At 41.4% G+C, this 234,420-nt stretch overlaps 4 protein-coding genes, 1 long non-coding RNA gene and 1 pseudogene across 15 annotated transcripts; 3 read left to right on the forward strand and 3 right to left on the reverse strand.

The window, feature by feature from the left end:
* Positions 1-3,963: 3,963 nt before the first annotated feature.
* Positions 3,964-14,004, reverse strand: LZIC (leucine zipper and CTNNBIP1 domain containing). Of its 2 annotated transcripts, none has more exons than XM_017646571.3 (8): positions 13,869-14,004; positions 13,136-13,294; positions 9,350-9,456; positions 8,220-8,355; positions 7,804-7,902; positions 6,359-6,454; positions 6,096-6,177; positions 3,964-5,598 (listed from the first exon to the last, which is right to left on the reverse strand). In XM_017646571.3, exons 3-8 carry the CDS (start codon positions 9,448-9,450, stop codon positions 5,540-5,542), a joined length of 573 nt encoding a protein of 190 aa, XP_017502060.1. In that variant the 5' UTR covers positions 9,451-9,456; positions 13,136-13,294; positions 13,869-14,004; the 3' UTR covers positions 3,964-5,539. The 2 variants fall into 2 exon arrangements, with proteins under 2 accessions (XP_017502060.1, XP_073089268.1); XM_073233167.1 differs by lacking the exon at positions 13,869-14,004 and adding an exon at positions 13,528-13,811.
* Positions 13,920-35,155, forward strand: NMNAT1 (nicotinamide nucleotide adenylyltransferase 1). 3 transcript variants are annotated; one of them, XM_073233165.1, is made up of 7 exons: positions 13,920-14,035; positions 14,689-14,810; positions 28,392-28,562; positions 29,628-29,811; positions 31,896-32,035; positions 32,352-32,748; positions 33,489-35,155. In XM_073233165.1, the coding sequence occupies exons 3-7, from the start codon at positions 28,448-28,450 to the stop codon at positions 33,556-33,558; spliced, it is 906 nt and encodes a 301-aa protein (XP_073089266.1). In that variant the 5' UTR covers positions 13,920-14,035; positions 14,689-14,810; positions 28,392-28,447; the 3' UTR covers positions 33,559-35,155. The 3 variants fall into 3 exon arrangements, with proteins under 3 accessions (XP_073089266.1, XP_017502058.1, XP_073089267.1); XM_017646569.3 differs by having other exon boundaries at positions 34,748-35,155; XM_073233166.1 differs by having other exon boundaries at positions 13,986-14,122.
* Positions 34,978-95,881, reverse strand: LOC140848817 (uncharacterized). Its single transcript, XR_012129980.1, has 2 exons — positions 95,535-95,881; positions 34,978-36,256 (listed from the first exon to the last, which is right to left on the reverse strand). It is a non-coding gene; the product is annotated as an uncharacterized lncRNA (long non-coding RNA).
* On the forward strand, positions 46,221-60,353 carry RBP7 (retinol binding protein 7). 3 transcript variants are annotated; one of them, XM_037000064.2, is made up of 6 exons: positions 46,231-46,832; positions 46,953-47,008; positions 47,157-47,285; positions 57,568-57,746; positions 57,865-57,966; positions 60,111-60,353. In XM_037000064.2, exons 3-6 carry the CDS (start codon positions 47,213-47,215, stop codon positions 60,159-60,161), a joined length of 405 nt encoding a protein of 134 aa, XP_036855959.1. In that variant the 5' UTR covers positions 46,231-46,832; positions 46,953-47,008; positions 47,157-47,212; the 3' UTR covers positions 60,162-60,353. The 3 variants fall into 3 exon arrangements, with proteins under 3 accessions (XP_036855960.1, XP_036855959.1, XP_073089269.1); XM_073233168.1 differs by having other exon boundaries at positions 46,231-47,008; XM_037000065.2 differs by having other exon boundaries at positions 46,221-47,285; positions 57,865-58,002.
* Positions 95,882-96,077: 196 nt separating the features above from the next.
* On the forward strand, positions 96,078-233,639 carry UBE4B (ubiquitination factor E4B). Of its 6 annotated transcripts, XM_036999747.2 has the most exons (30): positions 96,079-96,797; positions 131,470-131,631; positions 147,281-147,467; positions 167,647-167,782; positions 175,509-175,596; positions 176,641-176,785; positions 178,373-178,598; positions 179,057-179,467; positions 180,197-180,340; positions 185,396-185,537; positions 186,482-186,582; positions 187,521-187,635; positions 190,682-190,765; positions 193,233-193,289; positions 193,821-193,937; positions 194,037-194,135; positions 194,720-194,833; positions 196,266-196,464; positions 197,127-197,265; positions 201,535-201,634; positions 202,835-202,962; positions 203,785-203,883; positions 205,101-205,336; positions 211,108-211,234; positions 212,857-213,001; positions 217,304-217,438; positions 219,756-219,947; positions 231,071-231,245; positions 231,844-231,990; positions 232,281-233,639. In XM_036999747.2, exons 3-30 carry the CDS (start codon positions 147,434-147,436, stop codon positions 232,340-232,342), a joined length of 3,897 nt encoding a protein of 1,298 aa, XP_036855642.1. In that variant the 5' UTR covers positions 96,079-96,797; positions 131,470-131,631; positions 147,281-147,433; the 3' UTR covers positions 232,343-233,639. The 6 variants fall into 6 exon arrangements, with proteins under 6 accessions (XP_036855641.1, XP_036855642.1, XP_036855643.1 ...); XM_036999746.2 differs by lacking the exon at positions 131,470-131,631 and having other exon boundaries at positions 96,078-96,797; XM_036999748.2 differs by lacking the exon at positions 131,470-131,631 and having other exon boundaries at positions 96,080-96,797; positions 179,057-179,233.
* LOC108400725 (large ribosomal subunit protein eL22 pseudogene) lies at positions 203,891-205,077 on the reverse strand (annotated as a pseudogene).
* Positions 233,640-234,420: the final 781 nt, after the last annotated feature.

Here is a 234,420-nt window from a genome sequence, read left to right on the forward strand (position 1 = left end):
ATATCCATCATATCATAGATAAATTTTCACAAATGCCTAGGGTGCCTAAATGGTTTTCTTGGCTTCACTGGAGATGGCTGGTAATTATAGATTTGCTTTGTTTATGTCACCGTATTCCTATTATGTCAATATGTGTGTGCAAATTAGTTAGTAGTTTAAAACCTATACATACTTAAGGTACTATACAAGAAGATATGTCAAAGAAATAATCAATCCTCCCAAGTTTCCTTCATATGCTACATCTATAGCTTTTCTTCTTCCTTCCTAATTACAAACTTTAAATAGAATTCGTGCCTCATATCGAATTTACCGAGTATCATAATTCCTCCAGGTGGTAAAGATACCTCGAGACAAGTGCTGGGCATAGAAGCCACAGGGCATAAATCTGCAAAGAAGTAAAAAGCTAACCTTTGCAAACAATATGGCTTCTCTCTCACTTACCAACTTTACATTTCCCTGTATGGCCCCGGAAGATGACTGGTTAGCCAGAGACGGGTAAGATTCCTCAAGGGAGGAACAACCTAAGACAGGCACAGTCGCAGGGGGGCCATCAGGTGAGAATTTGGGGATCAACAGAGGTGAGGCTCAGAACCTCACCCCCCCTGCTTTGAGAGAAATCTTCTGCATCCGTGGATGTCTTGCTGCCCTTGTCTAGCCTGGATTAATACTTAGTCCATAGGCACACACCTGATCATCTGATCATCTACATTTGCCTTCTTACAGCACTAAACTATGTTTTCTACCTTTATCTTGCATCTACCTACCACTTCAGCATTTTATTAAAAATAAAAATAATAATAATAATAGGAGAAATGTGGGATCAACATATAAATCAAGTACAAAAATCAAATGAATATTCATATTTGACCTGATGGTTTATAGGTCATATTGCATGATCAAAACCGAAAGTTTCTGTGATGAATGCCCTTGTACTGTTCACCATGTAAGAATTTATTCACTCTGTAAGAATTTGTTCACCAGGTAAGAACTTGTTCGTTATGCTTCAGAAGATTGGAGACTGACGAGAATTAGGCTTGAGATGGATTAATGATTGTACATTGAGCGTTGACCCCCCTATACTGAATTTTATTGTTGTTAACAACCATTTGATCAATAAATATGAGAGATGCCCTCTCAAAAAAAAAAAAAAAAAAAAAAAAGTCACAAAAGAAGCCAATTTAATTCTACCTAAAAAAAAAAAAAAAAAAAAAAAAAGTTCAGTCAGTTGCCACAGTTGGGGACAGAGAATCTGTGGCTGATATATCTTTAGAACCCTTACCAGTGGTATCTGCCTCTTTTTTAACTCCAGAGAAAATTCCTGGATCAACCTGACCTCCTTTACAGAAAATATTTATTTATTTATTTATCTTAAATTGTAATCCATTGTCTGAGGCCATTAAGAAGTTCGATCTCAGAGGAAAACAACCAAGTCTTAGGAAGCTTCCAACCGACAGCCTCAAACCTCTCCTTCTCTCTGGTCCTCTGCTTGGAGCTGCATGGACTCTCCATTGTGAACTTGTGAGAACAGTGCCGACCCCTGTGTGTGGGACCCTTTCGGCATCAGTCTCTCCACTTTGCTATTAGCGTGAATAGGAAGAGGGAATTCAAAAAGAAAGTGAGTTCGGACCTCAAAAGGCTCTAGGGATTATTTTTAAGAGCCATATTTTTAACCTGCTTTCTGCAACTTAATGAAGACATTAAATACTGGTTAACCCAGTTTCTAAATCTATTTAATCCCAGGGCCAGACAGACAGGAAGCAAGTACAGCTTGTTCACGGGGTCTATGGGAATGCTGGCAGTTTAAATTTACATATTAACACTGGAAAACATTTTGAGAGGCCAAGAAGAGCATTCTTTGATCCTAGTAATGAATAGAGTAAGAAAAAATATGGACAGGAAAGTGGTTGAAAAGCTCTAGGCAAAGTGGCCTAGGTTTATTTTTTCTGTAATAATTTTAAACTATCCATCATTCACTGTGACAAGATACCATTCCAATGTTGGACTTGCAGTCTTTTGTTTTGCCTAAGATGACCACTCTTTGGCTGAGTGTCTTCAGTAAGAGGTCTGACAATCAAAGAGTTAACAGTCCCTCTGTCCCAACTCCAACTCTTTCCTGGGAACAACTTATTCTATTGCTCAGTTTCTTCCTCTACCACCCACATAAAATACCTATCTTACCACTCACAGGATAAAAACAAAACACTGAAACAGAGGAATTGTTTTAAATTATTAGATTTCATTAAACAGCTCATTTGGACACTTGTTCACTGGAACTGAATTCTGCTTTAACCCCAGTTCTTTGAAAAGTGTAAGAATTCTTTTCATAAAATATTAATTTGATCCAAGGGTGTCAAAAAGCTAGCTGCCTTTAGCATTAGTTACTGCAGTCTAAGCCCTCCCAAGAGGTACAAAAAACTAGAACATTAAATATAGTAAAATATGTACTGGAAACAAAGTTTGCAAGTCGTTTAATAACTACAGTTGTATAGAATTTCAAGTTATTCATTTTTCAAATTATTTTTCTGAATTAAATACCAAAAATTTGTGAAACAAAATATATCACATGGCCCTTCAAAACATTGTTAAATAGCAAAATCAGCTCCAAAGCAAAACTTTTTTCTGTGTTAAGGAAGAGAGGGGAATAAACAGTAATGCTATGTGGTGGGTAGGTCCCATCATCCCCATTGAACGGAAGAGGAAAATGAGGCTCAAAAAGATTAAGTAACCTAGGGAGGAACAACCTAAGACAGGCACAGTCGCAGGGGGGCCATCAGATGAGAAATTGGGGATCAACAGAAGTGAAGCTTAGAACCTCACCCCCCCTGTTTTGAGAGAAATCTTCAGTATCCGTGGATATTTTAATGCCCTTGTCTAGCTTGGATTAACACGTAGTCTACAAGCACACACCTGATCATCTACATTTGCTCTCTTACAACACTAAACTATGTTTTCTACCTTTATCTTGCATCTACCTACCACTTCAGCATTTTATTAAAAATAAAAATAATAATAATAATAATAAAGGGAGAAATGTGGGATCCACATATAAATCAAGTATAAAAATCAAATATTCATATTTGACCTGATTTATAGTTCATAATGCGTGATCAAAACCAAAAGTTTCTGTGATGACTGCCCTTGTACTGTTCACCATGTAAGAACTTATTCATTATGTAAGAATTTGTTCACCATGTAAGAACTTGTTCGTTATGCTTCAGAAGATTGGAGACTGACGAGAATTAGGCTTGGGGTGGATTAATGATTGTGCATTGAGCACTGACTCCCCTATACAGAATTTTATTGTTGTTAACAACCATTTGATCAATAAATATGAGAGATGCCCTCTCAAAAAAAAAAAAAAAGATTAAGTAACCTGCCAAAGGTCACATAGCCAAGATTGATTGACAGTGCCTTGCCAGCCCTACAAACTTGGTCACTTTTAAAGGAAGGTTAATTTTTAATTGATTACTAGTCATTACTTGCAAAATGCGCACATTAATATAATTAATGACAAAATACTTCACTGATGTTGGTCTTATAGAAAGTTTAAGGTAACCAAAATTAAGGGTTCCAGATTCATCTGGGCCCCTTTAAAATACAAAATACTGCTAATTTCAGTCATCCTACTACTGAAGGGGAAGAGGAATCTTGCTATAGCTTAACAACAAAAAGAAAAACAAAGGAACCACAGAAATTTCATTCCTAGGGAAATACCCAAAAAGAATTGAAAACAGGTATTTAAGCAAATACTTACACACAAATGTTCATTACAGCACTATTCATAACAGCCAAAAAGTGGAAAAAACCCAAATATTCCACTAAAGATAAATGGATAAACACAAAATAGTATCCACACAAGGGAGTATTTTCAGCCATTAAAAGGAATGAAATACTGATACATGCTACAAATAAGGATTAACTTAGAAAATATTATGATAAATGAAAGAAGCCAGACACAATAGGTCATATATGATTCCATTTATATGAAATAACCAGAATAGGTAAATACAGAGAGATAGCATATGATTAATGGTTGCTAGGGAGTTGAAAAGAGGAGTAAATGGGGAGTGACTGCTTAATGGTTATGTGGTCTCCTTTGGGAGTGATCAAAACGTTCTGGAACTAGATAGTGGTGATGATTGCTCAGCACTGTGAACATATTAAATGCCACTAAATTGTACACTTTAAAATGGTGAATTTTGTTATGTAAATTAGCAAAAACAATCCAGAATAATGAAATAATGATTGATCATAAAGCCCTAAATGAACAGCAGGTAATTTGCTCTTTCTTGGTTTGTCAAAATTTCAATGAGTTTTTGACTATTATAAATCAATATATAAAAGTTCCAATTAAGGCATTAATGTAGCTGAAGTTCCCTAATTTGTCCAGTTGGCAGAGCACCTAGTAGAGTTTACAGTATACAAGAAGCTTTAAATATGTTTTTAATATACATAAAGTGCAAAGAAAAAAACTACTGGGAAATACACTAAAGAATAAAAAGTGGCCAGAACCAGGAAATAAGCTAACATAGAAGTACATGGCAAAATCTATATATTTGAGCATGCAGACAGCTGTAATCACTCAGGAGAGAAACCGGCTTTTCCTCAAAACTTATTTTGTGTTTCTCCAAAAACTGAAGAGCAAATCATAGTTTACAGTCACCGCCCTCCGGTTGCAGCAAAGTGGTCACACATAGGGAGGACCTCTATCTGCCACTTCCAATTGCTTCCCTGGTGAAACAACGTAGGAGGTTAAGTTACTTCAGGAGACTCTCAACAGGGCTCCATTGTTAGAAGCTCAAACTCAGAGTTACAATGGGCCCCATTCATATGGAGAGTTTACAGGCTGAGAAATGGTCTCGTAGTGACAACTTTCTGCTGGGACATCGAATTTTCATAAACACAGATTTAACAAATATGTGTTAACTGCTTTTACAAAACAACACAGAATAAAGAAGTAAAACTCAATGGCTACAACACTGAGAGTCAGGACACCCAAATCTCATTCCCAGCTTTATTTCTAATGCTACATAAGAGCACGTCACTTGCTCTTTCTAAGCCTTAGTTTCTTTGCAAAATGAAAATGATTTGTAAGATCACTTGGAACTCCAAAATTTATGAACACATATGAGGCCTATTGATGATGCTACAATATTCACTACAAGTGGGAATAAATTATGAACAGAAAAGAATTATTAGTTCACATCGTTTCATTTACTATCAGCACTTGAAAACAAGAAGTCTTAATAAAAACAGGCAAAGAAACTGTTCTCTGTTCTCTCTTAAAATTACAAATCATAATGAATAAGGTCCAGTGAGTCCCCTCATCCCAACAAATCCAGGATCACTCAAGCAGGTAGCACTACACAAAGCACAGCATTGAAGGGCATAAACAGAAGCAATGAGTATGTTTTTCTATCACCTTTCCTTAGGTTAGTAGTGCATTTCAAGCATCTCTTCATTTCTTTGCAATGACTCAAAATCCCCAGAACACCGTGTACACCAAGAATGTGATCAGTGTCCAAGCTTCCACACCATGTTATTTTTTTGTTTTTTCAACTTCAAAACTTGCCAAAGCAAGAACTTTGTCTCCAGAGCCTGAGGAGAAAGACACATAATAAAACAAAAATGTCATCCCAAAAGCATTTATAGTTCCAGGTAAAGAAGGGAAAATCAACCACATTGAAATAGAAATTAAAAATTGGCTTCTATTATCAGTGCACTATCCCAAACCTCCCCATTGCCATCCCAATTTCCTTCGCCCTGTGCAAACAACTCGGCTACAGAAGGTGATTCATTGGTTACAAATCCTTATTCTAGCTTTAGGTATGAAATAGAATACATAAAATTTTAGTTCACTTCACTTTTATATTTATATTTAGCAGACAAATATTTTCAAAACATTAGGGTGTATTAATTTAATTATTTTTATGAAAAAGTATTAGGAAATAAACCCAAAAAAAGGGATTTATAAAGAAAACAATTCTGGTTTTACCTCTAAGCTCAAGAAAAGGCCATCATTTTATCTCACCCCTGCTACCATCAATCTGGAGCAGTAATTCATGTTCAGCTTTCAGAAAGATGAGGGTACTCACCAAGGTCTGCAGAGACTTTCTCAAACTGGCTGAGTATAGCACCTGCATTTGCTGACAAGAAAGCTTCATCATCTGCAGTTAGCTAAACAAAACAAAACAAAACAAAGCCCAGTGGAGTGGGTTCCGGGTTCCAATGTTAACAAGTGGTTCTAGGGACCATGATTAAGAATGTCTCAGGACCACAAACTAAATCACAGATCAAGTTCTGTACCAAATACTTCACAGATTTTCTTTATACCTAACACAGTGAATTAAACAGTTACCTTCTCTCCTAGTTTCCTGAGAGCTGTTAGTATCTCCACTTTCTGTTGAGTGTACAGGTCTCTTTCCAGCTTGCCTACCATGAGATCTCTATCCATCTATAATAGATGAATGCAGAGCACATGATATTTAAGTTAAAAACATTCTGTGCATTAAATCCAGCTTTTCAGACCTACTTCTTTTAAAAATAGATCCTCTAGCTGATTAATATTATAGAGAACTACAGACACAATTCAAGCAAACCTGACAGAAGTGCCATTACACAGTTCTAGTAAATCTTGATGCTAATTATAACCATTGGCTCAGTTACAAACTCTACTGAGTAATTAGTAGGTCAATAGCCTCCTTTGGAGAGAAGTTATCCTCTAAGAACTCATTTCATTAAACTGAAGTATGGTGTACAGGATTGAATGCAAAAGCTGGTATCAGATCTCCTGAAAGTTTGGTTAAATATCACTTCTATCTCCAGAAACAGTGATATCATGTACTATGCATTGGTACTATTCTATGTGTTTACACATATTACATATTTATGGGCTTTACACATATTACTTCATTTAATCCTCATAACAACCATAAGAAATATGGGCTATCATTATCACTGTTTTATACATAGGAAAAAAGGCACACAGAGGCTGAACAAATAACTTCTCCAAGGTCACATACCTCCATAGTGGAGCAGAGATACAAATCCCGCTAGTCGGACCAACGTTCATTCCTTAACCACTGTGCTACTGAATAATAAGTGGTTGAATATAACATGTTAATACCTCAATTATATTCAAGTCTATAAAAAGCCTTCCTGAAGTACCTTCCTGAACCTTCCTGAAGGTTTATAAAGACATTTGACATTCTTAGATGAGAAAGGCCTCACATGCATAAAGCAATGTCGCTAATGCATTAAATGGTACTTCAACTCAGGGCTCCAGAAGTAAATTGTAAAACCTTAAAGGTAGAGTCCAAGTAAAAGTGGTCAGTAGCAATTTAAACTGCTGTTTAAACATCTGCATTTGTTATCAACAATAATTGTTCAATGGATTAATTTTGTCAGAAAACTAGATTGTTTCTAAAATCAAGTGACCAACGTTCTTTAATCAACTATTTTTTTATGGCAGTTTTATGTTCACAGTTTTACGTTCAGCAAAAGATATAAAAATTTCCCATATACTCTTGCCCCACATTCATGTACAGCCTCCCCGTTGTCAACATCATTCCTAACCAGGTGGGACATTTGTCACAACTGATGGACCTACCTAAATCATCATCACGTAATAATCTCATCATAATCATGCAGAGTCCATAAATAAATAGTTTACATTAGGGTTCACTCTTGGTGGTGTATATCCTTAACTGACCAGTTTTAAACTTCAGAATAGCATAATGAGCAAATTCTTGGGCTGAGGGAAGAAATACACACAGTAATTGGATCAATGTAAAGAAACTTTACCTCTGCTAACCGTGTCCGAAGCTGACCTGGTTGTTTCTTTGCAAATAATCTGATGACCTCTGGGGTTTTAAAGGCCTGGCTAATAGCTGCCTGGATAGCCTAGAAACACAAGAAGATTAAAAACTAACCAAAATATTCCAACAAATCAGATACTGCAGTTAATTGATGAGTCTTCAATTATTAACAGGTTCTTTTTGTTCACCAAACACTGTACAATTTTAGTTTCCATTTGCTATTTTTGCACATGTCAAATATATAACTAAATGAAGATTTTGAAGCATATGCTATTTTATCCTTAAACAGATACTAATCTAGAAGTTCAACCCAAAACAGAGTAAATTTTCTATCTTATTACACTTAACAAAAAAAAGAGAAACAAAAAAACAATCTGGGTCACCAGTGTAAGTTAAGCTTACCAGTTGCATCCCACTTAGTTCATCTACCAAAGTCATATTCCCAGACATAATTTTCTTCAGTGAATCATTAAATTCACTTAGTTGCTCCAGAGTTTCCTTCTTGGTTTCTTCATACTCATCTGCATCAAGCTCCTCTCTGAAGTACAGTGGACGTAATATAGAAAAATAGAGAGTTACAAGCGAAAAAAGCAATCAATATTTGAACACACTAAGACCTCAGATACATATATTTACAAAAAATATTTAGGGGAAAAAGATACCAAAATGCTAATGATGAATGTGTTCAGATATCAGTAGTATGGGCATTTTCCTGCAATGTGGTTACTTTGATAATTAAACATTTTTCTTTTACCAAAATGAGGTACACTTAAACCACATAAAAATTTCCTTCTAAGCAGCCTAGGAGTCAATGTCATAACCTTTGGGCAAGAACTTAGTCAAACCTCAGTTTCTTTACCTATAAGATGCAGATAATGATAATACCTACCTTATAGTGTTCCCATAAGCCTTAAATGAAATAGGGAATATGCTTCACATACAATAGGTACTTGATAAATACTATTATTATCATTAGTGGTAGGCAAAATTTTGTGCACCTTGAAATACAACAGCAATGTAGTATTTGTCATCTAAGATGGTATTTTTATTCACCAAATAAGCCATTTATTAAACATTTACTATAAATAACAACAGCTACCATCTATCAGGTCTAACACTGTGTTGGTCCCTTCATTTGTAATATTTAAAACAATCTTTCAAGGTTATTCAGAAAGGCAATGCACAGTCCTGATCCTTTGAGTAGCTAAGGTTGAAAACCCACCAGAAGCTCATGTAGTACCTTCTCGGCTTGATAACAGGCAGGGCTATTTTAAATACTAACAACAAGGGAACTTTCGGGGACTAAGTATTTTGCCCGAGTTCACACTCACTTAGTAATTAATCAAAGACTTCACATCCTAGTCTTTATGACTCCAAAACCTGCACTGAGTTTATTTCCCCAAAAGACAAAGGCTGTGGAGGACACCAGAGGGGAAACCACAGTCACACATGGGCCTGCACCCATGGGCCCTGTAATCTCACTACAGGAAAAAGCCATTTTCCAGCATAGCAGCACACAAGTATACCGTTACCTGCATTCCTCCAGATCCTGTAATTGCTGCATTAGTCTATCCAACTGTTCTTCTAAATTCTGCTTTAATTTGCTTGTTTCTGTCTTTCCTCTGGAAGCCATTTTAATCTGTAAGTAGGACAATCACCAACATACAGTATATATTTAGTTATTTGATATGATTAAACACACTGGTGCCATTTAAAATAAGCTGTACTCTTTCTCAGCTACAGGGGTGAGAAAGCCAGTTGTGCAAAGAAAATCTTAATTTAGATTTAAAAGTTTAAATTCATAAAGTAGTTAATACCCTACAAAAATGCCCTGCAGTCTTAATTGACTTGACAAGTTAATCAGAAGTCTTTACTATTCATCTATCTTAAACAAATTTGATAGATGAAAGTACAGATTATAAAGAAATAGATGAGGTGGGACTTTGCTTTACAGAACGATTCATTATAACACTTGTTTTCAGTCTTAATAAGTATGCTCCAGGACTCTGAACACTCCTAGTATTATTTTGTTGGTCTTACGTGTATCTACCTAATGACTTGTGGGCATGAACAACTTTTGATATGAATTTCTTCTTTGTAAATGTGCCCACATTTCTACTGGATTATTTTTCTTTTATGGACTTACATCACACGGATATGAAGCCTTTGTAATTATGTTACAAATATAAATTAAAGACAAGTTATTCATTTTTCAAATTATTTTTCTGAATTAAATACCAAAAATTTGTGAAACAAAATATATCACATGGCCCTTCAAAACATTGTTAAATGGTAAATCAGCTCCAAAGCAAAACTTTTTTCTGTGTTAAGGAGGAGAGGGGAATAAACAGTAATGCTATGTGGTGGGTAGGTCCCATCATCCCCATTGAACGGAAGAGGAAAATGAGGCTCAAAAAGATTAAGTAATCTAGGGAGGAACAACCTAAGACAGGCACAGTCGCAGGGGGGCCATCAGGTGAGAATCCCGACTTAAAATTTTACTGATGGTGTAAAAATAAATTATCTTGTAAAATACACTCTTTAATTTTGTAAAAAAAAAATTAAAATAAATTATTATTTTTAATGGCAAAATCTATCTATCTTCAAAGTCTTCTTAGTTTTATGGTCCATGAAGGCAAGCCCTCACCATCTCAAGATTTTTTAAAAATATACTATTTCGTACCCTAAGACTTAGAATTTTTTTAAAAAATTTATTTCTTAGGATGGCCAGCATTGAAAAGACTAAGAACAACAAATGCTGGCGAGGATGTGGAGAAAGGGGAACCCTCCTACACTGCTGGTGGAAATGTAAACTAGTTCAACCATGGTGGAAAGCAATATGGAGGTTCCTCAAAAAACTAAAAAGAGAAATACCTTTTGAACCGGGAATTCCACTCCTAGGAATTTACCCAAAGAATACAAGTTCTCAGATTCAAAAAGACATATGCACCCCTATGTTTACTGCAGCACTATTTACAATAAATAGCCAAGATATGGAAGCTACCTAAGTGTCCATTAGCAGATGAATGGATAAAGAAGATGTAGTACATATACACAGTGGAATACTGCTCAGCCATACAGAAAGAAACAAATCCTACCATTTGCAACATGGATGGAGCTGGAGGGTATTATGCTCAGTGAAACAAGCCAGGCAGAGAAGGACAAATGCCAAATGATTTCCCTCATTTGTGGAGTATAACAACGAAGCAAAACTGAAGGAACAAAACAGCAGCAGACTCACAGACTCCAAGAAGGGTCTATGGTTACCAAAGGGGAGAGTTGGGGGAGGGCGGGTGGGGAGGGAGGGAGGGAGAAGGGGATTGAGAGGTATTATGATTGGTACACATAGTGTGGGGGTGGGGTCATAGGGAATACAGTGTAGCACAGAGAAGGCAAATAGTGAATCTGTGGCATCTTACTACAGTGATGGACAGTGACTGCAATGGGGCCTTGGGGGGCTTGACAATATGGGTGAATGTAGGACCACCTTGTTTTTCATGTGAAACCTTCATAAGAGTGTTTATCAATGATAACTTAATAAATTATTTCTTTAAGCTATCTGCAACTTTTGTTAATGCTGTGAAGTAGGCTGTCTCACTTTCATTTTCTTTCAAATGCATGGCCAATTGTCCCAACACTGTTACTAGTCAGTGTTTACTTATGTTACCTTTAATGGAGACACAACAGAAACAGACTCAAGTTTCTTTGATAAGATTCTGGTCCTAAGGCATTACCTTGCTGTTTCAATTATTATACCTTTAAAGATGGTTTACATTGATAACTGAGAGAAGTTGCCTTTATTATTGCAGGATTTTCCCCCAATAATTTTTGTCTATTCTTACGCGTTTTCTCTTCTAGATGAATGTTTGAGCATCAGTTTGTCAAGTTTCCTCAAAACTTCAATTGAATTTTGAAATTCAACTTGAATCTTTCTGTCAAGCAACATATCTCTCCATTTATTTAGACTTTCTTTTATGAAGCTTAGTTTAAAAGGAAAAGTACTGTTTTATTCACAAAGGTCTTGGCTATTCTCAGATACTTTGTATTTTTTGTTAAGACTGGTAATGGCTTTTGTTATTACAATTTCTGGTTATTGCTAATGTAGAGAAAAGTTACTTATTTTGGTGTTTTGATATTGTATGCATTTACCTTAACATTTATAGCATTTAAGTTTTCTCCATGAAAAGTTAAGCTTACATTCCTTTCAGGAAACACATTTTGCTTAATATTAGGTATAACCATTCATTAAAACCTAAATCCTGGGGTAACTTACAAAATATTCAAATTTTCCTACATGTAATCGTTACCAGATGATTTGATATAACTTCAATGAAAAGGATTCCTTACATTACAGTCATACTAGAATGTAATCAGTGAAAATCTATTCTTTACTACCTTATCTGTTAAAATGGGCTTAAATCATCTACAATTATTAATGATGTGTAAATATAAACAAGCTACACTTTAGCCAGAAGTGTTAACTTATTATAGCTAAATTTCATGTGTAAGTCAGCCAGAGTGTAATTTACTATAGCTATGCTTCATGTATAATTTCTCCTGGAAAGACACATTACATTTTATTTTGAATCTGAATTTTCCCATAAAAGTGAAGGTAAATCCAAGTTAAAACTGAAATTATCTTTTCAGACTTAATTTCCTACCTTCTAACCATACTAGACTACTTGCTCTTTCAAAACATGCCAGGCACTTCCATCCTTCTCTCAAAGAATGAACCTGCTTTTTTGTCCTACCTATCAAGCCCAGGTCATTCATTCTTTAGGGGCTAGCTTAAGTTTTACCTCTTCCATAATACATTCCTTAGTTCCCTTCCACTAGATTGTGAGTTCTTTGAGAGTAGGGATTTTACTTTTTTTAAATGTACCAGCGTCTAGTACAATGCTCGGCAGACAGAAAGTACTGGATAAATAATTGGTAAATGAATAATGAGAAGTGGTTGCTTCTTCCACAATATAGCACGTTGTTTGTCTTCCTCTCTAGACTATCAACTGAGAGCAGAAAATGAGTGATTTCTCTCTTAACTTCCTTATCACTAACTACGGGATAGATATTCGCTAACTGGATGAAGTGTAATGACACAACATATTTTGAAGAGGCAAAGCTCTTCTAAATAAATTTCAAGTTAGATGGAGGCACTTAAAAAAATCCTAACCTGGTACCACATTATTTGAGATTTATCCCAGAAAGATTAACTCTCTGGCACCACCTAGTATTCAGTAAAGGTGGCGCACCTTTTACCGAAAGAGCAGAAACGGCTCTCAAAAACTGTAATCTGGAGGGGAAAATACTTTCATGCTCACCTGTCTCTTAGTACTCTGAACTCCGCACAGTGCTGACTGGTCTCAAATTGCATAAACATCCAAATCTTGAAGTTCCAAGAGCCATAAATCGAGGATAGCGAAATTGTTCATTAGTTCTACAAGAGGCTCAAAATTCAATTCACCTGCAGGTGAAGATGGCTGGGAAAAGGGAAACCATCAACAAGTAATCTTATTTACTTTATATAAACTTGGCCTAAAGCAGCCTTTAACTGAAATACACCCCTCTCCTAAGAAGACATGGGGTTGGGGAGGAGGCAAGGAAGAGTGAGACGCGTTTTCTCTATCAATTGCGCCTCTGGCAGCCTTTCTGAGTTTTTTTTCCTAGTGAGGCCGAGGGTGTCAACGGAGGAAAACCCAGCACTCTGACATGCCTTGAGCTGTGAGGTCCAGAAGGCACCGAAAAGGCTGAGCAGAGAGCACACTCTTCCCGGCTGGGAGTGAGCAGCGAACGCGCTCAGGGAGCCGCTCCAGCCACGGCCCCAAATCCCATCTCCACTGGGGAATTTGAAGCTCCCGCACTTGGGTCAGCGACCAGGCTCACTAGGCCCCGATTACCACCAGAGGTCGCCGTGAACCCGCCCCCCAGAAACTCTTCCGGCCCTCCGAGACCAGAACCCAGACCATCTCCTAAGGGCCCTCGGGTCCACTCTGCACCCCGAGCACCCCGGCCCACCAGACGGTCCCGGAGTTCGGGGCGAGGAGCCCCGCCTACCTGAGGGCCCCAGCCTGGCAGGCACGCGCAGGAGGAGCACTTCCGCCGACGAATGCACTTCCGGTCTCCAGGAGCCAATGAGGTTACAGCCACTGGTGTTCCCCTCGCTGGCGTCCGCTCTCGGGTCCTCTCTTGGATGACTCCGGCCGGCTTGCGGTGAAGACGTGGTAAGCCTCTGACTCGGAACCTCTCGGAAACCGTTTTCGCGGGGAGTCAAGGGCCTTTTTGTCTCAGGCACAGGGCAGCCCAAATTGGTGAGGGCCTTTGAGTATCAAATACAACGATCCCTAAGACAAGGTCATTCCAAGTTTGGGCAAGGAGTCTTGCCACTTCGTTATTTGGATCTCTCTGTAGGACCAAAAACTCCGTAAATTTGCCTCTGGCCTTAGGAAGAGGTGGGTTCACTCTGGGAGAAAAAAAAAAAACCTAGAAGCTTCTTGAACTTGAAATCCTCCATTCAGAATGACTTTCTTTTTTCCTCCGAAATCCTTTCCCAATCTGTAAAGGACTAATTTGACATTCACGCCTCTTGAGAAGGATATTGGACTGCTAGCTGGGGGCAGCACTTTAAAAAGTTACTCATACTGATGGAAACCATTTCTTGGTGTTTCTAGCCTCTCTCCTTGAGGAGTCAGTAGTCGACGAGACAACGTCAGGGTTTAAGGCAACATTATTTCAGAGGTGTTGTGTTTAAAGCTATTTGTATTTCAGCCACCCAGGAAAGGCTTCCAATTAAGATGACCTTAGAATTCTACCAGAATGAATTATTTCTGTCAGTTCTGTCTGATCGTAGAATTGCTTAACGTAAATTGTTTTTCAGAGTTACAATTTGGATGTGAAACCACCGTTGTACCCCAACTTAGAGAAGACCCTTGACTCACAGGTTGGAACGATTCCAATAGCCTACCTTGTAGAATGCTTCAGCTGCACATAATTTCCTTTGTAAGTGACTGTGATGTTAATGTAATTATTTCTAATTTCTGATATGTGAATATGAATGAAAGTGTCAACATTTTGAGTGATGTGGAACTCTCAGTGAGAGGGTTAATGCCAAACAAAATATAAGTGGAAAATATATACCTCCTTCTTTCAGCATTTGAAGAACTTGCTGAGTAGCTGTTTGTTCACTGTGTACTTCCCCTGAGTTTGATGATGATAATAAGGTATTCTGTTCTGGCGTTTATGTTGGTTTTAATGTGTGCAACCTTAGAAGCTGTGGAGGAAAGGCCTCACTGTACATGCACGGCATTTGCCTCCTCTTTCACAGTGATTTAATTTGATTCAGCAGTTTTACGTAGAGGGTGTTCTTATATATTTTTGTTTAGAGTTAGGTATTCTAAACTCTAGAGTTTAGAGTTCTTGTTTAGAGTTAATGGATAATGAAAAAGGATTCCTAGTGCGTAAGTAAGAGAAATTGGCTTTGGTTCCAGTTCTCAAACAAAAATAGAATCCAAGCCTGGGGCCTTGGGGAGGGAGAAATTGGAAAAAGAAGAATGGCATGTTAGGTAGGCAGTGATGGGAAAGAGCATTGGGGACGATAAGCTCAGAACTGTGAGTCAGAACTGGGAAACCAGATAAATACTACTTGGCAGCTGTAGGAGTTTAGGACACTTTAACTTGGACTTGGGAAGGGAGCCCAGAGAATACCAGTTGCTCCAGCTAGGTAGGGAAAATGCTGGGGCAGATGAAATTTGAGTGGCTAACAAGAAGTACCATGAGCCAAAGGCTCTTTGAACGTGTGGACCTTATTTAAATGTCTACCAATAAATAGGTTTATGCCATTTTAAGTCTTGTGTAATGGTTAAGAACATGAACTTTCAGAGTCAAAGTTCTTAACAGAGTTGTGAAATCTTGAGAAAGTTAATCAGCCTCTTTCATTTCCAGTTTTCTCATCTGTTAAAAAAAGGAGATAATAATAGTATCTACTTGGTTGGAGTGTGGTAAGGATTACGTGAATGCCAGGCTTATTGCTGGCCACACAGGAAGAATGCAGTGAATGTTACTATTATCATCATCATTATAGTTCAGTAAACGTAATTGGATGTCTATTTATAAGGAATAGGCCCATCCAAAGAGGATGAGTGAATGCATTGCTATTCAGTGAGGGGCACACGAGGTAAAATGAGGATTCCATATGCACAAACCCTGAAGCTTTCTGCTCTTCTGCTGTCAACTTACCAACCCCCGGCAACTTCAGATCTGCTTTCTATCCTTCTGCTCTGGAATTTTATATAACTGGAGTTACATAGTGCATTCTTTTTTGTATTTGGCCCTTTTTATTCAGAATAATGTCTGTGAGATTCATCCATGTTACTTGTATCAACTGTTTGTTCCTTCTCATCGCTCAGTAGTATTCCGTTATGTGACTATACCAACTTTGCTTATTATCCATCTTTTGATTAATACTCACTTTGCTCCAGTTTGGGGTTATGAATGTATAAAACCAAACCATACAATTCCTTGTGTGGATATATGTTTTCATTTCTCCCTATTATTTTTAATCTAGCCTCTTAATTTGTACCTAAAATTCTCTTTCTATGGCCTCCTTAAGTATCCTCCTCAGTTACTCACTTTCTTGTAGCTTCTGTGGCTTCCTAAAGGTGCTTTCTCCTCAACCTACCAGCATTCTAATTCAATGCTTTAAAAAAAAATCAAATAAACAACCCTCTCTTACCTCTGATGCTCCATTGAAGATCAGTATCTCTGGGTTTTCAGCCACATTCTAGTCTTTTTCTGTCAGCCTGCCAGGTATCTCTACTTGGAGGTCCTGTGTATACCTCAAATTCAACACCTATAAAACAGTGATCTGTCTCTATTCCTTCCCTCCATACCTCACAAGCCGGGCTTCCTCTAATGCTCTCTTTGTTGACTGATGGCACATCATCTACCCAGTCATTTGAGTCAGAAATCTCCTTCCTTCACCTCTTTCCCTCCTCTGTTCAGTCAACTGATAACTTGAAACCCTTGACAGTATCTTTCCTGTTGTTACCCTTTATTGTCTCTTATCTGCACCAGTGGAGTGCTCCAGACTTCCTAAAGTTTAAGATTCATACAGAGCACCTGGGGATCTTGTTAAGCTGCAGTAGGTCTAGGGTAGGGCCTGTGATTCTCCATTTCTAACCAGCTCCCAGGTGGTACCCGCACAGCTGATCCATTCTATCCTCACTCTCTTGGTTATCACAAATCTCATGACTTCAGACACTACCTGTATGCAGATGACCTCAGATCTCTAGCTTGGACTTCTCCCCTGGACTTGGTTCTATTCTTCATTTGCCTACTTAATGTCACCATTTGGATATCTAACAGACATCCCAGATTTGAGGTTTTTACAAACTAAGCTACTGATCTTCTCCCCTTAACCTACTCTGGACATCTTTCTCTTCTCAGCTAAAGGTAACTATTCTTTTAGTTGCTTAGGGCCAAAACTTTTTGAGCCATCCTTGACGCCTCTCTCAAAACCCACATTCTGTCCCTCAGCAAATCACACTGGCTCTAGCTTTATAATATATCCAGAATCTGATGATTTCTCACCACTTCTGCTTCCACCTTTATTTGCCCCTACATTCCATTCTCAACTTCAGCAGCCAACAAAGTTCTTCAGAATATAAGTTATATCTTGACATTCCTCTGCCCAAAACCCTGCAGTGGCTCTTACCTCTCTGACTCTGTCTGCTAACTCTGCCTCAGCCATTCTGGTCTCTCTGCTCCCGGAACATGACAGACATGCTCCTGCCTCAAGGGTTTTCCATTGTCACCCTGAACTGTCTTCCTTCAGATTTCTGCACGGCTTAGTCCCTTGCCTCCTTTCATTCTTTGTCACCCAGTGAGACCCTTCCTGGCCACCCTATTTAGGATTCCAATACTCTTCATCCTATTGCCTTGCCCATAGGTCCCTTATTTAACATGCCACATGTGTATGTATTTAATTACTGTTTGTCTTCTAGCACCAGACTATAAATTCCACGTGGATAGGGAGTTTTGACAGTTTTGTTTATTGCTTTATTCCCAGCATCTACAGTATTGTAATTGCCCAAGAAATATTTATCGAACAATGATGAATGAATGAGGATTATTTCTAAAGTACACTGGTACATTACTCCCTGTTTAAACCCTCTAGTACATCCCATTCTCTACAGGATAAAATCCAAACTCCCTAATAGTGCATCTGAGGGTGGGGAGGCCCTAAAAAGTCTTCCAGTAATTCCATGTTAACTTTTATTTTATTCTAGTAAAGTAGAAATAGAAAAATTCTTCCTTAGATTTTTTTTTATCTTTCCCCAGTGAGATGTTTAACTATGACATATGTCTAATTAGGAGTTCCATTATTACTATCTTTATTTTTAATGGAAGTAGAAAATAATATTGAAGATTAATGGTATATTATATACAACCAATCTTTCAGATTAAGATGAGCATTTGGAAATTAAATATTCAATTAATAATTAGAAGTTTTTCACTTGGCCTTTAGAGTTTATCAACTGGAGAAAAAGTGTGAAGACTAATTTTAAATTTCAGTTTTTTAATATTTTAAATGGAAATTGATGTCAAACATCAAGTATTTTTTTCTTATGGTAAATTTAATGAGTTTAATGCTTAATGTTTTTAGTTTCTCAAACTTCCCTGACAGTGTCTCAGAGAGATGCTCATTATGTACACATACCTAACATTTTGCTTATAGCTTCAGAGATATTATACTCCTGAAGTCCAAGCCCCAGATTAAGAACCCCTTAAACAAAGCATCCCCCCAAAATAGTTGCTTAATGAAAGTTCCTTCCTCTCTGAGTGAATGTGGGTTATAGCAGAGAATTGTGTTGGTCTGTGAGGGAGTATTGCTGATTGTGTATCTAAACTATGAGGGACCTAAAAATAGCACAGTTTTAGAATTTTATAATTTTCACCTGTATCAAAAGAGCATAATTTAAATTTTTTAAGATACCAGTAGCGTAAAGAAAATGTTTCTTAATGAAATTAACTCTGTAACACTGGATTTGGTTTTGGAGGAAATGATAAAATCATAAAAGTAAATGAAAATTCAGTTTTATAAGTTACGGCTCAATAAAAGTGCTGGTTCAGATTACGCCTATCAGTGAAAAAACAATTTCATTTTCTGAAGCTATGTTAAGAATGTTGCATTATTTGGAATTAGGGAAATACTGAGCAGCCTTGGTCTTTAGGAAGCAGCCTCTTGCATTCAGACCGTTTCATTTATGAATAACAGAGTAGTTGATGGTTGTGTGCTTGGTGGAAGGAATCAGGAGGCAGTGCTGCTGGGACATGCTCCGCCTGCTGAAGACATCGCTGAGGCAGGAGACAGCCAGGCTCCAGCGCGGCTTCAGGTTATTACGTTAGCACCTGGCCTTGCACAGGCCACACTGGGCAGCCAGATCAGCCCCAAGCCTAAGAAAAGCACTGTAGGATGAAAAATAGGATCTAATTAAAAGGCGTGGCAGTTAAATCGAGACGGATGGCTTTACATCCCATTTGAACCCTCTCTGCTTTCTCTTTGCTTTTCATGCTCCTTAGCTTCTTGAACTCTTGCTTTAAGAGGAACCGTGGCCTCCCTTTGCAGTGTAACAATGCTTGCTGAGCATTTACTTCCTCCAAGGGCGAGGACGGGTGAGCCTTTGACAAGGACTGGTTACTTGAGAAGTGCGTTGCTTACCTGTAGAAAGCACGCTGCCCACTGACAGTAGCACAGACGAGGAGTAAAGTTCAGGGGTTGTTTTCTCCTGTATTTGGGAGGAAGAAGGCACTGTGAGGAATACTTGTCTTTTAATGGAACACATACTTAAAATGTTTTGTTGAAAGAATTTAAACAAAGGCACCAACTTCACAAGAGATGGAAGGCTCACTGCTTTATGTGCTGGACCCAAACCAACAATTCCACTGTTGATTAACATCTTAACTTTGTTTTGTAATTCTAGTAAAGCAAAATTCATCCACTAAAAGAAAAAGGTCTCGTGGAAGTTTTGAACTTTCCTGGTGAAATGTTTTGCCCATGACACATCTAATTAGGAATTCTGTTGCTTCATATCTCTATTTTTAGTTTAAGTAGAAAATTGAAAACTAGCGGTGTATTGCCCACAGCCAAGTTTTCAGATTAAGGTGAACCTTTAGAGTTCAGTATTTAGAATGTACACAGTCAGTTCCAGACCTGTTAACACCGCAGTGCAGATTCCCTCACCAAAGGATCCCACCCCAAACAGAGAAAACATCCTTTTCAGTGCCTGTGGGACTGGTTCCATCTGAGTAAGCAGCACAGTAAAACCTAAAAGGCCAGCAGAACAGCAGCATCGGTTTACTAGGCTTAGTCATCTCAGAAATACAGTCCTGAATGCAAACCTAAGAAGAAGGGGTTTCCTCACCCTCATGCTATGGATCACAAATGCCCAACATGTAGCCAGCCTAAGGTTTTCCTTTAATACAGGTCCTGTTCTTATTACTGGCAATGCTGGTGATAATAACTGTGACTTTGCTTGGAATGATTCCTCCATTATCTCACTGAAACTTTACAGCAAAACTGTAAGCAGGCCTTTTTATCTTCATTTATAAATGAGGAGAGGGGGGCCCAGAGAGAGTGACTCCTGTTGTGGAGTGAGCGGACTGCCCTGTCTCCGCGGACAGCGCTCTTCACTGTTACATGTGTTGCCTTTCGTGGACTTGTGATTTAGTGGGAGACTTTCTAGAACAGTACTTAAGACATTCAATAACTATTTTTTCATTTTTTAAAATTTAGACATAGTTTTCTACACATCCATCTTAAAAGCACATACAAAGGAAAATATAACCAAAATGAATTAGTTAAGACATTTCTGAAAGTTCTCCACATTTCAGAGTCCAACTTCTGTGTCACTTCCTGATTTCAAGTTGTTGAGGTCCCTGTTTTTCTACCCAGTATCATCTCCTGCCCAGTATCATCTCCTACTCAGTAACTATTTATTGAGTGAGTGAATATATATGGTATTCTTATATTATAATTGGAAAGAATTTTATAACACCAACACAAAACATTTGTATTTAACTTTGTTTGGTTTCATATTCAAATTGTAGGGTGACTAAAAGAGTTACTAAGAGTTACTTTAAAATTTTTTTCTCCTGAAGGTTAAACATGAATTTTTTCTTAACTTTTGGTCTGTGAGCTCCTGGAGAGCAGGAAATCCTATCTTAATCCATAATTGTTCTAGCAGCCTCTGGCAAATAACAGACACTTAATAGTGCTTGACACAATGACTGCACTCTTAACCAATTGTGAAGAAGGTAAAGATGATACTCCCAACCAGGTTGGTCAGGAGAGGTTGACTGCAGTATGGAGAAGATCTGGGCCTAAAAATCAATAATACACTGGGTCACACAGTAACTGACTGCTCAGTAGAAGAAATCCACTCTATAAGCACACCACGAAAGGCAGTAACCCTTGAATTCTAATCCTGATTCTATACTAGGCTCATTTGGCTCCAGGCAACTCACTTTTCTTAGGAACCTTGGTTGCTTTACCATGACTGCAAATTAATGCTATAAAGCAGCACACAAGTAATACTGAGTTATTCGTATTCATAATTGGCAAACAAATAGTGTTTACCATCTTGGTGAACAAATTCTGTGGAAATTCTGGCCTTCAGGAATAAGGAAGTACACCTTCCTGCACGCAAGCCTTCGATAATGGAAGCTGGCAGGTTTGAATTAAGGTAATTACAGTGAGTGTCAGTTTCCATTCCTTCTCTGTCACTTAAGTGGATTCTGTTTTCAGATTGTTTTATAATCTTCATGTTCTTAGAACTGCAGTTTTTTATTTTGAATGTATCAAATTATATTTGCTTCATTTGCCCAATGACCAAGTTATTAACTGACTGACTTCTGCCAAGGCTAATTTTCAACATAGAATTTGAAGTGATATACATGTCATAATCCGGTTGAGTGTGTCACCCTCCACTCTGCAGACATTACTAATGCTAGGCTCCTGGGACTGGTCTCTGGAGTATCCAAAAATTGACACATTGGTGCTCTCATTGTCTCCCATTTAATGGCTTCTTATACTAGAAGAAATGTGTTGGTTAAAAGCTAAAGTCAGTCTGCCCACATCCCAGCTATCCTCACTGTACTGAGGTTTGACTTTTCAAAGAGGGGAAGCAGGTGACTACCATTGATAATAGAAGCAAACAATGGGGCAGGGCTGCAATTAAACACAAAGCAGGAACCGCAGATTGTAGCTGAACTATCTCCACAGGTAAGGCGCTGCTGAGCTGCCGGGTGAGGGGGTCGGCTGGTGAAAGGACTCACCTTAGCAGAACATGTGACTGGGGAGCAGGTTGGCGATCCCAAACAAGAACAGTCACTTGGCTGCTTGGGACACAGCGAGTTGTATGTTACTTGTTTAGTGGCTTCGGGAAGCCAAATTCAGGTGCCGTTTCATGATGATCTTACATTAAACCACAGAGAGAAAGTTTCTTGTTTTTTTTTTTGAGAGGGCATTTCTCATATTTATTGATCAAATGGTTGTTAACAACAATAAAATTCTGTATAGGGGGGTCAGTGCTCAATGCACAATCATTAATCCATCTCAAGCCTAATAGAGAGAAAGTTTTAAACATAGGAAAGATGAAGTGAGATCCATCTCAGATAGCAAAATAGTGTCTAGTAATACCTCACGGAAAATAATAGCTACTGAGCTCCTACTATGTAGCAGGCACTGTTGATAAGTCTAAGGAATCTTTAGAACCTTGGTTCCTTTACCATGACTGCAAATTAATGCTCTAAGACAACCCACAAGTAATAGTAAGCATTATTAATATTCATAATTATTAGACAAATGTGCCAAACATCTTTTACTTACTCCTTTAATTTGCACAAAATCCTCTGAGGTGGGGAGTGTGGGCCCCCATTTTATAAGTAAGGAAACTGAGACTCCGAAAGATTAAGTGTCTCGTCCAAGGACAAGCCCCTAAGTAGGAAGTGGTTAGAGCCAGGCTTTGACCAGGTCTGAGAGCCCTAACCGCTTCCCTCTGCTGGGCTGGCTCTGCCTCCGGGTGGATGGTTCACACTGATGTAACTAATGCAGTCTTAGCCCACCCGCCACAACTTACACCACCAAGTCTGCTGGTGCTGCTCAGTTTTGAATTCTTTGGAGACTCCATGTACATTGTTCCCATGCACCTAGGAAACTCTTCCTCACTAACAGTTCTCTCTCTTCAACATATTATTCACCTTGATTATTAGTAATCAGGTTTAGCATCGAATGACTTTGGGGTATTTGTACAAATTAAATCTGTACCCCAAAGACAAAGATTTATCCCCAGTGAAAGTAGTCAAAAAAAAAAAACAACAGGCAATTTCAGAATGTACCCCCAGACTATTTAAAGCAGTGGCATATTGTTGGAAGTAAAACATAGTTACATGCTTAAGGTGACAATTTTGAAATGACTAGCTTCTTTTTAGAAGTATAAATCCAATCAGTTAAGTCAGTCACATCATTTTAACAGTCAACACTAGATTTAATTATATTGAGCATTCTGAAATGAGACAAAAAAAGCCAATTGCTAATTTTTTTCTAAAGTTAATGTTTTAAAACTGGCTTAATGTTTACAAAATGTTCCATTAATGTTTACACATCAGTGATTAAAACTTAAGGTCAGTGATTTAAAAATTGAAAGTAAATTTTAAACTTCAAAACAACCTTAGGAAGAAATTAATTTTTTGTCATAGCAAGCTGGGGAGGGATGCTTACAGCCTAAGCCAATGAGATCTTGGCAGCCAGTAGTGCAAGTGGTAGGCTGTGTGGACCAGGCAAAAGTGAATCGTGGTGACACTGGTCCTTGAGCACCTGGACTAGGCAAGGGGGTTCCAGAGCAGTCTGTTAGGGCTTCCAGACCTCTGTACCCAGTCGTGGCCTGCTGCGGGTGCCTTCCCTACACAGAGATCTGCAAAGATACGGAGGAAGCACCTATCCACAGAGAGGGAACAGATCCTTGTTCTAAAGCCACTGGGCTATGATAGGAGTGCACCGGAACTTAATTCCTTTGCGGCTGGGAGGGTCCAGAGTCTAGTTTGAGCTCAAGTTGGCTGTGTTCACAGTGATTTAATAGAATTGAGCTAGATATTTGAGACAGGTCCTGAAAGACAAGGGAGAGAGCTTCGTTTAAGTGAGGGATCACCTTCCAAACCTAACCCTTCCCCAGCCCTTCCCCTGGGGAGGACCTGGAAGCCTGAGCTCATCCCCAAGGTTCAGGAGGGCCTTTGAACCCTGTGTTCATCCTTCCCTGATCTTGGAGCAGCTCCCTTGGGGAAAGACTGAAAGGAGCTGAGTGGGGCTGCAACTGACCCTGGGCTCCCACTGAACCCAGCCCCTGCACCACATCCCTGAGATCCTGCTCAGTAGCTGGCAGGATACCCTGATTCGCTGTGTCCCAGGGCATGTGGGGAGGTTGCAGTCACCACCACCGCATAAGACCACAGATCCTTTGTGTGGGACTAGGGGGTAGGGGTGGGAGGGGTAGGAATAAGCCCCAGGTGAACCCTGGTAATCATCATGAACATGGGTTGGTCATCACTAGGGATGATAATCCCAAGCAGGACATTTAAATCATTCTTACCAAAGAACTCAGTTCAGTGCCATGTGGAACACAGCTGACCCTTCTCGCCTTTATTTCCTATCAGTAATAGTTTCCCTGTGGTCCCTACCTCTGTGCTTCCTTTGGAGAAGGCCCCAAATAGTTAACTGAATAAATGTTTCTTATTTCCATTCCCACTGACTGTACTCAAATCAAGGCACTGTGCCTTTGTAACTGGCCTTCCTCTCTGGTTTTGCCCTTTCCAGTAGCATTATCATCATCATAGCATCACCATCCTCACAATTAACAGCTACTACTTATTTTAACATTGTGCCAAGAAATATGTGCAGTGTTTTACCATGTATTATCCTCAAAGTAACTGAAATTGGTTGGCATCCCAATTTGACAGCCAAGGAAACTTAAGACAGTTAAGTGATTTGGTCAAGTTCATACAACCAAATAAAGGTTCTAAACACCCACGTCACATTATTTTTCTAGAACCCTGGTGTGAACTCCGTTGCTCAGAAACCATCAAAGGCTCTCATTGCCTAAGGGATTAAAGTGCACATTCCTCAACTCCTCAGCCAGGAGGGCTCACTTCTAACTACAGAGCTCCAGTTTGTCTCCCATTTTTCCTTTTGATGAGAGGGCCTAGGGTCAGGAAACTTAAATTCTGCCTCTGGTTCTGCCCCTCTCCAGCTTTGTCTCATGACAGCACAGAATCCGAGCGAAAGCAAGTTGGTCACCCTAGCAACCGGGTCTGAACACTACGGGCTACACATAAATGGTCCCGACAGATCTTCTGAGTATTGGCCAAGTCTTAGAAGTGCACAGTGAGGTGTTTTACCAGTCTTAATTTCCAGTTCATTCCCAACCCATTATTTCTTCTTTGAGATGTTTGTAATACTGGAAAATGAGAAAAACCTGAAGATTAACTGGAAGAAACAAAATATCTAGCAATAATTTATTATTTGAAACAAGCTAAATACCTTTGGCTGGATTTTTTGTGGTGGGGATTAAATTATGTGTATGAAAGTATTTTGTAAGTTGCAAAGTATCATGCAAGTGTTGGCTTGTTGGCATTCACTATATTTCTATATGATGGAAATAGTTCAGGCCCTACAGATAATTCTCCAAAAGTTCCCAAAGTGCTTTGAGTAATTTGGCCTTGTAGGAATTACATTTGTAAGCTCTCAGAATGATTATTTTGATATATAAGCATGTTTAAGAAATCTTATTAATAGCAAAAGTATGTTACTTACTGACAGTTAACAAAGCATGTTTATCAAAGAAATAACCCAGACCTGAGTGATTTGAAGTTGAGGCAGAAAAGTTCACTGAGTATCACTTGCACAGTGAATGAAAGAGACCCCCACTAAGACATGGCATTATGGCATTTCAGAGCATTGGAGGTAAAGAATATTCTATAAATCTTCCAAAAAGAAAAAGTTACATAAAAAGGAACAAGAATCAGAATGGCAGCAGGCTTTCAACAGCAGTGTCGGATGCTAGAAAACAGAAGAAATTTAAAAATGCCTTCATGATTTTAAAGAAAACAATTTCAACCTCTAATTCTCTCAGTTAAGCTATTCCTCTCTGAAGGAAGAAAAATGACAATCAAACTTACTTTGTTTCCTATGTACCCTTTATTATGAAGCAACTCGAGGATATGCTTCAGAGAAATGAGGAAATAAAGCAAAGAAAGGCAATGATGTGGCCTAAGAAATAGGGGCTCTAACTCAGCAGAGAGATGAAAAGGATTTCAGAATGACAGTTGCACAAAAGATTAGGCATTTTTAGTCTTGACTAGAGAAAGAGTTCTGGGAGAAAAAGCCTCCAGAAACAAACAGATTTAATAAAGCAGTAATATTTGGTAGAACCATTTGAAATTAATGTTTTTGTAATTAAAAAGTTAACTGTAGCAATATGATATGCAATGCTAATAATAGCTACATTTAGAGTGTGCTTTTCACTTGCCAAGCACAGTTTTGTGTACTGTCATAGGTATACGACAGTCATGAGGTATAAATACTATTATTTTCTCCGTTTTAAGATTGAGAAGACTGGGACAAAAGGAAGGTTAGGTTAGGGTCAAGTTGCTCACATCATCCAGCACATGCATTTGGTGCTGTGGTCTGAACCGAGGCAAGTCTGATTTCAGAGCATAGGTTCCTAACTTTGATGCTGTACACGCAGGAGATTGGGGGACACTTTTCTGTGGACTGTGACCAGTCGAGGGGAAAGGACCTGCTATCTCGACAGCCATACAGTGAAGCCCACTGTGCACAAGCCCTACCTATCCACTCAGAACTTCCTGTCAGCTCTTTCTGAAGGGAAATTAAAATATACTATTAATATTGGTAGAGAGAGAAGAGAATGCATTGGCAAAAAGAATCAAATGCCATAAAAAAGAACCTTCAGAGGACAAAGGTCTTAGAAGTTAGGACTATAACAGCAGAAATGAAAAGCTCAATATGTGAATTAGAGAATGAAATTAAAGACATTTGAGGTTAGAGCATGAAGGCAAGAGGCAGAAAATAGAAAAAATAAAAAATCAGAAGACCAGTCCAGGTGCTTCACTTCCAAATAATAGGCATTTCCAAGTAGAACAGAGAAAATGGAAGGCAGAAAGTCATGTGAAATAATTCAAGCACATTTTCCAGAACTGAAGGCTTTAAGTTTTGGTATTGAAAGGGCCTGTTCCGTGCCCAACACAATGGACAAAAATGGAACCACACTAGAGGACATCATTATAAAATTTCAGAATACTGGGGATAAAGGGGAGACCTTACAAGCTTCAAGGAAGAAAAAAATAAGTCACATTCAGAGGATCCAGAATTGGAGTGCCTTTGGATTTCCCACCATTAACACTGCAGCCTAGAAGCAACGCCTTCAGAATTCCAGAAGATGATTTTCAACATAGACTAGAGATTTTATATATATGTCAAAGTTTGGAGAAGGTAGTGAGGGTGTATGAGAGCTAATCCTCTTAGATCATGGGAGAAAGTAAATAGACATTGTGTACACTGGATAAATTCAGAAATAGCATGAACACAAAATATCGAATTACGGTAGAACCTTCCAAAGAAACAGGTGAAAAAGTTAAAAGTGGTTGCCTTTAAAGGACGTGGGTGAGCAGGATGTGTTGATGACTCTTGGTTTTCATTATGGGCTTTTTGTCGCCCTGGAATTTCTAGTGAATTCATGAATTCATTTAATAAATTTTATAAAGTTTTTAAATAAGTTGTCTCACATTACTTCATTAGGGTTATAGAATGATCAAATAGAGCAATTAATACAAAAAAGAGTTTGTAAACTGTAAACTACTACTCATTTGAAAGTGATAATGCTGTGTTCATTAAGGGGCATTAGGTAGATGATAATGTCACTGTATGAGTTAACTTGGCCGCAGTAGTGCAATCACAAAACTTCAGCAACCTTACAGTAAACATTCATTTTCGCTCATGAGTCTACGGTCAGCTTGTGGGTTTGCTGAACTGAGGAGACTTGGCTGATGTCACCTGGGCTTGTTTGTGTGTCTGGGCATGTTGTCTGTGTTTTGACAGGTCTAGGGCAGCCTCAGCCACGAAGCTAACGGTTAGCTGTCTATCCACGGAAGCACCAGCTCTCCCACATGTTCTGTCCTCCTCCGCAGGCCATCTGGGGCTTGTTTTCATGGCAGAGGCAGGTGTCCAAAAGAAAGTGGAAGTGTACAAAGCCTCAAAGGCCTAGCTCAGATCTGGCGCACTCTCATGTCTGCCACGTTCTTTTGGCCAAAGCAAGTCAACAGAGCGGGAAGAAGATTCCATCCCTTTGTGGTAGGAGCTGTGAATCCACACTGAAAAGGAAGGGTGGAGAAATGGGGCCATTTCAGCAATTCATCGACCATAGTCATTGAGGTCAAATATTTTTATCCATCTCCTTGGAATGAGAATGTGGAAGGACATTGGAACTAAGCTTATTTTATTTTCCTTTGTAGACAACAAGGAAGATGTCGGAGTTTTCTGTTTAGATCAACAACTTCAAATTTTCAGCATGGAAAATTCCGAGAAGACAGAAGTGGTTCTCCTTGCTTGTGGTTCCTTTAATCCTGTCACCAACATGCACCTTAGGTTGTTTGAGCTGGCCAAGGACTACATGAATGCAACAGGTAGGGACAGCAACCGAACCTGATAATGGGGCCCAGGATACCTACCAAAGTAGGTCCCTCTTCCCTGCCCATCTCCCCTAAGGTGGGCGGGCCATAAACTTCCTGTGAGAGGCGCCCTCCCTGTGGAGGAGAGGAGCAGCCTCGTCTCCCGAGACAAAGGGATGCTGAGAAGCCTCCGAACAAACGGGTCTTGCTAAGTGGCCCTGGTTTACTGAACTGCCTCATACTCTGACCTGCCATATTTCTCCACAGCTGTCTACCCTTCATGGAACCTAGCATAGAAATACTCAGGTTTAACTGTTTTGGGGGCTCTTCATTTCCTTTTGGTGGCTCCTATGTCACATAAACCTATTAAATAAATTTGTATGTTTTTCTCCTGCTAATATGTCTTTGTCAGATTGATTTTCAGACCCAACCAAGGACCCTAAAAGGTGGAAAATCCTCTCTCCACATTCACACAGTGTTACTTTGTTTTGTTACATAAATGATCATGCTATATGTGATAGATAGGGGGATGGGTGCTCAGACTCACTAATAACAAGGATTACTAAACGAAAACTAAGTAAACTCAGATAAAACTAATAGAACTAAAATTTTAAATGAGATCAATTTTGCCCATCACATTGACATTCTTAAACTTGATAGTATATGGTATCAGAGCTTGGGGAGAAATGGACTCTTATGTACACTATAGGTGGACAGTAACGCTTTTCACAGGGCAACTTGACAATATCAATCAAAATGTAAACTGTACTGGGGAATGGGGAGTATTTAATGGGTACAGAGTTTCAGTTGGGGAAGATGAAAATGTTCTGGAGATGGTGGTGACGGCTATACAGCAGTGTGCACGTACTTAATGCCACTGAACTGTGCACCTAAAATGGTCAATTTTATGTGTATTTAACCACATTTATAAGTGAGTGAATGAATGAATAAAGAAAGAAACCACCCTGAATTCCTGCTTAAAAAAATAAGGGGATCTGTGATTATAAAACCAGATTGATATGTCCTGTGTGTGAAATCTAATTTGTTACACCTCATATCAAATCTTAACTCTTCATCCAGGAAAGTTTAGAGTTATCAAAGGCATAATATCTCCAGTTGGTGATGCATATAAGAAGAAAGGACTCATCTCTGCCCATCATCGAGTTATCATGGCAGAACTTGCCACCAAGAATTCAAGATGGGTGGAAGTTGATACCTGGGAGAGTCTTCAGAAGGAGTGGATAGAGACTGTGAAGGTGCTAAGGTATTCTTGGTGAAATCGACTGTCAGTTCCGTGGAAATGGTTGGGGGCCTGTGTGGCTTTTGCTGTTTCAGTGCTGCCTCTGTCTGTGAACATACAGATTTTTAAGACTGTCTCTAGGTTAAAAAGGCTCAGGTTATGCCATTCCTGTGTGAGGCGTGGAGCCCATCCACCGAGCAGGGGGTCCCTTAGCCTTTATGTCTTTTGTTTTAAGATTTTTGCACACATTGCTATGTAATTTTCTGTTAGAGAATGGCTTGATCTGTCTCTGCCACAAATAAGAAAGGCAAAATTGTAAGATAATATTATTGTCATCAATCTTCTTAGGTGTAAAATAGAGAGGCAGGTCATTTAGGGAAGAAAACCGTGGTGCTCAGTCAAGGACAGACTTGATTTTGTGTGCTGCTTCCGTGACATTATAGGGCTTGTCACAAATCTGTGTTCATACCTTTGAAATAATTCCAGTTAAGGATTCAGAAACCAGAGTGAGTAATACCTAGTTATTATGTAATAATATCTCGTGTATAAAATAAGAGGGCTTTCTAAAAGACCTGTCTAATGTCTTTCCTTAGTGTTCTGAACCTTCTGGTTCTGACTGGATCAGTTGGGGTTCAGATAGGAATTGGAAACTACTCCGGGTGTTTGGAGCAAAGTGTTAAAAGGGCTGGAGGAATGGAAGTTGGGTTTGTTTCAAGGTCACACCTTATTAGCTGCACTCGGAGTTCAAGAAACTGTTCCTGACTGACCGCTGACACCAGTGCTGGTCTTACCCTGCCCCGTCTCCTAAAGTTGGTGATGGGACTGCAGAGAACAGTCCAGCCACCGTACTCACACCGAGAGACTGCTTGTCAGGCTCCAAAGGGCAGGAAGATGGCCTCTGCTCTCTTCTTCCTTCCCAGTCTCTCATGAGTGAATCTCATCAGCAACATCTCAGTCACATCCAGTCCGCTGTGAGGACCTCTGGGGGCGTAGTTAGGGTAGGACGGGACCCTGAGCCAACAGACAGTATCTAGCACCGCAAATCCCCAAGAAGATTTACTTTGCAGGCTTGGCAGGGAGAAGAATCCGCCTTTTCACTGGCCAGAAATTCTCCCATCAGACACCAGGCTCCTGCATCCCCACCGTACCACCTAGCCCTCTGGTCTCTAGCTCCACGTAACCTTATTGTCCATTACATATTCACTCAGCTACTCAAGAGGGAAGGGACTAAGGGGAACAAAAGACCCATTGGACTCCCACAAGTGTAGTTCATGTTACTTAGGTAACTTCTCACAACTGTAAAGCAGTGGCGTTCTCCTGTCAGAACAAAGGTAACAGATCCTGCCTGTGGTCCCTTCCTTATAGGCTTCATACTTGCCCCTCTCTAGGACCTGACCTTTTCCTTGGCATTGTAGTTCTTGTTACCACGTCAAACCACACACTTTACGTGGTCAAGAGCATGGGCTATGAAGCCAGACTGCAGGGTTCAAATCCTGGCTCCGCTACTTTTAAGCTAAATGACCTTGGCAAATGAGCGCTCTCCTCTCAGAGAGGACAACAAACAGTTCTGATAGGATGGTGGCAGTAATACAGTTTGCTTCATAATAACGAAAACCTTCCTTGATATTGAAGGCCTCCCATGTCCCAAGGACTGTGCTGGGGGCTGGAGTTGCAGTTCTGAGGCTTTGCTTCCCCTGCATGATGGCAGTGCTACTCTTAACCAATAGTACTTATGACGCGGGATGTTGAGAAGATTTAATCATATAATCCATGCAAAGGACTTAGTATAGTGCTTAACACATACAAATAAGTAATGTTAACTCAGTGCTTAACACATAGTAATTAATGTTAACTCTTATTATTATGACACAGACACATAAAGTTTAGAATAGTAATAGCTACCATTTGTTGTGTTCCCAGGATTTCCTTTCTTTCAATTCCCTGAAGCCAGTACCCAGCAGTACAGAGTGGTCAGCATCCATTCTGACTGGTCAGGCACCGTCCAGCCTTTAACAGTGGGTCAGAGGCTCTTAGGCATCTCAGAGGGACGATACTTCAGTTGAGCTTAGTGAGAAAGCAGAATGTTCTATTGCTTTGTCGGCATACAGGTACCATCAAGAGAAACTGGAGGCTGGGAGCTGTGATCGTCAGCAGGACTCACCTGTGCTGGAAAGGCCTGGACAGAAGAGGAAGTGGGTTGAACAAAGACAAGATTATAGTCAGAAGAAGCCCCTAGAGCCAAGAAAAGGTCTGTATGATTTACCAGGACTTTCTGACTAGAGGTGATAGGATTCTAGAGCTCAGCAAGCCCACTTTATGTTTTCATTTCATATTCAGTATGTGTGGGTGCCTGGAAAATCCCCTTGTTTTATGACAGGAAGGACAGAGAAGTAAAGGTACCCCAAGCTTAGTTCTCTTTAACTTGTGAGGTGTCCTGGATCTCTTTGGAGAATCTGAGTTAGGTCAGTACTTTGACCTCTAGCCAGAAGAACACACACACACATTCGTTTTGATGCAAGGGGTTACTGGGAGAGCAAACCCCGAAGCTGTGTTCTCCTCCCCAGGTGTGCCAAAGGTAATGCTGCTGTGTGGGGCAGATTTCTTGGAGTCCTTCGGAGTTCCTAATCTGTGGAAGAGTGAGGATATTGCCCAAATCGTGGAAGAGTATGGGCTCGTCTGTATTACTCGGGCTGGAAATGATGCCCAGAAATTCATCTATGAATCCGATGTGCTATGGAAACATCAGAACAACATTCACCTGGTGGATGAATGGATCACCAACGACATCTCAGCCACAAAGATCCGGCGGGCCCTCAGAAGGGGCCAGAGCATTCGCTACTTGGTACCAGATCTTGTCCAGGAATATATTGAAAAGTATAACTTGTACAGCCCCGAGAGTGAAGAGAGGAATGTCGGGGTGATCCTGGCTCCTTTGCAGAGAAATGCTGCCGAAGCTAACTCGTAAGAAATTCCGCAGCACAGTGTGGACCTCCCCTTGGGAATCTGAAACAATCCGGTATTAGCGGGGAGAGGAACTGTGATCCTGTTTCATAAATTAAAGCTTAAAATTTCAGTAAAAATCAGTAGTAAATTAAAATCAGGTTTATCTTTTTATCAGAAATTGCTAAGATGAATGTTTTCAATATGGTCTTATTTACAGATCCTTTATCTGTAAAACAAGAGATGAACAGCATTAACCAGAACATTAATCAAACTAACTGCAAATTAGAAGTCAAAAGGACATCCTGACTTTACCACATAAGCCAAGTGTGGAAAGCAAGAGTCCATTTAAAATCCTAACTTCAGTTATGAAGGGAACTAACATTTTATGCATGCCTGTTTCTAGGCAGTCTTCATGGAGGGTAGCCGAGGAAGTAAGTCTTAAAATTGTGCTTTTGTACAATGCACCACTGATCAGTCATCGCCAGCTATTCAAGATAACAGGTTGTGAATGTGCCTGGCAGAAACTTGATGCCAATAGTTCGTTCTCTCTGGCACATATCAGAGAGGCACACACCTGCCTGGAGCTTCCCCTTTGGTGTCTGGGAGAGGGGTCCAAGCCCTCAGATGTTGGATAGGTACATCAGTGTTTCTGATGCCCACCAGAGGTAGAGAGCCCCTGCCTTACATGTCCTACACACTCTCTTAGCCTGCTGTGGCTCGTGTTCTAGCCCTAGCCATCCGCCACCTTTTATTTTCAGGAACAACTTCAGCGATGACATCACACTAGTTGGAAGAGAGAGAACTATGGAGAATGAGGAGTCTTATTAAAAGGTTTTAAGTATCAGTGCTCTTAGCCTTTATTGATAGCCCAGTAATCAAAAGATGGAGACCCTAAGAACATGAGAAATGCCGCAGTGGGTCAGCCCAGCAGCTCCTCCCGTTCAGAATTGTGAGCATTGATGAATGGCTTGTGGAGGAATTCCCATGATCTCAATCTAAACTCCTGAATTTCTGAACAGCCCTGCTGGTTCTGTTTCAGCCCACCGTGAATCAGCACTTTGTAAATTTTAGCAGAAAATGGGTCTGTTTTGTTTTTTTTCTTCTTATCCTTGTGTATGGCTTTTAGCCAGAGTAGGACTCCCAAATAAGAAATGAATCCCAGTTGTATGTAACAAATACAAGCTTTTTACATGGTTTGATATTGATTAAAATTTTGTTGAAGTTTTATCAATTGGTAAAAACAAAAAGACCAGAAATAACTTTTTATATAGTTTTATGGTTTGTACAAATCATTCTGTGGTAGAAATATGACTAAAGTTAAATTTCTAATGAAAACAATTTACCTTTTTACAATTTATATTTGAAACTTCACATTACACTACTCAAACCTACACTAAATTGAAAAGTTTACCTTTTTACAGTTTTTATTTCAGACCTACACTATAAATCATTAAGGATTTATAACTGCAATGTACTTACAACTGTGTAATTTAATTGTATAGGAAGGTCTGAATCCAGTTTAAAAAGTTAAATGATAAAGTTGGCAAATGTAAATGCTGCATCTCCTGATTTGTCCTTACTAAAGCTGGCAGGCTGACTTCCCAGAGAGCCAGGAAGTAGTGCAATGCCTGACCCCACGGGTGTCAGTCTCTGCAGAATGAATGACAGGATCTCAGCGCAGAGAGATGAGGGACTTTCTTCCCTGCCTTAGCTTTTTGGAGTTGAAGAGTTGGGGCAGTACTGAAAAACAGAAGTCTAGAAGCAGAGAAAGCTACCAAAATTTAACTTTGATTTCTTCTCATGGAAAACTATATTTCGTTCATCTGAAGTATGTGTAAACTGCAAGTTTCCAATGCCAGAAATTTCTCTTATACTAGGTAGGTGCCTTCCTACCTAGAAGTACCCACCCTGCTCAGCTGTTAGTATATTGACCTCAGGACCCGCTGCATAAGCAGGTGGGGACCCTCCCAGGAGACCTGGTAATAATGATACTTTTGTGCTCTTTGTTGATCAACAGCTTTGCACACAGAACGAGTTAGCTTGGCTCTTTGTGCTACTACCAAGGATGCTGCTAATGCCACAGCATAATAACCTAGTTTGGGGTGTCCTCAAGGACAGAACTCCCTCTTCAGATAATGGAAATCAGAACAATGAACTTCACCGGAGAATAAATAGTAACAACTGTTGTGACTTCCGCTGAAGAAGAGGAAACTGCCATTATTTATTCCCTATCATGACTTTTTCATAATTTGCTTGTGTAATACAAATTTAGAGTTGAGGAAATATGTAAAGCTGCTGTTTTGTTTGTTTGATGCTGGTGTTTTTTATTTGTTGTACTCCTTTACCCCTTACATTGTACAATTTGCAGCAAATGAACTTATAGTAAAAGGCCTTGACTGGCAGCTTCATTCAGCTGTACATACTACATATGGAGAGATTTTTTTGTTTCTTACCTGTTTAGTGGTTAAGTGTGTGGACAGCAAACAGCTTGTATACGGGGAGCAGGTTCTTCTGGTCATCAAAAGATTGAGCCAAAGGGAAGTTTCCTCTCCTGGCATTCAAAGGATGCTCTTCCTTATTCCTGATTCTCCAGGACCTCACCACAGAGTGGGAGGCATCCCCTCCAGGTCCACTTGCGTGGCAGTGACAGGGTTGCTATTTTCCTTTCCCCAAGCTCGGGGAGCATTGTGAGGTAGGCTCCTTCAACATTTCTTTCTGGGTGCTTCGGGACATTCATTTCTTTGCCATTGTTTCCAAAGGCCTCTTGATCTAAAACGTTCACTGTGGCATCCGCCCAACTGTAAGGATGTACAAGCAGCATGTGCCTGAAATCTGGAGCTCACTAGTGGTCCTTTTTGCCCTTTGTAATGCTGACACTTTCTGAGCACCTACTGTGTGCTGGGCATGTGCTAATGAGTGCCGTACAGAGAGGCTGGGCATGTCTAAGTGACTAGTGGGAAGGCTGGAATGAGCAGTGTGTCTTCAGGGCCTGTGCCCATAACCTGTCTCCTCCTCATGTAACATACTAGTTTTCAGAAAATGAAATTTTAACCATATTTTGACATTTCCATCCACCCTAAGTGGATGAATACAAAAAAAAAAAACCACTTTGAATAGTATTGATAGTCTGATGGTGACAAGTGATGTGTTCAGTCCACACAGGACGAAGTTGAACTTGCCCAGTGTTGTCAATTCCTCGCCTCTAGGGCAGTATACGCCCAGGGGGATGAGGTGGCATGAGCCATAACTCCTCCTAACCAGCAAAGAAAGAAAACGCACCCAGGTGCCCATGCTAGGACCATATGGCCACCTTGCAGCACTGTGGCCTGAGAACGGAAGCAGCTTTCCTGGGAGGCAGAGTTCTTGTGCCAGGCCTGCCAGCCAGCCGACTGGGGAGTCATTTGACTGAGTCCTTTTCTGGAAGTAACACTGTCATCTCTGAGGCCCCTTCTAGCTCAGATGTTGTTGGGCCTGATGGAGGGTTGCACGGGCTCCTCACAGCTCTGAGCTGCCACCTGTCTCCCTCCTGTAAGAGCAGGACGCATTTGTTAGAACAGCAGCATGCAATGCGCAGGGGACAGCACGCAAGTACAACACAGCCTCTGCTGCCAGGTGGCCTGCAGTTAGTGGGAGAAAAAAATACTGCACTTTGAGCATGTGCAAGGGACTGTCCAGAACCACTGGAAGGTTCCCTGAAACTCCATGCCCTCAGGCCCTGCAGGACAGGAAACCAGGAGGGACAGCATTGGGGTGGGAGCAAGGGGGAGTTCCTTACATTACAAATTATTTGTCATTTATCTGAAGTTCATGAGTCCTGTTTCTGTTTTGCTTTTTGGCCAACTCCAGTGACCTTGGGTGGGAGAAACAACGCAGGAGGAGGCATGGAGAAGAGCATTCCTTCCACTGGGGGCTCCGCAAGCAAACAGGCCCCACTGAGGCTGAGCATGTGGGATGGGCTGTGGGGCGCAGGAGGAGGGGAGCTCTGTATGTCCCAGAGAAGGTTTCTGACCTGTTGCAGTGGTGCCTGCCACAAGGTGGGGAATTCCCATTCCCAGGGAAGATCCCTCCCTTGATGAAACTGCCACCCCAATTTCATCATAGAATTCAGATCTATTTCTGCCCCAAATGTCTTACCAAGTCTAAATGACTACAGCAGACAAGAGTTTCCCAAATCAAGTCAAACTGCCTGATAGGTTTTTCCAAACCAGTGGGTAACATGACACAAATTGCATTTTAAAACACTAAGGAAAATAAACGAAGACAAAATAGGGACAATAGTATAATAATAGTGTCATGGTGATAAGAGTCCATACATATCACCCAACCTGAATCAACGTTCTGCCACTCCTGCTTCATCTGCACCATGTTTTCTGTTTTGCTGGAGTCTTTTAAATCAAGTGTCAGGTATGTGGTTTCAGTGTGAGGAGTGCTTGAATCTAATTTGTATGTTAAAACAATTGCACTAAAGACTAGCATGAGGATCTAAGAAGCAAAGGAGAGTCAATGAAGAAAGGAGGTGTTTTTAAAAACATCATTTGGCCTCACCCAGTTGGCCTGAAGTTCTCAAGAAAAGCAGTTTTGTGGGAAATCAGTTGGAATGTGTAAGATCCCGATTTCAAAGGCCTTGCTGGCATCTTTCCCTCCACAGCAGAGTATAGAATGCAAGGCCGAAGGGCCTGGTGGTCTTCATCCCAGCTCAGGGAAGCACAGGCCTAACCTAACCTTCTTCAACAGGCCCAAAGTTTCTCTTGATGAATAGGCTTTAAAATAGTACAGCTAAAAGTATCAGTTACCAAAGCAGAAGATCTGGGTTTCCAGTCACAATATTTTTGTTGAAAGAATAGTACTCATGAAATAGTATTTTAACATACAGTAAGTATCTTCAGAGAGTTAGGCATGCTTAGAACTGAACCACTGTTAGCTTGTGCCCTCAACTAGGCTAAAAAAGGGAAATAAGTTGCTTAAGGAGATGAGGGTAACTTGATTTTGCTTACTGTTTATATCAGGATGTTTTCCACTTCAAGTAGCAGGAAGCTCAACTCCCCAGTGGTTTAAACAATAAGGACATTTATACCCAGAAGTACAGACAGAGGGCAGGATCCAGGGTTTGTGGGTACAGGGAATCAACAGTGACATCAAGGACGCAGGTTCCTTCCATTCTACTGTCCTGGTCCCTGTGCCCCAATTCTGGTGCCCCTTGAATTGCAGAATGGTCACCAGTAATAAGGCCTCCTTGTTCATGTTCAGAAGTGGGAAAAGGCTGGCTCCCCAAGGCTCTTTGTTGAACTCAAACAAGCATTTCCAGCAGCTTTATCAAAATGATCATCATATCTCACTGGCTGATTCAAATTCACGTAAGCCTGCTTGTCCCTAAAACCAATCACTGGCAAAGGAGGTAGGATTTCTGTGATTGGCTTGGCCTCAAACTAATGCAGGTCTTACCCCTGGAAATGGGCCACGCTCCTTGATGGCGCTGCTGCCTTGCGTCAGGGAGAGGAGGTCTGGCTGCTATGAAGCTCACCATAACGTCCACACCAACCTGCTGGGTCACTATCACACTCCATCAAGTGACAGAGAGTGGTTCCACTCCAAGCAGCCCTCATTAGTTCCCATCCATCACTGTCTAGGAGGAGCCGTGTTTGTAAACATCATTGGGATGTCATCTTGGCTATAACTTCATGGTTCAGTTTGCCAGTATCAAATTGAAGGAAAGAAAGGGCTCAAATTGGGCCAAATAAATTTCTCCCTCCTTTTCTTTGCAGACATAACTTTTGGTTCTTGTCTGGAAAAAAGATCTCAGAATCGCAGAGGAGAAAGTTACTCTTTATCCCATGGCAAGTCCAATCTATGTCCCCTTCAACTGCATTCCAACCTTATCCATAATAGATGGCCCTTGCTCAAGCTGGCAAAGAGCCATACCAACCAGCACAAATGCTAAATTAGTTATTTCTTCAGCTTACTTTCAGGCCAACATTTATAACAATAAGACTTTAAGGGTAGGAAGTAAGTATGATTTTTCCATATCCTGTTCCCTTAGTCATCTGGAATTTGAACAAACTTCATGCTCCAGGAATCTGGTCAGAGTTCATGGTTCTATACCCATTAAATGGCAAGGGACAGCTAATCCCAGGACTTGATATCAGCCTGCCATATCCCACCAAAGGAATCAATGTTGTGTAAGAATCAACAGCCTCATTCTGGGCAAGGTGATGTCACACCTGTTTCAGAAATTGTGAATTAGTGGACTTAGTGATGTTAACAGCATTTCAACGTTTGCAGATATTTAATATCCTATTAAGTAGGCACTTGATATCCTCTTAAGGAAAATTTGCCTCCAAAGTTTAATCTGTAACAACTGTTTAGAAAGAACCACAACTACAGGTTTTTTTAGATAACCATTACAAACATAAAAATTGTGTACAAACTGAAATGTCTGTGTACTGATCCTCAAAGGAAATAAGACCTCAGTTTTAAATGGGAAAAAAAGGTGTTTCTCCTTTGGAAAAAGGTTGTAGCTATTAACTCAACAAACATTTCTGGAGCACTTGTCAGGCACTATGCTAGACCCTTGGGGATGCTGTAAAGGTGAATGAGATGAACATGGTCTGCCCTTGACACTTAAATGAAAAAGGTAGTCAATAGAAAACCAAAAAAAGATAATTATGGATTATGATCATTATGAAGGAAGTAAGCAGAGACATAATGCTGAGTGAATGTAAATTGGAAGTGTAGCTGAACCTGAGCAATGCAAGGGTTAGGGGGACTGACCCGATGCAGTTGAAAATCTACATGTAACTTCTGGCTTCCCAACAATGTAATTACTAATAGCCTATGGTATTAACTGGAAGCCTTACTGATAACATAAGCAGTTGATTAACACATATTTTGTATGTCATATACATTATATAATGTATGTGTACATACCATATATGAGCTTACATGTTATGTAAGCCAGAGAAAAAATGTTAATATCATAAAGAAGAGAAAATACATTCAGAATACTATACTGTATTTATCAATATCATAAGTTTATGTCATCTGTTTACAAGATGAATCACCTGTCAGCACCTACATCAATATTGTCTTATGTGATACAAAACGCTGTAGATATTATATGTATTATTAACACTAGACATCAAAAATAAAAAGATAATATGAAAAAAATTCTATTTATAGGTAAAATGAGTCATACATTGATAACAAAGCAGTAGTGATAGGATTGCTTCATGCTAGCCTTGTGAAATTGATATAATGGTTCACAGTAGCCTAAGCCTTACACTAATGAAAGGTTATGAAAATTTTATGGCATATAATATTACAGTGATATTCATTACATACTATTGGAAACATCATTATATATTTTTTAAACCACTTGTGATGATAGGCAGTTTCTCCAGTTATAAGAGCATGTGGCATCCTGTATGGTAATATAATTCTTTAAAGCAAAGTTATAAAACAGTAAGAAAACTAACATGTAATTAACTTTATATTAACTATCACTCACCTTATGCCTATGTAAGGCTATGCACTTCCATACAAGTCTCACACATGATGTTCTATATGATGAATACTTAGGAGATGGGGATGACATAGATACAAAAACATCTCATATAGTTCTTGCCGTACAGTTATTAGATTTTAACATACAGGATTAAAGGATTAAAGATGGTGGACTAGGAAGGCAAGATGGAAACCTCCTCCCAAAAACATAAAAGAAGAAAATACAGCAAATGCAAATAGACCTGAAAACAACCTGGTCACTGCAGAACAGACCCCCTACACCTGAGGAAGAAGGAGGACCATACAGAAAGGGTGAGGTGGCAAAGCCAAGATCAAGAGGGACCCAAGCCCTCCCCCCAACAGACATGCTCTGTCACTCCTGAGACCCAAAGCAGAGGTGGCGGTTTGAAAGAAGGGCCAGCAGGGGGAGGGGTACCAGAAGAGACAAGGGTTGGACAGAACTCTCTCAGGAGAAAGGGCAGGTGGAGGATACCTCCCCAGCCCGTCCTCAGCCCAACCGATCAAGAACTCTCAGGAGCCCTGGATGCTCCATCCCCCTTGCTGGCAATGCAGCCTGAGGCTCCGCCCTGGGAGCACTGCCAACATACAATCCACTTGGCCTAGCAGCAGCAGCAGCAGATTTTGCTGCCTAGCAGGCAGAGGGAGACTCTCCCAGCTTGCTTGGTTCTATTTTAGCCCAACTGGAGAGGTGCCTGGAGGAGCCAGCCTCAAGAGCGACTTCCTCCGTGAAGGTGTTTGAACCCAGTGCTGGAAGTCCAGCCAGGGCACATTGTCCTGCCCACCCCGTAAGCCCTGCAGCCCTGCTGTTGCTGCAGGCCCACCCACAGTGAGCTCAACAGAGATTCCTGAGCTTATCATAAAGGCAGAAGCTCAAGCAAACTGACCACCCAGACTTAGACCACTACAGACGCCAGACAGAAAGGTGGCCCCATCCATAGCATGCCAATATCCAGGGCCCCTGCAAAATAGAGCCAGGCACTAGAGAGTAAAGAATCTTAGGTTTCTGGGCATCATAGCACACCTTCTTCATAAAGCCATTACTCATTAGGCCAGAGAGCATAGCAGAGACATCTAATACAAAGGAAGAAACACAGAATCCCTGACAAAATGAGCCGGCAGAGGAATTTGATCCAAACAAAACACCAGACAGAACCCCAGAAAGAGGGCTACATGAAACAGAGATCACCAATCTTCATGGTAAAGATTTCAAAATAAAAGTCATAAACATGCTCAAAGATTTACAGAGAAGTATTCAAGATCTCAGGGAGGAATTCAACAAAGAGATAGAAAATCTGAAAAAGAACCACTCAGAGATGAAGAATACAATATCTGAAATGAAACATACAATGGAGGGATTTAGAAGTAGATTATATCATGTAGAGGAAACAGGAAATGAAATAGAAATTAGATAACAGGAAAACAGAGAAGCTAATGAACAGAGAAAAAAGGATCTCTAGTAATGAAAGAATGATAAGAGAGCTGTGTGACCAATCCAAACAAAATAATATTCACATAACAGGTACCAGAAAGAGAAGAGAAAGACGAAAGGATAGAAAATCTCTTTAAGGAACTAATAGTTGAAAACTTCCCCAATCTGGGGAAGGAAATAGACACTTAGGTCATGGAAGGGCAGAGATCCCCTAACAAAAGGAACCCTAGAAAGACAATGCCAAGACATATAATAATTAAAATGGCAAAGAACAAGGATAAGGAGAGTGTGCTGAGGACAGCCAGAGAATAAAAGGTTACTTATAAAGGAAATCCCATCAGGCTATCAGCAGACTTCTCAGACGTCTACAGAAACTCTACAGGCCAGAAGGGAGTGGCATGATATATTTAAACTAAAACAGAAGGACCTCCAACCAAGAATCCTCTGCTCTGGAAAGATTATCATTAAATTTGAAGCAGGTAGTAAACAATTTCCAGATAAATAAAAGTTGAAGGAATTTGCCACCACAAAGCCAGTCTTACACAATATGTTAAAGGGATTGCTATAGATAGAAATGCTCCTAAGGCTAAATAGCTTTCACTAGTGAAAATAAACACACAGTAAAGGTAGTAGATCAACTAATTACCAAGCAAGTACAAAATTAAAACAACAGAAGCAAAATTAACTATATACAAAATCAGTCAAGGGATACACAAAAAGTGCCGATTATGACATCTAATATAAAAAATGTGGAGGAGGAAGAGGAAGAAGAAAAAAATACCTTTAGATTGTGTTTGAACTAGAGTAATCAGCAATTTATTTAAAATAGACTATTATATAGAAAAGAAGCTATCCTTGAACCTTTGGTAACCACAAAACTAAAGCCTGCAATAAACAACACACACACAAAATTAATTAATTAAAAAAAGAGAGAACTCCAATTACAACACTGAAGAAAACCATCAATCACAAGAGAAGAGTTTAAGAGAGGAACAAAGGGACAGGAGATATAAAAAAACCGCCAACATTTTAACAATTAATAAAGTGGCAATAAGTACATATCTGTCAATAATGACCAGTCAAAATGCACCAATCAAAAGACAGAGTGCCAGAATGGATAAGGAAACAAGACCCATTTACATGCTTCCTACAGGAGACTTACTTCAGACCCAGTGACATACATAGACTAAAAGCGAAGGGATGGAAAAGGTATTCCATGCAAATAATAGGGAGAAAAAAGCAGGAGAAGCAGTACTTATATCAGACAAAATAGACTTCAAAACAAAGTGTTAAGTCTGGGGAAAGAAAATCCCGGGGCAAAATACCTCTAAAAATCTAAATCAGTCAAAGGGAGAAATAAAGTTTAAAACCTGTTTATTGCTTACAAACTGCAGTCCAGGGCCGTCTCTCTCCTCTGCTCTGGAGAAGCAAGCGAGCAAGCCAACAACCGCTCCATTTAAACTCTCAGGTTCAGACACACCTTCGGTTGCCCAGGTAATTACCCACTGATACGGAGATGAACTTCTCTCCACCCCTGAGGATATGTAAATGCACTAAAGCCAGGCAAGATATTCTGGAAATGTTACAATTTTACCCACACAAAGAAAGTCACAAGAGACAAAGAAGGACATTACATAATGATAAAGGGGTCAGTCCAACAAGAGGCTATAACCATTATAAATATCTATGCACCCAACACAGGAGCATCTACATATATGAAACAAATACTAACAGAATTAAAGGAGGAAATAGAAAGCAATGCATTCATTTTAGGAGACTTTAACAGACCACTTACATCAATAGACAGATTGACCAGATAGAATATAAATAAGGAAACAGGGGCACTGAACAATACATTAGATCAGATGGACTTAACGGATATCTACAGAACACTCCATCCAAAAGCAGCAGGATACACATTTTTTCAAGCACACATGGAACATTCTCCAGAATGGATCATATACTAGGCCACAAGAAGAGCCTCAATAAATTCTAAAGGACTGAAATTGTATCAGGCAGCTTCTCAGACCACAATGCTATGAAACTAGAAATAGATCACACAAAGAAAACAAAAAGACTTACAAACACATGGAGGCTAAACAACATGCTTCTAAATAATCAATGGATCAAGGAACAAATTAAAACAGAAATCAAGCAATACAAGGAGACAAATGAAAACAAAAACACAACAGCCCAAATCTGTGGGGTGCAGCAAAGGCAGTTTCAAGAGGAAAGTATATAGCAATACAGGCTTACCTCAAGAAACAAGAAGAATCCCAAATAAACAATTCAAATTCACAATTAAAGAAACTAGAAAAAGAAGAACAAAAGAAACCCAAAGTCAGTAGAAGGAGGGACATAATAAAGGTGAGATTTTCACTACACAACGGGTAAGTTTGCTAACTGCACAACATGATGATTATGTACTGTCCACTAAGTGGAAGTGGGTCATCATAAAGGTCTTCACACTGAGTAGGCTGAGGAGGAGGAGGCAGAGGTGGGGTTGGTCCTGCTGTCTCTGGGGTGGCAGAGGCTGAAGAGGTGAGAGTGGAGGGGAAGCAGGAGAGGCAGGCATACTTGGTGTCATTTTATGGACATTTTCTACCTTATTAATAAATGTTCTTTGTGGCATTTTTTTGCAGAACAGGGTACTTTTATCTACAGTAAAGACTTGTTGAGGCAGATATCCCTTCTCCTCAATGAATTTCATAATGGTGTCTAGGAATTTTCTGCTGCCTCTTGGTCAGTAGAAGCTGCTTTTCCTGTTATCCTAACATTTATTAAGCTACACCTCGTTCTCAAATTATCAAACCATCCTGTGTTCTCATTAAATTGGAGAGTTTAAGATCCTTCACCTTCCTTTTGCTTCAAGTCATCATATAATGACTTTGCAAGTTTTTTCAAATTGTTGCAAATCTAAAAAATTTTTTCCTATGTACTTATTGAAAAAATGCCACATATAAGTGGATGCGCATGCAGTTCAAACCCATGCTGTTCGGTCAACTGTATATCAGAAGACTGTTTTGCAAAGGTGGCTCTTGGAGATTTTTCTTTTAGACATCTGATTATTTCTGTCCAAATTCTAAACCATTTGAAAAATTAGATTAAAAAAGCAATGAATGGAGAACCAAAATAGCACTTTCATTACTGATAAAGACTAGGTTAGAAGCAGTAGCTTAGCATGAGGATAGGCAGCTGTGACAGACTTTGTGTTTTCTAAGATGGCTATTACAAGATCTCCCACCCCACCTGCTCTTCTTCCTATGTGACACTGAGAGATGAAGTCCATGTTCCCTCCTTTTGGATCTGGGTAGGCCTGTGGCGCTGGTGGAAGGGATGTTATACGCCTTCTTAGACAAAGTTATAAAAGGTGATATACAGCATCTTCCTGGTTCTCCTGGGACATTCCCTCTTAAAACCCAGCCACCCATGGTCTGAGGTTGCCCACGCAGCCTGCAGAGAAGCCCACATGGAAAAGAACCTGGCCTGTAGCCCAGAGGCCTGGCTGGGTCCCAGCTAACATAGCTGGCAGCAATTGCCTAGCCATAACACTGAGCCATTTGGGAAGTGTTTTCTCCAGCCCCGCCAACTGGAGTCAAGTCATTCCAGCTCACGTACGTGTGGCTGAGATGAGCTGTCTCCTGTGAGCCCTGCCCAAATTGCAGGGTTTTAATTTACTCCTGTGAGTAAATTAATGATTTCTGTTATTTTTACACCATTAACTTATGGGGGAAGCATAATAATTTATACAGTAACTCTCAGAGCAGCCTGCTGGAGGGAAAGTTTGGGTCTGTAAAACAAACACACTCTCAAATTCAAGTCAAAAGGGAAAAAGACAGAGTCGAAATACCATGCATTTAGAATTTTTGATAGGTTAACTCTACTTAGTTGATAAAAATGGTTCAGTGGCTGTTGTTCCTTGGGCATGCAACTTATTCCAGTTTTCCTGGAACTTTTCTATTTTTAGCAGTGAAAATTTCACATTTGGGCACTCATTCAGTCCTGGGAAACCAGAACAGGTGGTGCCCCCCACCCCATACCCACACCGCAAATTGCCCACAACCAGGCAACTCATTCCACCTCCAGAAGAAGGAAATGGGGTTTGGAAAGAGTTCGGGATGTTGAGGGAAAATTCTTCCCATGGAGAAGATGATTAGAAAAGCCTATTTTCCTAACAGTGACTTTTAAACTGGAAGCCAAAGGAGCTCACCCTGCAACAACTAGGAGAAAATCTTCCTAAAAAGAGGGCGGACCATATCGAGAGACCCTGATGAAGGAAAAGGTCTGACCTCTGCACAGAACCACCACCACAACCACACTGGGTTGCCTGGAGTTCTTGAGTCAGGGGAACAGAATGTACCACTGGTGGAGGAGTGTCCAGAAGCCAAATCAGGAGGGGCTTTATGAGCCATGGGAGAGAGTGCAAATTTTCTTTTAAGAAAAATGGGACAACACTGAATGGTTTTAAGCAGGGGAGTGATAAGCTGTGAATCACATGTCTCCAAAGCTTGCCCTGGCTGCAGCGTGGAGAATGATTTGGTGGGGTCAGCGAGGAAGCAGCACGTCCAGGGAGAAGGCAAGACACGATGGTGGCTTGAGTGAGGGCCGCAGAACCACTGGGGCTTGCTGATGGATTGGACATGAGTGAGCAGAGAAGCAAGAAATCTGCAATAGCTCCTGGGCTGTTGGCTTGAGCAACTAGGCAACTAGTGCTGCAATTTCCAGAGATGAGGGAAGTTGGAGACTAATTTTATTTTATGCTTTTGGTTTTATGTTTGAGCTGCCTTTATGACAGTTAAATGGAGATATCAGGTAGGCAGTGAGAGGCAACACCTGAGCTCAGGTATCAGGCCTGGGTTTGAATCCAGGCTCTCCCACTAACTGTAAGATCTTGGGCAAGTTGCTAAGCTGCTTTGTCTCGCTTTTTGTCTCTATCAAATGGAGATGATAAAGTAATGAGCGGCAGGTCCCGCTTTCTCCTTTCCTTCCCACCTCCAGTGTGGCTCCCCTGCAGGAAGCTCAGCAGCCCACTCTTGGCAGTGAGGTAAGAGCAGGAAGGAATTAAAGGCGGTAAGAATCAGAGATGCCACCTGGGAGTTATGGGATTGCCAGGGCATCTCCGGCAACCGGTTAGCCCAGGACTGCTTGATAGGTAAGAAAAACAAACCTCTTTTTATTGAAGCCACTAGAGTTTATTGATTTATTATTTGTAGTTGACATAGTAATCAATGCCAGGAGTTTGAAGGAGACCCCCTTGGTCATTGGCATGCAGGCAGAGTAAAGTGTGGCCTGGAACCGCCATCTGGGGTGCGTCGGTTTAGGGTTGAGGTAAGGAGGAGGAGACCCCAAGGAAAACGGAGGGGTTTCCAAGGGCGGTGGCAGAACCCCAGGGGCAGGTTGTGGAGGACGCCAGGAGGGGAGAGGGTCGCTCGGCTCCGCCCCCGCTGCTGTCCCGCCCAGCTCCGCCCGCTTTTAGAGCCACACACACACCGCCCTGTGCACCGCCTGCGGCCACGTCGTCCCGATCCCGCCATGCCCGCCGACCTCAGTGGCACCTGGAACCTGCTCAGCAGCGACAACTTCGAGGGCTACATGCTGGCCCTAGGTAGGGCGCGGAGGGGGGGACGCTGAGGCCGCCTGCCTGTGCTCTCTACCCCATCCCTCCTCGTCCGTCCCCCTGTCCCCCACGTCTGTCCTCCTTTCTGCCGTCTGTCCTCTGTCCCCTGCCCCTCTGCGGCCGTCCTCTGTCCCCCGGCCGTCCCTCCGTCCATTATCTGTCCCCCCATCCCTCTCCCCGTCCTTCCCTCCCTCTGTCGGTCCAGCCACGCCCCTGTCCTCCTGCCGCGCGGCCGAGGCTCCTGCCCCACCTCGGATTGCTGAGGCCCCGGCCACCTCGCAGGGGCACTCGGGGACATGACGTGGGTCCGGCCCGGTGAGGGGCGCCCCGCCCGAAGCCCCTCCCGGGGCCCTCCTCGCCCCGGCCGGGGACACAGATTCGGGGTCCCGACGGCCCGGCGAGGCAGGCTCTCTGGCGGCGGCCAGGTACTCGGGCTGTCCCCCACCGGGCGGCGGCGGTGCCCGCGGGAGTTCGGGAACCCTTCTCCTCTCGAGGGCATGCGGGGCACACCAAACTAGACCCCTTGGAGACCGCTTCACCGCCCCCGGGACGCGATTCCAGCCCGGTGGACGGTCGCTGGGCGCCTGGAGGGTCGCGTGCGTCGCCCCGGCCCGGCTCCGGAGCGCCCCGCTCCCCAGGCGCTTGGCGGAGAGCCGGGTCCAGCCGCGGAGCGTGGCGACTAGGTGGCGCCAGGGGTGTGTGGCGGCAGGGTCTGAGCAATGACTTCGCTTCCCAGAGGGCCTGGAGAACGTTTCCTGGCCCGATGGCAGACCACCTCTCCTTCGCACCGATTCCCAGTGTGTCCACCCTTGGTCTCCTTCAGATTTGCTGCATTTGAGCACCTACTACGTGCCAAGTGCTTTCGCCTAAATAACACCACGGGTGGTGCTTTTGACAGATGGGCCAGACTTGGAGTCTGGGGGCTTGGGGCCACTCTGGCTCCACCTTCTCATCATCTGTCACTGGGCCTCCATCTGCAAATTGGGCTGGGGGTGGATGGGTTGTTTAATTTTTCCCGTTTTTTAAAATATGTGTAACATAAAATTGGCCATTTTGAAATGTGCAGTTCTGCATCTCCAGTGTGTTAAAGATTTCTGTGGCTGTGGTAGGAGTCTCCTCACACCAGGTATGGAAATCTGGAGCTTCTCAAACTAAATCTGATTCAGACAGATACAAAACCTTGCGGGAAAAGAAAAAAATACTTTTTCTCTGCCCATTTTAGGGTCACTGGCTGGGGCTTGTAAATTAGACTAACAAGAGACTGATTTACAGGAAACCAGCAAACAGAAGTTCATTAACTGCAGGCATCAGGAAAACACAGGTGCACTCACTGAGGAGCATCAGTGATGAATGGTTAGAACCTGAACTTGGATAGCATCTTAGTATAAAACAATACTTTTGTAGAGAAGCAACAAAACAAAGAAAAGAACTTTGAGTTTCTAGGGGTAGCAAATTGTGGGGGGTAAATACAGGGAGAAACTACTGGAAAATAAGGGCTGGTTAGTAAAGTTTATTATGTAGATTTTTCTGATTCTATCTCCAGGCTGATCAGAGTCTGGAGTGTCTGTCCTCATATATGGGAGGGGGGACACTTTACAAATATATGTTGTGTTTTTAGGCAAATGGTAAGTGCAAAGAGCTTTTTTTCCATTGACTTCTTCCCAGATGTCTCCCACTCAAAATAATCAATACACTAAAGTGAAATATTTTGGGGTTGCATATTCTGCTACTCTTCTATCTGAATCTCATTTCCTCAGTTTACAATTCATAAAAAGGAATTTCTACTTATCTTTCCCAAAGGCAATAAGCCCTGATATTTTACTTATCTCCCCACCCCCAAACTAGTGGTGACATGTAACCCCAGTGCTTTCTTCCTTATTTCTCTGGCTAGTATCTGGCTACTTGTGTGAAGGACTCAGTGTTAAATCAGGCTATGGCTTTGCATTTTGCCTTGCTGTGCTTCCTTTTTAGCAATTTCTGTCACTTTTAGAGCCAACATCTTGGAGAAGATAACAAAGAATGGAGTCAGAGCCAACACTTCAAACGTGGGGAAACATCTTGTGCTAGGTCTGTCTCGAATTACAAAGTGGTCTTCTAGGTGTTGTGATAAGTGTTTTTCAAACATGTAACAGTGGAATCCTTTACTGTCCCCAATACTGTCTTGCTTTTCTGCAGACTCTGCTGTTACCCCTAGTTGATATTTCCTTTTTTTCATGATTTCAATAGAGACTTATCAGTTATCTGCCACTGTGTCAGATCCTGGAGGCTGAGAGAGTCTTGACACTCATTTATTTACATTACTTATATTTATTTATTGTCCAACTCATTTCACAAAAATTAAGCCATATAGTATTGAGTCAATATTCTGCCTCACAATTCCTCTTCTTTCTTTTGGTCCAGGTTTCAGAAAACTATTGGTTCCAGACAACACATTAACTCTTATTTGCAATCTCTTTGTCAAAAGAAATACAGGTGTGCTAAGAATTTCCCAAATAGAGAGGCTATTTAGTACAACAGCACCATATTGGAAAACCAGATAGCCAGCTCTTGTTGTCAACAGTAGGGTCAAAGTCACATAACCTCAGAGCTCCTTTAGTTTCCCCATTTGTTAAGCGAGGTGGTCAGACCATATCTGGTGTTCTAAGTGTCTGAATTACAAACTAAGAGTGTCTCTTAGCATTTTCTACAATAGCTGAGATCAGCCTCAAAACCTGTTGTCAATTCCCAACAAGCTGGGAAGAAAAGGATTTGGTACACACTGCTGTTTGTGGTGGCAATAATACACATGAAAAGAACATAGACTCCAGAGTCAACCCACTTTGCCTACTGCAAATCAGGGGCTCCAGCCCAGATGAGCACAGGGCCTTGTCACTCAAGGACCAGCAGGAGCTCCTTGGAATGGAGTCTTGTGCCTCACTCCAGGTTCCAGATCTATGGAATCGGAATCTGCATTTACCCAGATTCTCAGGTGATTCGACATGCAAATTAAAATTTAAGAAACGCTGTTCTTTGATATTTGATGAAGATACCAAGTCGTCAGTGGGACAACTGGCAGAATGTAACTACTGTGAAACCCAATGTCCCTATTTATTGTATATTCTAATGCCAATTTATGCGGAAGTGTTCAGACCTCTCATGAGGCCTTCTTCCGGTAATGGCAAACTAATTTATTTGTATTAACTCTCCCAGTGAAGACAGATGAATTAAGCTAGACCAAATATATATTTTAAAAACTTTTTAGGGAACATTAGAGCACTACCAGAATAATAAAGAATGATCATGCTGCTTACCTTCAGGGAGTTTGTGAGACTAAGCTGCAATTTTGGGAGCTTTAGAGAATTAGGGAGCAAAAGTTGGAGTCCTTAGTCACTTGAGGGTAGAGAACTTGTCATCACCCTACTTGGGGCCAGGACACTGAAAAGCTACACCTGAGGAGCAAGGGAGGGAGACCTGGAAGTAAACTTCTTTTGTTGCAATAGACTGTAGTTTGACTTTGAATCTCATTCATCTTGATGGTCCAGAAAACACTCAAGACCTGAACTTGAATTAAGGTGCCCCAAATAGCTAGTGCCCTTAAAAGCAATTTTTAAAAATTTTCTTTGGAGGAAGAGAATATCAAACAAGGTCTTAAGTTGTTTCTACAAATAACTTTTCAAATACGATGTCTGGTTAAAAAAAAAGTTAATCAAGTACATGTGGGGATAAGACCCCGAGACACGGAAACTTGGGGAGGTGGCAGATGTGTCTGTTAGTTACCTCAATTGTGGTGATGGTATCATGGGTGTTTGCCTATGTCCAAACTCTTTAAGCTGCATAAATTAAAATGTGCAGTTCTTTGTGTATCAATTGTAGCTCAATAAAGCCATTAAAAAAAATAAAAAGACTCCAATAGCAAGAATCAATAGAAACAACAAACAACAGAACAGGGTCTCCAGATACTGCAATGATCAGAAATAGACTATAAAGCACTTGTGCTGAACTTAAGTTTGGCAGGGAACCAGAATCTATAAAAAGTAACATTGCAATGGTGTGGGGGGTCACGGGAAAACAGTGTAGTGTAGAGAAGGCAAACAGTGAATCTGTGGCATCTTACTACACTGACGGGCAGTGACTGCACTGGGGTCTGGGTGGGGACTTGATAATATGGGTAATTGTAGTAACCACATTGTTTTTTCATGTGAAACCTTCATAAGAATGTATGTCAATAATACCTTAATAAAAAAAAAGGCAGGAAGTGGCAAGTATAGCACAGAGAAGACAGGGAATGACTCTATAGCATCTTAATATGCTGATGGACAATGACTGTAATGGGGTGTATAGGGGGGACTTGATAATATGGGTGAATGTAATAACCACAATGTTGCTCACATGAAACCTTTATAAGATTGTATATCAATGATACCTTAATTTTAAAAAGTATAAATAAATAAGTAAATAAATAAAAAGACAGGGAGCAAATCATTTATACTGGTGGAAGCAGGATACCTCACCAGCTATATTTCAGGAGGGTTCCCCAATCACCAACTTGAAGGCAATTGAAAATAAATTATCTTGTACTGGGATTATTCTAGTTGCATCTTGAGTTTAATTTTTCATATAATATATCTGAATAAGTCATATTTGGCTTAGTGACATTTTAATATCTCACAAAAGAGAATGATAGACTAAATATCATGCACTAGTACATAATAGGAAATGTTATAACTGTAATAACTGTAATTACCTCACATTCCCACAGGCACTTGAGTATTGGTTTCCAAACCATCATTTACCAATAAATATGCATTGAATAAATGAATTAAAAAAAAGTAACATTGCAGAAACAAAAAGAAAAAACAGAAATACTAGAATTGAGAAATAACAAGCAACTTAGAAACTTAGGAAGATCTGTCCTTCAGATTCCTCTCTGGTGTCCTCTGTTTTTGGAGATAGAGGCTCCTTTCCTCTGTTACAGGGAGGGCACAGGGAAAGATCAGAAAGTCACTCCTGCACATGCCATTTCTCAAATTCCTTCTGCTAAAAATATTCAATATACCAAGGTGCCATATTTGGGGGTAGCATGTCCTGAATCCAGTCAGGTATAGAGTTTATTTGGGATGATGATAATTCTGGAAATGAAAAATGCTGATGGTTGCACAACATTGTGAATGTACTTAACACCATTGAATTGGATGCTTAAAATGTGTAGAATGATAAATTTTGTTTTTTATATTTACCACAATAAAATTACCCCCCAAAATTGTATTGCCAGGAGACTTTAGTATTCTCTTTAGTAGTATAAGGAAACCTATAATAAATGTTATATTTCATTAAAAAAAGCAAAGGTCCTTACTTGTTTAATAAGTGCCCTTTGTGATTAGTAATTTCTCCTCTCTTAGCCATGTTTTATGACTTTGCACAATGACCTAAAATGTGTTTTTTAAACACAGAGGTTTATATTTCAAGTGAATAAACATGGCTGCTGTAATAAAACCCAGAAAATCCTTATTTTTTTCATCGGATGGCAGGAAAATACAACCAGGAAACCTGTCCTTTTTGGCAGAAAACAAAGCTTGAGGTCTTTGTCCTGGCTGAAACTTTAATTTAACAAAGCACTTAGTAAATTACACATTGTCTTAAATTTAGATTCTTTTAAAATGAGCACAGGGTGGGGAACCCTCCTATACTGTTGGTGGGAATGTAAATTGGTGCAACTTCTGTAGAAAGCAATATGGAGGTTCCTCAAAAAACTAAAAACAGAAATACCATTTGACCCAGTAACTCCACTCCTAGGAATTTACCCAAAGAAAATAAGATCTCAGATTCAAAAAGACATATACACACCTATGTTTATTGCTGCACTATTTACAATAGCCAAGATATGGAAGTAACCTAAGTATCCATCAGTAGATGAATGGATAAATATGTGGTACATATCCACAATGGAATATTATTTAGCCATAAAAAGAAATGAAATCCTACCATTTGCAACAACATGGATGGATCTAGAGGGTATTATGCTCAGTGAAACAAGCTAGGTGGAGAAAGACAAATACCGTATTTCATTCATTCATTTGTGGGGTATAAAAACAAAGCAAAACTGAAGGAACAAAATAGCAATAGACTCATAACATGAGAAGGGACTAGTGGTTAACAAAGTGGTGCGGTTGGGGATGGTGGGGAAGGGGAAGGGGATTAAAGGATACAATAATTCGCAACCACAATATAGGTAGGTCACGGGGAGAGTAGTACAGCATGGAGAATACAATTAATGACTCTATAACATCTTACTATGTTGATAGAGAGTGACTGCACTGGAGGGGATGAGGACTTGATAATATGGGTGAATGTTGAACCACTGTGTTGTGTATTTGACACCATCATTAAGATGGTACATCAATGATACTTTAATTTTAAAAAATGAGGACAGGTTACACAGGAGGGGTTTATGGCATAGAACTAGAATAACCAAAGAGCTTTTAGGTTCAAGAAGACTGTTTCCAGTTTTCCTTTGATCAGAACAGATTCTCTTCTAAAGGGACACTTTGGTTCTCTTTTCACCCTCCTTCTCGGTTGTAAGTTCCTTAAGAGGGGCTGCACATTTACAACTTTGATTGTCAACCATTCTCCCCATCCCTAGTAAAAGATGTAAGTATTTTGTTTGCCTGAACAGAGGGGACGTATTGCCACAGCTATTACAGAGTGTGTCCTGCCTTAGAGCTACTGTTTAGTGGCCTCCGTGAATCTTCTCCAGCCTTAATCCATCACCAAATGTCATTTAGGCACTTCTTGTGTGTTAGGAGCTATGGGAAAGGAATATAAATTATGAAGCAAAGAAGGTGCCCGCTGTCTGGGATTTCCCATTTCAACACAGAAGCAGGTGGCCTTCCTGGCCCTAGGGTCTTGTACACACTGGGCGTATGTTCAATAAATTTAACTTGAAGGAAGAAAAAGTAAATGATAGCAGACATCATAGAAATGCAGGATATGACTTAAATTGAATGCAGGAAGAAAATGCTATTCTTTGGATAAAAGGTAGATAATAGAAACTTTTAATTCTAGGTATTAAATAGTCACCAACAATCAGCATTTAATATTCTGAGGAGTTAGGACAGTGTGACAACCTATGTAGATTTCATGAGCACAGAAAACAGGGTTGCTAAGCTAAAAAGGCAGTTATGGGATCTGTAGGCGCAAACTGTCTAAATCAGGAGGAAGTATGTATATTCTTTGCTTTTATTGGAGGTATTGTTTTTCAAATTACAATATTGACTTAAACAGTAAGTGAGCCATGGAGGCATTTTAGAATTTATGATTTAGATCTAGAATTTAGAATTATTCAGAATTTAGAGTTAACTTTGCTTCTTTTACCCAAGGATAGTTTTTCAGACTAGACTCGGGGAGATCAATTTAATTCAAAACAATTTTCTGACAACCCAGCAACTCTGTTGAAGCCTTCGATCTAGTTTAAGTACCAAGTACTTAAGTCATACTTTTAGCATCAGAATGGCTACTTACACAATATGATAAATATTGCATTTTATCTTAAGAATTAAGATAACAATCCTGTATGTTATTGATTTACTAGTATATATAATTTATTTTAAAATGTTATGTTTTTTTCATGTACACGTACATACAAATGTTATGTTCTTTCATGTACATGCACGTAAGGGAAATATATTCCATAAAAAAACTACGGACCACACAACTTAGACCTTTAAACTGTATGGTCTAGGGAAAAAAAAAAGTGGTGGCCTCTTTTCTCAAAAGTAGAAGTGAGGTGAATGCCTGCTAGCAGTGATTAAGATTCAAATAAATAATCAGAGAACATGTAGCAATGCATCTCATGATATGGCCTACCCAGCATCTCTGCTGAGGGGAAATGAGTCCTTTTTGACCAGAACTGATTCTGCAGTTTCCCAACATGTTTCCTTTATTGCTCTTGCCTAGCATCTGCCCAGTTTCAGGGAGAAGAAAGGCAACTTGTCCTGTGTACAAAGAAGAAAGTTCACTAGGTTTTAAAATCCAGAGGACTGTGCCTGGGATTTGGGAGTCCCTGGTGGGCCCACAGTAGTCAAAGGAGACCCAGGTTGTGAGACTTTTGCTCTAGGCACACCTAATGCCTGCAGAATAGTGTTGACCATCTTGTCCAGGTTGTCCCCTTCAATCCCATATGAACATGTGAGGTGGTGGTGTCACCAACTTGCCAAAGGTCACTGCATAAACTGGGATTTCAAGCCAGTTTCTCTTGGCTCCGTGACACACCTTGGCTGAAGATTAGAAATGGCTTTGGGATTAAGGGTTAAGGAAACAGTTAAAGTTTAGAAAATGATCCATTTGTGTTGGCCTCTTTGGGATCCCATCTTAAAGTGTATCCGCTCACACACTTATAGTGATATGTGCACCAGTTGGACTGTCTCTTCCTCCAGCATGAGTATCTTACTTTTTACTTAAAAAGCTGATGATATGGAGAGGCATGGCTTGACCCAGCTAAGAGTCTTATGAACAAACACTAAAGCCATTTGGACCACTGAGGTCCTAGTAAGTGTGGGCCTGGTGGAAACTGACCAGAACTGAAGCTAATTTAAATTTTGATCTTTAAAAAGTCCAGCTCTGTGGCAAATCTGTTAAGTGACAATGTTACAACATGGCAGTACATATTGTAAACAAATCCCCTGGCAGATTTTAAAAGCATAACAAATGTAAAGTAAATCTAAAATGTGGTTTCTCATTTGTTCGTGTTCCATTTACAGAATAGGGTTTAAGGGAAATCAGCAATAACTATTTTAAATTTGGCTTGGTGATACTAATAATAGGATCAATATTTTAAGGGTTTCACTTCAATGTTTCAACATTGCTGCAAAACAGTAAAGACTCAGATCATTAACATCTGTAGGCAAAAACTTGAGTTGTAGTTGGTCAAAAGGCCTTTTTCTTAGGATGAGGATTTTATGCTATTGTGAGCTTAGAAGTGGATAGGGTAATGAGATGCTGATGGAGCCCTGCTCAGGGCTTGGCTGAGTTTTCCAGACTGGAAATGGATTGGCCCTGAGGAACACAGCTAGCCCCAACTGGAGGTTTATGGCAGATAAAAATTAATCTGCTAAGCAAACAGATTAGAGCAGGGATCAACTCTAGGACTAAACTCCCTGCAATGAGGCATGTAAATCTCTGAAATGAAGATTCCTGGAACTTTACTTTGCATTAATAGGACAATCCCTAAGTGGGAGAACCATGCTCTGCGGCTCGTAGAAACATCCAGAGGGACAAGCCAGTGTGCAGTTGTGGTTGCCTGACAGTTCGTGTCAACTGCTCTAAACACGCCTGTGGCGCCCATCTGACCATCCTTCTCTGAGTTAGGGCCCAGTGGTCCTTAAGGTACCCCCACATCTCATCTCTAGCTCCTCCTCTTTCTTCTCATTCTCATTCTGCTCCAGCCACTGCAGGCTCCTGAAACCATCTGGCATACCCTTCCTCAGAGTCACCGGGCTCCCTGTGGCCTCTGTCTTACACTCTTTCCCCAGAAATCTTGGCTATCTTCTTTACCTCCTTCAGCTCCTGGCTGAAATGTCACCTGGCTACTTTTTAAAAATAGCAACCCTTACCTCTTTGAGCTACATAATGTGCTCAAAGCTATTAAATGGAAACTTGGATTCAAACCCACTGTCCATACCCAACCCCTGATCTCCTCAGCATTCCATGCTTCTGTCTGTGGCTCTTTTTTAAAGCTAATTAAATGTATGGCAGTGTATGCATGATTGCAGTGGCTTTTTCTCATTGTTCAAAGACTGTTCACATGCCTCTTAATTCAAAGTATAGATACACAAAGCAGAAAGGGCAGAATTGCCATGTCTGAGTTTGAGTTGAAGACTGAGGTCTGTCTCCTCAGCTTCCTTGTCCTCTTGTTAGCCTCTGGGAGGATTCCCAGAACTGCTTCCGCCATGACCAGCTTCCAGATTACCTGGGGCTCAGCCAGCCTAATGAATCTTCCCTGAAAGCTGAGCGGGCTTTTTAATGAGCCTCTGTACGGAGGTTTGCCTGGAGAGCTTTCCCTATAAACCCCATTTTGGCAGCAAACAACATTCAAGTTTTTTTGTTGTTGTTATTTTTTTCTCATTGTTATTTTTTATTAAAGTATCATTATATACAATCTTACATTGGAACATTAAAGTTTTACCAGAAACTCTAGCAATCAAGTGCAGTGATTTTGAGGACAGTTGCCAAGTCTTAGCTTTTACATTTTAATGAATACTGAGATTTCTTTTCTTTTTTAAAAATTACTTTTAAGGTATTGACTTTGCTACTCGTAAGATAGCCAAGTTGCTGAAGCCACAGAAAGTGATAGAACAAAATGGGGATTCTTTCACCATCCACACATACAGCAGCCTAAGGAACTACCTTGTTAAATTTAAAGTTGGAGAAGAATTTGATGAAGAGAACAAAGGCCTGGATAACAGAAAATGCAAGGTAAAAACTAAAGTAGTAACATAGGCTCTTAATTTTGCAAGGTTAACTTGGCATTCTACTTATTACAGTTGAAGATCCTGTCAGAGCAAACCAACATTTTCTGCCCTCCCTCACACAGAGCTTGGTCACCTGGGACAATGACAGGCTCACCTGTGTCCAGAAAGGGGAAAAGAAGAACAGAGGTTGGACCCATTGGATTGAAGGAGATGAACTCCACCTGGTATTTGCCACATTTTGTTCTTATTTTTAATGAGAGGTATGGAAACCATAACCAGTAATCCTGCCATTCCAACCCAACTGTTTTCAAGTTGGCCTGTTCCCTTCTGGTCTCTGTCAGAATATTCTGCCTTGTCATTCACAATAAAAACAGATTCCAGGTTTCCAAGTAATTCTCCTGTTGAATTCATCATGTATTAGTTGACTATATATATGAGGCAGCACACTGGCACATAATATACCAGCAGATCAAGGAACTCTCATCTTAGAACGTTTCCTTAACTTCAGTGTCCAGGAGTATTATTTCGTGGCATTTTCTGCTATTGCTTAAGTTCACATAAATACAGCTTTTTGCATCCATGGATTTATTCCTTTGGGAAAATTTAGAGGGGATCATTGTCCTCACAGGCACACACATCACTGCTTCTTGCTATTAGCAGCCTTACTCACTTCCTAAAGGGTGTATCAATTTCCTATGCCACCAGCACCTCATGAGGGCACAAGTTACAGCTCAACTTAATTAATAATTTCTGAATATAATTTAGATGGTATAAAATTGCACATCAAAGCTAAATTATGACTTTTTAAAAATTTTGTTATCATTAATCTACAACTACATGAAGAACATTATGTTTACTAGGCTCCCCCCTTCACCAAGTCCCCCACACACACCCCATTACAGTCACTGTCCATCAGCGTAGTATAAATTATGGTTTTTTAAAGGAGAATTTCTTCCTACCCATGTATTGCACTGGCTTACATTTCTTGAGCCATGATTTTTGCCCAGTTACTATGCAAAATCCTTTAGTGCATTATCTCCCTTGGTCCTGAACACAATCCTTTGAAAGGCACACTACTTTTCCCATTTATAAATGAAAAGATAGTGATTTAGAAGTTTCCCAAGGCTGCAGAGTAGAGATTCAAATCCAGGTCTGACAAGGTGTCCTTTCAACTCTATGCCTTCTTTGCCTCGATGTACATATGAAATCAAGGTGAGATCCATTAAAAAAAAAATTAGAACACCTATATTAAAGCTGGATATAGGTTATCTCTGCGGGTCTGAGTAGTCTTTGATTTACAAAGGCATTGAAGATATTTTGATTCTGGATTGGCAAATCTCACACTCTTCTGACAATAAAAACAAAGTTAAGAAGCCTGCCTCTATGGAGCTACAAAGAAAATAGAAATATGTTTCAGGATTAGATTAGTTGGCTGTAAGAAGTAATGTTCTTCAGCATATCCAGGAACTCTGCCCAAGCAGAGGAGAGAAAGAGCCTTGCTCTAAGGATACTCACAGGATAAATCTTACAGGCAGTGATAGAGTAAAAAAAATAAATATTTGGTCTTTGCACCTGGTTCCTAAAACCTTTGAATCTCCCCAGTAATAAGAGTGTCTTCTGTATGCTAACGAGATGACTGGTGGCTGGGGTCCCCTAGATAGCTTCAGGATGGGGCTGGTCCCCAGAAAGATTAAGGCCTGATTAGGTTGGAATTTTCAGCCTGGTCCCTGATCCTGGGGGAGGGGAGCAGGGCTGGAGATTGAGACAATCATCAATAGCAGACAATTTAATCAATCAGGCCTATATAATAAAAGTCTCCATAAAAACCCCTAAGTGAGGGGGTCCAGAGAACTTCTTGGTGAGAACACTGAAGTGCTGGGAGGGTGGTGCTCCTGGAGAGGGCATGAAAACTCTGCACCTCTGCCCCCTACAGTACCTTCTATGCATCTCTTCCATTTGGCTGTTCTTGAGGTGTAGCCTTTATAATAAACCTGTAAAATGTAAGTGAAGAGTGTTTCTGTGAGCTATTCTAGCAAATTACTGAACCTGAGGAGTGGGTCATGGGAATCCCCAATTTATAGCTGGTCAGTCAGAAGTACGGGTGGCTGGGGACTTGGGATTGATGTCTGAAGTAGGGGCAGTCTTGTGAGACTGAGCCCTTACCCTGTAGGTCTGCACCAGCTCTGGGTGGCTAGTGTCAGAACCGAACTGAATTGGTGAAATTGGTGGACACGCAGTTGGTGCTTGAGAGTTGGACAAGTGGGCTTGGAAAATACATCATGTATTTGGTGTTAGGAGGGTTGTGAGTTAGGGACAATACAGACCACATGCCAACCCTTCTTTCCTCTTCCTTCCTCCTTATCTCTAGGAAATGTTCTGTGAAGGCCAAGTGTGCAAACAGATGTTCCAGAGAGCCTGACCTATACCCAGCAACAGAGCCCACATGTGGCTGCAGCTTAATGCTGAATTATGAGCCAGAGCAAACAGGCGCTGAACTGTCCTGGTTTGGTGATGGGGCCCCGTGGTCGGACAGATGTCACACAGCCTGTCCCAGGAGCCATGTATTTGGATTGTGGGAACACTGCTCAGCTTCAATAAACCTGCCCAATGAGTCTGGCTTTTTCCTTCTAAATTTAGCATATCCCATCACTTTAAGAAATACCTGAAAGTCATCTAGGAAAACCATGGACACACCAAGATGTAATTCTCACCTTTGAGGTCTAGTGAGGAGAGTGGACGAAACACACTGTCTGAGCAGGTCACAAGTACAGACAGCCTTGAGAGCTCAGGAGGGGCCAACCTGACTTTGGGGGATGGGCAAGTGGTGGCAGGGGTCCGGAGTGGCGATCTTTAAGCTTAGACCTGGAGCACAGGCAAGCAGGAAGCATTCTAGGTGAAACGCTGGGGTAAGTTGGAGGGAAGTTTGCAGAACTGGAAAGACTGCCCTAGCCGGAGCATGGGTGTATGTGGGGCAGGGGGCGACAACAGAGGAGACAGAGATGACGGAGGAATCTTGAATGCCAGGTTAGAGATAATATTTTGTCCCCAAAGGAATTGGAAGATGGTGACTGCCAGGTACACTCACAGAAAGGAACCCCAGCTGCAGAAGGAAGAAAGGAGGGTAGATGGGAGAAGCAGTTTAGGAAGTCCTGCTAGAAACCTGAGGGTGAGGTGACTCGTGGAGCCCGAGTCTCAAATATGGGGAAGGGACTCAGTGCTGGGGAGAAATGGCCAGTTACTTAGAAAGCAGAATCCAAAGTCCAAGGGGGTCAGTGAGATGGGGGGATGACGATGGGAGGGGGAGGAATCACGGAAGGGGCCCTGCTTTGGGTTCAGGCAGCTGCAGGAAGGCTGAAGCCAATCAGAAAGGAGGTGTTACCAGCAGAAGAGGAAGTGGAGGTGGAGCTTTAGGTTTTGAGGAGCCTGTGCCCAGGGAGAGCCAGGCTGCCTGGAGACCGTGGCCACACGGGGCTAGAGACACATACAGGCTGTCAAGCATATAAAGTTTGCGAATGGATGGGAGTGTCCAGGACACTGTTTAAAGAGAAGAGAGAAACCTGAGTTACAAAACCTGCCAAAAAAGGGTGTCCAGAGGGCCTGGGGAAACAGGGTGGAATCAGGGAAGACAAGGAAGGGTCTCAGGATGGAGGGAGTGTTCAGTGCTCACCAACACCCAAGGTGTCAGTAGGCTGGGTGGAGGGTTTGGCCACTTGGTGAGGATGTTCAGGGGCACAACTAGTGCTGAGGCAGCATGCAAGGGGTTCTAGAAGCAGCAGAGGTGAGGGGTACCCCTGATGAGAGTGTGGCTAAGAAATGGAAGAAACAGGGCAGTGGTTTCAGGAGTCTGGGGAGGGAGCAACTTGGCAAGATGGGTGGGGTTAATGGGCTACAGTCTAGGCCGGATAAGGCAAACAGGAAAGGGCTAAGGCTCACTGGGCACTCCATGGGCTAGGCTCTAAGCTGGAATTTCATGGCAAACAGCAGAGAAAAAGTCTATGCCTGTGAGGAGCTTACAGTCTGCTGGGGATGATGGAATTCAATAGGAAATTAAAGTCTGAGTATCGGATAGAACCCTTATTTTAAGTAACAGAAAACAACTGGTTAGTTTGAGCTTAGAGGCAGTGACTTCAAAGCCAGGTGAAGTCAGAAGACAACTGTAGATCCAATTAGATATTGCAACCACATCAAGTAGCATGAATAAGGAATTGTTTCAGGATAGAAGCAGAAGTGGATGAGCTGAGGTTGCAGCTCCACATCAGATCTGAGCATAGGTAGTGAGTAACCTGAGTGGGGGCCTGTGGGCGGTGAGGCTACCCTTTCTTGGAAATCTCCTTTTTCCTAACATAACATCATTGCTTTGAGGCAATCTGAAGCAATAGGCTCTGGTGGGAAGGCAAAGGGTTATCAGCATTTGTTAATTTATCCAAATATGAAGAACCTGCTGTCCCAAAGATTCTGCTGACTTCTGGAAGTTAGCAGTGAACAAAATGAATAGTTCCTCCCCTTGGGGACCTTCTATTCCAATGGAAGGAAATGAAAAACATAAGCTAAAAAGATGGCACATCAGAGGGAGGTAAGAGATACAAAAAAAGGGTGGGGGAGGAAAAGGGGAACAGAGAACTCAGGATGTTGGCAATGCTCTTTTAAATAAAATGGTTAAAAAGGTCTCAGGAAATTGTGACATGTAGGCAGTCTCACGGTAAGGGGACAAGCTGTGTGGTAGCTGGGAGCAGAGAACAAGGGCAAAGTCCCTGGGTGCGGATGTGTGATGAGCTGGAGGACAGCCAGGAAGCAGATGGGGCAAGGCCAAGGGCAGGAGAGAGGAGTGGCCTTTGGCCAGGGTGCTCTGAGCCATTCTGCCCGCTAAGACTGCTGCTTTGCAGCCCTGGTTTAGGGTATAGAAGCACTGGCCCTTTTTCCAATCCTTCAAGGTGCCAAGTTATGGGGCTCCCAGGTCACCGGTCACAGGAAGAGTGTCTCTTTTAGCGAAGCCATGTTCCCTTCCTCAGCTCTGCTCTGGCTGGCCCTCATCCACTCTTCTATGACTTGACTGAAAGTAGCAACTAGGAACCTGAAATAGTTCTCTGCCTTTTCTGTGCAAATGCTAGTTGAGATTAAGCAAGTAGTTAAGGAAGGGAAGTTCTCATTTATCAAATGTCAACTTGATAGATGTGAAAAGATTGACAGATTCAGAGATCCCCATTTTTCAACCCTTGATGAAAGAACGGACCTGGGCAATGATCACCACTGGCTGTCAAAAGAGTGAGATGAAGACTGAATAGGGTCTTTAAAATGAACGGGTCAGGCTGACACCACCCAAAGAAACCCAGTGATCAATCTTATCACTCAAGGTGAGGCCAGGCACTGTGCGGGATATGATGCAATAGGTGGCACCACAGGAGAATCTCTGAATCCTTCCCAGAAAAGAAAAGAAACTTATTTTAAATCACTTTTAAATAGAACTGTTGGTTCCTAAGGAATAAGGGAAGACAGAGGGACACGTTCATCCAGAATGTAGGTAATTCAATTCTAGAAGATAAGTGAGTGGTCCCATCACCCAATAATAAAACATGATAAAAAAGTAAGGAGGATTAAAAGAGGTAAAGAAGAGTCGTAAAAGCCAAATGCAATGTGGACCTTGCTTATATCCTTATTCAAATAAACGAACCATAAAATGATATATTTTAGATAATTAGGGAAATCTGAACATGGAGTGGATCTTAGATGATAATAAATTATCAGTTTTCTCCACATGTTAATGGTATTGTGTGTGTGTGTGCTTAAACTTATCTTTTAAATATACTGACATATTTACAGGTAACACTGTATATTTGGAATTTGCTTTTCAATATTTCCAGCAAAACAAAACAGAACCCACCACTCCCAAAAAAGGCAAAATGAAAATGTGTACAGATGAAACAAGGGTTTTAAAGTTTTCTGATTTGTTGGAGCTGTAAGTGGAATTGTGTCCCCCAGATTCATACACTGAAGACCTAACCAACAAGGTGACAGCTTTGAAGACTGGGCCTTTAATGAGGTGATAAGTGCGGTCATAGGTGTGGGGCTCTGATCCAACAGAATTAGTGCCCTGGAAAAGGCTCCAGAGAGGGCCCCCGCCTCCACACGGTCTCAGAGGAAAGGATATGTGGGTACAAAGCAACTGCGTGCAGGCCAGGGAGAGAGTTCTCACCAGGATTCCGACATGGGCAGTCAAGGAGCACATTTTGGAAACCCCTGGGCCAGAGCGCTGGAGAGAACATTCACGGAGAATAATTTGCTCTCTTGATGGAGAGTAGAGATGGAGGTTCCAGGCGCCAAAGTCCTTGGCAAACGGATGGGGACGGAACAGGAGGTCTGTAGTTGAGAATGACACAGACCTTAAAGGGAATGAGGCTTATGGAATAACGCAGGCTGACAGGAACGGGTGGCGCTGAGAACCGAAGAGGAAGCTGACCCCTATTAAGGGGAGAAAAAGGCACGCATCCCCCATGGTCAGCCTCAGGCTGGAGGAAGACCAGGAGGGTGCCCTGCTAGTTGCTACTGCTGCCCTAATAGGTCACCACAGCCTGGGCAGCTAACAGCAGAAATCAAGGTGGGAAGTTGCTTCAGCGTGATGTGAACCTTCATTTTACTCCTGGATATATGTTTCTTCGGGCGTTTTTAATAAAAGCAGCTTCCTAACTAAGCCTCTTACTCTCGCTCTCCAAGGAGAAGCCTGGCAGCCCGCTTCCTCTGGGGCTGCTTTTGGCCCCGGTTAGGAAGGGCTCCGGAAGCGTGCGGCCCGGGGGAGCTCTCCGATGCCCCCGGGCTGCCCCCGGCATCCCCGGCGGCCGCGCGCTCCCTCCAGCGGGCCATGGGCTGCGTGGCCGCGGGCTACTCGCCTGAGTCACTGCGGGGGCCCCCGGAGCCGGATCGGCGAGGCAGCCGTGACGCCAGACGGAGAGAACAGGGAACCCACCCCCACCCCCCACCCCCGCGAGCACGGCTCGACCTGCCGGGAAACGGAGGCGCCGTCTGGAAGCACAGGCGTTTCCAGGAGAGGGCGCGCGCAGCGGGGCTGGTACCGCGGGGCAGAGCGACCCGGGTGACCAGGAGCTGCGAGGACCTGGCGCGCCCCCTTCTGGACGGCCGCACCCCCTCCTCCTCGCCCAGGCGCTGGAGAGGAAGGGGAGGACCGTGTTCTTTTTCTTTTTTAGGTTTTAGATTTCAGGTTTTGTTTTGTTTTTTAAATTGTAAAAAATACATAACAAAAAAAATGTATCATTTCAACTATTTTTAAGAGTACAGTTCATTTGCATTCCCATTTCTGTGCGGCCGCCACCACCATCCATCTGGAGAACTTTTCCACCTTACCTAACTGAAACTCTGTCCCCATTAGACAATTCCCCGTCCCGTCCTTCCCCAGCCCCTGGACACCCTTTATGTCTCTATGAATTTAACCACTCCTGAGTGGAATCACATACTTGGCCTTTGTGTCTTGGTTACTTTACAGAGCTTAAATCTTCAAGGTTCAGCCATGCTGAAGCATGTGTGTCAGAATTTTCTTCCACTTAAAGGCTAAAGAGTACCCCACATTGTAAGGATATACCACATTTTGGGTATCATTCATCCCTTGATAGACATTTGGGTTGTTTTCACCTTTTGGCTGTTGTGAATAATGCTTGTTAGAAATAGTATAAAATAAATGTGATTTATTCCCAAAGGAATTAACATATTGATAAAAGGGACCCATAAGCGCTCCCTTGGGATTCCTCCAGATAGTCTGCTGGGGTGAATGTGACGGTACTGGGGAGACGCCTCCTGTACCAGGGTTACGGACAAACAGAAGATAATGAAATTTTGTTGTTTTTTCTGGATTAAAGAACCAATCTGTAAACCATCAGTTTTCTGGCTGCAGTCTGGATCGGATGAAAACCGTCTTTGCCAGGGTTTTGTTCTTTATGAGAGTGATAAAGCCTCCAGTTCACCAGAGGAAAGGGACTATGCCCTCTGCTGGTTACCAAGGGCACTTTCCAGGGGCCTTTGGCCCCTACCAGGACCCCTATGAGAACACCCACCAGGCCAGGGTGTCCAGCCAGCAGAATAAATGTTCCCAAATGTAGATCCTGAGTAGGATAATAATGATCTAAGGGACAGAACTAGAAGGCAGAATCTTTGAGGCTAATTGTAAAGGGAATCAGAGAACCAGTTCCAAGATCTCAAAATGTTACCAAGGCATTTGAAGTCCAACAGGAGAAGGAAGAGACCCCAACTGCATTTTCACAGATAATCAGGACCTGAAAAACTTTTAGTCTCTGGGGTCAAACAAGAGTGATTACAGAGGGATCACTCTTGTATGGCCAGAAGCAGGAACTAATCTCTTAGAAAGGGATTTAATTGTTCAATTAGGCCTGGGTCTAGAAATAGAAAAAGGCCAAATAAAGGTTCTAATGGCCTACCTCAGAGAGGAGGAAGAAAAGAAAATAGACCCTAGAGTATGGGTTAAGGAAGGAAATAGGGGAGATTTACGCGTTTCCCCCGATAAAAGTAACTTTAAAACAACCAGGTGAAATAATTTGTAGGAGACAATATCCAATTCCCCTTGAAGAGAGAGAAGGTCTTGCCTTGGACTAAATGTCTTCCCGTAGCACTCCTAAGGATTATATCTCCCCAAAAGGATTCAAGACGTTCCCCTTATGAATTATTATATGGGTTGCCATACCTAGGAAGAAAATGGACTTGCCCACCACAGAAACAAAAGATCAATTTCTAAGAGAATATGTGCTGGCCCTGTCTTCTACCTTATCTTCTCTCAGGCTGAAAGGACTCCTCGCCCAGACTCCCCCATTTGAGTTCTTTGCTCACTGCTTCTGGCCTGGAGACTTGGTCCAGCCCAGCTAGGAAGGCCCCTACCAAGTACTCCTGACCATGGAAACTGCAGTGAGGATGACTGAAAAAAAAAAAAAAAATTGACTGAGGGTTCTGGGGGCAAAAATGGAGAATTGGAAGGTGACCCAAGTGGCTGACCAACCCTTGAGGCTAAAACTAAAAAGGACCTAAAATGTTAATCTTCATATATTTTACAGGCAAATTGCAGGGAACCCTAGAATGGGAAGGAACTCCTGGTTATCCTGTCAAACTGGTGAGCAATATTAACTAGTTACTGTCACAGAGGTAAAGGATCTAAAACAGACTCTTGAAATCAAGACAGGTTATGGAGACACCAATGCCTGGGTAGAATCGGTCAAATTTTCAGCACTAGCTTTGAACAAAAGTGACTGTTATGCATGTGCAATAGGATGGCCAAAGGCGCAGGTGGTCCCGTCCCCTCTCAGCTGGGACACAGACCCCACTGGAATGAACTGCACGTTGGCCCTATGTCAGGACAAGGACGCTTGAGGAAATGAGCCTTGCAAGAGCTTGTCTCTATTCTTTCCTGCACTACAGAAGTCAGACCCAAGGGCAATCCCCTCTTTTTCCATAAGGACGATGAACCACTCCTCGTGTCTCTCTAGGCAAGAACAAGGTTTCACATCTCTTGTGGGGAACTTGTTGACTTGTACCCATGTCCTGATGTCTCTAAAGAGGGCAGCTTCTTCAGTTGACATATTTCCCGAGCGGATGTTTGGTGGTACTGTGGAAAAAGGAACTTGCACAACTCACTGCCATCCAACTGGACTAGGACTTGTGCTTCAGTCCAATTGGCTATTCCATTTACCCTAGCATTTCTCTCCACACCCAAAGGGGAAAGGATTTCTCATAGAAATCGCTGAGCATTATAAGGATCCTTTGATTCAAATGTATATACAGTAACTCCATAGGAGTCAGTCCCTAGAGGAGTCCCTAATGAATGTAAGGCTGCAGAGTTCCAATCAGTACTCTTGGCAGTCTACCATCAATAAAAATGTAGACTGGATCAGTTATATTTACTATAATCCACAAAAGTTTATTAGCTATACTAGGGATGCTCTTCAAGGAGTAGCTAGCCAATTAGATGCTACCAGAAGGATGGCCTGGGAGTAGGATAGCTTAGACATGATGTTAGCAGAGAAAGGGGGAGGGGGAGTCTGTGTTATGTTGGGAGGAAAATGTACTTTTATTCCAAATAATACTGCCCCTGATGGTACTATTATTAAAGCTCTACAGGGACTCACCACTTTAGCTAATAAATTAACTGAAAGCTCTGGTATTGATGATCCTTTTATAGACTGGTTAGAAGGATGGTTCAGAAAATGGAAAGGTATGGTTACCTCTTTTAACATCTCTTTATAGTTGCGGAATTTCAACCGCTATAGGGTGCTATACCATCCCTTGTATTAAAGGCCTGACCCAGAGGCTTATAAAGGCAGCCATAAACAAATACCTATGGCATACACCCAAAATAATTTTATGTTATTGGAAGATAAATTTGATTATGAAGAAGAGAGCAAAAATATATTAGAAAAGTTTGAAAAGAACTGGGTATAAATTGAGGTATATTACTGGGAATAAAATAAATTCTTAAATAAAAAGAGGGAGAACTATTGGTAATGGTGTAGAACTAAATGTGATTTATTCCCAGAGGAATTAACATATTAACAAAAAGCCCATGTGGCCAAGTACATGCCAGGAAGTTGCTCAGGCTGGGAGGGGAAAGGAAATTGGGCAGGAAGAGGCTGTGTGTATTTTGGGGTGGGGGAAGAAGTTTTGAACCAGACAATAAAATTGAGACAAATGTAAAGAAAGCCTAATGTGGATATAACTTGCTTAGACAACGTGTGGGAAAGAAGGTGAACCCTGTAGTACTCAGCCAATGAGGAACCAGGGGAGGACCTGCCATTAAAGCCTTGCTCCACTGTTCTTTCTGTCTCCATGTCCACTTACTGAGTTTGGACTAGTGAGTGCATTTCTCACATGCTGCTGTGAACATGGGTGTAAAAACAGCCATTCTAGTCCCTGTCTTTTCTTGGGCATATATTCAGAACTGGAATTTCCAAGTTATATGGTAATTCTATGTTTAACTTTTTGAGGACTGCAAAACTGTGTTCAAGGGCAGCAGTGCCATTTTACATTCTTACCAAGAGTACACAGGGGTTCCAGTTTCTCCACATCCTCACCAACAACAGGTTTTCTGCTTTTTTTTGATAATAGCTATCCTAATGGGTGCATTAAAAAAAACTGTAGTAAAATATACCTAACATAAAATTTACTATTTTAACTATTTTAAAGCATACAATTCAGTGAGAGTAAGTACATTCATATTGTTGTAAAACCATCACCACTGTCTAGTTCTAGAACTTTTTCATTACCTCTAATGGAAAGCCCTCACCCTTCTTCCCCACTGCCTGTGGCAACCATTAATCTACTTTCTGTCTCTACAGCATGGCCTATTTAGGTATTTCATATAAATGGTATTTACAATATTAAGACCATGACCTTTTGTGTCTGGTATCTTTCATTTAGTATTGTTTTCCAGGTTCATCCATTTAGTAGCATTGTGTATCAGTATTTTGTTCCCTTTCACAGCTGCATAATATTCCACTATATGGCTGTCTTAATAGCTAGCTTAGGCTACTATAATGAAACACCACAGACCGGGTGGCTTAAACAACAGATGAACAAAAAAACAATATTCAGCCCACAACATTCTGTTCCTGGCCTGCTCCCAGACCCCCGCCCCCAATTCATGTTATCACATGCAGAATACATCCATTCCATCCCACAGCACCCAAATTCTTAACTCATTCCAGCATCAACTCTAAAGTCCTCAGTCTCATCTAAATATCATCTTAATCAGATATGGGTGAGATTCATCCAGAGGCAAAATGCCTCTCTAGCTGTGAACCTGTAAAATCAGTTAAGTTATTGGCTTCCAAAATACAATGATGGACAGTCATAGAATAGACATTCCCATTCCAAAAAGGAGAAATCAGAAGGAAGAAAGGCTGATGAATTTTAAGCAACTCCGAAACTTAGTAAGACAAATCCCATGAGATAATTAAGACTCAAGAATCCTCTCTGGTTAGATACTCTAGACCTTCTAGACCAACTGGGGTAGCAGGCCTACTCCCAGGACCCATTGGGGCAGGGGTTGCCCCCACCTCAAGGCTCTGTTGGGTGACTTTGGCCTGCTAAACATTAGACCTTGCCTCCCTGGGTCCCTGAACCCCCAACCAGGACAAGTTTAAAATGGAGAAGGAAGTTCTTGTAACCTCTGAATTAACCTCTAGGGTCATTCTTCCTTTTCTTGAAGAAAAGTGCATATTCACAGCCAGACAGCAGCATGAATTCACCCTACAGAATCTAAGAAGTCCACAGCCTTCCTTCACAAGGCCCACTTTCTCCAACCCCTTTAGTTGGAACTGGCCATGTCTTTGCTGCTATAATCCCGTCCCTATTCCTGCCTTCAGTTGAGATGGTGATTAGGTCCATACTTCACATCCACATTAATCTCCTTATCAGCTATACCCTTAATGTTTTTTTCCTTCTTCAAGTTCTGGTTTGTTTTTGCCTATCAATCTTTCAATTCATCTCTCTCCCACATTTTACTATAAGTGGTCAGGAGTAAACAAGCCACTCCATCAACACTTCACTTACAAATCTCCAAATCTAAATATCCAACAATTTCATCACTTGCAAATTCTACCTTCCACAAAACATTTGAACACACAATCAGCCAGGGCTGCTCTGGGAGGAGGGGGCTCCCGCCGGGGGGGCAAGTTCCCAGTAAGTTCGATGACCGAATAAAGGCAAGGACAAAAGTTGGGGGTTTAAAATGGTGTTCTTATTCTCACGGCAGTAGGTCTGTCTCTCCTCTGCTCCGGCTTCCCTCTGGCAGCCTCCGACCTCTCCTAGTTCTACCAGGCTTCCCTCCACTCTCCAAGCTCCCTGCTCCCACACTCAGGCTTAATCCTCCAGCAGCACCAGGGCGCCACAGCTCTCTCCCTGCTCTTCCAGAAGCCCTTTCCTTTCCTGCCCCTAGCGTGTGTGTGTGCGTGTGTGTGTGTATGTGTGTAGAACTCTGTGGGCCTCCCCTGTGCCAGTACTCCTGTGATTGGCCAGCCATTCTGTACCCAGTAAACATCCCATAGACGTGCAAACAGCTCTTATGTATATATACGGTGGGCACTACTAAGGCCAGGCAGGAATCCTGATCAGAAAGTTCCATTTTCTTCGCAACTGGCTTCTTTGCCACTTGATAGTAAGGATTGCCCTTTCTCCAAAATGCAAAATATGTCCAAACACGTTCTTCATTTTTGTCTGAGAACTCATCAGAATGTCTTTATCATTCATGTTTCCATTAACATCCTGTTCATGATTACGTAGGTAATCTCTAGGTCAGAGGCTCTCTCCAGCTCTATTTCCTTTCAGAGAATTGCCTTTGAAAGTCCCTTCATGGCATCTAGGCTTTTCCAGCAGGCACCTCAGAGCCCTTCCTGCCTCTACCCATTACCCAGGTCCACAGCCACTTCCACACCTCCAGGTATGTTACTGCAGCAGCACCTCAGTTCTCAGTACCAGTCTCCTGTCTGAGTCTTTTTGGGCTGCTGTAACAAAATACTATAGCTTGGATGGCTTAAAAAAAAACACATACTTATTTCTCATAGTTTTGGGGGCTGGAAAGTCCAAGATCAAGGTGCTGGCAGATTCCATTTTTGGTGAGAACCCACTTCCAGGCTTGTAGGCAGATGCCTTCTCGCCATGTGCTCATGTGGCTTTCCTTTGGTGCTGGAGATGGCTCTATCTTCCTTTTCTTATAAAGGCATTAATCCCATTATGAGGGTTCCACCCTGATCACTTAAATCTAAATTCATTTACCTCCCAAAGGCCCCTCCTCCAAACACCATCACATTGAGGGTTGGGGCTTCAACATACGAATTCTGGCCATACAGCCCATAACATTCAGCCCATAACAACGGCTATACCTCATTTTATGTATTTGCTGATGTGGATAAAATTGTGTATTTCCAGAATATCTCACCTGGCTTTACTACATCTGCATATCAATAGGCATTCAGAGGTGGAAAGAAGTATGGCTTTAGTGCATTTGCATCATCCCTCAGGGGTGGAGAGTTCATCTCCATATCAATGGGTAATTACCTGGGGTAACTGAGGGCTTATTGGTACCTCAGAGGTGAAGGGGAGGGCTGGTTTTGCTTCAGCTGGAGCAGGAAAAAGAGACAGTCCCAGACTGCAGTTTGGGAGCAATAAATGGGATTTTAAACTTTATTTCTCCCTTTGACTGATTTTGGTTTTTAGAGGTATTTTGCCCCAGGATTTCCTTTTCCCGGACTTACAGTTGATGAACATTTGAGTTTCCACCTTTTGACTATTGTAAATACTGCTGTGAACACTCATGTGCAAATTCTTATTTTAATACTTATTTTCAATTCTTTTGAGTATGTGCCTATGAGTGGAATTGCCAGGCCATACACTAAGTTAATTCTACATTTAACTTATGGAGGAAACACCAAGCTGTTTTCACAATAGCTGCTCCACTTTATATTCCCACTAGCAAAACATGAAAGTTCCAATTACTCCACATCCTTACCAACTTGCTATTTTCCTTTTTAAAATTATGGCATTCTTTGTTGATATTTCCTCCCTTTATTAGGAACAAAGAATGTGTGTACAGTCAGAGAGGAGTATAGATTTGGTGTATATATTTGTATATATTGTTGTTCATCTGCCTCCCCAGGACATGTTACAAGATGGACCTCTCTGCTAATGTCTGCTGTGTTGACTTATACCTAACTCATTGTGAAAAAATGCTTCTGTCATCAGCTATGGTGAAGTACGGTGAAGCTGCCCTTCTATATCAGAAGAAGATTCAAATTACATATGTGGGTGGAAAAAGTAGCTGGCATTAGAGGTTCTGTTCCAAGGATTTACTGTAAGATTAATGGAGTTAAGACCAAGGCCCCTCACTTGTACAGGCCCCAGCAAAGAATCTGAGAGGAACCTTACAATGGCTTATTTCCTAAAATTTGCAAGTGGTTAAAACTGCTCTTTCCCTCCCACTTTCCTACATCTGTGAGGTTACTGTAGGTAAAGGCATTTGGGGAAAAATTGAGTTGGGAATATACTACTTCTGACATTCTTTGTGACACCAAATATGTGGGCTTTTTTCCATACCAACAACTAATTTTCTGATTCTCTGACATCTCCTGGATATACAACAGTTCAAAGCAATTCTGGTACTATCTGTAAAGTTAGACGCACTGGGGGGAGGGGTAAGCACGTCAGACACTGATGATGTGCCAAAGTCCCCGGCTGCTGCCCCCTCCCAACCTGAAAAATGTGTCTTAGGCTGGCCAATCCTCGTGCTGCTGTAAATCTAAGCTCTGCCTCCCCCTACCTTCTTTAAAAACTCGCTGCCTGCCCTGCTGAGTGTGACTTCCCTGGCCTGTGATCGCCAGACGGGGGAACATCACCCGGGAATTGTGCTCCAATAAACTGCCTGGCCCTTTGTTGCCTCTCGTCGCCTGCTTATTTCGGCTAGAATTTATCTTACACTATCTACCTGGAGTGAACAACAAACCCACACACTGAAGGGCTCATCTCTACAAGACTAAACCCATTTTAGAAGCCAGTTGCAAATGGGGTGCCCAGGCTACCTACACTCTGCCCAGCTGACTACAAAATTGGAGGTTCCCATGGCAACCCCCTCAGTTCAATAATTTGCTAGAATGACTCCAGAACTCAGAAAAGCACTTTACTTATGCTATGTTGGAGAGGAAGAAATTTCCTCTGTCCCCCCAAGTTCTTCTGGCTGGTCTAAAAATTAAATTGATATGAGACAGATTAACAGGAGATAAAAAAATAAAGTTTAATTATGTATATGCGGGAAGCCATAGACATGAGTTCCAAAGATAGGGAGAATGGGGTCTATATATCATCTTGAGCCAAGGAGAAGTGGGTAGGGGTCTGAGACTTGAAAGGGAAAAGGAAGCAATTCACAGGAATATGAAAAGAGTAAATGTTTGATAAACAAAATACTTGATGTCTTTAGCCACACAGAAACAATGGGGCACAGAGAAATTTGAACAAACTTCATTACATTCCTTCCTATCACTCTCATTTCTAGTTTACGCAATAATACAGCTTTCTATAGTGATAGCTCTCCTGGAGCAGTTCCTCCATCTAAATTCTTTATATGCAGTTATGGAGGGAAGGGGAGGTCAAAATAATCATGTTTTTTGGGCCTTCATGGTTTTTCAGCTCAAAATACCTGCATGTCACAACGGCACATCTTGGGGTGGCCTGCCCTCAGGCCCTACAGTTACTATTACTGGTTTATTATAAAAGAATACAATTCAGGGACAGCCAAATGGAAGACATGCATAGGGCTCGACACTGGGGGAGTAGAGAGATTCCAAGTCCTCTCCAGATGCACCCTCCTCCCAACTCCTTGGTGTGTTCACCAGTCTGGAAGCTCTCCTGTATCTCATTTAAGAGTTTTTATAGAGCTCAGTCTCCAGTTCCCCTCCTTCTCCTGAGGATGGTGGATGAGAAAGAGGGTTCCCACCCTCTCATAAAGTGTGTGGTGAGCTGTTGCCACCCTGAGGCTACCTAGGGGACCCATCCAGAATCACCTTGTTCGTATAACTCAGGTGTGCACTAAAGGGACCCCTGAAGGAAAAAACCTCCCAAGCCCTGCCCAGGGAGTGGGTCCGAGTGAAGACAACAAAGGCTTTATAGGGAGATAACTTCCTTGCCTACCAGGATCAGGCCAAACTAGCTCCAACCTGATACCACTGCTGACAGACTCACCCAAAACCACACCTCATCAGAATCTTATTAAAAAAAAATTGGTTTTGCCTCCTCCAGGGGCTTTTCTGTGTGCATTCTGGGAAAGGACATGGTCACTGAGAGGAATGGCTATATAAATGGACCAGTCAATCAAATGGCCTTACCCTCTCAATCAATGAAAGCCTCAGGCTAACGGACCTAGGCCTTTGTCTACCTTGACTCTGGTCCATTCCTCCCTTGGAGTGTATTCAAATTAAACTTTAGCTCTGCTTTGCTATCTTGTCTCTACCTTTCAATTATTTCAGCCACAACAAGAACTGACAAAACTCAGCCCACACCGAATCAATTTGGTTTTGCTGAAATTACCATCACCCCAGCTCTAGGGGCAAAACGTGGCCAGAAGTCAATTAGTGCTTTTTATTTTGGTTGCATGTGGTCTAAGGGGTCTAATCTGAGTGGATTTCAGGATCCCAGCTGGGAATGATGGGAAAGGACAGTCTCTTCTTTGTACAGCTTGGATGAGGAAGAACGCCTACCCTGAGGGCCATTTAAGCACCCTGAAGGAAACCAGTCAAAACACTGCAAATACTGCAGGAAGCAGAGAGAGAACCAAGAAGAAACTTGTGTCCACTGTTGAGCCTCTGGAACAAGTACGACCTGAAAGTTGGCTTCTGGATGTTGTAGTTATGTAAATCAATGAAATGTATTTATTGTTAAGGCCAGTTTGAGGGGTGCTCTTCTTTTACTTGCGCAGAAGGTGTCCTAATAAAGATGGTGTAGTCAAAGGGAAGCAGTATTTTTGAGATTTTCTTAACATTATTGAACACAGATTTTGAAAAATAAGCAAGAATTGATGCTCATTTTTCCTGGCCTCTTGCCCTTAGTTTAGATTACTTACCCAGATATTGATAATGATAATGACCATGACAAAAATACAGGTATGTTTTCAATACAGGAACATGGTAAGGATGGTGCAAATATGACCAAATCGATGCAAATATGACCAAATCAATGAAATCCCTCAGGCCAGGGCTTCCACTCTGTGTCATGCTTTGTTTCTTAGACTGGTAGGTACTTGGGTTTTGTTATATTATTCTTTATACCTTTTTGTTTATCTAAACTGTTTCATGAGTAAATAAAAACACTTTGGGCCTAAGCAGTCATGCTCTGCCAATGGGAAAAGACTCTGTGGGTAAACTTGTAACATTTCCAGAGTATCTGCCTGGCTTTAGTGTATTTGCATATCCTCAGGGGTGGAGAGAAGTTCATCTCCATGTCAGTGGGTAATTACTTAGGCAACCAAGGGCATGTTCGAACCTGGGAGTTTAAAGGGAGGGGCTTGCTGGCTTGCTTGCTTCTTCTGGAGCAGAGGAGAGAGACGGCTCTGGACTGTAGTTTGTAAGCAATAAATGGGTTTTAAACTTTATTTCTCCCTTTGACTGATTTTGGTTTTTAGAGGTATTTTGCCCCGGGATTTCCTCTCCCCAGACTTAAATCTTGTGTAGTCAGCAGGATGCCTCTGACCCCGAAATCTGTCATAATGGGTCTGACCTTTGGGAGGGCTGCTCCTGCAGATGGTGGGGAGGCCCCAGTGGATGCAGCTGAACAGGTGCCACTTCACCTGTTATTATTTCCCCTGCTGTGGGGCTTCCAAGTTGGAATTGGTCTAGGATAAAGTACCTCTTAGAGGGGTGGGGTCTTCCCAGAACTCTGGAAGGGTGGAAACACTGGAAGCTGAAGAATGAAGTTGGAAGATTGTTTGGAGTCCTTAGGGGGCCGTGTAGTGGTTGGTACTGTAGGGTCTCTTTTCATCGACATAGTGGAAAATGTTATTCAGGAGAAAGCGAGGATTATCGAGGGACTTAGGTGGGAGAGAGACACACTTCAGCATTGCTTGGAGGAGCTGGACGATAACTTATGGGATGCTGTTAAGGAAGAGAGTTACTGAAAAGGCAGGTCATGCTCTTAGAAGATTCCTTAGCAGTGGCAAGGGGGGAAACAGCAGGAAAAGCCACGTAGCAAGAGGCCATGGGGGAGGGGGAGGAAAGAGTAGTGTCTTCAGCCCTGGAAATGATGGAGGATGAGCTGTTGGTGGAGAAGCCTGAGGGGGAAGAGGAGGAGGTGGGGCCACTGGCGGATCTGCTACCCCAACCACCACTGGAGGTACCATCTTCTCCTGCTTTAAAGGCCCGCCCAGCTGTAATTAAGAAAATAAAAACAAAACAACTGCTGGCTCCTCAGGGGGAGGAGCAGCCCCCTCCCCAGGTTGTGGGGCACTCCATGCTCCGCCCTTATACCCAGGATGAGCTGGTGGACATGAACATCTGGTATAGGCAGAGGCCATCAGAATCTCTGCCTACATGGCTTTTACTTCTCTGGGATATGGGGGTGGAAAACGTGTCGGGTACTGAGATGAGTAGAATGGCTTCCCTGACGACTCACACTTCCCTCCGGCAGTGGTTGCAAAATGCCCATCAAGCCTCAGGGAATCAGACACTCCTGGAATGGCTGACAGCTGCCATCAGAATAGTTTGACCTAATCAGAATGATTTACCATATTTTCCCAGTAGTTGGAAAAAGTATGCAGAGCTCGAACAGGTACTGTGGGAATTGGGTATGAAAAACATCATCTATGATATGGACCCCCAGGGCCCTGATGAGGAGGTGTTCACTATAGGAATGAGAAACCTGGTGCTGCATACAGCAACCACATCTCTCTTTGGGTCCCTACTGAGTACTCCTGCCTCCCACCTAGGGCAACCCGTGAGTGAGGCTACTTGTACTTTAGCAAATCTGGGGAAGGTTGAAACAATAAGGGCATGGAGGGAAGTACAGGCCATGACTGAAAGAAGTGCAAAAGGCCCTGTGAAGGTCTCAAGGACCCAAATGTGGGTTGATTTGATAAAGGCTGGGGTAGTGAAAGAAAAATTCTATGGGCAGCCCAATAGAATATTGTTAGAACTGTGGCATCAATTAAAGCCAGAGCAGCAGTTCCAGCCACTGAGGTCCAGGACATGGAAACCAGAGTCAAGGCTCATGCCTGGCCTGTGTCCCTGCAAAACTTCCTTGGGGACAGTACTCAGGATTCGCCTGAGCCCTCACTGCCACAGGAGGATGATTTGGCACTGCAGTTCGACTGAGGGGGGGTGTCAAAGTTCCCACCTTGGGGGACATGGTGGGGACCAGAGGCCACATATAGAATTAGCTATTCATTGGTCCCCTGTAAATGTACAACGTGCCCTGGAGCTGGAAGACACAGGAGCTGAGTGTTCTTTGATTCATGGCAACCCTGAACGTTTTCCTGGGACCCCTACTGTGATAGATGGCTATGGAGGTAAGGCAATTACAGTGAAGAAAGCCCAAATCTCATTGGGAATAGGACATTTACCGCCAAAGGAATACAGTGTGTACATTTCTCCCATCCCTGAATATATTTTAGGGGTAGATATCCTGCAGGGCCTATGGTTACAGACCACTGCAGGTGAGTTCAGACTGAGGGTACATGTGGTAAAGGCAGTTCTGAGGGGACATGCTAAGTACCCACCTGTAGCTCTGCCTGTACCTCAGCAGGTGACAAATACTAAGCAGTATAAATTGCTTGGGGGGGCACAAGGAAATTGGAGAAACTACTGGAGTTGGAGAGGGTGGATACCATGAAGCCCATTCAGTCCTTTTTTTTAATTTTGTTATCATTAATCTACAATTACATGAAGAACATTATGCTTACTAGGCTCCCCCCTTCACCAAGTCCCCCCCCACACCCCATTACAGTCATTGTCCATCAGCGTAGTAAGATGCTGTAGAATCACTACTTGTCTTCACTGTGTTGCACAGCCCTCCCCATGCACCCCCCTACATGCTGATTATACATGCTAATCGTAATACCCTCTTTCTTTTTCCCGGCCCTTATCCCTCCCTTCCCACCCATCCTCCCCAGTCCCTTTCCCTTTGGTAACTGTTAGTCCATTCTTGGGTTCTGTGAGTTGGCTGCTGTTTTGTTCCTTCAGTTTTTCTTTGTTCTTATACTCCACATATGAGTGAAATCATTTGATGCTTGTCTTTCTCCGCCTGGCTTATTTCACTGAGCATAATACCCTCCAGCTCCATCCATGTTGTTGCAAATGGTAGGATTTTTCTTCTTATGGCTGAGTAATATTCCATTGTGTATATGTACCACATCTTCTTTATCCATTCATCTACTGATGGACATTTAGGTTGCTTCCATTTCTTGGCTATTGTAAATAGTGCTGCGATAAACATAGGGGTGCGTATGTCTTTTTCAAACTGGGCTGCTGCATTCTTAGGGTAAATTCCTAGGAGTGGAATTCCTGGGTCAAATGGTATGTCTATTTTGAGCATTTTGAGGAACCTCCATACTGCTTTCCACAATGGCTGAACTAATTGACATTCCCACCAGAAGTGTAGGAGGGTTCCCCTTTCTCCACAACCTCACCAACATTTGTTGTTGTTGTTGTATGTCTTTTGGATGGTGGCGATCCTTACTGGTGTGAAGTGATATCTCGTTGTGGTTTTAATTTGCATTTCTCTGATGACTAGCGATGTGGAGCATCTTTTCATGTGTCTGTTAGCTATCTGAGTTTCTTCTTTGGAGAAGTGTCTGTTCAGCTCCTCTGCCCATTTTTAATTGGTTTATTTGCTTTTTGTTTGTTGAGGTGTGTGAGCTCTTTATATATTTTGGATGTCAACTCTTTATTAGATCTGTCATTTATGAATATATTCTCCCATACTGTAGGATGCCTTTTTGTTCTATTGATGGTATCCTTTGCTGTACAGAAGCTTTTCAGCTTGGTATAGTCCCACTTGTTCATTTTTGCTTTTGTTTCCCTTGCCCGGGGAGATATGTTCATGAAGTTGCTCATGTTTATGTCCAAGAGATTTTTGCCTATGTTTTTTTCTAGGAGTTTTATGGTTTCATGACTTATATTCAGGTCTTTGATCCATTTCGAATTTACTTTTGTGTATGGGGTTAGACAGTGATCCAGTTTCATTTTCTTACATGTAGCAGTTCTGCCAGCACCATCTGTTGAAGAGACTGTCATGTCCCCATTGTATGTCCATGGCTCCTTTATCGTATATTAATTGACCATATATGTTTGGGTTAATGTCTGGAGTCTCTATTCTGTTCCACTGGTCTGTGGCTCTGTTCTTGTGCCAGTACCAAACTGTCTTGATTACTGTGGCTTTGTAGTAGAGCTTGAAGTTGGGGAGTGAGATCCCCCCCACTTTATTCTTCCTTCTCAGGATTGCTTTGGCTATTCGGGGTCTTTGGTGTTTCCATATGAATTTTTGAACTATTTGTTCCAGTTTGTTGAAGAATGTTGTTGGTAATTTGCTAGGGATTGCATCATAGTCCTTTTAATTCCCCAGTGTGGCCAATGAGAAAGTCAGACAGCTCCTGGCATACAACTGTAGACTACAGGGAATTGAATAAAGTCACACCCCCTTTGCATGCTGCTGTCCCCTCTATAGCAAACATTCTGGACACTCTCAGCCATGTACTGGGAACATATCATTAAGTAGTAAGTAGACCTTGCTAATGCTTTCTTCTCTATTGACATAGCACAGGAAAGCCAGGAACAGTTTGTCTTCACTGTAGAAAGGCTGGCAGTGGACATTCACTGTCCTTCCACAGGGATACCTCCACAGTCCCACCATCTGTCATGGACTTGTTGCCCAGGACTTGGCCACATGGAAGAAACTGCAAACAGTGCAGGTGTGTCACTACATTGATGATATTATGCTCACGTCTGATTCTCTTTCAGATTTAGAAGGGGCAGTTCCTAGACTGTTGCAACATCTACAGGAAGAAGGATGGGCTGTGAATAGCACCAAGGTTCAGGCACCTGGTTTGTCTGTGAAATTCTTGGGGGTTGTCTGGTTGGGTAAAACTAAAGTTGTTCCTGAAGCAGTTACAGACAAGGTCCAGGCTTTCCCCACCCCTACCACTGTGGCAGTATTACAAGAGTTTTTGGGTCTTTTGGGCTACTGGAGAGTGTTTATCCTGCACTTGGTATAAATTCTGAAGCCCTTATACCGATTGGTATGAAAGGGCATCAGGTGGGACTGGGAGGAGACATGTGCAGCTGCTTTTACTGCTGCCAAATGGGCAGTCAAGGCTGTATAGGCCTTGAATGTAATGGACTCATCAAGGTCCTGTGAACTAGATGTTTATGTAACTGAAGATGGTTATGGATGGGGTCTTTGGCAGCGGTTTGAACAGACACGTCAACCTATTAGATTCTGGTTACAACTATGGGAAGGAGCAGAGGTCCAGTACACCTTGACAGAGAAGCAACTGGCTGCTGTGTACCACGCTTTGCTGGCTTTGGAGCCCATTGCTGGAAAAGCTGCAACCAAGGTAATAACCACCTATCCTATCGCAGAGTGGGTGCGAGACTGGACCCAAAGACCACGGAGTGGTGTGGCACAGATACCTCACTGGCCAAATGGGGTGCATATTTACAGGAGTGCAGAGCCCTCTCTACTAGCCCCTTAAGTGGAGAACTCCAACACTTGTTGGGGCCAGGGACCTATACCAGTGGAAAGCAGGAAGAACTTGCTTTTCAGCTCTTGGTAGCTGAGATTCCTTATCAGGAGGGAAAAACCCCTATACCTGAAGATGCTTAGTACACAAATGGCTCCAGTCGTGGGCAGCCCTGAAGTGGAGGGCTGTGACTCTCCATCCTAAGACTGAGACAATATGGCTGGAGGATGGAGAGGGGAAGAGCAGTGGGCTGACTTGCGGGCAGTATGGCTTGTGATCATCCAGGAGCCCTCCCCATAGTTGTCTGCACGGCCAGCTGGGCCATCTATTGGGGCTTGACCCTGTGGCTGCCAACATGGTATCATGCCAACTGGATGGTTGGTAACCGGCCCCTTTGGGGACTAGAGTTGTGGCAAGACCTATAGGTCTCTGGTCAGACTAAGATTGTTACTGTATGTCATGTGACTGGCCATTTGCCTTTGGCATCCCCAGGGAATGATGAAGCAGACACAATGGCCAAAGTGCCCTGGCTAGAAGGAAAGCCTGCCTCTGATGTGGCCTAATGGCTGCACCAGCATTTGTTGCACGCAGGGCAAAAAACAATGTGGGCTGTAGCCCATTGGTGGGGCTTGCCATTGACCTTTGAAGAAGTCAGCGAAACCCGGAAGGAGTGCCTTGTGTGCTCTAAGAGGGACTTATACCGAGTCCCACAGCAACATAGGACAATAGTAAGGGGGCCAATACCCCTTGTCAAGTGGTAAATAGACTATATTGGGCCTCTGCCTATATCAGAAGGATATCGGTGTGCCATGACTTGTGTGAACATGGCTACTGGACTATTGGTTGTTTTTCCCTCACGTTGTGCAGATCAGCAAACCACCAAGAGGGGCCTGGAGCATCTCTTTGCAGCCTATGCCCAGCCATAGGTGATTGAGAGCGATCAAGCCACCTACTTTACTGGATATGCATTATAAGAATGGGTGCAGCAATTAGGAATAAAGTGGGAATTTCATGTACCATATAATCCTACTGGGGCAGGCATGATAGAGAGGTACAACGGTTTGTTGAAATCTGGCCTGAATTTGGACACCAATAGTTAATGGGGTTGGTCAGTTCGCCTCTGGATGGTGCTGCGGCATTTGAATGAGAAGCCCCGTGAAGGAGCCCTGAGCCCTGTGGATGTGCCCACACACCTTGCCGCCTCTCCTATGCAACTGTACGTCCAAACCTAAGAAGAGCTACTGAAGCCAGGACATGGCCAGCAGAGCAACATCCTGCTGCCTGCCCCTACTGCATTTAAGCCCTGGGGACACTGTTGAATGGACCTGGCCCTGGACATTTCGACACATGGACCAGCGATGGCTGACCCTTCTGGCGCCTTGGGGGAAAGGCCTGAAAGCCGGCCTCATGTGTATTCCTGGAGTTAACAGCTGAATGGTCCCCGAAGGTCATGGTAGTGTACACAAAACGTCCAGAAGGTAAGAGCATCTTGCGTGGAAGTTTTTTATCTTCATGGCCAGTGCATGTACCTCCCATAGCCTTATATATTGACCCACAGGGAGGGGGTGAAAGTCTGGTATACTAGACCAGGACGAGATCCCATTCCTGCCACTGTCCTATCACAAGACCACTCTCTTGCATGTATCCTACCTGATGGACAGGATTTGCCTATGCTGGTGTCATTAAAACACGTTATCTTATTGCCCTTAAGTTATTTTCTCCTATAGTCCTTGTGGCCTGATGCGGCCCCTGGCTGCAGCGCCACATGATTGCTCTGAACTCGCAGCTACTACCTGCCTGTGGAATGAATGAGCTATGGACTTAATCTGCATAAGATTTTGAACCTAGCTAAATCCTCCGGCTTGAGGATGTCATAAGTTTACTGCTGTTGCCACTGTTATATCATTAGTCTGGTCACAATTTTCCAGTTTTCTCACCCAGGGACCATTGTGGAAGAAGGGGAACGAGTAGATTCTAAGGTGAGATTTTTGGAGGGGTGGCCTGTGGGTAAAATTGTAACATTTCCAGAGTATCTCGCCTGGCTTTAGTGTATTTGCATATCCTCAGGGGTGGAGAGAAGTTCATCTCCATGTCAGTGGGTTATTACCTAGGCAACCAAGGGTGTGTCTGAACCTGGGAGTTTTAAAGCGAGGGGCTTGCTGGCTTGCTTGCTTCTTCCAGAGCAGAGGAGAGAGACAGCTCTGGACTGCAGTTTGTAAGCAATAAATGGGTTTTAAACTTTATTTCTCACTTTGATTTCAGTTTTTAGAGTTATTTTGCCCTGGGATTTCCTCTCCCTGGACTTACAGACTCAAAACCTAGTGAAGCATTCATTGCAAGGGTTGTCTATAAGATGAAGACAGTTACAGAAAGGATAAGTGAGTTCCCAGGAGGGTCACCAAGTTGGTTAGTAACAAAATGAAGAGTAGAACCACAGGCTCTAACATCTTTACTATACATCTCCTTTTGGACTGGTTTAATATCCTTATAATGATGGTCAGTGTTAAGGGCCTCTGATGTGGATTATCGGAACTTTCCACTGTAGGTATTAGGGATCTACAAGATTGGGTAAGAGTCAGGAATAATTCATACTCAAAAGTGAGCATTTCAGCTAGGTACACATATTTTTGGTAGTGAAGAATGGATGTGAGTGGAGAAAGATATAATGTACAGAGAAAGATGGAAATATAATATTCACTAAAAGGGAAAGTGAAAAAATAGGTAATGATAATGATTTAAAAAATACATAATTCTTACTATGGGTCATGCAATGTTTCAAGCACTTTACATAGATCAACTCATTTAATTTTTGTGACATGAAATGGCTGCTATCCTTCCTCCCATTCTACAGATAAGGCAATTTAGACACAAATTGTCTTACAAATTATCTTATTTACTTCATCAAATGTTGTACCTTTGTTCTATATGTATGTTTCTCCCCTTATTTCTATTTTAGTCACTAGAACACCAGAAGACTATTTCCATGAAGGAAACTTTCAGTTCTTCATTTCTTCATTCCTTTGATATACTCTCTGTGCTTAGTATGTGCTTGTATGTACTGGCTGTTTGGAAGCCAGGGACAATTAAGTTTCTATTAAGTTACACTTTGCATCTTCCAAGGCTTCATACATACATTCCCTCATTTTCCTATTCCAGATCACTGGTCCCAAATTCAGATGTGTTGTCTTCTGACTGCAGAAGTGAGGTGAGCAAAGAACTTGACAATAAGGAAGCTGAAAACACAATCTTTGGAGATTGTGAGTTACATGTTTTTCTCAAGGCTCCATGTGGCAGCTACACCCCCTCATCTTCCAGGCTCAGGCATGACCCGCAGGTAAAGATAAACCAAATTCTTGGTTTTGACCAGCTAACCAATTAGGTCAAACAATAACATGTTTAAAGCTGCTTATGTATGTCAATTATACTTCAATAAAGTTGAAATAATCATAGTAAAAAGAATTGCATTGGCATAGAAATGTACAAGGCAGTAGTATTTCTGTTGTTATTAAAGAAGCTTCACAGACTTTGGTTCTGCCTGGATCTCTCAGGTTTTGGTTCCAAGGAGAACTGATCCCAGGTCTTTCCATGAAATCACTACTAGATGTTGGCCCTTCACACAATCAGGTGGAATGGCTCATCCTCATCAAAGGAATATGGCAGAGCAGGCATCTCCATTACCTATACATTCTGGATGTACTTAAAGGAAAAAAAGAGAAGAGGACAAGGGTGTGTAGGAGGAGAAATAATTTCAATTTTGCTTGTAATAAAAAAGTAAGTTCTTGGAATATGACTCTTGTTAGTGTTTTTAAAAAATTTAACAGCTTTATTGAGTTATAATTTACATATAAAATCCACCCATTTAAAATGTATAGTTCAATAGTTCTTAGTAAATTTACAGTTGTGTGTTAGAGACCATCCATCACTCCAAAGAGTTCCTCCACCCATTTGCTGACTATTGTTATTTTATGACCTCTCTGTTTGGAGTCTCAAACAATGAACTCAGTGGATATACTCACAATGAATACTTTTCATATTTGCCTTTTTCTCCCCAGGGCAAGAATCTCCACTTACTCCCCTCTCCTAGATCTCTGATAGGATACTCCTTTCCCTAACTTTCTTGCCCTCCCTTCATTTGAAAGGTCTTCAGTTCTCCACAGATGACAGTTTTACTTTTGATATTTACTCCATGTGCTTATTATTATTTAATTATATCTTCTGGGTGCAATATTTTGGGCCTTTTGCAAAACGTTCTTCTACTCAGTAACAACAAACAAGCTTTTGTCTGAGGTTGAAAATAATAGGTATATTCCCAATTCTTTCGCCTCCAGGAAAATGTTCTCCACAAATACAAGAATCACCAGTAATTGAATTACAAGATAACGTTTTTTTTCCCTCATGAGGAGCTACAGATTTACCTCATCACTTTAAAAAGTGCTTATCTTAGTATTGAGAAAGACAGGGCAGATTATGGTGCTGGCAGCTCGTAGAACAGTGAACACTGGCAGTGGGTCCATCAGGAGACTGAGCCCTGAACTCTTGTTATTCATGAGTCTGGTGGCCTGGACACTGTGGTTGCCTCCCTAACATGAATTTTATCCTCCTCCCATTTTGTCCCAGCCATATGCTTATAATGGGATTGGTCATACCTCTTGTTCAGTGAGTGGGCCCTAATTGGTTTACTCATAGTTGGCATTTCCCACACCCATAGTGATTGGTTCAGGGCCAGGTAATGAGAGTGCAGCTGGCCCAATCAGAGTGAAGGATTTTTATTTATTGCTGGTGTTAAGAAATGTCATTTTCCCTCTACTCTCCATTCCCCACCTCCCACTTCTTGAAGTCAGGTGAGTTAATAAGGTCTTTTAATATCTAAAGCAGTTTGAGTTGCACTTTGTTACTTGCAATGTAAGGAGTCCTTATGGACATGCTTTACAACACTGTAACACAGTAACTGTAGTATTATTCAGTGAAATTTCTATTTCTATTTCTTTCTATTCAAACACATGAATGTAAATACTTAAGAAAAATATTAGAAACTGCCAGGGAAAAAAGGCAATAATGCCATTATAATAAAGAGACTGTTATTTTTGAGTCAAAGATAAAAGGGATGCATGTGTTTAGATGTCAACAGTACCTAAGACAGAAATTTGGGAAAATACTAGTCAAAATGTATAAGACCACACCAGATGTGATCATTCTGGCTGGATTCAGGATCCATTTTGGTGGGTGGTGAGACACTGGCTTTGGTAAGATTTATGATTTCTTGGATTATGCAAAGAAAAATGAACCTGACCTTGACTTGCAAGACATGGCCTATATGAGAAGAAACAGACCCCAAGAAGACAGTAAAAGGAATATGAGAACAGAATGAAGAAAGGCAGGGGGACTGATAAGGCTAATGATGGTTCTTGCAAACAGAAAGAAGAAAGATTCTGCAATGACTATCTATGGTGAATGTGCAGTTTTTTTCCTCAAGAGGATTAATACACTGAAAAAAACTTAAAAAGAGCAAAATGGATGAAATGTGGTATATTCATGCAATGGAGTATTTTACAGCAATGAACATGAATAAACCATTCAAACTAAAGATAATAACATAGGTGAATCTTATGATGTTGAACAATAAAAAAGATTTTAAAATATACTGTAACTTCATTTATATACAATTCAAAAGTAGCAAAACATAAACTATATTGTTTTGGGATGCAATGATAAAGAAAAGAAGGAAACAATCACAGTGAAGGTTAGGATGGTGACCCCTCTAGACATAAGGGACAGGGTTGTGATCAGGAAGGTATGGGGGCAAAGGAGAGGCAACTAAGTTCTGGCAATACCAGATTCTTTGACTGGGTGATGAATTCAAGGTGATATGCTTTATAATCACTTTTATGCACAATTCTATGCATACATGCATGTGTGTTATGTTTCACAATGAAACTTTTTTTTAAAGAAAGAAAAGGTAGCCCTAGAGAAAAGAGCTAGAGATCTTCCTTTGATTATTTGCTCTGCTATTTTTACTATTGGTGCAAATTTTGGAAACAAGGGCACAATCTCTGAGATTAAGTCCAGTGGCAGAGAAATGTACTAGAACATCACTTAGAAACCTGTCAGAACCTCAATTTAAATATGTTAGCTAGAGATATAGTAAACAGGCATTGTATATACCAGTAGAAATAAATGTTCAAATAAAATAGGTTTATTTATAAGCATCTTTATAACTCAATACAGAGATATAACATTTATGAAAGCTTGTGTTTTATGTGGTTGTGTAAAAGTAGAAATGTGCCTTATGGTTTACAATTTACATGGTTGATTTACTTGGTTTTTAATGGTTCTATTACCTCTTCCAACACACCGCTGGAAGTTGGGGGAGGCAGGAGTCTGCTTTCTTTATCCTTCCCTCACATCAAATTTATAGCCTTAAGTCTTTTTTTTTCTCCTACACAACAATAATAGTATTATATAGCAATATAACAATATGTCTCCTTTCAGGTTCCTGGGCCCAATTCCAATTTATGTATGTGTGTGTGGGAGGGGGTCTTCCCACACACACCACCAAGCAATTCTCGAACACCAGCTGGGTGTCCAAGAGCTCAACTTGATTCTGATGCTACCTGCCCAGAGACAGCACCAGATCCCCAGATTAACGGTTCTGTTAGGCAGGAAAATAGATATGAGCAGGGTGGAAAGCGAACAAGGTCAGTAAAGCCCCCTAGAAAGGACTCCGTTAACCAGTTAAAACTAGAAGGCCAGAAAAGACTCAGAGTTAATCAGTTAAAGCTCAAAAGTTCAAGAGCAAATTGGCCTTCAATGTTTGAATATTCCCCAGATGAAGAGAAGTATCTGAGCACAGCTCATGTCTTCATTGTGTGAATTAGATCATTGTAAGATTTACTTAAGCCTGCTAAATGGCCCACTTATAAACAGCATAAAAAAACCAGGGAGATCCCACCTTAAAGCCAAAATTGCATTTTGAAAAAACCCAAGAAGTTAAGAAGAAAGATTCTTAACATACTCTTTAGCAAACAACAAACAAATAACTCTGCCCACCTTGGAGGAAGGGCAGTCTTGACTGATATGCTCCCAAACCAGGAAGCTGCTATCCTGGAAGGGGGACCAAAGCAGGAAATTTCCTGTGTTAAGCTAATTTTGCAGAATTACCTAGAGGACTGATAAGAAACTGAAGGTCTCATCAAAGATACCTGGGACCACTTAACAAGTACACACCCCTTAGCCCTTTGTCACATTCCTGAAAAATCCTTAAAAGGGAGAACCCCCAACTTTCAGTGTGTTTCTCTCTGAGGTCACCTGCACTTCCTAAGTAACTTTAAGTAAAACTTCTACTTTGTTTCACTACTGTGTCTCTGCCCTTTAGTACTTTGTTGCGGCAGGGACAAGCACCTAGGAAAATACCACCTAGGAAAATACACAACAAATACACAACGCCTCTCCCCCAACAGTTCTGTCCTACAAGAGTGCCCTCCACCTAGCCCCAGTCCAAATGCCAGTCTCACCTGTGCTTCTGACCTACTGGCTACAGATACGCCCATCACCTTAGGTTCGATTAATTTGCTAATACAGCTCACAGAACTTAGGAACCATTTACCAGTTTAATGAAGGATCCATAAAGGATACAAGTTAACAGCCAAATGAAGAGATACATCGGGCAAGGTCCCAAATAAAGGAGCTCCTATCCTTGTGGAGGTTGGGGTCTGGCTCAGCGGCACGTGGATGCATTTTGGTTACCCAACGTGGAAGCTTTCTTCAACAGAGAAGCAAGATCCCAGAGAGCCATTGCATAGTCATGGGCTTTTTGAGAGAGCTTCATTGCATAGTCATGACTGACTAAATCATTAGCTACTGATGACTGACTCAGCCCCTGCCCTTGAGTGAGGTCCAAAAGTCTCTTCTTAACATCACAAGACACCCATTTCACCTTTAAGGCTCTGAAGAGTTCAGGAACTATGGATGAAGACCAACTATACGTGGGAAATATATATTTGGTTTTATGAATGACCAAATAATATATTTCTTATGACTCATTATATATCACCCCTATTTAAACAAACTGAATTATATACTTCGGGGTAGTTTTCTAAATTCAGTATACAACTTCTCCATGCCTCTCTTGGTCTGCTTTGATGCCAGCCAAGTCATATTTGAAGCTACTGAAAATATTAAGAGAGAAAAAGGAGGGGTGTAAAGAAAATGGAAATTTTATGGCCAGGATTCTCACCTCTCCCGATTCTAATATTACCCATTATATACGTATTTAAATTGTTTACTGGTAGAAGAGCCTCCCAAAGCCAACCATCAGTCAGGAAAGTACTGGCCCAGGGGAGGAGTGGAGAGAAAACACACAAGAACCTGGACATAATTGGTCCAGCATCCCCCAGTCACCATAGAGACTCGCCCACAGAGTCCCTCCCAGCGCTAGGGCAGGTAAGGAGAGAGCTGAGAGAGTGGTGGGGTGGGAGAAGGGGAGATCTTAGGGAGCCGAGAGTAAGCAGGCAGGAGAAGCCACGGAGCTCAGGTGTTAGGGAAGGAAGAGGGCCTGGGGCTGGGGAGCAGGAGGGAGCGGCGCCAGAGCCAGCTGAGACTGAGACGGAGCCTGTCTTCACTGCTTGTACGCTGCCGGGTGACCGCCACGGCAATAAACTTGGTATGGACCCCTTTTAGCCCCTAACACTCCATTGTCCTTATTTGGTCTTATTGAATTTATAGTGAACTTGCCCAGAATGGGGAACCCCCTCCTCCCAGAGCAAGGGGCACAATTAGTATTTTTTAGTTTGTGATACTATGTACCTTGCCTGTCTCCCCAAACTCTTTGAATTTGATGTGATTGGTGTATTTCCATGTAAAGTGGCTACCTTCTACCATGTACTTATGCTAGCTGACACACTTAACAATTCTTTTCTAAGAGTGAAGAGAGAGGAAGGTAGGTGATTTCTGAAAAGATAGCTAAGAAGTAGTTTACTTCAGATAATACATTTCACTTAAAGAGGAAATACAGATATTGGGTTGGTGAGTGGTTTACCTGATTAAAAACATATTAAATTTTATTTTACTGAAATGCAACTATTCATTAGGTTTAAAAATTAAACAAAATTCCTCTAATATTAAATTTTAAGTGTAATACATGGAAAAAATTTTTTTATTAAAAAGTGATGGAACCATGGCTATATACTGAAAGTAGGGTCAAAATGTTCCTGCTTCTCAGGGGGTTATAGAAATAAATCAATGTGCTTTAAAATGTGGGGCAATACTGGGATCAGCTGAGATCATTGTAGAAAAGGCTGTTGAGTAGACTTCCTCCAGAAGACCTGCCTGCTTCAGTGAGTCAGAGCTACATCCTCTCAACTACTGCAATCTCCTTCTCCTCTGGACTCCTCTACTACTTGCCTTGAGTATCTTTTATGGCATTTAACACTTTCCACCATGTATTATAATTCTGTATATATTTTCTCTCTCCTTGACTGTAAGTATCATATGAGTAGGGTAATACCTAGAGTTTCTCGATTCAGCAGTTCATCTTTCTTGGATGATGCTTTGTCTGTTGTAGGCTTTTAATAAGCAGTTCCTAAATGTAAGGAAGAGATCAGAGACTAAGTCAGCAGCTCTAGTTTTCTTTTTTGGCTTTGGCAGCCACATCTGCTGAGTGCGTCAAACAACCCCAGATGTTAGGCATAGCCGGGTAATCCAATGGAAATAAAATCCTATTCCAAGCAAGAGGAATTCTGAATTCTATACTGAAGTAAGGCGTGGAATAGGCAAATTTCAAATAGTTCACTTTTAGGAGACATTAAGTCAATCACAGGCATTCCCTGTGATTATAGCCAGAAATGACAGTTATCCATGAGGCCTCATAAAACAGTAGTCATTCCACACTGTTATTTTATGTAAGAAGGTGGTTAGAAATCTTGAAAATTGCTAATATCAAGTCAACAGCAAGCAAGATCTAATCCTTCGAGGCTTTGTGTAAGAAAAAATTGCTATTATTTTCCTATGAAGAGGAAATATCCTTTCCTAATTTATAAAATAAGGATATTCTTAGAAGGTATAGGGGTCAAAGATGACATCAATGGTATATAGAATCTAACAGTATCAGAATTTCCACTCCCTGCAGGCAGACAAGTGGGCTTAATAAGATATGTGTTCCTCCTAACATGATGTGGCAACATGAAAACTCAGATTTCCTGCTGCAGTAAGTGCAATGGACTGATGACTCTAGTCGCCCCTCTGGATCCATCACAGTGTTTATGGGAGGCCATGCTTCCCATGTGCTTACCCCATAGGCAGGGTACAATACAAATACAGGCCCATTCATTCAGAAGGCAACTTTGACTTCACGTCACCTATCAGGCCAAAAACTTTCTTAGAACTGCTCTGCAGAGTAAGACTTTTTCCACCCAATGCTCTCTCTTTGCCCTCTTTTCACTGGTAAGGACCTGGGTCAAGTCTGAAGTCTCTCCCCATCTTCTCTGTTGACCTTTATCCTTTGCCTGCATTTTCCCAAATAAATCTCTTGTATGCAATTCTATCTGGGTGTCCCCTTCTTGGAGGACCTAAACAAACCCCCATACTGTATCCTCAGCATCTAGAACAGTGCCTAGGATGCAAAGTGCTCCATAAATACTTGTCAAATGAATTAATGCATGAATGAGAAGATGACATTTGAGCTAAGACACAAAGTATAAGAAGGAACAAGCCATGCAGAAAGCCAGGGTAATAGTTTTTCAGGCAAGGAGACATTGAGTGCCAAAGCTTTGAGGAGAGAAAGAGCTGTTGTATTGAAGAGGAAAGGCCAGTGGTTTTGAAGTAAAGGAGAATGGGAATGTGGTATGAGATGAGCAGCACAGGTGGCTAGATTCCACACGATCTTACACGTCATGATAAGGAGCTTGGATTTTAATTTCTATCCACAGACGAATGGACAAAGAAGACATGGTAGATACATATAATAGAATATTACTCAACCACAAAAAAGAATGAAATCTTGCCATTTGGTACATCATGGATGTAACTACAGGGTACTATGCTAAGTGAAGTAACTCAGACAGAGAAAGACAAATACCATATAATTTCACTTATATGTGGAATCTAATAAACAAAATAAACAAAACTGAAATAGACTCACAAACACAAGTGACTAGACTTGTGGTTACAGGGAAGCAGGGATAAAATTTTGAGTTTCGTATCTTGCTAAGGGAGATGGTTACATGACTGTATACACATGCCAAAATTTACTAAGCTGTACCCTAAGATTTGTGCATGCTGTTGTGTACCTCGATAAAAAATAAGTAAAATAAAACCCTTCAGATTCATAGAAGGAAAAAAAAGGAACTAGGGTTTTACTCAGTGAACAATGGGACATCACTAAAGAATACGGGTCTAGGGGTTTGTGAAGTTAGTGTTTCAAGAGCAATTATGTGTCTAGCAGGGAGGGAGAAAATTATGGTGCAGAAAAAAAGGGGATAAGTCTGGGATCAAAGTCCTTAAGAAGGTGGGAGGGGAAAGAATCTGGAGTCCAGTAACAGGGTTGACCTTTGATGGCAGTAGAGGAAACAGAACATGCTTTGAAGATCCAAAGAAAGATCAGGAAGCTTGGTTGGTCTAGATCTGCAGATCCTCAGCAAAACAAATTTTGATCCAGAGAACTTTATGTTCTGGTATTTGAATAAAAGCTATCCTAAAAGAGTAAAAATTCTTTTAATTGCCTTTTAATTGACTAGGACGCCATTTTTTATTTTCAAATGAAAAGAAGAAAAAAAACCACCACCACATAACTCCTTCCTCTTCATAAAACAACAAAATCTGCCCAAAGTATATGCTTACTTTCAGTCTCATGTTTCCCTTTGTTCTACATACAGTCTCCTCCTTTGTTACTAGTATTGTATTTTTGTTCACTTCCAGCTAATTTTAAGAACTAATTTGTCTTAGGCCCTGATGCTCAATAGTTCCCAAGGGAGGCAGACAGATTATCTTGCATGGTCCAAAGAGGGTAATACAATGCTTGAATGGAAGAAATTGAGCAAAACAATGAAAATACGGTCTAAGTATTATGTACACCTTTGAGACATTATTATTTATGATGTGGGAGACTTCCCCTGAGGGAAGAGATAGGAACACCGGGAACTAGGTTAAAATACAACTAAAAGCACTATAAAATGTATTAGAGGGATTCATCCTGTAGAAGACTCTGGGCAGTACAGTATGTGACCAAAGAGTCCACAACGCTAATTTTCATGACTCTACAAAATTACATTCTCTCTTCAGGAATTACTTTAGAGTTGGAGAAAAAGAAATGGACTGGAGTTTCCGTGTAAATGGTGAAGACATCCATGTATTTCTTAGCCTTAAAATAGTGAGACAGCCTCAAAAATCAACTCTATGTCAGGAAATCCGAGTATCAAAAATCATAAAAGGTTAAAATTAGATAGGGCATGGAATTTACGCTGAATAAAATACTATAGCATAATCTTCACAATATCACCACTCAGCAAACAAATACACAATCAGTACTTTATCATGCATTTTTTTGAATACCCACTATATGCTAGATATTGTATCCTTGTAATACATAGAGATATTTGTGTAAGAGGGAAAGGATTCAGGGGAAGCAAGATTCTTAATCATTGTCCTAGCTGACTTGGGGTAGGCCATTTAATAGTTTCATTTTTTTCAAACACAAAATGGGAAGGCTGATTCTTATACTATTTCAGTATTATTATAAACTGAATGTTTGTGTCTCCTCAAAATTTGTATGTTGAACTGTACCTCCCCACCTCACAATGTGATGGTTTTACTCCTGGAGGTAATTAGGAATAAATGAAGTCACGAGTGGGCACTCATCGGTGAGCTTGGTGCCCTTGTAAGAGTCACTGGAGAGCTTGCTTATTCTCGCTGTTCTCAGTCACGTGAGGATATTCTGAGAAGTCAGCAGTGTGTGAACTGGAAGACGGCGCTCACCAGACTAGACCACACTGACACCCTGATCTTAGACTTCCAGCCTTCAGAACAGCCAGTTAAATTTCTGTTGTTTATAAGCCACCCAGCCTATGGTATTGTTATGGCCACCCAAACTGACCCAGATAAATATTAAATGAATAAATGTACCTTATAGAAGTGAGTGTATTATGTATCAAAAGCACAAATGACAAAAGAAGAAATAAATTGGACTACGTAAAAAGTTATGTTTCAAATGGTACCATCAAGAAAATGAAAAGACAACTCACAGAATGGGAAAAAGTATTTGCAAATTATATATCTGATACGGAACTGGTATCTAGAATATATAAAGAACTCTTACAACCCAACAGTATAAAGACAAATAACTCAAAAAACGAACAAAGGATTGAACAGATATTTGTCCAAAGAAGATATACATATATCCATATGGTGGAATATTCAGGAATGAAACCCTGAAACTATATGCTAAGTGAAAGCTGCTAGACAAAAAAGGCTACATACTGTAGGATTCCGATGATGTGAAATGTCCAGAATAGGCAAATCCATAGTGACAGAAAGATGATTAGTGGTTGCCCAGAGGTAGTGAGGGGAGAATGGGGAGTTACTGTTAATAGATACGCAGTTTCTCTTTAGAGTGATGATAATGTTGTGGAATTAGTGATGATGACTGAGCAACTCTGTGAATAAACTGACCACTGTACACTTTAAATGGGTGAATTGGTATGTGTACGAATTATATAGCAGTAATTACGTTTTAAAAAAAGAAGTGAAAGTATTAACATCACCACGAGTCACCCTAAGTCCAAATTCTGGCTTACACAGAATTCCTTTCCTGCACAGTAGATAATATGCAAAGCCAGCAATAGTCTAATTTTACACAGGAATTCCTTACATATCTAGCTGTCAGGTTACTATTTTAAACAAGCACACACAAAAAATTGTAAGTCTTTTAATTCTAGAATGCACTCAGGATTATAGTTTGGTAAACCTTCCAATTCAGTATATTCTTTCTATGTGGCAGAATCTGGAATTTCATGATACCACTCAATTTAGATTTGTATATTATAAAAACTTACACTCTTCAGAGAACAGGTTGTTGGTTGGTAGGACAGGGTGGGGAATGTGCAAAATGGGTGAAGTAGTCAAAAAGGTACACACTTCCAGTATTAAGATGAGTAAGTCCTGGGGATGTAATGCACAGCATGGGGACTACAATTAATAATTCTGGACTGTATATCTGAAAGTTGCTAATTAGAACAATTCTTAAAAGGTCTCATCAAAAGAGAAAAAAATTTTACGCACGGGTGAGGGTTAACTTAATGTGATCATTTCCCACCATATACTGCACATAAATCAAATCATTATTATGTTGTACACCTAAAGCTAATAGTATATGCCAATTCTCTCTCAAAAAACTTAAATTCTTGTCTAGACAAGGATGGTTTTTTCCCACTGACTCCAAAGGTCGTCCTTGTATATGAGCACGCACTTCACAGCTTTCTGGGTCTTCAACCATTTATATTTCAAATTTTACCATCACTTTGGAACACACTTAAAAAAATCAGAAACTAGCGCTGTGAAAAGCCGAGGTGAAATGAAATGTGGTCCTACTTGTTGCAGTTTTCTTCCAAATGAGCTTCTGTGTGACGGCGACGGGCGCGAAAAGGTTTCTCGGGAGGTGAGCCGTCGCTCTGTCGGAGAACGCTCGCCCCGGGCAGCAGACGTCTTCGGTTTTCTTTAACTTCGTCTCAGCGGCCCGGAGGGTCTAGGCGCTTGGGGGTAGCCAAGAAGCAAGAGCCGTGGGTCACCGGAGGCGCTACAGCACCGGGTAGCAGGCGGACGCCCCATCGGGCCCTCTCCCTGCCGGCTTCCCTCGCGAGTCTACCTGGGTCCGGCCGCCGCGCCCACCGCCCCTGCGCCGTCGCCATGGCAGCGCGCCGCCCCGCCCCCCGCGCGCAGCCATCCCGCCCGCAGCCCTTTCGCCCTTCCCCCGCCCGATGCTGCTGCGGAGGAGGGGGTGGGACAGGGGCGGGAGGAGACGCAGGCGAGAGGAATTCGGCGGTGCGACGCCCGCGGCCCATTGGCTGCCTGGTCCTGAGGCCAGAAGCCCCGCCTCTCTGGCGGGGTCACGTGATCCCTTTCAAAGATGGCCGCCCTGTTGTTTTGATGAATAATACTTGGTGGGGCGAGGGGGCAAGACTAGGGGTGGAGGGGTAGGAGGATTTACTCTTCCATCCAAGGCATCACGAGTCCCATCCTCCCCCTCCCCCCTGCCCGGGCTCCCGCGTGGAGGCGGGGCGTGGCCGGCCTGCTTTGGGAGGGGAGGGAGGGGCTTCCCTCTTCAGTGTAGGGCTCTGCCTGGGCGGCTGTGGGGTCGCCTTACGTCGGGGTTTCCACTCTACTGCCGAGCAGTTCCCGCCAGGGGCAAAGGGTAGGAGGGACAGCAGGATCTGCCGTGGGGAGCGCAGCTGCCGCCCCACCACCGCGAAGACGCAGCAGGCTCGGAGCGCGAGGCGAGCTGGAGACCGAGCCCCCTAGTCTGGGTAACCTGGGAAGCAGAGGGTAGTAAGTGTCGCCTTAAAATAACCCTTTAGCAGCAGCAGTGGCGGCCAAACGAAGCTGCACGGGGCACAAGCAGTTGTAGGAGTCTTGGGGCGATTGGAGTGACCGACGCCAAGGCGGCTCAGTGCCTCTCGGGTTCTTATTTTTTAACCTCTGACTATGCAATTCTGAAACCTCCCCCATTCGGGGGACCAGGCAGCCCGATAGACACCTTCCACTCTCCTCCCACCCTGGTCTCAAGAAGAGAAGGATCTCTCCCTAACGCCTTTCACCATTAAGAGGAAAGCGATGGAGGAGCTGAGCGCTGATGAGGTGAGGAGGTTGGGGGACACCTTGGGAGATTAGTTGGCAACTCTTTGGCGCTTTGGACGGAGATGATAGTGCGCCAGGGGCGCCTGGCCTTTGGGCTTGGGGAAGGAATGGGGATGACATTTTCCAAGACTAAAATGAGACTCTGAGAGGGTCTCCGCTTGTATTCTTCTGTATCCTCTTGCCTTCTTTCTTCATTCTGAATTCCATTTGCTTATTATTGAGTCTTCTTTTAAGGTCTGAAGAAGAGGAGAGCATATTGAGGCATTTATTATTAAGGGTATTTATTAAGCAAGGGCTAGATTTATATCGTTAAATGTGTGTGTGTGCGCGCTCGCGCCTTACTGCAGCGCTTTGAAGAATAATTTTGGATGGACTCAGAATATATGGGTGTATGTTTTTGAAGGAAAAATTTAAAGTCCCAAGTATGTGTGGCGATTTCGTTGTGTAAGTTGATTAAACATACGTTTTTTGTGTTTGGGGGTGACCTACAGACATGTACTTTGCAATTTAACAAAATACGTATCTTCTCAATAGCTTAGTGAATTCCTGTTAAATTCTAGTAATTTGAACTGACCACTAATGACTCTGGCATACTTCTTTGGTTCTGTTCTGCCTTTTTCTAGTTTTTGTCTCTTTCTAACTTGTATTTTACTGTAGCAGACTCTGAACGGGAAGCAAATGGAAACAGATGTCTTTGTAACTATCCTTCCCCACCTTAATCATTTCTGAAGGGAGTCTTACAGATCCCTGTCTTGATGTTTCAAGGGTTATTTAATAAGATTGTCAGAAAAACAGTGGCAGGGTACAAGGAATTTCCCGTGATTCTACTGAGTTTTCCTCTTTCCTTTTTAGATATTGGGAGCTTCCCTTTCAGGACCCCTGCTGGCCTCACTCTCTACAATCTATATACCCTCTCATTTCTTTCACGGGTTCACTTTCACTAGTTCATACAAAACGTACCTGCAGTATTATGGAAGTAGTCATCTATCAGTGGGTTATACTATAAAACTTACATGTTTCAGTTTTAGCTACAGAGTAGTCAGTGTTAACTTAGGGACTAAAATTCTGTAGGGCTGGGATGTGCAAGTGGTGTGAGTTAAGGGTCAGGTAGGAAAGAAACAGTAACAAAAGTAATTTTGTTGGTTGTGATCCTCAGCTGTTTGGAAGTCAGGATTGTCTGTTCTGTTACTGAGTTTTGTTTTCTCAAATACATCAGGAATGTAATCTTAAATTAGGAAAACGTTGAACAGTTTTTTTAATTCAGGTAGAAACTATAAAGAGATTTCCTTAGAGTCACTTTGCTCTGTATAGTTTTCAAAAGTGTGCTCTTCACCCTTTTTCTTTAATAATAATTTTAATGGGTAGCTTCTCTTAGGGCAAAGAGTTCATGTTTTTTAGTAGTCCTCTACTTCCAGAAATTACCTTTTTTCTTGATATGCTCAAAATTGTACCTGGTGTAGAGGTTTTTATATACTTGAGTTTTCACTAAAAAGTTGGTTTCAAGCCAGTAAAACATACAGACCAGTTAAAGATATAGTATAGTCTGAACTGTGGCTCTTCATTTTACCCAGAACTTGAGAAAGGTGTAACTTTTTTATGACCGTATAAGGAGCAAATGTAATTGTTGTGGAGGAGATAGAAAAGCATTTTTCAAGGTCAACGGAATACTAAAATAAATGTGAAATATTAAATTCACTAATACAAGATCAATATAAAATTATGTTCAACAGATTAGTTGGCCTAAATACAAAGGGGACAGTTCAATAACTGGTTATATGATTCTCAGCAGAATCTAGAACAAAGTTTTGTTTTGGAAAAATATCCATAAGTTTTTTAAAAATCCATTTCCATTCATTCTGAGATAAGGTGAGCAATTCTCCACAGAGACATTTTCAAAGCGTTTGCCTTTGTATTGTTACTCTGTTGGTGAACATTTGTGTCACAGGTAAGTGACAAGTAGGTGACATTCATTTGATTAGGAAATAATAATTATGTTTCTGAAAATTCAGACATACATCTCAAGGTGAAAACAGGCAAGATAGTGATCTTTTCCATCTGAATTAGGAAATTAGGTAAGGTACGGTTTCATATTTTAAGAAAACAAAAATATATGAGTACAGCCTATGAAAACTGGAGGCTGGTATAACCGGACTAGTAGCCTAAGATGATTTTGCATCATGGGCATTTTTTGGTCTCTCCTCATAGATCACCCACCTTGAATTCTTGTACTTTCCTTCTCTTGTGCTCTCTAAGTAGAGTACTTATTTAACTTTATTGCTTTTTATTATTTATATAGCACATTACGCTAAGTGTGTTGCTCTAAGGAGATGCATGACTAAGTTCATTCTCTTCAGAACCTACATTCGAAGACATACATTACATTCATTCTTTATCCTGCTCAGGTGTTGTTTTCATATACCAAAGTGGTGCTGTGAGTAGGGCAGGTATATGAAACTGTTTTTTCAACTGTGATAGTGAGATTACACTGAAATGATTTGCTTTTTTCTGTTCTTTTTTGCTGAATTTTCTTTATGACCTAGTTCATCTTCAAGATGGCTGGCTGGTATTCAGGGTGTGGTCAGGGTTTTAGAAGAGGGTTAAGTCTTCCTTCCCAAATGCAGAATATGTGACCTTGGACTTTTTAGCAGTGTTCTTTAAGTGGGAAGGGACCTGCATTTATTAACAGCCTTAGAAGCCTGCTCTGTGACAGGCACTTGATAACCATTGTCTCATTTGGTAAAACCACGCAGTCAAGCAGTTCCTTGTATTTTCCTTATTTTATAGGTGAGGCAATGAAAATTTAGGTTAAGTAACTTGTGCATAGTGACGTGGCTTAGAAGTGACAGAGTTGGAATTCAAATCCCGGGTTCCTGATCTAAAAGCTCTTTCTACATTTTACTGCTTAACAACTGGTAATAAATTCACCACAGCTTCTATATAAATACCCTACTAAAATGCTTGATCTGCGTAGTTTTTATGTAGAAGCGTTGTTTTAAGCGAAGGCAGTTATGATGCTGGGAAGTTCATAGTCTTTTTGGTACTGACTCTTTACCATGTCCCTCCAAAATTGTTCACTCAACAATAACTTTTTAAAAAGATGCTGTATATCCCCAGCAATGTGTTAGGTAAGTTAGGAGAAAGACCCTTTTCTTAAAGAAATTGTACTTTAACTGGGGTAGAGGTAGTGATAGATAAAAGTCCAACAATTACAATACAGGGTGCTAAGTGCTGTTGTGGAGGTACGCACCAGACATTAAGAAAAACAAGGAGGGATCCCTCGTGGGGCAGTGTCTTAGCGAACACTTTCAAGAAAAAGATATGCTTACTGCTGAGCAGCAGTTGCCAAGCCGAGGACTCGGAACTGCAGAACTGTGGCACTGGGAAGCTCAGGGAGCAGCGAGAAGTAGTAGGACTGGAGACAGGATTTTGCCCCAGGCAGTGGCTGCAGATAGACAGGCACCAGATTTTGGAGGGTTTTCAGAAATGGTAAGGAGTTTGTTTTCTCAGTAAGACTGGAAGAAGCCTTTAAGGCATTTTAAGGGATTTAAAAGATGACCGACAAGGGTGTAGAAGGTGGATTGGAGGAAGGTGGCTGCAGGTTGGGAGACAAATTAGGAGACTGTTGTTATCTAGGAGCAAGGCAGTGGGGTCTGAAGTAAGGCTTTGGCAATGGGAATAGGGGAGGGCAGACACTAGAAATCTCCAGGATCTAAGGTAACCTCCTTCTAATGATCAGTTTGATGTAAAGAGATGGGGCCATGGTAGAGAAGACAGAAAAAGATGACTCCATGGTTTTTAGTTGGGGAGAAGGATGGACTTCAGGGATAGAGACTCCCAGACAAGAAACAGATTTTGGAGAAAGCAAATGAATTCATTTGGACCATTTAAAGATGAGCCACCTTGGAGACCCTACCCCTGGCCTTTCTACTCTAGCATCTCCAGCTCTTTGACCTTTTTCTTTCTTTGTACAGGCCTCAGAACCTAAGCTTACTTTTTTTCCCAGTAGATAGTTGCTACCACTCACTTTATAATCAGGATTTCTCTTCCTCGAGCCTAGTAGGAGAATGGGACGTAGTCTTCCAGGCCTTCTCCACTCCATTTATTCATTTTAGCCAAGGGACAGAGAATGATACTGACATCAGCTGACATTTACTGAGCTTCTAGTATGTGCTAATAAGCACTTAACTCACTCAACAAAGTCGGTATCATCACCCCATTTTACAGATAAAATTGAGGCTAATAGCAATTCAGAAACTTGCTGAAAGTTACACCACCAGGAAGTGGTAGAACCTATGTTCCAATCCAGGGCCTAACTCCAGAGTTCTTAATCTGTACTAAACGACCTCCAAAACAGAACTCTGAGCAAATTGTTACATTTATAGCATTTTTATTGTCCCTTTTGAGATGAGAAGTAGAAGCCCTAGTTATTGCCAAGAGTGGAGCTCATTAAATAGCCCTCTGTTGTAGGGGAAGAAGATAGAACCTTCTGACATGGGGCTCTTGGGTCCTGAGGCCTTTGCTCAGTGCAAAGTGTGTTTGCTTAGAAGGTACTTGTAGTGTGTCTAGATGGAGATATTTTCCTATGATTAGCTCATTCAACAGTATTTATTGTTTTCTTGCTACATATCAGACAGCCATGAGCCCTGCTTGCATGGAACTTCATTCTAGTGGGTGGAGACATGATAAACATATACATATGTCATTTGGGGCAACTACTATGAAGAAAAAGTAGGATAAAGGGATGGAGAGCAGTGGGGTGTGTGCAATTTCAGGAGGTGGCTCTGGAGTAGAAGTTTTAAGGTTGACAAGGAGCCATCCGGAGGGAAGAGTGTTCCCCAAACAGCAGAAACCAGGGACATATCCTTGATCTCCAGGAACAACAGTGAGAAGGCTGAGTGTGGTTAGAACCTGCTAAGCTGCACAGTGGCAGGAGATGCAATCATACAATCTTCCACCAAAGTGTACTGAGCTTGTAACTGGCTTTCAGTCAGTTCTGAGATGCCCACTCACCCCTGTTGTTTCTTCACATTTTAGCATTGAAATTGGAATGCTTCTTACATGGTGTAAACACTGCTGGCCAGGTGGCAGTTGTAACACAGTTGTCATTTCCAGTTTATGTGCAAACCAGGTTATACCTGTTCATACTACTGCCCCTTTAGTTGAGTGCTGTGCATGTTAAATTAGTTGCCATTTTAAATGCCTTAAAAAAAATTATACTTTGATTAGCCATGAGCACAAATGTCACTTTGTATGCAGAGAGAAATGGAAACGGCAGTGGGGTGTCACTTTGATATTAGCAAAGAAAATGCTTATTGTTGGAGGAACGACCATAATTCCGTTTTATGGCAGAGCAGTAGCCAATTACATTAGGGAGCTTTAAAGAGGCGGAAATCCGTGGTCCGGGAAGCTGTGTCACATTTTGAAATTGAACGTACAGTTAGGATTGCTTTCACACCCAGGCAGCACAACTGAAGGTCAGAAACACTCCACATGCCTCCTCTGAAAGAAATTTCAGAGCAGTGAGAGACTGGGGTAACTGATTGCTACTCTTTCCCAGCCTATTGTTAGGGCATTTTGTGGTGGTTTAATGATACTATGTTTTTTTTTTGGTGGCACAGAAAGTAATGGTGCAATTTACAATCAGTGACATCTTTGATGAAATACCGTATATGCCCAGCATTGTTCTAGACCATGAGGATATATCAGTGAACAATACAGAACTCCCTGCCTTCATGAGGCTTATATTCTGATTTATGTTTTAAAAGAATCATCTGGCTGCTGTGAAGAGAACTGATAATGGGGAGAGAGAAGGGTTAGGAGGCCATTAAAGTAGGAGTCGCAGGACCCCAGGGTTAGTGCAGGAGAGGTGAGAAAGGGTCAGGTAGTAGATGGTCAGATAATTTGGGAGTAGAACCAATCAGATTGGATGAAGGGGTGGATGAGGGGGTGGCAGAGAGGGGAGTCGAGAATGGCTGTGTGAGTCGGGATACCACAGGGGGGACCAGTGTGACACCGAAGCATGAAGTGGCAGCTGCTTAAACCAGACAGATGTATGTTTCTCTCTAAACAGAAGTCTGGGTGGGAGGCTGGGGCTCTGTGCTCATTAGGGACCCAAGTGCCTTCTATCATCACACCAGCTTTCCTAACATACGGCTTCCATCTTTGTGTCCAACACTTGCCTGCATTCTGGCCAGAGGAAAGAGAGGAGAGGGAAGAACTTACGCTCCTTCTCTTTCATGGCACAGCCTGGAGGTTGCATGGATCACTTCTGCGCCACCTCCCACTGGCAGAGCCTGGGTAACGTACATGGCCTCAGCTCTTTGCAGGGAAGCTGAGAAATAAGGGTGTTTACTGGGTAGCCATATGTTCAGCCAAAAGTTCTCCACAGTTTAGGCCTTTCTTTCCCTACCCTTCTCCCCATACCTAAAACACACTGTGCCTTTTCCTAACGGGACAACCCTCAATCAACTCCAGAGTCCAGAATATCTAGGTGATATATAGTCCAGGAACTTTTAGATTAAAATAGAAGGTGTCTGCTGCCCCCTCTTTCCCATGGACTATGGTGGAGTAGGATAGGAAGGATAATGGAAATGGAGGTTTTTTTTTTTCTTTTTCTTTTTTTCTTTTCGTATCATTAATCTACAGTTACATGAAGAACATTATGTTTACTAGATTCCCCCCATCACCAAGTTCCCCCCACATACCTCACTGCAGTCACGGTCCATCAGCATAGTACGATGCTGTAGAATCACTACATGTCCTCTCCGTGCTATACAGCCCTCCCCGTGCCCCCCACCCCACATTATACATGCTAATCGTAATGCCCCCTTTCTTTTCCCCCCACTTATCCCTCCCTTCCCACCCATCCTCCCCAGTCCCTCTCCCTTTGGTAACCATTAGTCCATTCTTGGGTTCTGTGATTCTGCTGCTGTTTTGTTCCTTCAGTTTTTTCTTTGTTCTTATGCTCCATATATGAGTGAAATCATTTGGTACGTACCTTTCTCCGCCTGGCTTATTTCACTGAGCATAATACCCTCTAGCTCCATCCATGTTGTTGCAAATGGTAGGATTTGTTTTCTTCTTATGGCTGAGTAATATTCCATTGTGTATATGTACCACATCTTCTTTATCCATTCATCTACTGATGGACACTTAGGTTGCTTCCATTTCTTGGCTATTGTAAATAGTACTGTGATACAGATAGGGGTGCATCTGTCTTTTTCAAACTGGGCTGCTGCATTCTTAGGGTAAATTCCTAGGAGTGGAATTCCTGGGTCAAATGGTATTTCTATTTTGAGTTTTTTGAGGATTCTCCATACTGCTTTCCACAATGGTTGAACTAATTTACATTCCCACCAGCAGTGTAGGAGGGTTCCCCTTTCTCCACAAGCTCGCCAACATTTGTTGTTGTTTGTCTTTTGGATGCTGGCCATCCTTACTGGTGTGAGGTGACATCTCATTGTGGTTTTAATTTGCATTTCTCTGATGACTAGTGATGTGGAGCATCTTTTCATGTGTCTGTTGGCCATCTGAATTTCTTCTTTGGAGAACTGTCTGTTCAGTTCCTCTGACCATTTTTTGATTGGATTATTTCCTTTTTGTTTGTTGAGGTGTGTGAGCTCTTTATATATTTTGGATGTCAACCCTTTATCAGATCTGTCATTTATGAATATATTCTCCCATAGTGTAGGGTACCTTTTTGTTCTGTTGATGGTGTCCTTTGCTGTACAGAAGCTTTTCAGCTTAATATAGTCCCACTTACTCATTTTTGCTTTTGTTTCCCTTGCCTGGGAAGATATGTTCATGAAGAAGTCACTTCATGTTTATGTCCAAGAGGTTTTTGCGTATGTTTTTTTCTAAGAGTTTTATGGTTTCATGGCTTACATTCAGGTCTTTGATCCAGGAAATGGAGTTTTTAGTGCAAATAACAACTTCCATTTGGGAAAGGGTGCAATGAAGAGCACACAGCTTTCAGTGGCCCATCGTCATTGTCATCTCCCACCAGGGCGAGGTGTGGGGGCCCCTTTCTTGGAGGTGGTGGGAGTTCCTGATGCAGTCCGCTTAGCAGCCCTTGGGCTGCTCTCATGGAAGAACTCCTTTGTTTCTCGTCCTTCGCTGTCTTTGGCAGCTTCTCAGTGTCGGCTTCTCTCTGGGGTCAGGTCACTGAAGACCATCCCCTTGCTGGGGCTGAATAGTTTCTTCAGCTTGTTTTCAGCTGGAGACTGAAGGAGTTGGATTTCCAACCGTCCTTAGCCACCAAAGTACTAGACTCAGAGTAAAGTGAGACTGTAGACTGTGGACACGTGTTAGGCAGACCTGTGTTCCGTTTTATCTCTTCATGCAAATCGGCATGCTGTGGCTTGAGTTTGGCTTGTGGGACTTCTTGCTTAAAGTGGCAAGAAGCCAATAAGCACCCAAATTCTGAATTGTTCAACCAGTTCCCCTAGAATTACAGGCCGTGTAGGCATGCAGGCTTTTTTTAAGAGGCCATGGGTTTTACTGCATGTTTTATTGTGGCCCTAACAAGGGTTACCACCCTTCCATCCTGCAATATCTGTGTCCGTGCTGACCCCTAAGCCATGGCCACATATTTACATTCTAGTAAGGTTGATTACTTCCAGGTTACAAATTCTATATATTAGTTAGGATATTGGCTTGGCTGCTATAGCAGAGAGAACCAAAGTATAATTGTTTAAACAAGACGAAGTTTATTTTTCTTTCAAGTAAAAATCTGGGTAATGGTTAAGAGCTGGTTTAATACTTCCATGATTACTAGGGAGCCGTACTCATTGTGTTTTGTGCTCTGTCATCCTCAGTATGAGACATCTAGCTTGTAGTCCAAGGTGGCTGCTTCAGCACGTATGCACACATCTGCATGTCAGTCCCCAGGAAGGGACTAAAGCCGGGGGAACGGACGGCACATTCCTATCCTTTAAGACCTGATCAGAAAGTATCTCACATCTTTGTTTACATTTCCTTGGCCGGAACTTAAGTCACATGGCCACAACCAGATGCAAAGGAGGCTGAATGTATATTAGGAGGCAACCAGCCATCTTTACCACAGCAATGCCAAGAGTTAGCTGATGCAGACTGAAAAATGGAGTTGTCATATACTGAGGTGGGGAAAATTGAAAGAAGGTTAGAAGGAGAAATTCAGTTATCTTTGTGATCATATTGCTTATTAGTTATCCACCTGGAGGTGTTAAGTAGAGTATTGCGTATATGGGGAAAGAGTTTGGGTTGGGGATTCCAATCTGGAAGTTGTCAGTTTATTTGAAGTCATGCAAGTGGTCAGATTACCTAGGGAGTGAGCATAAAATGAGAAGAGAGGAGGTCAGAGGACAGGGCTTCTGCCCCAGCATTTGTAGGTAGGGCGATAAAGAGGACTCTGAAAAGGACTGATAAAGGGATAGCCACTGAGGTAGGCGGAAAGTCAAGAGAGCATGGAATTCTGGAGAAGAAGGCAGTGTTCCATCGTGGGGGGGATTGTTCAGCTCTGTTAAATGTCAGTTACTTTAAGTTAGAGGAAGAGCAGGACTTGACAGTGGGACTTGGCAACATGGAGGTCATTGGTGACCTTGGCAAGACCAGTTTCATTGCTGACTGAAATAGGTTCAAGGGAGACTGGAAAGAGAGAATAGATCACTCAGGAGTAAGGCACAGGCTCCAGGGATGTACTGGAAGCCATGGGTTTTAGAGGTGAGAAGGAAATAATTAGTGAGCATATCCTTTAAAATTTTACCTTTTACCATTCCCTGTTTTAATAATTAACTCCTTTATTCATTCAGTAACTCTTTAATCAATGTTTATTCTGTTCCTTTCTTCTCCCAAGGTAGGAAGTAAAGGCACAGAAGGTTTGAATATGATTCCTAGCAGGGTGTTTTGGGCCTGAAGAGTTACAAATATAAATTTTGAAACAATAATCTGGGAGTCACTAGATCATATTATAGTTTTTAAAACTATTTTTTTAAAGCTGAGTGGCAAATATGTTCATGATAAAATATTATTCTGTTTGTTAATGTTAATAAATATGTGTGTAATATTTACTGTCTCTAGGCCCTGGGGGATATACATGTGGAGCTACCATCTCAAATATGAGTAAGACCTAGTCTCTACCTTCAGCAAGCTGATATTCCAGTGGGACACAGGAACGTAGCCGGCTAGTGTTCAAGTGCTAAAATAGATATTAAGTAAAGGGAGTGTGATCATGGCAAGGACTCTGGGAGGATTTGAGTTCAGTCCTTAAAGATGATCAGGATTTTTGATGTTTAGAGAAATCTGTGGTGAGGTTAAGTGCTTCAGTTATTTATTACTCTGGGCAAACTTTATTATATTCTATTGCATTCTTTTGAAATTGTCAAACTATTAGAATTATTAAGGAAAAACTGGAGATGGTGAAAAATCTGGTATTCATGGGTGTTTGCTGATCTGAAGGGTTTTATGATGCAGTTACTAGGTACAGCCAAGTGCCTCACCCTAAACTCTGCTAAGTCACCAAGAGTCAGCAGAATCTGGAGGAGAACGAGTCGGGGTGAAGTAGAAAGAACAGAAGAGGTGTTGGATTGATGTGACTTCTCTCCCAATACTGATCACACTGCACTGGAATTGTCTGTTTTCTCAGTGCATCTTCTACTGCAGTGCAAGCTCCTGACTGTTCTTTTTCTCTGTTTTTTTAATCCAGCTCTCAGCACAGGGTTTGGTACAGAGTCGTCCACAATACATCTCTGTGGTATGTGTGAATTGAATACAGCGTGTCTTTTTTGACTCCCAGTTTTTATGTTGCAGTGGTTTTTTTGCTGTTGCTACATGAAGTTGCATTAGTTAGGTAAATGTAGGCACTTGAAAGAAACCTTATTGTCAGGGTTGTAATTCAGAGTCAGATACACCTGGGTTTTAGGAGGACCAAACAATGGGATGACCTTGAACAAAGTACTTTCTGAGCTCAGTTGCCTCACGTGTAAAATGAGAGTATGAATGCCTATCTCCTGCATCCTTCTTTAGGTTAATTGCAGTGATAGGTACAGTATGTGGGGTAGTGCCCTGGCAGGGTAGATTTCTGGGGCATGCCTGCTAGCTCTTTTCTGGAGTAAGACTGAATTGTACACACCTCGGACTCTAGTTGGGCCCCATATAACATCTAACAAACCTTTTGCATGTAATAATACCAAGAGCACAAAAGGTGCTACCTTACTGATTAAGGTAGCGAACAGGCCCTGGATTGTGTGAAGGGTTGAGTTGGAAGCCTCTCACCTTACCCCTTAAACTTCCCCAAGTTTCTTCTTTCCAGGGCCCATCTTGGGTATGGAGACACACTGTTATCACCTGTCAGGCCCCTCCTTCCCATTCTCTAGAATCTGGAGAGATCAGGTGGCCTGAGTTGGCCAGTCACGTGTTAAAACAAGGAAATGAAAATAGTGGAAAATTGAGAACTATCTAGCAACCTTTATAATCTACTCAGTAGAACTTTTTATGTACAATTTGATTTACTCATAAAATTGCCCTGTTTGGAGTATTGAGCAGTATGAGCATCTAGGAAAAAGCAGGCAGTACATTTTTTTTGAGGCATGATGTAGGAAAAAATGTAAAATGCTAAAAATTGAAAACAAACAAACACTTTTCTCATTGGGTACAGATACCAAGGGAATTTACACTTTTGTTTCAGCAATAATTGTTTTATGGGCCACTTAAAAAATGTTAACATTCAATCTACACAGAGAAAAATATTACAGCCCTTTTGAGCTTTGAACATCAGTTATGTAAGAGTAGATGTTTTGAGTGTCATTTATGGCGTTTTGTTTTAGGATTTTAACACATGACTGCACATAATACATTTGTGTTTTTTAACCTTTTACTTTTATACTGGTTAATCTTATGATAAATACAGGCTGAGAATATTTGGCATTTCATCAAAAAAAGTTCCAATTTTCTTTTCCTTTAGGGACAACTTGGGGCAAATAGAGTGGTTATCTACAAGGGCTTTTGCCTGTTCATTTTTACTTTGTATAAATGTCCTCATATTCCCAAAGGTTGGTGATTTCTGGTCTAGGGCAATGTAAATAAAACAGTCTCTTGCCTTGAGGTGTTTTGATTAGAGTGGCTTGTAACTAGCAGAATTTTCATGAATGCCAAGTGGAAAAAAATGCTGTGAAGGTGTGCCATTGGTCATTTCCTCCTTCGTCTTTCTGATGTTCATGCATATAAGTAGCAGCAGGTTCGCCCGACTGAAACGAGATGCCTATGTGGAAGTGTCGCCATTTCTGATTTTAAAAAGGGTCTAGAGGCATTGGCTGAGGGATGATGCCTAATCTGTAGGAGAAACTGCAATGGTGATCCATGTTAGGAAGGCAATCTTTTTTCATACCAAGAATCTGATCGACACATACATCATGGCCAAGTTGGTATTTCCTTTCTCTGAATGGCCCAGTATTAGAGTATTTCTCTAACACAGTTGTGTAGATTGGTGCAATCCTGACGTGGAGTATTTAGAATGAACAGGAATATTTGGTAGAAATTAGAGAAAATGCATGAATCCTGCCCCAGAAGAATTTACCTTGGTGTTAGCAATGATTATTTTGTGAGTCAATTTTAAAAACTCTTTCCACATACCTGGATTTTAAAAAATTATTTTAAAATGTTTAATACTGTCTGTTTCACTTGATCACTTTTAAGTGACCAGAGTCTGTTTTATGGAATAACATCAGTAGTAGCTGCTACTTGGCCTCATCTAGGTTCATCTTGTCTGTTTAACTAAGTGGGATCACAGATAGAATGAGGACCATAACATCTCTTTCTGTCACTTGGGATGTTTTTGGTGAGGACAGGAAATTGAAGCTAAAAGAATCATTTTTTAAACACTAGGTCTAATTAAAGTGACCCTGCTATCTGGATGTTTCTCTGCTGTATGATGTTGGTGGGCGTAGGCTCTTGATCCTAGTGACTTCTCCTAATTCACAGTCAGGTCTGATTGATGCTTTTTAGTAGCTGGGCCACCTATCCATGTTTTGGGGTGAAACAGATCCCTAAGCCAAAGGAATACAGTATCTGTGCCTAAAAGGAAGATGGAAAGAGCAAAAGGATGGAGAAAACTCATAGGCTGAAGCTAAAAAAAAAAAAGACTGTTTCCTTAGTGTCAGGTAGACACTTTTCTTTGTCCAACAAATATTTCTTGAGTGCTGTATTAGGCATTGTTAGAGCTGCTGAGGATACAGATGCAGTGATAATACAATAGATCAAGTCCCTGCCCTTTTGGAGTTGTGCTGGGATGAGATAGACTTGAGACTTATAGATACCAATTCAGGTAGTACATTGTATTACCTTTCTCTGATGGTACATTGTATTATCTTTCTCTGATGACTGTCTTGATAAGTGATGTTTATATTATCACCTTCTAAGTGGGGAAACCAACGCTCAGACAACAGCTGGAAACAGTTGCAGCTGGGATTGTGTCCCAGAGCTATACATGAAAGCTCACCGTGTAAAAGCCTTCGTGAAGACGGGGCACAGAGCAGCGAGTCACTCGTCCACTGCACTTGGGCTCGTGTTTCCCTTTCAGGTGGAATGCTGTTTTGAAAAATCGCTGTAATATCCAATGTTGACAAAGAGTCTACAATAAGTCTTTAGAAGTTTTTTTCTAATTTGAAGTAATAGTATTCATTTATATTTTCAGTGTTATGGGTGACTTAAGAAAGTCTTGGTAATTAGGCAGGTTCTTAGCCCTCACCAGGTATCAGAACATGGTTAGGCAGGTGTAATGTTTTCCATATTACTCATCATGCAAAAAGTATTGACTTATTTTTGTTACAGTTTATAAAACTTCTTGTAATGAAAAAAGTGTAACCATTAGATTACACTGGAGAATTATAAGTGCCATGCCCTCTTTTTCTCCTGAGGAAAATAGTGAGCAGTCTGTTTCTGTGACAACAAAACCATTTCTTTGTCATGGGTTGACTGCTGGGTTGAAGTACGAAGATGTGAGTGTCCCACTGTCAGTCAGCTAAGGCAGTTGTTGAAAAGATGACTAGTTGGAAAATTGTGTATTTTGCTAGTAATTGCTAGAATTTGGCCTTTGTAAGAATGTAGTGCTTTATTTTTGAGAGATTTATTCAACCAGAAAACTACTCATGTGAAGTCAGATGACTTGGCTGCATTCCTTTTGTGTAGGTGAGGAGAGGCTCTGGAGTTGAGGGTGCGCCGGCAGAGACTGAACACAGGACTGTCAGACAGACGGAGGGTCTCCGTGAAGTGCTCACGTCTGCACCAGGCCTCCTCTGAGAGTGAAGGGGCTCCCGTACACTAAGGAGCACTGGAGCACGACGGCTGGGAGCCAGGGTGGCCGGTCCTCCTGCTGTTTGAGGGCAAAAGCAATAGACGCCTCAGGGTTTGATTTGGGGGCCAGTCAGCCCTGGACATGGTCATAATGACCTTGGAAGAAGAACTGTAATAGAGAAATCAGGCTTCTGGTAACGTTGAGTGTACAGTTTTGATTTGTGGGAGTCATCTGGAAAGGGAAGCAGAAAAGGATCGGAAAACTGATTGCAGAGGTGACAGTGCAGTTGTCTGTTATCTCTTCCCACTGTGTCCTGTGTGTGCTGTGCCAGCTCACAGCTGGTTAGAGGGCTTTGTTTGTCAGGGTGGGCAAGGGCAGCTGGGCTTGTCGGGCCGTGAAAATCGTGTGTTAGAACTTAGGGCGCACGACTACAGAAATTGACCATTTGTCTGTACCTCTCTTCTGATGTCTCCCCTTCATGCCTTACTATTAAAGGATTGGAGTATTGTAAATTCTACTGTTAAGTATACTTTAGGTTCATTGTGTTACGAGGCAAAACTAAAAATGAAAATAGGAATTGGAAGGTAGAGACAAAATCTTTGTTCAGATTCTCACCATCCAAGATAGTTTTTTTTTTTTTTTCAAAGTTAGGGTTTATTTTTTCCAAGCTCAATCTTCTAACATTATTTCTTCCCCTAGAATCACAGGTTTTTAGAACTTGAAAAGATTTTAGAAATCTTTGTAGCTTACTTGCTTCATTTAAAATTATTTCTTTCTGATCATAAATTCAGTCATATGTATTCACTGTATTCTAAATGATTCATTGTAAGACGACTTCCAAAATCAAGAACAAAGGGAAAAGCAAGAATTGCTTGTAATCCTGTTAACCATTATTAACTTTTTGGCCTATTGCCTCTTGTTATTATGTTGTTAAAAAACAAATTCAACTGAGTAAATGTAAAGCTCAAATTGACTTTATTCAGTGATTCATGAACAAGGCAGTATCCCATCTAGCAAATAGAAAGGAGTTCTGAAGAGCTGGACAAAACCGCTGATTTTTATAGGTCAAAAGCCGGCAGGAACAGGCAAAGAACAGATTATGCCTCGTCTTTCTTTGGGGAACAGAAGGGGTCTGTCAGGTGGATTGCTTCACTAGTGCTGACCAGGAAATCCCAGATTGACTGGTTTAAGAGTACATTCCAGGGAGAGGTTGAAACTGCAATTAGGTTAGATATTAAGCCTTGGTTTGCTGACGTGGGTTTAGCACAAGTGGCTCCACGTTGAGCCTGTTGTCTCTTTTTTTAAGTGTATGTATCTGTGTATTCTACTGTTTCTTACTCCTGTATCTCTGCTCTACCTGGAGCCCTCCCTTCCCAAGCATTACAAGCTCTTCATCTCAGCTGAAATGTCACCTTCCCCTGGAACCTTTCCCTTTGACACCGCACATTCCTGCAGGACCCTGCCCCGGCTTGGCTTCACTTGTGCCCGTACCATATTGCTTTAGAGCAATCTGCTTTTGTGTCTGTTTCCCCTGCTAGACTGACAGCAGAAAATAAGACACATTTATGTTTCATCTTAAAAGCCCATTTATAACAGTACCTGAAGCATAGGGGCTTGGTTAAAGTTTGTTGAATCAATGAAGAAATTGTTAGAATCTTATTGTATGTTGGTTTTTTTTTTTAAGTAGGGTATCATTGATATAATGCTTCTGAAGGTTTCACAAGAAAAATATTGTGGTTACTACATTCACCTATGTTATCAAGTCCCCCCCATGCCCCACTGAAGTCACTTTTAATCAGTGTAGTAAGATGCCACACAGTCGCTACTTGTCTTCTCTGCGCTACATAGTCTTACCAGTGACCCCCCACACACACCATGTATACCAATCATAACACCCCTCAATCCCCTTCTCCCTCCCTCCCAACCTACCCTCCCCAACCCCTCCCATTTGGTAACCTCTAGACCCTTCTTGAACTCTGTGAGTCTGCTGCTGTTTTGTTCCTTCAGTTTTGCTTCATTTTTATACTCTGCAAATGAGGGAAATCATTTGGTACTTGTCTTTCTCCACCTGGCTTATTTCACTGAGCATAATACCCTTTAGCTCCATCCATGTTGTTGCAAATGGTAGGATTTGTTTTCTTCTCATGGCTGAATAATATTCCATTGTGTGTATGTACCACATCTTCTTTATCCATTCATCTACTGATGGACACTTAGGTTGCTTCCATATCTTGGCTATTGTAAATAGTGCTGCAGTAAAAATAGGGGTGCATATGGCTTTTTGAATCTGGGATCTTGCTTTTCTTTGGGTAAATTCCTAATAGTGGAATACCCAGGTCAAAAGGTATTTCTATTTTTAGTTTCTTGAGGAACCTTCATATTGCTTTCCACAATTGTTGAACTAATTTATATTCCCACCAGCAGTGTAGGAGGGTTCCCCTTTCTCCGCATCTTCACCAGCATTTGTTGCTCCTAGTCATTTTGATGTTGGTCATCCTAAGTGGTCTCAGGTGATATATCATTGTGGTTTTAATTTGCACTTCCCTGATAATTAGCAATGTGGAGCATCTTTTCATGTGCCTGTTGGTGATCTGAGTTTCTTCTTTGGAGAATTCTCTCTTCATATCCTCCACCCATTTTTTTAATCAGGTATTTGCTTTTTGCTTGTTGAGGCGTGCAAGTTCTTTATGTATTTTGGGTGTTATCCCCTTGTCGGATATGTTGTTTACAAATATATTCTCCCATACTGTAGGATATCTTTTTCTCCTATTGATGGTGTCCTTTGCTGTGCAGAAGCTTTTTAGCTTGATGTAGTCCCAGTTCATTTTTGCTTTTGTTTCCCTTGCCCAAGGAGACGCGTTCAGGAAAAAGTTGCTCATGTTCATATTCAGGAGATTTTTGCCAATGTTTTCTTCTTAGAGTTTTATGGTTTCATAACTTACATTCAGGTCTTTGATCCATTTCAAGTTTACTTTTGTGTATGGAGTTAGACAATAATCCAGTTTCATTCTCTTACATGTAGCTGTCCAGGTTTTCCAACACCAGTTATTGAAGAGGCTGTCATTTCCCCATTGTATATCCATGGCTCCTTTATCATATATTAATTGACCATATAAGCTTGGGCTAATATCTGGGCTCTCTATTCTGTTCCATTGATCTATGGGTCTGTTCTTGTGTCAGTACCAAATTGTCTTGATTACTGGGTCTTTGTAGTAGAGGTTGAAGTCAGGGAGCATAATCCCCCCCAGCTTTATTCTTCCTTCTTAGTATCATTTTGGTTACTCATGGTCTTTTGTGGTTCCATATGAATTTTAGAACTATTAACACTAGTTGGTAGAATGACGTTGGTATATTGATAGGAATTGCACTGAATCTGTAGATTGCTTTAGGCAGGATGGCCATTTTGACAATATTAATTCTTCCTATCCATGAGCATGGGATATGTTTCCATTTATTGGTATCTTCTTTAATTTTCTCATAAGTGTTTTGTAGTTTTCAGAGTATAGGTCTTTCAGTTCCTTGGGTAGGTTTATTCCTAGGTATTTTGTTCTTTTTGATACAAGTGTGAATGGAATTGTTTTCCTGATTTCTCTTTCTGCTAGTTCATCGTTAGTATATAGGAATGCAACAGATTTCTGTATACTGATTTTGTATCCTGCAACTTTGCTGAATTCAGTTATTAGTTCAAGTAGTTTTGGGGTGGATTCTTTAGGGTTTTTGTACGTACAATATCATGTCATCTGTAAACAGTGACAGTTTGACTTCTTCCTTACCAATCTGGATGCCTTTTATTTCCTTGTGTTGTCTGATTGCTGTAGCTAGACCTCCAGGACTATGTTGAATAAAAGTGGGGAGAATGGGTGGCATCCTTGTCTTGTTCCCGATCATAAAGGAAAAGCTTTCAGCTTCTAACTTTTAAGGATGATGTTGGCTGTGGGTTTGTTATATGTTGCCTCTATTATATGTAGGTATTTGTCCTCGGTACCCATTTTGTTGTGAGTTTTTATCATGTATGGATCTTGAATTTTGTTGAATGCTTTGTCAGCATCTATGGAGATGATCATGTGGATTTTTGGCTTTCTTTTTGTTGATGTGGTGGATGATGTTGATGGATTTTCAAATATTGTACCCTCCTTGCATCCCTGAAATAAATCCTACTTGATCATGATGGATGATCTTTCTGATGTATTTTTTAATTCAGTTTGCTAATATTTTGTTGAGTACTTCTACATCTATGTTCATCATTTGCTAATATTTTGTTGAGTACTTCTACATCTATGTTCATCAGGAATATTGGTCTGTAATTTTCTTTTTTTTGTGGTGTCTTTGTCTGGTTTTGGTATTAGAGTGATGCTGGCCTTATAGAATGATTTTCGAAGTATTCCCTCCATTTCTACTTTTTGGAAAACTTTAAGAAGGACGGGTATTAGGTCTTCACTAAATGTTTGATAAAATTCAGTGGTGAAGCCATCTGGTTCAGGGGTTTTGTTCTTGGGTAGTTTTTTGATTAGCGTTTCAGTTTTGTTGCAGGTAATTGGTCTATTCAGATTTTCTGTTTCTTCCTGGGTCAGCCTTGTAAGGTTGTATTTTTCTGGAAAGTTGTCTATTTCTTCCAGGTTATCCAATTTGTTAGCATATAATTTTTCATAGTATTCTCTAATAACTTTTTTTTTTAGTGTATCTTTCTATTTACTTAGGTTTTTAAAATTTTCTCTCAACAGAGTTTTGTAGGTAACATTTTGCTTAATGGGATTTCTTTTTTTATTTTGTTATCATTAATCTACAATTACATGCAGAACATTATGTTTATTAGGCTCCCCCCTTCACCAAGTCCCCCCCACAATCCCCATTACAGTCACTGTCCATCAGTGTAGTAAGATTCTGTAGAATCACTACTTGTCTTCTCTGTGTTGTACAGCCCTCCCCATGCTGCCCCCTCCACATTATACATGCTAATTGTAATACCCCCTTTCTTTTTCCCTGCTGTTATCCCTCCCTTCCCACCCATCCTCCCCAGTCCCTTTCCCTTTGGTAACTGTTAGTCCATTCTTGGGGTCTGTGGTTCTGCTGCTGTTTTGTTCCTTCAGTTTTTCTTTGTTCTTATACTCCACATATGAGTGAAATCATTTGGTACTTGTCTTTCTCCACCCGGCCTATTTCACTGAGCATAATACCCTCTAGCTCCCTCCATGTTGTTGTAAATGGTAGGATTTGTTTTCCCCTTATGGCTGAATAATATTCCATTGTGTATATGTACCACATCTTCTTTATCCATTCATCTACTGATGGACACTTAGGTTGCTTCCATTTCTTGGCTATTGTAAATAAATTGCTGCGATACAGACAGGGGTGCATCTGTCTTTTTCAAACTGGGCTGCTGCATTCTTTCTCTAATAACTCTTTGTACTTCTGTGGTGTCCGTAGTGAATTTTCCTTTCTCATTTCTGATTCTGATAATGTGAGTAGACTCTCTTTTTTTCTTGATACGTCTGGCTAGTGGTTTATCTGTTTTGTTTATTTTCTCAAAGAACCAGTTCCTGCTTTCATTGCTTCTTTCTATTGTTTTATTCTTCTCAATTTTATTTATTTCTGCTCTAATCTTTATTATGCCCCTCATTTTACTGACTTTGGGCCTCATTTGTTCTTCTTTTTCCAGTTTCATTAATTCTTAGTTTAGATTGTGCATACGGTATTTTCTTATTTCCCGAGTAGGCCTGTACTGCAATATACTTCTCTCTTAACACAGCCTTCACTGCATCCCACAGATATTGCGGTGTTGAGTTATTGTTGTCATTTGTCTCCATATATTGCTTTATCTCTTTTTATTTGGTCTTTGATCCATTGATTATTTAGGAGCATGTTATAAAGCTTCCATGTGTTTTTGGGCTTTTTGTGTGTGTGTGTGTGTAATTTTTTTCTAGTTTTATACCTTTGTGGTCTGAGAAGCTAGTTGGTACAATTTCAGTCTCGTTGAATTTACTGAGTTTCTTTTGTGGTCTAGTATATGATCTACTCTTGAAAATGTTCCATGTGCACTTGAGAAGAATGTGTACCCTGCTGCTTTTGGATGGAGTGTTCTGTAGATGTCCGTTAAGTCCTTATACGTTGTTCAGTGCCTCTGTGTCCTTATTTATTTCCTGTCTGGTTGATCTGTCCTTTGGAGTGAGTGGTGTGTTGAAGTCTCCTAAAATGAATGCACTGTAGTCTATTTCCTCCTTTAATTCTGTTAGTAGTTGTTACACATATGTTGGTGCTCCTGTGTTGGGTGCCTAGATATTTAAAAATAGTTACATCCTCTTGTTGGGCTGTCCCCTTTATCATTAGTTAATATCCTCCTTTCTCTCTTGTTACTTTCTTTGTTTTGAAGTCTATTTTTTTCTGATACAAATACTGCAACTCCTGCTTTTTGCTCCCTATTCATTGTATGAAATATCTTTTTCCATCCCTTCACTTTTAGTCTGTGTATGTCTTTGGGTTTGAAGTGAGTCTCTTGTAGGCAGCACGTAGAAGGGTCTTGTTTTTGTATCCATTCATTGACTGTGTGTCTTTGGATTGGTGTATTCAGACCATTTACATTTAGGATGATTAATAGGTTTATACTTATTGCCATTGCTGGCTTTTTATTCATGGTTACCAAAGGTTTAAGGGTTAATTTCCTAACTAAGAGTCTATCTTAACTCAGTATGCTATATGCTATTACAAACACAATGTGTAGGTTCTTTTTTTTTCTTCTTTTTCTTCCTCAATTCTTTATATATTAGGTATTATTTTCTGTACTCTTTGTCTATCCCTTGACTGACTTTGCAGGTAGTTGATTTGATTTTGCATCTGGTTAGTAATTAATTGGTTTATTTTTTTTACTGTGGTCTTATTTCCTCTGGTGATAGCTTTTTAGCCTTAGGACCACTTCTATCTATAGCAGTCCCTCCAAAATACAGTGTAGAGGTGGTTTGTGGGAGGTAAATTCTCTCAGCTTTTGCTTATCTTGAAATTGTATAATCCCTATTTCAAAGTGAAATAATAATTTTGCTGGGTAGAGGATTCTTGGTTCAAGGTCCTTCTGCTTTACTGCATTAAATATATCATGTCACTCCTTTCTGGCTTGTAAGGTTTCTGCTGAGAAGTCTGATGATAACCTGATGGGTTTTCCTTTGTATGTAATCATTTTTCTTGGTCTGGTTGATTTTTATACCGTGTCCTTATCCTTGATCTTTGCCATTTTAATTATATGTCTTGGTGTTGTCTTCTTTGGGTCCCTTGTGTTGGGAGATCTGTGCACCTCCATGGCCTGAGAGACTATCTCCTTCCCCAGATTGGGGAATTTTTCAGCATTTAACTCCTCAATGACACTTTCTATCCCTTTTTCTCTCCCTTCTTCTTCTGGTACCCCTATGATGTAAACATTGTTCTGTTTGATTGGTCACACAGTTCTCAATATTTTTTCCTTCCTAGAGATCATTTTTTCTCCCTGTGCCTCAGCTTCTTTGTACTTTTCTTCTCTAATTTCTCTTTTATTTAGTGTTTCCTCTACTTTAGGTAATCTGCTTTTAAATCCCTCCATTGTATATTTCATTTCAGATACTGTATTATTGAATGTTTGTATCTCATTACTGAATTTCTCCCTGAGTTCTTGAATATTGTGTGGTAGCTCCATGAGCATGTTTGTGATTTTTATTTTGAAATCTCTTTCTGGAAGATCGGTGAGTTCTGTTTCACTTGACCCTCTTGTTAGTGTTTATTGGATTTTGGTTTGACCAAGATTCCTTTGACTTTTCATATTTTTAAGTGGCGCCCCCTGGGGCCCAGAAGCTCTGCTCTGTGAAGCTGCTCAGCCCCTGAAGCGATGTGGGAGTCACAGGCGAGCAGTGCTGGTGCCTGTTAGGAGGAAAGAACTCTTCTGCCTCCTAGCTGCAGCGCCTGCCTCCACTGCCAGGGCCGGTGGGTTGAGCACACAGGGAGAAGCCTGTGTACTTTGCACTTGAAGCTGCTGTAGATGGGGCTGCCCTCTGGCTGGCCTCCCGCAATGGCGGGGGCAGCTGGTTTGTGAGCTGGTGCCAGCTGGGAGGAAGGTGCAGCATTCTGCGTATTGCAGTGGGGGCCCTTGTACCTGCATAACCAGCCAGGGGGATGAAGCTCCTGAAGCTTCTGAACATTTCCAATCTGCTATGCTGTGTGCATTGGCACAATTTTGTCCACCTGTCCTTTCTCCTGAACAGCAAGCTCTGTACAATCCTTGCTCCTTTAGCTGTCCTGTCACTGTTAGGAAGTCTTTCAGACTGTGTACCTTTCTTTTGTCCCAGAGCAGCCAGTTGTGGGTACCTGTTTTCCACAAGCAGCTGGAATCTCAGTCTCTCCAGGTATTTTGCCTGTCTTAGCTTTCCAACCCCACTAATCTCCACAGCATGTAATGTAGGTTTGTGCTCCCAGAGCACATCTCCAGGGCTGGGTGTTCAAGAGTCCCAGGCCTCCACCCTCTACCCTCTCTGTTTCTCTTCCTCCTGCTGGTGAGCTGGGGTTGGGAAAGGGCTTGGTTCTCTCTGGATCATGGCTTTGGTACTTTACCCCTTTCCTTGAGGTGTGCTGTTTTCCCCAGGTGAATACAGTCTGCCACAGCCTTCTTTCCTGTTGCTGTTTCAGGATTTGATGTATTTGCTATATTTTCATATTATATGTGGTTTCGGGAGGACATTTCTATCTCACCTCTCACACCACTATCTTCAGGCCCCTGGGCCCGTATATGTTTTTGTATATTTTCCTTTTCCCTTAACATTCATTACAATCATTTTCTTGTATAGTTACACATTAAAGCATCCTTTTTAGTGGCTGAAGGTTTTCCCATCATTAGATTGAAGAAGCTTTTCCAAATGCGAGAAATTCAGGTGGTTGTCAGTTTTTTTATGTTGTTATGTACATGATTTTGTGATGAAGCTTTGTATATGAATCTTTGTCTGATTTTTCTGATGATTTCCCTAAGATTTCTAGAAGCAGAATTATTGGGTAGAAGGGCATGATCATTTTTAAGGTTTTTTCTAGAACATAGCCAGATTGCTTTCCAGAAAAGGGGTAGAGTGACTGCCTCAGTGTCAGGAGTGCTGGGTGGTGGTCCGGACAGCTAGTGTTTCTCATGTTGCCTCTGTGTGATATAGTGTCTTTTTCTGTGGATGCAGAAGTGCTGGCATCTTGTGGCACATTTGGTTTGACTTCGTCTGAGCTTTGGTGAGGAATACGATAAGAAATAGACCATAGTGACAAATGAAGGAAAGTGTTGAAAGAGAAATACAGTATAAAGGATATCAGGTGGTGTTTTTCTTTGAATGTTAATCACACCACAGAATGATTATCTTTCATCTTTCACATGTCATCTTAAAAAAAAAATTCCTAATCATTTCTTCTTTTGTTTTTCTGTTTTTTTTTATTGGAATATAGTTGATATAGAATTTTATTTTGGTTTCTGATGTACAGCATAGTGATTTGACAGTTATGTACATCACTAAATGCTCACCAGGGAAGTATAGTTTCTATACCAAGACATTACAGTATTATTGGCCATGTTCCCTATGCTGTACTTCCATTCCTGTGATTCATTTATTTTATAATTTGAAGTTTGTGCTTCCATTTCCTAGTCTTCTGTAATCCAGTATTTATCCTGACAATTTACAGTTTGTGGCCTTCCTTGAGAAACAACTGGTTTTTGGCATGCCAGAAACAGTAATAATAATAATAACAACAGTACCTAATGTACTCAGCACTTAAGATGTGATAAACACTTAACATGGATGATGACTGCTAACCTCTTTGAAGGGAGGGTGTGGTCACTGTTCTCAGTTTCTGTGTAGATGAGGAATGCTGAGTCACCGGCTGAGGGTCACACAGTCGCCGCGTGGTGACAGGTTGAACCCAGGCTGCTTGGCATTGTTGACTCTTCCTCCTGAAACTGATGCTCAGCAGGTAAGTTCTCTGGGGTCCAGAGAACAGGAGTCACTGTAGAGGAGCAAAAAGAAGTCTTAAGCAGCCCAGAGTTACCCAGGAAGACGGGGTGTGTGTCTTTGCCCTTCCTGTGCCTCTAGGCCTTTGGAAGTACTCTGCCCCCACCTTGGCTGAAAGTACCCCCCATTCCCTGCAGGCAATATTATCTTGTACTTCTCAAAAGAAATAGTAGTCATCAGGTTCTTCCAGCCCCATTCCTTTCACCTCCCAGTTTATCTACTTCATTTTCACTGACATCTTTCCATTTTCATGGGATGAAGTCTGCCTTTTCCTAATAAAAATAATAATTGTGGTAGAGGAGAAACATTTATTGAGCGCTAACCACTGTTCTAAGTGCTTGATTTTTATCTCCGCTTCTAAGGCTACCACCTTCACCTTTGTTCTGTCCTGTCTTGCCCCGTGCCTGGCTTTCTCGGTAACCATTTCGATCTTCTACCTGTCCTCCATTGTAAGAAAACCTCCAGTTCCTCTGGTTGTAGAAACAAGCACCAGATGCGCCCCGGTCCTGCACTCCCCTCTACCTGTCACCTTCTCCCTTTCCTCTCCTCTCGTAGACTAGACCCTTACAAGGGTACAACTCTTTTCTCATTTCTCAGCCCCCCACCTCCCTGTGCTTTTTTAGAGGCTTTTCCTTCCTTCCTCCCCTCAGACTTCTCTGGCTAACACCACTGGTGACTTCCCGATTGCCAGATAACTGGGCATTTTCTAGAATATGTTATTTATCCTCTCTTTGGCTTTTGCCCCTGGTGATCACTTCTTTGAAAATCTCTTCCTTTGGGTTCCATAGGTATACTGCTTTTCTTGCTTCCATTTTTAATTATCTGTCTCATCACAGACTTCTCTTCCCTAAATATGCCTTGAATGATGTTTCTCAGGATTCTATTGTTGATTCTCTTCTCATTTCCTACCTTCCAGGTGTATTTGTTGAATGAAAAAACAAGTGAATGAATGACTGCCCTGTTCTTGGGCATTAACTTTATTCTTCAGATACTTTATTTAGTACCTCCTATGCCCATACTCAGTTCTAAAGTGCTCAGGAGATGGCTGTGAACTAGATAGCAAGTTCTACCCTCTTGGTCCCTACAGCTATTTACCATGTCAAGTACTGATGATTCCCAAACCCCCTTGCAGTGCCTAGCTCCTGCTTGAGATCTAGACCCAAATCTCCAGCTGCCCCGACCTGGTGGACAGTGAGAGCAAAGGGTTCCTCAGCCTGCTGTGCTTACACATGCGCTCTGCCTTGGAGTATCTTTGAAGGGCCACTGAAACTTGTTGCAGCTCAGTGCTTATGGAGAGGTCAGTTGTAAGCATGTTTTTATGGGGATTGAGGGAAGGATAGGCAGCCTATCTATTTCCTGAGAGAGTGGTTTCTAATCTTTTTTGAATCAGAGACCTTTTCCAGAATCTTACGAAAACCAGAAATCTCTGTAACCATCAGGTTTTAAACAACTCTGCCCTAGGTACTCTAAAATCTATCCTTAAATCAGACCAAACCAGCAAAGGTGATGCATGAATCTCCTAATTTGAGCCACTGCAAAATAGCTTTCTTTGAAGTCATCTTTTGGCTTAAGCATGTGCCAATTATTGGATATGTGACGTGTGCATTAGTCACATGCTCTGTTGTTAGGTACATGTAATGAGTACTAATCTCACTTCCGGCTTTATCTTATTTTCTGTAAAATTTTATTCTGCCCTATTTGATTTTAACTAGTTATATTAAAATATATTTTATGGGATGACTTCTGGGAAGATGGCAGCATCAAGAGAGCTTGAACCCACCTCCTCCCACCTTCATACTGAATCTATACCTACATGCAGAGCAGTTCATCTTGAAGAAGAACTGAGGGCTGAGTGAACACTTGCACAACAAGGGATAGAAAGATCACATGGAAAACAGCAGGAGAGACACAGTCATGGTAATGGAGGGAACCCGACCCCCAGGGCAGCAACCCGTAGAGGAAAGAGACATCACTAAGGGACCTGGATACAGGTTCCCCACACTGGAGCTTAGGGAAAAAGCCACACTTAAAGTGTATCTGGACTATAAGTGAAAAAACTAAAGTACCTGCTATTTGGTGGGGGAATGGCTGAAACTGTCTCCAGATTGGAGGTCTGGTGAGCACTGTTGTTTGTACTCCTTCCCAATTGATAGTGATGTGGGGAGTGGGTTGGGGCACACACACCAATTTAGACTTGGCCTAGGTGGCTTCCCAGCCCCTTCCCACACCCAGACTCATCAGCCCAAGACTGCATTCAGGCCAAAGCTGCCCCAGGGGCACAGAGCCAGTTGCTGTTCCACCATGGAGAATGCACCCTGGCCACTCTGCACTGAAGGCGTCCACCCAGTAGTTGTGGTTGTGGGGCTTCCTTGGAGCCAGTCATTTCTGCATGCCTGACCTGCTGCTGTACCATGGGCTCAGACTCAGAGCCAGTCTCCATGGGGGCAGGGCTTTTCTGGGGTTCATGCCTGGGCCACTGCTGCACTGCACGCATGGAACCAGTGGCCAGAGAGGTGGGGCTTCCCAGGGGCCATGCCTGGGTCTGGGCTGCACTACAGGAACAGAACCAGTCATTGCCCACCCTGTAGATTGTGCCTGAGCCTGTTCCTTCCCCACCAGCGTGGACCCTTTGGGTATCCATTTATGAACCCCTCTGATTGGGCCCCTGCAACTGCATACCCCTCCTACCATGTCTTGAGAGCCCTGACACCAGGACACCCCCAGCTAATGCTTACTAGGCTTCCAGCCAGCCAGCCAAAACCACCAGGTGCACACAGTCTACCCAGGGGACCTTCCCTACACAAGGCCAATCCTTCAAGACTGGCAATGGTAGCCCTTGCTATTAATTCATAGAGTCAAGCACAGAAAGTCAAAACAGAATGAGACAGAGGAATTATGTTTGTAACCAAAAAACATGATAAAACTTCAGAAAAAGAACTAAATGAAACATTTAAGCAATCTACCAGATAAAGAGTTCAAATTAATGATTATAACATGCTCACCAGACTTGAGAGAAGAGTGGAGGAACTCAGAGCCTCTACAAAGAGAAAATTTAAAACCAATCAGAAATTAAATGAAAAATACACTAGAGGAAATCAACAGCAGATTAGAGGATGCACAAGAACGGATCAGTGATTTGGAAGACAGAGCAATGGAAAGCACTCAAGCCAAGCAGCAGAAATAAGAAAGAATAAAAAGAAATGAGAATAGGTTAGGGGAGATCTGGACAATATCAAGCTTCCAGACATTCATTAAGAGTCCCAGGAGAAGAGAGAAGGGAGCAGAGTACTTAATTGAAGAAATAACAGCTGAAAACATCCCTAACGTAGGGAAGGATACAGATATTCCAGGTGCAGGAACCAGGGAGTCCCAAATAAGATAAACCCAAGGAGGTCCACACTAAGATACATCATAACTAAAATGTCAGAGACTAAAGACAGTCTTAAAAGCAGCAAGAGAAAAGCAGTAAATTACATAGAAGGGACACCCCACAAGACTATCTGTTGATTTTTTTTCTTAGCAGAAATATACAGGCCAGAAAGGAGTGACACAGTATATTCAAAATGCTGAAAGAGAAAAACCAACCAAGAATACCCTACCCAGTAAGGTTATCATTCCAAATGGAAGGGGAGATACAGAGCTTCACAGATAAACATAAGTTAAAAGAATTCAGTACAACTAAGCTGGCCTTCCAAGAAATGGAAAAGGGTCTTCTTTAAAAGAAAAGTGAAAATTTCACTGGTAAAAACAAACATATACCAGAGGTAGTAGATTAATCACTTAAAAGCTAGTATGAAGATCAGAAAGCGAAACTAGTATAATCAATTACTAGTAAAATTTAGTTAAGAGAATCAGTAAATAAAAAGGTGTAAAAGAAGGCATTATATACATAAAATTTGGAGGAAGGGTAGTAAAAAAGGTAGTGTTGTTAGAATGAGTTTGAACTTATGTTACCATCAGCTAATTATGGATTGCTATATATGTAGGGTGTCATAGAAGAGACCATGGTAACCACAAGGCCAAAGCCTATAGTGGATACACAAAAAACAAAAAGAAAGTAATCCAAACATAAAACATAACATTAAGGGAATGCGCAATGGGAGAGCAAGAGAGGAAGAAAGGATCAGAGGAGGACAACAAAAACAATAAGGCAACATTTAACCACAGGCTATAACTATATACCTATCAATAATTACTTTAAAATGTAAATGGACTAAATGCTCCAATAAAAAGACATAGGGTGATTGAAAGGATAAAAAAACAAGACCCATCTATTTGTTGCCCACAAGAGACTCAGTTTACACCTGAAGACACACAGACTGAAACTGAAGGGATGGAATGAAAAAAAAAAAAGCTGGAGTAGCAACATTTATATCAGACAAAATAGATGTTAAAAAAAGATTGTAATCAGACAAAGAAGGACATTATGTAATGAGTAAGGACAGTCCGGCAGGAAGTAATAATTGTAAATGTCTATGTGCCCAACAGAGGAGCACCTAAATATGTAAAGCAGTTATTAACAGACAAAACAAGAGATTTACAGTAATACAGAAATAGGCTATTTTAACACCCCACTTAAAATAGAGCATCCAAACAAAATCGATAAGGATGCAATTGGTTTGAATGAAATGTTAGACCAAATGGAATTGACAGAAATATACAGAACATTACATCCAAAACTAGTAGAATACACATTCTTTTCAAGTGCATATGGAACATTTCTTCAGAATAGATCACATGCTAGGCCACAAAGCAAGTCTAAGTAAATTTAAGTTTGAAATCATATCAAGCGTCTTTTTTGACCGCAATGGTATGAAACTGAAAATTAATTACTAGAAAAAAAAATGGAAAAATCACACATACATGGATGTTAAACAGCCTGATACTAAACAACCAATGGTTAATCAAAGAAGAAATAAGAAATACTTGGAGACTAATGAAAATAGAAATACATCAGTTCAAAATTTGGGGGATGCAGGAAAAATCCTTAGAGGAAAGTTTATATCAATACAGGCCTACCTAAAGAAGCAAGAAGTATCTCGAATAAATGGTCCAATTTGACACCTAAAGGAACTGGAAAAAGAAAAAATAAAGCCTGAAGTTAGTAGAAAGAAGGAAATAACAAAGATCAGAGTGGAAAGAAATGTGAAATAGGGACTAAAAAAGCCATACAAAAGATAAGTGAAATTAAGAGCTGGATCTTTGAAAAGATAAACAAAATGGATAAACATTTAGCTAGACTCATCAAGAAAAAAGAGGACTCAAATAAATAAAATCAGAAATAAAAGAGAAGTTACTCCTGACACCACAGAAATACAAATGATTATAAGAGTGTTATGAAAAGTTACATGCCAACAAATTGGACAACTTAGAAGAGATGGATAAATTCCTAGAAACATAAAATCTTCCAAAACAGAATCAGGAAGAAATAGAAATTTTGAACAGACTAATTACTAGCAATGAAATTGAATCAGTAATCAAAAACCTCCAAACAGACCAAAACCCATTATGAGATGGCTTCACAGGTGAATTATGCCAAGCATTTAAAGAAGAGTTGATACCTCTTGTACTCAAACTATTCCAAAAAAATTGAGGAGGAAGGAAAACTCCTAGATTCATCCTATGAGGCCAGCATCACTCTCGTACTAAAACCAGACAAGGAAACTACAAAAAAAATAAAAAATTACAGACCAATACTGATGAACATATATGCAAAAATCCTCCACAAAATATTAACAAACTGAATTCTAAAGTATTAAACTGAATTAAAAAGATCAAATAGTATTTATCCCAGGGATGCAAGGATAGTTTGATATCTGTAAATCAATTAATGTGATACACCACATTAACAAAAGGAAGGATAAAAATCATATGGTCATCTCAATAGAAGCGAAAAAAGGATTTGACAATGTTCAACACCTATTCAAATAAAAACTCTCAATAAGGTGGGTATAGAGGGCACATACCTTAATATGATAAAGACCATGTATGACAAACAGCTTGCATACTCAATGGCAAAAAGCTAAAAGCTTTTCCTCTAAGATGAGGAATAAAACAAGGATGCCTACTCTCACCAATTTTATTCAACATAGTACTGGCAGTCCTAGCCAAAACAGTCAGACAAGAAAAAGAAATAAACAGCATCCAAATTGGTAAAGAAGCAAAATTGTCATGATTTAAGATGACATGATGCTAGATTCAGAAGACCTTAGACTCCACAAAAAAAAAAATTGTTCAAATTAATACATGAATTTAGTAATGTCACAGGATATAAAATCAACAGATAGAAATCTGGTGTATTTCTATATACAAATAATGAACTAGCAGAAAAAGAGAAATTAAGGAAACATTCCCATTTACAGTTGCATTGAAAAGAATAGAATACCAAGGGATAAATCTAATCAAGGAGGTGAAACACCTATACTCTAAAAACTATAAAACATTGGTGAAAGAAATTGAAGAGGACAAAAATAAAGGGAAAGCTATTCCATGCTCATGGATAGGAAGAATTGATATTGTTAAAATGGCCGTACTGCCTAAAGCAATATACAGATTTAGTGCAATCTACCAAAATGCCAGTAGCATTTTCCAGAGCAAATAATCCTAAAATTTGTATGGAACCACAAAAGACTGAATAGCCACAGCAATTTTGAGAAAGAAGAACAAAACTGGTAATGTTATACTCACTGATTTCAAACTGTAGTACAAAGCTAAGTAATAAAAACAGTGTGGTACTGGTACAAGAACAGATTCATACACCAATGGAACAGAATAGAGAGCCTAGAAGTAAACCCACAACTATGTGGTTAATGAATATGACAAAGGAAGCAAGAGTACACAATTGGGAAATGACAGTCTCTTCAATAAGCGATGTTGGGAAAACTGGACAGCTACGTGCAAAAGAATAAATAAAACTGGATCACTGTCTTATACCATATCCAAAAATAAATTCAAAATGGATTAAAGGTCTAAGTATATGATCTGAAACCATCAACTACTAGAAAAAAAACCCAGGCAGTAAACTCTTAAATATCAGTATTAGAAATTCCTTTCTGGATACGTCTCTGCAGCGAAAGGAAACAAAACCAAAAATAAACAAATGGGACTACATCAAACTAAAAAACTTCCACACAGCAAAGAAAGCAAAACAAAAAGGCAACCTAGTGTGTGGGAGAGTAGATTTTCAAATGATATATCTGATGAGGAACTAATGTCTAACATATAAAGCACTCCTGAAACAACACAGAAAAAAACATGATCCAATTTGAAATGGACAGAGGAGCTGAATAGACATTTTTTCCAAAGAAGATTTACAGATGGCCAAGAAAGAGATGAAAAAATGCTCAACATCACTGATCATCAGGGAAATGCAAATCTCAACAATGAGATACCACTTTACACCTGTCAGAATGGCTAATACCAACAGCAAACAACAAGCGCTGGCAAGGGTGTGGAGAGAAGGGAAGGGAAATCTGCCGGTAGGATTGCAAATTGATGCAGCCATTAAGGAAAGAATATGAAGCCTCCTCAAAAAACTAAAATAGAAATACCATATGATCCATCAATTCTGCTATGGGGAATCTATACAGAAAATAAAATCATTTATTTGAAGATATATGCACTTCTATATTGATTGCCACAATATTTACAATAGCCAAGGTATGGAAACAACTGGAGTGTCCATTAGTAGACAAGTGATAAAAGAAGGTATACATACACACAATGGAATATTACTCAGCCATTAAAAAGAAAGAAATCTTACCCTGTGAAACAGTGTGGGTGGATGCAGAGGGTATTATGCAAAGTGAAATAAATCAGAGAAAGAGTAGTACCACATGGTTTCACTTATATATGGAATCTAAAAAATGAAACACAAAATAGAGTCATAAACACAGATAATGATGAGTGGTTGGTTACCATGGGAGGATGGAGGAGAGGGACAGGTGAAGTAGGTGAAGGGTATAAAGAGGTACAGACTTCAAGTTATAAAGTAACTTAGTCATATGGATAGAAGTACAGCATAGGGAATATAGCTCATAATATTCAGGTATCTTGGTGGCAGATGGCAACTAACTGTTGACGGTGAGCATTTAATAATGTATAATGAATCACTAAGTTGTTCTTCTGAAACCAGGATAATATTGTATATGAACTAAATTCCAATTAAGAATTTTTTAAAAAGGAAAATATCTTTTTTATGTGTTTTTTGTTAATCACATTCAGTCCTTGCTAGAACAAGGACATGGTAACCATAAATAAAACAATTGTAAGCTGCCCTGTGGGAGTTTCTGTTCTGTGTTCTTACAGGCATTTCATACTTAGGGGTCTAATCATAAGTCCTCTTAACATCTTCTGCTGCTTTGTTTTCAGTTTTAGGGAATTCTACCATCTGTTTAGGTATACTGGCCTGAAATCTGGGCCCTCCACTCATCATCACATCTCACTTTAAAATAATGAGCAAACATTAAACATCCCTGGCACCGTCCCTTCCACAGTCCTTATTGCCCGGCTTGCTTTGTTCTGCCTTGGTCCATTCTTCTGAGAATAGCTAGAGGGATTTGTTATAAATGATAAATCTGATAAATCTGACCCAGTTACTCCCCTGCTTAAATCCTTCAAAATCTCTTCATTGCCTTCACGAAAAAGTTCAGTCTTCAGATGGTTTTCAAAGGTCATCATAAGCTTGTCCCAGCCTGTCTTTCCGCCTGTATATTGCTGTGTCCATACACATTCTTAGCAAACAACTCAGAACTCCCTAAACATCGTGTGTTGCCACAAAACCTCCCTATCTTTGTTGATGCTCCTCTGTCCCTTTTCCTGGCTAACTCCTGCCTGTCCTGAAGAAACTCCAAGCAGGTAACATGCACAGAATTTGTATGTTGCTAGATTTTCAAAATTACTCTCTGGGATGATTCCATCATGACTTTAATACACAGTGTAAGCCAGTTTGAATCCTAAAAATCTACTAGTTAAAAAAAGTAAATTGGTACTGTGTGCAGAGTCTGCTGATAATGTCCCTGGATAACTGAAGTATTTATAAATATATACACAGTAATAGGACAACTTATCAAGTTTAAGCAAAATTACGGGATTTATTTTAATAAGTAACACAGCTTCTTTCTGGGGACAGGAAGATAGCTGGGTCATAGGAAGAGGCCAGACCCTGGAGTCCGAATGCTGCTCGGGCTTCCTTTGTCTTGGAGTTCTATGTCATTGTGATCACCCTTCTATACACTGTCTATTACCTTGCCTCTGTCCCACTTCCTCACGCTCATGTGGCAACCCTGCTGCTCCAATTTCATGCCTACTATATGCAGCTGAACACAGCTGGTGAAAACACAAGCCATGCTGGCAGATCTAATTTTTCCTTCAGCTTTTTGATCTGAAAACTTTCAAATCCGCAGAAAGGTTTATTCAGTCACCAAGATGTATCAGTTTTTGGCATTGCCTTTTTGCCACATTCATTTTCTCTCAGTGTGTATGTGTGTGTGTGTGTGTGTGTGTGTACATGTATGTGCACACATGCACATACTCGTTGGTTTTGGCTGAACTGTTTGAAAGTATGAAGAACCATAAAGCAAAGCAGAGGTGGTTAAATAGGAGAGGTGGGGAGGAGGTCACTGAGCAGGTAACAGTGGGCAAAGACCCGAAGGATGGGATGCTGGCCAGTTTCCTGGGGAGGAGTGTGCCCAGTGAGAAAGAGGCAGCAGTGCAGTATAAATAGCCCCTGATCCCTAGGTGTGTGTTGGAGAAAAAGAGTCTCCACTGTACTAGACTGTATTGTTATTCAAATACTCACTGCTCCTTCCTAGGGAAAGTTACCTGTCTCTGCCCCACTGGCTGTAGGTATGGTCATGTGACTTGTTTAGCCAAGGAAATGTGGGCAGAAGTGGCCTCTGGCCAGTGTGAAGCAGGCCACGCCTCTTTCCCCTTGCCTAGACGGCTGGTAGTGTTCCCTGTAGAGGCCGCTTTGCATTCCTGGTCCTTGGAGTGAGGATAATATGGAGCAGAGCTGTACTCTCACCTGCATGTTCTCAGGTTTTATAGACATAGTAGGAAACCTTTTGCAACCTGCTTTTTCAACTCAATTAAAAAATGTTTTGGTTGAAAAAACATAAAAAATACACTTTTAAGAGCAAGAGATAGCAAAGTGAACAGAAAAATATATTGTTTTCTTTTAAACGTATGGCATTACTAAGCTCTGTATGTCTAGGTTCAAATCTGTTCTTTCACTTTCTAGCTGTGAGACCTTGAGCAAGTCCCTTAACCTCTTCAAGTTTGGTTTCCTCATCTGTAATGAGAAAATAAATGTACTGATCTCTTTGGATCATTAGTTATGTCTATACACATGAAGCCCTTGGCACGTGGTAAGGGTTGAGTGTTACTCATATTATTATAAATTATTCTTTTGTCTTATTAGAGTTTCCAGCGGCTTCTGGAAGTAGTCATGAGTGACTAACCTAGAAAACTTTATTACCTGAGTGCCGAATCAGCTTCCTCTTTGCAGGAAAGGAGGTGGTGGGATTATGTTGAAAACAAGGAAGCATTTACTTATGTTCAGTTGAAATCTTCGAAGGAAAATGTAAGTCACTTCTTGCTATAATGTTAAGACTGAAGGAAAAATGTACTTTTCCATATTTTTGGACTGATGTATATGGAGTGACAGTGGCAGATGAAGTTTAGTATATTCTTTAAATGGGATGAGGGGAGGATTCAAATGACAAGACCTTTAGAGCTTTTGAGTGAAAATTAAAATAGTGAATTTTTAAAAGGAAACGTGAATTAAAAATCACAGCTGTGATGTTCAGATTTGAATGAATTTGTTTTTTGAAGTATGTTGGGCTTAGGTGTAAGCATATTATGAAATTGTCATAGCATTTTATAAGTTTTAGATATGGCCAGCTAGCAAAAAAAGAAAATAAAACAATAGTAACCAACGTAGGAGATCTCTCTAGAAGGAAACCAATCCAAAGAATAAATATTTGAACATGTTTTTCTTGAGGTTGAAATTTAATTTTTTGTATGTAGAAAAGTAAGATGCTTTTGTAGAATGATTACTCAATTTAAAACAATGCTTTTTGGGTTTATTCCCCACAAAAAACTGCTAGAAATAAGAGGAACAGTTTGGCCCATCCTGCCATAGCTCTTCCTTGCTGGTTTGAGTCTATTTTTGGTTAATCAAGAATGGGAGAGTAGGAAACAGAGTATATCAGGATAGAACAGTTCTGGGAAAGCCCTGTTTTCATGTCATTTGTGAAATAAGAACTGAAACACTCATGACAAGAAAAACTCTAGGAATGAGATTTCCTGATCAGTGTGTTTGGGTTTGACTTGTGGTTTAGGACATAAATCGAGGAATCATAGGTTCCTTTTTTAATCTTCTGGTGTTTTCTCTCTGTGACATCTGGGGAAACAAAATTCTTTCAAAAAGCGCTTTTGTTTAATTTAAAAGAGATGATACACTAGATGCTTCATGTCAAAAAGCAGAGTAAGCCAAGAAAAAAAGTTTAATAGCATTTTGATGTGTTGGGACTATTTTTAGTTTGTGTCTCATATGTTGTTTGTGGTAAAAATGAGGTCACATCTCTTAATAGATTAATTACTACCTGTGATTGCACGCGCCATCCTCTTGGGCGTCTCCTGTCTAGATAGTCCTGGGGTCCTCAGGCTGCTGAACCAGTACAAAGCCACCACTGTAGCAGAAAGTGGCCAGTCCCCCAGGGGTGCTATCCTCCATTGAGTGGGCTGGGGTAGCCCAGAGTACCTCCCCATTCATGGCCATTTCTTCTCTTTCCAGCAGTTCTTTGAGATGAGGGCTCAAGACAGGTTTTCTCAGTTGTCCCCTACCAGTTCATGTCACCCATAGCCCTGCCTCTGTCCCTCACTCTGCTCCTCCATCTCCCCTCACAGAGTTTGAATCTTCCTTCTTTTTTTGTTTTAAACCCTTGTTTGTGGAGTGCTGGAGTAGGGATTGAGGAGCCCCAGTACAGGGAAAATCTGTCTTCTTGGAAAACTGCCTTCCTTCCATCAAGTCTGTCTTGCAGTGAGTCCGGACATTTATTCTGTGTTTATATCACCAAGGGAAACATCTGAATTTAACATCTCAGACTGATCTTGGAGCCCATATTTAAAATAGCATCATATTTTTTCCTAAAACAATGCGTGTACTTTTTCAAAGATAGTGATAACATTAATTTACAAACAGTAAATCTTATGTGTGGTGCATTTTCTAGTATTGTTCCTTATTCTTTCATTCATTCAGCACATATTTAGAGAGTGACTGCTGTGTGCCAGGCACTTGTCTGGACACTGGGTGAGACATGAGAGAAAAATCTGAGAAAAGTCCTTGCCTTAAAACACTTAAGAGTGAGGGATGATAAATAAGCAGAACACACATGATCAGCACATGTGTGCAGGAGCTCAGGTAAGAGCCCCAGAGGACAGTGAAGGCGAGAAGGGGCATGGGTGGTGATCCGTTGTGGTCTGTCACAGTCCTGGAAGGGTGCTCTTCTCGTGCCTGTTATACAGACAGGCAAACTGATGCACAGGGAGGTGAAGCAGCATATCTAGAGCCGGCTTAGGGAGAAAGGAGGGAAGATGGAATTCGAGTTTGGAATCAAGCATAGTCCCCTAAGTCAGCTGCCTTTGAGAAAATGAAACTCAACTTCAAGCAGATCCCCAAATACTGGTTTCTGTGAAAATTTAAAGTCTCTCTTTACCAGATGTTCTGCTGTATTGAAGTGTATACACAAACACATTTTAAGAAATTAAAATACCGCCTTAATTTCAGTATCAGTAAGTACAGTATTTATATAAGGTGTTTTAATTTACAGTGAATTTTAAAATGTGAAATCCTCATAAAGCATGTAATATTTCCAGTGGACCGTGACAGGTAAGTATGATTAACTTTTTAAATTATACCTTATTTGAAACATATAAAAGACTATATTTAACATAAATTCTGATGAATGGAGGGATTAAAGATGGCGACGTGAGAGGTGAGACAGAGAACTCCTCCCAAAACCACATATAATACAAAAATATAGTTAATACAACTAATCCTAAAAGAGCAACAGGAAAGAAGGCTGTGCCAGACTGCATACACCTAGAGAACAGAGCAGACCCCACGAAGACCTCCCTTGGTCTGGTGGGACCCAGGCCTTTTCCCCACCACAGCTCACCAGTGGGAGGAACAGAAATGGAGCAGGGAGCGGGTGGAGGCCTAGGATTGCTGAACACCCAGCCCTGCAGATCCGCTTCAGGAGCACAAACCTACATTGCTTGGTGCTCTGGAGATTAGTGGGGTTGGAAAGCTAAGACAGGCGGAATACTTGGAGAGACTGAGATTCCAGCCATTCGTGGAGGACAGGGATCCACATCAGGATGCTCTGGGACAAAGGAAAGGCGGGCAGTCTGAGAGGCTTCCTAGCAGTGAGAGGGTTGCTAAAGGGGTGGGGATTGGGCAGAGCTTGCTGCTCAGGAGAAAGGACAGGTGGACAAGGTTGTCTGGGTGCGCTCTGCCCAGCAGGTTGGGAACTTTCAGGAGCTTCAGGTGCTCCATCCCCCTGGCTGGCTACTCAGCTCCGAGGCCTCCCATTGTGATAACGCACTCTGCTGTGCCTTCCTCCTGGCTGTCAGCACCAGCTGGCAAACCAGCAGTCCCTGCCCTGGCGTCAGGCCAGCCAGAGGGAGGCCCCGCCTACAGCAGCTGCAAATGCAAAGCACAGAGGCTTACACCTGTGTGCTCGGCCCACTGGTTCTGACAGTGGAGACAGGCACTGCAGCCGGGAAGTAGGAAACAGCTCTTTCCTGCCCCCAGGCACCAGCACTGCTCCTCTGTGACCCCTAACATCGCTCCAGGGATGGAGCAGATCCAGAGACTAGAGCTTCTGGGCACTAGAGGGCACGACATACAAATATGAATCGGCAAACGAACCTGCTTCAGGCCAAAATCTCACAAACACCAGAAAAAGGCCCAGGTGAAACTGAACTCATCAATCCTCTTGAGAGTTCAAAATAAAAATCATAAACATGCTCATGGAGATACAGAAAAATATTCAAGAACTTTCGTAAGAGCATGTATCAATAATACCTTAAAAAATTAAAAAAAAAGAAACAATCTAAACAGACAATTACCAGCAATGAACTTGAAGTGGTAATCAAAAACTACCCAAGAACAAAACCCCCAAACCAGATGGATTCACCGCTGAATTAAAAAAAATTTTTTTAAGGTATTGTTGATGTACACTCTATGAACGTTTCACATGAAAAAACAATGTGGTGACAACTTTTACCCATATTATCAAGTCCACACCCATAGCCCAATGCAGTCACTGTCCATCAATGTAGTAAGATGCCACAGATTCACTGTTTGCCTTCTACACTGTTTTCCCCGTGACTCCCCACACCATGTGTACTAAACATAATACTCCTCAATTCCCTTCACCCACTGTCTCCACCAGCCTTCCCACACCCCTCCCCTTTGGTAACTACTAGTCCCTTCTTGGAGTCTGTGAGTCTGCTGCTATTTTGTTCCTTCAATTTCGCTGTGCTCTTAATACTCCACAAATGAGGGAAATCATTTGGCATTTATCTTTCACCACCTGGCTTATTTCACTGAGCATAATATCCTCCAGCTTCATCCATGTTGTTGCAAATGGTAGTAGTTGTTTATTTCTTATGGCTGAATAGTATTCCATTGTATATATGTACCACATCTTCTTTATTCATTTGTCTACTGACGGACACTTAGATTGCTTCCATATCTTGGCTATTGTAAATAGTGCTGCAGTAAACATAGGAAAGCATATGTCTTTTTGAATCTGAGAAGTTGTATTCTTTCGGTAAATTCCAAGGAGTGGGATTCCCAGGTCAAACAGTATTTCTATTTTTAGTTTTTTGAGGAACCTCCATATTGCTCTCCACAATGGTTGAATTAGCTTACATTCCCACCAGCAGTGTGGGAGGGTTCCCTTTTCTCCACATCCTTGCCAGCATTTGTTGTTTCACCACTGAATTTTATCAAATATCTAGAGAAGACATAATACCCATTTTCCTTAAAGTTTTCCAAAAAGTAGAAGAGGAGGGAATACTTCCAAACTCATTATGTATGAGGCCAGCATCACTCTAATACCAAAAACAGGAAAAGACCCCACAAAAAAAGGAAATTACAGTCCAATATCCCTGATAAGCATAGATGCAAAAATACTCAAAAAAATACTAGCAAATTGAATTCAAAAATACATCAGAAAGAGGAGGAGCCAAGATGGCAGCATGAGTAGGGCAGCGGAAATCTCCTCCCAAAACCATATATATATTTGAAAATACAACAAATACAACTATTCCTAAAAGAGAGACCACTGGATACAGAACAACAGCCAGGCTACATCTACATCTGTGAGAACTCAGCATCTCATGAAGGGGGTAAGATACAAGCCACCGCCCAGTGGGACCTGAGTGCTTCCCCAACCCCAGCTCCCCAGTGGGAGGTAAGGAGTAGGACCGGGGAGGGAGTGAAAGCACAGCACTGCTAAACAACGAGCTCTAGTGATCTGCACCGGGAACGCACACACTGCATGGTGTGCTGGATATTAGAGAGACATAAAAGCAAAATCTGTGAGAAGGTCTCCGCAACCAGCTCCCCTGGGACAAAAGAAAAGTGAGTGCTTTTTGAAAGTCTTAAAGGGACAGGGACCTCACAGCTCGATGGAAGCCTCCTGGCAGACTCAGCCCAGCAGATGGGAATCCTGAGGAACTCCAGGCGCCATAACCCCATGGGCAGCAGTGCAGCTCTGAAGCTCCTCACTTCAGTAAGCAGCCTGCCAGTCGTTCCCTTGGCCAGCGCAGCCCCCAACATAGTGGCCTAGTAGCTGGAGAGAGGCTGTGCAAGCTGGCAGTGGCAGCGGAGCGGCCTGAGAGAGACCACACGTGCAGGCAGTGGTGGCCAAGTGGCCTGGGAGCAGCTGCGCATGCCCGCGGCAGTGGCAGAGCGGCCTGGGAGCAGCTGCGCCCCCAGCAGCCACCGAGAATCTGCTCCCTGTGTGCAACCGTCCGGGCCAGACACAAAGGCTGCCGCTGGCACGCAGCTACCCGGTGCAGGCAGAAGAAACCAGACCAAGTTGCAAAGGGCCGCTGCTCTCGCAGGAGAGCACACCCAGTGCACCTGCCGTTCCCCACAGGGCTCTGGGCTACCCGAATGGCGGCCCCGCCCATGGCAGCTTAGGGGATTAATCCGGAGGCTGCTCCAGGAGTGCGGGTAACGGACACAGGCAGCGGAGAAGGGCAAGGCGACCAGCAAACAGGAAAAGACTTTGTTCTCCCAGCTGACACATCTGCTACCTGCCTACAGCCACCTCTATCGCCATGAAAAGGCAGAAGAATCTGGTCCAGTCCAGAATTACACAGACAACCCCCAAGAGAGGGCGTGGGGAGATAGATTTAACCAATCTTCCTGAAAAAGAATTCAAAATAAAGGTCATAACCATGCTGATGGACCTGCAGAGAAATATGCAAGAGCTAAAGGAGCAAGTTGGGAGGGAGAATACAGAAATAAGACAGTCTCTGGAAGGACTTCAGAGCAGACTGGATGAGGTGCAAGAGGCCATTAATGGAACAGAAATCAGAGAACAGAAATGCAGAGAAGCTGAGGCAGAGAGAGATAAAAGGATCTCCAGGAATGAAAGAATGTTAAGAGAACTGTGTGACCAATCCAAACAGAACAATATTGACATTATAGCAGTACCAGAAAAAGAAGAGAAAAGGGGATAGAAAGTGTCTTTGAAGAAATAATTGTGGAAAACTTCTCCAAACTGGGGAAGGAAATACTCTCTCAGACCATGGAGGTCCACAGAACTTCCAACACAAGGGACCCAAGGAGGACAACACCAAGACATATAATAATTAAAATGGCAAAGATCAAAGGCAAGGACAGAGTATTAAAGGCAGCCAGAGAGAGAAAAAAGGTCAACTACAAAGGAAAACCCATCAGACTTCTCAACAGAAACCTTACAGGCCCAAAGAGAATGGCATGATATATTTAATACAATGAAACAGAGGGCCTTGAACCAAGGGTACTGTATCCAGCATGATTATCATTTAAATATGAAGGAGAGATTAAACAATTCCTGGACAAGCAAAAGTTGAGGAAATTTGCCTCCCACAAACCACCTCTACATGATATTTTAAATGGACTGCTCTAGATGGAAGCACTCCTAAGGCTAAATAGATGTCAACAGAGCAATAATATCACACCAAAGAAAGCAGACCAACCAAATACTAACTAAAAGCAAAAAATAAAATCAACTACTCACAAAAGCAGTCAAAGAAAACACAAAAGAGCACAGAATGAAATACCTAACATATAAAGAATGGAGGAGGAGGAATAAGAAGGAAGAGAAATAAAGACTCATCACACTGTTTATAATAGCTTAATAAGACAGTTAAAGTTAGACAGTAAGATAGTAAAGAAGCCACCCTTGAACCTTTAGTAACCATGAATCAAAAGCCTGCAATGGCTATAAGTACATATCTCTCAATAATCACCCTAAATGTAAATGGACTGAGTGCACCAATCAAAAGACACAGAGTAACAGAATGGATAAAAGAGCAAGGCCCATCTATATGCTGCTTACAAGAGACTCACCTCAAACCCAAAGACATACACAGACTAAAAGTGAAGGGATGGAAAAAGATATTTCATGCAAACAATAGGGAGAAAAAAGCAGGTGTTGCAGTACTTGTATCAGACAAAATAGACTTCAAAACAAAGAAAGTAACAAGATAAAGAACGACATTACATAATGATAAAGGGCTCAGTCCAACAAGAGGATATAACCATTATAAATATATATGCACCCAATATAGGAGCACCAGCATATGTGAAACAAATACTAACAGAATTAAAGGAGGAAATAGAATGCAATGCATTCAAATTAGGAGACTTCAACACCACTCACTCCAAAGGACAGATCCACCAGACAGAAAATAAGGAACTATGCAGAAGCACTGAACAACACACTAGAACAGATGGACTTAACAGACATCTACAAGACTCTGCACCCAAAAGCAGCAGGATACACATTCTTCTCATGTGCACATGGAACATTCTCCAGAGTAGACGACATACTAGGCCACAAAAAGAGCCTCAGTAAATTAAAAAATATTGAAACTCTACCAACCAACTTCTCAGAACCCAAAGGCATAAAACTAGAAATAAATTGTACAAAGAAAACAAAAGGCTCACAAACACATGGAGGCTTAAAAACGTGCTCCTAAATAATCAATGGATCAATGACCAAATTAAAACAGATCAGGCAATATATGGAGACAAATGACAACAACAGCATAAAGCCCCAACTTCTGTGGGACACAGCGAAGGCAGTTCTAAAGGGAAGTATATAGCAATCCAGGTCTATTTAAAGAAGGAAGAACAATCCCAAATGAATAGTCTAATGTCAAAATTATTGAAACTCAAAAAAGAAGAACAAATGAGGCCAAAAGTCAGCAGAAGTAGAGACATAATAAAGATCAGAGAAGAAATAAATAAAATTGAGAATAATAAAACAATAGAAAAGAATCAATGAAACCAAGAGTTGGTTCTTTGAAAAAATAAACAAAATAGATAAGCCCCTAGCCAGACTTACTAAGAGAAAAGGAGAATCTACACACTTCAACAGAATCAGAAATGAGAAAGGAAAAATCACGATGGAAATACAGACCTCACAGAAATATAAAAAGTATTACAGAATACTATGAAAATCTATATGCTAACAAGCTGGAAAACCTAGAAGAAATGGACAACAACCTCCTACAAAAATACAACCTTCCAAGACTGACCAAGGAAGAAACACAAAATCTAAACAGATCAATTACCAGCAAAGAAATTGAATCGGTAATCAAAAAACTACCCATGAACAAAACTCCCAGACCAGATGGATTCACCACTGAATTTTATCAGACATACAGAGAAGACATAATACCCATTCTCCTTAAAGTTTTCCAAATAATAGAAGAGTGAATACTTCCAAACTCATTCTATGAAGCCAGTATCACTCTAATACCAAAACCAGGCTAAGACCCCACCAAAAAGAAAATTACAGACCAATATCCCTATGAACATAGATGCAAAAATACTCAACAAAGTATTAGCAAACCGAATTCAGAAAGACGATCATACAACTTCATCAAGTGGGATTCATCTCAGGGATGCAGATGACATGATATTGTATGTAAAAAATCCTAAAGTATCCACTCCAAAACTAGTAGATCTAATATCTGAATTCAGCAAAGTTGCAGGATACAAAATTAATACCCAGAAATTTGTTACATTCCTATACACTAACAATGAACTACCAGAAAGAGATATCAAGGAAACAGTTCCATTCCCATCTGCATCAGAAATGATAAAATACCTAGGAATAAACCTAACTGAGGAACTGAAAGACCTATACTCTGAAAACTATAAGACACTCAGGAGAGAAATTAAAGAAGATACTAATAAACGGAAACATCCTGTGCTCATGGATAGGAAGAACTAATATTGTCCAAATGCCCATCTTGCCTAAAGCAGTCTACAGTTTCAATGCAATCCCTATCAAAATATCAACAGTGTTCTTCAATTAACTAGAGTAAATTGTTATAAAATTCATATGGAACCACAGAAGATCCCGAATAGCCAAAGCATTGTTGAGAATGAAGAATAAAGGTGGTGGAATTATGCTCCCTGACATCAAGCTCTACTACAAAGCCGTGGTAATCAAGACAATTTGGTACTGGTACAAAAACAGACCCATAGACCAATGGAACAGACTACAGAATCCAGATATGAATCCAAGCATATGTGGCCAATTAATCTTAAAAAAAAAGGAGCCATGGATATACAATGGAGAAATCATAGCCTCTTCAACAACTATGTTGGAGAAACTGGACAGCTACTTATAAGAGAATGAAATTGGATTATTATCTATCCCCATACACCAGTGTAAACTCAAAATGGATCAAAGACCTGAATGTAAGTTATGAAACCATAAAACTCTTAGAAGAAAACACATGCAAAAATCTCTTGAATATAAGTATGAGCAACTTCTTTCTGAATGCATCTCGTCGGGCAACGGAAACAAAATAAAAAATGAACAAATGGGACTACATCATACTAAAAAGCTTCTGTACAGCAGAGGATACCATCAGCAGAACAAAAAGGCATCCTACAGTATGGGATAAAATGTTTGTAAATGACATATCTGACAAGGGGATAACATCCAAAATATATAAAGAACTCGCACACCTCAACACCCAAAAATCAAATAACCCGATTAAAAAATGGGTGGAGGATATGAACAGACACTTCTCCAAAGAAGAAATTCAGATGGCCAACAGGCACATGAAAAGGTGCTCCATATTGTTCATTATTTGGGAAATACAAATTAAAACCGCAATGAGATACCACCTCACACCAGTTAGGATTGCCAACATAGAAGAGACTAGGAACAGCAAATGCTGGTGAGGATGTGGAGAAAGGGGAACCCTCCTACACTGCTGGTGGGAATGTAAACTAGTTCAACCATTGTGGAAAGCAATATGGGGGTTCCTTAAAAAACTAAAAATAGAAATACCGTTTTACCCAGGAATTCCACTCCTAGGAATTTACCCAAAGAAAACCACTTCTCAGATTCAAAAAGACATATTCACCCCTATGTTTATTGCAGCACTATTTACAGTAGCCAGGATATTGAAGCAACCTAAGTGTCCATCAGTAGATGAATGTAATAAAGAAGATGCAGTACATATACACAATGGAATACTAATTCGGCCTTAAGAAAGTAACAAATCCTATCATTTGCAACAACATGGATGGAGCTGGGGGATATTATGCTCTGTGAAATAAGTCAGGAGAGAAAGACAAAGACCGTATGTTTTCCCTCATTTATGGAGTATAACAATGAAGCAAAACTGAAGGAGTAAAATAGCAGCAGACTCACAGACTCCAAGAAGGGGAGCGGTGTGGGAGGGTGTGTGGGAAGGGAGGGGGACAGGAATTGTGGGGTATCATGATCGGTACACATGGTGTGTGTGGGGTCACAGGCAAGACAGTGTAGCTCAGAGAAGACAAATAGGTATAGGTACTCTGTGGCATCTTACTACACTTACGGACAGTGATTGCAATGGGGTATTGGGAGGGACTCGATAATAAGGGTGAATGTAATTGCCACTTTTTTTTTATGAAACCTTCGTAAGAGTGTATATCAATGGTACCTTAAAAAAACATTTCTGATGTTTTGAAGACTCATGAGCTCACTGCTCATAGTTGTAAAAGTACACTACCCAATCAATTTTTACAAAGTGGACACACCTGTGAAACTAGCATCCAGTTAAAAAATAATAAAACATGGTAAACACCACCCTAGAAACTCAGTCATTCCTCCCCAGGCATCTTTCCTGACCCCCCCACCCTTTCCACCATAGATAACCATTCTGACCAATGTTATCATTTACTTTGTCTTGTTTTTTATTTTCATACTAATGGAATCATGTAGTCTATGTTTTTTACATCTGGCTTCGGTTGCTCATTATTACAAGGCTCATTTAAGTTGCTGCAAAGAGCCCAAGATATTTTGATTTCTCTGTAGGTGCCAGGGTAGTACCATACCACACTCTTTCTTGAATACTCAGATTGGTTTCGAGGAAGCCAGTCTCAGTACTTGGGAGGTAGCCCTATGGGTCTTTTGCCACCACTTTCTGAGTCTCCTTTGGTGGCTTCATGTCATCTCCCCACCCTCAGTTGTTGGCGTGCTGTAGGGCTTCGTCCTCAGACTTAATCTCTGTCCACACTGACTACCTAGGTGGTGACACTCTCTCTCGTCCCGGCCCTTGGCTTTGAGTGCCAGCCAAAAGCTGGTAGCTCTCAAACTGTCGCCCTGACCTGCCCTCTGTCCTGCTCCTCAGCTCAGAGTCACATCCTAGACACCTCCGTCTGCCCATTTGACAGTCATGAGCCGAACAGAATTTTCATGTCCCCCTCTCCATTCTTCTTACCATCTTCCTCATCTCAGTAAACTGATCTGATAAATTGCTTAGGCCCTAGACTTTACCTCCTCTGGTTCGGTCCTACTCTTCATCCAATCCCTCAGCAAATCCTGTGAGATTGAACTCTATCTTTTAAATATATCCCGTATTGACCTCTCACCTCAGCCTCCCCAGCTCCCCTCTCTTCTCCAGGTCATCACTCTTCCTCCCCCAGGCGACTGCAGGAGCCCTCTAGGAGTATCTCTGCCTATTCCCTTTCTCCCTACACTTTGTTTTCCCTAGCCAAAACAATAAAGTATGTAAGTCACGTCATGTCACTTTTCTGATGAAAACCCCCTGGTGGTTTTCCAGAGGCAGTGCTTTCACAGCGGCCCTCCAGGCCCCTCACCACCTCTGAACTCATCATTAGCTGTCTCCCCCTTGCTTGTTCTGCTCAAAGCACGCTGTCCTGTTGGATGTGAATGCTCCAGGCAGGTTCCCACGCGGCCTGCATCCGCTCTTCCTTCAGGTGTTTTCAGGTGCCCTGACCTTTTACCAGAGCGGTTCTTCCGTCCACCACATCTGAACATAGTGGTGCCCTCTCCCCGTTGTGGCGCCTGCCCTTGCCCCCTTACTTCACTTTTCTCTAATGGTTCTCAGAACCACCTGGCGTCATTTTTGTTCATTTGGCTATTGTCTTTTCAGCCTCCCCTAGAATCTAAGCTCCATAAGAGGAGGAACTGTTTAGTTTACATACTTTCCTGTGGTACTCGATGAACGTTGAATGAGCGGTATCTGAAGAAGTCCCTGTCCGAAGTCTGAAACACACTGGGCTTTGACGCTTCAGTTGAACATTCTTGTGTGTGGTTCGTCCTCTGCCTCCATCAACTCCACATATTAATTTCTCCTATTGTTCAGTATGTACAGAGCTGTCATGTGCCTGGCACTGTGCTGAATGCTGGGACACACAGTGAGCAGGATAAGCTTGGCTTTTTCATGGAGCTTCCATTCTGCTAGGGAAACAGTGAGACAGTAAGAACTTGAATATAAGATATTTGCCGACCATGAGGAGAGCATGAAGGATGTGGTTAAGGGCTACAATGCAGCGAGTGTGGAGAGGAGGGTGGTGCTGGACGTGATGGTCAGAGAAGTCCTTCAGGAGGTCACATTTAAGCTGTGAGGGAAGGAAGAGAAAAAACCAGCCATGCAACAGATGGGAGAGACTGCTGCTTGGCTAACGAGATAGCAAGTGGCTGGAGGTAAGACAGAGCTGAAGTTGTTCCAGTAACTGTCAGAGGGCCCATGTGGCTGCCACCTGCATGGGACACCGTGAGCCTGGGGGGCAGCCAGTGGCTCTGTGGAACACGGTGAGGGCTTGGTTTTGATTCAAAGTGCAGTGGGAAGCCATCAAATGGTTTATGTAGGGACAGTGCTGTGGTTTTAGAGAATTACTGTGATTGTTGAGTGGAGAGTGGATTGTAGGGGAAACTGATAACATGCTTTCTTGTCCCTTAGGAATTTGTTCCATACTTAGATTTTTTAAATCTTCCCAGCCTTTGGCAACCACCATTCTACTTTCTGTGGCTATGAATTTGACTAATCTAGATACCTCAGTAAGTGGAATCCTACAGTATTCGTCCTTACATGACTGACTCTTTACTTAGTCTCATGTCCTCAGGGTTCATCCTTTTAGCATGTGCCAGAGTGTTCTTCCTTGTTAAAGCTGAGTAATTGTCATATTTTAATAATTGTGTGTGTATATGTACACACCACCTTTTGTTTGTCCACTCATCCATTGGTAGACACCTGGGTCGCTTCTACCTTTTGGCTCTTGCAAGTAATGCTGTTGTGGACATGGGGGATGTTTCTGTTCGAGTCCCTGTGAATTGAAGTATCTGGGAGTGGAATTACTGGATCATGTGGTAGCTTGTGTAATTTTTTGAGGAACCACCACAGTGTTTCGGCAGTGGCCACACCAGTTTCCATCCACAGCAGCACAAGGGTTCCAAGTCCACCACATCCTCACCAGCACTTGTAATTTTATGGGGTTTTTAACAGTAGCCATCTCAGTGGGTGTGAGGTGTGTTTTCATTTGTGGTTATGATTTGTGTTTCAGAAACCTAAAGGTTTGAAAGTGTTTTAGGAAAGGAATTTGGGGACTTTGCCTTTACCAGGCCAGAGGGGCAGGTAGATCCTTTAGGAAGTTTTTCAGAGGTCTCGGTGAGAGAGGGTGGTGGCCTGGAGCTGAGAAGAGAGGGTGGACTTAGGGAGACAGAACAGGACTTGGTGATAAATCATCCTTATTCGGGGAGATGAAAGGAAGCAAGGACGTGGTGGACACAGATCCTGGGCCTCCAGCTTGGGTGACTGGATTGGGAATGGGTTGGGGATGGGAATTTTAGGCCCACTTCCCCAACCCTGCATCCAGTTAACTGTTCGTGAGAGAAAGAGTCCATTAACATGTTCCACTGAGTTTCTTCATTCCAATGCTCCCTTGGGGGGTTTGTGATGACCTTCACTTTCTTCCAACTCTGTTCACTTGAGGTTAGTGAGCACTGGGCATGTTCCAGGCCGGGTTCCGTTGCACTTGAGGGACACAGAGGAGTGTGAGCAGGCAGCCTCGGGGAGTGAAGCAGTTCCCAAAGGTTTTGGTCTCTGGACTCCTTGACACCTTTAGAGTATTGAGGATCCCCTAGAGCTTTTGTTTCGGTGGGTTATATCTAAAGATATTTACCATGTTGGGAATAAAAACTGAGAAACTTAAAAAGTATGTATTCATTAAAAAAATGAAAACATCACATGTTGATGTAAATAACATTTTTATGACAGTAACTACATTTTCCTAAATAATTTAGTGGGCAGAGTGACATTTTCACTTTTGCAAATCTTTTAAATGTCTGACTTAATAGAATACAGCTGGGTTCTCATATAACTTCTTTATTAAGCTGTTGCAATGTCATATGTCATGTGGCCTCAGTTCCAAAGATCCCCAGACTGTTGGTTTAGTGCTAAGGGCGCAGACACTAGAGCCAGACTGCATGGATTCAGACCCCAGCTCTGCCCTTACTCATGAGACAGGGTCTCTGAACTCTCCGTGCTTCAGTTTGTTCCCATATAAGATGGGCACTAAAAAGCCACCATGAAGAGTCAAGGAGAAAAGATGGCAGAAGAAAAACATAATTGGTAAAATGGGCATGGGCATTAGTATCCACCCCAAAGGCTTCTTAGGAGTATTAAATAAGTATATTTATAAAGTGTATATAGAACATTGCTGAAGATGGTTAAGTGTGACATCGGTGTTCATTTTATATAATCATAAGTAAGGCCTAATCCTTTCCTTCAAGGGATTGATATAGATGAACAACTAAACAACTTCAGGATTTTGTGTAAGTTTATTGATAGATGTGTTTGCAGCAGGGGTACAGGAATGGGCTTCTGAACTTTGAGGTACAGAATCAGGATGTTCTTGTCCGAACAATGAGAGGAGCAGATCTTCAGCAGTGTTAGAATGACAGATGCTCAGTTCGGATTAGGTCTATCCCAGTTAGCATTTGTTGTAATTTAACTTCTTCATCTTTTTTATTTGTAATGGAGAGAGTATGAGCAGCCTCACCGGTTTGTTTCTTTGGTGCCTGCAGAGAGTCAGTAGCCTTATAATTGTTACACATCTTCACTCCCTGGGACAGCAGACAGTCAATGAGTTTCTTGCCTGGTTATGAATTAATGACTTTCAAAACATGCGGGGTACATTTCTGTGATCCACTGGGATTTCATGGTAGATACTTGTAATCACTTGATAACTCGGGGGGATTATTATGAGGAAGAAATGGCAGATGATACTTTCGTTGCAATTAAGTAAGAAGAACCTAATCATTTTGCTCCTGAAAGGGATGGTAAAGTCTGTGTCTCAGTAACTTCTGTTACTTTTGAAATCTGCTTTCGTGAATTAAATTAGATATTTGTTTAAATGATATTTATTTAAATGACCAAGTTAGGTAGTTTTATTAAAACAAAAGCTGTAGTGTGTTTAAAAGTATAGTATGCTTATTGTAAGTTTACGTTACCTGTCAAGGAGGTGTGATAAACAGAGCTGGTAAGGCAGTTGAGATGCAGTTTTTAAGAGGTGGTTGCTCATAAAAGTACTGATATGGTTATTGATAGTTAATGTTGTTATTCTCAGGCAGAATGCTGCTGTTTAGTTACAGAATGCCCTTTTTCCCTTCATGTTGTAGATCCGACGGCGGCGCCTTGCACGACTAGCTGGTGGACAGACCTCCCAGCCAACCACCCCGCTCACCTCTCCCCAGAGGGAGAACCCTTTGGGGCCTCCTATTGCAGCATCAGCCCCAGGCCCCTCCCAGAGTCTTGGTCTCAGTGTCCACAACATGACCCCAGCTACCTCCCCAATAGGTGCATCAGGTAAGCTTTGCCTTCCCATCTGGGACACATATCTGATTTTAATCATAACATTCTGGTAAGCCTATAGTTGTGACATAAAATGAATGGCACAGCAGCATTTTAAAATCCTGCAAGCCATAGTTTCAAGGCTCACGTCATTGCAGTGTGTTTTGTTAATGTCTACTCATTTTGATAATGATCTGTTAAATTATTTTCCTTTCCATGACTTACCCTTTTTTTGCAAACAGGGTCAGGTCTGTCTCTGAAGGCAAGGTCATTAATACTAAATTTGGTTCTGCTGATTTTATGAATTTAGTTGATGCTTTTCCTTTAAGATAAAGTAATCTGAAAATGTAAGATTGAAATAATGGTAAGAATAACAGGTCTCTAATTATGAATTTCTGGTCTTCATTCTAATTGGCCTAAAATCCTTCTCCAAGTTTCAGGATATAAGAATTCACCTGATACGATTTTTTTATAACCATCTCATTGACTCTTACTTAACCATAGTAAAGGTTTACTTTTTTATAGATAATGGTTGATATCCAGGACTATCTTTGTTGAGAAATAATGATACTGACTCATACTGCATATTTGAAAAGATCTTGTGTTTTTATACTTAAATCAGTTGTATTTTTACACCTGCCATGGAAACAGTACTGTTTTCTATCAAACATAATAATTATTACCATTATAATTATCATATAATTACTCAAGATTCTAGTTATAGAAAAGCAGCTGCTAAGAGACCTGCATTGATATTATATATAATTTAATATTTGATTGTTAGTTCTGCAGTTGTTTAATGTGCTCTTCCTTAGTCGCGTTCCAGATCTGTCGTCTTGGTCTGGGATAACGTGTCAATAAAAGTATTTGCAGAGTTACTGTGATTCTAATTCTCATTGGGTATCATTGTAGACTACTCCCCATATGAATATGAATGCTTATGCATAATTCTGTTGATTAGAAAAATGAGAGAGAGTTAGGCCAAAATATCAATTAGTAATAGTGCATTTGCATGAAATGCCTCCTCAGAACACGGCCTTTGGGAAGCTGATGGTCTCTGACGGGGGAAGGGCTCGGCATTCCAGTTGTGTTTTCACACTTGCCATGGAAACAGTTATGTTTGTCTCCCGTGATCAGGCCTCACCTGGAATGCTGGAAATTGTCCAGGGGAGAGCTACAGGGATGGTGGTGGTGGGGACTCAAGTCTCACTGCACCAGCGAAGTTCAGGCAGGAGATCCAGAGATCTGTGCTCCTGGCGAGCTCCTCAACACCTCTAGTCACAGCGCCTTGTTTCTTTGGGGTCACCAGGAAGAATCTCAGTACGCTCCCTCCCTGCTTATGTCAGCCACCAAGATTATCCCCTGGTCTCTAATCTTTTTTGTTGGTGGTGGTGGTATCATTAATATACAGTTCCATGAGCAGCATTATGGTTACTAGACTCCCCCCATTATCAAGTCCCCACCACATACCCCCTTACCCCTGGCCTCTAATCTTTGCATTCCTTGTTACACAGGCCTTTCTGACCTTCTTCCACGCCTCCCCGAGTTCTGAAGTCCGTGCGCTCAGTGACCGGTGAAGGTCCCCTGCCCGTGCTGCTCTCCCTGAACTTGGGCTCCTCCTCTTTTGCTTCCTCATTTCCTCTTCTAGACCATTTGCCCTCCTCCCTAAAAACACACTGATAGGAGTCTTGTGTCATCAGACTGTTCTGTCCAGTCCCCTTCTTTGTTGTAGCTGTCCTCTGAACCCACTCACCCTGCCTCAGTCCACCCACTGTCTTTTCTCCAACACCATTTCTGTCTTAATTCATGATGATTTCAGTAGCCACAGAGATGACCCTTCCAGGACTTGAACCCCTCCAGTTCTTGTGCTCCTGTCTTTCAGAGACCTTGTCTTCCATTGGCCGCTCACTGCCGTGGTCGGCCTCCAAGCCTTTCGATCTCAGTGACTGTCTAGCCACCGCCCTCAGCTTTCTAGCTCACCTGCTCTGTGCCTAGTACAGTGGTCCTTCAGGTCACCGGGGCTACAGTCCCCTGAGCCCCTCACCTTCTCACTGTCCTCACCCCTTTCTCCCTGGGTCTTCACTTCCTTCCTTACCCCATTTACATTCCATAGTCAGGTGTTACTGTCACTCCCTTCTCTCAGCTCACTTTCACTTCGTCTTACTCCCTTGGTTAAACCGTGACCCTGGTTTTGAATGCCATTGCCCACCTGCTCCGTCTCATGCAGTGGAGCAAAGCTAGAGAAAAACCCCGAACCATGCTGTCTGTCGCATTTCCGATTCATGAACACAGACTCCAGCAGACCCTTAATACTAGCAGGTAATCACACTGTGTTCTCCTGTGCTCTCCGCTCTGCGCTCTTTATACCCTCTTCTCCAGTCTGCAGCCCACCCGCTCCGCGACCCCTGTCCACACATGCTCATGGCGAGGACAGACGTGGGCAGAAGGGGACCTCCACAGGCTCCTGTCGTCATAGCCACCCCCGTGCCTGTGTGTGTGGCTGGTTCTTGTTAATGCTCAATCTATCCCTGCCCTTACTGACGTCAGGGCCTTGGGCCCCGTCCCTCCACCTCCTCAGAGCCTTTACCTCAGAGCTTCCCTTCTTTCTCCTGCTTCGTCAGGTTTTCCATCTCAAGTGAAGAACTTTCCTTTTTTTAACAGCCATTATACATGCTGTTCCTTTTCCCAAAATGGAAATAAATAAAAAGGAACTCCCCTGATGTCATGTTCCCTGCCAGCTTCCACCCCTCATCTCTGCACCCCTTTGTACCAGAACTTGGGGAAGGTTTCTGCCCCGCATCGTCTTCTGTCCCTGCGCCTGCTGCCCAGTGGAACTGGCTGGGTCCGGCCTCTGGTGGTCTGCCCTTAATACTAGCAGGTAATCGCACTGTGTTCTCCTGACCACCTGGTCAGACGCATCCGCCTTGTTCCACAAGGCTTTGGCCCTCCTCTCCTTGAAGCACTTTCTTCTTGGGCTTCCCCAACACCACCCAGTCCTGCTTTTCATCCTCTCTCTTTCTGTCCTTCTTAGTTCTTTGTCATTTCCCTGACTTTTAAGTGTTGGTGTTTCAGGGCTCAGCATTCAGCCTCCTGTCCTCTCTGTTTGGGGTTATTATCTTACTGATTTTATCTAGTTCCTTGGCTTTAATTACTCTCTCTAATCTGATGATTCCTGAGGTCCTCTCTCCAGCTCAGACCTGTTGCTGGTACCTCAGACTCATACATCATCTGATAAGCATCTCACAGTGAACATGTCCAGAGCTCCTGATTATTTCCTGACATCTTACCTTCTGCTAGGACCCCGTCTCAATAAATGACAACCCGGTTTGGTTTGGGTTTTTTTCTAGTTGCTTAAGCCTAAGACATTATCTTTCCTTTTTACTTCATATTCTAGATTGGGAGTCAGCAAACTCTTCTGTAAAGGCCCAGATAATAAATATTTTCGGCTTTGCAGGCTGTATGTCTTTGTTACAACTTTTCTTCTCTGCCTCTGTAGCACAAAGGCAGCCATAGACAATATGAACAAATGATCATGGCTGGGTTCCAGTAAAATTTTATTTATAAAAACAGGTGCTGGCCAAATGTAGTCCATGGATTATAGTTTGCTGTCCCTCGTTCCAGGTCTCTCAGCAAAATAGAGTCTGACCAGGTTCTCACCGCTTCATCTTATCTCACCACCTGTGCTGCTGCTGTCCACGTCCACGGCACCAGCATTCCTTGCCTGGCTTACTGGAGTGGCTCACCTGGCTTCTCCATGACTCTCCTTGCTTCCCTGCCATCTGTTCTCGTTGTGGAGCCAGACTGGGTCCCACTACAGCCTAAGTACAACGCTGGATAACAGCAGCGTTCCTTTTCACAGCAAGGTCATTCTGTCGCTACCACAGGAAGACTCAAATGGTCTCGGCAGTGCACCTCCCTGCTGTGAGCTCCTGATTATGTATCTCACATAATCCCAGATAAACAGATGCTGTTAGTCATGCTCTTGCAAGTTGGATAAACAAATTTTCATGAATTTATTAAGTAAACAAGTTTAAACAAAACAAAAAGCAACTCTCGTAAAACAGGTCGTGTCCATCTTCAGTTGGCTCCCTCCTTGGCCCCCTGCCTCAGGGTAAAAGTCAAGGTCCTCACCGTGACCCTGGGCTGGGTGTCCCTGTTACGGCTCTGACCTCCTCTCTCTCTGTGTTCTTTTTGCTCCCTCTGCTCCAGCCGTACTGGCTTCCCTGCTGTTCCTGGAACATTCCAGGCGTGATCCCTGTTTAGGACCTGAGTATGTGCTATTTCTTTGCCTAGAATGACCATGCCCCTACCATCCACATGGCTTTTTTGCTCAACTCTTCAGGATATTTATTCAAGTGGGACTTTGTCAGTGAGCCTTCTTTGGCCACCCTGTCTAAAAGTGCAACCTCTATCTAAAATAGATATTTTTCTTTGAGCTCTTATTGCCAGCTGACATAGCATATATTTACTTGTATATCCTTTTCCTCTGTATCTCCTGCCAAAGTGTAAGCTCCAGGTGGCTGGGACTTGTTTCTTTTTATTCACTGCTATATCCCCAGTGCCTTTTACAGTGCCTGGCACATGGTAGGCACTGAATAAAGATCTGTTGAATTAGTAAATGAATCCCAAGAGAAAATGACCCAAACAACATACAGGCATGTGTGTCTTAAAGAAAAATCTCAAGGGGATGTGAGAGCTTTCTATAAAAAAAATGTGGGAAGTTGCCATGAGGAAGATGATAGTTGTGCTTGTTTTCTGGGGTCCTGGGTGGTGGACACAGGGCTAGTGCATAGATTTATTAGCCACTGAATGTGAAGGAGTGATTTCCAGAATCAAGAAGTGCTTTCTAATAGACAGAAATACTAGGTGGGCTGCCACCCTTGGTAAGGAGTTCCTCATCCAGGAGTCACTTGGCAGCACTTGGAAGCCTTCTGGATTGAGGTGCCTTCAGTTCTGAGAACTAAAGTGAGGGCTGGAGGCCCTCGTGAGTCCCATCTGGAGTCCTGGCTTTTTGCAATGCCATCTGCTTTTGTATTCATTTCCTAGGACTACTGTAACAAAGTACCACGAACTTAATGGATTAAAAAAACCCAAAATGTATTCTCTCACAGTTCTGGAGGCTCAAAGTCCAAAGTCAAGGTGTCAGCAGAGCTGTGTTCCATGTGAAGGCTCTCAGGAACTATCCTTGCCTTTTCCAGGATATTTATTCAAGTTGGACTTTGTCAGTAAGACCTTCTTTGGCCTTCAAGGAAGTATCTTGCTTCTCTTGGTGACAATCACTGATGTTTCTTGCTTGTGGCAGCATCGCTCCAGTCTCTGCCTCCATTTCCTCGTGACCGTCCTGTGCGTGTGTGTGTCCAACTTTCCCCTTCTTGGATTAGGGACCCAGTTACTGGATTAGGGACCCCCTCTAACCTAGTGTGAGATCATTTTTGTAACTTGATTACATCCGTAAAGACCCTACTTCCCAGTAGGAATATAATTTATGCACTTGTTTTATTTTTGTTTTTTAATCTCCATCCCCTCCCCCATTTAGGACATAAAGTTAGAAGGTTAGGGCAGGGACCTCATCAGTGTTGTTTATTCCTTTATCCCAGAACCATGCTAGCACATAGTAGGTACTTTGTAAATACCACTAGTTAAATGAATAATTAATGAAAAAGATACACTTTTTGTTGGAAATGTTAAAAGCAAAATGAGACTTGAGTTCTATTTAGAGAACGTCTGCTAACATTACTCTTGCACTGTGATCAGCAGGTGTTGTCTCTGCTTTTCTTGGAGCTGTGAGCAAAACTTAAAAAAATCCTTAAGCCTATTCATTTTCTTCTAAAATTATATAAAAAAGTAACTACAAAATATTCCAGACATATGTGAGACATAGTAACACCTGTGAACCCCAACAGAATCTCCGGCTCTCCACACCAGATCACTGCTATTCTGAATTTTGCATTTATCATTCTCAGACATTTCTTATGTATTTTTTATTGTATTGTTCATAGGGCATTGCTTTGTCTGTGTTAAAGCCTTATAAATATGGGTGGTACTATGCATGCAGGTGATTGCCATGTTTTTACAGTCACGTTGGTGGTGTTGCTGTTAGATTTGGTCCGTCCAGCTTTTATTCATGCAGCCTGGTCACCATGCTGGGTCACGCAGTGCAAAGATGAGTGAGACTCAGCTCCTTCCCTGTAAGAGCTTTCAGTCAGTAGGGGAGAAAGTGTTCTTTTGTTTCCTTTTAAAAAAATCCGTGCTTATTAAATTCCTGGGAGGACAAACTCATTTTCTTAGTTCCTTCCCTATCTTTAGATCATTTTGTAATTGCTCAGTCTTCAGAAATTCTTAACCCCCTTGGGCGATTTTTATTTTAGTCTTGTTTTGGAATTATACTTATCTTCCCTCTGTTCTCTTTCATGTTTACCCATCAGACATCTTGAATGTATCCGACTAGAACGTTACCCTTTGTGGCTGCCGTGACCTCCCTGAAGATGTGGTCATTCTTGCTCAAGAGGCTCCCATCTAATCCTTTATCACCCATTTCATCTTGACAGAATTATTATGTCTAGTTGAGCATGTTCTCTCATTGCCTTTTAGAGCTGCGGTCCTTGACTGTGTCCTTACATGAGTCCCTCTGACAAACTGGTAAAGCCTTTGATCAGTTTCGTCTCAAAATGTATTTTTAAATGCATTTAATAAAACATAGAAGATTACAAAGGGAACCAATTATATAGAAATGTAGTTATCAAAATATTTCTAAAGATTGTGAGACAGTAATTTATGTGCTTCATTAAATGCTTGAAATGAAAGGTCTAAACAGCCAGTCAGAGAGCTACTGCGACTTCTACCCGCTGAGGCCCGTCTCCATCTGCGGTAAAAAACACCTCTGCTCTGGGAGTGGAAGTGGGCAGCGGGGTCTTTATGGAAGGAGTGAGAAGCCAAATGGTACGCTTGGCCTCTGGGCTAGTTCTGGGGTCTGCATTAGGACTACAGAATCTGATTCTTTTGGCTGCTACTCTCTTTCCTGTCCTTAGTGATAATTTAACCTAAAGTCTTCTTTAACATTATGCGTGCAGATGATCTTTGCCCACTTCCATTCACACATTTGAACACTTGTTTAGTGCCTTCTTTTTTGCAGGCTCTGTATTAGGAGGCAGGGATGAACAACGGGCAGTCTCGGGGGCCTTGAGGTCTCACTGTCCACGAGGAGGCGGACTTGTAGGGCATTCTCCCGTCGGTGTGCTGGCTGCACCGCACGGCAGGGCCCCAGCAGCCCTGCCTCAGCCTCACAGCTGGGGGGTGATTTTTTTGGAGACTTTTCACAGATGTGTTTACCCCATAGAAAATTCTGCCTTTAAAAGAAAAAACAGGGTCACAACTTTTGAAAATGGGGCAGATCAGATCCTTCCATATCCATCATGATTGTTACTCTTATGCCTCTACATTTGCTTGATATATTTTATTATCTGTTCTACATTTTAGTTTATGTTAGTTGTTACCAGTGACCTACTGCACTGCAAATCCATGCGGCCTTCATTTTATACATGTTTGTGTAAATCATCCAAAAAAAAAAAACTAACCAAAAAGAAACGTGATCACAGAGAACAGATTGATAGTTGCCAGAGGCAGGTTGAGGGTCTGTGGGTGAAATGTGCGGAGGTTGTCAAAAGCCACCTTCTGTGTGCACTAGGTTCTGTTCAAGGCCACACTGCTTATAGCCTAGTGAGAGAAAATGGTCAGTTTTTTTTTTTAATTGTGAAGTCTGCCAGCTTGCAATAATTGCAGAGAAAAGCTGAGAGTTACAATGGAGTAATACTGCTGGGGGGAGGGAGGCACTGCTATTTAAGTTAAATAGTCAACTACAGGCCTCATTAAGAAGATGCCATTTTAGCCTAAGCCTGAGTCAAGCTACGGAGCAAACCATGTGGATATCTGTGGGGGTATCTTTACAGACAGAAGGAACAGCAGATGCAGAGGTCCTGGGGCAAGAATGGGCTTGGTGCTGCTTGATGCATCCCTTGGGTAGGGCAGTAGTCTTCAGTCTCCCCTCAACTTCCTTCTCCAGTTTTGAAAGTGAGCATCACTGTCAAATAGTAGTGCATTTGTAGGCATTTCACTAAATCAAAATCATACTTTTATACTAAATTTGACTTTGGCTAAGAATAGTATTAGAAGTGACAATAAAATTGTAACTTTGTCCTGTCATTGAATGCTCATCCTGTGTTGAAATCATTTTTTTTCTTCTTCAGAAGAAAACCCTGTTGTTTCCACGTGGTCTTCAGCTTCGGGAGGGAGGGGGAAAGGAGAGGACTGGCCTGGAGGGAGGTTAAGGAGCTCGCTGGAAGCTGAGGCTCAGGCAGGAGCCACAAGGCCAGAGGGCTGCAGCACGACCCCTAAAAGGTTGCTGAGCGGGGAGGCTCCTAGTTGTGGTTGAAATCCTTTGCTTGTTAGATTGTACATTTTAGTTTTCTGAGTTACTAAAGTGGGGCATGTTTTATTTGTGTTCTTATTATAATGGGCTCCATCATGTACCCATTATTCCTAGGGTTATGGTAATTACTTTGTGAATCTGGGAAAAGGGCTGATATCTTGGTAGTGAGAGGTGTGTATCTCTGGGAATCAGCTTCCTGTTTTGACATGGAGTTGCAGCAGTATTTACAGTAGCCAAGATATGGAAACAACTTAAGTGTCCATAGATGGGTAAGTGAATAAAGAAAATGTGCTGTATATATACAGTGGAATACTATTTGGCCACGAAAAGTAATGGAATCTTAACATTTGCCATGATATGAGTGGGCCTTGAGGGTGTTATGCTAAGTGGAGTAAGACAGAGAAAGACACATACTGTACAGTGTCACTTATATATGGAACTGTGATTGCCTCTCATCCAACACCAAATGCAATGGTGTATTTTTTTGCTACATACATATATAATAACAACAATGTTATTGTTCCAATGTGTGTAAGTATGTGGGAGAGAGTCTTCCCACATATACTAACACCAAGCAGTTCTCAAACGCCAGCAGGGTGTCCAAGAACTCACCTCAATTTTGATGCTATCTGTCGGGAGACAGCACCAGATACGCAGGTTAAGGGCTCCATCCTACAAGACTGCCCTCTGTCCCCTACTCCAGGCACTGATCGCAAGCCCCAGGCGCTGTGCTTCTGACGTACCTGCGACAGATTGGAGATTCCAGCGACCTCTCCCTAAGGTTTGATTAATTTGCTAGAGTGGCTCACAGAACTCAGGAAAACAGACGTTTACCAGTTTAGTAAAGGATACCATCAAGGGTACAAGTTAACAGCCAGATGAGAGAGACAGCGGGCAAGGTCCCAAATAAAGGAGCTGCTATCCTAATAGAGCTCGGAGCCTGGCTCCACGGCACCTGGAGGGTTCTGTTTCCCCGAGCATAGAAGCTCTCTCCAACCAAGAAGCAGGATCCTACGGAGCAGAGCAGAGATAAGCTCTTCTCAGAGGGGTTTGTGAGGGCTTCAAATGCATAGTCATGGTTGACTAGATCATTGGCCATTGGCTGATTCAACCTCTAGCCCCTGCCCTTGGGTGGGGTTCCAAAAGTCTCCATTAACATGAAAAAACATCTATTTCACCTTTAGGACTATGCAGTGTTTTCAGGAACTGTGGATGAAGACCAAATATACTTCGGAAATACGTATTTGGTCATATGAATAACCAGATACGCATTTCTTGTAATTCATTATATCAGGAATAAAACAGACAAGCAAATAACAACAAAACATGCTGACAGATAACAGAGAACAGATTGATGGTTGCCAGGGGCAGATTGGGGGGTGGTGGCAAAATGGGTGAAGGTTACCAAAAGTTACAAACTTCCAGTTATGAAATAAATAAGTCATGAATCCGGATAATGTGTAGCATGGTGACTATAGTTAATAATGTTGTATTGAATATTTGAAAGTTGTTAAGAGAGTAGATCTTAGAAGTACTCATCACAAGAAAAAATTTTGTAACTGTGTATGGTAATGGATGTTCACTAGATTTACTGTGGTGACGTTTTGTATATATACAAACATTGAATCATGTTGCACACCTGAATTGAATATAATGTTACATGTTGGTTAAACCTCAATAAAAATTAAGAATAATCAAGAGGGGGAAAAATTAAGATTTTGAAAACTTTGGTTGCAGAGGGTCTTTCCATATTAGCAAACTAATTCAAAAATACGTCAAAAAGAACATCCATCATGATCATTCCAGGAGTGCAAGGATGGTACAACATTCGAAAATCCATCAACATCATCCACATCAACAAAAAAAGGACAAAAACCACATGATCATCTCCACAGATGCTGAAAAAGCTTTTGAAAAAATTCAACGTCCATTCATGAAAAAAACTCTCAACAAAATGGGTACAGAGGGCAAGTACCTCAACATAATAAAGGCCATAAATGACAAACCCACAGCCAACATCATACTTAACAGCGAGAAGCTGACAGCTTTTCCTTTAAGATCAGGAAGAAGAAAAGGATGCCACTCTTCCCACTTTTATTCAACATAGTTGTGGAGGTCCTCGCCACGGCAATCAGACACACAAAGGAATAAAAGGCATCCAGATTGGTAAGGAAGAAGTCAAACTGTCCTGTTTGCAGATGACATGATATTTGTACATAAAATACCCTGAAGAATCCACTCCAAAACTACTAGAACTAATATCTGAATTCAGCAAAGCTGCAGGATACAAAATTAATACACAGAAATCTGTTGCATTCCTATACACTAATGATGAACTAGCAGAAAGAGAAATCAGGAAAACAATTCCATTCACAATTGCATCAAAAAGAATAAAATACCTAGGAATAAACCTATCCAAGGAAGTGAAAGACCTATACTCTGAAAACTGTAAGACACGCATGAGAGAAATTAAAGAAGAAACCAATAAATAGAAACACATCCCATGCTCATGGCTAGAAAGAATAAATATTGTCAAAACGGCCATCCTGCCTAAAGCATTCTACAATTCAATGCAATTCCTCTCAAAATACCAACAGCATTCTTCAACGAACTAGAGTAAAGAGTTCTAAAATTCATATGGAACCAGAAGCTGTATTACAAAGTCATGATAATCAAGACAATTTGGTACTGGCACAAGAACAGACCCATAGACCAGTGGAACAGACTAGAGAGCCCAGGTATAAACCCAGGCATATATGGGCAATTAATATATGATAAAGGAGCCATGGATATACAATGGGGAAATGACAGTTTCTTCAACAGCTGGTGTTGGCAAAACTGGACAGCTATATGCAGGAGAACGAAACTGGGTTATTGTGTAATCCCATACACAAAAGTAAACTGAAAATGGATCAAAGACCTGAATATAAGTCATGAAACCATAAAAGTCTTAAAAGAAAACATAGGCAAAAATCTCTTGCATATAAACATGAGCAACTTTTTTCTGAACGCATCTCCTTGGGCAAGGGAAACAAAATAAAAAATGAACAAATGGGACTACATCATGCTAAAAAGCGTCTGTACAGCAAAGGACACCATCAGCAGAACAAAAAGGCATCCTACAGTATGGGAGACTATATTTGTGAAAAACATATTGGACAAGGGGTTAACATCCAAAATATATAAAGAATAAAGAACTTGCACACCTCAACACCCCAAAATCAAATAATCCTATTAAAAAATGGGCAGAGGACATGAACAGACAAATGGCCAACAGACACATGAAAAGATGCTCCACATCACTAATTATCAGGGAAATGCAAATTAAAACCACAATGAGATATCACCTCACACCAGTTAGGATGGCCAACATGGAAAAGACTAGGAACAACAAATGCTGGTGAGGATGCAGAGAAAGGGGAACCCTCCTGCACTGCTGATGGGAATGTAAGCTAGTTCAACCATTGTGGAAAGCAATATGGAGGTTCCTCAAAAAATGAAAAATAGAAATACTATTTGTCCCAGGAATTCCACTCGTAGGAATTTACCTAAAGGAAACCACTTCTCAGATTCAAAAAGACATATGCACCCCTCTGTTTATTACAGCACTATTTACAGTAGCTAAGATATGGAAGGAACCTAAGTGTCCATCAGTAGATGAATGGATAAAGAAGATGTGGTACATATATACAATGGAATACTATTCAGCCATAAGAAGAAAACAAATACTGCCATTTGCAACAACATGGATGGAGCTAGAGGGTATTAGGCTCAGTGAAATAAGCCAGGTGGAGAAAGACAAGTACCAAATGATTTCCCTCATTTGTGGAGTATAACAATGAAGCGAAACTGAAGGAACAAAACAGCAGCAGATTCACAGACTCCAAGAAGGGCCTAGTGGTTACCAAAGGGGAGGGATGTGGGAAGGCATGTGGGGAGGGAGGGAGAAGAGATTGTGGGGTATCATGATTGGTACACATGGTGTGTGCGGGGTCACGGGGAAGAGAGTGTAGCTCAGGGAAGACAAATAGTGAATCTGTGTCATCTTACTCCACTGATGGACAGTGACTGCAATGGGGTATGTGGGGGACTCGATAATAAGGGTGAATATAATAACCACAATGTTTTTCATGTGAAGCCTTCATAAGAGTGTATATCAATGATACCTTAACAACAACAGCAACAAAAAGAAGGGTCTTACCCTTTAATGACTGCAGTTGGATGTTCACACTTTCAGAGGCTTCAGTATTGAGTCCCAACTAGCCCCTGGCAAATGGATATCCTTCGGGTTCTGGCACTTGAAGTGGACTCTTGAGCCACTCCCCTTCCGTGTTGTCTTATCCACCCTTTCCTTAACTGAACAAAACTTCTTTCTGTTCCATCCTGCCTCATGCAATCCTGTCATGGTTTTGTGAGCCTAAAACATACATTTTTGCCTCAGTCACCCCAGAACTCTTGATTATGGGCAGGCAGTTCGTTCAAATAGGTGACTGAACATAGGAGAGAAAAGAAACTAGCTTAAAAGCAACTTTAGAGAAAGCCTTCACAGAGCTCCCAGAAAGTGCCCCCCCAAAGCAGTGTTGCATGGTTCGGTTTCTTCTGTCTCTAAAATTTGTGTATGTTTTAAGAGGGGTTGCCTGATACAGTATTTTGACTTGTTATTATAAATATGCAGCAGTTTTAAAAATTGAATACATAATTTCTAACTATTAGAACTGGAAGGGGCTGGAGATTTTTCTTTTTGTTTAATTCTACAGATGGAGAAACAGACATTTGGATCTGAAATGATTGAGCAAGTGTCATAGTTCACTGATAGTGTCCTTTGCATTTGGTGCTGCAACCATAAATTTGGAAAGTAGCTTTAAAAGCCCTTTTGTATTCAGTGAATAGTTACTATTTACTGTGAAAGCTATTGAAGTGTCATGACTCTTAGGGAACTCAAAATCCAGTTACACTTACACATCCTTTGTAGAATACATGAGTTAGGTAGACTATAATTTACATTTGTTTGTTCATCATGAGCTTTTTAAACAAGTAATGTAATTGTAGAACCATCAGAGAATTGATAGGAATTGTACTTTGTGTGATTATTTTAACTGAGAGGCTGTGAATAAAAGTCCTTGAAGACTGGTAAAGTGTGCCCCAGCCTCTTACCTAGTACTCAAACGTCCTGAGACCAGGGTAGATCAGAGGAAGGTACTGAGTTAACAAAAGTTAATCTGTCTTTTAAACTTGGGAGTTTGTATTTCCCATTCCATTCTTGTCTGATGCATTTAAGTATGTCTGTATAAATACCCTCTCATTTATTTTATTGGATGGTCATAACAGGACTGTGAGGTGGGCCATAGATAGCAACATTATCAGTTTACAACTGAAACTATTAAGTGACTTGCTGAAGGTCATGTAACTAAAAATCATGAGTTCCAATCTTAGACTTGTAAAATAAACATTTATTTTGGTAATTCCAAAAATTATAACATCATCATTATTATTATTATAAAATTATTTTTCAGATTTATAGAAAAGTTGCAAATATAGTATAGAGAATTCTAATATATACTTCACCCTGAGTCCCCTATTGTTAATAATTGGTACATTCGTCAAAACTCAGAAATTAACCTTGGTGTGTTACTATTAACTAAACATGAGAATCCTGAGACTCCTTTGCTCTGTGACTTTTTCTCAGTCTTTCCATGTTTTTCATTATCTTGAAAGTTTTGAAGAGCACTTTGTAGATTGTCCTTTAAATTGTCCTTGGTGTTTTTCTCGAGGTTAGACTGGGGTTTTGGGAGAAGCCTGTCACAGTTTGTAAATCCGGGGAGGGGAAATCCCGGAGCAAAATACCTCGCTGAAACCAAAATCAGTCAAAGGGAGAAATAAAGTTTAAAACCTGTTTATTGCTTACAAACAGCTGTCCCGCATTGTCTCTCCTGCTGCAGCAGAGCGAAGATTGCCCCCAACCTCTCTGCTCCAGATACGCCCTTGCTCACCCCAGGTAATTACCCACTGATATGGAGATGAACTACCGCTCTCCACCCCTTGGAAACGCCTGCTGATATGGAGATGCACGAAAGCCAGGCGAGAAATTCTGGAAATACTGCAATTTTACCCACAGAGTTAAAATGCCCTTCCTGTCACATCATCTCCAGGTGACAGTGTCCACACAACATCCCCAGTGATGCTGACCTTCGCCACCTCGTTAAGCCAGGTCTCTCCACTGTGAAGTTACAATTTTTCCTTTTCCAGACTCAGTGGAATTGAGTTCCTAAGTTGAGCTCACTTGGCAATGGGCATTCAGCTTTACTTGCTGGAAGGAAGAGTTAGCTGCATGTATTATTTGGAATTCTTCTGGAAGAGATATTTGTCCCTTCTCCCAGCTCTCTATTTAACCCTCATTATATCGACATGGACTCAGGTAGATTAATTACTGTGTTATGTATTTTTACATTACCTGTTTTACACATACTGTTCCAGCTTTGGTCTTTGGGATCTCTTTCAGGCTGAGTCCTCTGCCTGTCTGAGTGCACATCCTTCATTCATTCATTCATTCATTCATCTATTTCTCTATTTATTTTTCTGTATGTATGTATGTACTTATTTTTGAGCTCTCCCCCTTTCACACTCTGTGATGCTGGGTTCATCTTGTATTTTCTCTGCACCAGCACTAAAGTCAGACATTTCTCCAAGGAGCAGTCTTGGTCCTTTGATTGCCAGGTGTATGATTCTTTGCATGATTCACCCTTTTAACGGTTAAGGAAGGGGGTATTCTACCTCATCAACATGAAGATTAAAGGAATTTTCTAATTTGAGTTAGTGGTTTTCTTGTCCCAATTTTTAAGTAATACTATTTCTTTACAGGTTTCAAAATTCATTTTATTTGTGTTTGTTCACAAAAACAAAATGTTGTCACCAATAAATTATCTGCTCAACAAATTATGTCAGTCTGTTTTCTAGGATAGAATACGTTAATTATAAGTAGTGTTGAGAGGTAAGGTTTGGTATTAGCCCCTACGATATGAGTGTACTTTTTTGTATTTTCCATGAATATTAAACATTTAGCTTAGGTCACTATCAAAGTCTCTATATATAAGCTTTATAATTTAATTAGTAGAATGAATGGTTTGTTTTATAAAATGCTATTATCTTTTAAGTTTTGTTTTTGTAATTTTAAAATGTATAAAGCATTTCTCTTTTGTTTAAAATAGCTGTGATTGAAGAAATGTTCAGCAGTTTAGAGAAGAGCAAAATAGCAGCTTTTTGGGGTGGTTGTTTAATCTTTGCTCTGTCTCTGACTTGCTGAGGGTACTTAATGAAGTTCTTAGACTTCATAGATCTTAATCATCTTCTCCATAAAAGAGGAATAAAAGAGGAGGTTTGGAAAAGATCTTTAAAGTCACCCCCCACCCCCCGCCCCCGCCACCACCCATTTAACAGCCTTACTGAGGTTTTAAGGCCCCTTTTGGCAATTCTGTGCTCCTTTTTATGCTAGAAGTTAGCAAGCCTGAGCATGTGTGTGTGTTTAAAACTGGAACACTGCATAAAAATGGGTGTTACTGCATAAAAATGGGTGTTTGGTCTGGTTTATACCGAAAAGGAATATCATTCAGGAAATACAACAGTACTGGGAGGAAAATACTGCAGAAATAAAATCCTTCTTACTTCCTTTAAAATTCTGGCCTTCTCTTATAGAGTGCATAATTTACCTTTAACAAGCTCTCACAAGTCATGAAAGTATGGAAAGCTGCCATCCTGAAGTTTGTATTTCATGTCTTATTAAGCAGATACAACTTGCTCCATTCTTTGGACACACACCCTCACTGTTTGAAGATTTGTTTTTAAGTTGATCTATAAAGATTTTACCCGTCTTCTAAAAGAGGACGAGAGGAGTTACGTCTGCTTTCGAATCGTTTAACATCTGGATGTGTGGAGCTGAGGAAGGGGGGAAATCTGTGCTCCTTGAAATTTGGTTCCCTGACTGATTTCTCAAGAGAATGAAGACAGTAAGAGTGTGTGGTTTGAAAACAAGATGATATTTTGTACTATTGCTTTGATTTGTTTTTAGTCACAATATTTAATTTATTGATTCTAAATAAATTTTAAAAGACCATCCTTTTTTTTTTCTTTCTTTTTTTTTTTTTTTTTAAGTTTAAGAAAGTGGTGAGGCCACTCCTAGATTCTAGATGGTGTGTAGAGATTGAGGGACATCATAAATTCTGGAGAAAATTGCCCCATTTGACCCAGAATGTGAAGATCACATGGAGGATTCAGGACAAAAAGTATTCAGATGATATCCTTGATGTCCTACAAAAATACTGTAAATACAGTATACTATATGGAATACTTTGGTTATGTATTACTGTAGAATTATTGTACACATAGTATAACATATATTATGTTACAAATACAGTGTTTTAAACAACTTACTGTAATTATCAGTTTTAGAACTGGTTTTTTAAGGAAGAAAATTTAAAGGTAACTTAATTGATAGACAATAAAAATTACTGAACTTTATTGTTTAATATCATTTAAAAATTGTCATACCTTTCATTGTGATAAATAAAAACAATACTCTCCTAAGGACATTATTGATGCGCTGTTACTTTTTCCTTCAATAAATATTCATTGAGAATGTACATTGAATTAAACAACTTGAATTAATGACTTTCAAAGTTTTACTGTCTTCTACAAGATTATTTCAGAATTCACACTACATTAGAAGCTTTCCATATTTTACTTGACTCAAGTTACTTAGTGAATTTTTTTTTATTAAGGTATCACTGATATACACTCTTATGAAGGTTTCACATGAAAAACATTGTGGCTACTACATTCACCTAAATTATCAAGTCACCCCCACACCTCATTGCAGTCACTGTCCATCAGCATAATAGGATGCCACAGAGTTATTACTTGTCTTCTCTGTGCTACACTGTCTTCCCTGTGACCCCACACACACCATGTGTACCAATCATAGTACCCCTCAGTCCCATTCTCCTTCCCTCCCAACCTGCCCTCCCACACCCCTCCCCTTTGGTAACCGCTAGTCCCTTCTTGGAGTTTGTGAGTCTGCTGCTGTTTTGTTCCTTCAGTTTTGCTTCATTGTTATACTCCACAAATGAGGGAAATCATTTGGTACTTGTCTTTCTCCACCTGGCTTATTTCACTGAGCCTAATACCCTCTAGCTCCATCCATGTTGTTGCAAATGGTAGGATTTGTTTTCTTCTTATGGCTGAATAGTATTCCATTGTGTATATGTACCACATCTTCTTTATTCATTCATCTATTGATGGACACCTAGGTTGCTTCCATATCTTGGCTATTGTAAATAATGCTGTAATAAACATAGGGGTGCATATGTCTTTTTGAATATGAGATCTTTTTCCTTTGGGTAAATTCCTAGGAGTGGAATTCCTGGGTCAAATGCTATTTCTATTTTTAGTTTTTTGAGGAACCTCCATATTGCTTTCCTCACTGGTTGAACTAATTTACCTTCCCACCAGCAGTGTAGGAGGGTTCCCCTTTCTCTGCATCCTCGCCAGCATTTGTTGTTCCTTGTCTTTTGGATGTTGGCCATCGTAACTGGTGTGAGATGATATCTCATTGTAATTTTAATTTGTATTTCCCTGATAATTAGCGATATGGAGCATTTTTTCATGTGCCTTTGGCCATCTGAATTTCTTCATTGGAGAAATGTCTGTTCATATCCTCTGCAGGTTATTTGTTTTTTGAGTGTTGAGGCGTGTGAGTTCTTTATATAATTTGGATGTTAAGCCCTTGTCAAATATGTCACTTATGAATATTTTCTCCCATACTGTAAGATGGCTTTTTGTTCTGCTGATGGTGTCCTTTGCTGTACAGAAGGTTTTTAGTTTGATGTAGTCTCATTTGTTCATTTTTGCTTTTGTTTCCCTTGTCTGAGGAGATGTCAGGAAAAAGTTACTCATGTTTATATTCAAGAGGTTTTTGCCTATGTTTTCTTCTAAAAGTTTGTGGTCTGTAATAGTGAAAATTTAATTTCTCATTGCCTGCATGAGTCTTGCAGAAGTTTTAATAAACAGGTACATGTTAAAACCTGCTGTCAAGAATGGGTAAATGTTTTGTAATGCTTTCCGATGCAGAGAGCCATGAAAGGGTGGCTAGTTTGCTTTCTCGGTACGCTGGGAGAGCTAATCCTTTATCCACTTGGTAGTTGTTTCAGCTACAAATGGTAACTGAAGTTTTGTTTTTTCAAACATGAGCATCTCATTTTCCTCTCAGCAGCATTGGTATGTATTTTTTAAAGTACATATGAATGCCTGGGTAAACTTTTTTTTTTTTGTAGAAAGGTATTCCTCGGGCTAAAGTAATTAAAAAATTTTTATGAACAATGTGACTGTAAAAACATTGATGAGAAGCAGTATGGAGGTTCCTCAAAAAACTCAAAATAGAAATACCATTTGACCCAGGAATTCCACTCCTAGGAATTTACCCTAAGAATGCAGCAGCCCAATTTGAAAAAGACAGATGCACCCCTATCTGTATCGCAGCACTATTTACAATAGCCAAGAAATGGAAGCAACCTAAGTGTCCATCAGTAGATGAATGGATAAAGAAGATGTGGTACATATACACAATGGAATATTATTCAGCCATAAGAATAAAACAAATCCTACCGTTTGCAACAACATGGATGGAGCTAGAGGGTATTATGCTCAGTGAAATAAGCCAGGCAGAGAAAGACAAGTACCAAATGATTTCACTCATATGTGGAGTATAAGAACAAAGAAAAACTGAAGGAGCAAAACAGCAGCCGACTCTCAGAACCCAAGAATGGACTAACAGTTACCAAAGGGAAAGGGACTGGGGAGGATGGGTGGGAAGGGAGGGATAAGGGGGGGAAGAAAAGGGGCATTATGATTAGCATGCATAATATGGGGCGGGCACGGGGAGGGCTGTGCAACACAGAGAAGGCAAGTAGTGATTCTACAACATCTTACTATGATGATGGACAAACACTGCACTGGGGTTTGTGGGGGGAACTTGGTGATGGGGGGAGTCTAGTAAACATAGTGTTCCTCATCTAAGTGTAGATTATGATACCAAAATAAAAATTAAAAAAAAACATTGATGAGAAATAATCTATTCCCATACTTATGGCTATGGTTCACTATACTGAATGCTCTATGACATGGGTGAGGACAATATCAAAGACAAGGCTTATTTTTCCCAAACTATCACAGATAATGTGTTCAATCAATAAATGAATTGATCTATATTTAAAGACATGGCTTAGATTCATCTATTTGCATGTTTTCAACATTTTATTATGAAAATTTTAAGCTTACAGCAAAGTTGAAAGATTTTGAAGTGAGTACCTATATACCCACCATCTAGATTCTACCATTAACGTCTTACTGTATTTGCTTTATCACACGTCTGTCTGTGTCTGTGTCTCTATGTTTAATGTGTCTTATTTTTGGCACATTTCAAGGATTTTTCTGGATTATCATGGAAACTAATTTGTATTTGGGAACCAGCTTGGAGAAAGAGAAGCACTCAGTTTTCTGTATGAGATGTAGTGCTATTACTGACCTCATGATATGTATTTATAAAAGTATGATTTCTTGTTAACGTTCCTATGACTTTAATACTATATTAACATTTAGTGTATGTAATCTTAGGAATGAGAAATTAGTCGCTACCATGATATGAATGACAGTTGTGTTGTTTACAAATAGCTTTAAAGTTACCTCACATGTATCTTCCTCCTCCCTGTCTGCCCTGGTTAGGAGTGGCCCACCGAAGCCAGAGCAGTGAAGGAGTCAGTTCTCTCAGCAGCTCGCCCTCCAATAGCCTTGAAACACAATCTCAGTCTCTCTCACGTTCCCAGAGCATGGATATCGATGGAGTCTCTTGTGAAAAAAGGTAAAAATAAGCCAATTTTCCAAGAAGCTGTTTTATTTATGCAAAGGGATGGATTCAGTCTCTTTAGTCTCTAGGTCAGTGGTCTCACATGCCAGCCCAGAGGTCCATATCCGTCCTTAGCAAACTAGAACTAAACGTATTAAATCAAATTTCTTTGTGTTACTCTGAAATGTTCATCTTTTTTTTTTTTTTTTTTGGTTTTGGTATTGAAATGTCTTTTATGAAATAGTGGTGTAGGTGGTAAAAAAGGTTTTTATTTTTTTACCATCCTCATTTTTTAAGTACAAAATTGGCAGGCATATGCCAGTCCCTAAAAATTTCTTCAGTTTTACTAATCAGTGAAATAATAAAGTTTGAAAGGGTACAGATAGGGAAGCCCAAGACCACAGAGGCTCCGCAGGATCAGGGTGTCTTAGAGCAGAGCCTTCCTGTGCCAGAAGAGTGCTGTGCATGGGTGATAGAGTGGCGAGGTGTTGCTTTAGTCCTTGGGCAAGCCCCACCCTCCAGGACTGGTGTTCTCTGCCCTCAGGCAGCCCTTCTGTTTATGTCAGTGGACCAGACGAGTATCATTTTCTATGTGTGTTATGCTGTGAGAAAGGTCGAGAAGCACTGGTATAGAGCTTTAGCACTTGGTGGGGTGGGGGTGAGGAGCCACATGAGAGGTCACCCCAGAGTAGGCAAAAATTCAGGAAAAACTACATTCTCAGGGAAAACAGCAAGTAGGAAAAAATAAACCCCATAGAGTAAAAACAATTGTGCTCTTATTACCTTTGCTCTGAGTGGATGTATTTTTGAAAAATCAAGTCAACTGTGTGAATCCATGGCCAGTAGGTGTCTTTCTTCAATATGGGTTAGCACGTAGAATTTACACTATTGGTGTAGTCTGAAAAACCTCAAGCTAAGAACTGTCAGTGGACTCAGGCCTATAGTACCTTTAAGCATCTCGCAGAAGCAAACATAAATCATCCAAATCTTCAGAGAATTTCCTTAGAAAATCTTCCAAGAAATAATGAGCTCAAAGACAGAGATCACGTAACACACTAGGAAAGTTATCATGAATCAGAGTCAGTAGAATCAGTAGCAATGAAATTTTCCATCTAGAGATTTTGGGTTTTAGAACTATCAGATACAGAATACAAAATATATATTTTTTATTTTGGTATCATTAATCTATAATTACATGAGGAACATTATGTTTACTAGGCTCCCCCTTCACCAAGTCCCCCCACAAACCCCATTACAGTCACTGTCCATCAGCGTAGTAAGATGCTGTAGAATCACTACTTGTCTTCTCTGTGTTGCACAGCCCTCCCCATTCCTCCCCCCACATTATACATGCTAATTGTAATGCCACCATTATTTTTACCCCCTCTTAGCCCTCCCTTCCCACCCATCCTCCCCAGTCCCTTTCCGTTTGGTAACTGTTAGTCCATTCTTGGGTTCTGTGAGTCTGCTGCTGTTTTGTTCCTTCAGTTTTTTCTTTGTTCTTATACTCCACATATGAGTGAAATCATTTGGTACTTATCTTTCTCCGCCTGGCTTATTTCACTGAGCATAATACCCTCTAGCTCCATCCATGTTGTTGTTCTTCTTTAGTACGATTTGTTCTTCTTATGGCTGAATAATATTCCATTGTGTATATGTACCACATCTTCTTTATCCATTTATCTCCTGATGGACACTTAGGTTGCTTCCATTTCTTGGCTATTGTAAATAGTGCTGCGATACAGATAGGGGTGCATCTGTCTTTTTCAAATTGGGCTGCTGCATTCTTAGGGTAAATTCCTCGAAGTGGAATTCCTGGGTCAAATGGTATTTCTATTTTGAGCTTTTTGAAGAACCTCCATACTGCTTTCCACAATGGTTGAACTAGTTTACATTCCCACCAGCAGTGCAGGAGGGTTCCCCTTTCTCCACAACCTCGCCAACATTTGTTGTTTGTCTTTTGGATGGTGGCGATCCTTACTGGTGTGAGGTGATATCTCATTGTGGTTTTAATTTGCATTTCTCTGATGACTAGCCATGTGGAGCATCTTTTCATGTGTCTGTTGGCCATCTGAATTTCTTCTCTGGAGAAGTGTCTGTTCAGATTCTCTACCCATTTTTTAATTGGATTATTTGCTTTTTGTTTGTTGTGGTGCATGAGCTCTTTATATGTTTTAGATGTCAACCCTTTATCGGATCTGTCATTTATGAACATATTCTCCCATACTGTAGGATGCCTTTTTGTTCTATTGATGGTGTCCTTTGCTTTACAGAAGCTTTTCAGCTTGATATAGTCCCACTTGTTCATTTTTGCTCTCGTTTCCCTTGCCAAAATAAATATTTTAACTAAAAAGGGGAATGAAAACATGCTTAAGGGGTGACTATCAAAACAACTAAGCACATTTGAAAAAAAAACAAATAGAATTTCTAGAAATGAAAAGATAATTCAAATAGAAGACTTGATGTGTTAAACCTAAACCAGTACATTAGATACACCTAAACAAATGGATTGATAGAGCTGAGATCCTTCCCACAGTGCACCATAAAGGGATAAAGACATAAAAAATAAAGAAGATATTTAGAGTTATAGAGGATACAGATCCAATATATAATAAAAAAATTAAAAGGAAATAATGGAAAGACTTAAAGAGATTCCCACACATACACCCTTATTCTATGTTTTTTTTCTTTTTCTGGTTTGCATGCCATTATCAAAAAGATAAATGGCCGAGAATTGTTTAATAGTTGATAAATGATATGAAACCTCAGATTCAGGGAGCCCAGCAATTCACCAGCAGGTTAAACAAAGAGAAATTCATATCTAGACATTTAATAGTAAAATTGCAGAACACCAAGGACAAAGGCCTTTCAGTTAAGCAGCCAGAGAGATGATCTACAAAGGGCAACAGATGTCTTAATGATGGAAGCCAGAGGACGGCAAAGTGATAGTGTTAAATGCTGAAAGAAACTGTCCATTGGGAACTGTATGCTCTTGTGGAACTGTATTTTAAGAGCAAGTTTGAAGTAAAGACGTTTATAGATTTAAAAAACAAATAAAAACAACCTGGTATCTGCCACCAGAAGACCCCAACTAACTGTCGGTCGGTCCGTCTGTCTATCTATCTATCTATTTCTTAATTAATTAATTAATTATCATTAATCTATAATTACATGAGGAACATTATGTTTACTAGGTTCCCCCCTTCACCAAGTCCCCCCCACAACCCCCTTCAGAGTCACTGTCCATCTGCGTAGTAAGATGCTGTAGAATCACTACTTGTCTTCTCTGTGTTGCACAGCCCTCCCCGTGCCCAGCCCCCACACATTCCCAGCCTTTTTTAAGCTTTTTTTTTTTTTAATTGATACACAGTTTTATTTTAGTTTCAGGTATACAACAGAGTGGTTCAGCAGTTGCCCATATTATTAAATCCTTATCCCCACTAGTACAGCTACTATCTGTCAACATAGAAAGATGTTACAGAATCATTGGCTATATTCTCCATGCTGTATTACTTCTATCCCTGTGAGCAGCCTACAGTGTGATTGAGAATTTTTGTGCCCTTTTTCCCCTGTTCCCCTTCCCTCTTAGCCATTCCCACCCCTCCCCCATAGTAACCACCAGTCCTTTCTCAGTGTCTGTGAGTCTACTGCTGTTTTGTTCCTTCTGTTTTGCTTTGTTTTTATATTCCACAAGTAAGTGAAATCATATGGTATTTGCAGAAGACCCCAACTTTTTACCAATGTAGTTTAAGAATAAGGAAAATGATCTCAGGACTAATATCTGAGATGCAGGAAGGAAAGATGAGTAAAGAAAACAAATGTAGTAAATCTATAAACGAACACCGATGTTGTAAAACAGTAATAATAGTGTATAAAATAATATTGGGTGAGAGAAGTAAAAAAAATCATATCTGTTTAGTGTGCTGGACAGCAGTAGCCGGTCAACCAGAAGAGGGATGATTAGAGCTGTAAGATACTTATACACTCGGGAGAGGTCTAGAGATACTGGCCAATGTTCGGATTTTGAGTTAAGAAGCCTTGATGAAATTTCAAGGGTAACCACTGAAAAAATAGAACTAAAGTGTATCTTCCAAACCAGTAAAGGGAAAATAAGGAGCATGAATGAGGGTATGGGGGAATTTAAATCAAAGAAAGGCAAGAAAGAAACACAGCTTTTTAAAAAAGAGACAAACAACACAGAATACAGTGGTTAATATAAATTAAAATATGCTAGTAATCACAAGGTATCAAGTGAAAGGCGTGAGTTGGATTGAAAACAAAAGAGAATCAGGCATACCTAAAACATTAACTTAGAGAAAGGTTGAAAGTAAAAGAATGGGACAAGATACATCAGGTCAATACTAAACAAAAGGAAATTGAGGCAAATATTAATAAATTAGACTTGAAGGCACTAAGTATTACTAGATATATATATACGATCTGATGATAAATGTTTAGTTTACCAGTAGGATATACCAGTTTCTAAAGTATCTGCACTTAGTACTATAACAGCAACATGTAATAAAGCAAAGACTGCTAGAACTAGAAGAAACTGGACATAGATAATCATTATGAGAGATCTTTAACTCATCTCTTTCATCTATGGATAAATCAAAGAGAATAAACATCTGTAAGCATACAGACAGGGAACAACACAGCTAACAAGTGTGATCTGGTTGAAAGATTCAGAGCTTTGTACTCTACAGTCGTAGAATACACATTCTTTTCTAATACTCAGTGACCACAAAGTTTCAGGAGTTGGAATGAAAACAGGTCATGTCTTCTGACTACATTAGGTTAAATAATTAATAGATGGGGGAAAAGAAACTTGAAAAAACGCTCATACATTTGTATATTTTAAAAACAGGATGCTTCTAAATACAGATCAAAGAAGAACTCTCACTGGAAATTTAAAAGCATATAGAACTGAACAATAATAGCAAATATATCATGATGTGCATCTTACAGCTGAAGTAGCCCTTAAAAGACAATATAAAGCTATAATATATTAAGGAGGAGAAAAGAAAAGAGAGAATATAAATAAATATTGATAACAAAAACCCTTTTCTTGGATTACTCTTCTGAATATGTGCATAGCTAACCACCTTCATATTTTTTTTGCCCATTGGCATTTCTCAAGGAGGCTTTTCCCATTTAAAATGGAAGTCCCTGCACTCTCAATTGCCTTTTCCCTGCTTAAAAATATTCTTTTTCAAAGCATTTATCATTATGTTGTGTGCTTTGTTTATATATTATGTTTATTGTTTATCATTTTTCTTTTTCTAACTAGAATGTAAACTCCACGATGCAGAGATTTTTTGTCTCTCTAGTTCATTGACATCTCAGGCACCTACAGCAGTGCCTGCATGGAACAGTCCTCAGTGACATTGATTATTGAAAAAGAGAACTCCATGAAAAATGTAAATATGCAAAATGCAAATAATTCTGAAAATCTGGATGAAAATCAAATTCCTAGAAAAACATAATTCTCCAAAAATTGACTGTAGAGACTGAATAATAAAAAAACTGTGAAATAATTTGAGTCAGTACTTTAAATTTTTCCAAAGAAAGTACCTTGCTCATATGATTTTATAAGTAAGTCCATCATTCCAATTTTATACAACTTTTCCCAGATAACTAAAAAAACAGGAAACCCTTACTAACTCAGTTTGTGAGGCTAATATGATTTTAATATCAAAACCAAGCAAGAATAACATGAAGGAAATGTTGTGGCATTCATAAAGAAATTTGCAAAAATTGTAAGATAGTTGACGAATCAAATACTGCAACACATAAAAAAATAGCTATGGTTACTGTGGGCTAGTATAGAAGTGACTGGGAGGGTTATAAGGGGGTTTTTGGGTGCTGGTAACACTGTTTCTTGAATGTGTGTGCTTATTACATTAGTATATTTCTTTTGTGAAGCTTTATTCAGCCAAACACATGATCATCTATACATTTCTGTACAGATGTTGCAATTAAAAATGTTAATATAACACGATCAACTTGGGTTTATCTCAGGAATGCAAGGATCGAACATTAGAAAATATAAATATTATTCACCCCATTATATATTATAGAGAAAAGCCGTAAAATCTAAGTAGTGGCAAAAGTTTGATAAAATTCAACATTGAGTCATGATAGAAATGTTAGCAAAGGGGAAACAGAAAGATGTATCCTTAAATTGACAGTATGGCAGAGACAGAGTTCACCAAATAACCCGAATCTCCCCTGCATATCCCCTTCCCTTTGCAGTTAGATTGGGGCCAGCCAGGTGACTAGTTCTGTCCAGTAGACTGTGAGTGGAAGTGACAGGAGTCACGTTGAGGTGAAGGCAGTTGAGCCGATGTCCCTCCTCCGTCCCTCTCTTCTCTTGCTCCAGTGACCTTGGAGGCTGTGTATTGCAGATGGCATAGATTAAAGATGGAGTAAGGATGCTTCACTCTCATCAGACTTTGCGTAAGCAAGAAATAAACCCTTACAGTGTTAAGCCTCTAAGATTTCAGAGTGTATGTGTTACCACAGCATAGCCTATCTTATTTGGACTGATATAAAGGATGTCTATTAAAAAACTACAGCAATTCTCATATTCAATGGTGAGAAATTAGAAACACACTCTCTTTAAAATCAGGAATAAAATGAGGATGACTTCTATCTCTGCTCCTATTCAACATGGGGGTTCCACCCAGTGCAGGGAAACAAAGGCTGGAGTAGAAGAAACAAAACAGTTATGATTTGGAGATGAAATGATTATCTACCTAGTAAACCCTATGTGTAAGTGAACAGGTTGCTTCTAAGAGGTCTGTATCTAGAATCAGTTACATTACTGTGTACTAGCAACAAAAAAGTGAGGAAATTTAATTTTTAAAAAGGTACCATTCAGAATTCATTAAAAAATATATGGTACCAAGGCATATAGTTTGCAAAAGAAGTGAAAGACTTAACAGAGAAAATGATAAATATTTGTTGAAAGAACTTAAAGAAGCCTAAATACTTGGAGAGAGATTCCTTGTCCATGGATTTACTCAATAACATAATAATGTCATTTCTCCCCAATGTGATCTCTACAGTCAGTGAAATTCTAGTCAAAATTCAGCAGGATTTTTAAGGAACCTCTCAGGCTGATTCTTAAGTATGTGTAGAAGAGCAAAGGGCCAAGAATGGCCAGCACTCCTTGAAGTAGAAGAAAAAGGTGGAGGACTGGCCTAGCAGATGTCACGGCTTTGAAGGTTTAGTAAGACAGTGTGGTATTGGCTCAGGGATGGACAGATTGCCTATGGGACAAAAATAGACCCAGACATTTATGGCAATCGGTCATATGACATGGATGATTTCATATTAGGGTAAAAAGGATGTTCTTTTCAATAAATGATGCTGGGACAATTATATACTTAATGTGGAGAAAAATAATATATGTAACTTAACCAGATTTTGGATCAGGCTCTGATGGTATATCATTGAAAAATACTAAATATAGAAAACCTGCTCTAATTATATATATATATTTGAAACTTAGCCTAAGAAAATAACTTGGGAAACACATTTCCAGCAAGGATGATAGACAGAATGCTTATATCCTAATACATGAAGAACTCTTACAAATTATTAAGAAAAAATATGAACCTTTGTTATTTTGCTTTCTTGACTGATTTTGACTGATACTTTAAAACTTTTCCTTCACCAGCAGCTATGATACTGGGTTTATAAAAGGTAAAGACTTACTTGTCTTTTGTACTTGAAGCATGTCCCAGGTGGATGTGGATTCAGGAATTGAAAACATGGAGGTTGATGAAAATGATCGAAGAGAAAAAAGGAGCCTCAGCGATAAGGTTGGTAAGAGATGAAGCCCTTGCTTCTGTTTTTGGTACAGGTAATATAGATAAACACCGTGTCTTCTCCTGTATCTTTGAGTCTGTCAGTCTGTTTGGCCGCCCCAACTCAGCAAATCGTCTTTAGGTGATTGCCTTTTTCTTGCGAGGAAAAAAGGGTAGGCCAGGTTGCTCTTCTTAATGGAAATATAATTTGGTCCTTTTGTGTGATGAAATGCTTCAGTGATCTTTGTTTCAGATCCATGTTTTTAACCAGTAGATTTGTAATAGAAGTTAATCTAGAGCTAATTTGAATTTTTTCTGTTGGTCTTTTGCTTAAGCAAGGAGGCTCTCTCATCTTTGGTAATATATTCTGAGGAAACTGACTGGGAATTGAAACAAGAAATGTGGAATCCAGGAGCTAGTAAAAGCTTTTTGAAAACTAATCCCTGTGTTTAGAAAAAGGGTTTTTTGTTTTGTTTTGTTGTGTTTTTTTCTGGTGTCAGGTATAGACCTGGTATACCTTAGGTAACTGCATCACTTTCTCTTCAGTAAATTATTAGTGTTCAGCAACACATGATGATTATTAGAAGTTGGACTATAAGTTTTCTAGTGGTGCAATGTCTTACTTTATGTAGTTCTTTAATGTTTACATAGTTATTTCATATAATATTTTATCTGTGATGGAAAGTGATGAAAAATGTTAAATTCTGGGAAAATGAGTTATGTACCTAGAATGTTAATCTTTGAAATTCAGAGAAGTAAATAAACAATAATACGTACATCTTCCATCACATTTCTTCCTTGGTGATTCCTGAAGACACTTGGTGTTCTGTCTTCCCACCATCTCCCCTCCACCATAGACAGTGTCGTGAACTCACAAGGCCTACATGTCGTAACACTGAAGTCATAGTAACAAGTTTGTTTTTCCCTAAATCTATTGGGTGAATTCCTTAAATGTCCTTATTAATAAATGATCTAAGTCAGAATTAATCATTTCTTTTGAAGTCCTAACTCATACTTCCTACTACTTGAAATTAACCCCCAAATCTTCTTCCTCACAAGGAGCCTTCATCGGGTTCTGAAGTGTCTGAAGAACAGGCCTTACAGCTGGTCTGTAAGATCTTCCGTGTTTCCTGGAAGGACCGGGACAGAGATGTCATCTTCCTTTCTTCTCTTTCTGCACAGTTTAAGCAGAACCCAAAAGAAGGTAGGAATCTAGCTCAGTTGTCTTATTTCAGAGAACAGAAGATGGAACATCTTTTGTCCTTTTATGTTCTTGCTTTCGGGGTTGTATTTTTTATCACAGGGTATGTCTTGAGGAGGGTACTGCTTTTTGTCCACTTCCCACTGATCTTATTGATCATTTCTTTTCTTTCATGATCTATCTTAAAAGAAAAGTATGCAAATAAGTGAATGGTCTCCATTGTCTCAGAGTTGAAGTTTTTTTCCTTTGCAATAAGAAGCTCCTTACAGCATTAGCGCCTCTTACAAAGCAAGAATATACCGGGTAGGCTCCAGGGATCCTGAGAGGCCTTCCGGGTCACCTCCCCATGCTCTGAGTGCCTGCCAGGTCCTGGGTAGTCCGTCTACCTGATTCAACTGCTTGGCAAGCTAGAACATAGTGATGCTGCGCTGTGTGTCCAGGGTTCTTTTGTAAGAGGCTACACTGAACCACGCTTGAAACTCTTAGCAAGAGACCAGCCTGACAAGGCACCTGTTGCCTTTCCTTCCAGAAGTGATGAAATACAGAAGAGGCAGGAGGTGCCCTGGCATCTTCTGCTTTTCACCCTAATGGCAGGGATTTTTGTCTGTTCTGCTCACTGATGTGTTCCCACTGCCTGGAAGAGTACCTTGCATTCATTTAAAATATGAGTGAATGACTATCAAGGGGATTCCTTCTCCCTTTCCCATGCTGCCTGTCTTCCCTGGCAAAAAAGACATCCCCTGTGTTCTTGACAGATGGATAGTTTACTTCTGGTTTTCTGGGACCTCTATTACCTCTGGTTATGGAGGGGAGCTCAGTGACCCTGTGTTTCAAAACCCAGTCATTTGTTACTGTTTTTACTGTAAATGTTAAGATTTTCAAATCTTCCCTGTGCATGTATAAGTAGTAATTTTTAATAGCCAAATCAGATAAGATTTACATGGTTCGAACTTGTATTTATTGTGATATTTAAGATGTTTGTAAAGATCTACAATAAAGCATTTGGGAGTTGTAAAGAATAAGGAGGAGCCAGAAAATGGAATCGACTCCAGAAAGCTAGGTGGTGCCAAATATTGGACCCTTCATAAAATAATTTGAAGTTTGTACTTAATAGTTTTACTGTATATAAAACATACGTTGGCAAAGAACTATGGGCCAATTTGCATTTCCAGCTGGATAAACTAACCTGTACAGGTGGAAGTAGCTTCTTTTTACAGTTATGAGCAGTGCCTCTCATTGATTGTTCTTCAATTTCCTTCCCCCCCACCCAAATAAACTTTTTCTCTTGGAGTATTTTTAGATTTACAGAAAACTGTTAGAGATGGTACAGGGCTTTCCTGTATACACTTCACCCAGTTTCCCTTACTGTTAACTTCTTACGTAACCATGGCATATTTGTCTAACCAAGATATTACTATTAATTAAACTGCAAACTTTATGTGGATTTCACCAGATTACTACTTATGTCTTTTTACTGTTCCAGAGTCCATCCAGGATAACACTGAACCTCTCAGGTTCAGTTTGGCTTATTCAAGGACTGTGTATATGAAAAACCATGTATTACCCCTTCTTCATTCCGCTTTCCAACAGTGTTCTCGGATTTTAAGGACTTGATTGGCCAGATTCTAATGGAAGTGCTAATGATGTCCACTCAGACTAGAGATGAAAACCCATTTGCCAGTCTGACAGCCACATCACAGCCAATTGCAGCGGCAGCTCGGTCACCAGACAGAAATCTCATGCTCAGTACCGGCTCCAATCCAGGAACAAGCCCCATGTTCTGTGTGGGTTCCTTCGGCGCCAGCTCTTTGTCTAGGTCAGTGTCGTTCTTGTTGCGCATCGAATTGGTGGTAAAAGAGGCCTGATGTGTGTAAGAGAAGGGAACGGTCATCCACAGGCCGGTGTCATGCAGACTATGGCAGGTGCCATGTTTGTGGGGATGGGTTTGGTCACTGCAGGAGGTCCCGTCTTTCCACATTGGTCTCTGCCTTTCCATGGTTAGGGTATTGGTAAATTAAATTTTAGAAACAAATGACTGGTATATATACATTGTTCTTTGGAAAGCAGGCTTGTCATATTGTTAGCATATAGCCTCTAGAGCAGTACAGCCATTAGACTGTAATTATTTAGATGAGTGTCTGAAAGATTTGTGTACTGGAATGCTTAGACATATGAAATGTAATCATACTGTTCTTGAAAAGCTTGACATTTTCCATTTAGTTGTTTATCTCAAGTTTTCTTCAATTTCTTTCCTCCCTTCCTCAACTAATTTAGCCTTTATGAAACTAGTCCAGCCCCCAGGACGAGTCTCTGGAGCCCTGGGCCAGTGACGAGTCCCTCCTTTGTCTCTCCTTCCCGTGCGGCCGGCCCGGCGGCTGCGCCTCCCGTTTCCCTCGGCCCTCACGGTGCAGCTTCGGGGACCGCTGCTGGAAGCCAGCCGTCATCTCCGCGGTACCGCCCCTACACCGTCACCCACCCCTGGGGCGCCTCACCTGCCCCCACCCCGCGGCCCTCTGGGACCGCCACTCTGTCTGGCTCCCCCAGTCTCCCTGCCCTGGCTGGCAGCCCTCCAGCAGTGCCTGCCAGCTCCTCCAGACAGAGACCCACCAGCACGGGGCCGCCTTTGCTGCCCGCCTCACCCAGTGCCTTGAGCAGACGGCCCCCCTCCCTAAGGATGGCTCCGAGGTATTTATTCAGCAGGAGAGTTGGGTGTGTGCTTGTAGTGTAGGGAAAGTGGATTAACACTGTTTGGAAGAAGTGTTGTGTGGCACTGACCTCAGTGACATGTACTCCTGTTTTGGGTTATTTAACACATGTGTCTAACTAGTTTGGTGGGCTTGTGCCCAGAGTTCATGCTTCTGCCAGGCTTTGATAACATCAGAAAGTGTGGGTGCTCCAGTGTGAGTCCCTTTCTTCCTTTCTTCCTCTCACTCTTCTTCCTGTACAAAAAAAAAGGTGTAACTTAATTTTTCTGCATCTAGTTCACATGTCATTCCTCATTACAAATTAGTCTCAGAGACTGTGGGCAGTTTGAGAGCTGGGGGTCACAGGGGCACTTTTCAACTTCCTGGTCTATTGCCAGTCACAGAGGAAATACAGTCAGACTAAGGGGTTGTGGGAGCAAATCTGGGCCTGGTGTCCCTTACCTGTAGTCACTGGGGCCGAGCCAGTGTTTGTGCCCTGACACCTGGATTTCAGCCTCTTATAAAGAAGCGGTATCAGCATTCCGTTAGTCCCGGGCCCACCCCCAAACGCCCCTGTGCATCCCTGTAGTTTAGGAGAATGGTTTTCTGCATGTCAGTAGACAAAGCTAGGAGCGTAAGATTGAAGTAAAAAGGAGCAGCGATTGCAAAAGCTTCCCCCTCTTGTTTCTCCTTCGTTCCCTGATGACCTTTCTTGCTTTTGTTGTGGTAGTATGTGCGACAGTCCTTTCTCCTTCCCCTTCCTCGCACTCTCTGAGGACAGTAGTGATGAAGACGAAGAAGAAGATGATGATGGTGGTGATGATGAAGGTGGTGGTGGTGGTGATGAGTTTTCTTGTGTCCAGTTTGGGTCCAGGTATCAGAGGAATGGAATCTTACCCCCCTGCATGTGCATAGGTGCTGAGGAACTAACTTTGATGAGCCCTGATCGGGAGTGTGCTCTGACTGTAAACAGGATAGGGTCACACGAGGCAGCCTTTAGAATCAAGATGTGAGAAACTTGCATGAACTAAAAAGTCTTGGGATCGTATCATGGGGTGAAGTGGCACATAGGAAAATTTTCGTAGTTGTTACCTGGTAATTTTGGAGGAAGGCTTAACATATAATCATTTGTCCAAAACAACGAACAACAGATTAAAATCAGTCATCATTGGGTTTACCCACCCTAAGGTCTAAAACGAGGAACCCTTCATTCATCTAGTGTGAGGGTGTTCTTGTGAGCCACGTGTGCCCTGTGAGGCATGCTTTCTTACATACCGTTGCACGGTTTGCTGCTGTTTAGGAACGGCAGAGGGGCGGGGACGTGCGCCCCCCCTGCAGCCCCAGCTCAGTCTGGGCAGCCTGTTGAAGAGCATGTGGGGCTGTGCTCTGTGGCGCAGCTGTGATTCTGCTTTCACTTCTAACCTTGGATTTCACTAATCACCTTGCCCTTAGTGAAGCTAGACCCTATTTGTTTAAGACAGCGTTTGGAATGGCAGCAGAGGCTGGAACAAGGTTCGTGGGGTTGCTGACTGTCCACCCCTGAAAACCAGCTGAAAAAGACTACTTGGTTTTCTAGGTGACTTTGAGCAAGAAAATACCATAGCACCTTCTTTCTAAAACCTCTGACTTATTGTCTTAAAATTTTGCTCTTAAGTTGAAGTTTCCTGTGGACTCCTTTGGGTTTGTGTCCAGCACTGTTCAAAAATAACTGCAGTCTATAGGTAGAGCCGGCAGTGGGAGTGAGGTGCGCTTCGGGGGGTTTGACAGGGTTCGGAAGAATGGTTAGAGAGCGTATGTAGAGGCTGAGGAGCGTTGGTGTGAGGTTCAGTGTTGATTCAGGGGGGCTGATACTTGTATTGGGTTGAACATTATATCACCATTTGTCAAGTAAATTTCCCAAAGGTAGAAGTGTCTTTTTCATGTAGATAAATCCTGTTGGGGTGATGAGGGGGTGAAGACTTGACAGTACAGGTGAATGTTGAAACCACTGTGTTGTTTATGTGAAACCATCATAAGATTGTACATCCACGACACATTAATAAAAAAAAAATCCTGTTGTGTGACTATAGTAAAGCAGCAGGCATCCCCTTTTTTAGGAATCAGTTTCCATACGTGATACAGGAATCAACTTCCATACATGATACCTGTTTTAGTGTAAATGATTTGTGGGAGAAAGGTTCTCTCTCCCCAGCCTGTTTAGTTCCAGCTTTTTCTAACAAAGATACCAGGTTGTGTGCTGCTTTCGCTAACTCCTCTCTTTCTAGAATTGTAACTTCCTACCCTTGTCTCAGATCTAGATTCTATACCTACACGCAGAAATCACCTGCTGTCGGAGTAATGATTCCTGCCGCCGGCGCTCACAGAGCGCTCTGCACATGTGATCCCTCAGCCTCCTGGTGGCACACGTGTCACTGCGAGGAAACCGCGGTACAGGGAGGCCAGTGTAACCAGTGCGCGGTAGAGCCCGCGGCAGAACTCGGGTCCGCACGGCGCCCCGCGCCGCCCCGGCTTTCCCAGTTGCGCCTGACAGGTCTTGCGTTGTTCTCCTTCCTTACAAGTTATTTTGCTCCCTGAGGGTTAGTCATCTATTCTGTTCCTCGGCAAGGAGTGTCAACATTTTACTCCTTAATTACAAAATTCCATCCAGTTGGCTGGTCCTTTGCGAGCTGTTTTTCGAGACGTACAGATCTGAAGAGATATCAAAAGCAATGTATGAGGATGAGTACAAGTACCTAACTGATAAAACAAAATGGAAAGGAGCTCACGAATGCGACTGGGGTCAGAACCAGGAAGAGGCAGGCGACACACCTGGTTAATGTGAGCAATCAGAGAATAAACAGCTGTTTTCCTTCCCCCTTTCTAATTGATGTTCCCAGAATTTCACTGACTTTGAAGTAAGCAGTTCAACACCGGCTGCCTGCCTGGTAAGATTAATGGCGTAGGAGAATCAGCAGTGTTGTGTCTGTTTCCCCTCTGCTTTGCCCAGTGGAGTTGAGGTGTTTGTTGTAAGACGTTTTGAAAGTAGTTGGGACATACATTCATGTTAATTATTTCTGGTGGTGCTGATTAGGATTAATTTGAGAAAGGTGAACTATTCCTCTGTTTTGTTAACCTGAAAAAAGCTGTATGAATTATAAGGAACTACTTTTTGCAGGAGTGGAAATGAGTGAAGAGAGAGATTATCTTGTGATAAAGATAACATAGGAGTTACTCTGAGGAAAATTTTTCTAATTATTTCCTAGGAGATTGATGACTACAAAGACATTTGTTTTTAACCGCTTAGCTGTTTCAGTGAAGGAGGTCAAATCTTGAATGTCATGAACCCGTGTGAGTAAAAAAAAGGGAAAAATAGCAAACAGTGAAAAACACTGGAATTTATTTCCTATTTCTACTTGTCACTACTTGGAGATGAAACACAGAAGTAATTGAAAAGAAACCTTTCCACTCTGTCTTCAAAACCCTCTGGTGATTCCCTTCTCACACATACTGGAACCCAAAGGCCCCCCCAGGCCTGCGAGCCGCCGCCTCTCACACGCACATACACACACTCATCGCCTCCCCCAGCCTGTATCCTGTCGCCCGTACACTTGACCCTGTTCTTGAGCTCACTCAGTATATTCCCTCCTGCCTCAGACCTTTGCCCTTGTTTCCTCTTTTTGGACAGCTGTCCCCCATGTAGCAGCATGGCCCACTCCCCTGACTCCCTCAGGTCTGTGTTACCCGTGCCCTGTATCAGACGGTGTTCTCTGACCCTGTTGTGTTAAGCATTGTATAAAACACACATGCACACTTACTGCCCCTTTCTGCCCCCATATTCTGCTTTTATTTTTCTTCATAGCATTTCTGCCTTACTTGTTTTTGACTGTCTCACCCTCTAGAATGTAATTGCCATACGAAGAAGGTCTTGATCTGTCTGATTCAGTGTGCTACCCCCAAGAGCCGCAACAGTGCCTGAAATTCAGAAGGCACACTTTTTTCAGTGAATTTACGTTGCTTAACCCTGCATACCCCTGACTTTGCCTTGCATTGAGAAAACACAAAATTCCAAAGTCTGCATTAAAAAAAAAAATGAGTCAATAGGAGGGTGACTATCCCCATTATAGAAGAAGTGAAACTGCAATGGAATCCCTTTAAGGGACATGTTTTCTTGGTGCACCGAAAGTGGGACTCATTTTGCACAGATCTGATGCATGTGTAAATCCCCAGGCATCTGTTCATTGTGCTTTCAGGATTCAGCTATATTTCTGTTACGTGAAGTAATTACATTTTTAAATTGGACTATTGATGTAGTTATCAAAAAGTGGTTCACATACTCTCCCAGAGGGAAATAATACCTTTTTAGCTACTGGTAGGACTTAAATATGACAAACTTCCAATGTTAAATCCATGTCCCAGTTGTAAAGCATCATGAATTCTGTAACAACCTTTTTAGGGGAAAAAAATGAAATGTTTAAAAACTTTTAATGAAAGTATTTACTGATAGCACAAATTTATGCATATAAATTCTACACCGCTTTCTTCCTCGGCATCATATTCAAGAACCTAAAGATCCTTGTAAATCAGTTTTGACCATTTAGACTTAGGCAAGTAATGTTGAGATTGGCCACTTTATATACTTGTGATCGTCATTTAGCACCTTTAGGATTGATCTTATCATTTTGAAATATATTGACATAGTGGGGTTTGCTCTACATTTCCTATTTGCTTAAAGTTTTGTCCCCTTTTTTTTTTCTTTCTGTTCTCCTGAAAGTCAACTGGAAGTATTGCTTGATGCTTGACAGATGATCACCAAAATACACCGACCTTATTTAGCTTCAAAACTTCTCTTATGTATTCTGACATGCCAGGCTTCTAAATACATTAACACTCTCCATGTCTTAGTGAAATATTTGCAAAGATACTTCAGTTGACTTCGAAGTGTTCAATTTATGTTTTCTCATTTCCTCTCCATTTTGTAATTCCTGGCCTCTTCCTATCTTTGTGCATATCATCGCACAATAATAAGGTGATGACTCTTTGTATCTTTTGTGTATAACAGATCAATTTGTCAGTCATATCAGATATGATATGTGACCTGTGACCTGGTGGTTGATCTAAACTTTAATTTCCTCACAACCAACAGTGATACTGTTTGGCTTTCGTCTCAGAGAACAGTTGTTACTAATCATAACAATGCTTCACACCATATCCTTATATTTTACAAAGCACTTCCCCATGATGTCATTTAAGCTTTGCTACAGATGACATGAGGTTCTAGGTTCAGGTAACAAATAAGCAGTAGGGCTGGGAGAGAAACCAAGTTCAGATGCTTCCAGTGCAAGATTTTAGTTTTGTTTTTACTGTACTATTCGACTTTCTGCTGGAAGTTTCGGAAATGTTTGTGTTGGTACCAAATATTTTAATGTTTCCTTCTAATTGGACAGTTTTTCCAAGCTCTAGTCCTGTAAATAAATTTATGCTGCAGGTCATGGGAGGAGGAGTATTTTGCTAGTCCCTTATAACTTCATGCCTAAAGAGTTTGGGTACAGCAATAGCATATAGTTTGGCTTTAACCCATGAGTCTACCTGAGCGAGGCTGGCCAGTTTGGTTTCAGGATGCATGATGTCCCTTTAAATGCCTAGCGTGCAGTGGCAGTTCTTTGTCCTCCTGATTTTGTAAGTTGTCATTCTCAGTGAGATATGATGTTGGGGCTCTGGTCAGACTCTCTTCTTAGGTCAATATCTTTACTAAAATTACAGTTAGACTCAGAGTGGCCACCACGAGCAGCCCGCTTGACCCTTGGCCGCATGGTTGTATGCGCTTCGTCACGGGTGTGGGCATCCTAACAGGCTTTCTGCTGCAGAAATGCAAACTCTGTCAAAAATAACTCACTGAGATGAGAGAAGAATCATCAGTTTTTGTTTTTTGTGTTTTTTTTTTTCTCCAAAGTTTGGGAGCCTCTGGTGGGGCAAGTACTTGGGATTCCTACAGTGACCATTTCACCATTGAGACCTGCAAGGAGACAGATATGCTGAACTACCTCATTGAGTGTTTTGACCGAGTTGGAATAGAGGAAAAAAAAGCACCAAAGGTAATATGAAATAAATTCACTTGTAAACACCCACAGAAACCTGGTAATTTTTTTGTAAATAGACATTTTCTCCCTCAAAAGGAGGAAAAAAGTTATTCATTTATTTATTCAATTATTCTTATTCAGTCAGTAAAGTGGTTATTGAGCACCTGCTATGTGCCAGCCGCTATACTAGGAGCTCAGGGTATTTCAGTGAAGAAAACAGATGCAGAGCCTCGCCTTCCCAGAGCCCCCATCCTGGTGGAGGGAAGGAACGACAGGAACAGTTGCCGCTGGCCGCCCTGGACTCGCACGCCCTGACCATTTCGGGTAGCCGGCCGCGGTCATCATAGCCCGCACCACGGAGCGCCTGCAGACGGCTGCACACCTCCAGGGCCCCTCAGCTAAATTCCCACCGCTGTTCAGTTGGTCCCGTGTATTCCGGCGTAGATAGGTATTGTTTTCTTTAGTGTATGAGTAAGCAAGTGAACTTCAGGGACACTGAATCATTGTCTAGAATCATATGAAAAGTTGCAAAACTGGTTGAAACTCAGGACCTACATACACTTTTTCTATTTTATGCTTGCTTACTTCATTATTATCTCATTCATTCCTATTTCATTTTCTGGTTCTGGTTTTCCCTTACAAACTAATCCTACTGTCCACATGTTAGTTTCAGATTCTTTGGGGTTTGTTACGCTGATCTTAGCTAAAGCAAAGAAGTGGGCACGTGTCAGGTTCCCGAGGGTCACCCCTCCCTCCCGCTTCTTCCTTCTCTGACTGTAGATTTCAGTTGGAGGCAGTATACTTGGCTAATAGGGTCATTCAAGTTTGTTCATTTTGAATAAAAGAAGAGAAAAGCATGCCATTTCCAAAGGATTGATCTCTTTGACTCTTGTCAGTTTTCAACGGTATGGGATTATTTTGTTGGTCTTTGTCATCCTGACCTCCACCTTTCTTTTTAGATGTGCAGCCAGCCAGCAGTCAGCCAGCTTCTGAGCAACATCCGCTCGCAGTGCATATCCCACACCGCGTTAGTACTACAGGGTTCCCTCACACAGCCAAGGTATGTGCTGCGTGTTAGCAGGGAGAGGACCCTATCCATCAGCAGACATCAGACTGTCCAGCCGTTTCACACCACTTCGGATAACTCATTCCTGACCTACAGAATGAAAGTGGTTGACTAGATGATCTGAGCCCCCTTTCATTCTCTAAAACACTATGAACATAAGATACTCTGCCATGTGTGCCTTATTCATAGACCATTGTGGCAGTATGTTGACATCTAGGCAGGAAATTAGTAATTTAGTTTAAAGTCAGCTGCTTGCAGTCAGTCAAGAGATTTGAAAAAATGTGCACACCATCAATTTCTGTTATTCAGTCGGTCATAAATAACAGTGGTGGACTAGATAATTTGGGAATCCCCCAAAGTGAACTACATTAGTGTCTGTTTCTAAGAGTCCCACAAAGGTTTCTAGTTTAATGAAAAATATTCGTATATTTTATTTCTTTTATAACAAATATCTAAAGGGAAAATGACAGCATTACAACATTTATTCACTCTGGATGTTGCTATTTTCTGTACCATAACCATATATTTTTGAAACTTGTCAAAAAGAAGGAAAATGATATACATGTGCTAGAACTTTAAAAATGCTCTCTGATTAAAATTACTAGGAGCTTTTAAAAGTCCTCAGCCACTGCTAATCTCTTTCTTTCAGTTGGATGAGACATAAACACGTGAGAGCCCTAGAATGCCTCTTTTGTTTTACCGCTTTATTTTAAAGGAGTGTATATAGGAAAAGATGGGTTCTTTGAAACTTTATACAGTCTCTCACTAGAAAGACCAAAAAATAAAAAGGGTGCTCTTCTATCTCAAGCTATTTCTTGTGTACAGCATTTGGGAGAGTTAAGTACGGCCCCCACTGGGCAGTTGCTGCTTCCTGCCTTGGTTCCGGGGTAATGAGTTGACTGACCACAGTCCCCGACTTTCATGGTTCCCAGGCCCACGCAGCAGCCGTCCTTCCTGGTGCCGTATATGCTGTGTAGGAACCTCCCATATGGCTTCATTCAAGAACTGGTGAGAACCACTCACCAGGATGAAGAAGTGTTCAAGCAGGTAAGGTTTTGTGAGCTTGCTGCAGAAACCTTGAGCCAAGGAGCTTCTGTGCCAAAGCTGATTTCTAAATACACCATATATTGAAAGCTCCCATTCCTGAGTTTGAACACGCATGTGTTACTCCCTCAGAGGGACCTTCCTGGGGTTCCCCTCCGGAGGGAATCAGATTGACAGATACATTGTTCAAGTCGTGTGTCCTTCTCAACTAATCAGTCAAGCATTGAGTATTTTAAGCAGGGTCCCTACTAAGTGTTTTGGGAGATAAGAAATAGAAGGCTTTGTCTCTGATTTCAAGGAGTGTTTTAACACAAGAATACCAAGGGGTAGTCTAAGGCATGCTGTGCATTTGCCAGATGAGTAGTGTTGAAATTAGTTCTCTAAATTTAAGAAAGATTAGTAAATCAACCACCAAAATCAGCTCATTGGCGGACTGCACACCACATGGAATCTTTTGTCTTCTCAGCACTAAACTGGGAGTGTGTTTCATATCTTACTAATTGCTGCATTTATTAAGTATTCATACTTTTAAAAATATCTCATTGTGGAAAGTCAAGTGAAAATGATTTAGTCTTGAAGGTTTCTTCTGGGTTGAATCCTTGATGTTACATTTTGATTGCTGTTTTATGGGCTGTGTTGTGAAGTAAACACTTTGCCACAGCAACGTTCACACAAGCTGCTGCACTTGAAGAAAGACTTTTTATGACATTTTCTTACTATTCACTGTATGATCTTTGTGAGTTTTTTTGTAACCAGAAAGAATAACAGAGGCTATAGCTATATTTGAAATGGTTCATTTTAATCTGCTCTTATACCTAATATTATTCATAACTATTAATTTTAATAGTTATTTGAATTTGAATTCTTGGGAATTGTGTTCTCAAAAGATTAGTTCGAGAAGAATCCAGGAGTAAAATCTTAGTGTTGTGTACTCTGTGTCTGGGGTTCATCAACTGCCTAGCTTATAATGTTCTTGTTGGCTTATAGAATATTTATAGCAGCATAATGAGCTTTTCCTCTCTAGAAAGATAAGGGAACTTTGATGAAAGTAAGTAACTGTCTTGGAAGATTTAAATAATATGCTAGATTATACATGGTAATGTACATTAACTAGAATCCTTTTCCTATTCAAAAAGACATCATCTGAGGAAGCCAGAGTGGCTTTAACCATATAAAATAAGCCCAGTGATGGGCTGAAAAGGTATGTTAGGCCCCTTTTACTGATGAAGAAACTTACAGCAGGTTATGAAATAACCTCTTAAAAAATTGTGGTGAAATTCACATAACATAAAATTAACTGCTTTAACGTATACAGTTCAGAGGTGTTAAGTACATTCACAATGTCATGCAACCACCACAGAACTATTTTAAACCATGGACTTCTGATGTCTTCTCTTATGTATTTCCATGTGTTTTATCTGGAGAAAAATGATGAATGAATGGAGTTGCTGAACTGAAAAACAGCATTTTACCTTTTTGTCTTAAGAGTGTGGCAAATTCGTATTACTGAATATTTTGACTGAAGTTTCAGTCAGTGTTTGCTATGTTTGTAGATAAATAAAGAGCAGCTAGAATTTAGGATTGGAGAGCAGTCTTACAGTATTTTTCAAATCAGTGCTGGGGGGGTGTTTATTTGAAAATAAGATAATTATTTAAAATATGTAAGTCACACAGTAGTATAATGTTTAACTATTTGAAAAATATTGTGCTTAGTAACATTTTGTCTATTATAAGTTGAACCCTACTTGCAAAAAGGATAACCCTCTTAGAATGAATAAATGTATTTTACTTTATAACATCTTGCAAAAAAATTTTTGAGATTTTTCTTGATGACCAGCTGTGAAATTTATTTGTGGTGATTTTGGAACTTCTGTCTGCTTTTTCTTGATTGCAATTTTGTCGTTCCCTAGCCCCACACCTAAGCATCATCTCTCCATCTTAGCCATCTTATGGAAGCACCTTACTTCTACTCTGATCGTTTGAATTGCAAAAACTAGAATTATCTCTTCCAGAGCTGTGTTGATACCTAAAGACACCACCCAGGCACTTTGTAATCCAGAAGAAGACCTTTTCCATATCCTGTGTTTCTTAAATGGCAGAGGTGTTCAATACAGTGGGCTGAAGTTAGCAGGAAAGGGAATTTTTCTGGTTGCCCAGTGGCTTTATAGAACACCCCTGTTTTCAGCTTGTTGCATTCAGATTGCCAGCTGTTGTTTACAGCTTCTGCTTAGTGGTGTTAGTCTTGAATCCCGACCAAGTCTGTGTGTTGATCAGTGAGAGCATTGTGAAATTTGAAAATTAGCTGCGCTGAGCAAATCTTGCATATTGTTCACACGCCCTGGTATTAATGTGAACTTGTAAAAATAAACTTGCCTGTCCGAAAGCTCTGGTATCAGGTTATTGTATTAATGATAGCATATATGGAGGTACATTCTAATAAAGTTTTCCTTTTCATTTTCAACATTTACCAGCTCTTTGCTCTATGTAATTAAAGTTCACAGAGTAATGATAATATCCATTATTGGTCTTTTTTCTTGTTCTCTTCAAAATAAACTGGAAAAGATGGCAAGAATTACATGGAAATAGGAACAAATAAAATTTTAAAATATTGATAGAGTTGAGAAAATCCTGGAACCTTCAGTCCAGTGTCTTTACAGATTACAAGTGGTTGGTATCCGAAACATACTTTGTACTGCAGTGTGCAGAGTTCAGTTGATTAGACATAGCATGGATCCTGAAGGGTCCCGTAGTAGGCTTTACATTTGTGAGTCTCTGTTGAATCACTGGGAGTCCTACCAGCATATTAGGGTTCACCAAATCCTGTTACTTCTGGAGAATTCAGCTGCACTACTTTGTGAGTAGCCTTGTCTCAAAGGACAGAGCAACACTCCCTGGCAGGATTCTAGACTTGTTTATATACAGCACAGCTTCTCCTTGGGGAAGGGGTGGAAATGCCTGGACATTCAGATTCAGCACTTCATTTGACACGCCTTGAGTTCCTAAATTTTTAAGCTTTATTTCTGATAATTCTTTTTTCTTTTTCTTGTAGATCTTTGTCCCCATTTTACAAGGCCTGGCTCTTGCTGCCAAAGAGTGCTCCCTCGATAGCGACTACTTTAAATACCCCCTCATGGTAAAACTTTGTCCTTTTTCTTTAACCCATTCAGTAGGTGTTTTTCTTCCAGATTATTTTAACACACACTTCTCTTTCAGGTCCATGATCAACCTGGTTTTCAAATTTAAAACATGAAATCACTGCGCTGGCCGTGCAGTGTTTGGTGCCCCCTGAGCTGCGTCAGCGGAGAGAGCTCGCAGCGCCGTCCACGTTCCACCCTAGGCAGAAGCAGCCGCAGTCATTACCCCGTGCTCGGCCTTGCTGTGTAGCGTAGCTCATGAAAACAGTGATTATGAGTGGCATCCTTCTGATTGTCCTCACAATGAGCATGCTATATTTGGGATGATATCTTGTTAACCCAAAAAACCCCAAAACTATTCTAACTGCAAATAGAAAGCCAGATTTATACTAAGAAAAGAAATATAATTTTATCTTAATGTAGTGACTCTGTGCGGAAGATCGCAGAGTAATTTTCTTACTCGTCCTCCCTGTTTTCCTGAAGCCGTACGCTTCACTTCATGGGTTATTTGGGAAACGGCAGATCTGCTCAGCTCCTGAAGACACTTAGCACAAGCATGAATGGTGGACAGAACTTTCAGCTAGATTCTTAGTGAGGGCTTGACTGTTGTGAAAACACCTGAACCAGAAAGAAAATAAGAGATACTTTCCTTTTCTGGATTTGCTTCTTTGAAATTTTGGGGGAAAAATATTTTCATTTTGGAAATATGAAGGGAAAATATCAAAATCGGAAATTAGTTAACTCCATATAGGTTATACTGATATTTTTTTTACTGCATTTGTCAATTTTACTCATTCTCCTGACTTAATTCCATCTTACCATTGATTTTGTTACCTCCTGGGGACCTGTTCTGTGCCAGACACTTGGGGGGGACGTAGGTGCTAATTAGGGCGCCTCTCCACACGCTCCTAATCTGCTGCAGAATTCAAGACCACAGTGACATCGCCAGAGAATTACACTGTGATAAGTGCTAACACAGAGGGTGCATTTGTCTAATTTAAAAAATCAAAACTGAGTTAAAAGGCCAAGACAGTTCTGGAAAATGAGAAATGGGAATTCTTTTAAAAATGCCTTTGAATGGATTTATGTCAGGGCTCTGTCCCTTGTACATGTCATCCAGGCTTTTAATAAAATTCTGTCATCTTTATGCATTGTTCTGTCTGTAGCAGAGAAGAGGAAGTGGGATAATCTAATTGCTGAAGTTCGATGAGGAAATATAAGAGTGCACGTTATCGCTGCCGTATGTGAATGTTCCTTCATGGAATTGTTGGCTTTTTGATTCTGGTTTGAATTAGCTTGATGTCTCAGTAAGGGGCTTTGAGTGTCTGATATCAACAAAATGTTCTTCTTGGTCAAAAGACAAAGGCCTCCATTATGGTAGACAATAGTTTTATTTTGTGCCGTTATTGATGCTTGTACAGCAGTGAGAGGGCAATGCAAGAAAGGACAATAGTGAGAGGCAGGAAGAAGAAGGTTGGGAGCTCAAAGCAGAAACAGAGTTGTGAGTAAACACAGTTCTCAAGGACAGTGGATCCCAGCTTTGCCACACCTTGGAATCACCTAGGCATCTTTCTAAAAGATACTGATGCCTGGCTCCCAGACATTGTGATTTAATTCGTCTGGGTAGTGAAGGTGGCCTAGCATTGGGGTTTTCAGAGTCTTCCCAGGTGATCCTAATGGGCAGCCAAGTTTGGGAACCCCTGCATTAGGCAACAAGAACTTTTCCTTCTTGAGGGCTCTCTGAGCCTCAGTGGCTTCCCAAAGGTGTGTCAGCGCCTAAATGCGTTGACTCAAAGCTTTCCATTGTCTGACTTAGCAATATTTATAGCCATGTCCAAATCACAGAGAAAATTAAATTCCCTGTTGAAATCGTGTCTGTCTGGATTACCACAGCCGTGTTAAACTGTTTTTATGTTCTTAAAACCACTTTTCCTGATTCTCTAATGTGAGAATGATTGGAATGCCAAAGGAAAATGTTGGAGTTCTGAAAAATACCAGGGGTCTTGAAACCAAGTAATACTTCTAAATATTTTCTGAAATTGGTAGCTTATTAAGTTGTAACTTATTTATAGTCATGTTTAACACTGGCAAGAGTAGCCAACTAAAGTTTATGAGGCTTATCTTTTTGACATGGAAAGATGTTAAGTGAAAAAATCATTTTTGTAAAATATATACATTTATCTCTATGAGTATATGTCTAGAAAGCTGTAACTAAGATATGAAAAGAGGTTATCTCTTAGGGTAAAATTCATGAGTGATTTTTTATTTCATTTTGTATTTCTGTTTCATCTAAAGTTTTTTACAGTCCACACATACTAGCGTATTAATCAGAAAAGCTGTAAAGTAGTTAATGTTTTAGAGGGAATGCCAGTGTATGTATAGCAACGTGACAGCTATTCCTTGATGTTACACTTGGCAGTCAGTTTAAGATGCCATACATTTAAATGACTCTGATTTTATTTCTAGGCTTTAGGTGAGCTCTGTGAAACCAAGTTTGGGAAGACACACCCAGTGTGCAATTTGGTAAGTGCCTACCTGATGCGCTTGCACGTTTTCAGTGATCATATAACTCAGAAGATATTCCTTAAGTAACATTATCTGGAAAATGGCTCAGAGGACTTTTAGATGTAGATGTAGAAAACTCTTCTGGGTGACTCTCAATGTTTACATTGTTGTCGTACATATTATTGCCTGGGATGAAGTAATTTACTTTTTTTTGTGACATTTTTTATAAATCTTGTGCAACTAGAATAACAAGTCCTATGGGGAAACTTTTCTTGAGGCCTTTGGAAGTATAAGAATAGTTCATTTGAACTCTCAAAGAGTATCTTGAAACATAAAATCAAAAGAGTATCTTGTAAAAATGTAGAGGAGTTGGAGGGTTTTGGCCCATCTGAGATGAGAAAATACCAACAGGGGTCCCGTCATGTGTGTGAGCTTTGTGCTTTTGGTCGGCTGAGCGCCAGCTCCACAGGCTGGCTGGGGAGGGCCCCGGTCGTTACATTTTTACCTCACTTGCTGGTTTAGTAGCTTGATTTTTCTTTTCCCACATAGGTTGCTTCCTTGCCCTTGTGGCTGCCCGAATCCTTAAGCCCTGGCTCTGGGCGGGAGCTGCAGAGACTCTCTTATTTGGGAGCTTTCTTTAGCTTCTCAGTCTTTGCAGAAGATGATGTAAGTAGAGTGGCCATTGGCACCTTGCTGCTCTTATATTCAGATTCCTTCCCAAGTGTACATCAGATGTTGACTGAATATTTTCCCTCTTTTTTCCAGGCTAAAGTGGTTGAGAAATATTTCTCAGGGCCTGCCATTACCCTGGAAAACACTCGCGTGGTTAGCCAATCACTGCAGCATTACTTGGAGCTGGGGAGGGTAGGTGTTCAGAAAATGAGTCCAATGGATGAATAAAAGAGAGGCTCTAAGTAACCTGTGCCTTGAATAAAAACCGCAACAACAATGCTGTGTGCCCTTCTTACGTGGCCTCCTTCGGGGCTGGTCCCGAGTTCAGTGGCCATGCTCTCTCTCCAGCTCATTCTTAGGCATTTAAAATACAGGAGTGGGTGAGCACTGCTAGTTTGCATATACCCCTCAGGGACTCACTTGTCTCAAATGTAGATTGATGTGTCTTCAGTTCTGAAACTCAAAAGCTGCAGAATTACAAGCTAATTATAGTGTAATAAAGATAATTTTGATCCTGTCCTGGAAAGAAAATCATTAAAGCCGTCTTACTAAAGCATAACTATTTACCCCCTCCACTCTACATTCTGCTTTCCTGCAATTATCTTGACAGTTGACTGGACATTTCTTCTCTTCCCTGTGTAGTCAGATCCCCAAGAAATGAGTGGAAATGGGGGAGGGGAGAAAGCGGGAAAGAGACGAGCTGTTCTTGAAATCAAAAGGGAATCATTTTTACAATAAAGTGTAACTTTTGTCTTCCTTTTTAAAATAAATTTCAGCAAGAGCTGTTCAAGATTCTGCATAGTATTCTGTTAAATGGTGAAACCCGTGAGGCTGCTCTTGGCTACATGGCAGCTGTGGTCAATGCCAATATGAAAAAGGCACAGATGCAGGTAGGCCTACTGAAGACGACGTTTATTTATTCGTTAAAGTCACATTTGTAAACACACGTTTGTTCAGTACCTGCCGAGCAGTGTTCTGGGAAATGGAGACACAGGCTTGAACAAGGTACACCAGCTTCCTACTTCTGTGGAGCTTGTATTCCAAAGGCTAAATGAGTAGATGTATAAATACATTATTTCAGACAGTCATAGTATCTGCAGCAAGTAAACCACGGTAGAGGAGTTGAGAGTAACCTTGGAAGTACTAGAGGGAAGGTGTAGGAGTGATTTTGATGTTCGTGGCAGGGAAAACCCCTCTAAGGTGACATTTGATTGGAGACATGACCGATAAGAAAGAGCCAGCCATTGCAAGGCTGGGAAGACAGCCACCTAGACCTGCGAAGGCACTAAGGTGGGAGTGAACCAGCTTTGGAACAAGGCCAGAGGATAGGGCTGAGGAAGGAGGGTGGCAGGCCATGGGCCAAAGCGTGGGCAGAGGCTTCCTCGGGTCGGCCAGCAGGGTAAGAACTGCAATGGAAAGCCGTTCAGCAAGGAGACCACATCTGCTGCGCGGAGGATGGGCTCAAGTGGGAGGGAGAGCAGGAGCCGACCAAGGAGGCCAGTTACAAGGTCCAGGGTCACCAGATGTGGCGAGGGAGGCTGGTGGCCTGGCCTGCATTGCAAGGGAAGAAAAGGTAAAGGTGTCCTTTTCTGTATTATTAAGTAATGAACAAGAGATGTGACATTTCTACTCAGAAGAAGAGAACAAATATAGAGGAGTACGGACCCGCCATTAGACGGCCTGGATTTCTTGATTGTGGTTCCACCATTTACTAACAGATCTCAGACAATGTCTAAGGTCGTAGGTCTCTGTACCTCAGTTTCCTAAGTGCTAAATGGAGATAACAATAATACCTAACTTGTGGATTCGCTATACATGAAGTTGTTAGAATAGTGCCTGGCTCATAGTGACCACTCAACTGCTGTTGACTGTTGTATTTGTAATTGTCAGGTTATTGATGCAGGACCACGCCAGTGATGCGAGCTAGGGAAACTGTTGGGTGGTGACAAGTGAAACTAGTTGTTTTGATGCTCTTGGTAGGAAATTAAGAAGAGAAAGGAAGCAACATTTATTGTTTCTACTTAACTAATTTCTATGATCTTGGATAAATCACTTAAATTCTCTGAGCCTCGATTTCTGACTGTAACATGTGAATAACAGTATCACTGACTTTGAAGGGTTATTTTGAAGATTCAGTGAGACTATAAAATCCTTCACATATTATTAACACTCAACAAATAGTACCTACTAATACAACAGTGGTGGCGGGGACACAGTCCTCCCATTGACTTTCAGATGAGCATGCAGGCTCCTTTCACACAATGTTGTGCCAAAATTTCTTTTCAGATCATTGTTGTAAATGCTTTTCTTCATATTTCACAGGCAGACGATAGATTGGTATCTACAGATGGATTCATGCTGAATTTCCTCTGGGTGCTGCAGCAACTAAGTACAAAGATCAAGTTAGAGACAGTTGATCCCACGTATATATTCCACCCAAGGTGTCGGATTGCTCTTCCCAATGACGAGACTAGAGTAAATGCCACAATGGAGGATGTGAACGACTGGATGGCTGAGCTTTGTGAGTGATACACTCCTTACTAGGTCACTAAAAGCTGTCCTTTTATTTTAACTTTTTTTAACTTATTTTATTTTGATTATGATTCCTCACAAATCATTATTAATCTATCCAGAAAATGAAGTTATGAGCCAGAGATACATAATAAAAAAAAATCTTATATGGATTAGCTAAATAGATATGTAGAACAAATGGAGGGAAATAAAAAAGAAATATAATAAAAATGAGACCAGAGACTTAGTAATATAGATTTTATATATGCTAATTAAAATTCTCATGAGATATTTCATAGATCTTGATAAATTGATGTTATAAAAATATGAATATTTTAAAGGTGTTAAAATTGTTGACCTTTATTCTCTCCATATTATAAAACATGTTATTTAATAACAGACATCAAAACCCTGTGGCATTTTTTTTAACATTACAAAATTATTCATAGAGGTTCTATGCTTAACTGGCAGCATCATGATCAGATATATACATTATGACAATATTTAAACTGTAGTAAGAACTAAGAGCAATAAAGTCAGTATTTGATTAGTGTTGTTTGAATGAGTAACTATTGGTATAATCTCAGAATCATACCTCATAAATCTGTAAATTCCAGAAGAATCAGAAGGTTAAATGTTAAAATAATATAGAATACATGTTATTTTTCCCAGATGGAGATCAGCCTCCATTTTCTGAGCCAAAATTCCCTACAGAATGCTTCTTTCTTACCCTGCACGCCCACCACCTCTCTATTTTGCCAAGTTGCCGTCGCTATATCCGCAGACTCCGGGCCATCCGGGAACTCAATAGGTATGTGCATCACGCTGTGTCCTGGGATTGCCTGTTACCATTTCTCACAAGCAAGCAGTCCCACTGTGACCAGTAGATTTGAATGTGGGGGTATGTGTGTTACAGTGCACCATCTGCCTCCACTACCATGTTCACATTCCTCAGTTGGCCAGGATTCTTTATGTGGTAAAGTGACCCAAATCTTGGTTTTTGAGAGTTCTCAGCTAGGTGTATGGTTACTGCAGACTTCTATTTAATTTTTACACTGGGCATGGTATTAGCAGGAGGCACTTTAAAGGATCTCCTGGGTTCCAGACATACTCCTCCTTCCTGGACTATGAAACAGTAACTCTAGTTTCCCTTGATAAACAAGATCATTTACACCCACCAGCATGTAATTGCCTTTGGCACATTGTCCTATGGCTTAAGGAGTCCAAAGGGGTCACATAGCCCCATTTCCAGTTCATTAGCACCCTTATTGTGTTTCTTAATCTGAGCCTTTCTCCCCCTTGTATGTCACCTCCCAATTAACAGAAGTCACAGGAACAGGCATTAAACATTTTTGAACAAGTCATCTAGAATAATAATAAAAGAGTGGCTGCTTCTACCATTTGATTCAGAATTGGTGTACGTGTCTGGCTATGAGATGTCGTCTGTACCTATACCTGTACCTATTCCTACCTTCTAAAATCACTGTTAATTCTGTTAGTTACTCTGTAGGTTCTTCTAAGATTTTCTTTCTCAATGCTTTTTTTCATGCCTCAGTGCACTGGCCAGTTTCTGATACACTGAATAGAAACAACCTGCTTATAATTTCTCTATTCTAGATAATGGAGGAAGGCTTTTTTTTAATATATCCTGTTATCTGATTGAGGAAATACCCTTTTATTTCTGGTTTTCTAAAAGTTTTTTATTCTTAACAGGAGTTGAATTTTATTAAATGCTTTTGCCATATCTATGGAAGAGAGAAGATATTTTTTCCTTCTTTATTCTGTTTATATGGTTAAACTGGTTTTCTGATATTAAATCAATCTTTCATTCTTGGAGTAAACTCAACTTTTGTATTATTGCTTTTATATGTTATTGCATATTCAATTTGCTAATATTCTGTTAAGAGTTTTTGAGTCTTTATTCAAAAGAAAGATCTATTATTTTCATTTGTTAATTCTTACTCAGATTTTGGTATCAACATTATGTTTGTCATATAGAAAGAGTTGGAGAGTTTTCTCTCCTTTTATATCCTTTGGAAGAGTTTATTATATAACAGTTACGTTGTTTCTTTCTTAAATGTTTGGAGACATTCATTGATAAAGCTGTCTGGGGTTAGAATTTTCCATGTGGGAAAGTTTTTAACTATGTATTTTTATTCCATTAATAGATATAGGACATTGTAGATTTTCATTTCATCTTGTGTCTGTTTTTCTATGATAGCTAAAGTTTTGAAATTTTTAGGCATATACTTGGTCCATGTTATCCCTTCTGTCATTTTAGTATCTGTAGTTCTTTATTATTTCCTTGCGCTTTGTTTTAGTTTAACTTGTTTTTTTGTTGATGTTTTATTATCTCTGGAGATTGATACCTTAATCATTCATTTATAGCCCTTGCTTATATATGCATTTAAGGATGTTCACTTTCCCTCTAAGCATGGCTTAGCTTCATTCATCCCTAAATGACATGTTTAGTATGTTATATTTTACTGTTCAAAATATTTTCTAACTTTTACTATTTCTTATCTGACCTGTGAGTTATTCTAAAATACATTGTTCAAATGCCAGATTCTTGGGGGATTTGTCGATTTATCTTTTTGTTACTGATTTCTGACTGACTCCAATATGGTCAGAGGACATACTCTGATTTGTGTCCTTTTAACTTTATTGAAATTTGCTTAATAGCCTAACATTTACATTAGTAAATGTTCTATTAAGGCCTGACAAGAATGTGCTCTCTGTGTTGTCTCTTGCAGTTTTTCATATATGTCAGTTAGGTCAGGTTTGCTAATCTGCAAATTTTCCTCATGTCTGCTGATTTTATTGGCTTATAATATCAGCTGTTAAGATAGGCTTATAGGAAATGCAGACTGCTTGTGGATTTGTCTGTTTCTTCATCCCAGAATGGATGCCCTTCTGGGGTCCCATTGCTCCTACTGACTTTGGAAGATCCATTTCAATGGTGCCATCTGTCACCTTCACTCCCGGCCTATAGTGGACAGTCACCATTGTGCTTTTCAGAAATGTTGGTGTCCCTTTCACCTTTGTATCAATTTCAACTGTACAACATAGTGATTCAACAGTTACCTTCATTATTAAATGCTCACCTCATTAAGTGTAGTTACTGTTGTCAACATAGAAGGATGTTACAACATTATGGACTATATTCTCTATGCTGTACTTTGATCCCCATGACTATATTATAATTGGGATTTTGTTCTGTTTTTGTTGTATTTCTGTTTTGTTCATTTGTTTGGATTTCACATACAAGTGAAATCATATGGTATTTGTCTTTCTCTGCCTGGCTTATTTCACTTAGCATAATACTCTCTAGGTCCATCTATATTATTGCAAATGGCAAGATTGCTTTCTTTTTCATGGCTGAATAATATTCCACTGTAGATATGCACCCCGTCTTCTTTATCCATTCATCTGCCTATGGACACTTTGGTTGCTTCCATGTTCACCTATGTAGTTTTCAACGCTGTAACAGGAGAAATGTCCTCCAGGATATAGTTGGGAGTGTGTGTGTGTGTGCATGTATTAGAAGGGGGGTTACCTGAGCTAGTCACACATGGTACATCTGTGTCAATTAAGTTTTAAATTCCTTCCTCTGAATCATATCAACACATTATACCAGACTGCTCAGCCTCACCTAGCATAGGTGACTGTCAATTCCGAGCTTCAGTCATTTAGCTTGGCACACATTTAGAACCCCTTCCAGCTACTCAGGATAGTATATTGAATCGAGAATCCTGGCAGATATAACCATGTCAGTGAACACGTTCCTCTCCTGCTGATCAAGCATCTTCAGGATCCATTCCACATGTGATCACACACATACTCCCACACTCTGTCACTACACATGCGGTAGGTAGTCTAAAGGGGTCCCAGAGACATTCACATCAGCCCACAGGACCTGTGATACGTTATGTTACCTTCTATGGTAAGTAGCCAAGGATGTGAAAAGGAAATGGTAATTCTCAGTTTGAAATCTATAGCAATGTCTTGAAAAAACCAATTTTCAACCACAGGTTGTCTTGGCCACTCAGTGGGGCCCTGAACAAGGCTGCTTGTGCTTTGCCTCATTGTTCCATGTGCCTGTTCAGGGTGGCTCTCTAGAGGTGGACGTCAAGTGGGTCTCGCAGCCTGTGGTGCTTCTCCAGCATCTTCCACCCCTTTGGGTGTCCCCTCTCGTCTCCATTTGCATATGCAAGTGCCACACGCAGTTTCAGTGGATGCAGTAATAACTGGCTAAAAATTGTCATCATTTTTCGAGGACCAGGTATATACCCTGAGTTCTCCTTTGAACCTGGTCCAGCAGGAAGCTGCTAGTGTTCAGCCTGACAGTAGAGCCTCTGCCACAACTTCAGGCTGTGCTTCCAGAACAACCATGTGGCTGCCACCTCACAGTATTCACTTCTGCCTTCAGTGAGGGTTCCCTTCTTGGTGGTCATGTGCAGCAAAGGAGTCTGGGAAAACGTCATTTTGAAAAAACGTCAGCCTCTAGTTTTCTACACCTGTCTTGATGGAAAGGGGTTGAGATAGTGTTAAGTGAGCCAGTCTTTAAGCCTTGCAGCCAAATGCATGATCAGGGAAGGCTACCTCGCTGACAGGTGGTACCTGAGCAGACACCTGAAGGAAGTAAAGGAGCAAGCCCCAGAGACAATCTCAGATAAGAGCATTCCAAGCAGAAGGAGCGACTGTAAAAGAAAAAAAGGAAATGTTCGTAAAATAGCCTTTTGCTTGGGGTAATTGAGGAGGTACAACCTTGAATTTTCACAAGAGACTTGTTTTTCTCCTCCCAGGAAAATGAGGGAACAATGTATTTCTTCCCAAAAGAAAGTGCCATCAAACCCAAAGTGCCATCATTATTTTAGGAGCAAATTAGAAAGAAAAACACTGTCAATTAAACCATAACTTACCATTGATTGTAAGATATACTCTGATTTTAAAGATGGTAAAATGGGGGTGGGGGGAGTTGGGAAACGTGTCTGAGAGTAAATGAAATGGTCAAAATGAGGAGATGACTTGGGTCCATCCATGTGTTCTCTTTCATTTAACTGTTAGTCTTTGATTTCAGAACTGTGGAAGATTTGAAAAATAATGAAAGTCATTGGAAAGATTCCCCACTGGCAACAAGGCACCGCGAAATGCTGAAGCGTTGCAAGACTCAGCTTAAGGTTTGTATAGTTATTTAATTGGAGTAATTACAGACTAGCTTCATTATAGTAATTTTCCAAACAGAATATGTGCCTTGAATAAGCAGCTTTTTTTGTCATTATCTCTTCCCTAAAGATAAAATAGTACATTTAAAACTTGCTGATACCTTGCCTATGTCTACATATATAATATTTAAATTTCAGGAAAAAATATGCATACGCTTCTGCCAGTGACAGTACGACTTCTTAATGAGTTTTATGAGCCTCAGTTTAATGTCACCTCTTTTTCTCTACCCTGTGCAAGATCCTCCCCGACTGCCACCTCCCAGCCCTGAGACCCAAACACACCAAGTCCAGTACATCCAGCCACACACTTCCGTGATGTGTGACCCGGTGGGTCTGTGGCAGTGGAAGGATCTCTTTGCTTTACCCCTCATTCCTCATTTGTAATTGGAAATGATCCATCATATGAAGCCAACTATGGTTGGGAAAGTTTCTGCTGCTGAGACATAGCTGAAAACAAATGCTGACTAAACTTGTACAGGAACGCATAGATAGCAAACGTATGCATTTTCTTAGGTTTTTGTTCAAATATAAAACTGAATGTTAGCTGGTTGTGCTTTCCATTGATTGATAGTGAAAATTTTACCTAACTTAAGATTTCTGGTGCAGATTAAAATAGATTTCAGTTTCAAGATGCAGAGTAATCTCAGGGGTCTGCAGACTCCCCTGAGCACTCCACAAATACGTTTCAAGGAGCCTGCAAGCTGCTAGCATGCGTGTGTCAGTCTGTGTGCAGTTAGATCTCACTGTGATCCTTTGGAGAAGGTGTCACACCCGTGGTGGGCAACTCATAAATGATGGCCTGGAATCCAGATGCAGATTTGTCTGGCCTCTTGCCACTCACTGTCCCTGGCACCCAGAGCGCCTTCCCTTTCAGCTCTGTCCCCCAATCAGGCTATTTCAGTATGACAGAAATAATTACATTTGTGAGCACTTACTGTGTGCTCAGCCCTGCCCACTGGTTTGCCTGGCATGCCTTTTGTGTTTCTCAGAACACAGAAAGCTCTTGAGACACAGCCAGCCTCCAACAGCTGGTTAGAGGTGGCGCTCTTGAAGCCCCAGAGCCTATACTTCCAACCACCGGCTAGTTCCCTGCCTGGTCACGTTGCAGAGACTCAGCTACTGACTGATCTAAGGCGGGCATATCTTCTTCCACAGAAACTGGTACGATGCAAGGCCTGTGCTGACGCTGGTCTGCTTGACGAGAGCTTCCTGAGAAGGTGTCTGAATTTTTATGGCCTCCTCATCCAGCTGCTGCTCCGTATCCTGGACCCTGCCTATCCTGAGTAAGGGCGTGCCTTCCGCGTCACCTGGGCTCTCCTCCACGGCGCTGGCCTGTATTTATTCTTCGGAATCAATAGCTAAAAGCCAAGTGCTTATCAAGCATTCATTCATTCCTCAGTGTCTTGTATAGATAGGAAATAAGTCATATTAATAAATAATTTCCCTGTAGCTAGTTTTAGAAATAAGGGAATATCAGCACCTGTTACTTTAATTTTGCCATAGTGCTTTTTAAAGTTTGACTATCAAATCTTTGACTGATAGAAAAGGAAATCTACAAATTGGATGCAAAAAGCTGGAGATAACAGGATACCAGGCCCTCCTAAGCCCTGGGTCCAGGAAAATACCCAGCCAGTTCAGAGAATGAGCCCAGAATATTGTTGACCTCTTTATCATCAACAGGACATTTAAATTTTATTTATTACTATTATTTTACTGTTATTATGAAGTCTCTGGATCACCAGTATTGGTGAGGTTGGCCCAAGCTCTCCTCAGTTACGGGAAAGAGTACATATGTTGCTCTGTTGTCTCAACAGTGACCCAATGTGACCTTTTTTTACTTCCTCCCCATTTTGTTTACTGCATTAGTCTTAACAGGAAATCAAGAAAAGAAGAAACCATTCACATACAGTCTAGCATGTCCACTGTCTCCATTATTCCCAGTTCATATCTGGTTGTGGTCTTTGCCTGTGTACTTTTTCTGTAGTTATATCAGAGAAGGGAGTTTTCCCCCAAACAAAACACTTCTAACGGTCGTGTGATATCCCTTGTAGTTTGAGGAGCCATGGGGTCGTTTTGTTAACTTGTGCTCTTTTTCTCTTTGACAGTGTGACACTGCCTTTAAATCCAGATGTCCCCAAGGTATTTGCAGCATTGCCTGAGTTTTATGTAGAAGATGTTGCTGAATTTTTATTTTTTATTGTACAGTAAGTGCCTTTAACATACTACATGATTCTAATATGTTTCTATATGTAATATGTACATTATACTATGAACTGTATCACAAACCTCCATTTTTGTGCAAAATTTTATGTAAATGCTTTAACTGAGTGCTGCCTGGAAACGGAAAATAAATCCACCTGAGGCAACAAGCTAATTCTAATAATATCTCAAAGACAGAAGCAGGGTCAGCAATGTTTATGATAATGTATTCTTTGAACTTTGAGTTGAATTTCTAATAATTGAGCATCTGTTTCTGAAAAACAGAAGGATCACACCATTTATAAATATCTGAGTGAACATTCAAAAAAACCCAGAAATACCCACGTCTCTCTCTTTTTTTTTTTGGTTCCGAAGTTTTATTCAAGAACTCATACAAAATATTCAGATAAATTTAAGTTTTAATCCTCACCTTCCTCTCCATCTTGATTAATCTGAAAGTAGCATAATTCATGACTTCCTTTGCTGTTAGCAACTAAGCGCAACCTGTCGCGTAGATGATGACGATTCAGGTATTTTTTGGTGAGATACTTCAAATGCCTTTTGGAAAAAGCCACCTCAGAAGTGACAGTAACCTTGCTCCTGTTTCTTCCCGTGGTTACAACCCCTCCTCCGAGATGCCCGGCCTTTTCAGTTCAGTTTGACTCTCTCCTGAAGAAACTGCTCAAGATTGGCAGTGTCCGCGGCTCCGTCTTCTGCAGGCTGAGTGCCGTCCAGAGTGAACTTCAGAATCCGCTTCATTTTCTCGCCCCTTTCACCACAAGCTTTTTCACAGGAGCCATGGCAGCAGTGGAGGCAGAAAAAAGCCACATCTCTATTTTATACCAAAATGTTTCTCAGTTGTAAAATTGGAGGATGCTTATAGAGAAATGGTTTGCCTTTATAAATGATGTTTGAGATGTTTTAAATAATAATCTAAAAGTTCTTAAAAGTCTTTTTGGTAGTGAAGCTATTAAATGAAATTCTCCTTATTTTTAATCACAATAGATTTATTTTCTCAAACATAGTCAACATAAGGTGCTTTGACCAATAGACTGATGGATTTTAAATCTCTCTAGTTATAATGTGAATTAAACTCAGCAAGTTAAAGGGAGTTGTGACTCAGCTCCTAGGCCTCTTTGCCTCTCTCCCTGCTTACTGACCCCAGCAGCGACCCACGTCGAGTGTCCCAGAGCTTTATTTTGCGCTTCCCCCCTCTCTGCAGGTACTCTCCTCAGGTGCTCTATGAGCCCTGTACTCAGGATATTGTGATGTTCCTCGTTGTGATGTTGTGTAACCAGAACTACATCCGAAATCCCTACCTGGTGGCCAAACTGGTAGAAGTTATGTTTATGACCAACCCTGCTGTTCAGCCACGAACCCAGAAGTTTTTTGAAATGATTGAGAATCATCCTCTCTCCACCAAATTGTTGGTCCCTTCCCTGATGAAGTTTTATACAGGTAAGTTCCTAGGTATACAGGTGTGCAGGGTCATCTAAAGCAGTGGATGGCCTTTCTCTAAACCTGTTACTTACTATCCTGACATCCACATAAAGTATAATCTGCTAACCCCCTGCCAGCAGAGCATATATTCTTGTTAATTTATGCAGAGTATTGGAAACAGCACATTGCCCATCCTGCATACTAGTCCCTGATAATTCAGCAGGAGCCATTGAAAGTCAGATGGTTAACACTGAGATCTGATTGGTATCAACAGCACAAGTTGGGATTTTCATCTGAAATCACCTGGTTCATGTTAGCTTTGAACTTGCAGCACTAGTTTTATAACACTGTCCTATACTCCAGAGTTTCCAAAGGGTGGGTAAAACAGGGAGCTTGTTAACAATGCTTATTCTTGGACCCCACTCAAACCACTGGAATCAGGATCTCTGGGAGTTGTCACTCATTCACTAGTTCTCCACGTATTTCTTGAGAGCCTGCTCTTTGCCAGGTACTGTTCTTGGTGCTGGTTACACTGATGAACTAGACTGAGGACACAGCAGACATTCTGCAAAGAGGTCCTCCTCTTCTAGATGAATCATACCCCACATTTTCATTTTTAATTTGGCTTTTAAACTGAAAATATGTTTTCATAAAGCTGATGACCTTGGGAGCTGTTCACCTGTCTACAGCAAAGGCATAGGATTGTTCTGACGGCACATTTTCCGTCCCGTTTATATTTCCTGGGGAAGGGAGTGTCTTATCTGTCGTCTGATCTTCTCTTGAGCCTGGCACGTTCTGGGCACCCAGTAAGTGTCTTCAGCATTCAGTAGAATTGTACTCAGCGTGCTCCTGGAAGACACACCAGCCGCCAGAGTACCACCCCTGGCTGCTGAGAGCAGCAAGAGCAGTTTGAGGGTCCCCCTGTTCAGTAACAGCCACCCCTGCTCTGTCAGCTGCTCATCTGGGGCTGAGGCTGTCATTTGTCTCTCCATTTCTAAGGGTTCCGAGAATCTGTCTGCCTCCTTCCCCTTTGTCGCTGTTGTTTGTCGCTGTGCTTTGTCGCTGTTGTTCTGTGACATCTCATAAGAGTTTCTCTCCATCCCAGCCTACCTGTAGCCTCTTAGACCTAAAGCAAGTCCACAGGCCCTTTGCAGTTTTGTTAATGCCCTCACTTTGGCGGCAGCAGAGAACACTCCTGGGGAGAAAGCCCCTTCTGGGGACTCCCAGTCCCCATCTTTATCTGTCAGCCCTGGTAGGGAGGGTCATTCAGGTACAAATGGTGTGTCGCATGTGCACAGAACAGGACCTTGTATGGTGCCTTGCACATATCAGGCTTGGTTGGATTGAACATTGAACATAATTCTGCATTTCTTAAAAAAGCAATGAGGTACCTCCTTTCACCTGTAAAATTTATGTTTGAAGAAGAGAATACCTAATGTTAACATGGTTATAGAAAAATAAACTTGACTGCAAAAACCAAAAACCTGCTTCATCTCTCCTATAGCTAGTGTGCAGAACTGGTGCTATGAACTCTCAGAGTGTAAGTTGGGAAAGTCTTTCTGGAAGGCAGTTTGGCAGTTCACACCTTTAAAATGTATGTATCCTTTTTATGAGTCAAAGTCTAGTAAGGAAAACAGAAATAGACCAGTCATTTTAATAGAATTTAATAAAAGGAACTGATTAACTAGGTATTAGAAACCGAAAAGGCCAGTGAAGAACATTGGGGTAACAGATTATAGATGTAGGAAGCAGCCGTTGTCTGCCCTGGGGGCTGGGGAACCCAGGGAAGAGGCTGCGTTAGAATCAGCAGCTTGAATGGGAGCTCAGACTGAATAAGGACCCAAAGCCGCTGAGGAAGGACGCTGGTCAGCTGGTGGTGGTACCTGAGGGCGTTGGATTTACCCCTTCGTCGACTGAGGGACAGCGTGGGGACTGGAGCCAGCCGCCGCTGCTGGGATAGAGAGCCTTGCTGGCAGGGACAGTGAGCCTGCCCCAGGGACCGAGTCCCTTCTCCCCGCTGCGGATAGCCGGCTCTCCTGCAGCGCCCCCTGCTGGCGAACCCAACCGAGGGCCAGCCGGCAAAGGGAGGGGAGACGTTGCCCGTCAGCCCCAGCGAACCAAAGCCAAGTAGAAAGGGAACATTTGGAGCTGAGACACAGAAGCTGAATAACCAGCACACCCTCTGGTGAAAAAACTGAATTTCCAGCGATCTGGTCTGTGGGGATAATTGTAAGTGTATGTGAATGTTTTTAATAATGTTCACCAGAGCAGCATTTGTAAAGCAGTGTAGTGAAAATGTTAAAAACAATCTAAATTTCTGCCTATTGTGGATAAATGAAGTAAATTACAGTTTATCCATACAAGGGATCTGTATGAGCCAAGAAAAATTAATGTTATTTAAGTGGTTTTATAATAAAAAGTAAAGAGTGCAAAATCATGAAGCAGTATGTGCAGTGTGACCGCAGTGTGGTACGCACATATATGATAGAAAAAAGCGCGGAGGAATATATACTTGGTTATACATGAAGGAATATATAGTTAGTTACTTTTGGATGGTAGAATTGTAAGCCATTTTCTTTCTTTTTTTAATTACCTGAACTTTTTAACTCTTCTGAGTAAACATGTCTTATTAGAAACAAAAAATGCTTAGTTAGATGTATTTTGTACCCAGCAGTGCCCTGGGCGTGTCACTGTGGCTTTGGGATGAAGCATGGAGGTGTGTGTACCTGTGTGCTGGGGGCTGGGCCTCCTGCTTGTGAGACCAGGGCTGGGCCTGCCGGAGCCCCACTGGCAAGGCCCCAGGACCTGGTGGGTGGGTGTCCCCCCTCCCCTTTGCCACCAAGCAGCATGCCCTCTGACCCTGCACCGCCTCCGGAGTCATGGATAGCTGAGCCCTCTGCTAATGATAGCACCACTTATTGAATCCTTACTATTTCACTTAGCTGCACAGCAGTCCTCAAGATAGATGCTATATACATCTCCGTATCACAAATGAGGACCTGAAGCTTAGAAGGGTCAAGCAGCTCACTCAAGGTCAACAGCCAGTGAGCAGCAGCAGCCTTGGCCGTCGGGCTTTAGCACGGGTGCTCCTGTCTCCCCGCTGCTCCTCCTGCAGTGGCCAGGGCCCAGCCAAGAGGACCCTGCAAGGGGGTCCTCACAGCCAAGCCCCCAGCGTGCGTGCGTCATGGCCACGATAAAACCCGCAGATTGAGGTCCTGACTCCTGAGCAGCTCTGACTCCCACACGTGGATCAGAGGTTGGGAGTGGACCAAGCTCCTCTCTTACACCCCAGAGACAGTATTTTATCTTAGAACATGCTTAGGATCAAATTTTATTGTAAACATAAAATTAAGTTTCAAAATGAGAGTATTTTATTTGTGTCAGAGCAGTCAGTTCCTTAAAGACCAGTTCTCAAAGCTTGGCTACTCAAAACTTGGAAGAATGCTGATACCCAAGACTGACTTCAAGACTGTTCTCACCTCACACTGATGGGAATCAGCAAAGGCCATCAGCCCAAGTAGATTAAATCACTGACCGGCCACGTCTGTGGAACTCCTACTGTGTGTCCGCACTGGTGCTGATACCTTGCGCCTGGCGGTGAAGATGTCACTACCATCGTGAGCTGGGCATCCTGGCTGCGAGACTGACAGCTGACGAGTGAGTAAGATACTTTCAAATAGTGACTGTGTGAGGAGGCCAGGGTGCTGCTCTAAATATAGTCAAGGAAGGTATATGAAGAGAGGACTTTGGAGTAACGTTGAAAATGACACAAAACAGTGAATCATAAGAAGACCTCAGCCACAGCATGGCAGGCAGCAGGGATAGCACGTGTAAATGTCCTGAGGCCCAGGCAGCTTCATGAATCAAGCAAAGAGGCCTGCAAGGTGTGCACGCATTGAGCAGTCGGGGAGGTGAGGTCAGCAGGGGGCTAGTTTGTTTCAAGCCTCTTCAAACTAGCCCTTGGAAATTAGAACTTGGGCTGATGCCGTCTTGAGGGAACATGAGCAATGAATATTTTTAAATGCTGGGAGAGATGTTTACTGCTGAGTACCAGTCACTATGTAGGCTTCACTGTGTTAAGGCTCTAGCACAGGTATTATGGGCAATTTAGAGGATATAAGAGGCTCTGTGTCTGCCCCCACAATCTTTCTCTTGGAAACTCTGCTTCCATCAGCTCTCCACGCTTTAGTTCACACGTTTATATGTTATTAAGATGACACTTAGTTCATCCTAACAGCTGACGTCATGAATATGCATAAGTGCTTTCAGATCATTGTATGATAGGTGTCCTCTTACTCCTTTCATTTTTAAGTAACTGTTTTCTTTTTTAGTCACAAAATACGTTTGTTGGGAAATACCAAGAAGGAAATAAAAATCATTGATAATTTCTGCACTCAGAGAATCTCTGTTAACATTTTGTGCTGTATGTTTCCTGTCAGTTTATATTTTTTATATGCATTTGTGTTTCCCCAAACCCTCACCTCCACTCAGCTCTGTCTCCTGTGTAATACCTGCCAAGTTGAGAGGCCAGTCTTTGAGCTCGTTCCACTCCCAACCTCTGATCCACGTGTGGGAGTCAGGGCTGCTCAGGAGTCAGGACCTCAATCTGCAGGTTTTATCGTGGCCACGACGCACGCATGCTGGGGGCTTCGCTGTGAGGACTCCCTTGCGGGGTCCTCTTGGCTGGGCCCTGGCCACTGCAGGAGGAGCAGCGGGGACACAGGAGCACCCGTGCTATATATTTGTGTGTATGCACTAATATATATATTTTTAAATATGAGTGGGCCTAAAATGTATATTTTGTTTGTGACCCTGTGGTTTTCACTTAATGTATCACAAATATTCTTTCATGTTCTCTGTGGATATTTCATTATTTATATTTTTTATGTAATACGAGTATTATCTTATTGAGTATCCCTGGAGGCCAGTCTTTGAACACATTTTCTTGAATAGAATTGGTGGGTCCGAGCAATGGACATATCGATGGCTTGTGATATATTTTGTCGAATTGTCTTATTATAGAGTTTGCACCACTCTTTCCCTCCAGCATTTCCAGTGGGCCTATTTCCCCAAACCCTTGCCTCCACTTAGCTTTGTTTCCTTTGCAATATCTGCCAAGTTGAGAGGTGAAAAATTGCATCTTATTTTAGGTGACATTTTTAACTTGTTCTTGAATCTTATAGTCTGTACTTGACAGAACTCTTTGTAAAATTTGTCACAAATTCAGGAATTTCTCATGCAGCTGCCTGTCTTTTGGATAACTAAGTTTGATCCTTGTTCCATTTTAATAGGTACATTGCTAGTAATGGTAAATGAGTGGTGAGTCCATAGGGATTCACTGTGCTTTTCTCTGCCTTTGTAAATTTTTTAAAACATCAATTATACTAAGGTATTTAAAATAATATATTTAATAAGTACATGGCCCTTAATAAAATTTAACCCAATTTTTTTTCTGGGTTTTTAAAGTGATGTGGATTTTCTATAAATTAATAGCAAAATTGGGGGAGGTATGATAAACAGCTTCTGGTCATTGGTGAGTTCCCAATGGTGCCAAGTGATTTTCTAGCCAATTTGTTTGGTATTGTGTCATTGCCAGACCTCCACTGTAAAACTGTTACCTTCACAACCACCTCATAATTTCTTTCCTGACTTACATGCAAGATGTAGGGAAATTTCCGCACATCTCTGAGTTTGCAGATTTGTGTTCATTCAGTCACATTGTTGCAGCAGTAACTGCTCCGTGGAAGGTGGGGAAGTGTGTATCCTCAGTCTCTGTCTCTTTCCATTAGATGTCGAGCATACCGGAGCCACCAGCGAGTTCTATGACAAGTTCACCATTCGCTATCACATCAGCACCATTTTTAAAAGCCTTTGGCAAAACATAGCTCACCATGGCACTTTTATGGAGGAGTTCAAGTGAGTATTGGGCCCTCGTGTCAGTTCGCTCTGTTGCAAACCACCAGGAGGAGGCAGCTTGAAAGCTGTCGCAGCTGGGTTCTTGTTGACTGTTTGCTTGGTCCCCCCTCTTCTCGCAGGTTTTCCAATGGTACTGCTTAATGTGAGCAGGGTTACTATCCCAGTGTCTGCTTGCAAGATACGGCTGAACTTTAGATTTGTCAAGATTCTTTTGGGATGGAATACAAAAAGAAGCCGTAAATATCCTGAGATGATGTGGCTAGTGTGTTTCGGTGTTCCTATGATTACAGTGTTAAATGAAGTTGTCAGGATGACTGACATGAGATCTAATAGCATTCTGAAATATGACATCAATCTTTAGAGTTAGACATGTTAGGACTTTAGAAGCATTTAAGTTAAGGCAGTCCTTTGAGGTGTCATTCTTTGTAGTAAGGCCATAGACCTTCATCAAGGACTTTTTGTTACCTACCTGACATTTCAGTGACTACTTAAACCTGGACATCAGTAATTCCGTCACAATTAAGTTAAAAAGAAGAGTACTTAGAAAAGAATGGTAGGTGAAAATCTTGAGCCCCTAAATCAGTCTGCAGAAAAAACTTTATCCCACCTACCTGGGTCTTTTGCAGCCCATGTTAGATATTTGATCAAAAGTCTAGCCATCACGTGTTAACTGAGTTACTAGTCAGTAATATACATATTACTGGTAACCACTTACTAGAAAGCTTTCCCAAAGCTCTAAGCTAAATTCTTTGTTTCCCTGAGTCACTATTATGTTCCAACAAGGCCTCACACAAGCTGGGCGACCAGAATGGCCCCACGGCTTGGTCAGCATGGTGCTGACCGGAGAGCGTTCACCCTGAATTTTCCATGTTCCTGAAGCCCAGGCCTCCGGCCCTTGTCCACTGGAGTTGCTCTCCCGCAACTTTGGGCTTGTGCCCCCTGATGACACAGCTCTAGGTCTTGAAGTGTAGCTCCAGAGTCAGAGGGGTGGGCCACGCCACCTGGGTTATAACATGACATGCAGGATGGTCTGATAGGTGGAAACCTGCAAGTTCTAGAAAGTAAATTAATATCCTATTTTATCAATATTACAGCTTCCAATTTTTCTTCCATGTGTCTTTCTTTATAATAAGGAATAAGTATCAGTAGTTGTCTCTTTTTGTGCTTGCTTTGTATCTTGATGAATTTGGGCATATTTCTTTTCTTCTGGAAGAGAGTTTTCTCACTTAAAATCTTTGAGGGAATGAGCCAGGGTCATGCCGGTAAACCTGCTCTGTAGGGGAAAAAAATGTCAAGTATTTGCTGTTTTCTCAGGGTGTTAATACTTCCACTGTCGTGAAATTTAAGCTGCCCAGGGAATCTGCTCACAAAATTCCAGAATATTAGCGATTGGGTCTCAAGTGCGAATGAGCTTATCACAGTTAATTAGAAGGAATAACACAATCTGCGGAGAGACTCAGTAGCCCTTGACTTATGAGGTCTTTGAGTTGTGTGCCAAAGTGGGCGGTCTTGTAGGGCGAGATAGTTGACCCTTCAGGTGGAGGCCCATTTTCTTTGGGATGTGCTGCAGCGGTTTGCGTCAGGGGGATGTATGACCACGTGCAATGTGATTGCCTTTTCAGTTCTGGGAAGCAGTTTGTTCGCTATATAAACATGCTGATAAATGACACGACGTTTTTGCTTGACGAGAGCCTGGAGTCTCTGAAGCGGATCCATGAAGTGCAAGAAGAGATGAAGAACAAAGCACAGTGGGACCAGCTGCCCCGGGTGAGACCCTCGTGCAGGCACGGGGCAGTTTTGCAGGGATGCTGCCTTCGGGTCTGGGTGGGGCCCCGCTTTCATGCCTGCATTTGCAGCCTGGTGACTTAGACGTGTGACTGGCCTGGCCCAGCTCGTTACCCCCACCTGTGGGCTTCCATGAAGTGAGATCCCAGGCCAGGGGTAGGGGAAGACTTAAACACTATCTAAACCTAAGTAATGAGTTGAGAAGTCTTTCAAAATATGTCCTGAAAACTTCCTTGCCTTATGAATTTTAAAGGACCGTTTTGGAGAAGAGCTTGTATTGTCTGAACATGTTGATTTATGAAAGTAGGAAATAAATCTCTAGTATTCTGTCTGCTAGAGAAGAATTTGGCTTTTTGCTCACATGATCTGCTTTAGACAACTGTGTGGACACTCAGTATTCTGGTGGGTGTTTTCCCTTTCAATTGATTATGGCTTTTCCGTTCAGTTATTAAAGGAAAAGAGGCTTCTTTTGTTGGGTTCCATGAGAAAGTCATTCTGTGCCCCTGACAGCATACTGCCCTATCCTGACATTTCATTGCAGCCATTTACATAGTCCTCTGACCGGTCCTGGTGACTTCATATCTTGGTTCGTTCTGTTCCTGGTGGTGTTAGGCTCACAATCAGAACTGCTTTCCAAAAGGAGTTCTCAGGCAGAAGTGGGAAGGACCTTTTTCTTTACTTGCAGACCCTCCTTGAAATGAGAATACTGTTGAGATTCTAATACTGTGGGATCAAAAAGTATCTTAAACATCAGCTATTAAAGCACAGTCAGATCTTCATTTCAAGTATTCCTGCAGCTTTGATGAGAATTTTACAGTTGTTACAGCCAGCGTGCTGTAACTCCAAGCTTGGACCTTCTGGGGGCTTTTTGTGGGGCCCGTGAATGCTGGACTTCTGTATCCACCACCCCACTCCTTGAAGCCCTCTCATTGTATTCCAGGGATAGTGCAGTGGTCTTTTTCCTTGGCATTGTCCTGGCACCCACAGGAGTCCAGCCTCCCCACTATTCATTTCTAAACAACTTAAACTGGTTTGCTCCTGGGCCTCCAAACCTGCCTTCTGCAGCTCCCTCTCTCCCACCGGGCAAAGTCAGCCCCCGGGCCTGATGCTCCACGCCTCCCCAGGTCACCCCAAGAAGTCCTTCCAAGCTTAGCTCCCGCTGTCAGTCGGCTCCACCGCATCATTCCCCAGGCCTTTGCAGAACATGCCGAGGAAGCTGGGGCCTAGCTGGAAGAGCCCCGGCTGTGGGGTCCAGGCACCTGGGCTGGAGAACTGCCTCTGCCACACATTAAAGGTTCTTCATCTCTGTTTCCTCATCCATAAATCAGGGATAGTTCCTGCCTTGCTGGAAAGCTTTGAGGAGAGATGCTGGATGGCAAGTCCATAGCTCAGGATTGGCCCAGAGAAGGTGCTCAGGACAAGTAGTTCCTATCATTTCATTTGCCTCAAGACACTCTTTCTGTCTAAAATGCTCTACATTTTTTTTTATTGGTATCATTCATCTACAATTACATGAGCAACTTTATGGTAGATAGACTCCCTCCATCACCAAGTCCCCCCCACATGCCCCATTACAGTCACTGCCCATCAGCGTAGTAAGATGCTATAGAGTCACTTGTCTTCTCTGTGTTGTACAGCCCTCCCTGTGCCCCTGACCCCCTACATTATGTGTGCTAATCGCAATGCCCCTTGTCCCTCCCTTCCCACCCACCCTCCCCAGTCCCTTCCCCTTTGGTAACTGTTAGTCCATTCTTGGGTTCTGCGAGTCTCCTGCTGTAAAATGCTCTACATTTTTATGTATTAAAGTCCTGCCCATTCTTTGAGTAAATACTCCCTCCTGGTCAGTCCTCAATCAGTGTTGTCACAGGGTCTCCCCTTTCTTCACACTTCTGAGCACCCCGTCTGTGTCATTCATGATGGTCACTTTGAACCAGCTTGTACTGTAGGTGTTGGGATATGAACCTGTGGCATACTGTCTCGTTCACAGGGCTTAATAGCATTTGTTTATGAGACAACTGAACAGATTCTTTTGATTTTCCTGTTAATGGATGACAAAATGGAATAAATAATCTCGAACAAGAGCTATTTCAGAAGTCCTTTCTGACTCTGAAGTCACTTCCTGCTTCCTTCCTCCGTGCCTGCTGCTCCTCATCTCCCCGCCCTCCGCACAGGGGGCTCCACCCTCAGGCTTCTCTGCCCTTTTGGTACTTTCTCCCTAGGGTGGTGTTTCTCAGGGTGCGAGCTAGAATTTTGAACATAGTAGAATTTTGATATAACAAGAATTCTTTCTAATGTGAAACTAGCCTCTACATTTCATTGCAGGTCGTTTAACCTCTCTTGCTCGCACCCCTTTAATTCCAGTGATGTACTCTGATGTCCCCAGCTGAAAATCACTGCTAGGTGACTTCATCTGCTCCAGGACTTTAACTTGTATATATTCTGGAGACTCCAGAATGTGTCTCCCCAGCTGAAATCCCTCCTGACTCCAGACCTGGGTAGCTAGCTGACCTCGCCTCTCTGCCAGGTCATCTACTAGGTATCTCAAATATAACTTGTCTGAAACTGAACCCTTGGCGTTGTCCTCCAGATCTCATCTCTCAGTCTGCCCAGGGGCGTACGTGACAACTACGTTCTCCTGACTGCTCTGATGCCACACTCCAGGGTCTTCCTCGGTTCCCTTCTCTCAGCAAACGCCTCCAGGCTCTGTCTTAAAACATATCCGAATCTGACCTCTTCCCCCACCTCCAGACCACTGCCGTCTCTTGCTGGATCATTGTAGCAGCCCCTACTTGGTCTCTCAGGCTCTGGCCTGGCCCGTGGCCATACCAGAGGGATGCTGTGAAGATCTCAGGTGCTTATTGTCACCACTCGGGCCAGAACCTTCCAGGCTCCCTTCTCACTCGCAGTCAAATCCCAAGTTAGAGTGTGGCCTGGAGGGCACTGCAGTACCCAGGGCCCCCTGGGTTCCCCTTCACTCCCTCTACCCAACCACATGGGACACCTCGCTCCTCCCTTGACAAGTGAGGGCCTTGGTGCTGGCTGTTCCCTCTACCTGGAGTGCTCTTCCCTTCAGATATCCACTTAAATGTCACCTCCTCAGAGAGGCCTTCCCTGACCACCCTTTCCAGAATAGCCTCTCCTGGCCCCAGAGTCACTCTCTGTCTCCTTTCACCTTCATCGCCGCCAGGCTTATTCGGTATGTTTGGGTGTTTGTTTATTGCCAGTTTCTCTTACCGGAGTCCAAGCTCCATGGGGGTACAGAGTCTTCCTGGTCATGTTCTGTGCTCCATCTCTAGGGCCTAAAGGAGGGCCTGGCTTGTAGATGGGGCTGGATAACATATTCTGATGAATGACTGTGGCACCCGGACTCACACGAGGTAGTTCTCATCTTGTTGTTCTTCACATCCTCCCTGGTTCAGTGTTTTGTTCGACAGGCTCGTTCTAGACCAACGGGCAGTGGGCGGGTCACTCAGTGACCCTGCAGGGTCTCCAGCAGGCAGTGCCTCAGAGGGCACTCGCGTGGGGCATGCCTGTGGGGACTTCAGCTATTCTAGCTGTTGCCCCTCCTCCAACATAAAGTAAAGCCCCTGTGAGCAGATGTAAGAATTTAAGTCCTTGCTGACGTTTCTGAACTTTATCCACGTCAGAGCCTTCAGTGCCTCACCTTATTTTACCCATGAGCCAAATGCACCTTATTATCTTATTTCCCAGCCCATAGCAGAATTGAAGGAAGAGGATGGTGCCAGAGACAAACACACTGACAGTTGCAAGGGGTGACAGCCTAATAGTGTAGAAAGACAAAATTCAAAAGCTCAGCAGCCTACAGGCGTTTGGTGGAGGGGCAACCTTTAAGCCTCAGTACCATAGCATAACCCATTGCCTATTTTTAAAGTAATGATGATTAAGTAAAAGTTGTCATTAAGGGAAATAAACTGTTCTTTATTAGCAACAACATGTTCAGGCTCCATGTAAGATTCACTTTCTTCATCCTGTGTAGAAGTTGATGGTGACTTCCTTTATCATATTAAGGAAAGTGAGTCTCTTGTAAGTTAAATAATGTGCCAGGGTGACCTTACTCAAAGTCCTAAAGAGTCCTGATGCTGAAATGTGTAAACTCGAGTAGTCTGGACAATTCTGTGCAATGGGCTGTTAGATCATTGCCTAAGCATGTTGGCTTTACTGTGCATGTTTGCAGTTAATGCTGACTGTTTTCCCTTTACACTTGACGTTTTGGTGAGCTGATGACCAGTACTGAGATTTGCTTGGCTTTCACCCTTTTCCCAGGACCAGCAGCAGGCCCGTCAGTCTCAGCTTGCACAGGATGAGCGCGTTTCTCGCTCTTACCTGGCCCTGGCCACAGAAACCGTGGACATGTTCCATATACTCACGAAGCAGGTCCAGAAGCCGTTCCTCAGACCAGTGAGTAGAAACTTTGGGGTATTGGTTTTACAGTGTGTTGGATTCCACATTCAGATGCTCACTTATAACTAAATGTGGTTCTTGAAATCCTGGGCGTTTCAGTGTCACAGTCACTGATAAGTGAAATTCTATTACTGATTTTGTTCCCAGTTTTGCTAATTGATATGCCCAGCTTTCTGTTCATAGACTGAAGTCTCCAAAAGGTCACGTCCAAGATGACTTGATTGACTTTCTGCTTAGACAGCACATTGGATTATTAATGCTGAAGCTATGACATACTTTTATCACTGCTGCTGCCTGTATTTTATTTATAGGAAATGTATAAGGTAGCATTAATTCAAAATTATGTATATTAAGTAGAAATGATTGATAATGTGTAAGACCTTTGGTTCTCTTGGGTGTGGCTTTGTTACCACCAGGAAACCAAAGGTTAATGAGAGCCATAATTAGGGTTTATGTTAGATCAAAGGTGGCCAAGATGCTTGGCCTTGACATTATTAATAAGACCTGGGTCCTGTTTCTGAGATTAAAACTGAGCAACCTAACTGGAAATCTCTACTTAACTTCAACCCCACACCCACCACCACACAGTTGAGAGGCTTCACAGTGTGACCAGAACAAGGGGAGTGAGGAAGGCAGGAAGGAGGCGTGAGATTTCATACTTAATTCATACTCGTCCTTGATGGAGATGAGTTTACAGTGGAATGAGTTTTATTACATATTTCCTCCAATTTTCACATTCATTCTTACCTCCAACATTATTGCCACACCCTGGCCTATGAGCTCGAGGTGAGTCTTTTCCTCTCCCCCTTCTGTTTCATGTGTCTTCATAAACAGCTTTGAGTGTAAGAGCAGTGAGACATGAAAAAAAATAGAGCTCACTACTGAAAACACAAGAAACCACAACTAATTTAAACAAGACAGTATAGAGGCTGGTTTTCCTTACACTTTGCAGGTAGAATTTAAACTCTGTAGAGGCTATTTAGCTTTGGGACTGTGGGCCACATGGTCTCTGTTGCAACTTCACTGTTGCAGTGCAGAAGCAGCCACCAAGAAAACTGTGAAAACAAACTCAGGCTGCATTTGGCCTGCAGCCTGTAGCTTGCCAATCCCTCTCCAAACCACGTTCTGTTTTATGTTCCGTGGCTCCAGTCGTAGTGCTCGTCCATTGTTGGAAGGTAGGAAATTGTAATGAATTATTTGAGACTGACTTATTTTAAAGCCTATTTTTAGCTCTAAATTCTTCAATTTCTAAAGGGAATTATTTGAAGCAAAGTCTAATATTTTCAGGTCAATTATAACGCATTCTTCTCAAGGCCTACTCACGCATTAATCCGAGCGGTCTAAACACCTTGGCGGTGCTTTGATGTTTCCTGTTCCTTTGCTGAGTGTTTTCACTTTCCTAACTAGCCTAAAACTCTGCCACTTCACAAAAAAAAAAAGAAAAAAAATTTTACCAACTCTATTCTGTTCTTACCAGTCCTTTACTTCACAATTTCTTAACAATTAAATACAGGAGTACTTTGTGCAAAAGCAGATTGTCAAAAAGCCGAGTTTAAGTTGAATTTGTCTAAATGCAACCATTAAACGTAATGAAAACCTTGTTGCTTAAAGAGAAGCTTTCACGACTCCTTTTTTATGGCCAGTGTTTAATGTTCTCCAAGCCAGATGTTCCTATTTCATGTTTGTTCAAATCAGCATATACCCAACTACAGTAGGTGCTATCCTCTTGTGGGGGTATTACATATGATTTTATAGTTATTGTGTAGTTGTTTCATTTAGTTTATCTCACTAGCTAGATTTAAAACCATTTAAGACAAATTTTATCTTCTCTATTTCTTTCATAATTCTCTCTGCATCTGATAAAAATGGTGCATGCTGGCTGAACTGTGAGAGTTTTGAAATTTATGAAAAGTAAAAGTAATGCATAAAATGATGCCTGAAGGAGCATACTCAAAAACTTGTTATTTTGGAAATATGAATAATTTTTCCTTTTACCTGTTTCTCAATGGATTTGGAATGATACTTGTTTTTATAATTAAAAGAATGAATTTAAAGAAAAGGTTTTTTTATTGGTATTTGTAAGTGTTCCATCAGCCTACAACATTCTATTCAGAATTAGAATTATTGGATTAGAAATGGAGAGTAAAGAAAATTTGAATGTCATGTCCTTCCTCAGCTTATGATACACAGCACTTGAAAGGGAATCTTTGCAGAGTACTCCAGCTAATGCCTGTTCTCCACTGAAATGGGAGGCTTTGGTCTTTCTTGCTTATCTCAACAGCATGAATTCTCCTATTACTCTGTGATTTCCTAGGAACTTGGACCCCGATTGGCTGCAATGCTGAACTTTAATCTACAGCAACTCTGTGGCCCAAAGTGCCGTGACCTGAAAGTTGAAAACCCTGAGAAATATGGCTTTGAACCAAAGAAGCTGTTGGACCAACTGACAGATATTTACTTACAGCTGGACTGTGCGCGGTTCGCTAAAGCCATTGCTGATGACCAGGTCAGTGTGCAGGGGAGCAGGTGGCTTGCGCGCAGGCGGGGGTTCAGCCTACTAATAGGCAGCCTGAGTTTGCTTCTCTGTGGATGTACTGGGAGACATGTGCAAGTACACGTCCATCTGTCCCTGGATTTTTTCCACTTGGAGTCAGGAAAGGTGACACTTTTCAAACCGTGGTTTGGGAAGTTTTTAGCACATAGATGGAAATAATCACCACAGTGCAAGGGGAACTTGTGTGGTACAAATGGAGATGAATTGGTTCTTGCATTTTGGTGTGGAAGAGCAGATTTGGCTCCCAGATCTCCCTCCACTTGAGTCCTTAATCCACCTTGCTGAGGTCCCTACTCACCAAGTCCGTTACACTCTGCGTAAGAGCCCAGTCCCTCAGGGAATCCAGATTGGTTGCCCTGTCCCCTGCTTTGGTGCTGCCGTTATTTTTATGGACTCAGGTTTCAGCCTCAGCTGCCTTCCCATTCCTCCCTCTCCTTTATTCCTTTTGTCCCTGTGATCGTGTCTGTTTTGTGTTTCTTATTCCCACAACTACCAATTTAGTCCGAGCCAGCCCTGCCCAGCCTCACTTCCCAGTAATCTCACAAAGGCCTTCCTCTCCCTTTGTGTTCTTCTGTCCTATGTCATTGCAACATAATAATAGCTAGTGTTTATTAACTGAACACCAAGTTTTAGCCACTCTTCATGTTTTCATTTAATCCTAATAGACTTTCTGTTAGATTCCTCATATTCAAATGAGGAAACCAAGGCACAGAGAGGTTAAATAGCTGTCTCCAGGCCGCAGAGTCAGTGTGGGGTGGAGGCAGGATTCATTCTCAGGCAGCCTGGCCCAAAGCCTGTATTCTCACCTGCCCTGCTCTCCACCTGAAATTCCCAAGAGCTGCATGCTCATTCTGTCTGTCTGTCTTTGTCCACACTGTCCATTCAAATACTACTCACATTTCAGGTTAACCACCAGTAAACACTCTAAAAGTTTCTTTACCCATATCTCATTCAAAGAAACAACATTAATAAAGAGAAATTGTAGGTACTTTTTAAAAATAATACCTTACTGAGAGGAAAAGATGCTGGTGTGAGTAGGGTGATGAAAATCTCCTCTCATAACCATATATATTTTGAAAATACAGCAAATACAGCTATTACTAAAAGAGTGACCAGAAGATATGGTACACCAGCCAGGCTACATCTGCGAGAACCCAATATCTCACGGAAAAGGGTAAGATACAAAGCTGTGGTCTGGTGGGACCCAAGCACTCCGCCCACCCCAGCTCACTGGCGGGAGGAAAAGAATCAGAGTGGGGAGGGGGTGGAAGCCCAGGACTGCTAAGTAACCAGCCCTAGTAACCTGCACCGGGAGCACAGATACACACTGCATGGTGCTCTGGATATTAGAGGAGCAGAAAAGCAAAATCCAAGACAAAGACTGAGAACAGCTTCCCACAGCTGGCTGCCCTGGGACAAAAGAAAAGCGGGTGCTTTAAAAGTCTTAAAGGGACAAAGGCTTAACAGGTGGACGAAATCATCCTGGCACAGTCACCACAGCAGGCTGGGAACTTTAAGGAACTTCAGGCGCCCTATGCCCCTGGGTGGCAACGCAGCTCTGAGACCTCTCACGGTGATAAGCAGCCTGCTGTTCCTTCCTACACACTGGCACCTGCAAGCAAATCGGCTGTCCCTACCATTGCTGCAGACCAGCCAGAGAGCAGCCCTGCCTACCGCAACCACACAGCTGAACACAGAGGCTTCTCCCTGCACGCAGCCACCAGCCCAGACCCAGAGGCTTCTCCCAAAGCACGGTCGACCAGAACAGACAGCAGAGAGAGGTGTGGAGACCAGGAGGAACGAAGGGGCTTTGTTCTTGTGGAAGAACACATGCTGCTCTCCTGCGACCCCCGCCATTGCCCTGGGCCATCCCAAGGGCCACCCCGCCCACAGCAGCTTAGGGGATGAACCCAGAGTCTGTGCGGCTGACCAGCACAGACAGAGTAGATGGGCAAGGTGACTGGAAAGCAGGAAGGGGACTTTGCACACCCAGCTGACACATGTGCCACTCACCACCGACCACTCCCATCACCTTGAAAAGGCAGAAGAACTTTGTTGAGTCTAAAATCCCTCAAACACCAGAGAGAGGGCCTGGTGAGACTTAAATGACCAATCTTCCTGAAAAAGAATTCAAAATAAAAGTCATAAGCATGCTGATGGAGCTACAGAGAAATATCCAAGAGCTAAGGGATGAATTCAGGAGGGAGATAACAGAAATGAGACAAACAATGGAAGGATTTAAGTGCAGACTGGATGAGGTGGAAAAGACGGTTAATGGAATAGAAATCAGAGAATAGAAATACAGAGAAGCTGAGGCAGAGAGAGAAAAAAGGATCTCTAGGAATAAAAGAATATTAAGAGAACTGTGTGATCAATCCAAACAGAACAATATTTGCATTATAGGGGTCCCAGAAGAAGAAGAGAGAGAAAAAGGGATAGAAAGTATCTTTGAAGAAATAATTGCTGAAAATTTCCCCACTCTGGGGAAGGAAATAGTCTCTTAGGCCATGGAAGTCCACAGATCTCCCAACACAAGGGACCAAGGAGGATACCACCAAGACATGTAATAATTGAAATGGCAAAGATCAAAGACAAGGACAGAGTATTAAAAGCAGCCAGAGAGAGAAAAAAGATCACCTACAAAGGTGGCCCCTAGTCAGACTTAATAAGAAAAAAAGAGAATCTACACACATAAACAGAAATGAGAAAGCCATCAGGCTATCATCAGACTTCTCAGCAGAAACCTTACAGGCCAGAAGGGAATAGAATGATACATTCAATGCAATGAAACAGAAGAGCCTTGAACCAACAATACTCTATCCACCAAGACTATCACTTAAATTCAAAGGAGGGATTTAACAATTCCCAGATAAGCAAAAGTTGAGGGAATTTACCTCCCACAAACCATCTCTACAGTGTATTTTAAAGGGACTGCTCTAGATGGAAGTATGCCTAAGGCTAAATAGCTGTCACCAGAGAAAATAAAACTACAGCAAAGGAAGTAGACTCACTAAATACTAACTAAATACAAAATAAAATCAGCTATCCACAAAGTCATTCAAGGGAAACACAAAGAGTACAGAATAAAACTCCTAACATATAAAGAATGGAGGAGGAAGAAAAAGAAGGGAGAGAAATAAAGAATCATCAGACTGTGTTTATAATAGCATAATAAGTGAGTTAAGTTCAACAGTTAGCTAGTAAAGAAGCTACCCTTGAACCTTTGGTAACGATGAATCTAAAGCCTGCAATGGCAATAAGTACATATCTATCGATAATCACCCTAAATGTAAATGGACTGAATGCACCAATCAAAATATACAGATTTACAGAATGGATAAAAAGCAAGACCCATTTGTATGCTGCCTACAAGAGACTCATTTCAAACCCAAAGACATATACAGACTAAAAGTGAAGGGATAGAAAAAGATATTTCATACAAACAATAGGAAGAAAAAAGCAGGTGTTACAGTACTTATATCAGACAAAATAGACTTCAAAACAAAGAAAGTAACAAGAGACAAAGAAGGACGTTACATAATGATAAAAGGCTCAATCCAACAAGAGGATATAATCATTATGAATATCTATGCACCCAACACAGGAGAACCTACATATGTAAAACAAATACTAACAGAATTAAAGGAGGAAATAGAACGCAGTGCATTCATTTTAGGAGACTTCAACACACCACTCACTCCAAAGGACAGACAACCAGACAGAAAATAAGTAAGGAGACAGAGGCACTGAAAACAATTAGAACAGATGGACCTAAAAGACAACTATAGAACACTGCACCCAAAAGCAGCAGGATACACATTCTTCTCAAGTGCACATGGAACATTTTCAAGAATAGATCATATACTGGGCCACAAAAAGAGCCTCAGTGAATTCAGAAAGATTGAAATTGTACCAACCAACTTTTCAGATCACAAAGGTATAAAACTAGAAATAAATTGTACAAAGAAAACAAAAAGGCTCACAAACACATGGAGGCTTAACAACATGCTCCTAAATAATCAATGGATCAATGACCAAATTAAAACACAGATCAAGCAATATATGGAGACAAATGAAAACAGCAGTACAACATCCCAACTACTGTGGAACACAGCGAAGGCAGTTCTTAGAGGAAAGTATATAGTAATCCATGCCTATTTAAAGAAGGAAGAACAATCCCAAATGAATAGTCAAAATTCACAGTTATTGAAACTGGAAAAAGAAGAACAAATGAGGCCCAAAGTCAGCAGAAGGAGGGACACAATAAAGATCAGAGAAGAATAAATAAAATTGAGAATAATAAAACAACAGAAAAAAGTTAATGAAACCAAGAGCTGGTTCTTTGAGAAAACAAGCAAAACAGATAAGCCCCTAGCCAGACTTATTAAGAAAAAAAGAGAATCTACACACATAAACAGAATCAGAAATGAGAAAGCAAAAATCACTACAAACACTATGGAAATACAAAGAATTATTAGAGAATACTATGAAAAACTATATGCTAACTAACTGGATAACCTAGAAGAAATGGACAACTTTCTAGAAATATACAACCTTCCAAGTCGGACCCAAAAAGAAACAGAAAATCTAAACAGACTAATTACCAGCAATGAAATTGAATCGGTCATCAAAAAAGTACCAAAGAACAAAACTCCAGGACCAGATGGATTCACCGCTGAATTTTATCAGAAATTAAGAGAAGACATAATACCCATTCTCCTTAAAGTTTTCCAAAAAATAGAAGAGGAGGGAATACTTCCAAACTCATTCTATGAAGCCAGCATTACTCTAATACCAAAACCAGGCAAAGACACCACAAAAGAAGAAAACTACAGACCAATATCCCTGATGAACATAGATGCAAAAATACTCAACAAAATATTAGCAAACTGAATTCAAAAATACATCAAGAAGATTATACACCATGATCAAGTGGGATTCATCCCTGGGATGCAAGGTTGATATAATATTTGAAAATCCATCAACAGTATCCACCACATCAACAAAAAGGACAAACACCACATGATCATCTCCATAGATGCTGAAAAAGCATTCGACAAAATTCAACATCCATTCATGATAAAAACTCTGAACAAAATGGGTAGAGAGGAAAAGTATCTCAACATTATAAAGAAAAAAAATTAATGAAACCAAGAGCTGGTTCTTTGTGAAAATAAACAAAATAATTAAGCCCCTAGCCAGACTTATTAAGAAAAAAAGAGAATATACACACATAAACAAACCCATCTATGACAGACCCACAGCCAACATCATACATAACAGTGAGAAGCTGAAAACTTTTCCTCTAAGATCAGGAACAAGACAAGGACGCCCACTCTCCCCACTTTTATTCAACATAGTTCTGGAGGTCCTAGCCACGGCAATCAGACAACACAAAGAAATAAAAGGCACCCAGATTGGTAAGGAAGAAGTTAAACTGTCACTGTTTGCAGATGACATGATATTGTACATAAAAAAACCCTAAAGAATCCACTCCAAAACTACTAGAACTAATATCTGAATTTAGCAAAATTGAAGGATACAAAATTAATACACAGAAATCTGCTGAATTGCTATATACTAATGATAAACTAGCAGAAAGAGAAATCAGGAAAACAATTCCATTCACACTTGCATCATAAAGAATAAAATACCTAGGAATAAACCTAACCAAGAAAGTGAAAGACCTATACCCTGAAAACTACAAGACACTCTTAAGTGAAATTAAAGAGGACACTAGTAAATGGAAATTCATCCCATAGTCTTGGGTAGAAAGAATTAATATTGTCAAAATGGCCATCCCACTTAAAGCAATCTACAGATTCAGTGCAATCCCTATCAAAATACTGACAGCATTTTTCAATGAATGGAAACAAATAGTTCTAAAATTCATATGGAAGCACAAAAGACCCCAAAAAGCCAAAGCAATCCTGAGAAGGAAGAATTAAGCAGGGGGGATCTCGCTTCCCAACTTCAAGCTCTACTACAAAGCCAAAGTAATCAAGACAATTTGGTACTGGCACAAGAACAGACCCATAGACCAGTGGAACAGAGTAGAGAGTCCAGATATTAACCCAAGCATATGTGGTCAATTAATACATGATTAAGGAGCCATGGATATACAATGGGGAAATGACAGCCTCTTCAACAGCTGGTGTTGGCAAAACTGGACAGCTACATGTAGAGAGAATGAAAGTGGATCACTGTCTAACTCCATATACAAAAGTAGGCTCGAAATGGATCAAATACCTGAATTTAAGTCATGAAACCGTAAAACTCTTAGAAGAAAACGTATGCAAAACTCTCTTGAATATAAACATGAACAACTTCTTCATGAACACATCTACCCGGGCAAGGGAAACAAAAGCAAAAATGAACAAGTGGGACTATATCAAACTAAAAAGCTTCTGTACAGCAAAGGACACCATCAGTAGAACAAAAAGGCACTCTATAGTATGGGAGAATATATTCATAAATGACATATCCAATAAGGGGTTGACATCCAAAATGTATAAAGAGCTCAAGCACTTTGACAAAAAAAAGGCAAATAATCCAATCAACAAATGGGCAGAGGAGCTGAACAGACAGTTCTCCAGAGAAGAAATTCAGATGGCCAACAGGCACATGAAAAGATGCTCCACATCACCAATCAACAGAGAAATGCAAATTAAAACCACAATGAGATATCACTTCATGCCAGTTAGGATGGCCACCATCCAAAAGACAAACAACAAATGCTGGAGGGAGGTGGAGAAAGGGGAACCCTCCTACACTACTCATGGGAATATTAAATAGTTCAACCATTGTGGAAAGTAGTATGGAGGTTCCTCAAAAAGCTCAAAATAGAAATACCATTTGACCCAGGAATTCCACTCCTAGGAATTTACCCTAGGAATGCAGCAGCCCAGTTTCAAAAAGACATATGCACCCCTATGTTTATCGCAGCACTATTTATAATAGCCAAGAAATGGAAGCAACCTAAGTGTCCACCAGTAGATGAATGGATAAAGAAGATGTGGTACATATACACAATGGAATACTATTCAGCCATAAGAAGAAAACAAATCCTACCATTTGCAACAACATGGATGCAGCTGGAGGGTATTATGCTCAGTGACATAAGCCATGCGGAGAAAGACAAGTACCAAATGATTTCACTCGTCTGTGGAGCATAAGAACAAAACAAAAACTGAAGGAACAAAACAGCAGCAGACTCACAGAAACCAAGAATGGATGAACAGTTACCAAAGGGAAAGGGTCTGTGGATGGTGGGTGGGAAGGGATACATAAGGGGAATAAGGGGTATTATGATTAGCACACATAATGGGGGGGGCATGGGGAAGGCAGTATAGCGGAGAGAAGACAAATAATGACTCTATAACACAATCTTACTACGCTGATGGACAGTGACTGTAATGGGGTATGTGGTGGGGACTTGATAATGGGGGTAATCTAGTAACCACAGTGTTGCTCATGTAATTGTACATTAATGATACAAAAAAAATTATATATATATATACACACACCTTATTGAGATACAATTCACATACCTAGTTCCTTTGGGATTTAAGCAAACAATGTGGTCTTGACAGTGTCCCTGCGATGGAAAAAACCACATATGTCTAAAACAGTTTCTCTATAAAAAGTAATGGTATAGGAAGTGATTGGTAATTTGCACTTGTTTGGAGGAGATGCTGATATGTTTTTCTAGCTTACAACTGTATAATACTGTACATATTTACACATGGAAGTTTACTGGTGGTGAAAGGAAGTGGAAATGCTGCCTAGTCAAGGTAGGTCGTGTTTCTCAGGTAGCAGGCCGACTGTAACTAGGCTTGTCCAGCACCGCCAAAGGACAGGGTCTGAAACGTCCCCAGGGATTCTTCTACTTTTACTGTAAGAGACTTTGAAGAGTCGTTTAGCATCCTCCCTCTTCTTCTGGTAGGTTTTGCTGTGGCTTTCACTTCGAAAACGGTTAGTGTAACCCAATATTTTCAGTGTGAATGAACACAGCACACCCAGTGAGACATTAAAAACCAAGTGCAAAGGGGTGCTTCTAGCTGCCTTTCCTTGGTGACCAACAAAACGTGCACACTGCCTGGTAATGCCTGTGGCCTGCAGTGGCACCTGGTGTGAGTCATGGACAGTGATTTCTGAACAGTGGCACACAGGTCTTCTCCACTAACTAGCCCTGCTCTTCCAGACTCATGAAACAGACGCACACAAATGCCAGTAACAAGATAGACAGGAAAACACATTTTAAATGGATTTTTTGCTCCCTTTTACAGTGTGGTATTTGTTCTGATTGTTGGGCATTTTTCATTACTATTGGCTGTAAGCTCATTAGGGCCCAGATGACTTGATGGTTTTGGAAGAGGATTTGGGGTTTCTGGGGGAGGAAGGCTAGAAAGTTCCCAAAGAGAAGTAGTGGGCTTTTGTTTTCTCCTTTGGGATCAGTGGCCTTGGTCTGGTCTGGTATGTCATCTTCTCCTGGGAAGACCAAAGGAAGAACCTGTACAAGGAGAGAGACTGAGAGCATCTCTCCGTGGAGACCAAGAGTGTGTAGAAGTCAGGTGTCCAGGAGGGGTGATAGAGGCACCAGCACAAAGAGTCACTGAGCTTTGCACTCACAAACCTGAGGAGACAGCCCCTCGTTGGGGCAGGAGTGGAAAGAAACCCTGTACCTGGGGCTGAGCGAGCCCGGGATGTGGGGGGACTCGGTGAGCTGCCCTCAGGGCCCCACTGACCGCGCCCATATGGGCAGACTCCAGTTCTGCAGATAGACTGCAGGTCTGAGGTTCATACCATGCTGTTGGCACCACGTTCTGTTTAAAAGTAAATGAAGAGCCCTTCTGAAATCACACTTGTCCCATGCAGTCTTTTTCCTTTTTGAGATGAAATTCATAGCATAAAATTAACCATTTAAAGCATACAGTTTGGTGGCATTTAGTACATTCACAGTGTTGTGTAACCATCACCTCCATCTAGTTCCAAAACATTTTATCACCCCAGAAAGAAAGCTTCATACCGGTTAAGCAGTCATTCCCTGTTTTCTTCCTTCCTGACCCCTGGCAACCACCAATCTACTTTCTGTCTTTATGTTACCTATTGTTGGATTCATCAATTTCCTATTCTGGTTATTTCATATAAATGGAATTATGCAATATCTTTTATGTCTGACTTTTTAATTTAGCATAGTGTTTTTGAGGTTCATCCATGTTGTACCTGTATCAGTACTTCATTACTTTTTATGGCTGAGTAATATTTCATTACATGGATATACTATGATTTGTTTATGAACATCCATTGATAGGCATTTGGATTGTTTCTACCTTTTACCTGTTAAAAATTGTGCTCCTATGAACATTTGTAAAAAAAACTATTTGAATATATATTTTCAGTTCTTTGGGGTATATATTTAAAATTACCATATGACCCAGCAATTCTATTCCTACATTTACCTTTTGGAGAAAATTACAAACTGTTCCACAGTGGCTGGCTGCACCATTTTATATTCCTCACTAGCAATGTCCAAGAGTTCCAATTTCAGTTTCTCCACACCCTAGCCAATACTTGTTATTTTCTAGGTGTTTTGTCTTTAAATAGCTACCCTAGTGACAGTGAGGTGGTATTCACTGTGGCTTTGATTTACATTTCCCTAATGACAGATACTGTTGAACATATTTTCATGTGCTTGTTGGTCATTTGTATACATTCCTGGGAGAAATACCTATTCAGGTCCTTCACCATGTTTTTTCAACTATAAAATTGAATTTTTTTATTTTATTGAAGTATAGTTGATATACAGTCTTATATTGGTTTCAAGTATACAACACAGTGGTTCAGCAGTTATCCATATTATTAAATCCTCACCCCCACTAGTGCCGTTACTATCTATCAACACAGGAAGATGTTACAGAATCATTGGCTATATTCTCCATGCTATACTACCTTCCCCATGACCAACTCATATAATGATTGAGAATTTTTGTGCCTCTTTGTCCCCCTCACACCCCTTCCCTCTCACCTCAGCCCCTCCCCCATGGCAACCACCAGTCACTTCTCAGTGTCTATGAATCTACTGCTATTTTGTTAATTTTGGGTTTTTTTTAGATTCCACATATAAGTGAGATCATATGATATTTAGCTCTCTTCCAGCTTATTTCACTTGGCATAATACTCTCTAGGTCCATCCATGTTGGCACAAATGGCAGGATTTCTTTCTTTTTTATGGCTGAATAATATTCCATTGTGTATATGTACCACATCTGTATCGATCTATTGATGGACTTCACCATTTTAAATAATTGGATTGTTCCTCTTTTTGATGTTGAGTTGTAAGAGTTATTTGTGTATTCTGGATACTAGGCCTTTATCAGATACGTGATTCATAGATATTTTCATGTTTAATTTTATAACTACTTTGTAAGATCCTTGAGCAACATCTTAGCAGCTTCTCTGACCTAACCACATCAGGCAGCAGTTCAGAGATATGATTCATAAGTGCCATTGCTCTTTGAGGCTGACTTCCGTGTCCCCCATCCTAGGTACCCTTGATTTCTGAGCATGCTCACTATACTGCTCTTAGAAGTTGACTCACAAGCAAGCACAAGTTAATTGGTTAAAAACTCATCATCTTTTGAAAAATAGATGAGTGCTATTTTATAAGGATAACAAATGAGCCAAGAATGGCTGCTTGTTACAAAGAGAAGTTCAAGGTGAAGTCATCTCAGTAGTGTGTACAGCAACACCCAAACTTCAATCATTCCCTGTGCACAATAGTGTAGTTTTGCCCTTCCATCATCTTATTATAATCTTTTGGCCTTGACCTCCTGTGCCTGTTCCCAAAGGGTTGTCAATCCCAACGTGCTCCCCAGAGGTAATGACCTTGTACAGTTTGGCGCTAGCCCAGTCTTTATGTATTTACAGCCATGTGAAAGTATTTTTATTTATACACATTATAATTTTAGGGCTTTTTAAGGAGAACTAGATGCAAGTGGATCATACTTTGGGTATTTTCTGCACCTTGCTTTTTTCTACTTAAAATGTGCTTACGTCTCACATTGTCTCTGCAGAGATCCTACAGCAAAGAGTTGTTTGAAGAAGTTATTTCAAAGATGCGGAAGGCAGGGATTAAATCCACAATAGCGATAGAGAAGTTTAAACTCCTTGCCGAGAAAGTGGAGGAGATAGTGGCCAAGAATGCGCGTGCAGAAATTGACTACAGCGATGCTCCAGACGAGTTCAGAGGCAAGTGGCTGTAGTTTCTTCATGCTGAATTCTTTTGAGTTAACTTGAAACATGTAGCATTAAAAGATGTTCTGTGCTTTTAGTTTTTTAATACTGTGCTAGAGTTGATTTTTGAGGCCCTCCGAAATTTCATTTGCCTACCTTTAGTTCATATTATAAATTAAAAGGGAAAAAAAGGCCTTAAAGCCCTGATTTCAAACCAGACAGCAACCCTGGAGAGTCTAAGGTCAGCCTTTCCTTTGCAAGTGAGGATTTGCATTTCCAAAGGATTCTGAGGAGCCCTGAGATGCAGGGTTCTGCCGCAGTCTTGGCCACAGAGCCTGAGGGCCTCCATGTGTCCAGCCAGCCCGCTGCCTTTTTTTCTCTATTCTTTCCTCCCACAGCAGCTGACAAAAGGGTACTTCCCCCTCTACAAAAGGCAGTGTGTCCACCTTTCTCTGATGCCAATTTCCTTCTAAACTTGGGGACTAGTTGGCGCCATTTGGTTTTTATTCCTGTGGGCTGGGTTTTTCACTGATAGGAGGGGTTTTATTGTGTTTTCTTTTACAGTTTGAGGCTCTGTTATTAGCTTAGGGTCCGCTGTGCTTTGTCTCTGCAGACCCCCTAATGGACACCCTGATGACCGACCCTGTGCGGCTGCCCTCCGGCACCATCATGGACCGCTCCATCATTCTGCGGCACTTGCTCAACTCCCCCACAGACCCCTTCAACCGACAGACGCTGACGGAGAGCATGCTGGAACCAGGTGGGGGGGCGCAGCTCGAGCTGCAGAGTCACGTGTCAGGACTAATGGGAGGGGGACGTTGATCAAATCAGAAACCTCTTAGTTTATGACACTTAATGGAAGAGACACGAAACATTCTTGGGTCTTTTCATTAGAGAGTCTGTCCTTCTCATGTCCTGTTTCTCCTTCAGTTTTCATTTCAATGAGGGAATGAATGGCCTTTTCTTTCCATTTATACAGAACTGCAAGTGTCGTGGCTCAGGAAGAGCCCACCCGTCTGGGGCGTTAACGCCTGCCTTTTCTTTCCCCAGTGCCAGAACTGAAAGAACAGATTCATGCCTGGATGAGAGAGAAACAGAACAGCGACCATTAAACCGTCCTCCTCGCCCACCCTCTGCGAGAAACCGCCAGGGCCAACAAGGTGAGCAGAGGCGGCATGGGCAGCGGAAACACTGTTCAAATGTTGGAGGCCAGGCGCGGCAGAGCCACCGAGAGCCCCCCGGCGGGCCGAGCGGCCGTCTGCAAGGACGTGGATGAGAACAGGAGCCCGATGCCTGTACATACACCTAAGTGACAAACGTGATCAAAAGCTTGAGGGACACGTTTTACGCTTGCTTGTGTAATAAAGCATGTCCTTCATATGTCACAATCGGGGGCTTTTGCAATGGAAGTCTTTTAGTGATTGATGACAAATGGGTCTGGGCAACATCCCCTTTACCTCCCCTCTTTACCCCCCCCATTCCAGTATCCATTGATTTGATTGTGATTAGAGAACCATGGACATTTTGCTGCTAAAGGATCTTCCCCACCTTCCCTTCCTGACCCGACTTGCACTGCTGTGGATTTTTTTAAGAGAAGCAAAAACAAAAATAAATTCCTTTCCCTGGCCCTCCAAACGTATATTCTGTGAGATAACTGTGCCTGCAACAAAGTGTTAATCCTGGGATCGTATTTTTATATCATATTCACATATTTGTTTTTTTAATTGGTGTTAGATGACATGATTAATAAAAAAGGCAAGCTATTTTCAGAATTTGAATTTCAGTTTTTTTTTTTTCTTTTGAAATGTCCCTGTAAAAATTTTTTAAATTCTAAACACAATGAAGAGAATGCTGTTGCTCTGCTCCTGTAACAAGCCTCTCTTAGGAATCTAGGGAACAGCTGCAGCACAGGCTGTGTTAAGTATATCGGGATTTACGTGACTTCTGGTTTTTTGTGGGGGAGGGAGGTTGGCTTTTCTAATGCTACATGACTGTTTGGACCCTTTGTGGTTATCCTATGAGGGTAAATAAGTTCCTCAACTCTTAAGTCTGTGAGTTCCAGGCAGGGGTCCCTTGTATGATGTGTCCTTTGGGGCTTGGTCTTACAAAGCAAAGAAGGGGTGCAAGAAATGTGGAAGTATTTCTGCTTGTAAAAACACATGGACAAGCACACCCACACCCGTGCACATGAACACAAGACGTTTTGTATTACTGCTCCCAACTTCAGACACGTGAATTCTTGAGTTTCCTTTGGGGTAAAAAAGGATTTGAAACCATAAAGTGTTTGGAAGCAATTAAGTCTACAAAAACATACTTTCTTTTCTTTTCCTTTTTTCCCCGTCTCCACAGACAATGTGCTCTGTTCAACCCCTAACGCAAACCACAATAAACGGCGATGCACACTCAGAAGGAGTCTTCTTTGAGTCTCTTTTTATGGAAAGCAGAGGGGCGGGTCACAAACAAGAGCCCAAGGAGTTGGCCTGTGGTGAATTACCTTTTCTGGAGCCAATTAGGAGTTGCTGCTTTTAAAAGAACTTTGGTATTTGTGCCAGTCTTGATGTTCCATTTGCTGCTGCTTTCACTGGTGGCTCATTCGAGGGCGTCGGGCCCTGCCGTGTTCTGTCTCCGCCGTTCTTGGCTTGTTCCCCTCTCTGGGGTATCCTTTCCCTGACTTTTGAGATTCTTGCAAGTCGGATCTGCTCATCAGCATTTTCTTAGGCTCTGCAGGTTACAGAGTAGCTCCCAACTTGTGTAATGATAGCACTTAGCATTTCCTGTGTGCCACGCACTAGACAAAGACCTTTACAGTTAGGGTTTCATGCTAAGAAGACGAAACTATGATCTTTGTTCTTTGAAACAGGTCAGGGTGTATGGCGTGGAAATGTGAGGTAACTCACCCAAGGTTATCTGGCCTGTTAGTGGCTCCAGCGCCCATGCCCTTGGCCACCATGTCTTCTCTTGAATACAAAAGGACTAAATCACTTTGCTTTCTCCCCAAAATATAATGCATTCCTGATAACAAAAATCTTAGAACACATGGTTAAGCAAAAAAGAGAAAATGGAACTCACCCATACTCCCACCGTGCAGGTAATTCTGTTGATTTAGGTTACTTTTTACTAAGCTTATGTATGTATATGCCTGTAAAATGATGGTGTTGACAGGCTTCTATGCCTAATTTTGTTTGTTTCT

Source organism: Manis javanica, chromosome 4, assembly GCF_040802235.1.
Source record: "Manis javanica isolate MJ-LG chromosome 4, MJ_LKY, whole genome shotgun sequence".
Classification (NCBI taxonomy): Eukaryota; Metazoa; Chordata; class Mammalia; order Pholidota; family Manidae; genus Manis; species Manis javanica.

Bases quoted from the DNA above. Each gene is read 5' to 3' on its own strand.
- RBP7 (XM_073233168.1), top strand. From the start codon at position 47,213: ATGCCCGCCGACCTCAGTGGCACCTGGAACCTGCTCAGCAGCGACAAC. The intron at 47,286-57,567 runs GTAGGGCGCGGA...ATTACTTTTAAG, and splicing joins GGGCTACATGCTGGCCCTAG to GTATTGACTTTGCTACTCGT. The intron at 57,747-57,864 runs GTAAAAACTAAA...TCCCTCACACAG, and splicing joins TGGATAACAGAAAATGCAAG to AGCTTGGTCACCTGGGACAA.
- LZIC (XM_017646571.3), bottom strand. From the start codon at position 9,450: ATGGCTTCCAGAGGAAAGACAGAAACAAGCAAATTAAAGCAGAATTTA. The intron at 8,356-9,349 runs GTAACGGTATAC...ACTGTACTTCAG, and splicing joins CAGGATCTGGAGGAATGCAG to AGAGGAGCTTGATGCAGATG. The intron at 5,599-6,095 runs GTGAGTACCCTC...CTTTCTCCTCAG, and splicing joins GAAAGTCTCTGCAGACCTTG to GCTCTGGAGACAAAGTTCTT.
- UBE4B (XM_036999746.2), top strand. From the start codon at position 96,774: ATGGAGGAGCTGAGCGCTGATGAG. The intron at 211,235-212,856 runs GTGAGTATTGGG...TTGCCTTTTCAG, and splicing joins ACTTTTATGGAGGAGTTCAA to TTCTGGGAAGCAGTTTGTTC. The intron at 231,991-232,280 runs GTGGGGGGGCGC...TTCTTTCCCCAG, and splicing joins GGAGAGCATGCTGGAACCAG to TGCCAGAACTGAAAGAACAG.
- NMNAT1 (XM_073233165.1), top strand. From the start codon at position 28,448: ATGGAAAATTCCGAGAAGACAGAAGTGGTTCTCCTTGCTTGTGGTTCC. The intron at 32,036-32,351 runs GTCTGTATGATT...TCTCCTCCCCAG, and splicing joins GCCCCTAGAGCCAAGAAAAG to GTGTGCCAAAGGTAATGCTG. The intron at 32,749-33,488 runs GTAAGAAATTCC...TTTTATTTTCAG, and splicing joins AATGCTGCCGAAGCTAACTC to GAACAACTTCAGCGATGACA.